The sequence below is a fragment of the Adiantum capillus-veneris genome, chromosome 7, assembly GCF_014529385.1.
Source record: "Adiantum capillus-veneris isolate H3 chromosome 7, ASM1452938v2, whole genome shotgun sequence".
In the NCBI taxonomy this organism is placed as follows: Eukaryota; Viridiplantae; Streptophyta; class Polypodiopsida; order Polypodiales; family Pteridaceae; genus Adiantum; species Adiantum capillus-veneris.
Window position 1 is genome coordinate 95,642,014 of NC_140937.1, and position 288,358 is coordinate 95,930,371.

A 288,358-nucleotide genomic window follows, 5' to 3' on the forward strand; every position below is an offset into this window, starting at 1 on the left:
AAACGAGGAGTTTGAGGCTGAAATCTAGGACACTTGTTGGAGCAACCTGTGCGTCAAATGTTGTATACCTGGGATGTCAACCATAGGCTAGCCACCTGGATGGGAGTACTAAAAGAGAGTAAGCTATGGTGTTAATGGTATTAATATGCAAGCATGTTTAGAAATGCCTTTCTTATGATGTTAGGTGTTGCGTATGAGAAAGATGCAGATCTGCACCCTCAAAATTGAGTGGAACTAATGAAAGAAGATTCGTCAAATGAGATTGACAAGTTGAACATAGTGATGCGTATAAACAAGTACTATCTCTCTTGTGTATTTGAGTGTGTAGTTGCCTAGAATTAGTGTAAGATTGACTTATGGGTTACATTGCTTCAATTTCTTGTAGATTAAACGAGACAAGATACGTGTCCACATCATATACAAACATGCTAGGGATGGTGTAGGCGATGGGTCTTACTTCAAAGGAACAAATCATGGAGAAAATGCCATGTGTGGTGTACAGTTGGATGCAGGCGCATCAGACATTGATAAAAGGGTGGGAAAGAAGTTGTGGTACAATGTGCTCATCGCACTAATGTCTTAGATTCTACATCTAGTACATGTTCTTAGATTGTTTGATTGTTGATTGTCAAAAAGTATTGGGATCATAAATTTGTTTGATCATTAGCGCCATGTCCGTAGGAAAAATATACACTTGCCTTGAAAAAAATTGTGGCCGCAAGAAATAGTATGCTTTCGATCGAGTTTTAAGCTTATACAAAAAAGCATTTTTTGAGGCAGACGCGCAGTCTAAAAAAATGACAAGATATGCATTGGTGATTGTTGACCTTGCATTGGGAGATGAATCGTGGAGTGGGTTGGTCTTGGATCTCTTTCAAAGGTAGAACAAATGTTCAGATTGCATGTTTCCATTGACCCCTTAGGACTTTTGTGTAGGGCATTGCACGCAATCGAGTGGACCAGTCAACCGAAGTGGATAACACAGGAAAGATTGTATGGGTTGGAATGTGCAACTCTTCCCTCAGAAAAAAAAAACATTCATCCTATGTGCAATGGCCTCTAGTGATCCGGGAGATGTTAAGAGTTTGGACATTCCTCAGACTGGTGGGTACATTTGATTGCCTTGTTGTTGGACTATCGATTCATGGAGATAGATTGTGTCAATTTGACATATTCATTGTTTTCGCTATCACAAAAGAGTCTACTATTTTTTGAGAATGGTTAAGGATAGAAGTTTTTTGGTCTTCCATTATTAGAGAGGCAGAGAATGTATACAACTATACCCATAGTATACATTTGCAATTGATGTCTGGGTTGGACCTAGAGTCGTTCATCAAAGACACTAAATTGATACATAAGGGCAAGACCTTTGCTTATGAGCTGGGTGTGATGAAAAAGGGAACACAGTGTGAGGTGAGCAAGGCATTTGCGGATGCATGAAAAAGGTGTCTTCGCAGGAATGCACATTAGACAATTGCTGTGCATTTGATAACTAACTATGATGCTAACAATACTCTTGTTTGCATTAGATGGTTGTGGGTTCACAAGTTTAACATAAAAGGGGTCATGAGCTTGCAAGGAATGCTCAAAATTGGAAAATCAGAGCATGTTTTTAACCCAATGCAGATAGCATGCAACTTTAGGAGCAGTGTCTACCAGGATTTTCCTTGGTTCTTGGAGTATGGTGAGGGATACTTCCCTTGCAACGAGGAGAAGACACATAACAATGATGTGAAGGATAGAGAGGAAAGAGCACATAGAGGCACACAAATATCTATAGTAGCAGAGTCTAGTGTCCAAAGGCCTCAATTGGAGGGGTTTGATACAACATCTCAAGTGTTAAAGTTGATGCCTTCATAATTACATAGTACCTATCCCCATCATTAGAGTTAGTTTTAAATAACCTATACGATACTGCTTTGTAGATGGACCAGTCCGAGGAAGCATCATGTTTGTAGGGGATAGCTCGTATAAAAGAGAAACACAAATATGTTTGACTAACATCCAAATGGTGAACATTTTTCATTCACTTAATTTTTTTTGCATTCTGGTGATCAGAAAAGGGAAGTGAAATGTTAGCAAAGGAGGTGATAGACTTTGCAACAAGTTTAGAAACATAAATATTGCATGCCTTATACCTACAAATGGTTACATACCCGTCAACTAGTACCTGGCAACATTGAATCGGAGTTGCGTTGCGTTTTGAGATCTAACTTGTTATGATTGCTCGCATTTGCAGAGAGCGATGGAGACCATATTGAGATTGTGCATTTTGGTTTGGATAAGACAGAGGATGACTTGAAGAAGGCCTTGCTGAGCTCTATGAGCCCACACATTGTGGAGAAATATCTTCGTTCGTTGCATGACGGATCAGCCGTGGATTTTGCAGTGAATGCTTCCATTGTTTTTTTGCCTAGCAGTGCATCTGTGTATGGGCCATCAACTTTTGAAGTGCTTGATTGGAACAAAATGGAGGTGTGCAAAGTTTGAACAGCTTGCCCATCTAGCACTAACAGAGGTATGTTCGTAGTCTTCTACCTATCAGATAATTATGGAATGGTGCATGATATCGTTGCTGCTGCTAGATGGTGTGAAGACCACGTAAACGTGGTTGTCTGCAAGACACCGATATGCAAGAAGGATAGTAAGACTATGCACACACTACTAATGTAAGTAATGAGAAAAGAGCACACCTGGACTTCAGAGGCAATTGACATATCATCGGATGATGCTTGGTTCAATTCACTAGAGGAGAGTGATTGGACAAAAGAGATTGATGGGACACCTATGCAAGGTACGCTTTGACGCCACTTTCTTTGGGTGAAGTTTTTATGCTGTCTTTGATTATCGTTTTCCACGCAAGAGGTATGGAACATGGGCATTGGTTTCTTTGGAAACTGCTTGCCTAGTATACAAATGAGAGCAAGGTTGTCGTACAATACGAAGGTGATTGTGGGGAAATGGCTTTGCTGGGGAGCTAGATGGGCCGAATGATGACAATATTTGAGAGCAACCAAAAATTCTTCAACAAATTGTGCTTTGTTCTTAAAATGCAAGCCCAGCCGCTGAGAGAGATTCAAGAGCAAGATAGAAAACTTGCTAAGGAGGTGGATCATGCACTACAAGAAGCATCATTGATTGAGACACATCCAAATATTGTGGAGTTAGATCCTCTCGCCATTGAAGTGGAGTAGATATTTCAAAGATCTACTCGCATAGTGTGTGGATTGATCATTTTTGTAAATCGTCGTGAATTATTGCTTTTAAGAGTCTTATGTAATTAAGTGGATTTTCCATACTCCTGTAACTCTTCTCAATAAACTCGCAATCACTGTGGTTCTCCTTTCTTGTTAGTTGAGCTTACAAATTGCAAGTTCCCAGCTCTCACATCGTGAATCATCCTCTCTCGTTTAGCCTCTCTCTCTCTCTCTCTCTCTCTCTCTCTCTCTCTCTCTCTCCCCACGCTGCTTGCATTGCATCCTTTGATTTTTGAAACATTTACGGCATGCATTGTCTTTGGCTAGCTTGTAAAATGGACCAACTGCTGCATCAAAGAAGTTCTATCTAGCATTATTTAGTTTGATGCTCATTTTTTATTTCAGTTGTATTCCAAGGTGATGAATCTATTGATTATTTTGTGGAATCAGGAGTCATATAATGCTCTTGTGTGTGAGACTTATACACTTGTATTTGCTTGTGTGCAAACACATTGTTGGAAGTGCACATAAGACCTCCAACCACCCAATCACCACTCCATAGCGACATCTTTAATGTGGCAGCAAGATTTTGGGTGACGGCCTGCAACATCATGGTTTTGAATTATTTGGCGGAGGAAGCTTTTTGCATAAGATTGGGGAATCTAGCACAAAGTTCATAGAGAGAGCTTTTTCAATAAATTTTCCAGCCAGACCATTTCCCATAAAAAGCTCCCTCAAAAAGCTCTCTCCATTCCCCTACTCACCTTTGTACTACCTAAGATGCCACCTCATTCACGGTGATCTTATGTTAAGGGTTGTTAGCAACAACTGCTATCACGGTAAATCATACATTCAATATTCTGAACTCTACAAGCTAGGATATATGCCTTTGTCAAAGCATGCACACTAGGTGTATGGGCACTAGTGTTTGGAAAAGACTTATTTGAGGTCACTTGGGAATTCATTAGGCATGTGTTGTCACTCACAATGTATACAACATGGTCTAAGAACTCAAGGACGTGGGTTTAACTAGTGTGGAACAAGGTTTATGAGGGAACCTCTCACTCTTGTCGCAAGGTGTTTTCATTTCCCTCCACATATAGGTACTTTTAGTACTTGATGGATGTCACCTTCATTAACATCACTCTATGAGGCATATTCCACATGTGGAGAATACGAGTCTCTAGGGTTGGCACTGGCACCTTTATCCTAATAATGTGTCGCAACAGAGTCCCTAAGTGCTAGTCAAGTTTCCTAAACCATTTCAAGCATGTGATATCAGGAACAATTAAAATGTCCGAATTTTTTTGGGAATCTAATATGACTTAAGAATGTAACAAGTATTGTAAAGAACACTAACAGATGGTTGTTTCAACTTTTGGGCTACAATTTTGCATATAGAAAGACTATGTCATGTCAAATGAAAATGTTTCATTATTTGCACATAGGTGTACTTTTTTTGCACATTCCATTATGATTCAAAGATTTTAGCGGGGCTATCTCATAATCATCCCATCTAGCATATTATGAATTGCTACAATTCATAGGGAGAAGTGCTTAGTTTCAAAAGTCTTATTCACACATCTATTCCCGCAAGTTTTCATGAAGCATAAACTATGCTATGAGCATATATTAGCAACTAGTACTAAAGGCTACAAGCCTAAGTTAGTAAGAAACAATTCGATTGAGAAGAATTATCTCCCCATTTTGGAGGATTTTTCTAATAGTGCAAAGCATGCTACAACTAGGTTTAGTCCTTTCATGCTTATGTATGGCTTTCAACCTAAATCACCAAGTTACGGTGGGATTGGCTGCTAAGAAAATTCAGCAAGTCAAGTACTCTATCCAAGATCACATGGATATGTTGCAAATTGCTCGTCAAAATGTTTGACAAGCCCAAGATAGATACAAGAAGTACGCTCATGAGAAACATCACCAAGTCACGTTCATGGAAAGAAAAGGGGTATTCTTACATGTTCCATAGCATTCTAACATTCTAAAAACTAGTCCTATACCTAAGTTATCACCTAGATATTGTGGTCCATTCAAAATACTCGAGCAAGTTGGCAATAAGGCTTATAAACTTTTTTACCTATGCACTCTCATATTCATCTAATTCTCATGTAATTTATTTATGTAAACAATTTTGTAGGGACAATAATGTAATTGATGATCAAGTTTTGGTCGATTTTTATTGAAGCTCCAACCCAACCGCATGAGCCCAAGTGCATTCTAGAATATCATGATTTACAAAATTGTCCTCATGTGCATCACCAAGCACTAATTAAGTGGAAAAATTGACCTGAAGAAGGTGCCACTTGGGAAAAAAAATTAAAGAAATACCCCACCTTTTGTTATTGGGGACAAAAACTCTTCCTTGAGAGGGGAGTAGCATCAAAAAATGAGTCCTACAAACTTCTCATACAAGGTTTGAGTCGGTGCCCACATAGGTACGAGGCCCTAGGGCATGGCCTTGCCACATGTTAGGCATACATGCATGGGGTGCTCTATAAGAGATCATGGTTGGAAGGTTAGTGACATGCCAAATCGTAATCTCTCACATTTCCTCAGCACAAACAACAAAACAAGCATGGCATAGACTAGCTTCTGTATGTACAGGTTCTAATCCCGACAAAAATTGCTTACCTACGTAAGGAGCTAGTGTCTAAGGTCGTACACAAGGAGGATTATATGGATTTTTTCATCATAGAGAGTGAAAGTATTTATGAGTAGTTAATTGCCATTGGAGAGTTATGACAACACAATTGTAAGATAGTTCTTGACGCTTTACCAAATTTTTATTGGTCTTTTCCCTCCACCTTTAGGCTTGTGATAGAGATAAACCAAATGATGTGAAGGTTGCTGGTTTTGTCTTTGTGTTGCTATAAGAGGCCTAGTCTATAAAAAATATGGCTAAGTAACATTGATTTATGGCTACACAACAATTCAATACCTATTGCTGCCTTCAATGCTTTCACAAGTAGTAGAGGCATGCCCCCACAATTGTTGCGCCTTCAAAGAGTAATCGGTTTGAGAAGTTTGGAAATAAAGGCAAGAAGAAGTTGAAATTCCATTAGTATAGGGCAAATGATAATCTCAACAAGAAATATCCTAAGCTTAAGGCTAAAGAAACTAATTAGAAAGAGGCAAATGCAACCATTGCAAAGGCTTCTTCAAATGTAGATTCAGTAAGTGTTGTCTAGAATGCAAAATGGGCTTTTACTACATAGTGTCATTACGACCAATGTGCTCATGATGCATGTATTGCTAAATATAAAGATTATGTGTGATACTTTGATATTGGTGCAACTAATTACATTATGTCTCATCGTGATTTGTCAATTTTTCTTTAGACTATCCCTAATGGGACTACCGTCACTTGTGCCAACAATGCTTCTTATCAAGTTAAGGAACCTGGAAAGATTGTGCTTAATAGTGTCGTAATTGATTCTTCCATACTTTTGGATGTTTTGTATGTACTTGGGATCATGAAGAACCTTTTGTGTACATCCGCAATTGCAAAACTCTGTCTTGTAATTAAGTTTGAGGATGACAAATGTACTATGCATAATCTCAGCGTTGGTGATACTATTGTGGCATCTAGCACTTTGTTTTATGGGCTATATAAGCTCAATGCTCATGAAATAGATGGAAGCTTTAGAGTGCATAGTTTTGTATTCTAAGGCAATTTTAGATGCAAAACTTTGCATGCACATTTTGGCCATCAACATTTTTCTAGTTTGCTGCATTTGTGGAAATCAAATACAATTGCTTTGTTGCTCCACAGTGAGGCACCATTGAAACATGTAACTGAAAGTTGTTTTTTGAGCAACATTCAACATTTCAAGTGTCCTAAGGATGGTTCTATGTGGGCTACTTGCAAATCACAGCTTATCCATAGTGACATTTGTGGTCCGATGCATACATCTTTTAGGAATCATATGTACTTTGTGAATTTTCTTAATGATTACTCGTGGCATGCATGAGTTTATTTGATTAAGGTTAAGTTAGAAGTGCTTTTGAGCTTCAATAATTTTTTGTTTATGGCTAAAAATGTATGTGGCTATAATGTGGGCACCCTCCATTCTAATAAAGAGGAGAAATATATGTCTTAGAAATTCAATGCATTTAGGGTGAGTTGCAAGAGTCGGAGTGGGAGACACCCCTTAAAAAAAGGTGTTTTTGCATGGAAAAACAAGTCATTTATGGAGATGGCACAATGTCACATACATTCTGGCTTGAGGTTGTCATGGGTTGTACATCTACTAAACAAGTGTCCCACCAAAACATTGTAGTCTATCACTCCAAATGAGGCTTGGCATGGCAAGAAGAAATCCATTGGTCACTTGCAAGTGTTTGGTTTGTTGGCTTATGCTTTGATGCATGAGCAACAATGGATAATGTATTTTTGCTGTATGGAGTCTAGAAAGCAAAGATTACAGGTTGTATCATCCACAAACAAAGAGTATCTTCATTAGTTGACTTGTTTTTGTGGAAAATACAACTCAACCCTTGTTAGCATGTACCAAAAAGACATATATGAGCTCAAAAAATGCATATGATGCATTGTTGGCTTTGTTTAATGGTGGTGGTACAAATCCAGGTCCTAGTCAAAGCACATGTGCAACCTATGAAGGTGACGCTACAAGTCAACCATTTTCTAATTTAGATTTACAAGATGTAATTGATGAGGATAGGATGAAAAATGAATAGGCTAGATGTATGCAAAGATGACTAGTGCAAACCTTGCATGACATTAAATTGGCTGCACCTTTCTCTAGTTGTACTTTTTTAGGTTCTTACCATGCATGCTATTCATCAGATTGTTATGTTTTGTCTATGTCTAGTACATATGAAGAACCTTTGCCATTGGATGAAGCAAAAAATTCCTTAAATTGGTGGGTTGTAATGAAATCTTATGATGCTTTTATAAAGAGTGGCATATGGTCTTTGTGTGGCTTGCCTCCTCCCAAAAGATCATTGGTACTAAGTGGGTTTTCAACTTAAAAGATAAGCCTGATGATAGTGTTGATCATTATAAGGTTAGACTTGTTGCAAAAGGGTATGCTTAAGACAAGGGCATTGGTTTTGATGAGACTTTTCTTCCCACTTGCCGTATGTCTACCACTCATAGCATTTATGCATTGGTATCTTACAATGGTTGGAATGTACATTAGATGGACATAAAAGTGGCATTTTTGAATGGCGATATATGTGATCAAATTTATGTAGCATAACCTCATACTTTGGTTAAAAAAGGGCATGAAAACAAGGTGTTTAGGCTCAAGTAGGATTTGTATGGATTTAAGCAAGCTCCACATGCTTGAGATGAAAAAAATCATGCTTACTTGGCTGCTTATGGTTTTTAAAATAGTCCAACTGAGATAATTTTGTATGTCAATTGTGCGAACGATATTTTTTTGATCATTGTACTCTATGTTGATGTCATGTTGTTTCTGGCCCAAATGAGGGACATATTGCTGATTTTAAAGCCAATCCTCATTGCATCATCAATAAAACCAATTCAAAATAAACAATGAACAATTATTCAAAGACTCATTTAATTACAGTTGCAGTCTTGTACTCAATCGCTCCAGATAGGAAAACTAATTACAAAGGGAAGCGGGCTGAGATTTACAATTGTAGTCTTGTACTCAATCGCTCCAGCTAATTAGAGAGGGAAGCGGGCTGAGATTTGCATTGATGAGATCTTTTAGACTAGGCTGCCTACTTATACTCTTTTTGTTGTTCTTTATCTCAAGGCTTAGGACACTGGGCTTAGAGGGTTATAGATGCCTCTATGTAAGGAGGAATTGTTGGATACAAAGTTTGCTAATGTGGATGGCCATAGGAGACCAATAGGCTTGATACTTTTTGGATACCATTGTGTGCATTCATCGATTGGTGCAAGACATTTGAATTTTGTAATGGCAAGACATCCACCAAGGCTGATCCCTTAGTAAGGCCTTTAGAAGATGTCTAGGAAATAGGTCATGCCATTTTTTTTTTGGGGGGGGGGGGGGGGGGGGGGGTTGGTCACAAAAAAAGGCTCCCTATAATTTCATGCATTGAAGTAATAAAATAGCCCCTTGCCCCTTTTCCTTATGAAACTTATGGTTTTTTTTCCTATTGCAATAAAAACCCCTTCTAAAAATGTAATTGTCTTAATTTTATTAAAAAAGTCATAATAAAAAACCCCTTATTTTGAGCTCACATGCTATATTTACATTTTTGGGGGTGGCCCCCCTCAAGTGCCATTAGCAGCATTGATCATGGATGAGTTCTTGACAGACTTTTGGACTTGACTTTAGGATGGCCACCAAGCTTGATGTATTATCATGTTTTAGTGGTTGGTCACACCCAAAGGTATTACACTAGGGGATTGGCTTGCACATGGTGGACACCCATGGTTTTTCGTGGGTATGGAAATCCTTTAGGGACTTAGATACAATGCATGTGGGATTGCTCAATGGTTTAATAGATTTGGCCCAAGATTCTCTGGGTGATGGCTTGTTAGAGATTAACTTCACTTGGGGGGTAGTAGCATGATCAACATGTGTAGGGATGACACTTGGATATGAGATAGAGCATGACAATTTTGGGTTTAGCCTTTAGGTGGGGCCATGAGTCTTAGCAATGGTTGATGCTTGATTTCTTGATAACAACTTGGACACACGAGAGAGACTCTTTTGTGCCATCACTTGGATATGAGATATGACATGAAAAATATGGGATTAGCATTTTGCTGTCATCCTTAGGATCCTTGATTTCTTTATATTAGCTTGGACATTGGAGAGAGACTACAGATGTGAGATGACCAATATCCTAGGCAAATGGTTTGTATGGTAGGACCACTACTCTTGATTTTCATACTTGAGCCATCATTAATGACAATACATGCCTTTTGGTTAAAGCTAATACACACACTCTGAGGCTAGATTGTGGTAGCCAAGGCCTTTCTTCATGATGGGCGAGGGTATCCAATGATACTTTCATTAACTTACCTAGGTTTTCTCCCCTCACATTTTGTGATTTAAATCATTCTATATTAAAGCACGAGAGAGTCTCTCCTCCCCTGATTTTCTCTTGTAATGTGTTCCTCTTATTAGGGAAGATGCAGCTTATTCAAAAAAATAATGGAAGGATCTTCTTCACACGAAAAAACAAGGTGTCACTGTGTACATTTAGTTCTCTAACCTCGACGAGGTGAATTAGGTTGTTAGAAAACCTTGGTTCTGATCATGATTTTAAGGTTCTAAGATAGTATTATAATTTTAGGAATAATTATACTAAGAGGAATATTGAGATCAAACGATGTTATGTTGAACACAAGTGAGTGAAAATTTAAGTATGCATACTAGACTCATGCAGAGTATTACCGCATTGGGCTACATAAGCTTTAGTCCATCTATGCTTTAAACAACCTACACTCTTGGTTGCTTTTAGGGAGGTTTCATTAGGCTGGTTCTTCTCTATGATAACAAGAGGTACTAGGGAATGAATCATTTGTGATTGTCTCTATAGCAGATGCTCTTAGTGAGGGGAAAAAATGCTCCAAGTGTCGGTCATAAGCTTTGTTCACACACATCACTACCATGTACATGGTTAAAAATACCCCTCAGAGTGATGCGATGAACGAGAGTTGGCACATAGAGTATAGGGGGGTGCCATGCCCTATGAACACGATCAGTTCACAAAGGGAAGCAAACGCAAAACTTTGCAAAAAGCTTCAAAATTTTCACGAAGCAATTCCTTTGAACGTCTTTGCAAGGTTGTCCTCTGCTGGAACATAAGCCAAGGAGAAACTCTCTCTAGTTGAGTCTCTCCTTGACATGGTGATAATGCAACTCAATGTGCTTTGTGCAAGCATGAAAGATTGGGTTTCTCACAACTACCAATGCATTTTGATTGTTAGTGTATATGAGAGTGCCAGACTCCTGTCCAACTTCCAAATCAGCCATAAGCTGTACACACTTCAATTGTAGATGTGAAAGCTGCTTTATACTCAACCTCACAACTAGAGGTCGTATAGTAGGTTGCTTCTTGCTCAACCATGATATGCATAAAATTGCAAAGCATGAAACAGAAACCACTAGTGGACACTCGTGTGTCATAACAACTCGCCCAATCCAAGTTAGAAAAAGCATGTAAGTTTGGCCGCAATGATCTCCCATTGGGTTAAAACTACCCACAAATAGTGCCATTCAAGTAGCGAAAGATCTTCTTAAGTACGTGCAAATGCTTGGACCATGGGCTATGCACAAACCTGCTCATTTGAGAGACTGCAAATTGAATATCTGGCCTTGTAATGCATACATAAATGAGGCAATCAATGGTAGAGGGTAGCATCTGCATGATCTCCAACATCATGTAAACTTAACTTCAAACCTATATCATAAGAGTGGTAATTGGTTTGCAATCCTCAAGTCCAAATCCACTTAGCAAAGTTTGACATACTTTATTTGATATAATGCAATACCCTCATCAAATTGCTCAAATTGAATGCCTAAATAATGATGCAAAAGCCTCAAATCTAATGTCTCAACTATGACATCCAAATTAGCTTCAACAATACGTGTCTCATTTGGACCATTTAGTGGTAAATTTTCCACATACACAACAACGATAAATTATACATCACCCACACATTTTACATACAAAGTGCTCTCAATTGGACTATTTTGAAAGCCACATGTAGTCAAATGATCATCCATTTTCTCATACCAAGATTTATTACATCTGTGCAATTTCTTTTCTTGTCCTTTCTTGACAAAACCATGAGGTTGTAGTACATATACTTCCGGATTCAATCACCATTCAAGATAGGGGTTTTAATGTCCAATTGATGTACATCTCATAAAAAATAAGCTACCAATGCAAAAATGAAACAAATGCTACAACAAGTGGGAGCAAATGATTCTTCATAATCACTGTCCTTTTGTTGAGCATAACCTTTGCAGCAAGTTTTGCCCTCATAGTGATCAATACTACCATCCGGTTCACATTTTAGCTCATAAGTCAGATTTGTACCAATGGCCTTCTTGCATTTTTCTTTACAAATGCATCATATTCATCTTGTATTACATCCATCCAATTCTGTGAATTTTGTGCTTCATCAAACATACGAGGTTCATCCTCATCACACATACTTGACATAGTTAAAGCATAACAATTTGATGCACAAGAAGCATGCTAAAAACCTAAACGAGTACAATTATACAAAGGTGCATCCAATTTACTATCATGTAAAGTATGCACCAACCATTTTGGCATACCTCTAGTTTTCTCATTTTTAGCCCTGTCCTCAACTACATCATTTACATCTACATCAAAAATATGATGACCGGTGACATCATTTGAAACATTTGTAGTATGAATATTTGCTTCATTTGGACTCACATTTGTATTCCCACCATTAAAAAGAGGAAATAGGTATCAAAAATGTCGTTTGAGCTTACACTTATCTCTTTAGTACATGACAACAAGAGCTAAATTGCATCTTCCACAAGTTTAACTTGGGAGTAGCCTGAACCATCTTTTGAAAACTTAGAATGCTATATTTTTTCCAAAATACATCCTTCACAAGCATGCTTAGATGGTTCCTCCAAAGAGGGCTATGAGGCAACCATATCAGATTTTTGCAAACGCATCAAACTAGCAAAATTCTCATGCCCAAAATGTGCATGCCACCACAGTTTAGCATCTGAAGTAGCTTTATAATCTAAAACTACATCCCACACTTGTCATGACAATTAAGCTTGTATATCCCATGAGACAAGGTACTTGATGCCATAGTAGTATCGCACGAAGCAAGATTGTGAACAACACATTTGTCATCCACAACCTTTATACAAGACCAATTTTTGCTAAAGCAAAAAAAACAAACAATGAATTCTTTTTGATCCTAGACACACAAAGCATATCAAAAAGTGTTAAGGAACTCCCATTAAATGCCGTGAGTACAATCTTTCCAACTTCTTGAATTGGATAAGAGACATTATTGGCACAAGTGACATTATTTCCATAGGGGACAACATTAAGAGAAGTGAACAAGACACGATGAGTTGTAATGTGCTTTGTAGCACTGCTATTGAGATACCACACATGTGGATCTGCAGCCTCAATCATGCATGCATCATGCACAAAAGGGTCATATTGAAACTATGCACAAAGAGCCCATTTGGCATCAACAACACAATTTGTAGATTCTACATCAGCAACAATTTTTTTTGATTTTGCAATGGCTGCATTTGAAGAAGGTTTAATTTCTTTCTTACGTACCTCTTTATCCTTTAGCTTAGGACATTGCTTTATCAGATGATCAATAACTATAGATAGTGGTAATTGTCTCTATATAGACACTTGTATAACGTTGGATTAGTAGTTATCAATAGTAATTACGGCAAGTAATTGCAATAGTACATAATCGATCATAACCCAATATGCGCACCTATAAATAGGAACAACTACTTTTATTTTGGAAACCTATCACTGTGTTGGGGCTTTTTTTAGTCCTTTTTAGTCGTCAAGATGATGTTCTTATTGTAATCAAGCTCTATTGTAATCTAGCATTAAATGCTAGTTGTACCTCTAATCAAGTATCGGAATACATCAGTTCTAGTATCTTGTGTCCAACATCTGACTTTGTACTTTTAGTTCATTTCAATATTTGATTTTCGTATGTTTATCCAAAGTCTCAATCTATTGTCCATTGCATTTGATCTGACATCCGACACTGAATCTCCAACCTCGAATAGCTGTCAGAGTGACCAACTCATTCCATTTTGGCAATCATGGTGGTCAGCTTAATCTCTTGACAAGAACCAATCTCCCAGTTGGAATTCAAAGGATTCGATTGAACATTCACAAAGGAACCAAGACGTTCAACAAGAGGAGTAGACCTACCACAGTCTTTGTTGAAGATTAAAACCATATCAGCACGGTGGCTAAAGAATCGGATCAAAGCTCTGATGATGGACCTCAATTCTAGAATGAGGAACTATGTCAACCTTGGAAGGAGAGGCATTGAAGGGCTTAGAAACTCTTAGCATTCACCTCAATCCAAGAGAAGGCATTTAGAGAGGGCTGAAAGATGCTCTCATTCGCATGAATCTTGAAAGTCAGACCTAAAGGGCAAAGCAAAGGTTTAGATCGATGCCAATGATGGTAGTAGTAGGCAAAGCAAAAAATCAACGTCACATAAAAAACTAGATCAGATGAATGAACCAGACAGAGTAACTAAAATGGATTATCAATATATTGACAAATGGGATGCTGATATGGACCATTACAACAAACACATGCATAGGAAGGTAAAGTTTGATCAAGGAAAAACCCATACATAGAGAACGAGAGTTGGCTAATAGGTCCAACTAGGGGGAAAGATCAAATGACTTGAATAGCAAGCTGAAGAAGGAACTTATTCTAGAATACAGTGAGAATCGTAGGAATGAAGACATACTCTATGAACTAGACAAGATTAAGCAAGGCAAGTTATATGTAAGAAGCTATGTGAAAAAGATCAAGGAGCTCACCAGACAATTGAATAAACCGCCTTCAAAGAAGAGAATGCATGCTTGGTTTCTAAGTGGATTCAAAATCAAGAATCTTAGAGAGAAAGAGGTACCAACACCGACCAAGAAGTTTAATGATCTAGTATAAAGGGATTTGAAACTGGAGCAGTAGGCTAAGAAGAAAAAGGGCCATAAGGGGAGAAGAAATTCAAGTGATAGTGAATCATCGACTGAGGAGTCAAGTTCCAATTCCAGCTCAAGTTTATCTAAAGGTGAGTTAGAGGATCACACAAAGACTAAGAAGAAAGGGGGAGGAAGAAGATCGAAGCAATGTCAAAGCAAATTTCGGAGACGTAGAAAACTAGACCAGCACTGGGGAAGTTTGAGACCTGATGTACGAAGTATAAGTCAAAAGAACACACGTTGCTAGTGTACTTATTGTAAGACATTCAAACATATATGGAATAATTGTAAAATTAGAATGCACCATTTCAAAGAAGGCAAGGATGTATCTATGATAGCACTGAAAAACCTAGAACCAACAAAGCAAGATCAGGGTATGTGAGTGGGTATGGAGAATGGGGCTAGTACCAACAATATACCAGGAAGCGGTAGATATCACAATTTTGGTGGTAGGGAGCGAGGGAGAGCTAACTATACAAGGCATAATTTCAAATGCTACACATGTGGCAAGTATGGACACTTTGCAGCTCAATGTGCAAAAGGATTTACAAGATCATTTGGTTGACCAAACAAAGCAAATTGAAGAGGCTTAAAGATGGGAGAAGCAAAGGGCCATCTAGAAGGCCAAGGAGGTAGATGAATGGCAAGAGTAGAGGGCTTTGGCAGTCCAAGATCACAGAGAATTTGGCTAAGAAGATGCAAGTGTGAGAAATGGGGACTAAAGCATGCCACTTCCCACCCAACTGTAACATAAAATTAACCCTGCCTTGCTAATAATAGGGACCCCCTATACCGCATGTTCGTCCTGGCCCTTGGCTTGCCTGGTCTTACCCTACGCCTTACCCTAGGCCTGACATTACTCCCCCCTTGGAGAATCATTTTTGTCCTCAAAAACAAAAGTGGTTGTATCTTCATAAGAACACTAATGCTTTCCACAGTGGCATCCTCTAGGGATCCAACTGTTCATTTGATCGAAGCACGGTTCAGTAGAAGGTTCAATGAAATAAAAAATAACATCTTGATTTTCCACATTTTTGTCTCTTTGAAACCAATTTGTGTAACCACTAACATAGCGTATAGACTCTATTTAGAACTCACATGAGTATACTAAATGAGTTATTGCAGTGGAAGGGTGTCGCAAAAAATATCTCTTCTCACTTTCCATGAAAGTAACATGCTGACGTAACTCATCACTAAAGTCCTTGACAACCCCACTATAACTAGTGTTTAAGGTTGAGAACCTGACTTAAACATGAAGAGACTAAACCTAGTCGTAAACATGCTTTACCTTATGGTAAGCAAACTCTAACTAGAATGATACATGCTTTCTAATTGGATTGCTTGGTGCTAACGTATGCGCTTCACGTATCCTTTAGCACAAGATTACACTTGTAATCTACCTATCCTCTTTGGATAAATGACAATACTTAGGTGTGTTTCCCCACTGTTTTGAGACAATCTTCCACATTGTAGAAAATCCTGCAAGATGAAATGATTTCAAGGTCAAAATTTAACTTTAAGGCACGTACCAATTTTTTGTAATTACCGTCCTTGACACTGAAAGTCGTAGCATCCTATTGCATGATCATGCTTTCAATGTACTTCATGTACTTATGTTACCTGCACTCTTGCAAGCTATAATTTCTTTAGAGTAACCATGTCCCCAATGTAGAAATATAGGTTGGGATCCGTGCTCCTAAAGCCTTTCTTTTTCCCCTCTACTTTGACAACACAAAGAGGATACATGAAAGAGATACTAGCCGACATAACGCACAAGCCACTTTCTTGAGTATCTTTATACAAAGCCTTGCTCCTGTAGTGCATCTTATGGAATTGTCATACTCGAGACAGGTTTTATAAAATTAACCCTGTCAAGTGTCAACCTTGTCGAGTAATATACTATATTAAAGTCTTAAAATCATGTACCGTAATTGCAAAAGCAAAGCATACTTGGTTTGCTTGATGCTCCTGGAATTTACCCTTGAAATCATATTAGATCTATCTTGCCAACAATGAGTTGAGCATGACCATTTTGGACCGCATTATATTTAGTAAACCAGTCTAGGAGCCATGCCCCAAAACTCGGAACTAGAAGAAAACGATGCCGCCTGCTTCTTAAAATTGGAGCAAAAGGTCGGCCATGCCGAGCACCTGCGCCTCCTTCATCAAGGCTAGCAATAGGCAGTGCCGATCTCTGTGATATTCTCAAGCACTACCGTGCGCTAGCCTTTGCGAGACATGGGAAATAGCCTTGCTTTTAATCGAGATTGTTTCTTGCTCAAGCCTTTCTTGATTTTTTGTTGTGAACAATGTTATCAAAAAACAAAAATATCATGCTTTTGGTAATGATCACAAGCTGTGATGGTTCCTTGAGTGCCCAAATTGCACGATTATGGAAAAATATCCATGACAATGCACATATCTGTTGCATGCCCTAGCCATGCCGCAACATGTTCAAGAAACATTTATCAATTAAAATTAACCACTATTGCATACCTCATTAAATAATCAAATCATCTTGCCACCTCGACCACATGGCCCGTGCTTTCGAACATCCTTGAACCTTGAACCACGGCCAATTTATCCTTGGTTTTTTTTGTCCTTCATTTCCCTGCTTACAATCGGACAATCTTCCAAGTGTCCGTCCATCGCTTTCCATAAGCTTCAGAAAGCTTGTTGCACTTGAGCTTGAATGGTTGCTCGAAACCATGGTAGAAATTGCAGACGTTTTGACCCAAAATGTTGATGTTGATTCATCTTTGCCCAAAATTATCTGCCCTTCCTACTACATCTGCTAGGAAAGGGGATGTGAAGGGGTGTGCTCTTGTGGGCATGTCCATTAGATAAGCTCAACATCAAATGCATCTCCCCATGGGAGGTCGGGTTTTAACAAGAGAAAAACCATGGCAAAAATGATGTAGGGTGCAGGTGAAGGGGGAAAGGGATGATGGCCTCCGCTAAAGGCGGCCTCTCCCCTTGTTGTAGTGATGAGTTACGCTCACCCTGCCCTCATAAGCTCAGCGAGCCCACCCACAAACTATTTCATGCAAGTTGCCTCTGCACCTTTTGGATGCAAGGGGGCTTTCCCCCGCAGCCTTGCTCCTATGGGATCCACCCTCTCACAAGCAAGAGACTGCTCCCACGTCTCGGTCCCTTTTCAGTCTCTCCATGGGACTCCTCCATACTCCATGAGAGAGAGAGAGAGAGAGAGAGAGAGAGAGAGAGAGAGAGAGAGAGAGAGAGAGAGAGAGAGAGAGAGAGAGAGAGAGAGAGAGAGAGAGAGAGAGAGAGAGAGAGAGAGAGAGAGAGAGAGAGAGAGAGTAGAGAACATGCATGCAAATCCATGCAAGGCAACGACTTTTCCCTTCCTCCATAGCTTCCCCTCCCCTGAGATCTATGAATTGGGGATTGCAATATGCCACTTTCCACCCAATTGTGCCCTATATAGGCCCTGTCTTGCTAATAATATGGACCCCATGTACCGCATGCCTAGCCCTTGGCCAACCAGGTCTTACCCTAGGTTTGATAGCAAGAGAAGCCTGAATGCTGGAGGATAGAACTATCCAAAGGCTTTTGCCAAAGGATCCAGAGGTTCTAGAAAGGGGACTCTCGAAGACTAAATCTGGTGAAATGGAAGTTGGAAAGGAATCCAAAGAACCAATGCAAGGGCAAGAAGAGTGCCTGGAAGAAAAATATCAAGGAGCAACAATCTGATTCCTCAGAAAGGATCCATGAGCTAGGACACGCAAGAGGTTAGCAGAGGCATGGCACTACAAGGACAACTATTTGGAGGGAAGATCCTCATGTGTGGATAACAACTATGAGAATGAACAAGATCAAATCTATGTAAAAGAATTGAAAAGCTTACTATTGAATTGGATGATATTAGAGAGACCTTACTAGAGGCTGCTATGGTTATAAAAAAAAAAAGGAAAAACAAATCACATGTGATGGTCCTGGATCTATCTAAAATTAAAGATGATGAAGTTCTAGTCATCCAGATTGAATACAAGCTTAGGAAACTTTTAGTACTAGATGTGCAAGGAGCCTACAATATGCTATTGGGACGCCCTTGGTTGAGAAGTGCAGGAGATATTCATGATTATGCAGGCCAAGTGTTAACAATTTAGGGATCCAATAGAAGAATACAAGTTAAAATGAATAATACCAAAAGCTAGAAGAGTTCTAGAAATGAGTGTGTGCTTTGCTGCATATGTCGAAGGCTAGGGACTTGCCAAAACATCATTTGCAAGCCATGAATGGCTGCAACCACACAACTAGAAGATCCTAGCAAGCTCAAAGGGGCAGGGGTATGTCACTCATCTCTTAATGCTTCTGTGCCGCGAAGAAGAAGGAGCAGCCTCCTGCGCCGCGCTCAACTGCCTTGCCACCGCTGATGTCGTCGCAATGCTCGATCACACACACACACACACACACACACACACACACACACACACACACACACACACACACACACACACACACACACACACACACACACACACACACACACACACACACACACACACTCACACACACATGACTTAAAATGGGGAAATGAAATTTCCCTAGGCTGGTAATATTTCCTGCTTCGTGTGTAACTAAGGTTAAAAAATACTTTTAAGGTATTTTTCACTTGATATGATTTACTATATTGAGGAAAACTGAGATCGAATAAATAAGGGGGTTTCGGTGGAGCTCTGCAGCGTGCCTACTCGATCGACGAATCTGAGAATCTGCGCATCTGTAGAAGAAGAAAGCTGGCAAGGAACATGGCCATTCACTGCAATCTACCTCCATCGAATGCAAGGATGTGGATGATCGACTGGATGCTATGTTTGGGATGTGCAAATTTGGACTGCTCTACAACAACATTATAAAGGTGAGGGTCTCCCTTACTTAGCTGGCTTGTATATACCTTTGTATTCTCTATGTGTAACGAGGGTTAGTGCCTAAGAGGGTGAGCTTGGAGTGTATTACATTATGGTGAAAGGAAAGCATGTCTTGGAAGTCCAACCGTTGGCTTTGACTGCTTCTTCCTTGGTCGAGTTCCTTATCTTGATTAATAATAAGTGGAAAATACTGTGAAACACATGTTCAAATTGCTATGTATGTAATAGGAAAAAGGATATGAGCTGCATGCGGTATCCCTATGAACTTGTATGGTAATGAGAAATACTACTTTAACTGCTAGTGAATATATCTGGTTGACAATTACCCTGGTCGATATGCATGCCTTACTAGTTAGTGTACTGTATTTGGAAAACATGAGAAAACTGGCTTGGTAATTGATGTCGGAGACTGGTTATTCATCATAAGCTGGTAGTGTTTAGCCCTCATTAAAGTGTAACCCCTGACCTTACTTTTTCATTGGCGTGAATTGAGGCTGTACCACGAATAGAGGCCCATCCTTGGGTAGATTTACTGAGGTATATCCGAAGGTATGCAATCTTGAGAGTGACAGTATATATGTTGATTAAAAGTCTAGGATGTTATGGTGTACTTGCTATGATGATCGGTTGCTTTGGTAGCTTTCATTTAATGGTTTACTTTAGAAGCTAGTCCAGTCCAACTGATGACATTGAATTACTCTATACTCATTTAGTACTAATGATGTGACATTATACTAACCTCTTGAAATTGTATAACCAGGTATGTGAGGGGTGAGAAATTGGGATAAGGAGAAATTTACTTACTAGTTATGTTTGTGCAGGCTCATTGCTGAATTTCAGAGTGTATATTAGCTCGAATTTGGATGGGATGTTCATTAAGCATGGATTATGGATATTTTCATGTTTACATCATACTAATGCAGGTTTCAGTAGACTCCATAGTCTAAACTTCTTACTAACCAGGCAACTTCATTTGGCTCATTGGACTAGGTCTGAAAGGGTACTATACGTGGCTTTTTGGACCATAGCTTGTTATGTTACTGAAATAAAGTTACAGATAAGGAGAGATGTACCTGATGGTATATGTATGTGTGTGCGGCTCATTGCTGAAGATTAGGATTTATATAAGCTAGACTTTGGATATCAAACTCAAGGGATGTTCATTGTATTTGAAAAACATGAGAAAACTGGCTTGATAGTTGGGGTCAGAGAATAGTTATTCAGCTTACACAGGCAGGGATAATTCCTCCTAATTGTGTAACCCCTAACCTTACTTTTTCATTGACATGAAGTGAGGCTGTAGAATGTCTCGACCATGGATAGAGGCCCATACTTGGGTAGATAAACTGAGTTATATATGAAGGTATGCAATCTAGAAAGTGGCAGTATATATGTTGATTAACAATCCAGGCTGTCATGGTATACTTGCTATGATGACCGGTTGCTTTGGTAGCTTTTATTTTCTCGTTTACTTTGGAAGTAAGTCCAATCCAACTGATGACATTTGTTTACTCCATACGCATTTGGTACTAATGTCGTGACATTATACTAGCCTTTGCCGACTTAAAACAACATAACCAGGTATGTGCTGATGAGGAATTGGGATAAAGAGAGATTTACTTACTGGTTATGTTTGTGCAGGCTCATTGCTGAATTTAGAGTGTATATTAGCTCGACTATGGATGGGATGTTTATTAAGCATGGATTATGGATATTTTCGTGTTTACTTCATACCAATGCAGGTTTCGATAGACTCCATAGTCTAAACTTCTTACTAACCAGGCAGGTTCATTTGGCGCATTGGACTAGGTTTGAAAGGTTATCATACCTGGCTTTCTGGACCATAGCTTGGAATGGCACTGAAATAGGGTTACGGATAAAGAGAGATGTACTTGATGATTATATGTGTGAGTGCGGGCTCATTGCTGAATTTTAGGGTTTATATTGGCTCGAATTTATATATCAAACTCATGGGAAGTTCATTTGGATTTATTCTTGTTTGCTTCATGCTAATGTAGATTTCAGTAGACTTCGTAGTCTAGACTTCTTACTAAACAGGCTGTTTCATTCTGATCATTGGACTAGGCCTGAAAGGATAACTATACCTAGCTTTCTGGACAATTGCTTGTTTTGTACAGAAATAGGGCTACAATATGAGGTGATTTAATCACCAGATCTAGCTCAAGATATTACATTCTTGCTGTTTTCATGCTGGATAGTTTTTGGTACAGGCCTTTTTGAGATTCGGTTAAGCTTTACATAAGCTCAACCTCAGGCCTTTATCAAGGATAAGAATCCTGGCCTTTCATATACAGACTCTGATAGGCTAGTTGTACTATACCCCTTATGATCGATTTAAAAGCTATAGTCCCTAGTTACTAGACCGAAACAGGTAATGTTGTGGATATGGGGCTACAGTTTGGTATTACTTGGAAATTAGCAGAAATATTATGGGTTTAGCAGTTATAGGTGAGCATCGGAGCATCTTGGTTGTTGATGGTTTCTTGCCACATGAATTGGAATGGTGTCTCGTTGCAAGATGGTGTTAGTCTCTTGACTGGACTTCTTCCCGTGTCCGATTACTAACACTCCAAGGCTTTCAGAGTTTTCTGGCTCCTATCTCTATAGAGACCTGAGTTTTTTTGGCAAACCTACCTACCTCCACAATGGAGGACTCTTAACTGAAGATACTCAAAGGAGTGCAATGTTTAGACAAAGGAGAGCTGATTAAAGCTCCATTCAACATGAATTTTTTGGACTCCAAGAAGTGTGGGTCTAATGCAGGGCTTTATGTGAGAACAAAAGGACTCATGGAATTTAGTAAAAACAACACGGATTATTATGCAGAATCAGTCTGGAATATTTATAGACCTTATCTCAAGTGTGCTTGCAGATTTCTGGACCCTAAAGCGTCATGTGAGTTGAGTATCATATGGTTCGGCCATGTAGTTTGGTTTGCCATCAACAATCTGAAATCTATATTCCCGGAAAAGCCTACATCATTTCATCTTACTCTCATCTGCTCATGGTTAGGTGGACAAACTAAGGAGTTAGTTCTGGCACAAATTGCCTTCATACAATTTCGTACTTTGATGGTTGAAATGCTCAAAGAGCTAGGGGCAAATGAACGAGGAATGCTCCTAACTACTTATGGTTCTTACAAAGGGATAAAAACTATTTAGGTTCTGCTGAAACCTACTTTTGAAGATGATGAATCCCCCTCTCAGAAAAGACCCAACACACTGTTAACTCCAAATTCTATGTTTACTTCCTTTCTTACCCCCTCTTCGTTTGCCGACTCCAGTTTTGGAAGAGGAAAATCTAGAAGCTTTACAAGAGGAAGGGGTCGAGGACTACCGGTTAAACATCTGTTGGAAATGTGACTGTGCAGGTAGCGATCAATGAGATTGGGAGGTGCTATCTACCAAGCAAAGATGAGGATTGTAGTACTTGTTTCATTCATTGTCATTTCACGAATATAATTTTTGAGTTCTTTTCACCTAAATCAATTTGTTTAGAATGTTTTGATTTGGTATATGGAGATCATTCTATAGTAGATAATATGGTGTTTTGGTGGAAATACTCTAAAACTATTAAGTACTTTGTATACTCAAATGAATTTTTGAGGTATGAACCTATTTTAAGATGTAACTGTAAAAATCTTACTACCTTCCGTAAGGATTTTGAATTACTGGGTTCACATGTCTGTACGACAAACCTAGCTATCATTAAAGCTTCTTCTCTTCGAAATCTACTTGGAATGGGTTTGAATCACATACCAGTGAAACCGCTTAACCCTAGAGTGGCATTTTTTGCACTACTAGAATGTCTGGCTAACATAGCCTTAAAGCTCCAACTGGAGCAACAGATCCAACAGGATCTTGCTGAGAAACTAGAAAAAATCTTTTATCACAAGATTAATCTTTTGCCAAAAAAATGGCTCAGTTTGAATACTACTTGGGTCATACCAAAAACTATGCAAGAATGTCACGAGCTGACTCCGGAATGGTTTATTGTCGGGGCTAGATAAAGCTGCGAACACTGTATCAGTTATCTATAAAAAGCTGGTATATGAAGCTGCCCTGGTAAGGTTGGGGGGAACTAAATTTGAAAAGACAAATGAAACACTAAGGGATGTAGCTCTAGCATTGTTGAGAGATTTGGACAGTATGGGTTACAATGAAACTTCTAGTAAGCTTCCTGTTTTGTTCCCAACTTTTAAAAAACAAACAAAAGTTCAGATGGATTTTTGATGCTTCAAACTGTATATTCTCCAATATTATGCAAGATGTTACCTCTTGTCTAGACCTTATCATGAATGAGATGTGCAATCTTTGTGCTAAAAGAAGAGCAGATCTTAAAAGATTCAGTGGTATAGAATGTTGTACCTTCTGGCTTGCTAAGAATTCATCGGAGGTGTTTATCAACTTACCTACGGATATCTATTGTATCTTCACAACTGATATTACACAATGTTATGAAAACATTCCTCTCTGAAAATATTATGGCCTTCTTGGAGTGCTCAAAGAAATTATTAACCTAGCTTTTTCCAACAAAAAGTCACAAGGGTTTGAAAAGATCTCGTTGGTAAGAACACCTTGTTGGGTTAAAAAATCAGGCCAAAAACCACCACTGTGCTTTGAAAAAAATTCTCTTATTATGGTAATCAAATGGATATTGCAAAATTGCTTTATCCAATTAGGGTTAAACTGTTATAGACAAAAAATGGGAATACCTATGGGGTTCTCCTGCTCACCGATAATGTGTAATCTGTACTTATTGTATTTTGAATACAAATGGTATGCTCTAAAATGAAAAATTATGAGGAGGCAAAACAACTGTTAGCCTTCAATAACACATTTAGATTCATGGATGATTTATTGAGTATAAACAATCAGACTTTCAAAAACCAACTAGCGGAAATTTACCCACCTTGCCTCATTATAGAGCCTACCTCGTTAGAAGAATGGGTGATAGATGGTAAGACTATAGTTAAGAGAACCTGTTTTTTAAATATGGAGATACTGCTTCACTCCCCTTACATTGGACAGTACACTACACGCTTCTTTGGAAGCGAGATAATCTGTCATTTAATCCTGCTGAATTCATTAAAAAGAAAAGTAACAGACCAAGTAAGAATGCGACTAACACCTACTTAGGTATTCTGTCACTTATAATATACTCTTCGTCAGATAAATTTTCTGCATTTGAAGAAATAAACAAGCTGATTGGTAAATTCTGTAATAATGGGTTTCTGCGGAAGGAATTAGTTACTACTATTACTAAAGCAATCTGCTTACATAGCTGGCCAGGTACCAGAATAAATACTGGGTTTCTGTGCAATCTACTAAGGAAGTAGGCCCATAGCTAATGGGTCTACGATCGTGTTAGGTATGTGCCTGGGTATGGGTGGGCATGCGCACGCACACACGCGCACACACACACACACACACACACACACACACACACACACACACACACACACACACACACACACACACACACACACACACACACACACACACACACACACACACACAAACGACTTAAAATGGGGAAATGAAATTTCCCTACGCCAGTAATATTTCCTACTTTGTGTGTAACTAAGCTTAAAAAATCCTTTTAAGGTATTTTTCACTTAGTATGCTTTACTAAATTGAGGAAAATTGAGATCGAATAAATAAGGGGGTTTTGGTGGAGCTCTTTAGCGACCCTACTCGGTCGACGAATCTGGGAATCGCGCATCTGTAGAAGAAGAAAGCTGGCAAGGAACATGTCCATTCATTGCAATCTACCTCCACTGAATGCAAGGATGTGGATGATCGGCTCGAGGCTATGTTTGGGCTGTGTAAATTTGGATTGCTCTACAACAACACTATAAAGGTGAGGGTCTTCCTCACTTAGTTGGCTCGTATATACCTTTGTATTCTCTGTGTGTAACGAGGGTTAGTGCCTGAGAGGGTGAGCTTGGACTGTATTACATTATGGTGAAAGGAAAGCATGTCTTGGAAGTCCACCCGTTGGCTTCGGCTGCTTCGTCTCAAGTCAAGTTCCTTATCTTGATTAATAATGAGTGGAAAATCTTGGTATTGTGAAACACATGTTCAAATTGCTATGTGTGTAATAGGAAAAAGGATATGAGCTGTAGGCGGTATCCATATGAACTTGTATGGTAATGAGAAATACTACTTTAACTGCTAGTAAATATATCTGGTTGACAGTTAACCTTGCCGATATGCAGGTCTTACTAGTTAGTGTCCTATATTTGGAAAACATGAGAAAACTCGCTTGGTAATTGATGTCGAAGACTTGTTTAGCCCTCATTAAAGTGTAACCCCTGAGCTTACTTTTTCATTGGCGTGAATTGAGGCTGTAGAATGTCTTGACCACGAATAGAGGCCCATCCTTGGGTAGATTTACTGAGGTATATATGAAGGTATGCAATCTTGAGAGTGACAATATATATGTTGATTAACAGTCTAGGATGTTATGGTGTACTTGCTATGCTGATCGGTTGCTTTGGTAGCTTTCATTTACTGGTTTAGTTTAGAAGCTAGTCCAGTCCAACTGATGACATTGAATTACTCTATACTCATTTAGTACTAATGATGTGACATTATACTAACCTCTTGAAACGGTATAACCAGGTATGTGAGGGGTGAGAAATTGGGATAAGGAGAGATTTACTTACTAGTTATGTTTGTGCAGGCTCATTGCTGAATTTCAGAGTGTATATTAGCTCGAATTTGGATGGGATGTTCATGAAGCATGGATTATGGATATTTTTATGTTTACATCATACTAATGCAGGTTTCAGTAGACTCCATAGTCTAAACTTCTTACTAACTAGGCAGCTTCATTTGGCTCATTGGACTAGGTCTGAAAGGGTACTATACCTGGCTTTCTGGACCATAGCTTGTTATGTTACTGAAATAGGGTTACAGATAAGGAGAGATGTACTTGATGGTATATGTATGTCTGTGGAAGCTCATTGGTGAAGGTTAGGATTTATATCATCTAGACTTTGGATATCAAACTCAAGGGATGTTCATTGTATTTGAAAAAATTGAGAAAACTGGCTTGATAGTCGGGGTCAGAGAATAGTTATTCATCTTAGGCGGGCAGGGATAATTCCTCCTAATTGTGTAACCCCTGACCTTACTTTTTCATTGACATGAAGTGAGGCTGTAGAATGTCTCGACCACGGATAGAGGCCCATACTTGGGTAGATTAACTGAGTTATATCCGAAGGTTACTTTATATATCAAACTCATGGGAAGTTCATTTGGATTTATTCTTGTTTGCTTCATGCTAATGCAGATTTCTAGTAGACTTCGTAGTCTAGACTTCTTACTAAACAGGCTGTTCCATTTTGATCATTAGACTAGGCCTGAAAGGATAACTATACCTGGCTTTCTGGATAGTTGCTTGTTTTGTACTGAAATAGGGCTACAATATGAGGTGATTTAATCACGAGATCTAGCTCAACATATTACATTCTTGCTGTTTTCATGTTGGACAGCTTTTGGTACAGGCCTTTTTGAGATTCGGTTAAGCTTTACATAAGCTCGACCTCAAGCCCTTCTCAAGGATAAAATTCCTAGCCTTGCATATATAGACTCTTATAGGCTATAGTGCCTAGTTACTAGACCGAAACTGGTAATGTTGTGGATATGGGGCTATAGTTTGGTATTACTTAGAAATTAGAAGAAATATTGTGGGTTTAGCAGTTATATCTGAGCATCGGAGCATCTTGGTGGTTGATGGTTTCTTGCCACATGAATTGGAATGGTGTCTCGTTGCAGGATGGTGTTAGTCTCTTGGCTGGACTTCTTCCTGTGTCCGATTACTAACACTCCAAGGCTTTCAGAGTTTTCGGTTTTTTTTCTACATAACATCATGTCTGGGACTTGGATAGGAGCTAGACCAGCTAGTGGCAAATAGAATCTCATTAAATAGATTTCCGATAAACTTTCTGACCCAACATGTTACTATAGCATGTGCAGATTACTTCAGGTTTAGTCATGGTAGCTGTACTCTGGTGTTTATAGAGTCTAGCCACTTGAGGGCGTAGGAGGTCGCTCAAAAGTTTTACCAAAATATAGGATGACTACTTAGATGAGTACTCTAGTTGATCCGATCAAGAGAGCACTAATCTCAAAAAAGCTTAATGCAGCTAGGGATGAATATATAGCATCATTTGCGGCAAAGAACAGGGCATGGTGAAGGCAGAGAGCATATCTTGATCGAACCTGCAAGAATAAGGAGATAAATTTTAAAGTTACATAAAAGAAAATCATTGGCAGTTTGTCAACTGATGAAGCTCGTTATGAAGTTGTAACTAACTACCAAAGTCTTGTTTAAATTCATTTTTAATGATAAAGTTTATTTGCAAAGAAAAGTTGAAACTTTGTGACATGGATAACAACTAGGATGCGCATACATCACCTGCATACAGAGCCAATGCTAACAGAATGTTATGTTGTTCTATGGGCGCAGGTGAGGGCTACTCCCTTTGGTTCAGCTTTTTGGTTGCTTTACGGTTTGGAGGAATGGCTGCTGGTCTGCAGTTTGTAAAAGAATGTCTACATTGGGATGGTGACTTGTACAAATCATGCTGGCTAAAGTTTGTTTTGTATAATAAACCTTGTATTTATCTGTGTACCTTGGTCTTTGAACATATGTATGTTCGTCTGCGGGTAATATATGTAGATAACTAAAACACACACACACACACACACACACACACACACACACACACACAAAAAGCTGTCACGGGACAAAAAATCTTAGCTGATGATTATTTCAGGAGCCCTTCATCTACATCTCTATTATGCCGCCCATTACATGATCACTCAAACTACTATCACAGTAGAAGCAAGTGTTTGGATGCTCAGCCAATGGTACGATACGAGTCGCCAAGGCTACCCCATACTCCCGAGTGTGTTGAGTACAATTAAAATATCCTCATAGTTGATGACCATAACTACGGTATAAGAAAATCTTATGAGGAGGTAGAAACTGGGCTAGCATATATAGCTGATCTGAAAAACCACGCTTTATTGAATGCTCGATGTAATAATACTTTGGCCCTAGGCCCACTACTTCAGTAACCATCGCCAATCGGATATTGTTCTTGAAATGTTCACGACCCCAAAGTGTCACTCGGTCCTGATATGTCCACCACTTTGTTTGGGAAACAGAGGTTCCTAACTGCGGGAATAGATGAAGTTCATAATGGAGTAATGTTGCTCGACGTATAGATTCATTTGACATAAAGAGATGTGCAGTTGCTAAGTAAAAAACCTGGTCATGACTGTAGGCCATAATACACTGAGGAAGCAAAATAGTAGAAGAATGCTAACTCTGGAAATGATACTCTGTACTCGGGTTTTATATTTGACCAACCATCTTTAATAAAACCATTTTTTGACTCCTAAACCAAATTGGAAATAGGAAAGTGTGCCTGAAATTGAGTTTACTCTCACATTATAGATGGGGGCTTTTTTTACACTATTGGGATTGCTGAAGCTTAATATAGTGCTGGGATAGCAGGTGTAAATACCTACTGTGTATGTATACCCGAGGCCTGATATAGCTTACTAGCTACGAGTCTATAGACCAGGCTGTGACTATGGGAATTGATGCTATCTAATTTTACCTTGTAGTGATGTAGACTGTCTGACCAGGCTTTACATTTAACTTAAACAAAATAGTTGAAGACACTAACTCTGGAAATGATACTCTGGACTTGGGTTTTATATATGACCAACCATTTAGAATAAACCCAGTTTTTTGACTCCTAAGCCAAATTGGGAATAGGAAAGTGTACCCAAAATTTATTATACTCTCACAGTGTAGAACGGGGTTTTTTACACTAGTGGATTGCTAATACTTAAAGTCGGGCTGGGATAGCAGATGTAAATACCTACTGGGTATGTATATCCGAGGCCTAATATAGTTTACTCGATTCTAGTCGAAAAAGCCGGGCTTTGACTATGGGAATTGATGCTATCCAAAGTTACCATGTGGTGAGGTGGACTGTCCGACTGGGCTTTGCATTTTCTGTTCATAGTACTAATCTTTACTCTGTAAGCGTGGTATGGAGTCCTTCTTGCCTCTACTGCACGCCACCGCTTAGGTTTTGGGGTGTGGGTCTGCTATTTTTGTCTTCCTTGCCCTTTTCCCATTAGTATATGATGCATATATGGCGGAATCTCGCCTGTAATCCTCCGGATCTTGGGCTGTGAGGGATCGCGTGGTATGTGCCTGTGCTGGCATCCTCGTTTGTGGGCTTAACCTGTCCAACTCAAGGTGTCGTGTCTTCTGCAGAGGAGCATCAATTGTATAAATAAGGCTCATAAGGTGAGTAATCATACTCACATAGCTGCGTGCTCTGTTATAACCTCTCTGCGTGTGTTAGTTCAAAACTGTGTGTATTTATCTACTGGTTGCTGTGGCTAAAGCCATTGTGGAGGCGTCGTCGTCTCCTAATCTACAGGTTAACAGAAATCTGTTTTTTTTAATTCTTGAATATATAAAAAAAGTAAATCTTTTCTTGCTCTCAAAGACTGATACTGTGAAAGGAAAAAAAACCAATTAATAAACTGTTTTCTTTATTAGTAACTTGTTCCGGAGACTGCTCTGAATGGTTTATAGGGAGAAATGTATGTGGTAGTGTATGATTACTTTGGGACAAATGTGAATTGGGGTTCGCTTGGACTAATGACGTATATTGCTATATAAAAGTATATGTAGCCATGCTCAGGAACCTGGCTCTTCCTGGTTATCTGAAAAGCTCATGAAAAACGAGGAACTACCAAGTATTTTTTGATGGAAGTAATAAATCAGATTTCCGTAAAGGGGGCTGTAAAACTGGTTGTTTTGAGTAAAATTTGTCCTCTATACTTTTTTGAAAAAAGGTAGATTGCCAGGTATGAATGATTTCTTATCTTATGGCTGCATGGAAAGAGGATGGTGTGGTATTTAAAGGAAATGGTGTGTATATACGGTTGACTCTGGTAAAATTGCTACTCAATTGGGTAATGTACTTATGAAAGGGGTACTGCAGATCAGAAAATAACCAGAAGTTCACAAAAAATGAGATGTCTATGATTTGTTGGATAGTTTGGTTACATTGCTGAGGTATTTTGGGTAAAAGGACTGACCCGGGACTGATTCGGTTACTAGTTCTGGGGCCTCTTTTATTAAATCTACTTAAGATTATTATGAGGTCATTGAATACAGGTTTCGAAAATGTTGGCCTGGCTTCTGATATTACAGTAGGTTGTGTGTGGCTTCACATACCCGATTGTGTTTTTGCAAATTGACTCGACCATTTTTACCATAATACATCACCTACAAGTAGGATTGATTTTTTTTACCGGTTGCCTATCATACTGAATTGGCTAAAAGTTATTTTGTATGTACTGAGTACTGGCTTCTGATATGTTGCCCTTTCTCGGATAGTCTATAGAAATAAAGTGGCATCACATTATGGACTGAGGTTGAAAAAAAGCAGGTTTCTAATTTACTGGTTTTTTTTTCATCATATGCTAGGAAGAGTAGTGGTAGTTTCCGGTAAACCTATCACTAATTCAATGTGTTGATAGATTTCTGATGGCCAAGGTTAGGTCGAACCTCGGCTACTCAATTTAATTTGCTTACCATCTTCTGCTGGCTTCTTATTCTCATTTAAGTATATAGGAACTGGTCCTTACCTACCATCTTGCAGTATATTTAAAAAAAAGCCTCTAGTGGGTTGGATTAAAAGGTTCTCGATACTATAGGGTAAGTCATATAGTGACCTTTAGCAGATCTTGGTTGGTTACTCTGAATTTTTTAGAACAGACGATTTAATTTATTGATTTAACTAAAAGGATACTCTGAATTTACTGAATACTTCGGGGGTATTGCCCTAGTTTCGGATATTTGATAGGGAATGAATGCATCATAATACTGGAATGTGGTAGATAGCTGGTTTCAAATATACCTTGACTTTTTTACCATATTACTTCATTAAAGGAGAATATTAATGAATGTTTCCTATGACTGCTCACCTAGTCAGCATACACATTGATTTTAACTAGCCTTAGTTTGTTGGCACCTTGAATAGTCAATAATATTTGCCAGTAGTCAATAATATTTGCTGGCAGTGACTGCTGGTTTTTTATTTTAGTTTTTTCTCTCAAAGTATATGGTAACGGTCTTTTTCTAAACATCTTACAGTATATAACTCAAAATACTTCTTGTATGTTAAAAAAAGGGGGTGGTGCTTGTTATGCAGAGTATGTCGTATAGTTCCCTTTATCTGAGCCTGGCTGGAGACTTTTTTATATTTCTCGAACTGAGTCTGAGTGGGCTCTCTATGACTGAGTCGTCCAATGTACTGTAGTATACATTTGTTAGCTGGCATGTGGCAGCAGTATGATTGACATAACATAATAGTAAGGATATTTGGGAATAATGGTTATGAATTTTTCTAAGAAAGGGGTATCTCAGGTAGGTAAAAGTGGTAAATACTGATTTTTTTTGGGGGATATCCAAGCTTGATTATAAAACTAGTTCCAAATAATAGGATCTATTCCAAATGTTCTTTATATACAAGGAAGTGGTAAGTTTAGGTCTTGCTTGAGACTGCTTATACATAAATCAATTGAATATAAGTTGCTCTTATCTAGTTAGGGATGAAGTTCTGGTAAAAATTTGATTTTCTCCTTAACTCCTTTAAATCTTAAGATTGGTAAAAAAAGTTTTTTATAAAAAACAATAAAATCAGATTTTATGGCTGCTCTATGGGGTTGAGTACCTTTGTATTAGATTGGCAAAAAAGCCAAGGATCTTCGTTTTAAAAAAAAACAACCTTTTTATCTAAAAGAACAAATTACAAGTTAAGAACTATGTTTTTTTTATGGTGACATGGATAACAACTGGGATGCCCAGCATCACCTGCGTACAGTCACGTGCTAACGAACTGTTTTCTTGTGGCTATGGGTGCAGGTGAGGGCTAACTTCCTTGATTAAAACGTCCTATTCTTAACAAATAATGGATCTATTATTGTGATGCAAAATTTCCCAAACTTTGGGTTTACGGATTCTTGAGCTATATTCTGTTATCTTCATTACCTTGTACAAAATTTATTTTTAACTGCAAATAGATTATTGTACAAATCCACTGTACTTTTCTAGAATTGTTGGTCTGTGAACAGTTAGTGTTCGTTTGCGTATATATATATATAGATTTAGAACTGCTACACACACACACACACACACACACACACACACACACACACACACACACACACACACACACACACACACACACATGTGAGCACACGAAGGAGGAGAAGACAGATGTAGAGCAAGAGCACTTCTTAGCTTGCACCTCAAAGAATCAGTATTTTAGGACAAAATAGACATTTTATAAGAGTTTGATCCATTCACACATGGACGCCCACAATGGCCGATTGTTGCAAAAATACTGTAAATAAGTGGTGCGCCTCTCATCGGCGATCACCTACACACCTATTGGATCAAGCCCGATCCATGACTCAATCAAATAAATGATAAGGAAGGTGATAGGGTGTTTGTGAGGATTAACATGCCCCCCTTCCTGATGTAGATTCCGTCCTCAAAAGATATTGAGATGAAGCTCGTTCGTCGAGGCAAAAGAGCATCTGAGGTTGAATGTCTTTAGCTTTTGTCAAATCCTGTTAAATCAACAAAAAATGGCACATTAATTGCATTCTTATATACAATTAAAAAGCATATGCAGTGAATAGGCACACGGATTGATTGGTAACAGAATATTAAACAATTTGTCAATGGTAAACATTAAACTGTAATATAATGTAATATAATCCAACACATAAGCAATTGTAAAGGTCAAAAAATAAATAAGTCTGGGGTCGCTAATTTAACAGTTGAGAGGCACTAAAGGTCAACTATTAATAGCAAGGGCAAGCTTCTCAATTCTCTCTAGTCAATTAAGCTGTTTAATTGTGAGAGCAAAGTATTTCATGTCAGATGGTTGACTAGAGGCTATACATAGAATACTTTCTAGTTAAGCTACGATAAAAGGAATTGCTTATGAAATCATCGCCTAAATTATTCCCTTCGTGTGACCTCCCAAAGTTTTTCACATTGATTCAATTTTTTATGTGTGTGCTTATTTTGTATACCTTGGGCTTTTTGCTTTTCAAGGAAAAGCGCCCACAACACTGGGAACCTTTAGGGCTCTAGTACCATAGGCAATACATGTAAGTGAAGTACCAAATCACGCTAGGATTTCTCTTCCGGCTTAAGATTTTACATTTGTGGAGCACTTTTATTTTTTTGTTTTTTATTGCATTTCAATTTTGAACTTTGGGGGGTCATATGACATTGTTACCCTCCCAGGCTCATCACACTAGTAAACTCCCTTTATAATACTTATGCTAAAGGTCAATAGGGACTAAGCCCACTAGAAAGCCCTAGTACATTGCACACAATGCTTCCCAAATCGGATTAAGAACCTAAAGTAACCATTGATTATTAAGAAGGCATTCCGCATGGTACTAAGAGAAGATCTCTAACACCTAACTTGGTCAAACTAGCTTAGTCAGACTGCTTGATTCTTAAACCTAGACAAAGGACTATGACAAAAAATTATATTGAATCTAATGTTTAATACTAAGAAAATGTGATGAATATTGGGCTACCAATCACAGTTAAAGAAGCATACAAACATTGATGCTAAAAAAACAAGTGGCAATGCTAATGGACAAGAAACACCTGTTCGTGTTGATGATCGCACTTGATTTGAAGAGCGAACGAGAGAAAGATACCATGAAGTTCAAAATCCTAACAATAGCAATGCGTTCCTGTACACACTAGAAAACACAAGGAATACCTCTAGGAGGCACATTAGTGGGAAGAGGCACCAACCTTTATTGAACACAATCAAACAACATAAGGAACCCTAACCTAATTATTTGCACCCCCCTAGAGAGTCAAGGGAACATGATATTGAATAGATGGGTAGGTAGCCCTAGGTCTAACCCCTATCCTCATCATTGTCAAGAAAAATAAAGTCATCATCCGTGATCCATGTAATCATGTAACTCTTGCTCATCATTCGAGGCACAAATGTTCACTAAGAATGTCACTAAACGTCTATAGTCATCTTGGTCAAGAGGGTAAGCGTGTGCAATCGAAGAGGCATCCTCTACTAAGTATGGATCAGTCATGGTCAAGAGACGTATCAGCCATTCTACTTTCTCAAAATTCTTCTCAGATGCTAGCGTATCTACCAAATCCCATCATAGGCAAGCACCGGGTAGACATGCGAAACAGTTGTGAAAAGTAAAGAGGGTATCTCTCACCGAAGGTAGGAGTGGATGACTCTAGCGTACTAGCCATATCTTTACACCAGAGAGATGATGGTTAGTGTGCAAATATTATAAGGGTCATGTCAAAAGGCTGTGTTCTTGTGCATAATGTGTTTTTATAATTTTGGGTCATGTACTAGAACTTGTAGGTTTCCAGCTTTTTGTTTGGTGGCTCTTGCTCTTTTACTTTTTTAATTTTTGTTTTCTTGAGTATAGGGCTATATATATACATTCCCTAAGATTGGAAGATTGAGAGGTCAGGAGGAAGGTTAAGGGGGAAGCAAGTGAATGATGGATGTCAGCAAACACTCCCCCCTTCCTTGGGTAGATCATACCTTTTGGAACGATGTCGTTACCTTTTGAAACCAATTGTTCCAAGTTGTTATGGGTGAAAACTTTGACCAATAGTTTTTGACCACCCTAGGCATTTTATCTAGTTGCAAGGGTGGTAAGGTACTCTGCGATGATTTTATTTGCAATGTTGTTGTAAGTGGTGAACTTACAATGGGAGGTGCAATTTCTCTTGTTTGTATGGATATTTACAATGGTAGGCGGAGGTTGTGTCCAAGCTTGTATTTCTGTTGAACAACTATATGAAGAGTAAGAAGCTTCATTTTTATTTTTTATAATTGAGCCGAGCAAAACATGTTGTTCTCGCTTGGATACCCAAACTAGCTCCGGATGTGTTCTGTGATCTTTCCCTCCCCACTAGCTTCAATCGGCTATATTGTTATAGGATTTGACTCACATGGGTCTATAGGTGATAGGTAAGAACACAATTTACGTTTTGGCACCTAGATTTGATCATTCCCTTCATAGTAGCTTTGGGCTTCCAATAGTTGTTTAGGAATCCAACGCAATGTTTTCTTACATTTCTTGGAGCGAGTGGTGCATCTCTTATGAGGCTCCAGTTCTTAGCATCCGAAACGGTCTCTAAAGAAGCTTTAGGTTCAGCAATAGAATTTGAAGCTCTAGTGGATTGGGCTATAGTTTCAGATGGTACCTCTTGGACATGCATTGTTTTCTTGAGAGGTGATATCTCAAGGACTACCGCTTGAGTGGCTAGGCTAAGAGTTGGTTTCTGTGTTGTGACAATCCCAGTCCCCCAATCAATAGTGCATTTGGTTGCTATCATCCACCTGCGTCCTAGGTTTATATTACCTTCTATAGTTCCAGCAGGCATGACCAAAAAGTTTTGAGCTACAACCCCATTGTCATAACTGACAGAAGTGTGCCAGATTCCAAAAATAGTAGGTTTTTTTTTACCGACACCCTTGACTTGGGAGTACTCTCAGATAGAGATGGCTTTTCTAATTGACACCACACCCCATATGATAGCAGATTATATTTAGCACCCGTGTCCAATAAGGCATTAAATAGCACTTTCCCATAAGTGCTATTTAGCTTAATAGGATATCATAGAGGTGCATTAGAGTCCAACCAATCATCCTCTGTTTCAATGTGAAATGCATGTGTAACTCCAAGGTTCGCCTTTCGTTGGCGTCTTATACATTATTGTCGCTCCTTAGTCTCAGCTTGAGCTTGTATCCTTTTCAATTTTGCTTGTGCCTTGGCTGCCTTTTTTTGATGGATGGCACATAGCTCCTCTTGGCTTTAAGGATCATAATATCTTTTAAATTTGCTCCCATTGAGGAATCCAATGGTTTCAACTCCATCAAGAGTTTCCACACAAATGGTACCTTGTGGGGTGATTTTGCATACTCTATATGGTTCTTTTTCCGTATATTTCAACTTTTTCTTCTCATTTTGCACTCCATACATAAGAACTTTATCCCCAACCTTGATTTTCTTGTTTTTTAAATGACGGTCAAACCATTTTTCTTTCTCCTATATTTGTCCACAAGTACATTTTGCACAGCCAATTTCCTTTCTTCATCTAACCTCTCAAGGATATATAAGCGCTCAATTAAAGGGTTACCATCGCAGCCTTCTTGTGAAGCTACCTGCTGTAGACTAGGAATTACAAACTCCCATGGCATAACTGCTTCTTGGCTATATACATTTGAATGGTGTACAATTAATAGCCACTTTGTAAGCGGTATGATAAGCCCATAGAGCTGATGTCAGCTTCAAATCCCAATCTGTGCAATGAGCTTCCACTGTTTTGGTCAAGATCAAAACTAAGGTCTTGTTAGTGCTCTTAGCTTGGCCATTTTCTTGTGGATAATAAGGCATGGACTTGTGGTGGGCTATCATGAAGTTTGTTGTGAGATTTTTTATCACCCCATTTATAAAATGCGTACCATTGTCACTCACAATCTCAAAGGGACAACCAAATCGCGTAATAATGTTCTCAGAGAGAAACTTGGCAGTTGACCTTGCATCACCCTTGCGTGTCGCCTTCGCTTCCGCCCCCTTTGTCACATAGTCAGTGGCAATGATAATATATAGAGATTGAGTGTTATGAGTTGTCAGACTAATTGGGCCTACAAAGTTTAAACCCCATTTTTCAAATGGTTGAGTCACTTTAATAGGATGTAAGGGCATCTTATCCTTTCATTGTGTGATGTTGTAACGTTGGCATTTATCACACCCTTTTGCAAAATGTGATGCATCTTTGAATAAGGGAGGCCACCAATAGCATGATTGCAACACCTTTGTAGCACTTCGTTTCCCTGAGAAATGTCCTCCAGCTATACCCATGTGGGCTTCTTGCAGTATGTATAAATACTCATTCTCACGAGCACAACGTTTAAGAATGTCATCCTTCCCTAGCTTGTAGAGAGTTCTTGCAATTAGAGAATAAGGTTCACATTCTTTTAATAGTTCTTGAGCTATATCCTTACAATGCTCCTTGGGTGGAAAACCGTTAACTAAAAAGTTCACAATCTTCTCACTCCATTCAGGCATGGTCTCTACTAGGAGCAGGGAAGTATCGGGCAATTCATCATCGACTCCTGGAGGGGCTTCACCATTGGGTATGTGAGACAAATGATCTATCATGACATGTCTTTTGCCGGGTCTCACCCCACAACAATAAAATCAAACTCAAGAAGAATTGACAACCATCGTGTAATTCTTCCCAGGGAACAAGGTTTATTTACTAGATACAACAATGCTTGATGATCCACATAGAAAACAAACTTATTGGGAAGAAGGTGGTAGCAAAATTTCTTCACTGTGTAAATCATAGCTAAACCTTATCGCTCTGTAGTAGTGTTATTTTTCTTAGCATCATTTAATTGATGACTTGCAAAACTAATGGGGTAGTCTAATTTACGTTCTCCTGGTTGAGCTAGCGCACACCCAATAGCAAAGTTCGATGCATCAATATGCACATGGAAAACTATATTCCAATTGGCACTCGTAGAATGGGAGCACTTGTTAAGGTCTTTTTTAATAACTCATAAGCATGGTCACACTCCGCGGTCCAATGGAACTCAATAAGAAGTTTGTAAAATGGACGAGCTATCTCGGCAAAAATTGAAAAAAACCATCGGTAATAACCAACATGGCCTATGAACCTTTGAACTCCTTTACAGTTTGTAGGTGGTGGCAAATTAAAAATGGATTTAATTTTGCTCTCATCTGTGGAAATCCCATTTTTAGACACTATATGCCCTAAAAGGAATCCATGTTTAACCCAAAATTGGTTTTTGAAGGGGTTTAAGGAGATGCGATACTACCTGCACTTTTCAAACACTTTTCATAAACATGATAGATGTTCTTTCCCAGAGGAATAAACACAAAGGTTATCTAAGAAAGCTTCCCAAAACTCCCTCAAATATTCTCTAAAGTAGTGTTTATTAATCTTTGGAAGGTAGTGATAGCCGTTTTTCGGCTTTCCATAATTGCCATAGTAAGCTATCTCACCCTATCAAATCACTCAAACATTTTGGTTATCCCTACCATTTCACTGTACATAGGCGTGTGTGAGTTAGGGGACTTTCTTCATATTTTCTTAAAAACCCTCAATTAGCTAGTCACTGGGCTAGTTGAGCCAAAAAACTAAATAAAATCAAAAAAATAAAATATATTATGGTCCATTTGTGTGTAAATATTTCATTGTATATAGGGCCTAAATAAAAGGATTTTTCATAATTATTTTGGTTTTTATTATAAATATTTCTACCTATGGTGTGTTATTTATGCTATGTACATTGACTCACCATTACCATATTTTTTCTTACCATTTTGCATACTCTTTATTCCATATAAAAATAATTTCATGCAAACTTCTCTTATTTTTGGTGTAACTCCATCCCAATAAAAATCCAAAAAAACTAGTTTTATTTATGTGTATATTTTTTCACTATTGTGATTTTTTCCTTCCTACATCTATTCTCTATTACTCTCATGAATTAGACCACCAAAAATATTCATCTTTTTATGGTAGACTTATAATGAAAGATATTTATTTTGACCCCTTTATATTTTTTCCACCTATATTATTTATATTTGACATGTACATATTTTTTTTAGACCCTTCAATATTTGATTTTCTTAGTTGTACTATTCACTTATATCATGATCTCAACAATATCTTCAATTATAGACCTACCAAATAAGGTCAAGGGTATGTGGAATGCATGCATGCACCATGGGGAGCTCACTCTTGGAGGTATTCAAAAGAATCATCCAAAGAAGGACCTCACAAGGACCTTGTGCAGTGGAAAAAACAGTCGGTTTTGCTGAATTTTTAAAGATCACATGCTCCCCGAATTTGGAAAGGTGATACAAACAAAAGTTGTAGCTCGTGAGCTGAACTTTCACCTCAAATTTTTTCATATTTTTTTGAGCTACGAGCTGTGAGCTATGATTTTATTGGTGGACCCCAGTTTGCCCATGCTATGCAGCCACACTCCCTCTTCCACTTTATCATTTTCCTCTTTCATACACACTCCTTCCTCTCCTTCCCACTCCCAAACCTGCAACTCCCATGTCCTAATTCACCCTCTTCACCATTTCCACATCTCTCACACCTCCATAGCCTTCATCCTCCATTTCTACACCCTATGTGTCCCCCTTTCTCTCTACATATATGTCCATATTACCATACTCTCTTCAACTTTGTAAAGAACTTCAAAAAATCAGCAAAAATCCAAAGATAACCTCTGCAAATGAAGGCTTTTATCATGAATTTTCCAAGGTTTGAAATAACATAGCTTCATCGACACGCGCTGCTTCGCCATGCTGACTGCTTCTTCTTCTGGTGCTGTAAAGAGATGAATGTCAACTTCTCCAAAGCTTCAACCTCTCTTTACAAGCTCATCCCTTCTCTAACTTTTCTCATCATATATCTCACCATTTGGTGAATGATTTTGTAAATATTTTGTAGTGATAATTACTAACTACTAACCACTAACCTTATTGTAAAATGCACCCTCTACTAGAGTAGGCACTCCCAAATTATTCACTCAATCCTCTCTCCTTTCATCCTCAATAATTCTCTTCCCTTGAGCCCACATCCATGTGACTCAAAAGATAAGAGAGACCCACCCTCATTCAAAAAATAAAATATGCATAATATTTGATTCCTTCAAATAAACTTGATTAGGCCCAATCCAAATCGGGGCTTCTAAACCTATAAATAGAGCCCTTCTCTCCCTTGAAAATCATCACATGATACTACACCACACCATTCTTAACACATAACACACCACTCTTCAAGCCTAGTTGTGTAGAGTGTGTGCATTGTGAGTGCTCTATTCCATCACTACATATAGGTGCATGGAGAAGCTTGAAGTTAGTTATGCCATCTAGAGGAGTGGAGTGATACTATACTCTGCAATCACACTTGTAGCCTACTCTTGTCCATAAATAAGATTCATAGTTTTGGGTGCAATTGTATGCTGCAACTATGACTCTTCTCTTCAAATTGACTTGATAAGTTGCCTCATCAGGTGGTTGAAGGTATATTGTCCTTGAAGTTTGTTGTGCCATTTCATGCTTGGTGGTTTGAGGGCTTGTTGAATTGTTTGCCAAAAATTTCAATTGTAAGAGGGTGCTCGGTGAGAGGGCTCCCGTGACCCTAAGACAATTTGTGTATTGGCAACAAGGTCAAGTTTTGTGTTGTCTCTCTATTTCTCATCAAGCTTTGTGTGCATCTAGTCTTTAAGGCTAAGACTGAGTTGCTCAAGTTGATTTGTGCGCTTTACCTCTCTCTGGCGTGGTGAATGTTTATGTTTGGTGTGTGTGGCTATCTTGCATTTCCCTCTCTTTGTGCGTTTGAGTACAAGGAGATATCACGTGCGTCCTAGTTCGCATCTACAACTAGGTGGTGCCCCTTTTCTTGTTTGGTTTCGGGCTGTGGGTTGTTGTTGTCTCTGATTGTGCTTGCCCCAACCCCAATTGAGCAGCACGGGAGCCTCGAAGGGTGTTTAGAGTCCACTCTTCTTGTTGCCCGCCCCGGACCGCCTCAGTAGCAGGGACATTGGTTAATCCAAGAACCATAACACAAAATGCGAACACTCCAAATTTGGTTATAAAAGCTGGTTTAGCTAGAGTACCCGTCTAAAACGCTATAAGCTTCCTTTCCTGCAACTCTTTCCAGCATGTTCTGAATGTGGCAAGGGGTAATGGTCCCTCCTAGTGGCGGCATTGACCTTCTTGAGATCCATGCACACTCTAAGTTTCCCATTCTTTTTTGGCACAATAACTATTGGAGACACCCATTTTGAGTGCTCAATAGGGTATATGAATCCGCCTTTGACAAGCTTTTCAATCTCTTCTTGAACAATCATTGCATACTTAGTATTCATTTGAGAAGTTCTTTAAGTACACACTCCTCAGTCTCTGTCAGATCTTGGGCAATGAAAACATGTTTGGACTCCTCATCTGGGTCTGCTAACTCTATTTCCTTAACTATCATTGGAACGTCATAGACTCCATTACTTTCATTGATAGGTTTTCTTTGGGCCTTTGTATACACAACCTTACGCTCCTATGTGGTGTAGTATTTGAAATGCTTAGGTGCAGGACGTAAGTCTGTGGAGTCTTGTTGTTCTGTGGAATGTGATTTCTCTTTCGCTTCCTTTTGTCTCCTTACGGTACGGCTCAACTTTGGCTTCTTTGTAGTTTCTAACTAGGCGATGTCAATGGGTTGTGGACTACACCAAATGACGTTTTGAAGGTATTCACCCCGATTATCTACCAACTTCCGATGAGCATCACATGCCCCTATATAATTAAGCCATTCTGCGGTAGATTTTTTTTCATATATTCTAGCACGTACATTTGCTTGATATCGTCGCCTCTTATATTTCTTACTCTTCTTGTATAATTTTAAATTATGGCCAATCTCCAGTGAAGAGTCACTAGATGAATCGCTACTCGTGTCTTCTCCTCTCCCGGATAGTTTGTCATCTCGGGTACCATGGGGTCTTGAATGGTTTGTCCCCGCATTTGCACCAAGATTTAACTCAGATTCTTCATCCTCAAAGTCAATTCAATTAATGATTTTGACTCCAAATCGTGTGGGCCATAGTCTTTTGAGATGCTACTGGTTCCAATGGCCGTCAAGCCTTCATCTTGTAGGTCATCAGAAGCTATATGCATTACTCCTATCATATTTAAAGGTACGAGTGGTGGCGTTTCATCCCCCTCAAGTGTTACTCAGGTCGTCCCCCTATTTCCCCAAGTGTCTATGGTTGCTGCTAGGTGGACCCAATCCACATTGTCAGACTTAGTCATCCTAGGTAGAACATCCATATAAGGAGAATCTTCCCCAACATGAGTGTCCATTTTACACGTGTAACAATACTGCAATGGGGTCGAGTGAATTGTGGTGTCAGATCTATGATCAATTATAAAAATCTATTTCCTAGAGGATGTGCCTAACTAGTTACAAGATCAACTTGAATGACAGAGTCTTGGAACTACAAGTAGACATGGTTTTTAGACCAGCATGCACTATTTTTGCTTCCCTCACAAAAGGACGTCCTAAGATTATCTCAGATGACATAGTCTGCTTGGAAAAACTCCATAACAATGAAGGTATGCCTTATTTTGTGTCCAAAGACCTTGATCTTGAGATCTTCTAGCATCCCAATAGGCTTAACAATAGTCCCATTGGCCATCTTTACCACTATGTTTGTAGTCCCAAGGTGAGGTCTTCCCATAGTTTCCCATCAATTTTTAGTCACAATGCTAACCCCAACGCCACCATCAAGGATTCCCTTCACATTTAATCCCTTGGTAGTGATTGGTATGGTCGAATTGGATTCATTGCCTTCAAAGTATTGTCCCAACTTGTTAGCAGGTATTTCAACAATAGAGTTCTCATCTAGGTTGGGTTGTGGATCTAAGTGTTCCTCCTCTATTGGCATCTCCCTAGCCCCATCCATCTGTGCAAATTGTGGTAGCCTGACTTTTAGTTCTCCATTGTGGAAAGCGCGAAGAGCTAAGAATAGCTCGGGGTCTCCATGTAGTTTGGACATGAGGGGGGTTCTAACTTCTGAAGCCATGAAATCCATCAATTTGGCAATATTTAACGGTACCTTTGGCCTTTAGTCCCTTGACATGGGGAAGATGGGATCTCCATTTCTTTGATAGGATTAGGTAGTGCCTCTGTAAACATTATGTCCAACAAGAAGGGAGTACGCCCACTTTCCCATGACTTAAAGTCACTTTCTTCTTGGATGACACTTGGTATGGCTAGTTGTTTATGGACTTTGTGAGATTGCTTTTGCGTAGGGAACCCTGTGTCTGTAATCTGGATCTGCCTAGGTGCTGGCTCTAGATCCCTTTGGGTCTCTTTTACCAAACCCATTAATTTCTTGACTCTCTCGATCTCCTTTGTAGGGTTTGGGTAAGTTCCTATCTTTTCCTTGGGTCTTGGTCATTGTGGCTCATGATGATCTTCTTGTTTTTTTCTTTTCTAGTGGTCGGTTTAGTCTCGGTGGTCTCACTTGAATCAGAATCCTCTTCAGCGTCGTTCATATATATGGGGTCATCACCAGTCCCTATGTTGGTCTTTGAACTAGAGTCTGACTTCGTTGCTTTTTGTGATCTCTTCCTTTGTATTTTCTTCTTCTTCTGAGATTGGGCAATTGATGCTATGTATCTTTCTTCAAGAATACAATTTTGATTTTGGAGCATCGATCGTGTGAGTACATTTACTGGTACCACATGTGTACTTTGTGCTAGCTCCTCAGTAACCTCAATTAAATGCAATGGCGTTATCTTTGGTGCATTTGGATTATTCGGACATTGGGCAATCAAATGATCTATGCCACATCAATTACACATGAGTATCGGCATTGTAGATGTGATTGCTTGATTGGTTTGCATTAGTGTGGCATTTTTTTGTAATCTAATAGGACATTCAGCTACACGATGTGGACCTCCACACTCATAACATTGAAGAGGTGGTCTCTTGGCAGTGAAATTGATATTTTGGACTCTTGTTGCAAGAGAAGCTACTTGATAGACATGTTTGACTTGTCCTCAATACTTCTCCATGTAGTATTGTGGACTTTCTTCACGTGCATCAATCCCATAGGCAATATTATGGTCTATATCTTCCTCACAGCCTTCCAAACCAACAATAGATGACTCACAACCCACTCGATTCACAGAAGTGATTCTTGGATGTGGGGGTTGCGATCCTAGCACTGGAGGTAGTAAGGGTGTTGTTTGAACAACATTTTGGGCCCTAGGGACCATGTATTGTGATGGTTGTTCAAGAGGTGGGTCCGGCATCAATGCAGGCACTCGAGATGTGTCCATCCATGCTAAGGTTGGTCGATTGGTCATTGCACATTTAAATACTATGCAATCCTTGGCTTGATGACCATATCTTCCATATGCATTGCAATTCCCATTAAATTTTACTCTAAACGTAGGGCATTCACTAGTACTATGTAGACCATAGCAAACTAAGCACCATTGTCTTCTTGGATACATATGATTGTTTTGTGGAGCATGATTTTCTCTAAGACTCTCTTGAATGGCCTTGGTGAGGTATGCTAAAGTCATCTCAGATATCTTTGTCTCTTTAGCAATAGGCTTTAGGGTCATTGGCTCATGCACCGATGCTTGCAAGCTAGTAGATTTAGGCTCAACAGACACTCTTTCTCCTTGAATCATTAAATTGTCCTATAATTTGATCGCATTTGTGGTGACTGCTTCCCAAGTGGTGATTCCTCTAATGATTAGGCCATTGTAGATATCCTCATGTCGTAGTCCCCTAATGAATCTATCGAGAAACTGGTTATTATTGAAGCACTCATTTGGATTACAACAAGAATTCAAATGCTTCAAGCGACTAATAAAGTCTCTCATTGACTCCCCTTCCTCTCGTTGGGCTTTCTAGAGCTGAGATGCTACACCCCAAAGTACTTTCTCTCATATGTACTCTTTCAAGGACAGTCTCCGAAGAGTAGGGTACATTGTTTTCTCCCTAAGGGTTCTATACCAATCCCCAGCCTTCCCACTCAAGGTTAGGCTTAAAGAATTACTCTTATGTAGGTCATTGTGTTCTCCTAGGGAATCACATATTTGTTCAAATAAGTTGATGTGCTTTCTCACATCCCCGTCTCCACTAAATTTTTGTGTGAGCTTGGCTATTTGTACTGCCTTACTTCTAGGCTCTCTATTAGGCGTGTTACACATATTTTCAGCAATAGATTGACCGATAGCTTGAGAAAATGGTGCCAAGTCATGTAAGTGAGCAGGTATAGTGGGGACAGGCGCTCTTGGGACTCCATGTGAAATGGGGGTTGGCGTATATGCAGCCCTTGGGTTCCAAATTGGGTATGAGGTTGTGCTATGTGGTGGCCCAAAGTTCATATGTGTGGCCCTAGGCATAGCAGATGTGGGATGTGACATGCTAATGCTAGCCGATATGGTCCCATTGAAATAAGAGCTTGGATATTGTGGTTGTGGAGCATAAGTTGTTGAAACAATGGGAGGGGTAGGAGCTACATGAGCACAACGGTCCATAGGTGCATATGACTGATACACACTTGTAGGTACTGTTGTAGGCATTGGGTTACCATGTAGCGGTCCTTTACTAACAAATGAGATCCATGGCATGTTTTTTGTCATGCCCATCACTGGGGTAGGCATGGTAGACGTGGTGTCATCAAGAGAAAGATGAGCTAAACTTGGAAAGGTAAAGCTATCACTTGTGGGCTCAGATTGTACTGAGACCCCTGACGAAACAACATATGGAGGATCCATCGGGCTTACTGAGGGAGTCTCCATTTGTGATAAAGTTGGTTGCTTAGCCTTCCTTCTATCCAAGAATCTCATGAGACCCGTTGAAGGCATGTGGATCCCTTTGTTCTGCCTCTCCAACTCAATAACCCTATGGATGACATCACAAAATCTTTGTTGTTGCTCCTCTACACAAGTAGCACCCAATGTGGATTGTAAGAGATCTAACCAACCCACGTGATAGATGTGACGTGTATAGGTTGGTTAAAGTCTTCGTTTGTAGTTCATACTCCCAGTGTTCATTTAGAAACGCTCCATCTAGGATTGAGGTGCTAGGGGTGTCCTTAGAACTAGATGCAATGTGGCTCTCTATGGATTGAACCTTAGTGGTTGCAAAATCAGGAGCACTCAATTGCTCGTCTTGTATGGATGTTGACATAGGGGCCTTCACTTTTAACTCTCTCCATTGATCTGCCTTGTGTAGGCTCTCAATTTTTGTTTTCCTAGATGCAATGATATATCACTCAATCTCTTGCACTTCGGCAAGGCTTCTACCATCAGGTAATATAACCTCGCAGGAGAATAGCTCTGCAGAGTTAGGGGGGTGTAGTGAATGGAGTATTCACATGTACACTCTCTAGGAGCATGGGGTCTACGTTGGTCATGAATGGTGAATTTTCTTCCCCACCCCCTTCATTCACATCGTTACTCCATGTTCGTAGCAAGTGGCTCTACTAAAAGTCTCCTTCAAGCGGCTAGGCATGCTCGGTCCGGACCGTGGGCCCATGGCATGCATGTCTTGGCTTGAACTATTAAGATTAGGCATTAGGTAACCTTTCATGATGTCGTAGTCAGAGGAAGAGTCACTAGACGCAATATGTGGGTCCTAAGTGGTACTACCTTGGGTTCCCGCTGGAGGGCCTAGAGCCTAAGGTGGAGGAATAATGAGTGCCCGCATAAATAGAGACACTCTCTCTATGTGATCATCCTCTAGCACACGACCTGGCATAGGTGTATGTGACCTCAACACTCTAGAAGCATTGATGAGTGCCTGTAAAGGTGGCTTACCTAGTTTTTTAGGTGTTTACAACCCAATTTTTTTGGTTATTTTTGGTCCTTTTTTCTAACCAAGCCATGAAATATGGCGTGTGATAGCTCAAAACAAGTATCTTGGCTGGAGGGACGTGCCGTGCTTTACAACCCCTGATTCGGTTACGTAAAGCCCTCGAAATCCTAAAAATAGTCTTTTCCTAGTCAGAGAGAAGGCTAGAATTAGTAAGTCCAAAGGGTCAGTGTGAAGGGAAAGGTGGAGGACTTGAGGAACTTTTCCCACATGCCCTCCCTTCACTTGAGGTCCTAGTCTTTATATATATAGTAGTGTCTATACTATATCATAAGACTGAGGACTGAGGCCTAGGCTTGGGCTTGGGGAAGATCCCGATTCCAATCCCTTCCTTTTAAAATAAGATTTCTTTTTTGTTTTTGAAATTTCTTTTTGGTCTCAAGCTTTTGAGGTTTTATATATATATTTTAATTTTTTAAGTTTTTTCTTTTAAAAAAAAACTTTTTTTGATGATCATGTTGCGCGTGGACGTCGAGCTCACGTGCTCACACAACTGTCCCTGGCAGCTATGTCTAACCTGCCTATAGATAACAGAGCTAATTAACACTAATTATCTTTGCTAACAAATTGACAGAACAGTCAACCTTCACACTGTCTACACTAACTACTGCACACTGTCTACACTTCCTAACACAGCAAACTTCACACTGCTTGTTGCACATTACAAATCTACACTAAGTAACAGATCTGCTAACACCTGCACATTACAGAACTTAGCAGATCTAACAAAACATGTACACTGTAGCACTTGACAGAGCTAACAAAAACCTGCTAAAACGTGCACATTGCAGCCACTTAACAGTTCTAAAAGAACTTAGCAAAAACCAGAAATGGCACAAGTGAATGACTTCCTGAGGTAGCACTGGGTGCTCCTCAAGCTTAGTGCAAGGTAGTCCCCGGCAACGGCGCCAAAAATGTGCACTTTCCTGCACGTGTCAAAGGCTGGGGACTTGCCAAAACACCGTGTGCGAGCCACGAATGGCTGCAAGCACACAACTAGAAGATCCTAGCAAGCTCAAAGGGGTAGGGGTCTGTCACTCACCACTCAATTCTTTCGTCGTGAAGGATCCTATGCCGCGAAGAAGGAGGAGCCGCCGCTGCCGTGGCGCTCAACCGCCTCCTGCCGTCGGTGCCGTCATGCTGTTGCAATGCTCGATCACACACACACACACACACTCTCTCTCTCTCTCTCTCTCTCTCTCTCTCTCTCTCTCTCTCTCAAGCGCACACACACACACACACACACACACACACACACACACACACACACACACACACACACACACAAGTGAGCACACAAAGGAGGAGAAGACAGAGGTAGAGCAAGAGCACTTCGTAACTTGCACCTCAAAGAATCAGGATATTAGGTCAAAATAGACCTTTTATAAGAGTTTGATCTATTCACACATGGACGCCCACAATGGTCGGTCATTGCAAAAATACTATAAAATAAGATAAGTGGTGTGTCTCTCATCGGTGATCACCTACACACCTATTGGAACGACAAGCCAGGTCCATGACTCAATCAAATAAATAATAAGGCGTCCGTCGAAGGTGATAGGGTGTCTGTGAGGGTTAATACTGAGGCTGTAGGAATTATGTAGGAAATATGACACGAACAAAATCGAATTAATTTTCGTCTATGAACATATTTCCTATAATAGAGATAGACTTGAATGAGATACTTATGGACCTAAAAAGTGCAGAGTGTCAGATAAATATCCAAAGAATTTTACTGAGTCCAATCCAAGCGAAAGATCGATGAATCTGGTTAGTAGGATTCTAGAAGGACAAGGTTAGACTGTAGAGGATTTTAGACCAAATGAGGAACACACACAACCAAGTGTAGACACACATGATTGGAATATTATACAAATAGATAGAGAGGCAGATTCATAAGGATTGGGAAATCGCTTCAATAGATATTTAGCAGGAATAAGAACTGATAAGGAAGTTGAATCTCTAGCAAAAGGAAAAGGTGGTGTCGCTAGATGATAAAAAAATTGAAGAATGGAATCTTGATCAAAAGGAAATCCAAAGATGGTCAAAATCAACAAACATTTAAAATTGCAAATAAAGGAGAAGCCAAGTAGTTGTCTAGAAATATAAGAATGTATTTGCTTGGGAGCATACAAACTTGAAAGGTGTAGATTCCGAGGTATGCCAACATAGAATACCATTGAAACCAAATGCATGACCAATATGGGTTGAAAGATACCATTGAATCCAAATTATTCCAAGAAGGTAAAGGAAGAAATCAATAACTTGTTACTGAAGATACAAGCTGTGACTCGTTGTTTCTGATAGTGATCACCCGAAGAAGAATGGAGAAGCAAGGGTCCGTGTTGATTATTGCAAGCTCAATGCTCAAACCATTAAGGATCCGTTTCCTGATGCTGGATGATATTGCATTCCATGAGATATACAATTTCATGGATAGATATAGTGGCTAAAATCAATTGAGAATAGCACTAGAGAACAAGAGACTGCACTAAAAAGTTTGTTGTAGTTGGTTTGTATATTGATAAAGATTATGCAACAAGAGAATCAAATTGTGCTTAACTATATTGAAGAAGTCCTTGACTCACATGTTCTCATGTATTCTTTACTAGTGAAGGATGATGAACTTTCACAATTCTATTTAGCTTTGTATCCTAAGTACAATGAACCACCTGATCAATACAGATACATCTTTGCACAAGTGAATGGTCGGGAATGACTTCACTTGCAGTAATAAGGTGCTCATTGATATCTTTGATTTCAACAAGAAAAATGTCCATTACATTTTCTTCATGCATGATCTTTGATTCTGGATGTTTGCACATATATGCTAAATTTTTTGCTTCATTGTGACGTGCAACCAATCTAGCTGAAAAGTCCCAAGTTTGTTTTGTTGTTTTGGCTGAACGAATGTGAGGAGTAATGGTGCACTTGAAAAACAACACAATCAATGCATGCATCTACATATCTCTACTATTCCAACGAGTTTGTTTAGCTATAGGTAAAACTCTGATAAAGATAATCTGCACACTTGAATGGTTAGTAATGACTCCATTTGGGGCAATAAGTTGCTCATTGTTACATTTAATTTCAGCAAGAAAAAGTCCATTTTATTTTCCTCATGCATGACATTTTATTCTAGGTGTTTGCATAGATATGCTAAATTTTTTGCTTCATTGTGATATGCATACAATCTATTAGAATTTTCCAAGCCATTTTGTTGTTTTGGATAACAAATGTGAGAAGTAATGGTGCGCTTGACAAACAACACAATTAATACATGCATCTGTACATCTCTACTATTCCAACGAGTTTTTTTGTTCGTTCGTAAAACTATAGTAGAAGTAGAAGGAGAATTGTTAGAACTTGGATCCACATTATCTGAGTGTACATCAAAACTTTTAACAACATTCCATACACCCCCTTCAAAACAAGTACATGTTGCATCATGTTAGGCCACAATGGATAGTTATCTCCGTCCTATTCGTCTCAGCATACAACATCTTGAAAACATCATTGCCCTAAACCATAGTGTAAGACTGAACTTGATGTAGAGAATGCCCATAGTGATTAGAAACTAAAGGGAAATTTTATGTGCTCTAAAGCATGAATAGTGTCGATTGTGATGTAAAAATTTGCTCGCAAGCCTTCCCATGGTACATGGCTATGGAAATCTTGCAATCTAAGCTAATTTGATTTCAACTAATGCTTTATATGGCCCCCACTTTGGGTATGTTATACCTTGGCCTAAATTTCTTCGCCTAATTTAAACAATAAAAGTGGTTTATGAGATTACAAATAGATTAAAGTACAAGGCTTTGAGGACTAGGTGTTATGTTTGCATACAACATTGCTACCATGTATATGGTAGTGATGTATATGAGCACACTTACAACTGCCGGGGCAATTTTTTCTCTTGCGAGGAGGTTTTTTTCCCGTGCTTTGTATATACGTCTATCACTTATATAGGGCTATCTTATTTTGTATTCACACGTCTTAGTAATACATTCTGTATTGTGTGCAATGAGCTTCTTCTCCATGTCCAAGCTATATGTGCATTCTTGCAACCCTAACTCCAATAGTTGTATCAAAACACGTTGCATTCTCCTTGTCATAGTTGCAAGCGTCTCCAACACTCCGTGCTCAATTTTTTTGATCTGGGTGGGCTTTTGCGATGTGCTCAAAATTTTGATTTGGGCTCATTTTGTTTTCACTACTACAAGTAATCTGCATGCAATTTTGCCTTTTGTGCAAAATTCTTCCACTACACATCAAAATAACATACTGAAACATCCTGCATGCCTTGCAATCCAATGCAAGACAAGGTCTATCAAGCCATATGAGAGGGAGGGATAGAGAGCCAAAGAGTGCGGGCATTCGAAACTCCTAGAATAGGTGCTGCATATGCACCCAAGAGAGGAAGTGAAAGGCAAAGTAGAGAAGGCCAAGCCAACATGCGTGCCTCGATGCATCCATTTCAACTCTATTTATTAGTTTCAAAGCAATAACAGAATAGAAAGAGCCTTATCAGTTGTGCTTCAAACATAAGCATTACATGTCCAATGATTCAACGTTAAGATTAATACGCAACCATACAAACAATCATGCTTAGTAAAACATATTCAATTTCTCTAGCACGTTCTTTGTGCCTTGTTATTTGAAATTGTGTTCCTCTATTTAGAAAGAAGGTGATCAACGATCTTATACCTCAAGCAATACCATTTAGAACTATGGCATATATAAATCCATAGCAATTGCATGAATTAATCACTATTATAATTTTCTTTTTTTATAATTATGATTCACTTTAATCATGTGAATTTGACAATGACAAAAACATGACAATGATCCCCGCAAGGAGAAAATTAGCTAATCTGATGCCAAACAACTCCTTCATAGACTGGCACATAAAGAGAAGGAGAGAGATGGCTATTTTTCTCGGCTATTTAGAGTCTAGCTCCTTAATTTATGAGGTTTTGTCACTTAATATGTTTAATACGACATTTGGGGGCGGTTCTCTTGGTGCTTCCCGACCTCCCCATATAGCTAAATTTATTGGTGTGCTTTTTATTTCTATTGTCTATACAGGTCAATGGCCTATTTAGCCATCCCATTTCACTAACACTCACATGAGTAACTTGATAATAGATACACAAGATTGGTTGATATCATACCAAGAAAAATACAAATCAGCCTCAAGCTCATGCCGAGCCTTTAGGGATAGAAGGTTACATCAAAGCTTAGTCAAAAGTGCATAGTAACAAATTGTTACAAAAAGCCCTATCCTTTACACGGTGCAACTCGATTGGATGGTGAAGATCGCCCTAAGCCAATCCTCCGAGTTATACTTTTTACCTACCACATATATTAACTTCTTACTTTCTTGCACAATCTGTGAGAAGCTAGCCACGGAGAGGTCGCTATCAAAGATACGGCAGTTCCTGGCCTTCCATATATTATTGAAGAAACAATATATAACAATTTGAGTACAGACTAGGAGTGTAGAGCTTCAAAATTGTTTCCCCCCAAGGTACAAGTTTTTCTTGGAAAAACCTATCTTCCACGTTCTTTGTATCCATTTGCACAATTTGCCTGCAAGGCCTCTAATAGCCGGGCATTCCATGAAAAGGTGGACGAGGTCTTCAGACGCCAATCTGCACCCTGAGCATCTATGTGATGTGATGCCACGTGCATGGATCATCGTGCACATGGATCATCGTTTCTTCTTAATTGCTTATTCTTGAGTATGAGAGAATCAAGACGGTTTGCACTCGTTTCTTGAGTGCACTCTCTCTCTCTCTCTCATAGACACACACACACACACACACTCACACACACAAACACACACACTCACACTCTCTCTCTCTCTCTCTCTCTCTCTCTCACACACACACACACACACACACACACACACACACACACACACACACACACACACACACACACACACACACACACACACACACACACACACACACACACACACACACTCACATACACATTTAGAGACATCTTATTCATTATTCATTGAACGTGACTTTTCTTACATCATGCCATCTTCATTCTTTAACATTTCTAAAGCTTCTTTGTTTCAGAATGCAAACACGAGCCTTTGCCTTGTTGAATATGTGTTCTTCAATGATGTTTTGGAATTGATCAGATGGAATAAACGACCATTTTTTTGTAAGCATACAATGCAACACAAAGATAATTAGATTGTTACCTAAAGTCTCCCCAAAATTTTAGCCCCGAATAGCGAATCTCTCCACTCTTTGTAATCATATGGTGAGACTATATAAAAAACTAGAATTGTATCTCTATATTGTCATAGCTACCAATGTCATAATAATCAATATCTAATTCTCCTAAATGATTTTCTCATATTAAACTGATCATTTAATGTGGGGAAGTGCCAGGGGAGAAAAAGCTAGAATATTGACTAAGCTAACAGACCGGCCACAGTAGGGATCCAAAGGAGGGAAAATAGGGATCCAAAGGGGAGGCCATCTGCAAAAGAGCCATGTGCAACAATGGGCTAAAAAGACCCTAAGGTTCAGCCCATTAAGACTTCCAAAATGTTAAGGTTCCAAAATTCAAAGGTTGTGTCCAAAGGTCAAACCTAGGGGAAATTGGATGCTTTGTGTGTGACTAAAAAGTCTTGGCATATCTCTACATGGGAGGGGGCGAGCCCTAAAGGTAGGGGATGAGAGAGAAAGCCACACACACACACACACACACAGGCTCCTTTTACACAAAGGGAATGAGGGACACATGTCAGCTCCCTAGGCCAGATGCCCACAAGGTGTGCTCAATTTCTATTGGATGACCCTTGAAGTGGACCAATGAGAATTAAGCTAGAGTAAATCTAGTTTAATTAATTTAAAAACATTTAATAAAAGAAACCAATGAGAATTAAGTCTCCTAGAAGATTATTGGGCAGTCTCCCAAGGGGTCCAATGAGCATTCAGGAGCCCAATGGCTTGCCTGATTCTTATTGGCCAGGAGGCAAAGGGGTCCAATGAGAGTTTAGTTTAATTATTTAATTACCTAAAGCTCTCACAAAAGGGGAAAGGGGGACACATGTCAGAAGGCTATCACTTATGCTGCTTAATTGTAATTGGCTTGACTTGGGGAGGGCCAATGAGGCTTCAGCAAGAGCAATTAGCAAGAGGGCTCACCCAAGAGAGAGAGGGGGCTGATTTTTGCAAGGCAGTATCACACACACAGTCTATGTGTGAAGAAAAGAAGACTATCTCTTCCCAAGCTTTAATGGAGAGCTCATCACCTACTCCAAGCTTGTGAGATAGAAGCCTACATCAACACACTCTTGGCATGTGGATGCAAATCCAACCAAGAGCCAAGCTTCAATGCATGCTCATCTCCTCTACCAATCTAATTACTAAGCTAAAGCTATGCTAATATGAGTGATTATGTGAGGAGATGTACATCTTTCTCGTAAGATACTCCTTCTTCCTCTCAATCTACTCTCATACCCTGCTAGCTCTCACCATCTTCGAAGATGTGTGAGGTCTTGGGTCTGAGAACGGGGATAATTAAAGTTGTGTTTGTTAAGTGTTTTGCTTAGTGCATGAAGCTTTCATCTTCATTGCACTAGCTAGTCTTGAAGGAACACAAAGAATTGTATTGTACAATGTCTCTCTTGATGGGAGAAACCATAATACAAAGCCTTTTGGAGGGGGGACCGGCTCCATGAAAATCCGGTCCTCAACTGTTGTCAATAGCTTAATTTCTCTCTCTTTTGAAAGTATTGTCGATGCTATCTAACTAGGTGTTATGCTTTTTGTTGCTCTCTCCACCCAAGCACTCTTGTAATTCTCATTAGGAATCTATTCTAATGAAATGCCCACTATGTTCATGCTCATTTCCGCTACACACAAGTTATTAGGCCATTAAATGTTACAGCTACCCTATATCTTATCACACTAGCCTCAGAGTGTGTATATTAGCTTCAACCAAAAGGCATGTATTGCTACTATTGGAGGCTTAGGTGTGAAAAACAACTGTAGCCTCAGAGTGTGTGTACTAGTGTCAACCAGAAGGCATGTATTGTCACTATTGGAGGCTTAGGTATGAAAATCAATAGTAGTGCGTTTGCCATACAAACCACTTGCCTAGGCTACTAATCATCTCCCATCTGTGGTCTCTCTCTAGCATCCAAGATACTATCAAGAAATCAAGGATCGACCATTGCTAAGGATGACCTGCCGAAACGCTAGTCCTAGAATTGTCATGCTCTATCTCATACCCAAGTGATGGCCATGAACAATCTCTCTCGTGTGTCCAAGTTGCTATTAAGAAATCAAGGATAGACTGCTAAGACATATGACCTGCCCAAAGGCTAACCCGAAAATTGTCATGCTCTATCTCATATCCAAGTATTAGCCCTAAACATGTTGACCATGCTACTATCCCTTAGTGAAGGTCATCTCTAACAAACCATCACCCAAAGAATTCGTTATGCATATAAATTAGCTTCATGCTCCATGCATAGAAGAGTTCTCGGGGGGTTCACCGTTCAGTACCCCCCTATATAACGTGCGTTCACAGGGTATTAAAAAACCCCCCCTTTTGACATGTCTCAATGAATAAAATTACCCCTTATTTTAGGATTTTTTTTCAAAATTGAATATAAAAACCTCTTATTTTAATTTATCTTTGCCTAAATTTTTTGTATTTTAAAACCCCTCCTTTGTATTTTGAACTCACGTTATACATTAACATGATTACATAGTGCACCCCCTAGAAAAAGCTCAACCTGTCTTACATAGAATAACTCTGAGAATAAATGGTGGTATCATTTGTACAGAGCTGATCATACAATTTCTCATATTCTTCAAAGATGTTGTATGCCATCATAATACTCAATCCTACAAAACCTTGTACTTTATTTTGTGTTTAATCTTATAGATCACTTTTCTTCTCCATGAATTGGGCAAAGATGTAACATACTCAAAGTGGGAGTTTTTTAAAGCATAAGTAGTTGAAATAAATTAGCTTAAGTTGTCGGATTTCCATAGCCATGTACTGATTCAAAAATTGAAAGTGTGAGCAACCTTGCAAACACATGAAAATAACATACAGGGTGAAAACATCATGCATACCATGAAAGCTAATGCACGGCAATGTCTAGAGAGAGAGAGAGAGAGAGAGAGAGAGAGAGAGAGAGAGAGAGAGAGAGAGAGAGAGAGAGAGAGAGAGAGAGAGAGAGAGAGAGAGAGAGAGAGGGAGACATGGATAGGCACCTAGCTCTCATGCGTTCACCTCTTCTCAATTGTGGAATTCATTGTCAATGGAGAAGCGATTGGTCAAGGAATTGTAATGAAAATTTCAAAATGGACAATATACATGGGTCGAGGATGCCAAAGGAATGTGTTTTGCAACATCAATGCTACGAGTTAACGAAGGAAAGAATGCTCCATTTCCACATCCTAATCCAATGGATGAAGACAGTAGGACTTTGCGGGCTTCTGAGAATATGGTGGATCTTTGCTAAAAAAGGACCTGGTAAGTTACCTTTTGTATTGCATTATATTGTAATGCTATCTTCCTTCATTAATAAATTTTTCAATATGTAATATTAGAAAATTTTCAAGTCCTTTGCACAAGAAAAAAGGTCGTCAAAGACTCCAATCAAAATGTAAACACAATCAAAATTGGGTAGAGATTGCAATTCCTGTAACATGTGCTGGTCCATCAAGTGTATAGAAGAGGAAGCAAAAGATGCTAATGAGCTCAACGGAATCACACACAATCAACAATAGAAATGGAAGATTTATAGGAAGAGCTTCACAAAGCAGAGTTGGAAGCATATATTGTAAAGGGGGCTAATGAAGGGTGTGAATTTTCCATTAAAAGACATATCTTTTTGATAAGATATGGTTTCAATGCATCTGGCAAAGTAAAGAAAAATCAAGTAATATTTAATAACTATAATCTATGTTTGTGTGAGGTTTTTCCTTCACGTTTATATATTTTTCCTCACCAAGAATGAACGTAAAATACCATTTCCAAGGGTGCCACTTTGCTAGATGCTTTCAAAGAATCTAACAAAGTTGAAAGGAAGTAATATTTATTAATTATGCTTTATGTTTCTCTCTGGTTTTTCCTTCAATTTATATATTTTTCCACCCAAGATGAACATAAAATACCATTGCCATGGGTGCCACTTTGCCGCCTTCAAAAATTGCATAAGGCAAGACAAGAAATTGGCATATCAAAACAATGCTTCTGTACACTTGACTAAGAGTATGACTTGTGAAGGTGGACGAGTCCAACGAGACTGACATGTTAAGCATTGTCATGTGTATAAATAAATAAATTATGTTTTTTACCATCCACTATTCTTCATTAGATGATAGTTGCAGAATTTTACATCTAGTTTGTTGATCTGTTGCACATGTTGAATGCGGCTATGTTACACTTATATGCGTTAGTTGATGACTTTGTGTAGAGTAGGTAAGGGTCTTGATAGTGGGACACACTGTAATAGAAGGAAATTCTTCAACTAGACAGCTTGTGCAAGCCTCAAGCAATAAGCACATAGAGATAATATAGATGCCCTTTTTCAAAGGAACAATGCTTGTATTTCTTTTTTTTGCATAAGTAGGTCAGGGCCCTGATAGTGGAATAAGTCTTAGTTGAAGGAGATTATTAAGTCGACATGCATGTAGGACTTCGTATGCAAGCCTCAAGTACATGTGTGTAAGGGCCCTAAGGGACCTCTGATATAGGGATGGGTCCAAGTATAAGAACATTCTTTAAGTGGACACAATTATAGGATTTCTTATGCAAGGCTTAGCAATTTGGGGGGGGGGGGGGGGGGGGGGGGGGGGGGGAAGATGCTTGTTACAAGAAGAAGTTTGTGTGTAAAACATGGCAAGGTTTGAGAAAATTGAAAAAGCTCACTTGGTAGTTCCCCCTAACAACTCACATGATACCCATCACCTCTTTCACACTTTTGAATGCGTTTTATGTACTTGGGATTGAGAAGAATCTTTTGTGTGGGGTCTGCACTTGCAAAATGTGGTCTTGTGGTCAAGTTTGTGGATAATAGATGTACTGTGCATGGTCTTAGTTTTAGTGATACTATTGTGGCATTTGGTACTTTGTTTTGTGGGATATACATGCTCATATAAACGTGCGGAAAGTTCAATACGCACAATTTTTTATTTGAAGGCTATTTTTTAGATGAAAAACTTTGGCATGCTTGTTTTGGGGTCATCTGAATTTTGACAATATGCTACATTTTCAAAAACCTGATATGGTTGCTTCATTGCCCCTTCTCGAGGCACCATTAAAACATGTATGTGAAGGTTTAAAATTTAGCACTATTTAAAAAAAAGGAAATTGTAGCTTGTACATGGCAATGTTTGTGGTCCATCGGACACTCCTTGTTTTGGGAATCATTCGTACTTGACCTTGATTAGGTTTTAATTTACATTACAAATTAGTCATTTTTGATGTGGATGTACATATGTAATTGATGAAAATAGGGCTAAAAATGTGCAAGCTAGAGGTAGCCTAAGATGGTTGCTGCAAACTTCGCATAACAGTAAATTGGGTGCACCTTTGTGCACTTGTACTCGTTCAGGTTCTCAGTATACCTCATGTGCATCATATTTTTAATTTTTATGGGTGTGTCTAATATGTATGATCATGGAGAACCTTTGTCATTTGACGACCAATAAAAGTTTGAAATTTGTTGGACAACAATGCAATCTAAGTATGATCCCATTGTGACAAACGACACATAGTCTTTATGTGATTTGTCTACATACAAAAAGGCAATTGGAAATAAATGGTTTTTAAAGTTGAAATGTTAGCATGATGGTAGTGCTTTTTGATGAGATTTTTTCAACTTGTCGTATGACTACCATTTATAGCATTTTTACATTGGAAGCTTATAATGGTTATAATGTACATCATTTAAACATAAAAACTGTGTTTTGGAATGGTGATTTACAACATGAGGAAGTTTATTTATCACAACCTTGCAATTTTGTTAAAAAAGGTTAGGAATACATGGTGTGCAGGCTTAACGCTAGATTGGTAACACGACACTTTTATGTCCTTGGACACTTTTGTGTCCTCTTAACTCAGCAACTTCCTAGAATTATTACTTGAGATGCCAAGCATGTTCTTTAGTGCTATATATCCACAAAGCTAGCTTATGACTTGAAAAAAATTGGAATTTTTTGTGTCTGTTGATTTTGACTTTAGAATTAGATTTGAATAACATCTTTAAACCTGACTCCAACAAAAAAAAGTGTGTTGTTTTGGCCAATTTTCATGAAATTGGCATTAGATCATCCTAAAATACAACTTAGTGACCTTTAAAGTGCTACATAGTAAGCATAGATAGTCCTAAAGGTGTTTTTACGCTTCTAAAAATGTAAAGCCTATGTACTGGAAGCAATGACCCATTTATGGAAAATTCTCTTTGCTGATTTGTTAGTAAAATTCACATTTTGGTGAATATTTTGAAAGCGTCTTTGTAATCAAAAGGCAATTTGAGTGTGTTTATGCAGCTCTCACTATGTAACTCTTCTTCCTTGAGTTTTGGATCACCTAATATGTTAAATAGCAAACAACACAAAGGCAGAAGTGATTTCCTATCTTCCCAGAATCGGTCTCATTGTGAATTAATACTATCTTATCTTGAAATTGCTAAATTTTACTCAACAAAGGTGGTACATTTCAAACTTAGGTCCAAATATAAGTGTAAAATTCCAATTTGGCATCAACTTGATAGGTTTATATGGCATAGGGAAGGCCACATTTTGAAAGCCAATTTTTTCATATGTATAGGTTTTATACTTCATAGGTGTGTTCCAAATTATCGTAGGAAGACACCTTTTGATTCTTTTGACGCTTTCTCTACTTGAACATGAAAGTAAAGAACATAAGCGTGTTAAGTGAAAGAATTTATAAAGATATTGAAAGGTATACACATAGAAACATTGATGATAGATCAACATAATGCAAAAAGTGCATCTTTTTTGCTTACTTCTCTGTTCAAAAGAAATCTTTGGGCCTACAATAACCATATACTTTGTTCAAGAGCTCATTGATGTTTACAAAAAAATAGGCTCGCTTTCTACAGATATATTAACCTTATGTAAAATGGGGTTCACCTAGCAAACATGTTGTTTTGGCCAAATTGAGTACTCTTTGGCTTTGGGAGCTCCTCTTGACCATACAGTCAAGAGTTGTTAGTGTTTCTTATTTTTTCCACATAAATGTGGTGTTAGCTTTGAGAAAAAGTAAGGACTTCTACAAATACATATATATAGTAGGAGTTTTTGATTTTTTCCAAAACCCTGAAAGGATAGTTCTATGTCATGTTAGGCTATCGAACTAGTGTTAAGAAGGCATTGAATGGTTTGAAGCAAGCTCTGTGTATGGATGCACATGGTTTTCAAGGTAGTCCAACTAAGAGCACATTGCATGCTAAGCATGCAAATAATGTACGTATGATCATTGTGTTCTATGAGTGGGACTCTCACCGCCTCTAGTGGTGATGTATGAAGCAACAACAACAAGAATAAAGAAGTTAAATAAAAATAAAAATCCATGAACATATATCTAGACCGATTTATAGTTAGGCTATTGTATTACTGATCGAGATAGCTTTCAGGTTGTTTGCCTTTAGTAGCCCTGTATGGTGTTATGTCAAATTTGCAAGCCAGGGTCCATCTGTTAATTCCTTTGCTTTTTGTTTGTTTTTGTCTTATTTGTCTTGGTTTTTGACATCTATATTCCTTTCTTTCGTGTGTGGGTGATTGAAGCTTGGTTTATGTGTGCTTTATTTTCTTTATATCTTCAAGGATTTCTTTTGAGTGTGTCACCCAGGGTGTGTGGTTATGCATGTGGGAATGTGAAGCTTGTCTCGTCAAATATGGTGTTTCCTTGTTTATATTCTACTTTTTTTTGTTTTGTTCTGAAATTGTTTCTTGTTTATTTGGTTTATTTATTTTGTTTCTTGACTCTCTCTCTCTCTCTCTCTCTCTCTCTCTCTCTCTCTCTCTCCTCTCCTGCCAGGCGACAGGATTCTCACTTGCCGTGCCTACTCTATTTGGCTTCGCACCTATCAAATACTCCATCTCAAGGCACATGTGCCGATCGGTATGTTCCACTCCACTGCCTTCAGTGATGGTTTGTAGTAGAGACTGATATGGATGAAAAAGATGCATGAGAACACACACACACACATACTTTCCACCTAATAAAAATAACCTAGAGATTCTTTGCACTCACCATGTTGGATATACCCTCTCATAAGTTCATTCCAAGAAATGACCAATGTGTTTTTCTATACACGTGTGCTTCTCAAATAGCCCACTACAATGCAAATATCAACATGTATTATCTTGCCTTGATTGCAGCAGTAGAGAAACCCACACTTGGCATTTGCTCAAAACAATGACTCAATGAATCTTAACCCCTTCACCATGCCTATGTTTACCCAATATACGTGCTTGCACAATAAATACTACATGCCTTCAAGAGGAAAGCATAATTGCTCACATTTGGAGAAATATCTCTTATTTTGTATCTAGTAAAAATAGCCAAGAGCATTGTTGCCCTGCCCACATGGGGCATACCCTACATTTATAGTGGCCCTAAAGACAACACCTTGGATGGTAGCTTGTAAATGACCTTTTGTGATCTAGGATATGCATCACACGTGGCATACATACTACACAAGGTGCTCTCTAAGCATTATTGCAAATATCAACATGTATCATACAACCTTGGTACAATGTCCTTCTCATTAACATAGGCCTTTGTAAGGTCCCAATAGGAAGACTCAATGCTCTCAAGTTATCTTCATCTATAATTTCTTCTTCTTCTCTCTTCCTAAAATATATTTTTGGCAATGCTATTTTACCACCACCACTTTCCTTCTTCTACTTTCTCTTTACCTCTCTCTTCAAATTAAGACGGTGCTTGTCACTTAGTTTATCAAATTTTAGAGGTAAATTGTCTATGGGTTATCACTCACTTTATTTACTTTTTTCAAGGTTCATCTATGTAGGGGGGTTAACACTTAACCTATATTTTTTGAGCACTAAATACAACTAAACAATGCTAATAAGCGTGCCTCTCTCTCTCTCTCTCTCTCTAAAAATCGCTTGTGTTCATTATAATCTTTCTTTGTGAGGCTTGAATGTATCGTGGAGATTGTTTTTGCTCAATACCCAAAGTAGAAACACTATCTTCCATAACATGCTAAAATCTCCTTTTGATGTCCTTGCATAAAGAGATTCAATCATTATGCTAACATTGTGCCACAAACCTTATCGGAAATTTTCACAAATTTTCTAATGGAAAAACTTTCCATTTTTATCTTAATGCAATTCTAGTGTTTATTAGGTATATCTCATGTGCAATGATGTACTTTACATTATGTATATCTCATGTGTAACCATGTACTTAACATCATGAAAGCCTCTATTCTCTTTCCACCCTAAGTTTAACATAACAAGAAGCAACCATCTCAACAATCATAGTAGGAAGAGTATGATTTAGGACCTTTTTAAAAGTAAGTTTTAAGGAGTCAAAACCTTTAATATTGAGAAAGTAATTAAAAGGTAACTTTTGAATTCAAACGAGTAAAAAACAGAACGTTAATTTGAATTTAAATTTCCCTTGAAAATGAAATTGGAAGTTTATCGAGGCAAACTTTACGTTTTGACACATTCATGAAAAGCACTCAACATGTAGATTCAGATATGCGATCTCCATTCAAATCGGAGGTCTCTTCAATAACCTGAAGGGATTACCAAATAAGCAACCTTTAAGGGATGTTGTTATTATCATGATCAAACATTGTATAAACTAAAATAGTTAACAATTATCTGAGACATGATTGCATAATTAACACAATGGAGAGAGAGAGAGAGAGAGAGAGAGAGAGAGAGAGAGAGAGAGAGAGAATCCATGTGTCAAAGGGATAACATGGACAAGCAAAAACACCAATTTGTGCACGTGAATGCTACATGCACACAAGAGAGGAGAGGAGAGGTGGAACACAAAAGAGATCACACAACAGTCGGGCAAATACTATTTAGTCATCCTCCACAGATTGCCTTGATGCACTTGTGATCGTTATTCATCTAGCTTGGAGAGGTTACCGAAGTAGGAGACACACTTAAAAAAGGGTCAAGACACGTGCTTAGAGATAGCTTACACTTTTAAAAATAGAGGTGCATTTGTATTAGCATCATAGCATTTTGCAATTAGGCATCAAATGTGAGGCAATTGATATATCCAATGACCCAATGATACCTACACCTATACAAGAATCATACAATAGCAAGATATACCAATTACTACAACAAACATAATGTTGGTGTGACCAGTGGACTAGGGAGGCAATAGCTACATGCTTATATGGAAAGTTGCATGTATTTTGGGTAAAGAGAGACTTACCAAAGTGGTTAAGGTGTGAGATATGCTAAGGCCATTCAGAAACAATTATAATAAAAAAAGAGAAAAAGCTACAATGTTATGACATTGGCTTTACAAACAAGAATTAGATATCAAAAATGATTTTTGAAGTCACTTATATGGCAAGAATGTACAACCTCTAATAGAATTACATTAACCATATGAGCTTGCACATAGAATATAAAGAAGGTGGCATTGACACACACATATCAAGGATAGTCTCCTATACATGTCAACAAATAAAAGTAGAGAAATGTTTCTCCAATATAATTGATTTGCATAAAGAGGGAATTAGGTTCTCTTAGGTTATTAAATATTGGGATCTATTAGGTCATTAATTACTAAGTTCAAATGTTTGATAATAAAATAACAGCCATCACTGGCTCCAAAGTAGATAATTGCATACATAAAGTCTTCATAGACAAAAACAATGCTCATTTTGCGTTGTGAATAGAAAGTCGAGGAAGCGGCAAGAAGGACAATGCAGCTTCATACCTAAAGATTAGTGTTCTCCATAGCAATCACTACTATTTTTGGCATGGATCTCACTTTAAGAATCTTGATTTAAGGCATGATTAGGCAGGCTTTCGGCAAATTATTACAAAATTAGACCTTTATTCTCAATTCAAGCTGGCTCATAGTTTATCATTGGGCTCCAACAACAAAGAGAGACATTAAATTACCCCGTTGTACCTCTCTTATTTATTGATGTAAATTAGCCTTTGTTAAAAATGGTAGAAAGTTGTCCCCAAAGAGTTGGTCCAACCGTAAGGTTTTGGCCTCTCAACCTATGGGTTGTGGATTCAACTCACCTACTGGGTCACCTCTGGAGGAACACCTTGTGCTCACCTAGTGTTCACATTGCTAGGGCTTTTGCCCTTGGACACTCGAGTGCATCCTCCTCTTGTGGTGGGTCACTCGAAGAGGAGGTTCCTAGCTAGTTGCTACAAGTTCTCTCCGTCTTTCCCAGCCATGTTTCATGGCAAAGGGATGAGCACCTACCCTTGTGGGCCCTTTGGTGCGTCGAAAAAAAAAGTAGAAAGCCATAACCCTAACTTTTACATTTGTAGCTCATGCATATATTAAATACCCTGAATAATTCTATATGGAGAATGACATTCCACCCATGTACATGTGTTTTCCCTTAAAACATGCACGGTGCTTAAGAGTTCTCTTGAGCAGCCTACATATAACACTTTCCAGAGAATTCTACCAGAGATCAAAGGAAACGAATGGCTTTGCAAAGTTGGCACTTTGATAACGTCTTGTTGTACCTAAATGATGACCTTACAAAAGGGCCTTTTTGGAAAATAATTCCAATAAAGTGTGGGTCAGTGCTCTATATCTAGAGAGATTTTGTAGATTGCTATTAGGATTGGGAGCTCTTATGTAACAAGAATGGTCTCAATGAAAACAATTATGACAAATATTTGCTTTGTTTCAAGCTATTTTTACTGAAGGAGGAGCACCATCATTCCCTCACTCACTGCTTTACATGGGGTATTTTGCAGTTCTTTTGAAATTTCCTGGCACAAGTGAGCTACCTGATTCCACAACACCACAATTCTCATTATAGGATTACTACTACTAGTAATCACGCTCCAAAAATTCAGTGAGTTCCTTGTCATCATCCGTCTTCACTTCTGTGACTTGCATCTTCTTCTTTTTGAACAATCGTGACCGAAACATAACAGGTTTTCCCGTCTTCCTTGGTATGGGTGCCTGCATTGCATTTTAGAAACCAACCCTGGTTGCTAACCATATTCAATTTTTTTACTCTTACCTATTATCAAAGGCACACAAAGAAAACACAGAATGGTAACGGTCTGTGATGAAAGGATGACATCCACAATGAAGTGGAGCATATCGTTTGCACCATGCTTCAAGAAGTCTGTTTCCTTTTGAATCTAAATGAGTGGCATTTTGTGTAGCCTCTTTGCATTTTCCTTCTTGCCATTCTTACCCCCACTTTGCATTTCCGACAGAATTCTCAAAACAAGTAGGTTCTACATCCTGCACAATCTTCGCCATCTACACAACAGCCCTTTCTTGCTGCCTCTTTGTGGAGCATGAGCAATTTAGCAACGTAGCATCTAAGACAAACTCACATTCCTACCAGATGGCAGCAGGTAGCCGACTAGTTCAACTAGACACACTCCTCTCAGCTGTGATATTAAGTGAGGGTACGTGCTCGGATAGCTTTATTGGCAACATAATGAATGCTTAACCAGCACATGGGAGAATGCCCCACCCCCTAGATAGCTCCCAGCTTCCATTTCCTCAGCAAAAGAAAACAATGTCTTTGTTACTCACATGTGCTCGTTCTAAGCTCCTCTCAGCCCTTTTCTCCTGTTCCATCCGTTGCTTCTCCATCTTTTCTTCTCGCAATGCCAGTCTCCTTTGTTTCTCCTGTGATTTTTCTGTCTGCTCAATAAATTCAGGAGGTACACCCGCTAATGCTGATATACTTTCTTCTAGTTTGGCCTGAAGATATACAAAAGTTTCTTCAATCAGGAACAACTTGATGATCTAATAAACAGAAAAAACTCTGTTGTTTCAATAATTATTCTAAGAGATCTAAATCTAATTATGGCAAGATAAAATACCCATTAAACAAGAAAACCATCTAAAGCTGATAGTTCACTTACAAATAGAAACATTCAACCATAATTGTGGTTGGGTCTACCATAATTTCTGTTGAAGGAAATGTTACAACTGAACGATGAAGAATCAATGTAATTTTACCTCAATACTTGTAAGCTTCTGGAGGGTTCCTAAAGAGGGATCATCCTCAAGTCCACACCTTACATAAACCTCAGAAACTTTTGCTGCTATTTCATAAAAAGGAACATCATACTTCTTGTCAATTGTGTTCACGTTTGTTTTTGTTTGTAGATTGCTTTGGCGTTCTTCTTCTGTTTTTATAGCAGCTTTGATTGCCTGTTTATGAGCACTAAAGCCAGGGGGTAAATGTTGTGCATGTCCACTAAAAAACATCCGCAAAAACTTTTCACAGACCTGCAATTGCAACTGGAGGCTTGATATTTTTGACTCATTGTTAACCTTCGTATCATTGAACTTTGCCTTCAAGTTCTCTAAGGAGGTCTCTATATCTTGAGATTCTTGCATTAACAGAAGGTTTTTCTCCTCAAGCTCTCTAAAGATCTCAAGTAACTGCTCAATGATTTAAAAAAAGAAGAGATGTCACATAATACTTACTAATAGGAAGTACTATTCTATAGATACTATAACCACGGCCAATACACAGCAGAGGGCGGTACTAATTCAATTACTTGTTAACTTTACATAGAGCACTGAGAAGAAAAGAGAACACAGATGCGTCCAGCGACTAGATTGTCATTGCGCACATGAAGACTGACACCCTGTAGGCCCCAAAGACTGGCACCCCTTTCGGTATTTCTTTATTTAATTGAAAATAGATGATCCGAACACTTAGATCAAAGTCTCACAAAGCTGTTCAAACCTGGCGAGGGCTGAAATTGCAGATTTTTGACCCAAGTTCGGCAAAACATAACGACGCCAAAACCCTCGTAGGTCAAAAGTCCATGCCTAGAACGGATTCCCTCACAATTTAGAAGCTTTCTGGTGAGTTGTAGGTCAATTTCAGCATGCTGTAATTCTCTGTTTTGCCACTGTCGGGTGCCCAAAACCCTATACACCCATCCCAAGGCTTTCCCGAGCCTCCCCCGGTGTTAAGTTGCAGTTTAGGTGCAAAACCCTAAACCTGCAGAAAAACACAGCAGGTTGTATTCTCTGTTTTGGATCGTTTTGAGCGGAGCGAACACGTCTATGCGTGTCCCATGATGTCCCGCACGCAATGGGACAGTCCCCTTGTGATTTGAACGAGTTTTCACGTGAGAAAACTCTCCAAATTCACAATCTTTCGCGATTGAACTGTGTGTACCTGTGAGAGATTAGCAATTAGCTAATCTGGTTCCTGTTTAGAAGGCTCTTGCCTTGGCAGACGTGCAATGCGCTATACCCCCACAACTGTACATGGTCAACTGACAAGCCCAACTAGTGGGGCATTGCCATATGTGCAAAGGGTCTTGAGAGAGAGAAGGCAAGCTTTCCATTAAAGCTGTGAACCTGCAACCACTACTCACACACATACACTGTAGTTCACTTATCATAAAAATTAGATCTCAGTTTTTGGGCGCCCCCCTCTTGAGTGAGACTTTTGGAACTGTGTGTTGACCTGCAGGTTGCTCTTCTACTGCCATGTGTCCAGTTTGCTCCTTTTGGTGTAATTCCTAGTACCCACCAACTTATAAAGTTGTGAGTGACTTGCCGAGTGGCCAAATTCTATTTTGGCGCACATAGGCTTCCATACTTATCAGAATTCAAAGCTAACTGGCCCAACCAGTTCCTGATTGATCGACCTAGATTCTTGATGTGAAAAACCCGTTCGGTTGCAACCGTTTCACAATCGCCACGCAATGTCCACTTGCACCTTTTCAAGGATTTTAGAGAAAACAAGTAAAAATAAAATATAAAAATATGTAGTACATATTTAGAGAAGGCGACAAGAAAAATACACCTCCTTGTGACATACCCCATCCTTGAAATACAGCAAGCGACCTCGCTTGTATGGCAAGAATACCTCCTGATATCACACTTATTCTATGATGGGAATCAAGGATATACATGCTTCCAAAAATGTAGCATTGGACGATTAAACAATCCCATCAACCTGGCTCCCACACATATATCAACCATAGAAGTTTCCTGGTGTACTCTCAAGTACAAACTTCTCTACCTAATTCTCTATGGAAAGAGTAGATATAATTACTTAATCACTCCTTTGAGCATCATTAACCATGCTCTCACCTTGCTCTATAGAGCTACATCAAGTCATTGTGGGTTCCATCTGAAAGCTTCAAGATACAGTTGTAGCAACTAAGGTGAATCAACCAACTCAAACTCTTCCATCCATTTGGCATCCAATGATGGATAGTTCTTGAACTTCACCAAGTAACGTCTTGCAACCTTTCCTCTAACCTTCCTTTCCTTATGTTGCGAATATCTGTTCAGGAATAAGACTCTCATCCAATTCTTCCACTTTCGGTTGTTCCTCATCAGCATATTCTCAGGCTCATCACCAAAAAAGGGCCTAGAAGGCTGACATGACAAGCATTATGTATTTAGCCTTCTGGTAGCTTCAACTTGTAAGCTACATCGCTGATCTTTTCCAAAATCTGAAAAGAACCATAATATCGTATACGGAGCTTTGGAAACAAACGTTCCTTGCCTTTCCTTTTCCTTAACCTTGCCTTTTCAAAGCGCAAAAGTATCCAATCACCAAGTGAAAATACAAGTTCACGACGGTGAAGATCAACAACAAAAGCCTCAAGATAAAGCTCTAAAATCCGAGGAGTATTTGTCGGGTCCTCCTCCATCCATTTCGCATCCAATGCCGGATAGTTCTTTAACTTGACTAAATACCAGCGTATCAGCTTACCTTTCACTTTTCTTTCCTTGTGGGCCAGGATCTGTTCTTGAATGACAATCTCCTTTGTCTCTTCCACCTCAAGTTGCTCCTCTAGCTCCCTATCCACTGACACCTCAATAGACTCACAAGATATGCATTGTGAATCTTCCAAATATCTGGTAACTTGAGTTTGAAGAATACCATTTATCTTCTCTTGAACCCGTAGTATCACATACTGACCGTTGAAAAAAGTCGCTCCTTACCCTTCTGTTTTCGTAGGCATGCCTTCTCAAACCGTAAAAGCACCCAATTATCTTCCTTCAACTGGAAGTCACGTCGATGCTTGTCCACTCCCTTCTTATACCGTGCTTGAGACTTCTCGAGAGCCTCACACCTTAGCAAAAGAACTCTCTAGATCTTGAACATACTGATCTGCTTCAAAAATCTTATCCTTGGTGCTTAGAATAGATGGAACCTTCTTAGCACCCTCGATAACCTCAAATGGTGCCCCTTCCCCATAGACGTATGTACTATGTTGTTGTAGGCAAACTCCACCAAAGGCAAATACTTCTTCCATTGAGCCTTCTGATAAGAGATGTATGAGTTTAAAGTCCAAAACCATTGAGTTCGCTATCTCTGATTGCCAATCTGTCTGAGGGTGAAAAGGGGATGAGAATTGTAACCGTGTACGAATATTCTCCCAGATTGCCTCCAAAACAGACTGGTAAAACAGGGATCTCTATCTAAAACTATAGACTCAAGCATACCATGTAGTCGAAATATCTGTGAGACAGATAACTTAGCCAAATGATCGGGCTTAATTGTCTTCTTGACAGGAACAAAATGAGCCTATTAGCTAAACCTGTCAATGACTGTCCAAAAGCCATCATGCTCACTCTAAGTCTTGGGAAGATAAAGAATGAAATCCATTGCCATACTTTTCCATGGTCGGCCAGGTATAGGAAAAGGTTGTAGAAGACCATGTGCCTTTTGCTTGTCAAACTTGACCTTCTCGCATACTAAACAATTGCGAACAAACTCGTCCACATCCTTTTTGCGCCTCGACCAATAGAAGAACCGTTCCACACCTTTCAAGGTGGTTTCTATGCCACGATGGCCTGAAAAAAGTGGACAGTGGCTCTCTGTTAAAATCTTATTCTGCAACGCTTGTGTCACACACAACAAATTTTTCCGCATCAAATAGCCTTCCTTGAGCGAATAGCTTCCCCACTTTGTAACCAGTCAAAGATGTCAGCAAAATCTGGATCTGTGGTGTACTGATCTACCATATCCTCGAAGCTATGGTAAAGAATTGCCAAAATAGCCAAAACCAGTGGCTTGCGAGACAATGCGTGTGCCATCACATTTTTTTGTCCCTGAATATGGACAATCTGAAAAATGAAATTGGGACAAAATGTTTGCCCACTCCATCTGCTTGTCCAAAAGCTGTTTCTCAGACAAGAAGTATCTCAAGCTTTGATGATCGGTGAACATTGTGAAATCGGCGCCGAGTAAAAAATATCGCCGCTAAGTAAGAGCATGGATGACTGCCAAAAGCTCTCTCATATAAATCTGTGCAACCCATTCTGGTCCAGAAAGCATTTTGCTATGATAAGCTATAACATGGCCCTCCTGCATTAAGATCGCTCCCACACTACGACCAAAGGCATCATAGAATACCTCAAATGGTTTTTGCAAGTCTGGCAAAACCAACATTGAACCAATTGTCAACTTTTCTTATAGAGTCTCAAAGGCTGCAATCTCATATAATCCCCATGTGGAAGGAACCTTCTGCGTCAAAACATGTGAAGGAGAAACAATCTCCGTAATTTTTTGAATGAACCGCCGATAGTAAGAACACAAACCCAAAAAGCTTCAAACCTTGTGAACACTCTTCAAATCTGGCCAATCTCGAATGGTCTTAACCTTGGCCGAGTCCATACTGACACCCTCCGCAGAGACGATCTGTCCCAAAAAGTGGATCGCTAGTAAGAAAAACTCGCTCTTCTTCCTATTAACGATCAACCAATGTTATCGTAGTGCCTGAAAAACCTGTAACAGATGGTGTCAATGCTCTGCGTCATTCTTAGAGAAGACGATGATGTCATCGAAAAAGGTACCCACAAATGACCTGTACTCTCGAAAAATCCTGTCCATCATCCTATTGTATGTTGCAAGGGCGTTTGTGAGACCAAAAGGCATCACCAAATACTCGGACAATCCAAAGGACGTCCTAAACGCGGTCTTGTATACATCTCCAAGAGCGATCCGGATCTAATGATAGCAACTTTTCAAATCGATTCTACTGAAACGTCTAGAACCTTGTAGCTTGCCCAATCAGTACTCAAAGTGCTCTACGGGCCTGTCTTTACAGCTCGTCAATTGGAGCTACGGTGAGAAAGTTATAGCAAGTTGAAGTTGAGTGGATTGCAGATCCGTATCGGATTGGACATTTGCTCGTGAAGGATCAGGGCTAAAGTGAATGCATGGGCTTGAAGTGCTCATCATATAGTGCACGTTGGTGTTTTCAGATCGGTAAGCGGAGTTTTGGTTGCCAAGATATTTTCCGTTAAAGTTTCTCCGGGGGCCAGTTTTGTGCCAGGTTGGTCGCCTCGATCAGTGTGCCATTTCGGAGTTTTTGGGCTTCGACCAAGTTTTGGAATACGGTGCACTTAATAAGGCAATAAGTGGTCAAGGAGCATCTTGTTCGGAATGTCATCTCCTGCAGTGCATTGATAACGGGGTAAGCTGCTAGAGTTGTGCTCAGCACTACGACAGTCGATATGAAAGCCGAATGTGATGATCGGCAATCCCTTGATTATTATGCATGTCAAACGTGGTTCACATAAGGAAGCACATAAATTTTTTGATGAGCTTTCAATTCAAAAGGGCGCCTCTTGGAGAGCATTGATTGCGGAAAGTGCCCCACATGGCTATGGCAAAGGAAGCTACGAGCAATTATAAGCGGATGCGATTTGAGGGCCTCTCTCCAAATGCTGTCATCGATGCTTGCACCTTCACATGGGTGACAATCTACGATAAGATTGCTAGTCGGGAGCTGTTGTAGAAAGCTAGCTATGTTGGTGATGCTTTAGTGACATGTAAACCAAATGTGCCGTGTGACCCTTCAATAACCATCAATTGGTTTTATAGAGAAAAAGAGAGAGGGCAACAACGGCGCCGTTGTTGCCCCTCTTGAAAAGCATTGAGAAAACTTTTTTCTATTTTAGGGGGAGCCTAAGTGGCATAGCATGCAAAGTTAGGAAAAAGTAAAAGAAAAGAGGTGTAGGAGAGGAGCGTCGTCGAGAGAGAAAGGAAAGAAGAAGAAGAGAAAGGAAAGAAAACAAAAAAGAAGAGAAAGGAAAGAAAAGAAAGAAGAAGAAGGAAAGGAAAGAAAAAGAAGAAGAACAGAAAGAAGAAGGAAAAGAAACAAGAAGAAGAGAAAGAAAAGAAAGAAGAAGGGAAAGAAAGGAGAAAAAAACAAGAAGAGAAACTTGAAAGGAGGAGGAGGAGGAGGAAGGGAGGGTTTTTCTCGCACTCTTGCTCTCTCTATCTCGAGCCTTCAAGACCGCTCTTTCTCGGAATCGAGATTAAGCAAGACAGGAAGCTCGCACTCTTGCTCTCTCGATTGAGTGAAGGGGAAGAAAAAGGGCAATTGAAGCAAGAAGAGCGGCAAGGAGAGGAGCTCCATCATTGTTACGGAAGTAAGTAAAGGAGAATTGAACGAGTGATCACGCTCGTTACGATCGTCGGCGTATGTTAAGTCACACTGCCGTTAACGGCCCTCTTAATCTTGTAAAAGGAGCTTGAACTTCTAGTTTTCAGTTATCTAAGTGATGGTGTCGTTAACAACTCACCTTGGTTATTGATGATTAGGCTGTACTCGAGGCTTTAATGAAGGTTTATTGATGATTACGGTGATTGCCGGAGCTATCAGTGTCTGCTGTTCTCTCTCTCTCTCTCTCTCTCTCTCACACACACACACACACACACACACACACACACACACACACACACACACACACACACACACACACACACACACACACACACACACACACAGAGGCCCCGCGCCTTCCTGGCTCACGTTTCGAACATATATCTCCTGACTGTCACAAGACGGGCACCACGTGCCAATAGAAAAGAACAGACTGAACAGACTTTTTGCACTTCAATAACAACTGAACTGAAAGAGAGAGACGACACACGACACAGAGTGGTGGAATTCCACCCCAAAGAGAGTATTGGCCCCAAACCTTGGCGTCCCTTTCGGTATTTCTTTATATTGCATCAACGCAGTACAAGCCGATACTCCAGACTCTGCATCTTCTCCAGGAAGCATGCCAGAGAATGAGCCCTAGCCTCTTATTTAAAGGCCCTAGGCCCCAAAAGCAGTTTTACATGAAAATTCGTCAAACTCAAAAGCTTCTGGTCCAAAAGCAATGCCCCAAAGCTGCCAGCATAAATCACAAAATTCCGTACAGCAGAAAGCGCAAAACGCGGAAATTCGTACAGCATGCCACGTCATCAGTTTGCGCAAGTCTTTTGTGTGTGTGTGAGAGTCTAGCTTTATTTGAATTCTTTATGTCACTTGGGGCCCCATCGGACGGGGTCCCCATAAGTTGGTAGGACTTCTTCTTCTGTTACTTGTTCTTCTAAGGGTTTAGGCCCCTCGGTCGGCATCTGTAAGTTGGCTCCCTTCTTCAGGGCTTTGACACATCAGCAGTTTGTGAAATCTCCCCTTCTTGAAAGAGAGTAATCGTTTACGATTACAGCATATCTGCAAAACAACTCAAGTTAGCTCAAAAATTTCCGAGGGTCATTCCGAGGGACAATCAGTTTGCTCTTTTTGTTAAGGAGTTAACTTCTTCTTTCGGCTCTTTTGATCAAGGAGTTAGCTTCTCCTTTCGTCCAGATCGGAACTCTTGATATTCCGGCGTAGTAAAATTAGCCATCACACCCAGACCGTACCGATCTTGCACGGGTGTCTTGATGCACTAAAATCACATACCTAGGCAATCTCATCCAATTAGGAATATTCAGTAGTTGGCACATCACAATGCAACACAAATGCTTACATATGCATGTTACAAGACACAACAAACAACGCCGCTGAGCACTCCTCGAGACAAACGGTCTGCGGTATGAAGCTACTCAATGACTGCCTCGTCACTCCCCCCGCAAATAACCTAAAAAGGTTCCAGCCATGAGCTCAGAGGACTGTACAACCAAACGCTCCCCAGAACGCAATCTGCGTCGCTTGAAGGTTCAAGCATAAAACCAGATGCTCCCCAGGCATCAACCTGCGTCGTTCAGAGGTTTTCTAGCATACAACGGAACGCTCCCCAGGCATCGGCCTGCGTCGTTCCGAGGTTCAAACAATACCAAAACAATATTTCTCACTTCTCCACCTGGGAGTAAAATGATCAATTATCGAAACCAGTATTAAAACCAGAGTCAAACAATCAAATCGGCACCAAGAAAGGTTCAAAACAGATACCATCCATTTCAAACAAATTTCAAACAAGATCACCAAACAAGTTCTCAAACAGAAGTCAAACTTAAAACGCAATCTCTACATCAGTCGAGCTCGAAAAGTTGACCGACTTTCCATCCTGGAACTTGCACCAAAAATTAGGGTTAGGTTCAATCCATAAGGTCATAGCCGAGCATAGCATGGTCCATGAGCTCTTGGACAGACAGTGTTTCTTTGGCGGCGATGGTAGTCCCAAGATAGCAATCGCACCGAACCTCCAAGGTTATCAACTCGAGAAGAGACATCTATTGAGAGATGTCGAGAAATTTCAAGATATAATCTGCTAGGGTTTCCATGGCAAGCATTTCAGGATACCCCACTCTGCAAGAAGTTGCACTCCGAAGGACGATGTCAAAAACCATATAACTTTGGGCAAAATTTTCCTTGAAAGCTTGCCAAGTACGTGAAGTATGCTGCTTGGTAGCTATTAACATCTGCATGGTGCGGTCTCTTAGAAAAACACCAGCTCGAAACAAATCTTGGATCCTTCTCTTGCAAGTGATCTTAATGGCTTATGCCCTGTAAGACATGAGCGGTGAAGACGGGAGCGGGAGCGCGCCCGATGCGCGATGAAGTAAGAGTGGGAGTGGCTAATAAGTCCGGGGTCGGAGCTCGAAGCTAAAATTTCCAATGAACTTTTGAAAGTGCAATCTTGCTCTGTCTGCTCCTTGGTAGGACCGGTATGCTTTTAGAAAAGCACATGACTGATGCTCTGATACCACTGTCACAAGACGGGCACCACGTGCCAATAGAAAAGAACAGACTGAACAGACTTTTAGCACTTCAATAACAACTGAACTGAAAGAGAGAGACGACACCCGAGAGTGGCGGAATTCCACCCCAAAGAGTATTGGCCCCAAACCTTGGTGCCCCTTTCGGTATTTCTTTATACTGCATCAACACAGTACAAGCCAATACTCCAGACTCTGCACCTTCTCCAAGAAGCATGCCAGAGAATGAGCCCTAACCTCATATTTAAAGGCCCTAGGCCCCAAAAGCAGTTTTATATAAAAAGCCTTCAAACTCAAAAGCTTCTGGTCCAAAAGCAATGCCAAAAAGCTGCCAACGTAAATTACGGAATTCTATACAGCAGTCAGCGCAAAACACGGAAATCCGTACAGCCTGCCACGTCATCATGTCAACGCAATTTTTGGAAATCTGCCACATCATCAGTTTGCGCAAGTCTTTTGTGTGTGTGTGAGAGTCCAGCTTTATTTGAATCCTTTATGGCACTTGGGGCCCATCGGACGGGGTCCCCATAAGTTGGTAGGACTTCTTCTTCTGTTCCTTGTTCTTCTTAGGGTTTAGGCCCATCGGCCAGCATTTGTAAGTTGGCTCCCTTCTTCAAGGTTTTGACACGTCAGCAGTTTGTGACACCGACAACGTCATCAACACCGCGCATTTTTTTTAATCCTTGTGTTCCTTAGGCCTCATCGGACAGGGTCCATAAGTTGGTAGGAACCGAACTTTTAAAAATAGGCCACTCGGCAAGGCTTGAAAGTTTGTAAAACTTCTTCCGCATCGTTCCCCTAGGGATTTGACTCCTCTCTATCCAGAGTCCATCCTTTAGGTCATGCCACATCATCACTTTGTGATAGCAGGCTTCTACATGTTTCAGTAGAATCGACCTAAAACGATACTTACCTCAGATGGGATCACTCCTGGAGAAGTATACAAGACCACGTTCAAGACGTCCTTTGAATTGTCTGAGTATTTGGTGATGCCTTTTGGTCTCACAAATGCTCCTACAACGTTCAACATGACAATGAACAAGACTTTTCGAGAGTATAGGCCATTTGTGGGCACCTTTTTCGATGACATCATCGTCTTCTCCAAGAATGACGAAGAGCATTGACACCATCTGTTACAGTTTTTTAGGCATTGCAATAACATTGGTTGGTGGCTAATAGGAAGAAGAGCGAGTTTTTCTTACCAGAGATCCACTTTTTCGGCCACATCGTCTCTGTGGAGGGTGTCAAAATGGACCCGACCAAAATTAAGACCATTCGAGATTGGCCAGATTTGAAGAATGTTCACGAGGTTCGAAGCTTTTTGGGTTTGTACTCTTACAATCGGCGGTTCATTCGAAAACTTGTGGAGATTGCTTCTCCTTTACATGTTTTGATGCAAAAAGGGGTTCCTTTCACATGGGGACCATCTGAGATTGCAGCCATCAGGACTCTAAAAGAAAAGTTGACAACTGGTCCAGTGTTGGTTTTGCCACACTTGCAAAAGCCATTTGAGGTATATTGTGATGCCTGTGGTCGTAGTCTCGAGGCGGTCTTTATGCAAAAGGGCCATGTTTTTTTTTTCCCCGAGATAAAGATCCTTCTATTGCTTAATGAAACTGCCCATAAGGCTACAACCACCTCTACTAGAGAGGGCTACAACAATCATAAGGGAAGACTCTCCCAATGAAAAAAACAGCATATATACAATGAGGCTAAATCAGGAGATGGGAGGAGGGAAAAGCCACATAGGTGAATGGTAGTGCCATCTGAGCACACCCTGGACCATGGTGAAGAAAGGTCCAGGGCGCCAGAGTCGAAGGAAAGTCTCTCTGCTAGTTACATACCTAGTATGCTCAATTGCATGATAAGTATGTTGTCTAATAGAAAGTGGGTCGGAGCTGCCATGGAGTCTCTCAAACTGCCCCCTGAGAGTATGGATCAGCTCTAGCCAAACATCTCAAACTGTCTCTGTTGGTGGTACAGGGAGAGCCTCAAAGATGCTGAAGCAGCGGGCCCGCCAGATGAACCACAGTGTCAGGCCGTAGACGAGCTCCCAACACTCCTCTCCACTCCTGTGGAGTAAGCTCTGTAGCAGGCTGGAGTGTAGGTCGACTCCCTGCATCACTATCATCCTGCAGGTGGAGGGTAGCTGAAACTGTAGTGCCGGGCCCGTGAGAGTGGACTAAGCAGCTGCCCCCCAAGTGTACCGCCATGCTGTGGAAAGAGCAGGCATCAGCCGAAGGACACGAAGCCAAACCTGTTGTGCCATGGGACAGTCCCATAGACAATGACGCTAACTCTCCACAGGATGGTCACAAGCTGCGCATGCTACCGAGAGACCACTATGTACAAGCCAACTCCCCAATGCTGTAGCTCTATGTGCAACCAGCCACTGAAACAAAGTGACTCGCCGCGGTTGTCTGGCGTCCCACAACCTCGCCCAAAAAGCTGACAAGAACTCAGCTGTGAGATCCTCCTCCTGCCAATGAGGTGTTGCAGCAGGACGAGCCTCTCTCTGTACTCCGAGTATGTGACGTCCCAATCAAATAGTGTACTGAAAGAAAGGGACACTTGGATGGTCGGCTGAGGCGAAAGGGTCCCTCCAAAACCACTCTCCAGGATCCCACTGCACTCGTGCCAATGGACAACTCTCCCACGTCCCCAGCCTCCAGTGGCTAGTCTCAAGAGCTGCTGGGTCAGGATCTATAACACAAGTCCTTGCAAAGATGCTCGCAACTCGAATCCTTTGAAAACAGCATTGTGCCACGTGCGGGGCCTCTACTGAAACTCGGTGTAAACGACCCTCACCTTGTAGCTCAAAAACACAGAGGGTACAGTCTTTGAGAAAGCCCGAACTGCGATGAGGACCTCCATTCTCGTGAAGGCCCCCATCCATCTGGGCGCTGCTGACTCAAGAGGTGTGAGCCACTCGGCTGGTACTACCTCTATGATGCCTGATACATGCTCTATACCCCTCTCATGCCCGGTAGTTGGATGCTCTGAAGCTCCTCTGACAAGCCTGAGAACTGTAGCCAGTCACCTAAAGTGCGTGCTCGACCCTCTGCCATGGGACCCCAAGAAACATGAGGCCTACTACCAACCAAGTGGCCTCTCTGAGTGCTAACCATGGGGTTCCAAACAAGGGGCTGTCTCAAGCGCTCCTCCGTGCAAGTAGGTTGGTGCTGCTCCAGGCCTCTCCATAGCTGCTCCCAGGAATGGAGCAGACTCACAACAAAACGGTCCTCGAGTCTCTTGCTCAGGCCAACTCTGCGCATCTTTGTGAAAATCCATCTGGTCGAAGGTCTCCAAGGGCCTCCAGCCTGAGGCACTCTAGCACTAAGCCGCTGAAGAAAAGAGTCCTTCCAGGGCTCCTCCCCTGGAAGCAATCCTCTAACAAACAAACTTCCTAAGAAGGGCTCTGCTTTGCTATGCTGGGTCTATGATCCCCAACCCCCCTGGGAACAAGGTAGAGTGATGACCTGCAAGGCCACTTTGGCCCGGGCATCTGAGTGTCGCGTCCTCACCAAAGGAAATTCCTGATCAGCCTCTCTACCTGGCTGATGCAAGAACTCAAAAAGATCCAACAAGATGTGATGTACCACATAGTAGCCAACAACACCAGGCTGGCCACTACAACTCTGCCTGCCAGAGAAAGTCGTGCGGAGCTCCAATGTAACAGCTTCCTCTTGATGGACAGGAGGAGGGGAGCAATCTGCTGCTCAGGAGACAAGTCCAAGCCAGCTTAACAGCCCAAGTATCGAACTGCAGTCCCTGGGGGAATCCATCTGAAACCCTCACCTGGCAGCCAATCAGGAGAAGGAGCACTTCCAACCGAGAAAGCCACTATCTTTCTCTAGTTGATCAATGTGCCTAATGCACAACAAAACGTCTCAAGAGCCTGCTCACACCTGTGCAGGTTGGCCTCCTGGCCCTCCAAGTACAAAGCTGAGTCGTCTGCAAACTCAGCATCCAGTAGCTCGTTGCCCCGAATAGGGGGAGCGGTAAGCCACGTAGACCAACCTACTGTGAAACCAAAAATCTGCTCATTGCCTCAGTATAGAACAGAAAGAGGAAGGGGGCAAGAGGACAGCCCTGTCTAACCGAACGTGTGAGCATGAAACGATCACCTCTACCACCTGCCAAAAGTACCTGATTGTGTGCCCGTCTGTAAAGAGCTGACACACCTCTGATCCAGGCATCTGTGAAGCCCATCCTACGTAGAGTGCCCTCCAAAAAGTCCCAGTCAACTCTATTCTAGGCCTTCTAAAAATCGAGAAGAAGTATCACCAAATCCTCACCACGGAGGCACGTAGGGCAGATGCCTCCCAAAAAGTAAAGATGTTGTTAGGATACTACGCTCCTTGACAAAACCTGTCTGAGTTCCATATATAATGCTCTCTAGAGGTGGCTGAATCCTCAAACTCAGAGCCTTGACAAGAATTTTGTAGACTGAGTTGAGGATGGTGATGGGCCGCGACTGTCGAATCTCATCCAAGGAGCCACCCTCCTTGGGAATGAGGTAAATCAGACCCTCACTCATGCTGTCAGTATCTCTCTTGTGTATAGGATGTACTGAAAAGCGATGCAGTGATCTGAGCCAAGCAAGTTCCAGTACTCTTAAGAAAAAGCTGGGAGTCAAACCATCCTCACCTGGACAGCTACCACGAGGAATTGCTCTGAGGGCCACGTGGAGCTCCTCTTGCTGAAGAGGCAGCTCAAGCCTCTGGCGCATCTCCTCAGTCGCAAGACAAGGCATCTGTGCCCAAACCTGCTCTCTGCATGCATCCTGACGCTTTGACTGCGGCTCTGCTAACAGCAGGTCACGATAAAAGTCAGTAGCAACTGCACGTATGTCCTCTGGCTCTGAAGCAACTGACTTGTCAGGCTTCCTCGACTGGCTGACCCTGGCATGCGCATGTCAGGATCCCACTGTCACAAAGAAAGCCCCTGTCACTTTGTCACCCACCTGGGTCCACTGAGATGCCTGTCGATGGAAAGCAAACTCATGGTGTCTCTCCTCTGTGCTGGCGAGCTCCTGGTGACCCTGCTGCAACTGCTCCTCCAACCAGGGACTCTCTGGATGCTGTTCCTGCATCCTCTGCAAGGAAGCAATGCCCCGTCAGAGACGCTGTAGCGAGGCGGGCCGTAGACTCTTGAAGAAATAGCCGACTAAGCTGAGCAAGTCTAGAGGCTACTCTAGTCAGCAGGAGAGTCCTAGTGATCCACTGAGCTCTGCCAGGCAAAATAATCCCTCTGTCCACAATGGCCTGTTGCCAAGAGTCCGCAATAGTCATACATACCCCTCCCTGGATGCCACTAGGTCCAAATGCAACTGACCAAAATGTCTTATACCGCCCACGCAAAAGCTGACCACAACGTCTAATGCGGCTCTCACACATATGATGCTCCTGTAGCATAAGAAGGTCAACTTCTCCTCCCACAAGGCATCGCTGAAGCTCCTGACGAAGTTGGCCCCTCTGGCACTGAAACTAGGGCCCACCTAGTCCCTGCACATTCCATTAGACGACCCTCATGGGGAGCGAGAGAGAACTAATGCTGCAGTAGCAGCTAACCATGATATCTTCGAGGCAAGCTTGGATGGGGAGTAGTCCGCATCCGAGCATCTCCGAGATAGACGTGACTGCAAAGAGTGTCTAGCCCAAGCCCAAGAAGAACGAGCCGTGCGCAAGGCAACCTCCTCAGTCCAGGTGTACATAGCATGGCGGGCTCTGCGTGTCAGTAAAGAAGTGAACCACAATGTGTCTACATCCTGCTGAGTCTGGAGGCGTCACTAAAAACTTGGGCAACGGCCACAGAGTCTGAACCAAGTCTGTAACCCCTAGGTCTCCCATGTGATGAGAGAACTCGAGGGCTTGTGCCTGCAACCACTCCAACACTAAGTCTAAAGTCCACTCAGGCTGGTCCCTGCCGCATAGGGAAGCCAACCGCTGAGTCTAGGGCCTCTACCCCTCTAGCTGCAAGGAACAGTTCATGTACTCTGAAGCAAGCTGCCTCAAAGTCTGGTGAGGGGTCGGCAAGAAACTGTGTAAAGAAATAGCAACGATGACGAATGTCGAAGCTCGTTAGTCCACGAGGAACAACTGCAAAGGGGGACGTCTACACCAGAAGGGGGGTTCGCAAGAAAGGCTGTCCCTCTCTCGCAAAGCGACTCGTGGCAAAAGCACTGCCAAGAGATCTCCTAGCAGCCGAGGATGATCCTGCCGCCTGGGACGGCTGCGGGGAAGGAGCGGGAGGAGATGTGGAAGCAGGGGGGCTCGTGGGAGAAAGAGGAGAGGGGAGGCGGGGAGCGGCAGAGGGAGGGGGGCAAGGTGGAGAGGCGGAGGGAGGAGGCGGGGGGGGGAGGGGGCGAAGGGGAACTCGAGGGGAGGAGGGTTGTCGGAGGTGAGGCTGAGGTGGAGGGTGGAGCAAGGACCTCGTCCTGCTGAAGAGAGTCGAATCGGTTCCCTGTGGGAACCCACTGCTGCTGGACCGGAGCCTAGGGACCACTCTGAGTGCCAGGCTCATGTGGTGGCCCTTGTCGACGTCGACCACGAACCTACTGCCAGCCCTCCTTTGCTTGAGCCCCACGCACGAATGGTGGCGCTGCCTGCGTACCCTCTAGCTCTGTCTGCTGCTTTTGGCCAGCCCTTGAAGGTTGGGGCTGAGCCTACGGTGACAGAGGCTACCGTGCGAGGTGTCTCCAAGACAGTCCAAATCGTTGAGCCTATCTTGGAAAGGAGCGGAAGGTACTCCCTCCGCAGGTTGGGGAAGCAGACTGAGATGAGCAGGTCTACCTCCTCGACAAGAACGTCGGTAGCTTGGTCGAAACCATGGCACCACTGTCCAAAGTGTGCTCGAACTGCTCGGATGGCCAGAGAGGCTCAACGCAATGACCTTGGACGCCATCTCGGGAGTCTCGAACTCTATTTGGTAGTAGCCATGTCCGAGAAGCTGAACATTGAGGATCTTGCTCACCTCTACGAGAAGGCGATCCTGGAGGAGATCACGCACCTCCCCCCTACTGGGTCTGGTGCCGAGAATCTTGCAGATAATAGAGATGGCCTGAAGACGTGCCACCTCTGCCTCTAAGCTCGCTTGCTTTGTCGGCGAAAGCGCAAGTCAGATGGAGAGTTCTGCGGGTTCGGGCAAGGGAGACTTCAATGCAGTCCTTTTGTGGCGCAGCAGAATCTTCCATCTATGTTTGTTGCTGCGAAGGCGAGCGAAAGGGAGTCGAGGGCGTTGATGAGGGCGAGGTGAAGCGATATGGCGAGCCGATGCCACTAGGAAGCAACACCGAAGAGCAAAGGGAGGGAGTTGAGGGGGGGGGGGGGGGGGCTGCGGACAGCGCAAGGAGGGAGTGTGTGTGGAACGGGTAGACGGGCAGCACACGGCAACGCGCAGCAGGCTCAGCGGGGAGTTCAGGGCAGCGTGCAGCAAGTTGGGCGGGCAACTCAGGGCAACGCGCGAGGGGGGGGGGGATGAGGCTGGCTAGCAAGGTCAAGGCGTGCGCGAGGGGGAGCAAAGGGGAGGCAGCAATGGCGTGCGCGAGGGGTAGCAGCAACATCGAGCTTGTCTATCCTACAACTAGTCGGGCTGCTTCTTACTTCGCAGGAGGGCCATGTTACAACTTATGAGAGCAGAATGTTTTCTCGACCAGAACGGATTGCATAGATTTATGAGAAAGAGCTTTTGGCAGTCATCCATGCTCTTACTCAGTGGCGACACTTTACTTGGAGCTGATTTTACAATGTTCACCGACCACCAAAGTTTGCGATACTTATTGTGTCAGAAACAGCTTCCGGACAAGCAGATGCGGTGGAAAACATTTTGTCGCAATTTCATTTTCAGATTGTCCACGTACAGGGACACAAAAACCTGGTGGCAGACGCATTGTCTCGCAAGCCATTCATTTTGGCTATTTCAGCGATTCATTATCACAGCTTCGAGGATATGGTAGATGAGTACGCCACACATCCGATTTTGCACACATCTTTGACTGATTACAGGGTGGGGAGGTAGTTGTAGGCTACGTCCTTAAGGAAGGCTATTGGATGCAAAAAATTACGTTGTGTTACACAAGCATTGCGGAATAAGGTTTTGACAGAGTGCCACTGTCCACCTTTTTAGGGTCATCGAGGCATACACACCACCTTAGCAGGTGTGGAGTGGTTTTCTGTCGGCCGAGGCTCAAAAAGGATGTGGAAGAGTTTATTTGCAATTGTTTAGCATGCCAAAAGGTCAAGTTTGACAGGCATAATACACCGGACCGGGACTTTTGCAACCTTTACATATACCTAGCCGACCGTCAGAAAGTATAGCAACGAACTACATTTTTGACCTTCCCAAGACTTGAAAGTGGGCATGGATGGCATTTGGACGGTCATCGATAGATTTAGCAAACAAGCTCAATTTATTTTGGTCAAGAAGATAGTTAAACCAGACCATTTGGCTAAATTCTTTTTCTCGTAGATTTTTCGACTACATGGTATGCCTGACTCTATAGTTTCAGATAGAGATCCCCGTTTTACCACCTTGTTTTGGAGGGAAATCTGGGGAATATTGGTTAACGGCTACAATTCTCGTCCTCTTTCCACCCACAGACAGACGGGCAATTAGAGATAGCGAATTCAGTCGTTTTGGACTTATTAAAATCATACATCTCCGACCAGAAGATGTATGATTTGTCTCGTAGATTTTCCGACTACATGGTATGCCTGAGTCTATAGTTTCAGATAGAGATCTCCGTTTTACCAGTTTGTTTTAGAGGGCAATGTGGGGAATATTGGTACATGGCTACAATTCTCGTCCTCCACCCACAGACATACGGGCAATCAAATCAGAGATAGCGACTTTGGACTTATTAAAATCATACATCTCCGACCAAAAGGCTCAATGGGATAAATATTTTCCCTTGGTGGAGTTTGCCTACGACAACACGATTCAGACATCTATGGGGAAGGGACGATTAGCTAAGCATCTGCGGCTTGGCTAGCCTTAACCCATCTGCACTGCAGCAGTTGAGGCTCGCGCATTGGACTGCTTGAGCGTACGGCAGAGGTTGGGGCTCACGAGCTGTACTGCACGGTCGTACGGCAGAGTTGGCAGCAGTGCGTGCGTGAGTAGGACGATACGGGCGCAATCGTGTGAGCAGGGATGTACGACAGGTGAAGCAGCAACGCCCGCGCTATGAGCTAAGCAGCGCGTGGGCAGGGCTGTACGACAGGTTAAGCAGGAACGCCTGCGCTATGAGCTAAGCAGCGCGTGGGCAGGGCAGAGCAGAGCAATCTTCTGTCTCGATAGGGTCTCTATCGCAAAGTCTTCCATCGCAATAAGGTCTTCTATCGTGAGCAAAGGTCTCTAAGTCTTCTTTTCCAATATTTTCTTCTATCGGGTTTCCTCTCTTGCTTGAGGGTAGTTCACGCGAGGCAAAGGTACCACTTATCAAGGCAACTGCAGTACGCACAGAGAAACTCCGCACACTAAGGGTGCTTGAGGATGGACCAACCGGTCGATATCGAGAATGATAGCATTTACGAAACCCCGCCTAAATCGAAAGCGACATTTAGGCGGAGGTTTCAAGAGAGCACACTATCGCCAGGAAAATCTACGAGAAAAAGAAACTTTCTAGAGTCAAAGATGATTTCATGTTTAAGAAGGTACAGGTGATGATTAAGGCGGAGTTGAGCCTCTTGAGGGGTGACACTGAAAAAGAGATGTATGCAAATGTGGAAAGTTACAAAAAGCTATGTATGCAGATATAAGGAAAGAAGTGGACAAAGAGATGCTTAAAAAGTGTGACGAGATGTGCATCATAGAAGGCCGAAATGCAGACGATTGTGAGGGCAAAAGTGAATGTAATGGAATGTAGGACGCAAAAAATATTAGAGGATGCACTTGCTATGTTTGAATCTTGGAAATAAAAAATGGAATAACGCATGAATGAAAAGGATGCATTGATTGAAGCACTTAAGGGAGACCCGCAAAGGAGGCAAAAAATCAACCCTCAATGATCAAGGAGCTTGAAACCATTAAGGAGTAGGTGAAAATTCTACGAGAAGAGGAAGAGCACAACCTCTTCGTGGACGGAGCACCTATTCAAAACACAAGAGAAAGTTGATAAAGTTGAAAAGTGGATCGAGGACGCAAAGAAAGGAAAAGATAAGATGCCTAAAGCCACACCGACATCGACTATCATCAACATGCCAATTGAGGAGGAGCAAACGAGAGAGACTAGAGCCCTTCATGTACGTGTTACAGGTCTCAAAGACACTAGAAAAGTAGAAGAAGAAGTGCAAGAGCTCTTGAAGCGCATGGGTATTCTGAGCCCACATGAATAGGTGCTTGGAGAGTTGGCAATAAGGGAAGTGATGAAAAAGGAAGGCCCAAGGAAAGAGCACTCATCATACATTTTCCTACACTGGAAGCTAGGAAGGAATTCCTGAAGAAGAGACCAACACTCGAGCAAGCTGGGATATTTTTGGGTGATGACCTCACTCTTAACACAGGTAGCACACATGCAAGAGCTGATGCCAGAGATCAAGGCGACGAGGGAGAAAGGGGAAAATTGCTTTCTACAGGGGAGGGAGAGTAGTGGTGTTGGAAAAACGCACCGCATGACGTTGCGAGACCTATGGGACCAACCTTAAAATGGCAGCATGCAATTGTAACGGATCAATGAAGCTAGATGTAGGCGCATTTGAGGATAGCTTGAAGGAAAGAGACGTTATTTTTTACTCGGAAACGCATCACTCATGGCGGCACATTACCTAGAGTGACGAGATACCATTGGGAGACTACTTGTAGGCAAGAAGTGAGATCAACGCATAGAGGACGGGGGTTAGGAGGTGTGGAAATCCTATTCAGGGAGGAGCTGAAACCCCTCAATCGTATTATTCGGAGGGATGAGCAGGCAAGATATATGTGGGTCAGAGTGAGAGCAGAGACAGGGAGACCACTCTACATTGCAATATGCTATTTTGCCCCCAGCACATCTCATTATGCATCGCCCAAGGGGGGGTCATCCTACAAGATATTGGATGAGGACATATGGGAGTTCTCTAGGGATGGAGATGTCATTCTTTTAGGAGACTTCAATGCTAGGACAGGCCAATCTCAGACAGCTTTCTACGATACCTCGGAGGAAATGTTGAGAGAATTGGATGTCAGTGGTATGGGATTGGCTAGGTGTTCGCAAAATGAAGAGCACACTGGATATGGGGGATATCTAACAGATTTGGGGACTGCACATGGACTGCCCATCTTGAATGGCCTCCACAGATTTCCAGCGTTGAGTGGGTTCACTTGCTTTCCTCATAGACATGGGGCCAACACAGTGGATTATGTTTTGGCTCAACCCAGTTTCATACCCTTTATTCAGGACTTTACAGTCGGGACCAAGCCTATTGGGGTAGCAGTAGATCATGCTCTCCTCACGTTTACCGTCTCATTCCGGTTCAGCTCGACTGGAACAAACACCTACGCATACCCGATACACTTTTACTTCAGAGACTGATTCTGTCTACATAGATGGTATCTACAGACGCTTATGGACACAGGATCCGGGGAGACCTTTAGGGGAGCTCACTTATATATTGACAGAGATACTACATGATGGAGCAGCAGAGGCATACCCCCATACCGAGCCTGGACATCGCCGATGTTCTAGGAGCACACCCCAAGATAGCTGGTATGATGAGGAGTGCACAGAGACGAGAGCCCGACTTCAGAGGGAGGTACTTCTAGGTGTCATTACTCATAGGCAGTCACGGATTGCTTCTCGGCATTTGGGACGACGAAAGAAGAGGGCGTTTCTAGCTCGATTAGAGCAAGATTTATATCAATTGTTTTTGAGCCAGAATTCAGGCGAGGCATGGCGACTCTTCCATGACCACTCTTCCCCCACCAGTCATCACTTCTACGGAGGTATGGGGTCAGTATGCATCATCTCTCTACACCGTGAGGGGCAACCACCTCTTCCAGATCCGCAAGAGCCATGCCCACACACACGTGCTTTCTTTACCGCCGAGATGGTAAAGAAAGCCATTGACAGGATGAAGACTAGGAGAGCATATTATCACGATGGCCTGGTAGCAGAGCATTTTATACATTCCAAAGATTTGCTTGCAGAGCTTCTAGCAGTGATGTTCAACCGTGCCATGTGCGATGGCCCACTTGATACTTGGAGTCTGCCCACGATTGTACATACCTTCAAGTTAGGGGACCCTATGGAGCCTGGGAACTACCGCACTATCATGATTGGACACACATTGCCACGGTTGTACGCATCTATCCTTGAGCAGCAGTTGAGTAGATGGGCAAAGAGAGAGGGTGTACGGGCAGCAGGACAGGCAAGTTTCACGAGAGGTTTCTCTACTCTGGATCATATTTTGACACTCAGAGCCATTATTGAGGAGGGGAGATCACGTGGGAGACGGCTCTATTGTTGCTTTGTGGACTTCCGCAAAGCCTTCGATACAATGCCCCAAAGCTAGATTGATGTGCAGACTACAAGAGATGGGGGTTCCAAAAGAGTTGATTTGGGGGACCATGGCTCTATACAAGTCAATACTGGGGCATGTACGCACTCTAGAGGGGATCTTTGATTTGGTTCACTCCACTATTGGGGTGAAACAGGGCTGCCCGCTATCTCCTACACTATTTGGCTTGTATGTAAATGGGGTTGCTGACTACATTGAGAGGCATGGTGATAGAGGAGCATAGTTGGTAGGGACATGAATCCCACTACTGTTATATGCTGATGATATTGTACTGATTTCCGACTCCCCAGAGGGGACGCAGCGTCACTTAGATGCTTTGTACACATTTTCCCACGATAGTGGATTGTCTGTTAACTTGGGAAAAACCAAGGTTATGGTGTTTAACACCACACAACAGTGGGTCAGGAGGTCAGCACCTAATTTTACATATGGCCGGGAGATGGTGGAGTATACGGATGCATACACCTATCTTGGGGTAGTCTTCAATGGATTGGCATTTTCATTGAGGAGAGTAGCAAAGACTAGATTGACGAGAGCTTATGCAGCCCTGGGAGGTTTGGAGAAGATGTGTTCGCAGGTTCAGTTTTAGGAACCTCAAACAAAGTTGTCGCTTTTTGACACCCTAGTGGCTTCAACTATGCTCTATAGGGTTCAGATTCGGGGGCCCTCAGTGGACCACCAGGGCAGATCCGGTAGCACTCATGGATGGAGATGTATGGAGAAGCCTCTAGTCTCTATGATCTCTAGGATCATTCGGGCTAAGGCCTCAGTGCCACATGAGATTATTCGGGCTGAGCTAGCTGCCCCTCCTCTCGTAGTTGAGGCCCTTACTAAATCAGCTTCCTTCATGCATAATTTATGGGACCTTCCCAAAGACAGATATGCTCGGCTAGCACTTGAGTCATCCCGACAGCTAGCGCTACAAGGAGACACAACATGTTGGTATGGGCAGATGACATCATGGTTTCAGTCACATGGCTTCAGCATGGATAGACTGCCTCCATTCCAGTACTCCTTGGATGCACCCTCCCTTTCTCTCACACGGATGGAGACCACTAGACTTAAACGTCAGAATTTGATTCAACTAGATACCAGAAGCACATGGATACAACCGGTACAAGTGTTGGGCACAAAGATGGCTTTCTATAGAGAGCATCTCCTCCAATTAACAGAGGATGGATATGTGATCAGAGCGGCCTATATGGACACTCATTTATCCTATGGGATATGATGTGCTATTGTTCAAATGCGCACATCATAGTATCAGCTAGAGATTGAGACTGGCAGATTTAGGAGAGTACCAGCAGAGGCCAGGATATGCCAGTTATGTCATATAGAGCCAGAGACAGAGTTACATCAAATTTGTCAATTGTCTGATATACTACGAGATACGAGGCCGCTTTCACTGTCTATTCAGAGAGGGCTTTGCACCGTTGGCTAGAGTTTTGAGATATCGGGACCAGAGATGCCTCGGGTTGTTTTTGCTAGAGCTGCGCAGACACAGGGAAAGTCTCTTGAGGAGACCAGGTAGTGGGAGACATTTACAGAGGGAGATCACTGACTTCTTTAGAGCAGGGACTCAGCAGCCGGATGAACGTGCTTCGCAGAAGACTTCAGTTCCCACTTCTACTAGAGATATATTAGTGGACAGAGGCACTGAGATCGGGAGAGCTAGACGCCCATGTCTACAGGGGCGACCACGACATCGACGGAGGCTCCACCAGAGAATCAAGACTATTCTAGCACGACATGGGAGATGCCCCGTACAATTATTTATAGACGCAGACATTGATGAAGCTCTTCAGCGACCGATGCAATACTTTCTCGGACAACGCTCGATGCCGGGCATCCTCGGGCATGGATCATGATGATGATGATGATTTTCAGGCTGACGATTTGAGTCTTTTAGTTTTAGTTTTTGACCACAAGGATTGTATCAGTTTGGTCTCATAGGTCATTTTGGCCTTTTGAAGACGTTTAATATAACATTTCATTTCATTTCATTCTCTCTCTCTCTCTCTCTCTCTCTCTCTCTCTCTATATATATATATATATATATATATTCCGGCTTCAATATTAAGTGATAAATTCTATTTATTCGAGTATATTTTAGATTGTTATGCGCTCCAGTTTGTGACACAGGGACTAGACAAGCTGAACCAAGCTGGACAAGGGCAAAGCTTGTCTAGACCAAGCTGGACCACATGAGCAGACTAGACTAGGCCAGAGGCTCTAGCTACTCAACCATATATGATTAGTGTAGTGGAGTGAGACTTCAGTGGAGGTCCCACAGGTCATCAAATACAAGATGGTTCTCACTCGAAATAAGGAACAACAGCTCCTATCTGAGATGAATCTCAGACTCTTCTTCTGGGGGGAGCAGTGAAAGCAAAGCCGACTACATGCCTAGTTCAGAGAAATTTTCCAATAACGAATACTGCGATGAGGATTTTCCTCAATCACCAATGGTCCCACCGGAAAACATGACTACTGTCTAGGTGCCTCGACCATCCTCTCCACCACGCCCGTTGCCACTACTAATGGTCAATCACCTACAACTATTAAACCCATTACTAAAAGATATTTTCTCCCAACAGCAAAACAGGTACACCTTGGTCTCCGCAATCTAGCACATGCTAATCTCGTTGGCAATATTTCAAATGCTAAACTGTGCGCTTAGCTCATCACTTTTCCGAAGCTCTATGGGGCGATTCTTATAGTAAAGGATGTCGGGCGACGAGCTATGGGGATAGCAAATGCGGCCGTACCTTCACCTACCACAAAAACGTTCTCCAATCTCTCCCTTGAGGAAACTGCTAGTGCCTACCAAGCATTGTTCATGCACTCACATGCGGAGTATGTCAGGAACCAACAACTCTACTCCATCTTACAGTATTACTTCTTACTGTGTGCACCCAACCAGGCAGTCGTCCCGTCGTCTACAGTTGTCTGCGATGCTTTTTTTTTCTTTGCCATTGTCTGCCCTACCCCTTTCACTAGCTACTCTTTAAGGTGCTGCAGGGTAGGGCGAAGCAATTTTGGACACAGAAAAAAGGGAAGGCAGAGAAGTTCAATTGCTATGCCGCTCCCATAATGTATTGGGTGGTTCAAAGTATGCAAAAGACAGCAAATGCTACCGCTTCTACTCAGAAGGATGACAATGCTAAGCCCAATACATCCAAAATGCCAAAAGGGAAAGGCCATCCACGCAAAAGGGCAAAAGCAAGTCTCGAAGTCTCAGGTTCAAGTTTCCAAGGTCCAAGTAACCTCCACTACTCCAAAAATTGTTACGGGGTCCACTTCGTGTGCCACCTCTACATTCACCACGCCCATTGTCAGTGTTGCAGTTGCCCACACACACATTCCAATTGCCCTAGCAATGCCTCCTACTACCAGCTTACCTCCTACTGCAGACGCAACTAATTCAGGGCAAGGTGACCCATATGGCAACTTTTTGACCAAGGCCAACAACCTTATGGATGTAGATGGAAAGCATTTCAGAGTATTGTAGATGCTGCGCTTACTTTGCACGTACTAGTGGCTTGCATTGTGTGTTGTATGACAGTATGCAAAGAAAAGTTCGCAGTCACATTCAGAGATCGATGGACAAGGATGTGTTGATTGCATAGACCCAAGGTCGCATGAGAATTCTCAATAGACAGGTGAAAGATCTTAAAAAAGTGGTCAAAACTTTACATATGCAACTTAAACAAGCAAATGATATTATAGCTGTTCAGGAGATTCCTTAATAGCGGCTCAAGTGTGTCCCTCCTGCGCTCACGCGCATTCCATGGCAGTCCAGTCAGTTACATCCCCGGCTATTGTCCCTCCAAGTACAATTAATGTTGCTGCAATGGCAATCCAAGAGCCGGCATTGATATAAAATTCAATGGGTTCACAGAGCACACAGAAGCCCATGACTACAGAGTCTCCACATCCAGTGGTAGATTCATCTCAGTTTGGGGGACCATTGGTAGCCTCGCTCTCCCAGCCACCCTTGTCACATATGCTTCGCTTTATGGTGGCTTTCCTGGCTATCTGCCATCCACTGCACCTACCTCTCACAGTACTCCACTTGCTGCTCATGGGGCCAGTGCGCCATATCTGGTGTACCCTCATCCAGGATATGGCCACTACCCTCCATCATACGCATGCCCTTCATCCCCGTACCTGCCATTCTATCCGCCCCCACCACCATGGTCAGAGCACCAATAGATAGCAACCTCTTAGCATCTTCACCCTCTCCAGTGTACATACCCACAATAGTGCTCTTGTAGATTCCTACAGTACCACCACTCTCCAAGATGGTGAGTGGTCTTGTGGCAGGCAGCCTATAGCTGGACTACAGTGTCGCTTGTACGGGAAAGATAGTCACAGTTGCTCGTGGGCTCACATAGGGTGAACTTTTGCCTAGACAATGACACGTGGCAAGAGTGGTGGCACTGTGGCCAATTCATCCCCGCCACAATTTGGAGATAGGTGCAGCCGGACTGTCAGGGATATTAGAGTTATCCATTGGCTGCCCTTTTTGGTTGTACATATGCTCATATTTGCTTTAGTGTTGGTACGTTGTTCTAGATGTTCTATGAGTCTTGAGTCCAATGTCATGGGTTCAGTCTAGCATCACACATCTGCACTCTCCTTGCACATTGGAGCCTCAACACTCCCATTGTAGATATGAGTCCTGGGCTTGGAGACGAGAGTGCTGCCAGCCAGAGTCTGTACTGGGTCTATGAGTTAGTTGAGTCCATTGAGTACTTAGTCTGTTGTTGTGTCTTTGAATTATTGTTCCATCGCTCTATCCTCTATCAGTGATATTGCACTGAGATACCCGCAGTAGAGAGCACAACACACTTTCCCTGCTACACATGCTATGGTCATTATGAGTTTTTGGTCTTACCTTTTGGTTTGACCAAAGCTCCTACTATGTTTCAGCAAATGATGAATGACATGTTGAGACCATTTCTTGAAAATTTCGTTGTTGTATTTCTTGATGGTATCTTGATTTACAATCAAAGTCTATCTGAACATCTTGCACATATACGCGCTGTTCTCAAAGAACTCCGCACTGAGATGCTAAGGCCTCTTGGTGTGAGTTTTTCAAGAAAGAGCTTCTTTATCTGTGTCATTACCCACGATGGAATTCACGTTGATCCTCATAAGCTTGACGAAGTGTGAAACTGGCTCATTTTGATAAATGTATGCCAAGTAAAATCCTTCCTAGGCTTTATTGGATTTTTTTGCAAATTTATCAAGGATTACTCTAAAGTTGCTGCTCTGTTTATGCAACTTTTGAAAGGAGCGATAAAAGCACCGACGGCTTCGGGACCTCACCGTAAAGGTAACCCTCCTATTGTCTGGAATGAGCGTCTCAAAAAGAGATTTGAGACACCGAAGCACTTGGTAACTACTGCACCAATGCTACATATTGTGGATCCTAGCAAACCATTCGTTGTTAAAACGGATGCTAGTGATCATGAGCTTGGTGCAACGCTCTATATAAATGAATGTCTTGTTGCGTTTGAAAGCAAGAAGCCTTTTGACACTAAAATACGTTATCCAACGTGTAAGAAAGATCTCTATGCCGTAGTTCATGCATTGAGGAAGTGGCGGCATTATTTGTTTGGCTCTACCTTCGTTGCATGGACAGATCATCGCTCTTTGCACCATGTCTGTGATCAGGGTGATCTCAGAGGTCAGAAGGCTAAATAGGTTGAACTTATGCAAGAGTTTGATTTTGAGATTCGCTACTCTTGGGTCTTTTTGCATTTTACACGTGGTTTCATCATTCCCTCACTAGGACGGTGAGTGGTCTTGTGGCAGGCAAACTATAGCCCAGCTCAATGCTAGCAGTTTCTACAATTACACTTAAGTGTCATGGGTTTATTGCAGGGCCTAGATCGTTGGACTAGGTGGACCATTGGACGACGTGGACTTACCCATGATGCTGATGTAGCTACTTTTGGATTAGCACTTTGGCACAAGGCAGACGAGTGATAGTAGGATCGTCAACGTGGCTAGGCGAGTGATAGCAGCCACAAACCTGCAAAGTCCACCTCATCCACTCATCAGAGGTGGGAGAGATTTTATCATTGTATGTATATAATTCTGGACATCAGTATCATCATCATCATCATTTTCTTCATTATAGTGTCTATCAGTATCAATGCCTGCCATAGTTTGAATTTAGAGTCACACAGCACTTGGCCCTAAACTATCCAGCCTCGACACCTCCTTTGTATCCAAGTAGCACTGTCCCAGTATCGATGTATGGCTCTGGAGTTAAGAGTGTGCTTCCAGCTAGGGTCTTGTACTTGATTTTTGCAGTATAAAGAGAAGCTTGATCAAGCAGTTTCAGAGTCTCTTGTGTATCTTTATCTCTAGTGTATGTGTTGTTCTATTGTTTCAATTTTGTTCTTTTATACAGTTTGAGCTATCACACAGCACTATACACTAGCGACCACTTGAGTGAGACTCTGAGAATACTTACCAAGAAGTTTACAGGCTCTCCAGCAATGTTAGCTTGAGAAGCTCGCTTAAATTTCTTTATTGAGGTATGGGTGGCACAGAGCAAGAATATTGATTTAGTTCAAGAACATTTTATACAAAAGTTATACTGTTGAGAGTTTATGTACATGGAAGGCATTTCCTTCAATACTCATCACTGAAATCCCTATGCAGAGAATTTCATTCTTTTGGGAAAAGAACGGTGAGTAGTTGCACCTGATTGGGAGACTGGAAATACATTTTTTCCAGTGTGTTGGAATCCACTTCTTCTCCACTCCCGTCATTCACAGCAATTTCACCTGCATCAAAGATTTCAGTAAAATAAATCAAAATAGATAAACTTGGCAAAGAGTCTCATACAGACACTCTAGTAGACTTGATGCATATGCATGAAGCAACATGCGCCTTTGTATGAGCTAAAAGGCAGGAAGGGTCTTTGACCATTAAGCATGTACATGTGCCATCTGGAGATAACCAAAGCCAAAAGCGGCTTTACTGTTAGGTGTCTCACTATTGTAGAAGGTAATCAATAGCTCTTTACAAATATAAGCATCAAATTTATTAATGTCAACAAGACAATCTCTCTAAGGCAGAGTTCTGTAAACACAATGGAAGACCTAATCTGTAAAAGATGTAATCGCCAACTTTGTCAAGAAAAAAAAGGGGGAAAAAACCGATAATATGTAAGAAGTCTGCATAGATTGGTTGCCACACATGGCCAATTGAAAACTAGCCGCCACGAGAAGCTGAGATACTAAAGCTAACAAATTCACTTCAGGAGTTACACCAAAAATTAAAAGACCACATACTTGTTCCAGATATAATTTGTCAAACAACTGTAGCAAGAAATCTATGTCCTGCTCTCTATTGTGGTGCTCCTCAGTGAAATATGCAAGAAATCTCACTCCAAACAAAGAATAAACACTATAGAGCAATGAGGGTATGCAGCTAACTAAAGTACTTGGACATGCCCATCCTGTGACAGGCTCACAAAGGTGCCAGAACACTTCCTAGGCTGCTGGAAATAAGCAAGACTGTGCTCAAAATGACACAACAGTAGACTCCACACCCAATGGAGGCTCGACTATACTCAGAAAACCAATACAAACCCTGGCTGTCAGTACACTCGGCTCAAGGCCGAGGACTCACGGGTACAATGGGGGTGTCGAGGCTCCAACTGTGTAGGGAGAGTACAAGTGTGCAAGTGCTAGACTGAAACAGAAGACTCAAGACTCAATGACTCATACAATGCATACATCTCCCAAAACCAACTAAGCATATATACAAAACATCAAGGGCAGCCAACGGCTAGCAAAAATATCTCTGACAACACACTTACGCCTGTCTCCAAACTGTAACCGCTATCCAAAGCTAACTATACTTGTTGTCCATGTCTTGTGACACTGTAGCCTGCTACAGGTTACCCGCTACAAGACCATTCACCGTCTTGGAGAGTGGTGACATAGCTAACTGCTAACTCTACAAGAGAAAGTGGTGATATCTACACTGGAAAATAATGAAAATACCGTCGAACTATTGATGCTCTGATGATGGTGAGAGCGGATAGAAAGGTGGGTAAGGGGATCAAGGCCACGAACATGGAGCAAGATATGGTACATCTGATCAGGCACTCCGGCCTCGTGAGCGGCACGTGGAGGGAAGGTAATGTGAGCGGCACTAGGGGAGGGTAGCTGATAACTGGAAAAACCAACAAAAGGAGAAGCATAATGTAACGAGGGTGGCTGTGTGAAAGACGAAAGATGAGCCGCCAAATGAGAAGATGCTGAAGCCGGATGTGGAGACACTGTTGTCACAAGTCTCTTTGCACCATGGGAAACAATGGGAGCATCCATCACCGTCTGTGCTGGTACTGTCACTTCAACATCACTAGTAATGATGGTAGTAGGCAGTGCATTGAAATGTAATAGTGAGGACTGTGAAACCCCAACTGATTGTGCATTAGCGTGCGGTATGCCTAAAGGGTGCCGAGGATTGCTTGAGTCCATGAAGCTAGGTGCAGATGACACGCTTTCCTGAAGAGGGCAATGAGAACTTTGTTAGTGCTTTTGGCTTGCCTGTTTACTCTTGGGTAGTACGAGCAAGACTTGCGATGAAAAACCTTGTAGGTCGAGAGTGCAGCCAAATCTGCAAAACATATCCTCATGCAGGAACTTTGCCACTCTTTTAGTTGTGCAGTCAGTCGTGGCCAGTACCTCAACCCACTTTGTGGCATAATCTGTAGCAACTATAAGATACTTTTTCTTGACAGGTGTGCTAGTGGAGAAATGGGACCAACAAAGGCCAATCCCCACCATGTGATTGATATCTGCAAAGGACGGTTGGCTTGCCTGTGGGGTTTAGGCGCATACCACTGACAAACATCACATACTTTCACATGAGCAATTGCATCCCTCAATACATAAGGCCACCCCAATGCTGGGTTTAGGCGCACAACGCTAACAAACATCACACACTTTCACATGAGCAATTGCATCCCTGAATACATAAGGCCACCATATGCCACTCTGAAAAAAATTCTGCATTGTAATGTGACCGGGGTAATGGCCACAGTGGGACCACTGTGGGCATCTTCTAAAATATGTTATACCTAATGAGGGGGGGCACATCGGTACAACACACCATCTGGTCCAAACCAGTAGAGCCGGCCACCAATCAAAGTCAATGGCCTGGACTTTTGCAGTAGTCTCCTCTTCCGTAGAGAGACATTCTCTAGGTATAGAGTAGTGGACAACAGATGTAAGACATCGCCATACCATTTTGGGTTGTGTATACCTTGAATAGACTACTATCTGGGAAGTCATCTTCAACTCCTCTAGCTTCTTCACCTGTGTGCATTTGACAAAGGTGGTCAGCCATGACATGATGCTTGTCGGGGTGAAGAACCACCACAAAATCGAACTCCTGGAAAAGAAGTAGCGACCTCCAGACTTGGCATGCAACTTGGGGTTTATTTAGTAGATAACGTAGAGTGTGATGGTCAGTACTAATTGTGAAGTGCACACCCAATAAATAATGGCGAAATTTTTGCAGTGCATAAACAATAACTAACCTTTCCCTCTCTATTGTGCTGTAGTTGCGCTCAACCTTGGTGAGCAGGTGACTCGCGGAGTGGATCAGGCGATCTAGATTGAATTCTTTGCTAGGCTGAGTCAAGACAACACCTATAGCTAATTCAGAACACAGAGGGTAGCATGATGTAGGAAGACTGATCGATGTTGCTGCCCCATTGCACAGCTTCCCTGCCCCGCTGCCCAGCAGAAGCGAGGTGCGCGACCTCCTTCAGGTGTACAAATCATTGGGTACGGCTAATATCCGAGCGAGTTTGAAACTCGTGAGATGGTGACCAAGGTCATTTCGATGGCCAACGGTCCCATTTTTGGTAGTGGCGCCATGGCTTCGTACCTGCCTTTGATGTTCTTGTCAAGGAAGCATATCTACCCATCTCTGTCTGCTTCCCCAGCCCGAGGAGAGAGTACATCCTACTACTATCCAGAATCGGCTCTGAGATTTGGACCGTCTTGGAGACACTGCGCACGACAGCTTCAGCCGCTACCAAGGCAACACGTATACCTACAATCCGCGTACTCGTCTGTGACACCCTCTCCCCCCCGAAGGTAGTCCTGCTGCCTAGAGTGAGTGGTAGATGGATCTGCTATAGCATGGAGTACTTGAGACTCCTGAACCAACGCTTCATATGTAGACACATGAGCCATCTTGCTAAGGCCTATCCTCGCAAGAGGACCCGACCCGTGACACGGACTCAACCTACCAAGGCTAGCCAAGCACAACAGACAGAGACCCAAGAGGCTCTAGTTGGCACCGCCACATAGACGGGTGCACAGGTAGCTGATGGGTGGCAGCAGGTACATGGCCATCACCGCCAGGGCCAGTAACGCCATACAACCCCTCGTGGTGGCAGACCTACGACAGCAGGCCGACAACATTGGGTTCCTACAAGGAACCGTTTTGATCCTCTACAGCAAGATGCCCTTGAGGAGACTCCTTCCAACCCAGCCTCGCCACCACCAGCTCACCCTCCTCCACCTGTTGTCTCTGCCATTCCGCCTCACCCCTCCCTTCCCCCTCCTCCTCCTGCTCCTCCCATCTCTCCCACTAGACCCGCAGCCTCCCAATTCTCGCACTAGACCCGCAACCTCATCTCCTGGCCCCTCTCATACCCCGCCACTGCCTAAGAGGACAAGACGTTCCTCTGCAGTTAGGAGATCTTATGGAAGTGCCTTTTCTACAAGCTGACTGGCTCGAGGGATACCCCTACTTGAGGATGCCACTTTTGGTGCAGGCTTCCCCTTTTGCACCGATGGAATTTTTTTGACTACGGCTTTGCACGCTTTTTTGGCGACCCATATTCTGACCTTGATGCAACTTGCTTTAAAGTTTGTGTTCTTTTCCTGGCAACCAGAGATGCAAGTGCCTTGTACACAATGGTTGGTTTTTCTTTTCCGTTGTGTAGCAAGGATCGCACAGAGAGGACTATGCATACAATACTAAATTGGCTCCATGCCCAGGCCCTTGAGTTCTCTCACCACAGAGGGGACTTGGGAGTGACTAATTTGATACACACCCTTTCGCAGCCGGCCAAGTTTTCTATGACGCCTCCTAATGCAGCATGTTGTAGACACATTGTAATATACTTCTTTGTAGACACCTAGAGTGCACCTTGCTACGTATATACATATGAGGATTCAAGGACAGAGGATGGAGCTATACGGACTGCGCACTCACCTTGGGCGGTTGGACGGGCTCTTCACACATGCCTTTCTCGGGGTCGATAGGATGCAAAATACTCTCCATCCAAGCCGGCCTCGAAGATTGCCAAGTTGGCTGTTGCGGTAGCATCAGTTTTCTTTTTTTTTTTTCCAAGAAAAAGATGCTTCCAGTAGTTAAGAATACCGCCCAAAGGGCTACAACCAGCCCCTGCTATAGAGGACTACATCAAAACGTGAGGAGACTCTCTCAATGAAAAGACAAGATGTGTACAATGAGGGCTAAATCATGAGATGGGAGGAGGAAACAACCACACTAGTGGCCGCTAGTGCCATCTAGGCATGCCATGGACCATGGCGAAGGAGGGCCCAGGGCGCCAGAGTCGTAGGAAGGCCTCCTGCATGCGGTTGGAGCTGCTCTGAAATCTCTCAAACTGACCTTGAAGTGTATGGATCAATTCACCAGCATCAGTTTCCTCTCATTCACCCTATCAGGATTGTCGCATGGAATGTGCAGGGGCTTGGTAGACCCGAGTTTATACACCAGAGGGGTAGACTGAGACATGAGCTACAGAGATGCCTGGTGCGCGGCACAATAGATATTCTTATGCTTCAGAAGCATCACCTTTGTGAGAGCCGTATTCTATGTTGTGGACATATCTTGCTTGCTTGTTATGAGACATTTTGGTCAGTTGCTTTTGGGCTGAGAGGCATTCAAGGAGGTGTATGTAATGGGACGGCACTACGTGCCGATTGAAAACAACAGATTGGAATTTTGGCACTTCAAAACAACTAAACTGAAAGAGAGAGAATCCACGTAGGAGACACGGATTGGCGGAGTTCCACTCCCAGACTGCAATGTCCCCAAACAATGGTGCCCCTTTCGGTATTTTTTTCATACTCCTTCATCAGGGCACAACTCTATGGTTCTCTGCTTCTCCACGTGGTAGAATGCCAGAGAGAGAGAGAGCCTTAGTTACATATTTGAAGGCCCTTGGCCATCCAAAAGCAGTTTACATGAAAAGCATCAAGTCTAAAAGCGCTAGGTCCAAAAGCATGTGCCCTTTCGGGTTGTCCGCACAACATGCCACGTTACTATGTGTTAGTGCAATTTGAAAAAATTTTGTACAGCAGCCACGTCAGCATCCTTTTTTCCGCATCTGAGCGCGCGCGTGTGTGTGCTTTTTAATAATTTAGGCCCCTGGTTCCTGTAAGTTGTTGGGGATTACGACTTTCAATCCTAACCCAATTTATTATTTGGGCCATTTGACGATGATATGTTGCAAGTTGCTAAATCCTTCTTCTTCTTCTTCTACTAGGGTTTAGGTCCCTCGGCTGGGATCTGCATGTCACAAATTGCTAACGTGTCAAGCCATTGAAGAATGGAGCCAACTTGCAGATCCCGACTGAGAAGCCTAAACCCTAGAAGAAGTTTCACCAACTTGCAAAGTTTGGCTATTTTTAAAGAAGAGTTCCCACCAACATATGGGACCCTGTCCGATGGGACCGAAGGGACCTAAAGCCCTTAAAATAAAAGGGGACCACACACACACTCAATCTCTTGCAAAAAAGGTGATGATGTGGAAGTTGTACGGACGCCCGTGATTTTCACTGATGATGTGGCAGGCTGTATGGACTTCTGCGAATTGCGCTGGCAGGTGCTGACGTGGCAGTTGTACGAAATTTCCTATTTTGTGTTGGTAGCTTTTGGGGAAGATGTTTCTGGGACCAAATGCTTTTGAGTTTGAAAGCTTTTCATGTAACTGCTCATTCTCTGACATGCTCCCATGTGGAGGTGCAAAGTCTGGAGTATCGACGTTGTACTGAGTTCAAACAATATAAAGAAATACCAAAAGCGGCGCCAAGGTTTTGGGCCAGTGCTCTCTTGGGGTGGAATTCCGCCACTCCATGTCTCGTGTGTCATGCATCTCTTTTAGTTCGGTTGATATTGAAGTGCAAAAAGTTTGTTCAGTCTGTACTTTTCCATTGGCATGTGGTGCCCGTCCCGTGACACTGTAGGTTGGTTAGGGTTAGGCTCAAGGAGTCCTAACCCTTTACGTCTTCAGTGGCTTGACACGTCAGCAATTTGTGACATTCCCCCTTCTTGAAAGAAGAGTATTCGTCGGCGATTATATTTGCAAAACAACTCAAGTTAGATCAACAATATCCAAGGGTCATTCCGAGGGTCATTCAGTTTTCTCATTCCATATCCGAGCTCTCGATATTCTAGCCAAGTAAATTAGCCATCACACCCAGACCACATTGATCTTTCGAGGGGTGTCTTGATGCACCTAGGTACATAGCCAAGAAATCTCACCCAATTAGGAATATTCATGGCTTTTTTTAACAGTAATAGGAGAGTTTTTTGAGATGGTGGATCCTCACCATGCACCATACCAACGTTCGCCAGTTACAGCGAGTAGCTCTCAATCGAGCCACAAACAGAGCACAGGGCTGCATCCTGAGAGCAAGTACAAGCACAGATGCCTTGCTTGGTCACTGAGGAGATGTCCAGAGGCTTAAGAGCCCACTCCAGCTAGGGGAGCTTCAAGAGGCCCTCAAGGCACTCCCCCGTGGTAGCTGCCAAGGGGAGGATGGTTTGACTTTCACCTTCTTGGAGTACTGGGAGGTTCTTGGCCAAGATTTATGTATTGCATACCAGCATATTCTGCACACTGGGGAGATGCTCGATAGCATGAGTGAGGGTTTGATTTATCTTATCCCCAAGGAGGGGGCAGTCAAAGTCCATCTGCTTGAGGAAATTAGGATGGATGAAATTCTCGGTAGCTCTCGGGTCAAAGAACATAAGGGCTTTCAGGCCATTGATTTTTCCATAAGCTCTGCACAAATTCATTACTTCGAGATTAATGCCATAAATATCAAGTACAAGTCCAATTGCAGGTTTAGCTCGCTCAGCCAGAGGAGTGATGCAGTTCTATTTGCTCTCGGAGCAGGCGGTTGCTCTGAGAATGTATCTATTCTTTGAGGACAGGAGATGAATTTATGTCCTGTCTGAAAACATTCGACGCATCAGTCTTCTTGTAATAGGGTTTCTAGTTGACGCTATGTCAAACAAGGCCTTTGAAGTCAACTTCGTGAGATTCTCGGGGGTTTGTTTGTTGTGGCCGAGAATTCTGAGTGTTTGCCGGAGTTTCTTCTATAGTAAACTCTAGCTTTCCCTTTAGAAGCTTGTAGACGACGGCACCATGGTCCATAAGTTCTTGCATTGTAAATACTTGTTTGAAAAGACAATTCTCCTATAATAATGATGGTAGTCCAATTGTATATCGCTCACATTGGTCCTCCAAGGGAATCAACTTGAAGAAAGACACCGAGGTAGAAATTGAGAAACCTTTGGTTGTACTCTTCCATGGTCTCCATGGCAAGCATTTTCAAATTTCCTCATTCTGATGAAATTTGGACTTCAAACAAGGAGGTCATGTAACTGCATGCAAAAATAGTCTTGAAAGCCTGTTAAGTCCTTGGAGCATGCGGTTGGGTAGCGATTGAAATCCACTACTCCATAGCATTAATGATCTTTGAGAAATCCCGCAGCTCGAGAAATCTTTGATTCTTCTGTGTAGTTCCCCTAAAGAATAGATGTTGTCGAATTGTTGTAGGAACTGCAAGGCTTTCTTTCTATCTTTCACTTCAAAAAAAATGAAAAATTTTACTGTCGTCCCGCCATCCTTAAAATCCTTTGGTTAGTTCGGAGCAAACCCAAGATGTAAAGAATAGGGATATCCATAAGGGCTCCAACCTTTATACCCAGGAGGTGGTGGTGGTGGTGGGGGAGGCGGTGGAAGAGGCGGTTGCACTGGATCTAGATCAGACGGCTGTACCATGTTCCTAAAGACTCCCCCAATTGGAAGAGAAGGGTAAGTAGGTTGTCATTTGAAAGCTCTTGTATTTTTTGGTGTCGGAGGCGGTGGTACTACTTGGGCATCAGAGGGGGCAACATGTAACTCAGGAACTGTAACATCAAGAGATTTTGCTAGAAACTTTGCAACATCAAGAGATTTTGTTCAGGATGCCGCGAAAGTATGTTGCCAAGCTCGTCAAGAAGAAATAGTGCGTACTCTGTAGAATCCGGATCGCAAGTGTGCTCTGTCTGTTCTTGGTAGGACCGGTATACTTTCAGCAAAGCACACGACTGGAGCTAGATACCCCTATAACGGAAAGGCACCGCGTGCCTACGGAAAAGAACAGACTGAACAGACTTTAGACGCTTCAAAACAATTGTATGGAAAGAGATGCACAACACACGAGACACAGAGTGGCAGAGTTCCACCCCAAGAGAGTACTGGCCCCAAACAATGACGTCCCTTTCGGTATTTCTTTATATAGCTTCAACACGGTTTCAACTCCTGTGGCTCTACTCTGCATCTGCACGCAGTAGACTGCTAGAGAGAGAGCCCACAATTCATATTAAGAGGCCCTTGGCCTAGCAAAAGTAGTTTACAAAAAGCATCTTGTCCCAAAAGCTGTCCAGTTCGCGGAAGTCCGTATAGACGCCACGTCAACAGTTAGCGCAAAATGCGGGCATCCGTATAGTTGCCACGTCATCAGCATGTCAGTGCCATTTTCGTTCTTTCCACGTTAGCATCATCTTTGCAAGTTATTTGTGTGTTAGTCTACTTTATTTTAGGCCCCATCAGACGGGGTCCATAAGTTGTTGGGGTTTAGGTTTTTTAATCCTGACCCTATTTAATAATTGGGCCAGTAAGGCGTGAATGAGAGCACTTCATAGATTTATAGGAAAGTGTAGTAAGAAATTTCTCACCAATGCAATGGGCAAAGCATTGCCAAATGCTTTCTTAAAATATATGGGGAACTAAGTCATGACTAATTTGAAGCAACTCTCGAAAGCAATATCACTATCAAAGACAATGCCTATCCATACATATAGATATGTGGAAATTTAAGATTGTCGTATCGCAGGGGACTTGATGTACGCTATGAGTGAGCCACTAAGGCTGCAAACACACAACCTGTGTGCGAGGAAGCTCACGAACGCAAACGGTGTGTCACTAACAATGTTTCATGTGTATCTTTCATATTGAAATAAGTTTATCAAATAAGTAATGTTTTGGTGAGCAGTATCTGTTTTATCAAGATCACTATTCTATTCATGATTTTTTGAATCTAACACTAATCTTCTAGCAACACCATATTTGACCAAAAAAAAAACCCATTAAAGCACTCCCCACCAAAGAAGATGGAAGCTCTAGAAAGAGGTGTTAAAAAACAATCATACAGAAGGAGATCACAAGTCAAAAAAAGGTGGCACTAAAAGCAAAGAAGGACACAACTTAGTCTTTAAAGTTCAAAATGTGGTCCATAAGTTTGGATGCAATATTTTCTTTTATTATGCCCAATTAGCCTTAGATTTATTATTAAGTATGTGATCACATAAATTTCCCACAAACATGTCTTGTTCAAAATGCCTTGAGTGATAGGCTCACGTGTTGGCCCATTTTTGCAAAGCACAGTATGAAATATCTTTGACAACATAGCACGCCTATCTCCACCTTGTGGAGGCGGTGAACTGACCACAATGTCCTCTCGACCACCACTCCCTCTGTCTCGCACATGTCAGTGCCAAGGTGAGAGTCTAACTGTAACCGCTATCCAAAGCCAACTGTAGTTGTTGTCCATGTCCTATGACACTAAAGCCTACTACAACAACCAGCTCCGGATTAGTTGAGTTGGTTTTTCTGACACACCATAAAAGCAATCGACTCATCACAGTCATTGTTCTTCAAGGATAGCACACATGAGCAAACGTGGATGGGCAGACAACATGTTAAAGGCTCCAGTTTCAAATAATGACTAGCTACTTGAAAGTACAAGCAAAAAAGAAACAAAAAGCTCTTGATATCATAATATTTCTAGGACATTGCTGCATGTTTTACATGAATTAGGAGTGTTTACAACTTTCACATCACCTCCAAAGCCAACATCACCACTTTTTTTCCTTGTAGATTCTAATGCTGTGTTTGAATTTGCATCCAGCCAGTCCTTTGGAGTGAGACTCAATATGAAATCCTTGTACTTTTTGCATTCATCAAGTTGCTCTTGGAACTGTGAACAGCTTGAAATTTAGCAAACGTAACATTTGTGCTGACAACTTTTTTCATCCTTTTCCCAAATGTGGTTCCTCCTATGACTGTATATTAAACACAAATTGCTTACAAATGAAATCACTACCAAATTTTGGAGAAGTACATAGGCATGAGTTTGGGGGACTCATGGAGAACCAATGGTACCGTTGAGATCATTGAAATATCAATGTAAGTAACTCTCAATTAAGATAAGAAAATTCATTATAATTTCAGATGATACAACCTTATTCAAGTCCTTTTTTATTGTTGCCATACTTGCATTCAGCCTCTTGATATCAGCAAGCTGTATGTACATAATCCTTTATAAGATTCAGAACAAGTAGAATCCCATCTTGATTTCCTTGTTTACATTTCATGATAGGCGACAGCTTCTTGCCTTGTCCTGCTTCATTTTCGTTTGCTGCTCTGCTTTCTTAAGGGCTTCTTGGACCTGTGCGGGGATAACAGTTTATATCTTTAAAGTTTTTTTTAAGGAAGTAGGCATGATGTGATTCTTTCCACCTTTAATAATATGTAGCTTCAGCAGAAAATTATCCCCTAATAGAAGACTTCCTGCAACAGGAAGCTCAAACATGACCTTTTGTAAAATTATACCAAAAGAGAACATTGTGTCCAATCCATCAGCAGATGGAATTTCAGAAATGAACTCAAGGCTTGTCGACAGGAAGTGGATTCCCAACACTGAGTGCAACCCAATGGGTGAAGAGAAACGAGCTGATCAAGAAAGAAACTCTAACCTGCTGTAAAATGGGCAGCTCTGCTTCACCCCAAGCGTACCATGTATCAAAGAGAAAAAAAACAGCATCCACATGAAGAAAAAGCCCTTAACAGGCTCGTGAAAAGCACCAATAGGAGACAGCATGCCAAGCTGTAGCAAGCAAGACCTAATTATTCACCTGTGCTCTACCAGTAAAAGATGATCGTGTACAGCTTTAAAACGGAAGTTTCTTCATGATGAAAGCACTAGCTGTAGTATCACATAGCTCAATGAAACATGTCTCTTGTAGATACACGGACAGATGACAGCGTGATGACTAACAAAAAACAGATAGCTTAAACACATGCATCGAAACCGCACACAAATCAGTAATGTTTGCATCTAGATTGCAGCTAAAGAAGAGTTGGTAACGGGGCCAAGCGCAAGCAGCAAGCAAGCAAAAAACTGCAAGCTTTATAGTAATCCTTGGTACAGATGATAAATACTGATGCAAGACATCCAATTCCGACCCGGTCCTATATGCAGACAATTGAATACTCGCATTATGGCAGTAGCAAAGATTTTGTCAGCCCCAGGGAAGAAAAGAGTTGGTTGGAGTGGGTTTGTGCTTACAAGTGCACTCCTAAATATGATACACCTAAAGACAAGAAGCAACCTTAGGAACCCACTACATCTTTACTATATATTCCTTGTGTCGGCCTCTTTGAACAGTTTGAAAAAACAACTGTACCTTTTCATCATTTTGTTTCAGGAATGCTTCAAATTGAGCTGTATCCTCCACAAGCATCTCTTCGCTCTTTCGTAAAGCCTATCAAGAACATCCAATTTTCACGGTGAATGTTATTAGCAAGCAATCATTCATGTATATAACTAGAAAAGACACAGGAAAAATCTGGATAAAACTACAGTGATCAAACCCTACCTCCTCTCGCTGAAAAGACCTTTCTTCAAGTTTACGAATCTCTGCTCTCTTGTTGTCCAAGCTCATTTGAACCAAAAAGATTTCCCTCTTCTTGGCAATAAACTCAGCCATGTTCTCCTGCAGTGCACCATCTATACATGTCAGTACGTTGGGACCAACTTCAGAATTTTGGACCAGGAATAAAAGTCTCTTTCTAATCTATAAAGTTTATCACAAACATACTTTTTCTTTGTGATAATGCTCGGTTGGGAGGACTGTAGCAGCTTTTATCGACTCCATTTCTTTTGCAATATGTTCGTTGATAGCCAACAGCTCCTACAAAGTAGTTTTTTCAAACATCTTTAGTGCACGCTTTTGATGGCTGGAAAAAGTTTTTTTTTCTGCTGTTTCAAAGTGACATCAGTCAAATGGGAGATACTGTTAAGCTTCACCTGGAAGCAAAAAATGCAACATTTTAGCAGGGGGGTGGGGGAGGACTCAAATTAGGAGCGATTACAAGAAACATAACTGATCAAGTTAGGCAACAGAAAATAAAAACAATGCAACTGAAGTGAAAGTGAACACAAGTATAAAGAAGGAATGAAAATGGGGGTATGAGAAGCTCTTAATCCTCAGCGAGCTCTAACCGCCTTTGCTCTACTAACTTCTGTGCTGTCCCACCCTGGTGAGATGTCATTTGTGCAAGTTAGAAGAATTCCATGAGCCTTGCCTCTCTGGTATGGTCTCCCTCAGTTTGGTGCTCTCAATGCTGGTACAGCTCAAGCTTGGATATCACCATAACAAGCACAGCGGAATACAAAATGTGCCTCGATCTCCACCTCCTCTTTGTATAGTCTGCATAGCCCGGCCTCTCTTGGGATGTTGGCTGCTCTACCTGCCTTGATCTGTAGGAATTAACTGGAGACCCTGAGCTTTCTAATTACTACCTTCAAGCTATGTGGTAGGAACAGATTCATGTATGATGGGCATTGAATCAAGCTGTAATGTGTTAGTAGAAAAACCGATCTGTATAATAGCCATTCCCGTTCTACATAATACCGAAACGTATAGGCGGGGACTGGAACAGGAACGCCGGAACGGTCCACCAAAAAACACTGAAATTAGCCTCAAAACAGCCTATAAGTTAGGAAACAACTATAAGCCAAGCTTCTAACACCTAGTTGGACAATTAGAATCATGTTCAAGCATGTTTCAAGTTTCAACATGTCGCTTGTGCGCGTTAGTGGTTGCGGACGTAAATTCAATTTACCGGGGTTGTAGACACCTCACAACATACTAAGCGCATCACAAATAACATTATCTAGGAAGTGCAAAGATTGAAGAGCTCAATAGACAGAAAAGACGGAGTAAAAAGGCCATGACTATAAGTTCAAGTGTGGCTTATAAGGCCAACCAAGGCGCTACAAAAAGGTAAGCACTGAGAACTCAAAGAAAAGATAAGAGTCGAGGCTCAAGAGTCAAGACTAGCCACTAGGGACTCAAGAGCTCAATACATAGATGCCAAAATGGAAACATGTCAAGGGCCAAGGCTCAAGGACCACTGGCAGAAGAGCCACCTTGCCAATCTGTAGTGGTGTCGTGGAAATCATGGATGTCATCCCAATCCTCATCCCCAACAGGCTCGTCCACATCATCCACTTTATGTAAAACTTCTGTAGATCCACCCTCCCCAAGTATACCTTCATAAGTTCAGAATAGTCTGAACTCACAAATTATAAGAGGGAATAAAGCACTCATAAAACTGTAAAAGCAAGGGACACACGAAAAGAAAAGAAAAACAAAAACAAACAAACAAACAAACTAAATCACTTTGTTTGCTACGAAACAAAACTAGATAAAACAAAACATTATTAACCCTCCCCAAGTATCTCAGCCTCTGCCTCCATCTCCCACTGTACAAAGGGATCTGATACTTTGGATGCCGACTTGCAAAGCATACACAAGTTTTCACTCACAAATACAAGATCATTTGCTTTCTCCACGACAAGTCGGTTTCTCTTCCTGGATGCAACGTGGCTGTAAACACTCCACAATTGCTCCAAGCAAGAGGAGCTAACTGCTTGCTGAGGATGCGGATAGCGAGTCGCTGAAGCTCTGGCCCATTTAAGCCATAGTCCTGCTACCACAAAACTAAGGTGCGATCAACTTGGGCATTGGCAAGCCCAAATGATCCTCGCATATCCCTGTACATAGCAAGCTGATCCTTGATTTTGCGGCGTTCTTCTCGATCAGGGTGAAACATGGTCAAGATCTCGTTCCATTGCTTGGTCACGTCCCCATCATGCTCCTGTGCTGCACCTTGAAACTTTGGATCCAGCACAAAAGCCGCACCATGGAAAGGGGAAGCATGGGAGTCCCATCTGCTCTGACAAAGTAGGCTAATCTCCTCAAACTTGTCTGCATCTGGCTCAAGTGTTTGGACGGCCTCCACCATGAGATCCATGGCCTCATAAACCTTGCCAATGCAAGGTTGCGTGCCACCAACTACTCGAAGCAAGTGTAGTACTGGCTGCACCATTTGGTCTATAGTCTTCAGTGACTCCCAAAACTGGGGATCTTCTGACTTACCTGCACATAAGATCCCTGCGACTGAACCTGTGTAGGATGAAGAAGTGTACTCCGTATTGATGAGGGTCTGCCGCAATGCACTCTGACATTCGCATAGGCGATGAACCATTAGGTAGTTGTAGACAAAGCGGGTCTCACAGTACTTCAAGAGAACCTTGCTCCCTGACCGCTTCAATAATGCAACACGGAGATTGTGATTGCTGATGAAGGACACTAGCTTGGACGTACTTGTAATGTAGCTCAATCCAAGGTAGGCACCCTATATCCTTTTAAAGGTTGTTAAGGAAATGTGCCATACAAAATGACACTTTGATGCAGGGATACATGCCCTCCAAAATGGCGCCGGCTGCCTTGTTTGATGCCTCCCCATCCGTGACAAGCTACAACATCACCTCTGGGCCAATCAATGATCTCTATGGCAGACGCCCGCTCTCCTGCAACACATCGGCGGATTTCTCTGTTTCTGTGGCATCATGTGAGTGGGCAAAGTACATCTCTCCCTTGCAATAAGCCACAAGCCCATGAATGGATCTCCTCCTCGTGTCTCTCCATCCATCTGCAATCAGTGTCACTCCATACTTGGCCCATGGTCGCTTCATGTTTACGGCTGCCATCTCCATAACGGCCTTCTCTCTATCAAGAAGAGTAGTACGGAGGGCCTCTAAAGTGGGTGGTACGTAGCGTGGCCCATAATCCCCAATCCTTGTGCACATTGCCTTAAAGTAGTCTATACAATGTACATGTCACAAAGGTCAAAAGTGAAGACAATGTTAAATGGAAAACGAACATACTAGTTATGGTCATAATATGAAAGAGCATTGAGAACTTGGAACTTCTGAGCCTTTATGAAAGGGATATGGTCGTGATAAAAAAAGCGGGCAATAGCGGCATCCACATCCTCCTTTTTTGGATCCCATGACGCATCTATGGGTGGGAAAAGAGGGAGTCATCGTTTGAAATGATGTTTGAGCCGCCGCACTACTACCTCCAACAGAAGCTTGCGAATGAGTGGTAGAAGTAGGAAAAACCAAGTGATTGGGGTCAATGGCTTGCCGCTTGGGTCGATCATTTGCTTTGGCTCTCATGATGGCATCCTTGATCTCAAGCTCCTTCTTCTTCTCGACCGTCACATTCTTGCAATGCTTCACTTGCTCCCCCACTACGTGAAGGAGGTGTGCTCGAACCTTGCTGGTCCCGGATTTGCGTTGGAAGCCACATAGTTTGCACGTCCATGATCTTGCACCGCCTTCTTTGCCCAAGACTTCGGAGTGCACCTCATCCCACCATGAAGGCTCATCCTTCTTTCCTCTCTTACCAACCGAGGGACCTTCATGTGATGCGGAAGCTTGTGCCAGATTGATGGCGCTTGAGACTTGAGGCTTGAGGCTTGAAACTCGAGAGAGGGATGGAGGCATGGAGCTTGAAAGTTGAGAGAGGGATGGAGCTTGAGAGAGGGATGTGATGAAGGAATGGAGCTTGCGAGAAGGATGAAGCTTCAAGCTTGAGAGCTTGTGGCTTCAAGCTTGGGAGAGAGGGTGAGAGTGGCTTGAAGCTTCAAGCTTGAGAGAGGGTGTCAGAGTGAGCCTCGAGAGAGGCTTCAAGCTTCAAGCTTGAGAGGGAGGGTGAGACTCGAGAGAGTGGCTTCAAGCTTAATGCGGGAGAGTGAGGGCTATGAAAGTTTAAGGGGTGAGGGTTAGCTTTTATAGGAGAAAAGAGTCAAGAACCCTGTTGTTGTGGCCTGGTGTCCAAACTAGGTCGCAATAATCAATGTTGGCATTGACAGTGTCAAAGAGCCAACAGACCTGGAAATGTGCTAAAGAAACTACCTCTCAAGCATTAGAGAACCTCCCTGATCACCTGGTAAAATTGAACCCCCGCTGCACATATGACTCGAAGACAACCACATCTCTGCCCTTCAAGGCGAATACTGATCATCATTGTACCCGGGCTTAAGTGTGGAATATTGCAACCGCTATTTTACCAAGGTGAGGCCCTGTCTTGTAGAGAGGGGCTCTAAAACACGTAAATGTTGCTGTATCTCAGAGATCAAAACAATATTACAATATGAACCGAAAAGAGGCTTGATTTTTGGCTTGAAAAACAAGGTACATCTCGCACACCAAACAATCACCTAATAAATTCTGGCCAAGATATTAAATACCTCTGTATAGGTCCCCATCCTGGTCTTCATCTGTCTATGTGACTGTTTGATTTAGGATTCTTGCTTTGTGAGAGGAGATTGGTAAGGAGAGTGCTGCTTGAACTTCTTTACTGTGGGTCTTGGGAGTAATTTTTATTATCCTGGAGGTCACCAGGGGGAGGGGAGATTTGATTGCCAAATCCTTCTCTAGGTTCCTATAATGGCTATCAGTATATTTTCATAGAAATTGAGAGACACTGTGCCTTATCGTATGTTCTAAATGTCATCAATGTACTTTAATATACCTCACTATATTTTATGAGATTATGTAGCATACCAGTTATTCTATAGAGGGCAGCAATATAGATGTCTTCTTCTTCATCCTCATCGTTTTGGATGGAAAATGGACAAAAGATTCCTTTCTCCATGTGGAGGAAAGCACATTATGCCTTAAGATTTTTGGCTGCAATCAACTCAAATGAGGATGCAAGGAGGCTGCAATAAATGCAATAGTTTTGTGACTGCACATTGGAGAGGAGTGTGAAGGACACCAGAGCTTGGATATATCACATGTGGAGCTTTCTATTTGCTAATATTGGGACTGAAGCATCCGTGAGTTTTATGCACTAGACACTGCTTTTAACATAACAAGGTGGCTTCTCTGTTAGGCAATGTTGACCTCTTTGTGCTGAATCCACAAATGTATCAAACATCTCATGGAACGTGAACACAGGACCGTTGAGTTTAGCCTACGTACTGCCAATATCAGCCTACTCAGAAAAGCTCTACTCTTGGATGCAAAATCCAGAGACATCCTATTGTCTCAAATCAAGCCAAAATGCTATGGCCAGGTATCTCTTGCGCCATCAGATTTGACCCATAGGTAATAGCAGAAAAATGTGTATGTGCATTGCGCTCTCAATGTAATGAGTGCCACTCAGTCTCACTCAAGACCAAGAGCAACACAGCAGCAGTAAATCAATGAACTGTAGGAAAACCACAAACCAACAACCATAGACCACAGTGTGACTCAATAGACCGCAACAGCGACCCTAGCGATTAAAAACCTGTGGATAATGAGAAGAGAACTGATAATAGGAAGTTGCAGGTGATATGTTTGAGAGAGTGAGAGTGAGCAAGTATCTGTATGACCTTAGCATCAACATATTCTTGGGGTCTCCATTTACATGGTGGCAGACTTTTCGAGAAGCTTGTACATCCTATGCCGATCATTGGGGGATTGATAGACGTGGCCAGACACTATGCAATCTTATGTCACTTTGACAGCATCATTTTCCGGTGCATCTAACTGTAGAGAACCCCCTTATCTTCACAAAGATTGCAAAACTCCAGGCAAGATGTGCTAGCGAAAATTGCAGACGCTATTGAGTCCTTGCGGCAGAGGCCTGGATTCTGCCAATGTGGAAGACGAGGTCAATGATGCTTGCTTGTTGACTTTAGTCAAATTTTAGCCGTGCAGTGCAAAAGAACTCCTTTGGAGGAGAGGCCATTTAGAAGGAGCCTAACCTCAACACGACAGATTCAAGTGAGAACTACTGTGAATCTTACAGTTAGAGAAGGACAATATTAGCCCTAGATCTTGCTTAGCAGCATCTTGGAGGCACTATGGACTGCACAGTAACAGTACAGCCAAAGATTTTCTTCAACTTCATTGGTAGTGAGGTTTTAATGATCCAAGTAGATTCTTGAGAGATCATCATGAGGACACTCTTGACACTAACTTAAATTTCTATGCTGCTCTATCTACAAGAGAGATTATTGCTAATAACACAGTGTATGCTAGATAGCTTGTATGGTCTCATGTTTTGTCCATGGTTGGATTTGCTTTTGATGGTACTCCTGCCAAAGACAAAGACAAAAAATGCATTTGATGCTTTGATGGAAACCTTTATTTCTCTCCAGTAAATTTGTTGGCTGGGAGGTAAACAGAGTACTCATCTGTCGCATGTCACATCCCGTAGATTGCAGGAACTTTTACCTCTACAGAGGTGCATAGAGCAGTTACTAATTGTTGGTAGGATTGGGAACACCACTTGTTTAAAGGTTTCAGTGAGACAGGGTTCCCGCCTTTTTCGTTATGATATTTATGCCAAGATCCTTTCTTAATTCATTTGTGGGATCAAGTGAGACACATTATAGCGTTTACATTGCCTCTCAAAGCCAGAGGAGAAATCTTGTTGATCAATTTTGCAGGACGATGAGGAGAGTTTTGAGGCAGTCGAAATTTCCTTAAACACCACCTTTTGCTTACCAGCAGATGCCAAGATCAACTAGAAAGCTCTGTTTGTTTTGAAAGATCAAGATTCTACGTCCACTTCGGACCAATATTCAGGCTTTAAGTGGATAGAGAGGGGCGGCCAGACCATAATTTCAGGCTCGCTTTGATATCACTATAGAGCCACAGTCCATGCCTATGAAACTTAAAATGAGCCTTTAGGTCTTGATGATAATGTATTAAGGTCATGAGAAGAATAATATTGAGATATTTACTCTTTGTCACTATAAATGCTATATTAAGAGACTCAAAAAAAGTTATGATTTGAAAATATCACCAGAGCTTAAAGCAGTTTTTCAACTGAATATTGGAGTGTTGCTTGTCTGGTGCTGGTGATGTGGGAGGGACTGCAATAGAAAGTTCTAAAGAGTAAATTACAACTTTCTGTGAGAGTACCATGGGATATGGTCGTTAGGTAGGCCAAGAAGTGCAGATACTTTAGGGATTCCCTTTGGATACTCCAGGTACATGTACGTGGAATCTTTTGGGGTATTTTGCAGAACTTGTGGCGATTAAAGCTTAGCTCCTCAACCAAACCTCCATATTCTCAATCTCCTCTAGAATATCTCTCCTTACTTCCCCCGTCCTCCATTCCTGGTCCCCACTTCCGTCACCTTTGGCCATTCTCATTACCAGTCCCATTCCCATTTCATGTTTCTATGACTCCAAGGCTATGGCCCGTGTTTGTGTAGGCAGACAGAGAGGGAATAAGTCAGACAACCTCTGCCCGTGCTCCTACCAAGTGGCATCTACTATTAATTGCCGCAATTTTTATGACAGAAATTGCTTGCATAAAGCAACTTCATCAATACTGTCAATGGAGACTGGGGATCTAAATATCAGAAGACACCTAGGCTGCTTAGTGACTACCAAGTCTGATCAGGCCCCTGCTATGTCATATTTGGGTGGGACCCTAGTGCAATGCCTTGCAGGATCAACCAAAGCTTAAGATCTCATTTGTCAGATTGCTTTGCAAAAATTTCCTAATTGTAATATGTTCTCGAAGGACATATTCAACAATACTTACTTCTTTTAGTGAATCTGATGCAACTGTGGCAGCCATTCTTGATGCAAAAGTTGTTTTTTCAGCCACCGGAAGCATATTATCCAATTTCTTTTGTTCCTTCCGTCTTTTCTCAAGACCTCTAATTCTAAAAAGTTCCTCATCATCTGGCATAACAAATGGCATCTTGGCCCATTCCCTGCCACAACAGGAAAGCACAAAATTTTTCAGCCAGACATTTAGACCAATAGCACTGTTTTCATACACAATAATAATGCCAGAATAAGACAGTAAAATTTGTTCATGTTATTTTGTAACACTCACTCATCAATTGTCTCTGCTGGCTTATGGACATGAGGAGGAATAATGGAGTCTGAAGTATGGGGTCCGGTGGCACCGCATTCAGCTCCATGACCACTTGTCTATTAATACAACTTGCAATCAATAGTCAACTACTTGAATAGAATTCTCATAATTAGCAAAGTTATAACTAAAGAAAATCAACACCTAGACTTTCTAAACGAAAGGCACAAAAACATTTTCTCATGACATGCATATTATCAAAAGCACAGTTTTCAGGTAATCGCCAAAAGCAACCATCACCAATTGGTGATATGACACAATTATATGGCAGGGTGCTGACACATAGAAGCACATGTGGCATTGAAGTGATATCAACAGGAATTCGTTTGCGACAATGGCAAAATGAGTGAAGCATGATGTGTTGGGCTGGATGAAAAGCAGTAGCAGATGATCAAGTGGCACAGCAGAAGGTGGCCTGACCGTTCTGATAATGTGGCATATGGATGGTGGCATGGCCATGCTGATGATGCAGCACTAGGGATGGCAAGGAAGAATTGCTGATGTGGCAGACGGTGCATGACAGCAAGATGATGGCATGGAAGCTTTTCATGCGCCTGCGCCTGCACCCACAGATTCATACACCTCATACACATGCTTTGTCTATAGAGCTGTTGTAAGAAGTAATTTTTTTTAAAGCCACGGACATTTAATTGCTTTTAAGCAACATAGAAACTATAAAGGAGAAATCCATATGCTCAGTTTGTAACAAACACGGTTTGAAGTAGATCTTCTCGACTCAAAGAGACTGTTGTCACTTACTTCAGATAAAAAATGCCGCCAGGGGCCTACCTTAAGGGCCAATAGTCTCTGAAAGGGAAAATCTGCTCTCTGTGCTGGTGATTGCGTCTTTCTCTGAGTGATCCATGTCCCTGCCAACTGAGCACCTTTATCCCCATCGCTGTCAATGTAATCAGAAACCTCATCCACATACATACCGAAAAGAGTAGGAGGGAGCGGGCAGCCCTGCTTCACTCCAATAGTGGAGTGAACCGGTGTAGAAAGTCCCTCCGAGGTGCGCACATGCCCTACTACTGATCTGTACAATGCCATGATCCCCCGGAATGAGTTCAGTGGGTACTCCCATTTCCTGTAATCTGCGCATCAGTCTAGCTCTGGGTACCGTGTCAAAAGCTTTGCGGAAGTCCACGAAGCTACAATAGATCCGTTTCCCATGAGATCTGCCTTCCTCGATGATGGCCCTGAGTGTTAGGATATGGTCAAGAGTAGAGAAGCCTCTCCTGAATCCTGCCTGCCCAGTTGCACGTATTCCTTCCCTCTCTGCCCATCTACTCAGCTGTTGCTCAAGAATGGATGCACATTGCATACAACCGTGCCAGTGTGTGGCCAATCATAATAGTTCGATAGTTCCCAAGCTCCATGGGGTCTCCTGATTTGAAGATAGGTACTATCGTAGATAGACTCCAAGTGTCCGGTAGGCCCTCACACATGGCACGGTTAAACATAACTGCTAGAAGCTCAGCTAGTAGGTCTTTGGCATGCATGAAATGCTCAGCCACTAGTCCCTCATGATTATATGCTCTCCCAGTCTTCATCCTGTCAATAGCTTTCTTCACCATTTCAGCGGTGAAAAAGACACATGCGTGTGGGCATGGATCGGGGGGGTTGGGGAGGGGCGGCTGTCCAGGTACTGTGTACAAAGATGATGCGTACTGACCCCCCCCCCCCCCCCCCCCCCCCCCCCCCCCCCCCAGGTCTCTGTGGAGGAAATAGCAGGGGGGGGGGACTGCTCATGAAAGAGCCGCCACACCTCACGCGAGTCCTGGCTCAAGAATAGCTGATACAGATCCTCCTCGAGTCGAGCCAGAAAAGCCCTCTTCTTCTGCCGCACCAGGTGTCGGAAGTCAATCTGTGATTGTCTGTGAGTGATGTCCCCCAACAGCACCTTCCTCTAAAGTTTGGTTCTAGTCTGGCGGCACTCCTCATCGTACTAGCTGTTCTGAGGCATGCTCCATGATCGGCGGTTCTGCTCAGGTTGGGTGTGTGGGTATGCCTCTGCTGCTGCCTCATGTAATGTATGTGTCAGTATAGTAGTTAGCTCCTCCAGAGGTCGCCCCGGGTTCTCAGTGCATAGGCGTGTGTAGATTCCGTCCATGTATACAGAATCCGTCTCCCGTGTGAATGTGTAGCGAGTAGGGGCTGCTACTCGTGGCCTGTGTGCTACACTGAACTGGAAGGAGATGGTCATTGACACCAGAGCATGATCCACTGCCACCCCGACCGGTCTGGGCCCAACTGTGAGATCCTGGATACTGGAGATGAGATTCGGTTGTGCCATGACATAGTCCACCGTGCTGGCTCCATGTCAGTGTGGGAAGCATGTAAAACCTCCCGTAGCAAGAAATCTCTGTAGGCCGTTCAAGATGGCCAATCCATGTGCAGTGCCCATGTCTATCAGGTGTTGCCGATACTCAGTATATTCCATATCGTGTGATAGTCTGGAAAGGCCCGTCTCTACCACATCTAGCTCTCTTAACATCTCCTCTGAAGTATCATAAAACACTGCCTGGTGATGGGCAGTCCTAGCATTGAAGTCCCCGAGGATGATAATGTCACCGTCCCTAGAGAACTCCCATATGTCATCATCCAAAATAGAGAAAGGGGACTGTCCTCTGGGTGGTGCATAAACTGATGTACTCGAGGGAAAGTAACAAATAGCTAGATAGAGGTCTCTGCTTTCAGTCTCACCCACATGTACCTAGCCTGCTCGCCCTTGCGGGCTATATGTATTAGTGGTTGCAGATCCTCTCTAAATAACACTGCCACTCCTCCCGAGCCCCGTCCTCTGTGTTCTGAGCGTGTCTCCTGTCTGTAGGTTGTCTCCCACCTGTATCCACTGAAGTGAGGCATGGATTGCCCAGGGGCCTGGTGTGTCTCAGAGTAAAAGATGATGTCTCTTCCAGTAAAGCTATCCTCAAAAGCACCCACATCAAGACAATAGATCCATTGCAGTTCCAGGCAGCTACTTTGAGTGTGGTCCCATAAGTCTCGCACCGTCATGTGGAGCATCACTCAAGTATTACCACTTTTCCGTCTCGGTAAAAAGCGATCTTGCCTTTTCCCCTTGCCGCTCTAATCTCCAGCATTACTTCCTGCATATGAGCGATCTGCGAGAGGGTGAGATCATCCCCGAGAAAGATGCCAGTCTCTTTAAGAGTTGGTCTTTTCTTCAAGAATGACTTCTTTGCTTCCATGGAGGGAAAACGGAGGATGAGTGCTCTTTCTTTTGAGGTTTCTCCACTGCCTCCATTTTTCTTTATGTTGCCCACTCTCCATGCCCTTGTGTGTGTCGGCTCATGGATCCCCATCAAGGCTATGAGTTCTTTTATTTCTTCGTTCACCCTTCTCCTCTGCTCCTCCTCTAGTGTCTGGTTAATGATGTTGTTGGGTGTGGACGTGTGCGTTATCTCCTTGTCTTTTCCTTTCTTGGCCACCTTAATCCATTTCTCGGCTTCGTCCGCCTTCTGTTGGGTTTTGGTAAGAACATCCACCCAAGAAGTCGTCATTTCTTTGTGTTGTTCTTCTCCCTCTTTGATGGCCCGTACTTGTTCTTTGATCGTGTTGATTTCTTCGATTACTGAGGGTTGCAGTTTGCCCTCTTCCAGTGTGTTTCTTGATCGGGCTTCGGCGAGTTCTTTCTTGAGTGACGCGATCTCTTCCTCTTGGGTCGTCACCCGGTCTTCCAGCGTGCTTATCTTGCTCTCTTGGATCAGCACACGTCCTTCGAGCATGTTTATTGTGCCCCAGAGATTGCGGTTCATCTTGGTAATGGTCTCCGTCATTTCCTCTTTGCATTTTTTAATGGCATCCTCTAGGGGGTCTGCTTTAGCGTTCCTCTTCCTCATGCTTGATCGCTGTCCGCAAGGGGGTTAGATGTACGTGTGCACCCACCCTAGCAACGGGCGCGGCAGTTGGGCGTGTGGGGGAGTCGTCCGCAAGGGAGTCGCTAGATGCACGTGTGCACCCACACTAGTGGCGGTCTCGGCGAGTGGTGGAGCGCGAGGCGGTACGGCCCGAGGGAGATAGCGATAGTTACAGATTGGAGAGAGAGAGAGAGGGGGGGGGGGGGGGGGGAAGTATGGAAGATAGAGTGGGGGGGAGGGGGACGGGCCAAAAAAATAAATAAAAATAAATTTTAAAAAAAATTACTCCCTACGTGTAGAGGATGGACATCCTATGCGTGAAAGAAAAAACAGGGAGGGGTAGGGGGGGGGGAGTATGGAAGATAGAGTGGGGGGAAGGGGGACGGGCCAAAAAAATAATAAAATAAATAAAAATAAATAAATAAAAAATTTACTACCTACGCGTAGAGGATGGACATCCTACACGTGAAAGAAAAAAAAGGGGGGGTAGGGGGGGGGGAGAGAAAATCTACGCGTAGGAGAGGGTGGGGAGACATATTACGCGTAGAAGTTGGGGGGCTAGGGCAACGGGCGCGCGGGGGTGGGGTGGGGGGGGGGGAGAGAGAGCCATGAGCGGGTGCACAGCAGGGCGCCACGGGGGTGCAGCGCGCAGGGGAGGCAGGGCAGCGGGCGCAGGGCAGGGCGGACGAGAGGGTGCAGCGCAGGCAACGGGGGCACGAGGGGCAGCGGGGGCACGGGCAGGGCAGCGAAGGCAGCGGCGGCGCGAGCAGGGCAGAGAGAGACGCAATCCCCGCTGCCTTGCCCTGCTCGCGCCCCCACTGCCCCTCGCGCCCCTGCTGCCTGCGCTACACCCTCGCCCCGCCCTGACCTGCCCTGCACCCGCGCGCCCGCTGCCCTGCCCCCCTGCTGCCCTGCCCTGCTCGCGCGCTGCACCCCCGTGGCGCCCTGCTGTGCACCCGCTCATGCGCTCTCTCTCTCTCCCCCCCCCCCCCCCCCCCCCCACGCCCGCTGCACACTGCCCTAGGCCCCCAACTTCTACGCGTAATATGTCTCCCCCCTCTCCTACGCGTAGATTCTCTCTCTCCCCCCCACCCCCCTTTTCTCTTTCACGCGTAGGATGTCCATCCTCTACGGGTAGGGAGTTTTTTCTTCTTTTTTTTTTTCGCCCGCTCTCCTTCCCCCCACTCTATCTACCATACTCCCCCCCCTCTCTATCTCCAACCTGTAACTACCGCTATCTCCCCCGGGCCGTAGCGCCTCGCGCTCCACCACTCGCCAAGACCGCCGCTAGTGTGCATGCACACGAGCATCTAGCGACTCCCTTGCGGACGACTCCCCCACACGCCCAACTGGCGTGCCCGCTGCTAGGTTGGGTGCACACGTACATCTAACCCCGTTGCGGACGGCGATCAAGCATGAGGAAGACGAACGATAAAGCCGACCCCCTAGAGGATGCCATTCAAAAATGCAAAGAGGAAATGACGGAGACCATTACCAAGATGAACCGCAATCTCTCGGGCACAATAAACATGCTTGAAGGACGTGTGCATCAATCCAAGAGAGCAAGATAAGCACGCTGGAAGACCGAGTGACGACCCAAGAGGAAGAGATCGCGTCACTCAAGAAAGAACTCGCCGAAGCCCGATCAAGAAACACACTAGAAGAGGGCAAACTGCAACCCTCAGTAATCGAAGAAATCAACACGATCAAGGAACAAGTACGGGCCATCAAAGAGGGAGAACGGCACAAAGAAATCACGACTTCTTGGGTGGATGTTCTTACCAAAACCCAACAGAAGGCGGACGAAGCCGAGAAATGGATCAAGGTGGCCAAGAAAGGAAAAGACAAGGAGATAACGCCCACGTCCACACCCAACAACATCATTAACCAGACACTAGAGGAGGAGCAGAGGAGAAGGGTGCGCGCTTTACATGTGAGAATTTGCGGTCTTAAAGACAAAGGCAATGTGGACGAAGAAGTAAAAGAACTCACAGCCTTGATGGAGATCCATGAGCCGACACACACAAGGGCATGGAGAGTGGGCAACATAAAGAAAAATGGAGGTAGTGGAGAAACCTCAAAAGAAAGAGCACTCATCCTCCGTTTTCCCTCCATGGAAGCAAAGAAGTCATTCTTGAAGAAAAGACCAACTCTTAAAAACCGCGAGAATGTAGGGGTTTGAGCAAAAACGCCAAGTGATGAACACCGGATGCGGAGAAGGTAAGGTGAGGGCTGTAAATGCACCAAAACAGGTTGAAAATCTGCAGGTAAGTGATCGGGAAATCGTTGGTAATAGTCACAAATGTTCAGATCCCAAGTAGGAAGACCAAGGGGCAAGGAGCAGGGCTCCGGCTGTCCAAGATCTGCAAGAAGAAAACGCTGAAGTGAAGGTTAAAAAACGCTGGTCAAATGGTGTCCTGACTGCCACGAAAAAAACGCTAGGAATGCTGGCTGCTGTCCTGCCCAAAAACGCTAGGGTATAGGGCTGAAAAACGCAGATCAGTGGGCTGCCGTCTTGCAAAAACGCTAGATCCACAGGCTGGCTGAAAAATGCTGATGCAAGGGAGTCCCTCCTGCAAAAAACGCTAGGGCAAGGATGGGGAAAAACGCTGGCGCAAGGAGAGCGCAGGTAGTCGCGATGAGGCAGAGGAAGGGAGGGCGAGAGCAGAGGTTGCAGACGATGATACAGATCCACAAAACGCTAGGGCTGAAGCACAAAACGCTGATCCCAAAAAAAAACTCTAGTGGATCTGAGCAGGTCTTCGCGATGGAAATCTCCGCAGTGTCCTCCCAGGTGTAGGCGATGGCAGATCCAAGCCTGGAGCTCTGATACCATGTCAGAGTGAGCAGCGGAAGGTGGAGAGAGAGAGAGAGAGAGAGAGAGAGAGAGAGAGAGAGAGAAATGAAATGAAATAAAATGTTATATTAACGTCTTCAAAAGGCCATAGTGACCTATGAGACCAGAAACTTACAAGGTGGTGGATCTGATACAAAGTCAGAGTAACAAAATAACAACAGTACAAAACAAAGATATATACTATGGGATCCTAGATTGATCGATGTGAACTGAGCAAAAATGGGGGGCCGGCTTGCTGGGATAGCTGAATCACAAGAGATCTAGCATCGGTCGTTGGCGGATCTCATTAATCTCCTCCATGGTTAGTAGTCTGACCGGGCGTCGTGCATGCCTAGGCAGCGTGCTCCGAATCTTCTGACGTAGCCTCCGTCGATGTTGTGTAGACCTCCACAGTCGTGGGCACCTGGATTTCCCCAGTTCAATCGCTCGGTCGATCAGTGTGCCTCTGGTGTGAGACGAGGGGGAGCTCTGCTGTGGGAGTGGCTCTTGCGGCTGTCCCGTGTCTGCTCTGAAGAAGTCTGTGATCTGTCTTTGAGACTGGCTAGCCTCGCCATTCATCAGGCTATCTTTGTGTCTGCGCAGCTCGAGCAAGAACAGACCCAGGCATCTCTGATCTTCGTATCCCATGACTCTTGAGAGTGGTCCAAAACCCTCTCTGAACAAGCAATGGAAGCGGCCTTGTATCTCGTAGTAGACAGGGCAGCGGCATGTATAATGCAGCTCTGTCTCAGGCTCCATGTCACACAAGGGGCATGTCCTGGCCTCTGTTGGTACTCCGCTGTATCTCCCAGTCTCAATCCGCAACTGGTGAGAAGATGTGCGTAACTGGCCAATAGCACACCGTATCCCGTGAGACAAGTGGGTATCCATGTATCCGGGTCTTCTCACAAAACCATCTTCCGTAAGTTGGAGAAGGTGGTCTCTGTAGAAAGCCATCTTCGTGCCCAATTCCTGTGCTGGTTGTATCCATGTCCTCCTGGTGTCTAGCTGGGTCAGGTATTGGCGGATGAGCTTGGTGATCTCTGACTGTGTAAGAGTGAGAGATGGTACTTCAAAGGATAGCTCGCTACTGCTGCACGCTCCCCCCCCCATCGCTGCGCCATCGCTGCCCCTCCTCCCCCCCCCCCTCGCCCTCGCGCTTCCTCCAGCCCCCGCACTGCCCCCCCTCCCCTTCGCGCTGCCTCATGCCACCCCCCGCTGCCCCCCCCTCGCCCTCACGCTGCCTCCCTCACCCTCGCGCTGCCTAGCCCCCCCCCCCCCCCCTTGTGCGTTGCTGCCAGCCACCCTCGCCCCGTGCCGCCCCTTCCCTCCAGCCCGTCCGCTACCTTCCCCCCTTCCCTCCTGCCCGTCCGTTGCCCTCCCCCCCTTCTTGGCCGCTTCTCCCCCACCCCGCCTGCAGCCTCTTGTCTCTCGCTCGCCGCTCTCTCCGTCCCCCCCCCCCCCCGGGTCGTCCTCACTGTTCCCGAAGGTCTTCTACACCTGGCTCTGCAGCATTTCTTCTTCGGACGAGTGCTCGGCGTATTCGGTTGCAGACTTCCTTCACCGTCCGCTTCTTCGACTCAGCAGTAGACACAGATGGAGGCTCCAGCTCCGCCACAGAGAGACTCACCTGAAGCCCCCTCGCCCGACCCCGCTAAGCCCACCATTCGACTTGCTCTTTCGCAGACAGAGCAAGCGAGCCTTGCCGCAGAGGTAGAGCGCTTGCACGCGACTTCTGTCATCTGCAAGGTTCTCAGCACCCGTCCTAGCAGAGGAGAGCTGCGAGACCTTCTCCAGGCCCGCCTTCTCGCAGAGGTGGGCAAGATCTTGGATGTCCAGATTCTCGGACGGGGGTACTACCGGATCGAGTTTGAGACTTCTGAGATGGCCTCCAAGGTCATAGCTATGAGTCCACTAGCCATCCGAGCATCACACGCCCACTTTCGACAGTGGCGACATGGTTTTGACCCGACTTCGGATGTGCTCGTGGAGGAGGCAGACATCCCCATCTCAGTTTGCTTTCCGGGTTTACGGAGGGAGTCCTTCCACTTCTCTCCAGGATTGGCTCCGCCATCGGGACTGTCCTGGAGACACCTCGTACGGCAGCATCAGTAGCTGCCAAGGCGGCTGGCATCACTTCAGTTCGAGTTTTGGTGAGAGATACCCACACGCTCCCGAAGGTCATCCTTCTGCCTCGAGTGAGTGGGGGTTGGTTTAGACAGAGTGTGGAGTACTCGGGTCTCCCGAACCAGTGCTTCATTTGCAGACAAATGGGCCACCTAGCGAAGGCCTATCCACGGAGGAGGCCACGACCTGCACCTCAGCCTCACCCTCAGCCCCAGCCTGCCAAGGCTGGGCCGCAGCCACAGCCAGCGGCACAGCGCACAGATTCAGAGCCATCCTCCGAGCCTTGGGCTCAAGCGGAGGAGGGGTGGCAGCAGGCCCGTGGTTGTCGACACAAGGGGCCACAGCGACAGCCTGGCACTCAGAGTGGCCCTCAGGTGCCTTCTCAGCAGCAGTGGGTTCCCACGGGGAACCGCTTTGGTCCTCTTGAGCAGGAGGAGCCCCCTACGCCAGCCTCCACCTCAGCTTCACCCTCGCCAACCGCCCCACCTTCAGATTTCCCCTCCTCCACATCCCCTCCCCCGCCCTCTGCTCCTACTCCCCTTCTCGCCCTCCTGTCTCTGTCGCCCCACCCCGCTTCTCTTCTCCTCCGCCCCCCCCAGCTCCTTCTCCCCCTCCTCCTGCTCCAGTACCACAGTCGACTCAGGAGACTGGTCCCTCGCCGGCGGCTAGGAGATCTCTTGGCAGCGCCTTTGCCACGAGTCGCCTAGCGAGTGAGGGTCAGCCCTTCTTGCGGCCCCCTCTGCAGATTCAGACATCTTCCCTTGCAGCTATCCCTCGTGGTCTGACGAGCATTGACCTCCAACGCCGCTGGGATTTCTTCGACTACGGGTTCACTCGCTTCCTCAGCGATTCCGCAGCAGACCACGAGGCAGCCTGCTTCAGGGTCCACGCTTTGTTCCTCGCCGCTAGGGGAACAGAGGCCTTGGACTCGGCAGTTGGTTTCTCCTTCCCCCTCTGTGGGAGGACCAAGACAGAGTGGTCCCTAGACTCAGTGGTGGGATGGTTGCATACATAGGTTCTCGAGTTCTCTCACCACATGGGAGAACTTGGAGTTACAGATTTGCTGCAGACTTTGTGGCCTCTGGCCAAGTTTGCGGTGACACCTCCAGACTCAGCAAGATGTAGGCACATTGTGGTGTACTTTTTTGCCGATACGCAGTGTTTGCCTTGCTATGTATACATTCATGAGGACTCCTAGACAGAGGGGGTTGCTTTACGCACGGCTCGATCTGCTTGGGCTTGGGCCAGGCACTCACTGCAGTCTCGCCTATCTAGGGGACGCTCGGATGCGGATTACTCCCCATCCAAGCCAGCCTCGAAGATAGCCAGTCTTGCTGCTGCGGCAGCATCTATTCTCTATCGCTCCCCATGAGGATCGTCTCGTGGAACGTGCAGGGACTAGGTGGGCCCCAGTTTCAACGACAGCGGGGCCGATTGCGTCAGGAGCTTCAGCGTTGCCTTGTGGGAGGAGAGATTGATCTCCTTATGCTTCAGGAGCACCATTTGTCTGAGAGCCGCATTCGGCGATGTGGTCGGATTTTGCGTGGACGGTATGATACCTTTTGGTCAGCTGCTTTTGGACCTGGAGGCATCCAGGGTGGGGTATGTATGACTATTGCGGACTCACTGCAGCAGGCCATTGTGGGCAGAGGGATTATTGTGCCAGGCAGGGCTCAGTGGATTACTATGCAGCTTCAAGGTGGCCTTGTGGGCTTCCTGAACATCTATGCGCCCAATGTGGCGAGTGCTCGTGCAGAGTTTTGGTCACAGATTGTCGAGTCTTTGCCACAGGTTGACCATTGGTGTGTAGGAGGGGACTTCAACATGTTGGAGAACCCTTCTGACAGGATCGGAGGCAGCCATGCTACTGTGCATGGAGTCGAGTTAGCAGCTTGGGAGAGGTTGTGTATGACTTTGAGGGTCTCGGATACATGGCAGCATTCTGGCTTTGTGAGGCCTCCAGAGAGTCTTGCCTTCTCTAGATCGGACCGCAGAGTGGGAGGAGTGAATCTATCGCGGATAGATCGCTTCTACACTAGTGACCACTTCAGTGACTTGGGGGGCTCAATGGGCATCCTGGCAGGGACATCCTTCTCGGACCATGCACCAGTGATCCTCACAGTGGCAGACAGGCAGAGGAGTGGGAGCACTATGCTTCGCATCCCAGAGCGGGTCTTGTTGGACTCAGCACTTAGAGAGAGGGTAGAGGCTCTCTGGACAGAGGGCATGGACAGCCAGGCTCTACCTGCAGACAGAGTGGCCTTAGGCCTAGCTCAGCTTAGCCACTTTTTTCTACAGGAGTCTCTGGCTCGACGGGCTGCAGCGAGAGAGGAGGAGCAGCGTCTCAGACGAGGCATTGCTTCACTACAGAGGATGCAGGAGCAGCATCCAGACAGTCCATGGTTGGAGGAGCAGTTACAGCAGGCTCGACAGGAGCTTGCTTGCACAGAGGAGAGGCGCCTTGAGTTTGCCTTTCACCGACAGGCATCTCAGTGGACTCAGGTGGGTGACAGAGTGACAGGTGCTTTTTTTGAGACAGTGGGACCTCGGCACTCGCATGCCAAGGTCAATCAGTTGAGGAGACCAGATGGGTCAGTTGTTTGTGAGCCCGAGGATATGCGTGCAGTTGCTACTGACTTTTACCGTGAATTACTATCGGCCGAGCCCCAGTCAGAGAGACAGGATGCATGCAGGGAGCAGGTTTGGGCACAGATGCCTTGTCTTGTGACTGAGGAGATGCACCAGAGGCTAGAGATACCTCTTCAGCTTGAGGAGCTGCACACGGCTCTTAGGGCCCTCCCTCGTGGTAGCTGTCCAAGTGAGGATGGGCTGACTCCCAGTTTCTTCTTGGAGTACTGGGACCTGCTTGGCCCAGATCTATGTAGTGCCTTCCAGTACATTCTGCTCACAGGAGTGATGCCGGATAGCATGAGTGAGGGCCTGATTGACCTCATTCCAAAGGAGGGTGGCTCCTTGGATGAGATTGGACAGTGGCGCCCCATCACCATCCTAAACTCAGCCTACAAAATTCTTGCCAAGGCTCTGAGTTTGAGGATTCAGCCACTTTTGGAGAGCCTTATACATGGGACTCAGACAGGTTTTGTCAAGGAACGCAGTATCCTTGACAACATCTTCACCTTCTGGGAGGCTTCTTCCCTGGCACGACTCCGTGGGGAGGACCTTGTGATTCTTCTTCTCGATTTTGAGAAGGCATACGACAGAGTTGACTGGGACTTTCTAGAGGGCACGCTTTGCAGGATGGGCTTCTCAGATGCTTGGATCATAGGGGTGTCAGCTTTGTACAGACAGGCTCACAGTCAGGTGCTTTTGGCAGGCGGTAGAGGTGAGCGCTTCATGCTCACACGATCGGTCAGACAGCGTTGTCCTCTTGCCCCCTTTCTCTTTCTGTTTTATGCGGAGGCGATGAGCAGATTTTTGGTGTCACAGCAGGTTGGTCTGAGGGGCTTAGCACTCCCTATACGGGGAGATGAGCTTCTGGACGCTGAGTTTGCCGACGACTCGGCCTTGTACTTAGAGGGCCAGCATGCCAATTTACACAGATGTGAGCAGGCTTTGGAGACCTTCTGCTGTGCATCGGGCGCACTGATCAACTGGAGAAAGACAGTGGCTTTCTCGGTTGGCAGTGCTCTTGTGCCAGATTGGATGCCAGGAGAGGGTTTCAGGTGGATTCCTCCAGGGACTGCAGTTCGGTACTTGGGTTGTCAGGTTGGTTTGGACTTGTCCCCCGAGCAGCAGATTGCTCCTCTTCTCCTGTCCATCAGGAGAAAGCTGTTACATTGGAGCTCACCATGACTTTCGCTGGCTGGTAGAGTAGTAGTTGCCAACCAGGTGTTGTTGGCGACTATGTGGTACATCACTTCTTGCTGGATCTTCTCGAGTTCTTGTATTAGCCAGGTAGAGAGGCTGATCAGGAACTTCCTTTGGTCAGGTCGTGACACTCAGATTGCCCGAGCCAAGGTGGCTTGGTCGGTCATCACACTTCCTTGTTCTCAGGGAGGGCTTGGGATCATTGATCCAGCACAGCACAGCAGAGCCCTTCTTGGGAAGTTCGTCGTCAGAGGACTTCTTCCAGGCGAGGAGCCCTGGAAGGAGTTCTTGCTACAGAGGCTTCGTGCCAGGGTGCCTCAGTCAGGAGGCCCTTGGCAACCTTCAACTAGATGGATCTTTACAGAGCTTCGCCGAGTTGGTTTGAGCAGGAGACTGGAGGACCGATTTGCTATGAGTTTGCTTCGATCTTGGGAGCTCTTACGGCGTGGCCTAGAGCAGAGACCGCCGACGTGCACGGAGGAGCGCCTACGACAGTCCCTCGTCTGGAACCCCATGGTTAGCACTCAGAGAGGCCACTTGGTTGGGAGTCGGCCTCATGTTTCTTGGGGTCCCATGGCAGCTGGTCCAGCGCTCTCTCTAGGTGACTGGCTAGAGTTCACAGGTTTGTCGGAGGAGGTGCAGGCTGTCCAGCTACAAGGCATGAGAGGGGTGCAGAGCATGTGTCAGGACATCTCAGAGTCAGTTCCAGTTGAGTGGCTCACGCCTCTCGAGCCAGTAGCACCCCGGTGGATGGGAGCCTTCACACGACTGGAGGTTCTCATTCCAGTCAGGGCTTGCTCAGAGACTGTCCCAGCCCTGTTCTTCGAGCTTCAGGGTGGGGGACGCTTACAGCGAGTTGCAGTAGAGGCCCCGCAGGTAGCAGAGTCCTGTTTCCAGAGGATCCGAGTTGTGGGCATCTGTGGGAGGACTGGCGTCTTAGACCCTGACCCAGCAGCTCTTGAGACAGGACACTGGAGGCTACGGGCTTGGGAGTGTTGTCCACTGGCACGAGTACAGTGGGATCCTGGTGAGTGGCTGTGGAGGGACCCCTTCTCTTCTGCAGACCGCCCAGGAGTCCCCTTCTTTCAGTACACTGTTCGGCTTGGACGTCATATACTTGCAGCACAGAGAGAGGCCCGCCCCGTTGCAGCACGTCATTGGCAGGAGGAGGGCCTCACAGTCGAGTTCTTGGCAGCTTTTTGGAAGAGGCTGTGGGACTCAGACAGCCGAGGCGAGTCACCTTGTTTCAGTGGCTGGTCGCACATAGAGCCACAGCAGTAGGGAGCTGGCTTGTGCATAGTGGTCTCTCGGCCACATGTGCAGCTTGTGACCATTTGGTGGAGAGTCAGCGTCACTGTCTTTGGGACTGTCCCTCGGCCCAGCAGGTGTGGCTACGAGTTCTTCGGCTGATGCCTGCTCTCTCCACGGCTCGACAGTACACTTGGGGGGCAGCGGCTTGGTCCACCCTCACGGGCCTGGCACTTCAGTTTGAGCTATCTTCCACCAGCAGGATGATAGTGATACAGGGGGGGCGACCTACACTTCAGCCTGCTACAGAGCTTACTCCACTGGAGTGGTGCAGTGAGAGAGAGGAGTGTTGGGAGCTCATCAGTGGCCTGACACTTTGGTTCATTTGGCGGGCCCGTTGTTTCCGCATCTTTGAGGCTCGCCCTGTGCCACCAGCAGACACTGTTCGTGACTTTTGGCTAGAGCCGATCCATACTCTCAGAGGACAGCTTGAGGGACTACACGGCAACTCCAACCGCATGCGGGAGCGCCGCGAGGCTTTCCTTCGACTCTGGCGCCCTGGGCCTTTCTACACCATAGTCCAGGGGGTGCTCAGATGGCACTACTGTCCACCTGTGTGGCTTTTCCCTCCTCCCATCTCTTGATTTAGCCCCATTGTATATATGCTGTTTTTTCATTGGGAGAGTCTCCCCATCATGCTTGTTGTAGCCCTCTCTTGCAGAGGTGGTTGTAGCCCTATGGGCAGTTTTCATTAACTAATAGAAGGATCTTTTTCTCGGAAAAAAAAAAGAGTGAGAGATGGTGCATCCAATGAGTACTGGAATGGTGACAGCCTGTCTATGCTGAACCCATGCGCCTGAAACCATGATGCCATCTCCCATTACCAGCATGTTGTATCTCCTTGTATAGCTAACTGTCGAGAGGACTCAAGTGCTATGCGAGCATATCTGTCTCTAGGAAGTTCCCTTGTGCGGTTTATGAAGGAGACTGATCTGGTGAGCGCCTCCACCACTAGTGGGGGGGGCGCTAGCTCTGCTCGGATAATGGTCCGTGGTACTGATGCCTTGGCTCTAATGAGCCGGGAGATCATAGAGACAGAGGTTTCTCCATGTTCCCCCATCCGTCTGTGCGACCCGGCCTCCCGCGGTGATCCAATGAAGGTCCCCATATCTCAGCCCTATAGAGCAATGCTGAAGCCACCAAAGTGTCAAAGAGCCAGAGCTTCGTCCAGAGCTCCTGAAACTGAACCTACGAACACATCTTCTCTAATCTACCCACTGCTGCGTGAGCACTAGTTAGTCTAGTCTCTCCTGCTCTTCTGAGTGAGAATGCAGGTCCGCTAAAAACCACTCCAAGGTAAGTGTAAGCATCTGTGTATTCCACAGTCTCCTGGTCGTATGTGAATGTAGGTGCTGACCTCCTGATCCACTGTGGGGTGGTATTAAACACCATAACCTAGGTTTTACCAAGGTTGATAGACAGACCACTTTCGTGGGCAAACGTATGCAAAGCATTCAGTTGACGTTGCATTCCCTCTGGAGATTCGAAGATCAACACTATATCATCAGCATATAACAAAAGTGGAATCCATGTCCCTGCCAATTGTGGAGCTCTATCCCCATCGCTCTCAATGTAGTCAGAAACCTCATCCACATACATACCGAAAAGAGTAGGAGAGAGCGGGCAACCCTGCTTCACCCCAATAGTGGAGTGAACCGGTGTAGAAAGTCCCTCCGGGGTGCGTACATGCCCCACTACTGATCTGTACAATGCCATGATCCCCCAAATGAGCTCTGTGGGTACTCCCATTTCCTGTAATCTGCGCATCAATCTAGCTCTGGGTACTGTGTCAAAAGCTTTGCGGAAGTCCACAAGGCTACAATAGATCCGTCTCCCATGAGATCTGCCTTCCTCAATGATGGCCCTGAGTGTCAAGATATGGTCAAGAGTAGAGAAGCCTCTCCTTAACCCTGCCTGCCCAGCTGCACGTATTCCTTCCCTCTCAGCCCATCTACTCAGCTGTTGCTCAAGAATGGATGCATACAACCGTGCCAGTGTGTGTCCAATCATGATAGTGCGATAATTCCCAGGCTCCATGGGGTCTCCTGACTTGAAGATAGGTACGATCGTAGATAGGCTCCAAGTGTCCGGTAGGCCCTCACACATGGCAGGGAAAAACTCTGCTAGTAGGTCTTTGGCATGCATGAAATGCTCAGCGATAAAGCCATCATGATCATATGCTCTCCCAGTCCTCATCCTGTCAATAGCTTTCTTCACCATCTCAGCGGTAAAAAAAGCACACATGTGTGGGCATGGATCGGGGGGGGGGGGGTTGGGGAGGGGCGGCTGTCCAGGTATTGTGTACAAAGATGATGCATACTGACCCAAAGTCTTTGTGGAGGAAATAGCGGGGGGGAGACTGTTCATGAAAGAGCCGCCATGCCTCACGCGAGTCCTGACTCAAGAATAGCCAGTATAGATCCTGCTCGAGTCGAGCCAAAAAAACCCTCTTCTTCCGCCCCACCAGGCGTCGGAAGTCAATCTGTGACTGTCTGTGAGTGACGTCCCCCAAAAGCACCTCCCTCTGAAGTCTGGCTCTAGTCTGGCGGCACTCCTCATCGCCAGTTGTACTGAGGCATGCTCCCTAATCGGCAGCTCTGCTCAGGCTGGGTGTGTGGGTATGCCTCTGCTGCTGCATCATGTAATGTCTGTGTCAGTATAGTAGTTAGCTCCTCCAGAGGTCGCCCCAGTACCTAAGTGCATAGGCGTCTGTAGATCCCGTCCATGTATACAGAATCCATCTCCCGTGTGAAGATGTAGCGAGTAGGGGCTGCTACCCGTGATCTGTGTGCTACACTGAACTGGAAGGAGATGGTCATCGACACCAGAGCATGATCCACTGCCACCCCAACCGATCTGGGCCCAACAGTGAGATCCTGGATACTAGCGATGAGATTAGGCTGTGCCATGACATAGTCCACTGTGTTGGCTCCATGTCTGTGTGGGAAGCATGTAAAACCTCCCGCAGCAGGAAATCTCTGTAGGCCGTTCAAGATGGCCAATCCAGGTGCAGTGCCCATGTCTATCAGGTGTCGCCCATACTCTGTATACTCCACATCGTGTGATAGTCTGGACAGGCCCATCTCTACAACATCTAGCTCTCTAAGCATCTTCTCTGAAGTATCATAAAACACTGCCTTGTCATGGGTAGTCCTAGCATTGAGGTCCCCTAGGATGATAATGTCACCATCCCTAGAGAACTCCCATATGTCATCATCCAAAATAGAGAAAGAGGACTGTCCTCTGGGTGATGCATAAACTGATGTACTCGGGGAAAGTAGCAAATAGCAAGTAGAGATATCTGTATGTCTCTGCTTTCAGTCTCACCCACATGTACCTAGCTTGCTCATCCCTCCGGGCTATATGTATCAATGGCTCCAGATCCTCTCTAAATAACACTGCCACTCCCCCCGAGCCCCGTCCTCTGTGCTCTGAGCGTGTCTCCTGTCTGTAAGCTGTCTCCCACCTGTATCCACTGATGTGAGGCATGGATTGCCCAGGGGCCTGGTGTGTCTCAGAGTAAAAGATGATGTCTCTTCCAGTAAAGCTATCCTCAAAAGCACCCACGTCAAGACGCATAGATCCATTACAGTTCCAGGCAGCCACTTTGAGTGTAGTCCCATATGTCTCACACCGTCATGTGGAGCGCCGCTCTAGTATTCCCACTTTTCCATCTCAATAAAAGGCAATCTTGCCTTTTCCCCTTGCCGCTCTAATCTCCGGCATTACTTCCTGCATATGAGCGATCTGCGAGAGGGTGAGATCATCCCCGAGAAAGATGCCAGTCTCTCTAAGAGTTGGTCTTTTCTTCAAGAAGGACTTCTTTGCTTCCATGGAGGGAAAACGGAGGATGAGTGCTCTTTCATTGGAGGTTCTCCACTGCCTCCATTTTTCTTTATGTTGCCCACTCTCCATGCCCTTGTGTGCGTCGGCTCATGAACCCCCATCAAGGCTGTGAGTTCTTTTACTTCTTCGTCCACATTGCCTTTGTCTTTAACACCGGAAATTCTCACATGTAAAGCGCGCACCGGTCTTCTTTGCTCCTCCTCTAGTGTCTGATTAATGCTAGTGGGTGTGGACGTGGACGTTATCTCCTTGCCTTTTCCTTTCTTGGCCACCTTGATCCATTTCTCGGCTTCATCCGCCTTCTGTTGAGTTTTGGTAAGAACATCCACCCAAGAAGTCGTCATTTCTTTGTGTTGCTCTTCTCCCTCTTTGATGGCCCGTACTTGCTCCTTGATCGTGTTGATTTCTTCGATTACTGAGGATTGCAGTTCGCCCTCTTCCAGTGTGTTTCTTGATTGTGCTTCGGCGAGATCTTTCTTGAGTGACACAATCTCTTCATCTTGAGTCGTCACTCGGTCTTCCAGCGTATTTATCTTGCTCTCTTGGATCAGCATGCGTCCTTCGAGCATGTTTATTGTGCCCAAGAGATTGCGGTTCATCTTGGTAATGCTCTCCGTCATTTCCTCTTTGCACTTTTGAATGGCATCCTCTAGGGGGTCGGCTTTATTGTTCAGCTTCCTCATTCTTTGATAGAGAGAGAGAGAGAGAGAGAGAGAGAGAGAGAGAGAGAGAGAGAGAGAGAGAGAGAGAGAGAGAGAGAGAGAGAGAGGGGCGGTTGGGGTGGGGGGGGTGGGGGAGACAGCGCGTGGGGGGGGGGGGGGGGAGAGAGCGAGTGAGAAAATGAAATGAAATGTTATATTAACGTCTTCAAAAGGCCAAAATGACCTATGAGACCAATCAGTTACAAAATAGTGAATCTAATACCATGTCTGGGTACAAAAGAACTAGAAAAGAACTAGAAGTGGAACAAAATACTACTACTACTACTACAATCTAAAACTACGTGGGTGTAGCAGCTGATACAATAGGTACCCGGTAAACTGGATGTAACAGTGTGTGAAACAAAGATGGAAGAAATGGTGAGGATCCATCCTCATCTGCACTCTGGATGTCGAGAGAGTATGGCTCGAATCTTCTGTTGTAGTCTCCGTCGATGCTGTGTAGCTCCTCTCCTCAGTCGCGGTCGTCTGTATCTCTGTAGCTCCAATGCTCGGTCGATGAGAGTGCCAGTAGTGGTCGAATGAGTGTGGGACGAGCTCTGCAGTGGTGGCTGCTCCTCTGGCTGTCCCATATCTAGTGAAAAGAAATCTGTAATGTGTCTCTGGGACTGCCTCTCTCTAGCTCTCCCCAGTAAAGTGTCTCTATACCTGTGTAACTCAAGTAGATATAGTCCAAGACATCTCTGATCCTCATAACTCATGACCCTAGATAGAGGACCAAAACCCTCTCTGAATAAGCAGTGGAAACGCCCCCGTAGAAGCAGCACTAAAAAAAAAAGGGGGGGGGGGGGGGGGGGGGGATAGGCGATAGAGTTACAATGCAGAAAACGTAAAAGTAGAGAGCTCAAGCGATAGGCGATAGATTTAAAAAAGGGGGCGATAGAGTTATAATGTATGTAAAAATGTAAAAAGTGTAAAAGGTTAGGCGAGTGGGGCAGCACGACCTATCGTGATAGAGAGGGGGCGATAGAGAGGGGGTAGCGCAGGGGGGGGGGGGCGCAGGGGGTGCGAGGCGGGAGAGCGGCGCTGGGGGGCTGCGTGTAACATCGCGCAGGCAGCAGCAGAGCGCGCGAGGCAGCAGCAGCAGTGCGCGTGAGGGCAGCACACACACACACACACACACACACACACACACAGAGAGAGAGAGAGAGAGAGAGAGAGAGAGAGAGAGAGAGAGAGAATGGCGATGGACACGCAAGAGACGGACGGAAAAGACTGGCAAGCCCCAATAACTCCAGATGGCATGTCACGTGACACATCCAACCCTATGTGTCCGTGGACAAGCTACAACATGACAAGGGTTCAGTCAGTCCAGTCAGTCTAGATTAGAAGTGATCTGGCACTTTTGTGAGTCCATTCATAGACCGTGCATGCCCAGTCACTTAGTGTAGATGCATATCCTCTGGTTGCACACAGCATGATCATCAGTATTCCCTTCAAAATCCATCAGATTCAATCAGGGGAATTTTCCAATGCATTTAGCCTATTTTTGGTATTTTTCACTTATTATTTTTAAGTGACTTTCCAACAAAAGTAGGTAGGGCAATTTTGCTAAGTTAATATATAAGCAAACCCAAGTCTGCACCTTCTCAGCAGAACCCCAGCAGTACCCCTAGCGTTTTTGGTTCCACCATCCTTGCCATAGAAGAACAGCCAACGTTTTTGGATTCCACTCAGCATCAGAACAGCAGCGTTTTCAGCATTAGACACAGTAGCAGATTTAGCCCTTGAAGCCTTGCAGAAGACCCCCATTTTCAGCCCTCGAAAACGCAGCCAAAACAGTCATTTTCAGCCACCCAAAACAGCCCAAAGATTTGCAGATTTTCAGCAGTTAGAAGACTACAGATTTCAGCCCTAAAGTCATCGTCGTCATCACCGTCGTCGTCATCGGCATAGTCGCAGATTGCATCAGTCCATTGCATCGTCATTGTACCACTTTGTGCAATCATAAGTAGACCACTCTCGCCGACGAGACTGGGGCCTTCGGAGGAGGGTTTTACAACGTCTCTGGTGTCGTATCTCTCTTCTCTCTCTATCTCTCAGTCTCATACACTTGCACGCACAGTGTCCATTCACTTTGTTTGTGATCATAGCATTCTCTCATTAAGAACGGAAGGCTCTACCTTCCATAAGAACAAAAGGAACCTTGAGCATAGTTCGGAGCACTCATCTTGAGCAAAGCCCAAACAATCATTCCGTTGTACCTAACATGGCAAAAGTAATTGTGTACAAGAGAAGATATGAATGGGAGAGTGCATCCCCCCCTCCTATATATAGGAGAATAGGGAGTAGGTAGGGCAGACCAGAAGCCCCAACGATCGTGCACAAGAAACCCATAAATGAGGAAAAAATAGAAAAGGACCAGAATAGGTCCGGCCGGGCAAAGTGGTGAGCAAAACCCTAAATGTGTCTGAAGATCCCTGTCCAGCAGGTGTACAGGTGGCCAACCCACAACCAAGGGCCAGTGCACGTGATGTCTGTGAAGCTTGTAGGCAAGGTGCGAAGCATCTAGAGATGAAGAATCTAATAGGTGAGTGGTCTTGTGCCGGGCAACCTGTAGCAGGGCCACAGTGTCACGGGCACTGGATAGACAGTTAGTTACAGTTGGACTTGAGTCCACACTGGGCGGACTCTCGCCTGGGTAGTGACACATGGCAAGTGTTACGAATGGTGGTCCAATGGACACCGTGGCCAGATCACCACCACCTCAGTTAGGAGATAAGCTTAGCACGATTGGGATATTTGCCAGTTGTTGGTGGCTCTTAGGAGATACATATGAGTGGTTGGTTCTAGTGGTGGGTACGCATCATTATCAACTTCTGTATGGTTTAGCGTCCAGTATGAGGTCCTCAGTCGAGGGTTTTGCACGTCCCGAGTCTAGGGTTTTGCACGCCACTAGCACTCTCCCTGCACATTGGAGCCTCGACACCCCCATTGTACCCGGAGTCCTAAGCTTGGAGTTGTGTGTCCTGCCAACCAGAGTTGTATGGTTCTTTGAGCTTGTCGAGTTCCATTGAGTTGAGTTTGCAGTTGTGTTTTGAGTCGTATCGTGTCTTGGGTCATATTTCTCTTATGTGTTCGAGTCACGTTCCTGCATGATGTTTCTTCTGTTGGAATGAGGTTTCATGCATACTGCACTGAGGAGTGCCCACTCTAGAGAGCACAACACCTTTTCCTCGCTACATAAGGTTTTATTAAGTTTTTGGGCAGGTTCATACCATTTTTTTAAACAAAGGCCGGCCGCCCACTTAATAAGTGGGCAGGCCCTCAATTAAAATAAGGCAAAAAAAAACCAGCACTGCATATACGAAGCAGAATGTACGATCCTCTTCTCTCTCTTTCTGGCTGAACATGAGCGATCTCTCTCCCCCTCTCTCTAGCGCCCCTTTCCCTCCCCTATTCCTGCTAACAAGGTGGCCCCTATTCCTGTCGATGGCCGGGAGCAATAAAAGGCGAATCCTCCCTCTCTTAGGAAGAAAGAAAACAGCCAGCGCTGGAAGAAAGAGGATTTTGCTGCAGAAGTTCAGCGGTGAAGACGACGCCGCCGGCGAGTCCCATGGCTGCCCCGAATGTACCAGATGTCGCCAAGAGCATGTACTCGGGTACTATCGTAAAGAAAGGCCTACAAAGATCGAATCCATCGCGACAAGTTGCTGTTTTTAGCCCATGAACGACGAGGACAGGGCTGATTTATGAGAAGAAACCCAAGAACACACCTCTTTTGTGTGTAGGATTGGAAGAGAGGATTTTCTATGTAGAGATCTCTTCCAGGAAATTGCTTTTTGAGAACCGAGTTTCCTTCGAGCATCAGGACTTTGAAGGTAACGATTTCCATGTTATGATCTATGAGTGTTTGTTTGCTGGTGAGCTTCCTGCAGAGGAAGGCATGAGCCTCTACAGGAGAAAACCGCTCTGAGGAATTAGAGCCAGGTCAGCCGAAGGGTTTCGTACCCGAGTTTGGGAAGTAGATCCACGGATCGGAGAGAGATAGTCTCTCAAGTCGTGATCCGGAAGTTGAGATTCCCAAGTAAGGACTTCGTGTCCGGGAAAGCAGAGTTGTTCTGCAGGAAGAGAGCTCTGGAAACAGAGTCGGAAAAGAGTTGCAGGGATGCCATGCCCCGAGTCTGGAAGGTGAGATCCAGAGGCGAGAACCTTGGTTCTCAAGGATTTGGAATAAGAAACAGGAGTTCCTAGGAATAGGGTTATGCCCTAGGAAACGGAAGCTGAGGCTTCCAGGGACCATCAAGTATTATTCTAGAACGAATGTGGTAATATGTTCAGTTCAAGTGCTTGTATAGACTTCTCCTCAATAATAAAGATACTATTACGAGGGGGACGAACCCATTTTCTGGTCCCTAATATTGTGTCGATCTCCTCTCTCTCTCTCTCTGATTGGTAACTGATTCACTATTTTGTAACTGATTGGTCTCATAGGTCATTTTGGCCTTTTGAAGACGTTAATATAACATTTCATTTCATTTCATTTCTCTCTCTCTCTCTCTCTCTCTCTCTCTCTCTCTCTCTCTCTCTCTCTCTCTCACACACACACACACACACACTCACACACACACATTGGCGCGGTTGTATGCATCCATCCTGGAGCAACACTTGAGTAATTGGCCAGAGGGCGAGGGGGTACGAGCAAGGGGTCAAGCCGGCTTCAGGAGGGGTTTCTCCACTCTTGATCATATTCTGACACTCAGGGCCATCATTTTGAGGAGGGCAGAGCACATGGGAGACAAATATATTGTATCTTTGTGGACTTTCGTACAGCATTTGACATGGTACCAAGAGCTCGATTGATGCGCAGACTACAGGAGATGGGGGTGCCCATAGAGGTGATTTGGGGGATTATGGCTTTGTACAGATCAGTGATGGGGCGGGTACGCACTCCGGAAGGGGTATCTGATTTAGTTCACTCTAACATTGGAGTGAAACAGGGTTGCCCATCGTCTCCTACTCTATTTGGTATGTATGCTGATGAGGTGTCTGATTACATCGATAGAGAGGGTGACAGAGGTGCACAGCTGGCAGGGACGTGGATCCCATTGTTGCTATATGCTGATGATATTGTGCTGATATCTGACTCACCAGAAGGTATGCAACGACATTTGGATGCAATACGCAATTTTGCAGAGGATAGTGGATTGTGTGTTAACCTAGGTAAAACCAAGGTTATGGTGTTTAACACCACACCGCAATGGGTCAGGAGATCAATACCCACTTTCAAGTATGGTCAAGAGATTGTGGAGTATACAGATGCATACACTTACCTGGGGGTAGTCTTTACTGGGCCGAGATTTTCCTTGAGAAGAGCAGCAGAGACTAGACTAACTAGAGCTAGTGCGGCTCTAGGAGGAATGGAGAGGATGTGTTCACAAGTTCAGTTCCAGGAACCTAGGACAAAGTTATGGCTCTTTGATACTTTGGTTGCCTCTACTATGTTATATGGGGTGCAGGTTTGGGGACCTTCTATAGGCCAGGATGGGTGGAGGCGTATGGAGAAGCCCCTAGTATCTATGATCTCTCGGCTGATTAGAGCCAAGGTTTCTGTACCGCATGATATCATTCGAGCGGAATTAGCTGCCCCCCCTATGGAGATTGAGGCGCTCACAAGATCAGTCTCCTTTGTACACAGTCTGTGGGATACTACCAGAGACAGATATGCCAGGGTGGCTCTAGAGTCCTCCAGACAATTAGCTCTTAACGGGGATACATCATGTTGGTATGCTCAAATGACATCATGGTTTCAGACACATGGTTTCACCATGGACAAGTTGCCTCCTTTTCAATACTCTCTTCAGGCACCCTTGAGGTCTCTGACACCGGTAGAGATTAATAGACTCATCCGTCAGGATTTGATCCAGTTGGACACGAGGAGGACATGGATAGAGCCGTTACAAGATTTGGGCACAAAGATGGCTTTCTATAGAGAGCATCTTCTCCACCTCACGGGGGATGGGTTTGTAATTCGACCTAGCTATATGGACACCCATCTTTCGCATGGTTTGCGTTGTGCCATTGGCCAAATACGCACGTCCTCACATCAGCTCGAGATTGAGACTGGCAGATTCAGAGGGACACCAGCAAATAACAGAATATGCCGCTTATGCCATCTAGAGCCAGAGACAGAAGTACATTACATATGTCATTGCACAGTGTACTATGAGATACGAGGCCGTTTTCATTGTCTATTCAGAGAAGGTTTTGGGCCTCTATCTAGGGTCATGAGTTATGAGGATCAAAGATGTCTTGGGCTTCATCTACTTGAGTTACACAAGCATAGAGAAACCTTACTGAGGAGAGGAGAAGAGAGACATCCCCAGAGACAGATCACAGATTTCTTTACACTAGATACTGTACACCCAGAAGAACAGACAGAGGAGCAACCAGCGACGGTGGAGAGGTCTACCCGCACTACTGGCATTCTCATAGACCGAGCATTGGAGCTAGGGAGATCTAGACGACCCCGAGGGAGGAGAGGAGCTACACAATTTCGGAGGCTATGGCAAAAGATTCAAGCCATACTCTTTCGTCATCCAGAGTGCAGATGAAGATGGATCTCTACTCCCCTCCCATATTGTCTTCACATTGTACTGCTTAGTTTAGGATCCCGCAGTATTTATATTTTGTTATCCTAGTTTAATTTATTTTGTTAATCTGACTTTGTATCAGATACACCGCATTGTAACTTTCTGGTCTCATAGGTCACTTTGGCCTTTTGAAGACGTTAATATAACATTTCATTTCTCTCTCTCTCTCTCTCTCTCTCTCTCTCTCTCTCTCTCTCTCTCTCTCTCTCTCTCTCTCTCTCTGGCAAGAAAGAGAACATGGCGGGCTGCTGAGCGTGACTGTCTCTCTCTCTCTCTCTATGGCGGGCAAGAGCACATGGCGGGCTGCTGAGCACGATTGTGAAGCGACCTCTCTCTTCTGAGCACATGGCAGGCTGCTGAGCGCGAGGGTGAAGCGACATCTCTCTCCTGCAGCAGCGCGAGGTCTCTCTCTGGCGGGCTGCTGAGCGCGAGGGTCAGGTAGGGTCTCTCTCTCTCTCTCTCTCTCTCTCTCTCTCTCTCTCTCTCTCTCTCTCTCTCTCTCTCTCTCTCTCTCTCTCTCTCTCTCAGGAGCAGGTCGCGGGGTAGCAGGTTGCGCCCCTACATCTCAGGTTTCGGGTGAATACAGCAGGCCTCCCATCCAACGGGGGCTGCTTTCAGTACCACAGGTCCTGGAAGGGCTGTTTTCATCACAATATTGCAGGTCGGAGCAGCCACAGTAGGGCTGTGCTCGGGATATCACAGAGGGCTCTATCTCGAGCTCTTGCAGTGGGGCAGTACCTCAGAAGGGGGCTGCGAGCAGGTACATTCGGCGCCCTGAGCGGGCTTGTTGACTGCGCGGGTTATCTCCAACAGGGGGTTGCGTAGACGCTCTTTTCCTACAGGGGTTGAAGCTAGGGCAGACCCGCTAGGGACTGCATCACCTACATTCAGCAGGGTACATGCTTTGCGCCCTTCGGGGTAGCCTTCACTTGCAGGCATTCTCAAGCTGCCAGGGGCTGCGTGATATGAGCAGGACACCTTTGGACAGTGTTGGGAGTTAAGGCATCTGGCGCAAGGCCCTCTTATCATCTGAGGTTTTACTGCATAAAAGCTGGACAGCAGCAATTGGTGGTCAGTTACGCAGGAGGGTCATCACACACGTAGGTCAACAAACACCATACGTGTAGGTCGTCATTCTACGCGTAGGTCAGGCATCCTACATGTAGCTGGGAAGACATCATACGCGTAGCTCAGCTAGATATCATATGTGACATCATACGCGTAGGTTTCAGTGGAAAATTCTGTGTGCGAAATGGTAAGTGAACCCGATACATCTCTTGAACGACAAAGCATGGAAGACATCTCTTCTGCACAAGACCCTGCACAGGACACAGATGCCGTCATTGTCTCACCTGTTTGCAAGTCGCGAGCAAAGGCAACCTTCATGCTCACAAACAAGCGGATGGCGCAGATGGAGAGGGAAATGAAGGAGTGGAAAACAGAGATGGAAGGATGGTGGAAGGAGAAGGCCAACCTCCTTTAGATGGTCTTCAATGAAGGCGCACAATGGAAGAAGGAGAAAGAGAGCCTTAACGAAGAAATACAGACACTCAAAGAAGAAGTCTCAGCCCTCAAACAGGAGAACCCAAACGCCGAGATACGGACACTCAAAAAAGAAGTCTCAGCCCTTAAATAGGAGCTTGCTAATAGAGTAAGATGTGGACTAGAGGAAGGCGAATTTCAGCCCTCGGTAATAGATGAAATCAACGAAATCAAGGAACAGGTAAGGATGATCACAGAGGAAGAAAAACTGAGTGTGGCAAAGACATCTTCATGGGCGGAGATGATAACAAGGACACAGAAAAAGGCGGACGAGGCCGAAAAATGGATTGAGGTCGCCAAGAAAGGGAAAGGCCAAGAAACTCTGTGTACACCGACGCTTATCAACATGACCCTCGAAGAGGAACAAAGAAGGCGGATGCGAGCACTGCATGTGAGAGTGACTGGTCTGTGGAGAAAGAGGTCACAAGCCTTACATCCATGATGGGGATGGAGAAGCCTCTGCACACAAAGGCATGGAGGGTAGGTAAGAAAAGTGATGGCACGGGAGAGTCTTCAAAAGGGAGAGCTCTCATACTACGCGCTCCCTAGTTGGAAGAGAAGAAGGAATTCTTGAGGAAGAGGCCTACTCTCAAAAAGACAGGTATTTTCCTTGGTGATGACCTGACTCTCACAGCTCGCACATATGAGAGAGGTAATGCCAGAGATTACAGCGGCAAGGGAGAAGGGAAAGATGGCCTTCTATAGAGATGGACGGGTGGTGATTTTAGAGCGGCGCATTGCATGACGGTGCGAGACATATGGGACCACGCTGAAGATGGCTACGTGGAATTGTAATGGGTCTATGAGGTTGGACGTGGGTGCAATTATGGACAGTTTCAAAGACAAGGATATTGTATTCTTCTCAAAGACTCATCAGGCCCTTGGATAGGTGATGCCACATGTGGTGGGATACAGATGGGAGATAGCTCACAGGACAAATGCGAGATCCGAGCATGGGAGTAGAGGTTCAGGAGGAGTAACAGTGCTATTCAGAGAGGAACTACAACCATTACTGCATATTGTACGAAGAGATGATCATGCTAGATATATGTGGGTAAGACTGAGAGCTGACACAGGTCGATTCCTATATATTTCCATATGTTACTTTCCTCCCAGTACATCAGTGTATGCTGCATCCGGAGGGCAGTCGCCTTTCTCTATACTAGATGATGACATATGGGAGTTTTCTAGGGATGGTGATATCATTCTCCTAGGGGACTTCAATGCCCGAACGGGCAACTCGCAGACAATCTTCTACGACACTTCAAATGAGATGCTTAGAGAGCTCGATGTGGGTGAGTTGGGACTTGATTGATGCTCAGATGATAGAGAGCAGACGGGAATATGGGAGATACCTCATGGAAATGACGACTACACATGGATTAGCTATACTTAATGGCATACAATGATTTCCTGGGGCAGCCGGTCTCACATGCTTTCCACACAGACATGGGGCCAGCACAGTGGATTATGTTATGACACAACCGAGCCTTATCCCCTACATTCAGGATTTCACTGTGGGAGCCACGCCAGTGGGCATAGCAGCAGATCATGCTCTCTTGACGCTATCCGTCAAATTTCAATATAGTACAACCCAGACATCAGGAGGCAAGTCACACACCTGCTATACATCTACTCCAGAGATTGATTTCATTTATACAGAGGAGATCTGGGACCTCTATTGGAAGGCACAGCTGGTACAAATGATACAGGCCTCTCAGTGGAGGAGTGCACCACTCTACTGACTGAGACACTACATGGGGCTGCATCAGTGGCATACCCACACACTCAGCCGGGCAAGAGACGACATTCTGGGAGCATGCCCCAGAATAGTTGGTATGATGAGGAATGCAGAGAGATGGGAGCCCGGCTTCAGAGGGATCTTCTTTTAGGAGTCATCAATTACAGACAGTCTTGGATTGCTTTCCAACGCCTTGTGCGACGGAAGAAGCGAGCTTACCTAGCTCAGATAGAACGAGACTTATATCAGATGTTCTTGAGTAGGGATTCAGGAGAAGCGTGGCGACTCTTCCATGAGCACTCCCCTCTCCCAGTGATTACTTCACCTGATGTGTGGGGCCAATATGCGACATCATTATATACGGTTCCTGGACAGGAACCCTTCCAGACCCTACCAAGCCTTGCCCAGCTACGAGCACTTTCTTTACACCTGAGATGGTACAAAGCGCCATCAACAGGATGAGGACCGGGAAGGCGTATGATCATGACGGTCTAGTAGCGGAGCACTTTATACATATCAGGGATATGCTGATGCAGGTTCTCGCAGTGTTGTTCAATCGTGCCATGTGTGAAAGATTACCTGAGACTTGGAGGTTGTCTAATATTGTGCCCATCTTCAAGGCTGGGGACCCTACAGAGCCTGGGAACTACTGCACTATTATGGTTGGACACACATTGGCACGGTTGTAGGTATCTATTCTGGAGCAACACTTAAGTAATTGGGCAGAGGGCGAGGGTGTACGAGCAAAGGTCAGGCCGACTTCAGGAGGGGTTTCTCCACTCTTGATCGTATTCTGACACTCAGGGCCATCATTGAGGAGGGCAGATCACATGGGAGACGGATCTATTGTAGCTTTGTGGATTTTAGCAAAGCATTTCACATGGTACCAAGAGCTCGATTGATGCGCAGACTGCAGGAAATGGGAGTGCCCATAGAGGTGATTTGGGGGATCATGGCTTTGTACAGATCACTGGTAGGACATGTACGCACTCCGGAAGGGGTATCTGATTTAGTTCACTCTACTATTGGAGTGAAACAGGGCTGCCCATTGTCTCCTACTCTATTTGGTATGTATGTTGATGAGGTGTCTGAGTACATGGACAGAGAGGGTGACAGGGGTGCCCAGCTGGCAGGGACGTGGATCCCATTGTTGCTATATGCTGATGATATTGTGCTAATATCTGACTCACCAGAAGGTATGCAACGACATTTGGATGCAATACGCAATTTTGCAGAGGATAGTGGATTGTGTGTTAACCTAGGTAAAACCAAGGTTATGGTGTTTAACACCACACCGCAATGGGTCAGGAGATCAGTACCCACTTTCAAGTATGGTCAGGAGATTGTGGAGTATACAGATGCATACACTTACCTGGGGGTAGTCTTTACTGGGCCGAGATTTTCTTTGAAAAGAGCAGCAGAGACTAGACTAACTAGAGCTGGTGCGGCTCTGGGAGGAATGGAGAGGATGTGCTCGCAGGTTCAGTTCCAAGAACCTAGGACAAAGTTATGGCTCTTTGATACATTGGTTGCTTCTACTATGTTATATGGGGTGCAGGTTTGGGGACCTTCTATAGGCCAGGATGGCTGGAGGCGTATGGAGAATCCCCTGGTATCTATGATCTCTCGGCTGATTAGAGCCATGGCTTCCGTATCGCATGATATCATTCGAGCGGAATTAGCTGCCCGCCCTATGGAGATTGAGGCGCTTACCAAATCAGTCTACTTTGTACACAGTCTATGGGATACTACCAGAGACAGATATGCCAGGGTGGCTCTAGAGTCCTCCAGACAATTAGCTCTTAATGGGGATACATCATGTTGGTTTGCACAGATGGCATCATGGTTTCAGACACATGGTTTCACCATGGACAGGTTGCCTCCTTTTCAATACTCTCTGCAACACCCTTGAGGTCTCTGACACGGGTAGAGATTAATAGACTTATTCGTCAGGATCTGATCCAGCTGGACACGAGGAGGACATGGATAGAGCCATTACAGGAGTTGGGCACAAAGATGGCTTTCTATAGAGAGCATCTTCTCCACCTCACGGGGGATGGGTTTGTGATTCGACCTAGCTATATAGACATGCATCTTTCTCATGGTTTGCGTTGTGCCATTGGCCAGATACACATGTCCTCACATCAGCTCGAGATTGAAACTGGCAGATTCAGAGGGACACCAGCAGATAGCAGGATATGCCGCTTATGCCATCTAGAGCCAGAGACAGAAGTACATTACATATGTCATTGCACAGTGTACTATGAGATACGAGGCCGTTTTCATTGTCTATTCAGAGAAGGTTTTGGGCCTCTATCTAGGGTCATGAGTTATGAGGATCAGAGATGTCTTGGGCTATATCTACTTGAGTCACACAGGCATAGAGAAACTTTACTGAGGAGAGCTGAAGAGAGACAACCCCAGAGACAGATCACAGATTTCTTCACACTAGATATTGTACACCCAGAAGAACAGACAGAGGAGCAGCCAACAATGGAGAGGTCTACCCGCACTACTGGCATTCTCATAGACCGAGCATTGGAGCTAGGGAGATCTAGACAACCCCGATGGAGAAGAGGAGCTACATAGTTTCAAAGGAGGCTATAGCAAAGGATTCGAGCCATACTCGAGAGAGAGAGCAGTGTGTAGTGTGCAGGTCATCACTCCTAGCACCACACTGTACATAGAGTGGAAAGGAAGCACTCCATAGCTCTTAACCTGTGACAAGAAACTCCAAAATGAGCCTCCCAGCTATAAATTCAGCGCTACCTCTTCATGCATGAGGAAAGTGCATTAAAATGCGCCACTTGGCACGATCACAAGCATTTTCCCGTTTCAGGGTTGCCGCCTAAAAATCTCCCGATCGGTTGCCCAGTTGACTTCACGGCAGAGTTGTAAAATGTTCCCCTTGTCATTCCGAAGGTAATGACGCGAACACATTTAACGGCCCAAAATAGCAGTTCCCTAATTTTTAGAAGATGCTTCCGTTGGGCTCCCACTCTTCTTTTGACCATCTATTCCCATTGGGAGCGCATCCAAAAATGCAATGTGGCCCAATTGTCGGGTATTTTCTCTTGGTGATCCCACCTTGACTTTATGCCTTTATTGAGTTCACTTCCTAGTATCCACCAACTTGCTAAGTGCGATGGGGGGACCTACATGACCTTGGACTGAGACTAGACATCCTTTTACTATACGAATTCCAGTGCCGACCAACTTCCCGTCTGCGCGTGAAACTACCGTTCACATTGGCCATACAATGTCCGACCGTTTGCAACTTCAAAAAGAGGGTTTCAAAAATAAAACAAAAATCATTAGAAAGAAACCAACAACTAAGGTTAGCAGTTGCCACATCCTCGTGACATAGTTAACAGTTGCCACCTCCTCGTGACAACACCACAATGGATCAGGAGGTCAGCACCCACATTTACGTATGGCCAGGAGATTGTGGAGTACACAGATGCATATACTTATCTTGGGGTAGTCTTCGGTGGACTGGTGTTTCACTAAGGAGAGCATCAGAGACTAGACTAACGAGAGCATATGCAGCTTTGGGAGGGCTGGAGAGGATGTGTTCGCAGGTTCAGTTTCAGGAACCGCGAACAAAGCTCTAGCTTTTTGACACTCTACTGACTCAAGCTATGCTCTATGGAGTTCAGGTATGGGGACCCTCAGTAGACCACCATGGGAGATATGGCAACACAGACGGATGGAGATGTATGGAGAGGCCTCTGGTCTCTATGATCGCTCGGATGATTCAAGCTAAGGCCTTAGTGCCGCATGAGATTATTTGAGCCGAGTTAGCCGCGCCCCCCCCCCCTCCCCCCCTCATGGTGGAGGCATTGACCAGATCAGTATCCTTTATGCACGGGCTATGGGATCTCCCCAAGGACAGATACACTCGGCTTGCCCTGGAGTCATCTCGACAACTAGCTCTACAAGGCGATACAGCATGTTGGTATGGATAGATGACAGCATGGTTTCAGTCGCATGGTTTCAACATGGATAGATTACTCCCTGGATGCACCCTTGCTGTCTCTCACACGGACAGAGATCACCAGACTCATACGCCAGGACCTGATCCAACTAGATAACAGGAGCACATGGATACAGCCGACACAGGAGTTGGGCACGAAGATGGCCTTCTACAAAGAGCATCTTCTCCTGTCACAAACTGATGACGTGTCAAAGCCCTGAAGAAGGGAGCCAACTTGCAGATGTGGACCGAGGGGCCTAAACCCTAAGAGAACAAGTAACAAAAGAAGAAGTCCTACCAACTTATGGGGACCCCGTCCGATGGGGCCTTGAGTGACATAAAGGATTTAAATAAAGCAGGAATCTCAAGACTTGCGCAAACTGATGACGTGGCAGATTTTCGAAAATCACACTGACATGATGACGTGGCAGGCTATACGGAATTCCGCGTTTTGTGTTGGCTGATGACGTGGCAAGCTATACGGATTTCCGTAAATTGCGTTGGCAGCTTTTTGCCTTTGCTTTTGGAACAAATGCTTTTGAGTTTGAAGGCTTATTACTTTAAACTGCTTTTGGGGCCTAGGGCCTTTAAATATAAGGTTAGGGCTCATTCTCTAGCATGCTTCCAAGAGAAGGTGCAGAGTCTTGAGTACCGGCTTGTATTGTGTTGATGCAATATAAAGAAATACAGAAAGGGGCGCCAGGTTTGGGGCCAATACTCTCTGGGGTGGAATTCCGCCACTCAGTGTCGCGTGTCGTCTCTCTCTCTCTCTCTCTCTCTCTCTCTCTCTCTCTCTCTCTCTCTCTCTCTCTCTCTCTCTCAGTTCAATTGTTATTGAAGTGCTAAAAGTCTGTTCAGTCTGTTCTTTTCTATTGGCACGTGGTGCCTGTCTTCTGACATCTCCAGCTCACGGAGGACGGCTTTGTGACTAGGCCTGCATACATGGATACGCACTTATCTCATGCGATAAGATGCGCTATTGGGCAGATACAAACATCCTCACATCAGCTCCAAATCGAGACTGGCCGATTTCGAGGGGTGCCAGTGTAAGGTGCAGCGGAATGAATGTTGTATTTTCTCAAGATTAGTGATCTTTATTTGCTCAAGGTTCCTTTTAGTTCTTAGGGAAGGAGAGAGCCTTCCGTCTTTATGGAGAGTGCTATGATCACGAACAAAGTGAGTAGATATTGTGCGTGCAAGTGTACGAGACTGAGAGAAGGAGAGAAAAGAGATACGACACCCGAGAGGTTGTAAAACCCTCCTCCGAAGGCCCCACTCTCGTCGGCGAGAGTGGTCTAACTTTGATTGCACAGGTGTACAATGATGATGCATGGACTGATGCAAATGGGGACTATGTCGGTGACGACGATGATGACTTTAGGGCTGAATTTGGTTCTCTTCTATCTGTTGTCCACAAAGGGGGAAAATGCGGAGGATCTGGAAGATCTTGGGCTGTTTTCGTATGGCTGAAAATCCCTATTTTACTGTTGTTTCGATGGCTGAAATTCTCTGATTTGTAGAGGCTCCTACTGATGACAAAACATTGAGGTTCTTGCAATGATCATGCTAGTGTTAGTAAAACGCTGAGGCTGCTGCCGGTAGGGGATAAAAACTCCAAGCAAGATGAACTTTGATGGCGATGGGCTGAAGCTTGAAAAGCGCCAAGGAAGGGAGAGAGGCTAGCGATGAGAAAACGCTCGGCTTAATGGTGGAGTGGCCTCACCAAGGTGGCTTGGGGAGGGTCTTGCTGACAGAGGGAGGGAACACCTGTTGCTTGGGAAGCCTACTGTGCTCCTTGCTCATCTGCCCTATTGTGCTAACTTGGGTTTGCTTATATATTAACTTACCCAATTCGCCCTACTGAGTTCCCAACAGAAGTCAATAAATAAGTGAAAAATGTTAAAAATAGGGGAAAATAGGATAAAGTCACTTGAAAAATCCCCAAACTGACTCTGATGGAATCTGATGGAAATGCTTATGCTTATGCAGTGTGCAACCAGAGGATATGCATCTACATTGAGTAACTGCGCATGCACGGTCTACGAATAAACTCACAAAAGTGCCAGATCACTTCTAATCTAAACCGACTGGACTTGACGGAAACCCTGTTATGATGTAGCTTGTCCACGGACACATAGGGTTGGATGTGTCACGTAACATCCCCTCCTTTTTAAAGTGAGGTACTGGTACCGAGCTGCATGGCTTCCTTGTAGTCCGCCAACAACTCTGGATAATCCTTGAAGAACTCTTCGTCTACCCACACCGCTTCATGGGTTCCTCGATCTTTGAACTTCAAAAAATATTGTCGTACTTGTTTCTTTGAACCATGGCAAAACCGATGCAACAAGACTTGCTCCGGCTCCATGCGATGATCTCCGGTTCGTCTTCTTTCGAAACGTCCTTTGGAGGTGTTCCCTGAAACACTTTCAACCAAGAAACATGGAAAACGTTGTGCATAGACCATGAGTTAGGCAATTGCAAGTTCATTGAAACCTCATTAATCTTTTTGATGACTAGAAATGGACCATACATACGAAAAGACAACTTAGGACATTTCTTTCCAACTTGCTTAAAACGCTGTTTCATGATTCGTAGATACACCCAATCTCCTTTGTTCATCGAGACCTCCTGACGATGCTTGTTAGCCTGTCGAGAATAAGATTCCTGAGCCTTGCTTAGCCGAAGCTTCACACTCTCAGAAATCTCATCCAATGACTGACTCTCAGCATTGGCATCAGGCATTTGATTGACCAATCTAGTCAAAAGTGACTGGAATCGACGGCCAAAAGCTGCCTCATACGGAGTTCGACCAATAGCAGAAGAAAAGGAATCATTTAGAATAGCCTGGACCAATGGGAGATAGAGCTTCCATTGAGACTGCTGATCATGAACATAAGATTTCAACACATCAAAAGCTAACTGATTATAAATTTCCTTGACCATCTTACTGTGGATGAAAAGCGGATGAAAAATTCAACTTTGTGCCAAAATTTTCAAAGAGAGCACGCCAAAAGTTGGACGTGAACTTAACATCCCTATCTGAAACAATGGACTTTGGCAAACCACAAAGGGGATACCAATGCTTAATGAACAATCGTGCAACATCCTGTGCAGTAACTGTGGCTTTACAAGGAATCAACATGCAAAATTTGCTGAAACGATCAACAATCGTTAAACATTGAGTGTTCCTTGAATGCAGACTTGGTGGTAATTTAGTCACAAAATCCATAGAGATATCCTGAAAAGGTCCCTCGAGAATACGCAGCGGAAGCAAGAGGCCTTGCTGCTTACCCCGAGGAGCTTTTACTTTTTGACATATAGTGCATTGTGTGACATAACAAAACACATCTTTCCGCATTTTAGACAATAAACAAAACGTTCAATCTTTTCCAATGTGGTGTTCATTCCCTGTGCCCACCCGTGAGAGAATCATGTGCATCATGCAATATGGTTGGCCTGAGAGAGAGCAACACACATAAACGCTGACGAAAAAATAACAATCCATCACAAATGAGATAGTTGCTGGGCCCTTGGGAAGCAAGAGCCTGCAACCAATACTTACCAAACTCCGAATCTGCATACTGATTCTTCATGCTGTCAAAAGACTCACCCTGTATAGAAAATGTGGTTCTTGACTCAAGAGCCAAAACCTGTCCTTCGCGACTCAACGCATCTACAACAGGGTTAGCTTTTCCAGGCACATACTCAATCAAACCGCCAAATTGCTCAAAAAATTATGACCACCGCGCTTGGTGATCACTCCAATGTGCACTAGGCATAGACTGGAGCCACTTGAGGGCTTGATGATCTGTGCGCACTGTAAACTCTCTACCATACAAAAAATGCTTCCAATGCTTAAGAGAGTGAATGACAGACAAAAGTTCTTTATCATAAATTGAATAATTCTTTTCCGCACTATTGAGCTTCCAGCTAAGGAAAGTACAGGACGACCATGCTGCTGGAGCACAGCGCCTATGGCGACATTGCTCGCATCCGTCCATACCTCAAAGGGATCATCCCAAGAAGCAAGGATAAGACACGGAGCTTCTGTCACCGCAACCTTGAGAGCTGCGAAAGCCTCAATGGCTGCCTGACAGAAGCTCCGTTCATAATGGGAAGTGCTATGATCACGAACAAAGCGAGTGGACACTGTGCGTGCAAGTTTATGAGACTGAGAGATAGAGAGAGAAGAGAGATACAACACCAGAGACGTTGTAAAACCCTCCTCCGAAGGCCCCACTCTCGTCGGCGAGAGTGGTCTACTATTGATTGCACAATCTGGTACAAATGGTTTGCATGAGACTGATGCAAGTCTAGGCTATGTCGGCAATGACGACGGTGATGACGAAGTTGACCTAAGGGCTGAAATTTGCAATCTTTCTACTGCTGTCCAAAAACGCTATGGGCTGAAATTTGCTAATTTTCTATCTGCTGAATTCTGACTCTATGTCGATGACAATGTCGATGGCGATGATGCGACGACAACGCGCTGAAAACGCAGATGCTGAAATCTGCGTTTTCCGGGCTGAAACTGTAAACCTTGCGGAAACTGACCGTGCGGCGAGGAACTACTGCGGGAAGGTGAGATCTGCGTGGTTTGGGACTTGATCTGCGATGTCTAACTGCTGAAAACTGAAAACGCTGGTCCTAGGGCTGATTCTGTCGCGATAGATCTGCAAAACGCTGAGGTTGCTGGCAGATGCAAAAACGCTAGGGCTGAAATGGAGTTTCTATCGCCGGGATTCTACAAATGCAAAAACGCTAGGCTGATCTGCTGTGGTCTTCTCGCCGTGGCTCTGCAAATGCAAAACGCTGGCTGATCTGCGGTGTCTTGTCCAAAAACGCTAGCCAAGATTATGTGGAGCAAAAACGCTAGCAGCCTTTGGGGTCCTGCTGAGAAGGTGCCTGTTGAGCGGTGCTCCTGCCGCCACTTCTGCCATTGAGTGCTAACTTGGGTTTGCTTATATATTAACTTAGCAAAATTGCCCTACCTACTTTTGTTGGAAAGTCACTTAAAAATAATAAGTGAAAAATACCAAAAATAGGGAAAATAGGCTAAATGCACTGGAAAATTCCCCTGACTGAATCTGATGGATTCTGAAGGGAATACTGATGATCATGCTGTGTGCAACCAGAGGATATGCATCTACTCTAAGTGACTGGGCATGCACGGTCTACGAATAGACTCACAAAAGTGTCAGATCACTTCTAATCTAGACTGGCTAGACTGACTGAACTCTGATCATGCTGTAGCTTGTCCGTAGACACATAGGGTTGGATGTGTCACGTGACATCCCCTCCTTTTCAAAGTGAGGTATTGGTACCGAACTGTATGGCGTCGAGGGAGATCGCCAATAGCATCTGGAATCCTGGAAGGGACTCTTCGCCGGCCCACTCTGATGTGTGGGTCGTGCGGTACTTGAACTTCATAAGGTCTGCAACGCTTGCTTCTCTGGGCCGCACCGAAAGCGACACAAAGTCTTCTGTGGCTCCTTCGATGCTTCAACTTCATCTATAGTCGTGCTTCGTTCTTCTTCAAGAATCTCCATGGCAGAAAATTCCTGAAACCATTTCCAACACAAAAACATGAACATACCCATTCCATGTAAAGTGAGTGGAAAAAATCTTGTGTTCGCTAAAGACTGTGTATGCAATGTAGATGAACATAGAGACGGAGTAACAACCCGTTCATCAAACACATGCAAACAATGAGATTGAATCTTTCTCTTATGATCTAGAGCAATAAACTGTGGCAAAACACAATGGAAATGCCCACTCTTGGTGCTCATACTTTCATGTGCTCATTCGGAAACTGTGTCATGCCAAGGGAGAAACATAGAGTGTGACTTCCTTGTATGCATACTTTTCAGCTTTTCATGAAAAATCCGCATACATTCGTGCTCATCCATGAGAGAAACGTGTTCAACATACAATATGTCATGCCTAGGAAAAGGGATCACATAACGATGCTGACTAAAATACAAGAAACCATCACGAATGAAACATTCGAACAATGCGTGCGTATCAATCATGCGAACACATAATACTTCCTGTGAGGGTTCTTGAGACCTAGGCTCGAAAGCCAAGATCGCTTCTTCCTGAATGATCGAATCGTCTTGTGGGGGTTCTTTGGACCTCGACTCGAAAGCCAAGATCGGTTCTTCGTGATTGATCGAATCTGCAACGAGGTTAGCTTCGCTAGAAAAAGCATCAACTAACACATCATCCTTATGAACAGTCATATCTTCTTCATGCAAATCATCATGCTTGTGAGAAATCACATCTTGATCATGCAAATCATCATGCTTGTGAGAAATCACATCTTGATCATGCAAATCATCATGCTCATCATTATCAAGCAAATCAATGTCATTCAAATCATCATGCTTGTGCTTATCATTGTCGTCAAAAAAAAATCATGCAAGTCATTGTCGATCAAATCATCATCATGCTTCACACAATAATGCAAATCCTGTGTATCATGCTTTGGAGAAGAAGAGATTGAGAGTCTCCTTTCCCCAAATCTCTTGCATCTGTGCTTGAACTTGAGAATAGAGTCGCCAGAACTCTTTGTTTTGTCGATCGCTCTGTTCTTGTATTGCTTTGGCTTTCAAGGCGTACTTACGCTCTATGGCGGCCATTCCTTCTTTGTATTCACGATCTATGGCTGCCCTTTCTTCTTCGTAGGCCTTTCTTTCTGCTTCTCTTTCTTCGCGTTCTAGCTTTCTTTCCATAGACAACTGCTTCAACTCCTCCATAGGAGTTAGTGCAAGCTTTGTCGTAGATGGGGAAGGGTGAGGATCGGAAAAACCTCCTGGTGGGGAAAATTCTTCTTCGCCTCTCTCATGCTCATCACCTCCAAGCGAAGTATCCACTCCGCTTCGAGTGATGACCATTCTAAAGTCGTGGGTTCTTGTGGGTTCATGTGGGTCTTGGGTTCTTAAGTTCACGAGGAACTTGGGTTCTTGAGGGTCTTGAGGTTCTTGAGGTTCTTGGGGTTTTTTTTCGCTTACAAATCGTGCTTGAGAAGGATCTTCTCTTCACCCGAGTTCTACTCCTTTCTGTGGGCGCACCCCTTGGCGGCCTTGCGCTCACACCAAGGTTGCTTTTTCCCACCTCACATCGATTGGCCAGCCGCTAAGTGCACGGTCCGCTCTCAATGAGGGAAAAGAGACACAAGGGGAGGCTAGACAAGCCCTTCTTTCTTGGAATTCCTGTCACTCTTCAACAAAACACGATTAGGAATCGACACGCCCAAGCGAACTTCGGTTCGTGCGACCTCAACAAGCAAAAAAAATTCTTGTGGTTCTTGTGGTTCTTTCCTTGAGTGATACAAAACACTGCCAAAACTCAGATACCAATGTTAGATGCAGCGGAATGATTGTTTGCGCTTTGCTCAAGATGAGTGCTCCGAACTGTGCTCAAGGTTCCTTTTAGTTCTTATGGAAGGGAGAGCCTTCCGTTCTTAATGGAAAGTGCTATGATCACGAACAAAGTGAATGGACAATGTGCGTGCAAGTGTATGAGACTGAGAGATAGAGAGAGAAGAGAGATACGACACCAGAGACGTTGTAAAACCCTCCCCCGAAGGCCCCACTCTCGTCGGCGAGAGTGGTCTACTTTTGATTGCACAAAGTGGTACAATGCGTATGCAATGGACTGATGCAACTTGGACTATGCCGATGACGACGGAGGTGATGACGACGACTACTGTAGCGCTTAAATCTGTGATCTTCTAACTGCTGAAAATCTGCAAACCTTTGGGCTGTTTTGGGTGGCTGAAAATGACTGTTTTGGCTGCGTTTTTATGGCTGAAAATGGGGGATCGTCTGCAACCGACTGGGGCTGAATCTGATGCTCTGCTATAGGCTGAAAACGCTGCTGTCCTGATGTTGCTGAGGCTGAAAATCAAAAACGCTGGCTGACTTGTGTCCTTAGCAAAAACGCTAGGCTTGATGGCATCCAAAACGCTGATGGGCTGAACTGGAAACGCTAGCAAAACTGATGCTTCTGCTGGCGATTGGGTGGATCTGCAACCGTTAGGGGACTGGGAGATGAAGGCGATCATGCAAGGGATGAAAACGCCAAGGCTGAAGTGCGGCGAGGATGGGGATCCAAAAACGCTAGGGGTGCTAAGAGGTTTCTGCTGAGAAGGTGCCTGTTGAGCGGGAAGCTCCTGCTGCCTCTTCTGCCATTTAGTGCTAACTTGGGTTTGCTTATATATTAACTTAGCAAAATTGCCCTACCTACTAAGTCACTTAAAAATAATAAGTGAAAATACCCAAAAATAGGAAAAATAGGCTAAATACAATGGAAAATTCCCTTGATGGAATCTAATGGAATCTGATGGATTCTGAAGGGAATACTGATGATCATGCTGTGTGCAACCGGAGGATATACATCTATGCTAAGTGACTGGGCATGCACGGTCTACGAATAGACTCACAAAAGTGCCAGATCCTTGCTAATCTAAACTAACTGAACTGACGGGAACCCTGCTATGGTGTAGCTTGTCCACGAACACATAGGGTTGGGATGTGTCACGTGACATCCCCTCCTTTTCAAAGTGAGGTACTAGTACCGAACTGTATGGCGTCGAAGGAGATCGCCAACAGCATCCAGAATCCTGGAAGGGACTCTTCGCCGGCCCACTTTGATGTGTGGGTCGTGCGGTACTTGAACTTCATAAAGGTCTACAACGCTTGCTTCTTTGGGCCGCGCCGAAAGCGACACAAAGTCTTCTGTGGCTCCTTCGATGCTTCAACTTCGTCTAGAGTCTTGCTTCTTCCGTCTTCAAGAATCTCCATGGCTGAAAATTCCTGAAACCATTTCCAGCACAAAACCATGAACATACCTATTCCATGTAAAGTGAAGGGAAAAAATATTGTCTTCTCTAAAGACTGTGTATGCAATGTAGATGAACATAAAGCTAGAATGACAACCCGTTCATCAAACACATGCAAACAATGAGATCGAATATTGTCTGTTTGATCGAAATCAATCAACTGTGGCAAATCACAATGGAAATGCCCATGCTTGGTGCTCATACTGTAATGTGCTCGTTCGGAAACTGTGTCATGCCAAGGAAGAGACATGGAATGTGACTTCCTTGCATACATACTTTTCAGCTTTTCACGAAAAATCCGCATACATTCGTGCTCATCCATGAGAGAAACGTGCTCAACATACAACCCTATGTGTCAGAGTGTGAAGCTTCGGCTAAGCAAGGCTCAGGAATCTTATTCTAGACAGGCTAACAAGCATCGTCAGGAGGTCTCGATCAAGGAAGGAGATTGGGTGTACCTACAAATCATGAAACAGCGTCTTAAGCAAGTTGGAAAGAAATGTCCTAAGTTATCTTTTCGTATGTATGGTCCATTTATAGTCATCAAAAAGATTAATGAGGTTTCAATGAAATTAAAGTTACCTAACTCATGGTCAATGCACAACGTTTTCCATGTTTCTTGGTTGAAAGTGTTTCAGGGAACACCTCCAAAGGACGCTTCGGAACCGGAGATCATCGATGAAGCTGAAGTCATGGAGCCGGAGCAAGTCTTGTTGCATCGGTTTCGCCATGGTTCGAAGAAACAAGTACGACAATATTTTTTGAAGTTCAAAGATCGAGGAACCCACGAAGTGGTGTGGGTAGACAAAGGATTATCCAGAGTTGTTGGCAGACTACAAGGAAGCCATGCAGCTCAGTATCAGTACCTCACTTTAAAAAGGAGGGGATGTCACGTGACACATCCAACCCTATGTGTCCGTGGACAAGCTACACCATAGCAGGGTTCCCGTCAGTCTAGTCAGTTTAGATTAGAAGTGATCTGGCACTTTTGTGAGTCTATTCGTAGACCGTGCATACCCAGTCACTCAGTGTAGATACATATCCTCTGGTTGCACACCGCATAAGCATAAGCATTTCCATCAAATTCCATCAGAGTCAGTTTGGAGATTTTTCAAGTGATTTTATCCTATTTTTCCCTATATTTAACATTTTTCACTTATTTATTAAGTGACTTTTGTTGGGTACTCAGTAGGGCAAATTGGGTAAGTTAATATATAAGCAAACTCAAGTTAGCACAAATTGGCAGATGAGCAAGGAGCACAGCAGACTACCAAGCAACAGGTGTTTCCTCCCTCTCTCAGCAAGACCCTCTCCGAGCCAACTTGTTGAGGCCCCTTCACCCGCAGTCATCAGCGTTTTGGAATCGCCCAGCTTCTTGCAGATCCTGGCGTTTCCATCTCCAATAGCCATCGCCAGCATACTCCTGCTCCTGGCGTTTTTCCCTTACCACCAAGGGCAGCCATTCAGCCAATTCACTAACGCCAGCCAACCAGCCTTTCTAGCGTTTTTGTTCAGCATCGGAGAACCTCTCATTCCAGCGTTTTTCAACCTGGGATATGCCTGCAAGACCAGCGTTTTCAGCCTACGACAGTGACAGAAAAATGCAGCCAGATCAGGGAAGAAATTCAGCGTTTTTCATCTTCTCCTAAGCCCCGACAAGAGCAGTCATTTTCAGCCATAAATCAGCAGTAAAAACCAGTCATTTTCAGCCCCCAAAGTGGTATAGATTCTCAGCCTTTGCCCCTTTGTGGACAGCAGTCAGAAGAGCATCGAATTCAGCCCTAAAGCCTTCATCGTCGGCATCGACATAGTCCCCATTTGCATCAGTCCATTGCATACGCATTGTACACCTTTGTGCAATCAAAGTAGACCACTCTCGCCGACGAGAGTGGGGCCTTCGGAGGAGGGTTTTACAACCTCTCGGGTTCGAAAAAGTCTCCTGGTGGGGAAAAGTCTTCGCCGCCTCTCTCATGTTCATCACCTGTATGCGAAGTATCCATTCCGCTTAGGGTGACGACCATGCACTATGATCTTTGGTTCTGAAGTTCACGAGGAACTTGGGTTCTTGAGGGTCTTGGTTCTTGGGTTCTTGAGGTTTTCTTTCGCTTGCAAATCGCGTTGAGAAGGATCTTCTCTTCACCCGAGTTCTACCCTTTTTTGCGGGCGCACCCCTTGGCGGCCTTGCGCTCACACCAAGGTTGCTTTTTCCCACCTCACGTCGATTGGCCGGCCGCTAAGTGCACGGTCCGCTCTCAATGAATGAAAAGAGACACAAGGGAAGGTTGGACAAGCCCTTCTTTCTTGGGATTCCTGTCACTCTTCAACAAAACACGATTAGAAATCGACACGCCCAAGCGAACTTGGATTCGTGCGACCTCAACAAGCAAAAAAAATCTTGTGGTTCTTGTGGTTCTTTCCTTAAGTAATGCAGAACACTTCCAAAGCTCCGATACCAATGTAAGGTGCAGCGGAATGAATGTTGTATTTTCTCAAGATTAGTGATCTACATGTGCTCAAGGTTCCTTTTAGTTCTTAGGGAAGGAGAGAGCCTTCCGTCTTCATGGAGAGTGCTATGATCACGAACAAAGTGAGTTGAATGAGACTGAGAGAAGGAGAGAAAAGAGGTACGACACCCGAGAGATTGTAAAACCCTCCTCCGAAGGCCCCACTCTCGTCGGCGAGAGTGGTCTACTTTGATTGCACAAAGGTGTACAATGCGTATGCAATGGACTGATGCAAACGGGGACTATGTCGATGCCGATGATGAAGGCTTTAGGGCTGAATTCGATGCTCTTCTGATTGCTATCCACAAAGGGGCAAAGGCTGAGAATCTGTACCACTTTGAGGGCTGAAAATGACTGGTTTTTACTGCTGATTTATGGCTGAAAATGACTGCACTTGTCGGGGCTTAGGAGAAGATGAAAAACGCTGAATTTCTTCCCTGATCTGGCTGCGTTTTTCTGTTACTGTCGTAGGCTGAAAACGCTGGTCTTGCAGGCATCCCAGGCTGAAAAACGCTGGAATGAGAGGTTCTCCAATGCTGAACAAAAACGCTAGAAAGGCTGGTTGGCTGGCGTTACTGAATTGGCTGAATGGCTACCCTTGGTGGTAAGGGAAAAACGCCAGGAACAGGAGTATGCTGGTGATGGCTATTGGAGATGGAAACGCCAGGATCTGCAAGAAGCTGGGCGATTCCAAAACGCTGATGACTGCGGATGAAGGAGCCTCACCAAGTTGGCTCGAAGAGGGTCTTGCTAAGAGAGGGAGGAAACACCTGTTGCTTGGTAGCCTGTTGTGCTCCTTGCTCATCTGCCAATTTGTGCTAACTTGGGTTTGCTTATATATTAACTTACCCAATTTGCCCTACTGAGTACCCAACAAAAGTCACTTAATAAATAAGTGAAAAATGTTAAATAAAGGAAAAAATAGGATAAAATCACTTGAAAAATCCCCAAACTGACTCTGATGGAATTTGATGGAAATGCTTATGCTTATGCGGTGTGCAACCAGAGGATATGTATCTACACTGAGTGACTGGGCATGCACGGTCTACGAATAGACTCACAAAAGTGCCAGATCACTTCTAATCTAAACTGACTAGACTGACGGGAACCCTGCTATGGTGTAGCTTGTCCACGGACACATAGGGTTGGATGTGTCACGTGACATCCCCTCCTTTTTAAAGTGAGGTACTGATACCGAGCTGCATGGCTTCCTTGTAGTCTGCCAACAACTCTGGATAATCCTTCGTCTACCCACACCACTTCGTGGGTTCCTCAATCTTTGAACTTCAAAAAATATTGTCGTACTTGTTTCTTCGAACCATGGCGAAACCGATGCAACAAGACTTGCTCCAGCTCCATGACTTCAACTTCATCGATGATCTCCGGTTCTTCTTCTTCCGAAGCGTCCTTTGGAGGTGTTTCCTGAAACACTTTCAACCAAGAAACATGGAAAACGTTGTGCATTGACCATGAGTTAGGCAACTTTAATTTCATTGAAACCTCATTAATCTTTTTGATGACTATAAATGGACCATACATACGAAAAGATAACTTAGGACATTTCTTTCCAAATTGCTTAAGACGCTGTTTCATGATTCGTAGGTACACCCAATCTCCTTCCTTGATCGAGACCTCCTGACGATGCTTGTTAGCCTGTCTAGAATAAGATTCCTGAGCCTTGCTTAGCCGAAGCTTCACACTCTCAGAAATCTCATCCAATGATTGACTCTCAACATTGGCATCAGGCATTTGACTGACCGATCTAGTCAAAAGTGACTGGAACGGACGGCCAAAAGCTACCTCATACAGAGTTCGACCAATAGCAAAAGAGAAGGAATCATTTAGGATAGCCTGAACCAATGGGAGATAGAGCTCCCATTAAGACTATTGATCATGAACATAAGATTTTAACACATCAAAAGCCAATTGATTATAAATTTCGGTTTGACCATTTGACTGTGGATGAAAAGCGGATGAAAAATTCAACTTTGTGCCAAAATTTTCAAAGAGAACACGCCAAAAGTTGGACGTAAACTTAACATCCCTATCTAAAACAATGGACTTTGGCAAACCACAGAGGGGGTACAAATGCTTTCCTTGCTCTGATACCAATGTAAGGTGCAACGGAATGAATGTTGTATTTTCTCAAGATTAGTGATCTTTATTTGCTCAAGGTTCCTTATAGTTCTTAGGGAAGGAGAGAGCCTTCCGTCTTTATGGAGAGTGCTATGATCACGAACAAAGTGAGTGGATATTGTGCGTGCAAGTGTATGAGACTAAGAGAAGGAGAGAAAAGAGATACGACACCCGAGAGGTTGTAAACCCTCCTCCTAAGGCCCCACTCTCGTCGGCGAGAGTGGTCTAACTTTGATTGCACAAAGGTGTACAATGATGATGTATGGACTGATGCAAATGGGGACTATGTCGGTGACGACCATGATGGCTTTAGGGCTGAATTTGGTTCTCTTCTATCTGTTGTCCACAAAGAGGGAAAATGCTGAGGATCTGGAAGATCTTGGGCTGTTTTCGTATGGCTGAAAATCCCTGTTTTACTGTTGTTTCGATGGCTGAAATTCTCTGATTGATTTGTAGAGGCTCCTACTAATGACAAAACGCTGAGGTTCTTGCAATGATCATGCTACGTTTTGGGCTGATGTCGAGGTCTGAAAACGTTGCCTTGCTGCAGGGCTGAAGTGGCGTTTTTGTGGCTGAAATCGCTGAGAGTCTGCAAGTATTGCTAGCGTTAGTAAAACGCTAAGGCTGCTGCCGGTAGGGGATAAAAACGCCAGGCAAGATGAACTTTGATGGCGATGGGCTGAAGCTTGAAAAGCGCCAAGGGAGGGAGAGAGGCTAGCGATGAGAAAATGTTGGGCTTAATGGTGGAGTGGCCTCACCAAGGTGGCTTGGGGAGGGTCTTGCTGAGAGAGGGAGGGAACACCTGTTGCTTGGGAAGCCTGCTGTGCTCCTTGCTCATCTGTCCTATTGTGCTAACTTGGGTTTGCTTATATATTAACTTACCCAATTTGCCCTACTGAGTTCCCAACAAAAGTCACTTAATAAATAAGTGAAAAAATGTTAAAAATAGGGAAAAATAGGATAAAGTCACTTGAAAAATCCCCAAACTGACTCTGATGGAATCTGATGGAAATGTTTATGCTTATGCAGTGTGCAACCAGAGGATATGCATCTACACTGAGTGACTGGGCATGCACGGTCTACGAATAGACTCAGAAAAGTGCCAGATCACTTCTAATCAAAACCGACTGGACTTGACGGAAACCCTGTTATGGTGTAGCTTGTCCACTGACACATAGGGTTTGATGTGTCACGTGACAGCCAGCAGGGGCCAAGATATGTCACCTATGTAACTTAGAGCCACAGACAGAGCTGCACTACACATGTCACTGCCCGACGTACTATGAGATACGTGGCCCCTTCCACTGCCTGTTCAGAGAACGTTTCGGACCTTTTTCTAGAGTCATGAGATACAAGGATCAGAGATGGCTCGGATGGTTCCTGCTAGAGCTGCGTAGACTTAGGGGGAGCTTGCTAGACATCATGGGAAAGACAGTCTTAGAGAAGAATCACAGATCGCTTTACACTAGCAAGGGGAGAGCCAGAGGAGCAGTCATTACAACAGATCTCGGAACCCACCCATACTAGAGGTACGCTGCTTGACCGAGCCATTGAGCTAGGCAGATCGAGACACCCATGACCTTGAGGGGTCTCCCACCACCAACGAAGGCTGCGACAGAAGATACACATAACTCTAGCTCGACATGCAAGCCGCCCAACCAGAGTACTGACCATGAAGGAGGTTGATGAGATCCGACAACGACCGATGGGAGATCTCATTTGAACCCATCAAAACCCCCCCCCCCCCCCCCCCCCCCCCCCCCCCCTTATCTCGTCTCAATCCCGAATCAACTTCAGATTTATTTCCTTTCTCCTTAGTGTTTTAGTGTTAGTTCTTTGTAACTTTGTACTTGTAATTTCTGTACTCAAACATGATATCAGATTCACCAATTGTAACTTTTTTTTGGTCTCATAGGTCATTTTGGCCTTTCGAAGAGTTAATATAACATTTCATCTCTCTCTCTCTCTCTCTCTCTCTCTCTCTCTCTCTCTCTGGGGAGAGAGAGAGAGAGACACTCTCATCGATCGAGCATTGGAGCTATGGAGATCCAAACGGCCACAATTGAGGAGAGGGGCTACACAGCATTGACGGAGACTACAGCAGAGGATTCGAGCCATACTCTCTCGATATCCAGAGTGCAGATGAGGATGGAATCTAGTAGTAGTATCTAGTTCTTTTGTACCCAGACATGGTATTAGATTCACCACTTTGTAACAGATTGGTCTCATAGGTCATTTTGGCCTTTTGAAGACGTTAATATAACATTTCATTTCATTTCATTTCTCTCTCTCTCTCTCTCTCTCTCTCTCTCTCTCTCTCTCTCTCTCTCTCTCTCTCTCTCTCTCTCTCTCTCTCTCTCTCTCTCTCTCTCTCTCTCTCTACAGGGACATGGATTCCACTTTTGTTATATGCTGATGATATTGTGTTGATCTCCGAATCTCCAGAGGGAATGCAATGTCAATTGGATGCTTTGCATAGGTTTGCCCACGAAAGTGGTTTGTCTGTCAACCTTGGTAAAACCAAGGTTATCGTGTTTAATACCACCCCACACTGGATCAGGAGGTCAGCACGTACATTCACATACGGCCAGGAGACTGTGGAGTACACAGATGCTTACACTTACCTTGAAGTGGTTTTTAGCGGACCTGCATTCTCACTCAGAAGAGCGGCAGAGACCAGACTGACTAGAGCCCACGCAGCATTGGGTAGACTGGAGAGGATGTGTTCGCAGGTTCAGTTTCAGGAGCCCCGGACGAAGCTCTGGCTCTTTGACACTCTGGTGGCTTCTGCATTGCTCTATGGAGCTGAGATATGGGGACCTTCATTGGATCACCACGGGAGGCCGGGTCGCACTGATGGATGGGGGAACATGGAGAAACCTCTCGTCTCTATGATCTCGCGCCTCATTAGAGCCAAGGCATCAGTACCACGGGCCATTATCCGAGCAGAGCTAGCGGCCCCCCCACTAGTGGTTGAGGCACTCAGCAGATCAGTCTGCTTCATAAACCGCACATGGGAACTTCCTAGAGACATATATGCTCGCATTGCACTTAAGTCCTCTCGACAGTTAGCCATGCAAGGAGATATAGCATGCTGGTATGGGGAGATGGCATCATGGTTTCAGGCGCATGGGTTCAGCATAGACAGGCTACCACCATTCCAGTACTCATTGGATGCACCATCTCTCACTCTTACACAGTCGGAGATCACCAAGCTCATCCGCCAAGACCTCACCCAACTAGACACCAGGAGGACATGGATACAGCCAGCACAGGAATTGGGCACGAAGATGGCTTTCTACAGAGACCATCTTCTCCAGCTTACGGAGGATGGTTTTGACGAGACCCAGATACATGGACACCCACTTGTCTCATCGGATACGATGTGCTATTGGCCAGTTACGCACATCTTCTCACCAGCTGCGGATTGAGACTGGGAGATACAGCCGAGTACCAGAAGAGGCCAGGACATGCCCCTTGTGTGACATGGAGCCTAAGACAAAGTTGCACTACACATGCCGCTGCCCCGTCTACTACGAGATACGAGACCGCTTCCATTGCTTGTTCAGAGAGGGTTTTGGACCACTCTCAAGAGTCATGGGATATGAGGACCAGAGATGCCTGGGTTTGTTCTTGCTCGAGTTGCGCAGACACAGAGATAGCCTAATGAGTGGCGAGGCTAGCCAATCTCAAAGACGGATCACAGACTTCTTCAGAGCAGACACGCGACAGCCGCAGGAGCCACTCCCACAGCAGAGCTCGCTCTCATCTCACACCAAAGGCACACTGATCGACGGAGCGACTAAACTGGGAAAATCCAGGCGCCCGCGACTGCGGAGGACTACACAGCATCGACGGAGGCTACGTCAGAAGATTCGGAGCACTCTGGCCAGGCATGCACGACGCTCGGTCAGACTACTAACCATGGAGGAGATTGATGAGATCCGCCAACAACCGATGCTAGATCTCCTGTGATTCAGCTATCCCAGCAAGCCGCCCTTTTTTGCTTAGTTCACATCGACCAGTCTAGGATCCCATAGTATATATCTTTGTTTTGTATTGTTGTTATTTTGTTACTCTGACTTTATATCAAATCCACCACCTTGTAACTTTCTGGTCTCATAGGTCACTTTGGCCTTTTGAAGACGTTAATATAACATTTCATTTCATTTCTCTCTCTCTCTCTCTCTCTCTCTCTCTCTCTCTCTCTCTCTCTCTCTCTCTCTCTCTCTCTCTCTCTCTCTGGCTTACAACGATTTCCCCGCTCTCTCTCTCTCTCTCTGGCTTACAACGATTTCCCCGAAGCAGCCGGTTTCACATGCTTTCCACACAGACGTGGGGCCAGTACAGTGGATTATGTTATGACACAACCGAGCTTTGTCCCCTGCATTCCGGATTTCACAGTGGGAGCAAGGTCAGTTGGGCATAGCAGTAGATCATGCTCTCTTGACACTGTCCCTTAAATTTCACTATAGTACAACCCAGACATCAAAAGGCAGGTCACACACCCGCTATACATTTACTCCAGAGACTTATTTCGTTTATACAGAGGAGATCTGGGACCGTCTATTGGAAGGCACAGCTGGCACAAATGGGACACGCCTCTCAGTGGAGGAGTGCACCACTCTACTGACTGAGACACTGCATGGGGCTACATCAGTGGCATACCCACACACTCAGCCGGGCAAGAGACGACATTCTAGGAGCATGCCCCAGAATAGTTGGTATGATGAGGAGTGCAGAGAGATGAGAGCCCAGCTTCAGAGGGATCTTCTTTTAGGAGTCATCACTTACAGACAGTCGCACCTTGTGCGACGGAAGAAGCGAGTTTACCTAGCTCAGATGGAGCGAGACTTATATCAGATGTTCTTGAGAAGGGACTCAGGAGAGGCATGGCGATTCTTCCATGAGCACTCCCCTCCCCCAGTGATTACTTCACCTGATGTGTGGGGCCAATATGCGACATCATTATATACAGTTCCTGGACATGAACCCCTTCTAGACCCTACTCAGCCTTGCCCATCTACGAGCACTTTTGTTACACCTGAGATGGTACAAAGGGCCATCGACAGGATGAGGACCGGCAAGGCATATGATCATGACGGTCTAGTAGAGGAGCACTTTATACATGCCAGGGATTTGCTGATGGAGGTTCTCGCAGTGTTGTTCAATCGTGCCATGTGTGAGGGATTACCTGAGACTTGGAGGCTGTCTAATATTATGCCCATCTTCAAGGCTGGTGACCTTACAAAGCCTGGGAATTACCGCACTATTATGGTTGGACACACATTGGCACGGTTGTATGCATCTATTCTGGAGCAACACTTGAGTAATTGGGCAGAGGGCGAGGGTGTACGAGCAAAGGGTCAAGCCGGCTTCAGGAGGGGTTTCTCCACTCTTGATCATATTCTGACACTCAGGGCCATCATTGAGGAGGGCAGACCACATGGGAGACGGATCTATTGTAGCTTTGTGGATTTTCGCAAAGCATTTGACATGGTACCAAGAGCTCGATTGATGCGCAGACTGCAGGAGATGGGGGTGCCCATAGAGGTGATTTGGGGGATTATGGCTTTGTACAAATCAGTGGTGGGACATGTACGCACTCCGGAAGGGGTATCTGATCTAGTTCACTCTACTATTGGAGTGAAACAGGGCTGCCCATTGTCTCCTACTCTATTTGGTATGTATGTTGATGAGGTGTCTGATTACATTGACAGAAAGGGTGACACGGGTGCCCAGCTGGCAGGGACGTGGATCCCATTGTTGCTATATGCTGATGATATTGTGCTGATATCTGACTCACCAGCAGGTATGCAACGACATTTGGATGCACTACGCAGTTTTGCAGAGGATAGTGGACTGTGTGTAAACCTAGGCAAAACCAAGGTTATGGTGTTTAACACCACACCGCAATGGGTCAGGAGATCAATACCTACTTTCAAATACGGTCAGGAGATTGTGGAGTATACAGATGCATACACTTACCTGGGGGTAGTCTTTACTGGGCCGAGATTTTCTTTGAGAAGAGCAGCAGAGACTAGACTAACTAGAGCTGGTGCGGCTCTGGGAGGAATGGAGAGGATGTGTTCGCAAGTTCAGTTCCAGGAACCTAGGACAAAGTTATGGCTCTTTGATACTTTGGTTGCCTCTACTATGTTATATGGGGTGCAGGTTTGGGGACCTTCTATAGGCCAGGATGGTTGGAGGCGTATGGAGAAGCCCCTAGTATCTATGATCTCTCAGCTGATTAGAGCCAAGGTTTCCGTACCGCATGATATCATTCGAGCGGAATTAGCTGCCCCCCCTATGGAGATTGAGGCGCTTACCAGATCAGTCTCCTTTGTACACAGTCTGTGGGATACTACCAGAGACAGATATGCCAGGGTGGCTCTAGAGTCCTCCAGACAATTAGCTCTTAATGGGGATACATCATGCTGGTATGCACAGATGGCATCATGGTTTCAGACACATGGTTTCACCATGGACAGGTTGCCTCCTTTTCAATACTCTCTACAGGCACCCTTGAGGTCTCTGACACGGGTGGAGATTAATAGACTCATCCGTCAGGATCTCCAGCTGGACACGAGGAGGACATGGATAGAGCCGTTATAGGAGTTGGGCACAAAGAAGGCTTTCTATAGAGAGCATCTTCTCCACCTCACGGGGGATGGGTTTGTGATTCGACCTAGCTATATGGACACGCATCTTTCGCATGGTTTGCGTTGTGCCATTGGCCAGATACGCACGTCCTCACATCAGCTCGAGATTGAGACTGGCACATTCAGAGGGACACCAGCAAATAGCAGGATATGCCGCTTATGCCATCTAGAGCCACAGACAGAAGTACATTACATAAGTCATTGCACAATGTACTATGAGACACGAGGACGTTTTCACTCTCTATTCAGAGAAGGTTTTGGGCCTCTATCTAGGGTCATGAGTTATGAGGATCAAAGATGTCTTGGGCTATATCTACTTGAGTTACACACGCATAGAGAAACTTTACTGAGGAGAGCTGAAGAGAGACATCCCCAGAGACAGATCACAGATTTCTTTACACTAGATATTGTACACCCAAAAGAACAGACAGAGGACTAGCCAACGGTGGAGAGGTCTACCCGCACTACTGGCATTCTCATAGACCGAGCATTGGAGCTAGGGAGATCTAGACGACCCCGATGGAGAAGAGGAGCTACACAGTTTCGAAGGAGGCTACGGCAAAGGATTCCAGCCATACTCTTTCGTCGTCCACAGTGCATATGAAGATGGATCTCTACTCCCCTCCCATATTGTCTCCACATTGTACTGCTTAGTTTAGGATCCCGCAGTATTTATATTTTGTTATCCTAGTTTAAATTATTTTGTTAATCTGACTTTGTATCAGATACACCGCATTGTAACTTTTGGGTCTCATAGGTCACTTTGGCCTTTTGAAGACGTTAATATAACATTTCATTTCTCTCTCTCTCTCTCTCTCTCTCTCTCTCTCTCTCTCTCTCTCTCTCTCTCTCTCTCTCTCTCTCTCTCTCTCTCTCTCTCTCTCTCTACTATCATTAATTAGACACTAGAGGAGGAGCAAAGAAGACGGGTGTGCGCTTTACATGTGAGAATTTGCGGTCTTAAAGACAAAGGCAATGTGGACGAAGAAGTAAAAGAACTCACAGCCTTGATGGGGGTTCATGAGCTGACGCACACAAGGGCATGGAGAGTGGGCAACATAAAGAAAAATGGAAGCAGTGGAGAAACCTCAAAAGAAAGAGCACTCATCCTCCGTTTTCCCTCCATGGAAGCGAAGAAGTCCTTCTTGAAGAAAAGACCAACTCTTAAAGAGACTGGCATCTTTCTCGGGGATGATCTCACCCTCTCGCAGATCGCTCATATGCAGGAAGTAATGCCGGAGATTAGAGCGGCAAGGGGAAAAGGCAAGATTGCCTTTTAGCGAGATGGAAAAGTGGTAATACTAGAGCGACCACATAACGGTGCGAAACTTATGGGACCACACTCAAAGTGGCTGCCTGGAACTGTAATGGATCTATGCGTCTTGATGTGGGTGCTTTTGAGGATAGCTTTAATGGAAGAGACATCATCTTTTACTCTGAGACACACCACGCCCCTGGGCAATCCATGCCTCACATCAGTGGATACAAGTGGGAGACAGCTTACAGACAGGAGACGCTCAGAGCACAGAGGGCGGGGCTCGGGGGGAGTGGCAGTGTTATTTAGAGAGGATCTGCAACCACTGATACATATAGCCTGCAGGGATGAGCAGGCTAGGTACATGTGGGTGAGATTGAAAGCAGAGACAGGCAGATATCTCTACCTAGCTATTTGCTACTTTCCCCCAAGTACATCAGTTTATGCATCACCTAGAGGACAGTCCCCTTTCTCTATTTTGGATGATGACATATGGCAGTTCTCTAGGGATGGTGACATTATCATCCTAGGGGACTTCAATGCTAGGACTGCCCATCACCAGGCAGTGTTTTATGATACTTCAGAGGAGATGCTAAGAGAGCTAGATGTTGTAGAGAGGGGCCTGTCCAGACTATCACACGATGTGGAATATACTGAGTATGGGCGACACCTGATAGACATGGGCACCGCACATGGATTAGCCATCTTGAACGGCCTACAGATATTTCTTGTTGCGGGAGGTTTTACATGCTTCCCACACAGACATGGAGCAGCACAGTGGACTATGTCATGGCACATCCGAATCTCATCTCTAGTATCCAGGATCTCACAGTTGGGACCAGACCGGTCCGGGTGGCAGTGGATCATGCTCTGGTGTCGATGACTATCTCCTTCCAATTCAGTGTAGCACAAAGGCCATGGGTAGCAGCCCCTACTCGCTACACATTCACACGGGAGACGGATTCTGTTTACATGGACGGGATCTACAAACGCCTATGCACTGAGGACCCCGGGCGACCTCCGGAGGAGCTAACTACTATACTAACACAGACATTACATGATGCAACAGCAGAAGCATACCCACACACCCAGCCTGAGCAGAGCCGCCGATCAGGGAGCATGCCTCAGAACAGCTGGTACGATGAGGAGTGCTGCCAAACTAGAGCCAGACTTCAAAGGGAGGTGCTTTTTGGGGACGTCACTCACAAACAGTCACAGATTGACTTCCAATGCCTGCTGCAGCGGAAGAAGAGGGCTTTTTTGGCTCAACTCGAGCAAGATCTATATCAGCTATTCTTGAGTCAGGACTAGCGTGAGGCGTGAGGCGGCTCTTACAAGCAGTCCCCCCCCCTCTGCTATTTCCTCCACAGAGACCTGGGGTCAGTACGCATCATCTTTGTACACAGTACCTGGACAGCCGCCCCTCCCCAACCCCCCCGATCCATACCCACACACATGTGTTTTTTTCACCGTTGAGATGGTGAAGAAAGCTATTGACAAGATGAGGACTGGGAGAGCATATGATCATGATGTCTTAGTCGCTGAGCATTTCATGCATGCCAAAGACATACTAGCAGTTATGTTTAACCGTGCCATGTGTGAGGGCCTACTGGACACTTAGAGCCTATCTACGATCGTACCACGAGACTGTGGAGTACACAGATGCTTACACTTACCTTGGAGTGGTTTTTAGCGGACCTGCATTCTCACTCAGAAGAGCAGCAGAGACCAGACTGACTAGAGCCCACGCAGCATTGGGTAGATTGGAGAAGATGTGTTCGCAGGTTCAGTTTCAGAAGCCCCGGATGAAGCTCTGGCTCTTTGACACTTTGGTGGCTTCAGCATTGCTCTATGAAGCTGAGATATGGGGACCTTCACTAGATCACCGCGGGAGGCCGGGTCGTACAGACGGATGGGGGAACATGGAGAAACCTCTCGTCTCTATGATCTCGCGGCTCATTAGAGCCAAGGCATCAGTACCACGGGCCATTATCCGAGCAGAGCTAGCGGCCCCCCCACTAGTGGTGGAGGCGCTCACAAGATCAGTCTCCTTCATAAACCGCACATGGGAACTTCCTAGAGACAGATATGCTCGCATAGCACTTGAGTCCTCTCGACAGTTAGCCATACAAGGAGATACAACATGCTGGTATGGGGAGATGACATCATGGTTTCAAGCGCATGGGTTCAGCATAGACAGGCTGCCACCATTCCAGTACTCATTGGATGCACCATCTCTCACTCTCACACAGTCAGAGATCACCAAGCTCATCTGCCAAGACCTGACCCAGCTAGACACCAGGAGGACATGGATACAACCAACACAGGAATTGGGTACGAAGATGGTGTTGGGGTATAAAGCCCAATGTGGTCGCCCAGGTAAGTGGGCGGGCCGCCAGGTATGTACACATATTCTTTTGTAAAAACCTAATAAGAACTCACTATGCTCTACACATTACAGTAGAGCGAGTTCACCATATCGTCGTGCTCTTCTTCTCGCACTCTCTCTCGCGTCACACTTCCGCTCGTACTCCTTCAACTGGTATCAGAGCTCAGATTGAGGCTCGGGGCAGCACTGCAGGAGGCTAGAGTCACCAGCTCAGATTGGAGTGAAATTCGATAGGCGAAGACACGGCCCCAAATCCTGTGGGCGAGCCCGAAGGGCTCGGTGTTCTATGAATTTCATTCTGAGGTCATCTCGGCCACCGTTCGGCTTCGACAAAGGTCTGCGCAGGCCATTCTCGACTATGTGGCTCGGCGGGTGCAAATCCGACTCTGCAAATTTGGGGTTTTCAGCCTACGACTGCAGGTGCTGAGGATATCGACACTCCCAGAGTGTTGATTTGTGGCTGTCAACACATCGAAGGACGGCTCACAGTTCTTGGAGGCGTGTCACATACGAAACGGACGCATCTATACACAGACTGTAGGCGACATCCACTAGTTCATCAGGTAGCTTGTGTTTGCTGCTTGATATTCCAGATTTCATCCTGACATTGCAGGTACTTCCACATGGGATGTATTGTCAGAGATGATGTATGTCTGTTGAGGGTTTGCTGGCTGTGAGTCACGCAGCAAACAACCGCCGCAGTGGTTACAACATACAGTGGGAAATTTGTGGATGTATGACTTTGTGGGAAGTCTATGTACTGTCAGATTTACTGCAGCCTTTGTTGAGGGTCGAGTGAGGTTTTATTGAGCTGGGGGATTCTCGAATGTTGAGATCCTTTCGGTGATACAGGTCTTGGAGCGATCCCTCGAGCACCCTTAGATAGGCAGCTAGGATGTATTGACTGTGAGTTAGACAGTTGGGATTGCATCTTTGCTTTACTGCCGTTGAGGCATTGTCGCAGTCTATGCTTACAGGACAGTGACAGGACAGTCAGAGACAGTACAGGTGCAAGACAGGTTTACCCACAGCTTACAGTGTCAGAGAGACAATGTTTTTTGAGCTGTTTTTGGTCTGTTTTTTGAGTACACCAGAGCCATTTTACAAAGGAGACTGCCGAAATTTATGCAGAATCTGAAGCTTTCTTGGTTCATTTGACAGGTTGATATTGGTTCAAAGGTCAGTTTACAGGGGAAACTCTGCCGAATTTTTCCCAGGAAAGTAAACCACTGTGAAGCGCGTAGCTATGGCTGGATCACAGGACACTGCTCTTTACAATATCAAGAAGCTGGATGGAACCAATTTCCCATTGTGGAAGAAGCAGATTTGGCACGTGTTGGTACAAAAGAAGCAGATAAAACCTATAAAGCTCAAGGGGATAAAACCAGAAGATATGGACGAAGATGAATGGAGCGAAATGGATGAATTGGCACTTTCTACCATTATGCTGACCTTGGCAGAAAGCGTTTACTTCAATGTAGCAGACGAGGTGTCGGCTTATCAAGCATGGTTAAAGCTGAGTGATCTTTATGAGAAGCAAAGTGCAGCTTCACAGGTATACTGGCTTAAGAAGCTTGTTGACTTGAAGATGAAAGAAGGGACACCTATGTCCAATCATCTGAATGAATTCAACACAATCTACAGTCAGTTGTCAGCTCAAGGTGTCAAGTTTGATGAACCTGTTAGAGCTATGTTCCTGTTGATCACATTGCCGGAAAGTTGGGACACTTTTCGCACAGCTTTGAGTAATTCTGCACCTCCAGATGGTTTGAACATAGCAGGTGTAGAAGGAAGTCTGCTTACTGAAGAAACCAATAGAAAGACAATGGACAAAGGCAAAGGAACAGCCTTAGTTGTCAGGGGAAGGACCAAAGAAAAGTACAAAGGTGGAAAGAGGAATCAATCTCGTAGCAAGTCCTGCAGTGCTAAAGGCAAGAGTGACATAGAATGCTACCATTGTGGCAAGAAGGGTCACATGAAAAGAGACTGCAGAGAATGGAAAGCAGAAAAAGGCAAAGAGAAAGCTGAAGACCATGGTGAGAAGAACAAGTCCTCAGTGAAGATTCAAGAAATAAATGTGACAAACACTGTTGCAGAGGATGACAGTCTAGTGTTAGGAGACATCTACTTCTTGAAGAATACAATGGACTCAGCTCTTCTTACAGCATCTGATGGAAATGCACTGAGTGACTGGATTATAGACTCAGGGGCATCACTTCATGTGTCTCCAAACAAGGAGTGGTTTACCTCTTATGTGACCACTAAAGATCATGTTCAGCTAAGCAATGGGCAGACATGTGAGATCTTAGGTGTTGGAGATGTTCAATTGAAGTTTCAGAATGGCTCTTCTTTCACGCTGAAGAATGTGAGACATGTTCCCGCAATTACAAAGAGCTTGATCAGCACAGGTTTACTTGATGATGCTGGCTACGTCACCACTTTTGGACAGAACATGTGGAAGATATCCAAGGGTTATATGACAGTAGCACATGGAGTAAAGTCTGGAGGACTTTACATGATTTATGTATCAAATGTCTCTAAAAATGTAATCAATGTAACCGAGCAACCGAACGTTTCTTTGTGGCATAGCCGGTTAGGACATATGTCCAAGAAGGGAATGGAAATCTTGTCTCGTTCTGGTTATTTGCCTGGCTTTTCATTTAATGATTTTGAATTCTGTGAACATTGTCTGTATGGTAAGCAAACACAGCAACCACATAAGCATAGAAGCAGTAGAAGAGATACACAGTTGGCACTTGTTCATAGTGATTTGTGTGGACCTATGCCTAACCTATCTCTAGGGGGAGCTTCTTACTTTATGACATTTATAGATGATTACTCGAGGAAAGTATGGGTTTACTTTCTCAAGCACAAGGATGAAGCGTTTAGTGTTTTCAAAACGTTTGTGACACTTGTGGAGAATCAGAGTGGCAAGAAGCTTAAATGCTTACGCACTGACAATGGTGGAGAGTATGTTTCAAAGGCCTTTCAGGACTTTTGTGAGTCAAAAGGTATAAAACGTGAACTTACTGCTCCTTACAATCCTCCTCAAAATGGTGTTGCTGAGAGGATGAATAGGACCATACAAGAGAAGGTCAGAAGTATGTTGTCTAATGCACAGCTGCCAAATGGGTTTTGGGCTGAAGCTATATCAACAGCTGTTCATCTTGTAAATAGATCTCCTAGCAAGGTTTTGCAGAAGGATTCAGTGCCAAAGATGGTATGGTCAGGCAAAATGCCCTCATACAAGCATCTCAGAGTCTTTGGCTGTGAGGCATATACTCACGTTCCAAAGGAATTTAGGAACAAACTTGAGCCAAAGAGTAGAAAGTGCATCTTTCTAGGCTATGGTAATTCTGGTGAGATGGGGTACAGACTTTGGGATCCCGAATCCAGAAAGGTTGTCCGCAGCAATGATATTCACTTTAATGAATCCAAATATCATTCTAAACCAGAGAGGGTTGAGGAGATTAGAAGAGTTGTCTTCCAAGAAGATGGACCTGCACGTGCAAGACAAAATGTCAGGACTCAACAGGAGCAAGGACAGGATAGATTGGAACCACAGGTTGTGGCTGAGCCTGAGCCACCTATTGTGCGTAGATCTGGACGTGTCACGCGACCTCCTGATAGGTTTGTTCCATCTATGAACTATGTCATGTTGACTGATTGCAATGAGCCTTCATGTTACAAGGAAGCAGTGCAAATGAAGGACTCCGGGAATTGGCAATTGGCCATGCAGTCAGAGATGACAGCTCTGCATAAAAACCAGACATGGAAGCTAGTTAAATTACCACGGGGCAAAAAGGCTCTACCCTGTAAATGGGTTTACAGGTATAAGATCACCGCTCATGATAGTCAGCCAAAGTACAAAGCAAAGCTTGTTGCCAAGGGCTTTAAGCAAGAACAAGGCATTGACTTTGATGAAGTCTTCTCTCCGGTGGTCAAGATGACTACATTGAGATGCTCTCTTGCATTGGTTGCCATATTAGATTTGGTGTTGCACCAAATGGATGTCAAGACAGCATTCTTGCATGGTGATTTAGATGTGGAAATTTACATGCAGCAGCCAGAAGGGTTTGTTGAGAAAGGCAAGGAAGATTGGGTATGCCAGTTGTTAAAGAATCTTTATGGCTTAAAACAATCACCGAGGGCATGGTACCATAAATTCCACAAGTTTATGCTTTCTCAAGGCTACAAACGTAGTGAGTTCGATCACTGTCTATATACAAAGAAGGCTAAGGATGGCAGTTGGCTGATCCTTATTTTGTATGTGGATGACATGTTGATTGCTGGCAAGCACTTGGAAGAAATTTCAGCTTTGAAGTCAAAGATGGCAAAATCGTTTGACATGAAAGACATGGGTGAGGCAAGTCATATACTTGGTATGCGCATTGAGAGAGACAGATCAAAGAAGTTGATTTGGTTATCTCAAACAGAGTATATTGACAAAGTTTTGCAACGTTTCAATATGGAGAAGGGAAAGGCATTGAGTGTTCCATTGCCACCATATGTGAAACTTAGCAAACAAGATTGTCCTGTGTCTGAGGAAGAACAGGCTGAAATGGATAAGATTCCATATGCGTCTGCAATGGGTAGTTTGATGTATGCAATGATTGCTACTCGCCCAGACATTGCATTTGCAGTGGGAGTAGTAAGTCGATACATGTCAAACCCAGGCAAGAAACATTGGGAGGCAGTGAAAGGAATATTGAGATACCTGAAAGCTACAAAGAGTATGCGTATATGCTATGGGAGTCAGGAGCTAAGTGTAAAGGGTTTTACAGACTCAGATTATGCAAGTGACTTAGACAACCGAAGGTCTACGTCAGGGTATGTCTTTACATTGGCTGGTGGAGCAGTATCATGGCGTTCTAGATTACAAGATTGTGTTACTCAGTCTACTACAAAGGCTGAATATGTTGCAGCATCAGAGGCATGCAAAGAATCAATTTGGCTTAATCGACTAGTAACAGATTTGGGAATCAAAGAAGAGATGCCTGTGTTATATTGTGATAGTCAAAGTGCTATACAATTGGCTCGCAATCCAGTTTATCACTCAAAGACAAAGCATGTGGATGTGAAGTATCATTTCATCAGGGAAATGCTCGAGGATAAGCAACTTCAGCTTGTCAAAGTTCACACCACAGAAAATCCTGCTGATCTACTTACAAAAGGACTTCCCTCAGAGAGCTTTGCGCATTTTCGCAAGCAGTTAGGTGTAGGGTAGTACATCACTTCTCTACATCTCTTGTATATTAGCTTGTATAGTAGCTTCTCTCACACTTAAAGTACCACATTGGACTTTAAGTGGGAGGTTGTTGGGGTATAAAGCCCAATGTGGTCGCCCAGGTAAGTGGGCGGGCCGCCAGGTATGTACACATATTCTTTTGTAAAAACCTAATAAGAACTCACTATGCTCTACACATTACAGTAGAGCAAGTTCACCATATCGTCGTGCTCTTCTTCTCGCACTCTCTCTCGCGTCGCACTTCCGCTCGTACTCCTTCAGATGGCTTTCTACAGAGACCACCTTCTCCAGCTTACGGAAGATGGTTTTGTGACGAGACCCAGATACATGGATACCCACTTGTCTCATGGGATATGATGTGCTATTGGCCAATTACGCACATCTTCTCACCAGCTGTGGATTGAGACTGGGAGATACAGCGGAGTACCAGCAGAGGCCAAGACATGCCCCTTGTGTGACATGGTACCTGAGACAGAGCTGCATTATACATGCCGCTGCCCCGTCTACTACGAGATACGAGGCCGCTTCCATTGCTTGTTCAGAGAGGGTTTTGGACCACTCTCAAGAATCATGGGATACGAAGATTAGAGATGCCTGGGTTTGTTCTTGCTCGAGCTGCGCAAACATAGAGATAGCCTGATGAATGGCGAGGCTAGCCAGTCTCAAAGACGGATCACAGACTTCTTCAGAGCAGACACGGGACAGCCGCAAGAGCCACTCCCACAGCACAGCTCCCCCTCGTCTCACACCAGAGGCACACTGATTGACCGAGCGATTGAACTGGGGAAATCCAAGCGCCCACGACTGCGGAGGACTACACAGCATCGACGGGGGCTACGTCAGGAGATTCGGAGCACGCTGGCCAGGCATGCACGACGCCCGGTAAGACTACTAACCATGGAGGAAATTGATGAGATTCGCCAACGACCGATGCTAGATCTCTTGTGATTCAGCTATCCCAACAAGCCGCCCATTTTTGCTTAGTTTTTGCTTAGTTTTTGCTTAGTTCACATCAACCAATCTAGGATCTCATAGTATATATCTTTGTTTTGTAGTGTTGTTATGTTATTTTGTTACTCTGACTTTGAATCAAATCCACCACCTTGTAACTTTCTGGTCTCATAGGTCACTATGGCCTTTTGAAGACGTTAATATAACATCTCTCTCTCTCTCTCTCTCTCTCTCTCTCTCTCTCTCTCTCTCTCTCTTGCTCTCTTGCTTCAGTATTAAGTGATAAATTCTATCTATCCGAGTATATTTTACATTGACAGGCTCCCGTTTGTAACAGTGTCCCAGTGGTTATAAGGGCTTAATCCACGTCTGCTCTGTATTAAATTCCACAATAACCACCCAAATAACCTGATTCAGGTCTCTGACACTGAGATCAAGCAAAGGGCAGCCATGGCTCTTTTCCATAGGGCAAGTACATCAAGATTCAAGCGGTATAAAGCAAGTCACGTGCGTAGCATCTTAGCATACTAGCACTGAGTGTCCCCGTCAACAGCAAGCCCCATGGACTATAGAGGAAGTAAGCACTAGGCAAGGTAGCCTCCCATATCTCGCCAACAAAAGTCCCTGCTTGAAACCATGCGGCAGTGACAAACTATCTCTGCCCAACAATCTTATGTGATAGTGCTAACTTACATCAAATTATACGTGCACTCATCAATACAAGCAGACTCTCCATATGCTGCCGTCCATAATAATCGTATCTCTGTGGTCCATTGCATCCCACCAATGGCATCCCTCTTACATAGAGACCAGTCCCCCTAATCTCCACAACAATGAGAAGAGTTTGTGTTAGTCTATCAGGCAGCCATAATTGTCCATGGCGCTCCTAAACTCATGTCCGCACAGTCTCTAAAGTGCTCCAAAGCTGCGAAACCACGTGGAAGTCTAGCCTTTACCACCTCCATAGAAAATTGCAGCGCGTTGAAAGTCTCTCCCAAGTACTCAACCAGCTCTGCTCTAATGTTGAATGCCATTGCAATCAAGCCGGATCTCTAGACCAAATTAATGATCGATTCATGCTCTTGCTTGAACTCTCCCCAGGAGAGCAAAAATTGTCTCCACAAGCATGGATGGAGCATAAAGTTATGCAATCACCTAAATTGTCAGATTCACTGCCGCGTATGCATTTCTAGAGTTCTGTTCTTTGAAAAGAAACAATTAGGCCCTTTTCAGATAGAAAAAGGAAGCTGTGCATGGTAAACCTACAATGTGAAAACCTGCTGAGTAGAGGAGGATGATAGCAAGGGAAGCTAGCAGGACAACCGGAAGGAGGAAGAGGAAGAGTAGAAACATACGGCAAAACAATTAGGGAAGGGGCATGAGGCATAGCGCAGAGTAGTAGAGATGGCAGGCAGAGGAAGAGCATTGAACTACATGCTTCTTCATTGATTAGAAACTGCGCAATAGAAAGACCGCCTCCAATAAGAGACTGTATATCAGACCCTTCTGCTTGACAACCTTGTTAAAGGTTTCCCAGTCACAATATTTTAATTATAAAGACAACTCAATCTTCCGAAGTGAAGACCTTGAAATCATAATGAAATTTTCTTATTCTATTTCAATCAAGTATATCTTTTTTCTAGGCGCATGCTTCGTACTGATGTTTTCATTTGAGATGACCCGATTCCCACATAGCAGTACAAGCAAGTCATCTTTTAGAAGTACAGAAAATTTACGATATGTAGTACCCTGGCTGATGAGGGAACTTGTGAGGCAAAGCTTCTATGCGATGCAACTGTTGATGAGACCTGCACACATAATAAGAGTAAGCAAACATCTGTTCTCTCCAAAAACTTTATGAAGTACAATAAACTAACTCAAGGTTTTGTAATGTTTTTGCTAGACCAGTCTAACAAAGAATAATCAGAATGATTTTCACACAAATACTACACATTTCTCTGTAACTTGGCTTTCCACACACCCATAACTGGACAGAAAAACCAGCACTGGTTATGCACCAGCATGGTTGTGGGACTCTAATAAATGCCCTATCTCATATGGCAGGTAGAACTGTCTATGTAGCGTTACGGCTCAACTACTGTCTGAAAACAATTTTTGTCACTTGAAACACAGAGCTTGAAGGAAGGTAACCTTGAATGGCACTGATTGGCAGCAACGTGTAGAGAGAGCTAACGAGACAGATAAACAGCCAGGAGCTTATGTGGCAGCATACGAACAGGTGATGTGGCGAATGAAAGCAATTGGTACTTCCAACAGAAGTGGTGAACAACAACAGAAATACAACTGAAACTGAAAACACTGCACACAAAAACTTCTGGAAGAGAGAGAAAAGGAGCGGAGTTCCCTTCTGAGACCCTTTGGCCCTAAGGTAGGCACCCTTGGCAGTATTTTTTGTTGTATCGACGTCAAGCAATCACGATACAACTGCTCTCTGCCGTTGAGAAACCACTCCAAGGTTCTAAATACAACTGGCACGCTCTCCCCACTTGCCTAGAACCTGGTTGCTAAAAGCAATCAACAAAGCAGCTGCTAGAAACAACTTATCCAATAAAAGCAACTAATTGCTCAGCAACTCAAGTAAAAGTTCCAGAAAAGCATCTGCGTTGGGCTGCCACATCACCATTGTGTCCACATAGCCCACTACGTCACAAAAGTCAGCCATGTGTATAGTCCAGCCATCTGTAGAGATTTGCAAAGGCACTTGTGCAGCTGTCTTCCACCCCCCCCCCCCCCCCAACCCCAACCCCAAAAAAAAAAAAAAAGAGGAGAGTAATTGCCCTTGATTACACCTTCCAAAAGAGGCATAACATAGAGGATCAATGAACAATGACACAATGCCAACATGCTCACCAGCATCCAGACTGAACCGTACATTCACGAATGGCATGTTCACCATAGAGCATGCACAAATTGACGTTCAACATTTTCCATTAAACCATTTATCCTGGTAAAAAATTTCACATTAGACTCATCCAAATGAATGTGATACAATAGTGCAGTAAGAGATGCAATGTTACAACATTCATGTCACAAACTCAACCCCAATCACGTGACCACTAAAACTGTGCCCTTAAAATGGTAGGCTCCAAACTAAGAGCTTCAAGGTAAAGATTCAACAATGGAGGGTAATCTGCCAAGTCTTCTATCTTCAATTGTTGAAAATACAGCTATAGGAATGCATGCCAAGATGCAGAAAATAAAGGAGAAGCTCAAGAGCACACAACATAGAAAGTAGTATTATTGAGTGTGCCAATAAGATAAGACTTGCCTTACAGTGATAGGCATATATACAAACCAGGGAAAAAAACCTTCTAAAGAGGAAGAAAAGTGCCCCGATGGTCCTAAGTGTGTTCACACACATCACCACCATAATATGGTAACAAATCTCCCCCAGAGAGTGATGCAATGAGCATGAGCTAGCACTCAAAGCATCAGACCCTATGTGATCAGTCCATAAAGGAGACTAAGCCCAAAGCTTGGCTCAGTTTTCCCTAAATTGCCTAGCTAATCTTGATATACTTTCCACTTTTGCTCATGTACAACCTTCAACATAATGTCCTTTTTTGGCTTCTTCCCTCATAGTTTCATAAAAGCACAAACATAAGCATCTCAAAACGTGCACACACAAAGAAGAGCATTGTTTTAAGTTCAAAGTATATATACCTTCATAAGTTCAGAAAAGTCTGAACTCACGAATTATAAGAGGGAATAAAGCACTCAAGTCCAAAGTATCAAACACACAGAGTTCAGACTGAAAAACGCCTTTGCCAATTTCATGACATGCATGATATGCCTAGCAAAACATAATATCAAACCCATGACATAAAAATTTATTATCTGCAAACATAAATAATAAGGGCGACAACTGATTTGCAAAGGATTTTTACGCAAAAGGAATGAAAGCATACAAAGGAATGTAGGATATAAAACGAATGCATAGGTCCAAGTGAGAGCATACATGGCTGGAAAAAGCATCGAAAATTTCTCGACGAGATGTCATTGGTGAGCTAATCATCTTTTCCTGGAAAAAAAACATACATGATTAATGATTTTCAAAGGCAAAAGGACATAACAGCTGCTTCAGACATGCATCACGATCCTCCTGATGTCTTGACATATTTTATGTATCACGACCCCATCGCATAAGAAAGATGCTTAGTGTTGTGTAACACTCATAGCCACAAAAGTTTTGTGTGTTTGTCCATTTTCAATGTGTTTTGTTTCATTTCAAACATGTGAAAAAAAAACAAATAGGACATTATGCACATGAGATTCCAAGAGAACTCTATCGAAGAAAGTAATAACATTGAATCATATCACCAAAAACGGTATTAAGATAGCCTAGTCTCAACCTAACACTGAATTTTGTGTGAGCGCGCAGATTTGGAGAGACTAAGGTAAGAGTGAGACAAGTCCTAAGCATGGGCACTACGGCTTTTATATGTGTATAGAGAACAAAACATAAAGCAATTTGCTTTCTACGAATCATGTCAAGAGTTTTGATATCTAGCACTTAGTTTAAAGACAAAGGTGGTGGTTTCATTACCTTGTTTTTTCTTTGTTTAAAAACATTTTAAGCGTTTCAGGTTTTCATTTGGAGAGAAAAAAAACACTATCATGTGTTTCATTTGGAGAAGAAAAAACACTATCATGTAACTATGGTTATAGATTCCACACAAATCGGAAGCCGCTATTCTCAAGCTCTACGTAATTTCTTGTCGAATAAGTAAAATAAATACCAAAAAGACAGATAATTAACTAGGATCACATTGGACATTCACTTGAGATACATAAACTTTAACACCCTCTCTGCAGCTCACAGTGGACATATGTAGGAAGACCAAGTTGATGAAGAAGCTATAGTAGAGATGCCTTCCATTGGATACACCTCGACGGATTTGCAACCACCAACCTGTCCCCAAATAGAATGCCATCTCGAGCACCAATTGCCTCATAGAAAGTTGAATTGTAGACCACACTACATCCAAAAATCCTCATTCATGAATTATGAAACATCATGTCCAATTTTAGCAAGACAATTAACTTTGGAACACATCCTGTTCATAATCCTGCCAACAACAATGGATTGTGCTCACATCCATAGCATTTTGAAACAAAGGCAAGCAGGCAGGCTTGTAACGGGACGGGCACCACGTGCCAACGGAAAAGAACAGATTGAACAACTTTAAGCACTTCAAATAACACTGAATTGAAAGAGATGCATGACACACGAAACGGGGAGTTGCGGGGTTCCACCCCAAGAGAGCACCGGCCCAAAAGCTGGCGTTGAAATCAGAACGAGAAATTTATGGGAATCCGTACAGGTGCCACATCAGTAGTAAGCGCAGAATGCGGCGTCCGTACATTCTGTCAACGCAATTTACAGGCAGTCTGTACAAGTGCCACGTCAGCAAGTCTTTACGCAAAATACTGTGTGTGTGTGTGTGTGTGTGTGTGTGTGTCTTTGCTTTAATTTGGGTACTTGGGCCCCATCGGACACGGTCCCATAAGTTGGTGGAAACTTCTTTTAAAAAATACCCCACTCGGCGAGGATCTGTAAGTTGGTAACTTTCTTCTGTTGCTGCTGCTTCTACTACTTGTAGGGTTTAGGCCCCTCGGCCGGGATCTACAAGTTGGCTCTGTTCTTCAGTGGCTAGACACGCTAATAGTTTGTGACAGGGCGGCTTTGGTCTCTCAACCTACATCTTGTGGGTTCAAATCCCCTGTTGGGTCAACACTCTAGAGGGACACCTTGTGCTCACCTGGTGTTCACGTTGCTAGGGCTCTTGCCCTTGGACACTCAAGTGCGTCCTCCTCCCAAGGTGGGTCACCCGAGGAGGTTCCTAGCTGGTAGCTATGAGTTCTCTCTGTCATTCCCAGCACGTGGTGCATCAATTAGGTGGCCATGGTGATGCCTACGCGTGGCTCTTGCCCGATGGTGCGCGGCCCTTGCCCGACCATGTAACATGGCTAATATTTGGAAGGGATAAGAACCTCCCCCTGTGGGCCCTCTGGTGTGTTGAAAAAAAAATTCCCACCCAATATGGGAAAATTTATGGTTGACACATCACAATGCAACACAGATGATTACAGATGCAAGTACATAGCATAGAGACATAAACTCGCCGATGAACACTTCCCCTAAGAACTGAGGTCCAAACCATGAGAAATTCAACAACTCCCTCATGAATGCTCCCCCCATAACTGAAGTCCGGGCCGTGAGATTCGGAGGCCTGATACTACCAAACATTCCCCAGACCACAACCCGCGTCGCTTGAAGGTTCCAAGTACAATTAAACGCTCCCAAATTGCAGCATGCATCGTTAAGAGGCTTTACAACACTAACATGAATACTCCTCCTAGGAAAAGCCCGAGCCATGAGATATTCAGACAATTCTTTCCAAAACATGGTTGAAACCAATGTCAAAGCCAAAATTAAGCAATCTCAAATCGGCACCAAGACGAGTTCAAAACTAATAAATTCCATTTCAAACAAATTCTAAACAGCATTGTCAAACAAAGTTAAAAAATATCTAATTACAAAGTTATTAAAATCATTTGGGTTTGTCTCCGTCATTCAAGCTTTAAGGACGACTAGTCTGTCTCTGCACCAAAGTGATGGTACGGTTTCAGATCTGGATGGTAGCATCGTTCTTGTCGTTCCAAGGCATGCCCAAAAGAATATTGTAGTGCTTTAACTTCATGATGTGAAAGTCTTCCTTGCATGGTACCCTTGGATGGTGACCGGAAGAGCACCAATGAGTAGTGCAACTTTCTGAGTTTGCCGTGTGGCTAGCTCACCTTTGTAGCGCGGAGTGTGTCGTGCTCTCTACAGTGGGTGATCCTCGGTGCAATGTGCGTGACATCTCACTCAAAACAGAATGAAAACAAAGGAAACAATAGATAACAATTGATCAACACAAAGAGACAGCAGTAGACCAGAACATATGGACTCGACTATCTCAAAGAACCGATACAAACTCTGGCATGGCAGCACACTCAGCTCCAGCCCAGGACTCACGGGTACAATGGGGGTGTCGAGGCTCAGATGTGTAGGGATGGTGCAGACGTGCTGTGTGTATAGACTCACTACTCTAGACGACGACGTGAAAAAGATAAGTGATGACCCAACCGCTACTACTCATATGTACCACCATAAAGAACCACCAACGGCTCATAAATGTCAGCCATCTAAGTCTATCTCCAAACTGAGTGGTGGTGGTAACCTGGCCACGATGTCCACTAGACCACCGTCCGTATCCCTGCCACGTGTCATTGTCCAGCCCAAAGAGTCCGTCCAGTGTGAACCAAACCAACTGTACTACTATGTCCTGTGAAAGTGACAATGTAGCCTTGCTACAGGTTGCCCGCCACAAACCCACTCATCATCTCGGTGAGAGAACCACTGAAACTACTAAAAGACTGAACTGCAATAATAAATGACTATTGTACTGCCATGGTGAAAAGACTGTCAATCATCATCCCACAGAAAGAGTAGTCGCTACAACTGCACCCGAAGGATCAGTCTCCGGAGGTGGAGCCATCAAATCAATGGTGGAACTTCGCTGCTGGACTAGAGGCTGTTGGGCTCTGTTGTCCATAACCTGGCCGCCTGTGAAAGGAGCCGCCAGCTACTGCAGGGCAGAGGGTAACACCTGTCCGGTAGTGTATTGAGGACGGCGAGTGACACAGCCATGGCTGTGTGCACCAGCAACACCGTCGCAACAAGGAACGCTATGCATGCATGCTCTCCAGTTAAATGATGTTTTGGAACTGAAAGATGAAATGCAGAGGATCAAGCTTTGTATGGGGCAATGGAAAATCCAGCTCAAAGGGCTCACCAAGATCACAAGTCAGCTGTTGCAACTTAATGTGGAGTCCTCTAAGATTCCTGAAAAGGATATTACGGCTAAACCAGGTCTGGGACCACAGTATAAAGAAATGGTCGAGATACTCTTTGAAGCTAGGATTAAAACAAATCAGCCTCTCTCGGAAGGATGGATCCACACAGCTTCGCATTGTCATAAATTGGCCAGAGCCCGTCTGACAAAGGGTAAACGCACGCTCTATGATCTCGATACCAAAACCTATCATCCTCTCACGCCTTATGAAATTGAGAGGTGACCACAGAAAGGCGGGATCAGCTTGAGCAGGAGGCCATTTAGAGACTTATCCAGAAGGACAATGCTGGCACTGGGACTTATGAGACACCAACACGGACAAAGGGCAAGAGGAAGCGGGTTCAGTGGAAGGATACTGGGTAGTTCCATCTCAGAATCAAACGGTGGATTTTTCTAGCCAATCTCAGAATCAAACGATGGATTTTCCCAGTAAGGCGATGGAATTTCTTTGGCTAGGCACCCTTGGAATTACAATTATAGGGGTGTCAAGCACTCAACAAGCATGAAATATGATATAAAGCTAGCAATACCAAAAGAGCTAGCAACTCCAGAGGAGTACTATCATGAGAAACATCGGCCAACTCATGAGGAACATCAGTTGACTCAGTAAACGGGCAAAGGGGTTCCTCAACACCACATAAGAATCAGACGGTAAAATTTTTTCAAAAATTTTGGAGTTATACCAAAATTCAAGAAAGGAGGGAAGGATGTAGAAGGCGAAGACGGCTCCTGCAGGCGGAAACTATCTCCTCGAATCCGGACAGTGGATTGGTCACACAGCAGTAATTACCACGGCAGCTACTACAATAACTTCTAGAGGCTATAAATAAAACCCATTACATTGTCATCGGGCTGCTTGTCTTTTGACTTCTTACTTCTTAGGTCTCTTGGTTTTAGCCTCCTAAGCAGTTCATGAGCTACAATCACTTCACCTGTAACTCCACTTTGTAATCATTACTACTACTGTAGCCAATTGAGCTTCAGTCTATTATACCTTGTACTGTTTATTCATAAACTATGAATCTGAATCTGAAACTGTAAATGTCACAAAGTGATACGTGGCTACCGACAACAGAAACCCTAATTTCTGCCAGAAACCCTAAAAATCCTGCAAACCCTAATTTCTGCCAGAAACCCTAGTTTTGCAAAAACCCTAATTTTTGGAAAACCTAACCCTAACTGCTGGCTGAAACCCTAAGTGGCTGGAAACCCTAAAAGCAAGCGCTACTGCCACGTGGCAGCAGTGTACGGATTTCCAGAAATCACGGAGGTGGAAAAAAAGCCTAGCGACACAATTTTTGGCATGCTTTTGGCTACGCAAGGGAAATTGAGAGAGAGAGAGAGAGAGAGAGAGAGAGAGAGAATATGCTTTATTTTGCTCTCTTGAGAGAGAGAGAGAGAGAGAGAGAGAGAAACTGCTTTTGAAACTAAAAGCTTTTTTGGGGCTCTGCTTTTGGGCATCCCTTGTAATCTTTATATATGCGGTGAGGGCCTCACTTCTCAGAACATCTGGACGCAGAGTCTAAGAGTGAAACCCTAACCGCTCTTTGTACTTTGACATTGATTTAATATAAAAAGAAATACCGAAAGGGATGCCAATCTTTGGGGCCAATATCTCTAAGCACGGAACTCCGGCGGGCCAGTGCAAATCTATTGTGATCTGTGAATTGTTTTGAAGTGGTTATTTGGTGCTGTCGCGATTGATTCTTGACTTGGAGTATCCAAGTCAGTTACAGTGGTATCAAAGCACCGCCGATTTCTCTTCTACGGGATATCCGATCCCCAATTTTTTTTCCGCGGCACCTATGGCTTCACGCAAGGATCAGTCGACTCCCTCTGCATCTGGAGATGCGGCAAGGGATCACAACGAAGATTCCGATAAAGAGTATGGCCTGCCTCGGCCTACTCAGGCGGAGCAAAGAGAGATGAAGCGTCGTCAATCGATCCGCGATGCAACAAAGATGATACTCAGTTTTGCGAAGGATCCGAAATTGGTAAAATATATGAGCGAGACTTCTTTTCAGGAAGTGCATGCGGAGTGGTAGAAAACCACTACACCCCTGAAACCCGCTCTCAAGAAACCTTCTAATCACAAACAGTATACAAAGAAGGAACTAGAAGAGGTGGTTGATGCACAGATTGCTCAGCTTTTTGACGCGCAAAAGAAAGCCAAAAAGCACGGCAAAAAGCAGAAGAAAGGCACTGACTTCCCGGGTTATTTGGGTCGTCAGTCGACATTTGACAAAGCAAAGAAACAGAAGAAGCATATTCGATTTGAAGGAGTACCCAGTTCTTCTTCTTCTTCTTCTTTTGACAGTTCTTCTAGCTCTTCAGATTCGAGCGAAGAAGACAGAAAAGGTAAAAAGCGAAGCAAGAAACAAAGCTTCGAAAAGGGCAAAAAAAAGGCAAAGAAGGCTAAATCTCGCCCAGAGAATGACAGTTCTACTGAGGACTCGTCTACAGACAGCTCAGATACCGATGACGGAAACTTTTATGCGAACAAGAAGAATTTTTACAAAGCCAACCAATATGACTTTCTCGAAGATAAAAGCAAGAAAGTCCGAGAGTTTAAGGAAGGTGGCCACTCGATCAAGTTTGACATCGCTTTCGCGGGAGGACACTACTCAGAGCACTCCAAGATTCGGAGAGCTGCCTCTTACTTTAAGGGGAATGCTCGTACTTGGTGGTCCATGCTTCTTTTAAACAAGACTGCGCCAGTTAAATGGCTGAAATTTAAGAAGCTTTTTATTTCTTCTTCGTTGACGCAAGATATGAACGAGATATACGAGCTGCTTGGAACCATCTTCGGATGACCAAGAAAGATACAATCAATGCTTACTGTGAAAGATTCTAGAGCTCTTTTCTACCCGCCTCTTCATTCAAGAAGATCTCGTTCAAAGAACAGATTGAGCGGTTCACCTTGGGTCTACCTACAGAGATCCGAGATCACTGCTTGGAGCAGAAGTCAGCTTCTATTCAGGAGTTGATGAGTCATGCGAAGCGGGGCTATGCCATTCACTCTGGCAGTCTGACCTACCCCACAGATGAGGCCATGACACAACGAGCCGAACAGACTTCTGGGAATGAAAGTAGAAAGAAAAAGAGCAACCCAGAGAAAAAGGATGCACGACCCAAGCTTACTCCTGAGGAGAGAGCTCGCTTCATCAAAGAGGGGAAGTGCTTTGGATGCGGGGAACATGGACATATCTCCGCGAAGTGCCCTAAACAGGCACCGAAAGAACAGAATGATAAGGACGACGACAGGCCTGAGAGTTTGAGAGCAGCTGAGGAACGTGGCAGAAAAGGCAGATAGAAAAGCAGAACTAGTACCACATGGCGTGGAAACTGCATCGAATCAAATGAATGAAAGTACAAACTTTGCCGCTTTTTGGGGCAAAGTGAAGGATCAGGAATCTCTTTTTAAGGAGCCAAGGCCAACTTCTTTTCACTTAGAATTGGCGGCTCGATTTGGAATTACGCCCGACGGACTGACGCCACAGGCGGAGGTAGTTCAACTGGCACCCGGACGGGATGTTGTCATTACACCGAGCATTGGCAAACTTCGTTTGCAATGACAGGGGTGTTCAGGGCACACGAGTGACGTTCTACTCGGAATCCCTTGGTACCACCAGAACTACGCCGTGGTTGACTACCGGGCCGAGAAAGCGACTTTGACAAATGAAGGGCTCAGAGATTCTACTTCATGTTTACTCATTCTTTTGGGAGAGAACTGAACGATGGATAAAGGTTGAATATGTTTTGACCGGAACAAAAGAACGCCAAGATTTTTCTCCACACTCATGCCGATTGCTCTTTAGAGGGCCTGAAGATCAGACCATTGACCTGATACCTGGAAGCACGCCACCGAACCGGCCACCTTACCGTGTGAGCCGAGTACAGAATGAAAAGATTATGAACCCAGTGAAAGACCTCTTGGAAAAGGGTCTTGTCCAGTATAGTACTTCACCGTATTGCTCTCCACTGTTGTTCGTTTTGAAGAAAGACGGATCTTGGAGAATGTGCATCGATTATAGAGCTCTCAACAAAATCACCATCAAGAACAGATTTCCGATTTCCTAGGATCGATGATATACTCAACAGGTTATAGGGATCCTCGTGCTTTAGCAGGATTGACCTAAAGAGTGGATATCATCAAATCCGATCGCGCCGGAAGACGTCTACAAGACAGTCTTTCGGACTACTTTTGGGTTATTTGAGTTTTTGGTGATGCCTTTTGGCTTAACCAATGCTCCTGCGACATTTAACCGGATGATGGACATGATTTTTCGAGAGTACAGGTTATTTGTTGGCACCTTCTTTGATGATATCAATGTTATCTCCAAGAACGAGGCAGAACACAGAGATCATCTACTTCAGAGATACACTTTTTGGGACACTTTGTCTCAGCAGCAGGAGTGCAAATGGATCCAACCAAGATAGACGCTATCCGTGATTGGCCTGATTTGAAGAATGTCCATGAAGTAGAAAGCTTCTTGGAACTGTGTTCGTACTACAGACGGTTCATTCGAAAGTTTGCAAAGGTTGCTTCCCCTTTGCATATCTTGATACAGAAAGGAGTCCCTTTTCTCGTGGGGATCCAGGGGGCGGTTTTAATGCAAGAAGGCCATGTCATTGCTTACGAGAGCCGATTGTTCTCTAAGCCGGAGATAACAGCACAGATTTATGAGAAAGAGCTTTTGGCGGTTATCCATGCTCTTACTCAATGGCGGCACTACCTACTCGGAGCAGACCATCAGAGTTTGCGCTACTTCTTGTCATAGAAGCAGCTTTCGGAAAAGCAGATGCGGTGAGCGAACATCTTGTCACAGTCTCACTTCCAGATTGTCCACGTGCAGGGACAGAAAAATGTGGTGGGAGATGCTTTCTCCCGGAAGCCGTTGGTTCTTGCTATTTCCGCGATACATCATAGGAGCTTCGAGGATATGGTCGACCAGTATGCCACAGAAACAGATTTTGCAGATATTTTCACACGGATACGCGATGGGGAGACAGTAGCAAGATACTCCATTCGGGAAGGCTACTTGATGAGAAAGACTATGTTGTGCGTTACACAGCCGTTGAGGGAAAAGGTTATGACTGAATGTCACTGTCCACCTTTTATGGGTCACCGCGGCGTTGCTACCACCATGAAGAGGGAAGAGAGATACTTCTTTTGGTCGAGACACAAAAAGGATGTGAAAGAGTTTGTGCGCAGTTGCTTAGTATGCCAAAAGGTCAAGTTTGACAGGCATAAGACACAGGGATTGTTACAGCCTTTACCCATACCCACCGCCCTTGGAAAAGTATTGCAATGGATTTCATTTTTGATCTCCCGAGAACACAGAGTGGTCACGATGGTATCTAGACTGTTATTGACAGACTCGGCAAACAGGCTCATTTCATTCCAATGAAGAAAACAGTCAAGCCGGATCACTTAGCAAGACTGTTTGTGGCCCAAATCTTCAAATTACATGGCATGCCTGAGACGATTGTCTCCGACAGAGACCCCAGATTCACGAGTTTGTTTTGGAAGGCAATTTGGGAGAACATTGGCACGCGGTTACAGTTCTCGTCATCGTTCCACCCGCAGACTGATGAGCAATCTGAGATTGCAAATTCAGTGGTTCTAGATTTATTGAAGTCTTATATCTCTGATCAGAAGACTCAATGGGAAAAGTACTTACCTTTGGTGGAATTTGCCTACAATAACACGATACACTCTTCGACGGGGAAGGCGCCATTTGAGATTGTTGAAGGTGCTGCGAGATTCTACCCTTCCTGAGCACGAAAGATAAGATCTTTGAAGCGGATGAATATACGCGAGATTTGGATACGGCTTTTGCCAAGGTTCGCGAGACTTTGCAGAAGTCTCAAGAACGACAAAAAAAGGCAGCGGATCGCCATCGTCGTGATTTGAAATTGAAGGAGGATGATTGGGTGCTCTTACGTTTTGAGAAGGCACGCCTAAGAAAGAAAAAAGGAAAGGAGAGGCTTTTTCCAAAGCTTAGTATGCAATACTACGGACCTCTCCAGATCACTGGAAAGATAAATGATGTCTCCTTCCGATTGAAACTGCCAGATACTTGGAGGATTCACAATGCATTCCATGTGAGTCTCTTGAAACCTTTTAAGGGTGATGTGTCCGATGATGGGGAGCCTGATGAGCAACCCGAGGTGGAAGAAAACGAGGAGATCCTTGTTCCTGAACAGATTTTGGCACATAAGGATACGAAGACTAAAGGTAAAGTCCGAAGGCGGTTCTTGGTTAAGTTCAAGAACTATCCTGCATTGAATGCGAAGTGGATGGAGGAGGACCTAGCAGATACTCCTCAGATTGTGAAACTTTACCTCGATGCTTTTGGTTTAGCATAGTCTACTCCAAACGGAACCCAAAATTCAGCTTGGCCGGAGATCTGGTGCAGTAGGATGCACAAGAGGGGAGTCACTCCGCTCCTTTGTCAACAGATGCCTTGATTTTGATACTAAAGTCACTGATGTCTCTTTGAGCTTCAGGGATACTGAGAGCTGACAGTATTCTGCTTGATGAGCACTTTGGTCTGATTGATCTCGAATAGACATGATTGCAATAGGGGTTAGTCAATCGGACATCGATAAGGTCCCGATTGGACCTAAATGCGATTGCTAGCTACATTGCCGATAATCATGGTCTAAGATCCGAATGAATGTTGAATGTCATGTGATGTCCTATGATGTCTAGTGATGTCGTGTGATGTGACTGTCGATTTGGTACATGTACTAGATGTGTGTTCCTAGTACGTAGGTACTAGCAGTCAGTGTCTGCTAAGACGGTTTATGGCTTCGATCGATTTTGCAGGCGTAAACGCGATCGATTACAATGCTTTCAAGAGGGGGGTATGTCACAAAGTGATGACGTAGCTACCGACAACAGAAACCCTAATTTCTAACAGAAACCCTAAAAATCCTGCAAATCCTAATTTCTGCCAAAACCCTAATTTTACAAAAACCCTAATTTCTAGAAACCCTAACCCTAACTGCTGGCTGAAACCCTAAGTGAGTGGAAACCCTAAAAGCATGCGCTAATGCCATGTGGCAGCAGTGTACGGATTTTTGGAAATCACGGAGGTGGAAAAAAAGCCTAGCGAGGCAATTTTTGTCATGCTTTTGGCTACGCAAGGGAAATTGAGAGAGAGAGAGAGAGAGAGAGAGAGAGAGAGAGATGCTTTATTTTGCTCTCTTGAGAGAGAGAGAGAGAGAGAGAGAGAGAGAGAGAAAGTGCTTTTGAAACTGAAAGCTTTTTGGGGCTCTGCTTTTGGGCATCTCTTGTAATCTTTATATACACGGTGAGGGCCTCACTTCTCAAAGCATCTGGACGCAGAGTCTGAGAGTGAAACCCTAACCGCTCTTTGTACTTTGACATTGATTTAATATAAAGAGAAATACCAAAAGGGATGCAAGTCTTTGGGGCCAATATCTCTAGGCACGGAACTCCGCCGGGCCAGTGCAAATCTATTGTGATTTGTGAATTGTTTTGAAGTGGTTATTTGGTGCTGTCGTGATTGATTCTTAACTTGGAGTGTCCAAGTCTGTTACAGTAAACGGTTTTCCAGTCATCGAGCCTGTTTCTCATTCGAGTATATTGTTTCAGTTCGGTTAACTATTTCAGTCCCGTTTCCACCTTCTATTCCAGTTTCACTGACTGAACTGACGACTTACTAGTAGCTGTAAATTCTAACTCTGGAATCAGCTAGTTCAGCTCCAATTCCATATATCTCTAAAAACAAGTCTTAATGGGAGATACCAATGACCATTCATAGAGTTTGATTACAACAACATTGTTCACACTTTGAACATGAAGGCATCATTTGAGATTGTTGAGGGTGACAAAAAGGTTCCTACTATTTTGTGCACCAAGCACAAGATATTTCAAGAAAATCACTTTGTACAAAAACTAGATACTACTTGTGCTAAGGTTAAGGAGGCTTCGCAGAAATCTCAAGAATGGCATAAGAAAGCAACAAACAAGCATTGACACAACTTGAGGTAAAGGTGATTGGGTGCTTCTTACATTTAAGAAGGAACCTTTAGAAAGAAGAAGGGTAAGGAGAGACTTTTTCCAAATCTAAGTATACGATACTATTGACCCTTCCACATTTCAAAAAAGATAAACATACTTGGAAGATTCACAATGCTTTGCATGTGACTATTGAGACCTTTCAAGGGTGAAGTGCTAGAGAACAGAGTTGGAGGAGCATCCAAAGGTAGAAGAAATCGAGGGAATTCTTGTACCTGAACGAATCCTAGCACACAAGGAAAGAAAAGTGAAGGGTACGCCAGTCTTTATGCTTGGTCGGTGACTTATATCTTTGTGCTAGATACATGGGTTGAGTCATCACTTGAAAACTTTTGATGCACCCCAAAACATTCCGCAAAAACACTCCAAGGTCTTGGAGCTCTAATACTAAGTTGGGAGTAGCAGAGAAACATGGACGGATATGACTGAAAACAACAGCAGCAAATGTATCTGATGGCGGACAGCAACAACCTCTATATACGAAACCTCCGAAAATAAGGCCATGGCACTATCTCCTAGATTTGCAAGGCATGTGCAATTGCCTAGGGCATGAGAAGGCACACGAGGAGAGCAATCTGCAATAAGGTAAAGGCAGAGAGAGAGGAAGATCAGGCAAAAACACTAGAGAGAGAAAAAACGCGAGACAAAAACTACTAGAGAGAGAGATCCAAAACGCTGACAAACTATGTAATGCACAAAATGATACATGGGATAGACACCCCCTCCGTATATAAAGAAATAGCCAAATTACCCAACCTACACCAAAAAACCCCATGACCCAAAAAAACAAATCAAAACTCTAAAAAAGAAAAAAAAAACTTGCATGTAGGTGAGAACAGGTGGCACTTGACTCTAGGATAAAATGCGCGAGACCTGGGGCCATCAAGAGGCAAACTATATGACGTCCCCAACAATTCATGGTGGACAAAACAATGGCAGAAACAGGCTAAAAATGAAAAAACTACCTCACATAGGGTGAGCACAACCCTTGGGAGATATTGGGCCACTAGCAACTCCACAAGGATCAATCGGAGAGGTGACAAACTCTTAACAAAAATTGCGAGCACGTCAAAAACGTGTGCTTTTCAAAAGTGTTGACGATTAATACGCTCATATATTTGTTTGTCCACATCAACTTCTTACGGTGTGCCACATAACTTTAAAACAAAACCATAGAAGATCACATTTGGAGAGGAGCTCGCTCTAGACTCCCTAAAAACATTCTCGAGCATGACCTTACCCATGTTGGATATACTTAGTAATAAGTATAATCCACGAGGCAACACCCCCAACAGAAAGCTTGTCACCAACTTGTTGTGTTTTCAAAAGTAGGCCACTTGACAAACATTCAATCAAAACATTGCAATCTCATCACGAGCTTGTTTACCCATATTAACACCTTGCATAATGTCATGTACCTAGCAGTGATATGACCAACACACCCTAGAGCTTCTTTGCCCTACCCATGTTGAACGTAGTCACAAAACTACACCTTGAACCAAAAGCTTGTCTACGACTTGTCATGCATAGGTGATCATATATGGAGAGAAGCCCTAATGTTGCATTAGCTGAAAGCCACCTAGAGCTTCCTAACCTTCGCCAACCACTACGTTGTTTACCAATAGCTCATGTCAACTTCTCGCAATATGTCACAGACATGTTGAACATACTTGGCTATAAATGCAATTCGTGAGATGACATCGTCGATAGGATGCTTGTCAAGACCTATGCTATTGAAAGTACACCACACTTGGCATACATATGCGTCAAAGCACTGCCAATCGCAGCGTTACAACCCCTGACTAGCACAAAGTTTTTACCCATCTTAACCTCTTGCATGTTCCACATAGCTTAAAGATGCAAGCACAAGCGATCACATTTGGAGAGAATCCCTCAGTGCTTATTTGCTATGTCCATGTTGAGCATACCCCAATTAGCATACATATCGACCAAAGCATTGCCAAGTATGATGACCCTTTCCAATCGCACAATCTCAGCACAATTTGTTTGCCCGCATAACTTCAAACTGCAAGCATAAGTCATAGAGAAATTCTAGTTTTGCATTCGTTGTAATCAACATGGTAGGTGAAGGTACTCTTTGCCAAAACATGTGGTGAAGAATGGTTGCTGGCAGTTCTTTGGTTTTCTCTCTCTCTCTCTCTCTCTCTCTCTCTCTCTCTCTCTCTCTCTCTCTCTCTCTCTCTGCGCAGTCATTATCTGTACAGTTTTAGGGTTCGCCTGCCTACCAAACTGCCTCACAGGGTTCCTCCCTTTGGTTAATGATCTTCCTTCGTATTGCTTACTGTCCTGGCCTTCTTCTTGCTCGCTGGCTGCTCGCGTTTGTCTTAAGCTTCATCTTCCTCTCTCGTTCGTCTTGCATCAACCAATAAAATCTTGGGAAATGATTGAAATACCCCTCAAATTCCAAACATTCCCTTAAAGTTTTCCAACGGCCCCAAAATACCCCTTGTTATTCTCTCAAACATCTCCAAAGACTTTCCTTTTTGCAACTCTTTATAGGAAGATTAGTTCTCCCTCAACCTCAAATGATAGAAATAGATTTTGGATGGCATTGTGAGCTCTCAAGCTGAAATGGCTTATTGTTTGTGGACACAAATGCCTCTATTTGTGAGCTCAATGGTGGAAATTTTTGTTTATAAGACACTTAAAGATAGATCTCAATTGTCAAAAATTTGAAGCAATCGATCCAAAATTAATATGAGGGTATTTAGGGAATTTTTGAAAATTGAAGGGTATTTTGGGAATTTGCCCAATTTTCAAGGGTATTTTGGTAATTTTTCCTAAATGTTTACATGGTAAAAAGCTTCTAAAATTAATGTGTGAGATCAAAAGAATACAAAGCTCAAAGAAGGAAATCCCAAAAGAGATCCCATCACTTTTTTTTTTCTTTCCACAAAAGACGATAGGAGGTTTGTATTAGAAAAGAAACAACATTACATGTATATGGGGAGATGGGGACAGGCTAAACCTGTTTTTCCATGGGAGATTACAACAGCCATTAAATACAAAAAATTACAGCAGTCTTCCATTATCCCTTTACAATCACACTCGGCTACTTCTCGGCGGAGAACTCACGACATCCTGGAGGTGCGCAATTAGACAAAGGCCGATGATGTGCTACCTTCTAAGTTTTTCCTCTTCAGGCCTGCAGTCGTCAATCATGCGCTAGAGGTGAGTGTAGGAGCCATCTAGCGGAACTTCTTGTTGTTTGTTGATGTTTGAGCTATTATAGAAACCCATGCAGTCGGTAAGGACTTTACGGTTGGCCTCGTAGATCCTGCATTGATCAAGCTTGAGCTAGTTCACCTGCAAGGAAAATTGGGAAACTGATATTCTCAGACTTTTAGTCCGGTAAGCATTGTTGAAGATACTTTCATCCTTTCTCGTCAAATGATCCAGAAGAATTCTCCTCGGATCCTATTCTAAACAACTGAGAAAATTGAAATTGAATCACCAAGTAGAAATTGCTTCCAATTGGGGGTGAAGCCCAGGGCACTAATTAAAGGGGAGAGTATAGCAGAATTAGAGGGGCAGCTCATGAACAGATGCGGGATGTCCTCTTCTGTTTGGTGGCACCTGCTACAAGCTCATGTACCCAGTCCAGCAAACCTCATTTTGTACCCAGTCCAGACAACCTTGTGTAGGATTAGCCAGAGAAGAACCGAGTGTTTAGCAAGAGTTACCTTATTCCAAATGGATTGGAACTTGAAGAGCCACTATTTCTTTGACAGACTAACTTTCCATTTTTGGTTGAGAGTGGCATGCATGGGTACCTAGAGCTTAGGTGGCAGGTTGGGGGGATTATGCAATGCGCTGCCATTTGCCCAGTAGGTAGCCTTGAGGGAGGGGTCTTGAAAGGTTGACAGGGACCATTCCACTTCTTTCGAGAAGAGAGACTTCCTTGACTCTATAAGGGTTAGTTCCCACGGTTGCATTTGGTATCTTCTGAGGAGTTCAGAGTGAGTGAGCGATCTGGACTCAGCTGAGTGCCACAAGTCCCTCCATCCCGTGATTTCTTTGTTGTGAATACGGCTAGCTGTTCGAGTCTAGTACTGGGAAGGTGGGGGAATGGGGGGGAAATTCAACCATAGCGATTCTTGGGCTCTAAGGTGGAGACTATACTTTGAATCCCAGGTAATCCGCAATAGAGCTCTATATCTGTTCCAGGCATTCCAAAGTGACTTAAAGAGATCATACCCACTTGCTGTTGTCTCAAGTGGTCCGAAGAAAATGGTGGTCCATGGGAGATTGGATACCCCTTGAACTCCTTTTATTTGGAATTTACCAAGGTTACGAAAAAGAAGGGAGGCCCATTCTTCCTCTGGTTGGTCTAGGGCTCTGAGGATGAGCTTAACATCCAGCTTGTCAGCCCAATCGTTGATGTTTGTGAGCCCAGCCCTAATCCACCTTGTTCCTTGGGGAGACAATAGAATTCCCACTTGACTTTTGCTATCCCTTTTTTAAGAGGGTCACTAATCCATAGAAAATTCATGCAGACCCTATTGATATCCTTTAGGTGGGCATCAAGAGGTCTCCAGCATGAGAGGAAGTATAGTAATAACAGGAGATGGAGTGTTTTATGACTAGAGCCCTATCTGCTAGGTTGGCTTGGAAGCCAAGCCATCGGTTAAGTTTGGATGAGAACTTTTCCAGGACCCATTTCCATCTCTGAGTCATAGTGACTTTGAAGCCAAATGGTATGCCTAGAAGCCTGAAGATGACTCCATCTTGAAGAATAGCGCATCCCAGGTCTAAGATCCAGCTAGGGAGGGGGGAACATGAAGCTCTGATACCTGTTTTAGTGTGGTAGATCCTAGATCTTGACCTTGTCCAGAAATTTTTTTAGACATTCCCAAAATTGTCCAAGGGATTGGCAGTTGTTATGAAGCAGACCATTGGTGTCGTCTGCATATTGAGAGAGACATTGTTGCCTACTATTTGGCAAAGCGACACCTTTTATAACTCCTTCGGCAATCTTTGATTTGACCAGCCAGTTAAGAGAGTTAACAGATGAGGCGAAAAGTAGGGGGGCCAAAGGGCAGCCTTGCCTGACGGACTGATTAAGGGGGAAGGGGTCAGAAAGGGAGTTGTTGAGAGCAACTCTTGCTTGAGCATTCCCCAGCAGGGTTTGAACAAATTCTACCACCTTGGGGCCAAAACCAATCATTGCTAGACAGTCAAGTAGAAAGGACCATTCCAGTTTGTCATAAGCCTTATCGAAATCCACCTTGACAAACATAAAATCCTGCCCAGACTCCTCTGCATATTCAATCCCTTCCCACATTGCAATGATTGCTTCCATTATTCTTATGCCTTTGATGAAACCCTTTCATTCTGAGGACAGCCATTCTGCAAGTGCTCGCAAGATCCTTAGTGCAATTGCTTTGGCATAGATTTTGTAGGCCGAGTTAAGCATTGTTAGGGGTCTCCAGTTGGATAACTCTTCCTTGGGACCTTTTTTATGAAGGAGTTTGATGACCCCATTGTTCATCTGGATGGGGAGAGCGTCGTACTTGACTAATCCCTCCCAGACTATGACAAGAATGGGGGCAATCACGTCCTTGAAGGTTTGATAGAATTCTGCGGGAAGCCCATCCAACCACTTCTCTGACTTGTTCAATCCCCCCAAAAAGCTGAGGTGGTTGTCTCCTCTGCTAGGGAGATCATCAGGAACTACAGGAACAAGATTATCCCACCCCAACTGGCCTCCCAGCTTGACGTTGACCTCTCTATATAGAAATTAAATGGGCCATTGGCAAATCCCATCACTTTCTTTCAGAGAAAATAGACAGAGCATTTAACTCATATAAAACAAGTTAAATTAAAATTTCAAGTGGTCTACTTTTTTGTTAAGAGAGAATGAGAAGATAAAAATATAATCATAATTTACACTAAAATAAATTTTCTCTCTCTCTCTCTCTCTCTCTCTCCCCCCCCCCCCCCCCCCCCCCCTCTCTCCAAAAGAACATAGAACATAAAATTTGTTGAAAGTTTTTCTTCAAATGAAACTAAAATGTAAAATCCTAATGTCTTGTGTTTTGAAGACGTGATTTGTTCATGTAACAAACTTATTCCATTCATTGTTTGGGGATAAGCATCAAATCTAAGAGAAATCTCATCATGCTTCTTTTGAAAGAAATAAGACAGTGCACTTCCCTCATTCAATAAAGTGATTATTGAGTTGAAAAAATAGTTCACATCATGTCATAATAACTAATATCTAATTCTCCTAAATGATCTTCTCATGTTAAATAGATCATTTAATATGCGGAAAAAGCTAGAATATTGGTTAAGCTGGCAGACTTGCCACAGTAGGGATCCAAAGTGGGGGCCATCTGCAAAAGAGCAATGTGCAAAAATGGGCTCCAAAGACTTTAGCGTTCAGACCATTAAGACATTCAAAATGCTAAGGTTCCAAAATTCAAAGGTAAGTCCAAATGGTCAAGCTTAGTGAAATTGGATGCTTTGTAAGTGTACAAAAAAGTCTTCCTAGATCCCTACATAGGAGGGGGCGAGCCCTTTTAGTAGGGGGATGAGAGAGAAACACACACACACACACACACACACACACACACACACACACACTCATGAAAGCCCCTTTTACACAAAGGACATAGTGGACACATGTCAGCTCCCTAGCCTAGTTGCCCCCAAGGTGTACTCAAATCCTATTGGATGGCCATAGAGGTGGACCAATGAGAATTAGGCTAGAGTAAATCTAGTTTAATTCATTTAAAAACACTTGATAAAAGAACCAATAAGAATTAAGCTCTCTAGAAGACTATTAGACAGTCTCCCAAGGGGTCCAATGAGCATTCAGCAGCCCAATGGCTTGCTTGCATCCTATTGGCCAGAAGACAAAGGGGTCCAATGAGAGTTTAGTTGCATTATTTAATTACCTAAAGCTCTCACAAAAGGGGAAAGGGGGACTCATGTCACAAGGCTATCACTTATGCTTCTTATGATTGGCTAAGCTTTGCAAGTCCAATGGGAAGCCAGTAAGAGGATTTAGCAAGAGGGGTCGACCAAGATGAGAGGGGGGGCTGATTTGTGAAGGCATTATCACACACACACACACACACACACACACACACACACACACAATACCATATGTGAAGCAAGAAGACTCTCTCTCTCCTTCTCAAGCTTTAATGGAAAGCTCATCATCTACTCCAAGCTTGTGAGAAGGGAGGCCTACACCAACCACTCTTGGCTTTTTGATGCAAATCCAACCAAGAGCCAAGCTTCAATGCATGCTCATCTCCTCTACCATGCTAATTACTAAGCTATGCTAAGCTTTTATGAGTGATTATGTGACGAGATATATTTCTTTCTTGTAAGACTACTCGTTCTCCCTCTTAATCTACTCTCATACCCCGCTAGCTCTCACCATCTTCGAAGGTGTGTGAGGTCTTGGGTATGAGACCATGAGGGAATTGATGTTGTGTTTTATAAGTGTTTGCTTAGTTCTTGAAGCTTCCATCTTCATTGCACTAGCTAGTGATTGAAGGAACACAAAGAATTGTATTGTAAAATGTCTCCCTTGATGGGGGAAACCTATAATACAAAGCCTTTTGGAGGGGGGACCGGCTCCATGTAAATCCGGTCCTCAACTGTTGTCAATAGCTTAATTTCTCTCTCTTTTGAAGTATTGTTCATGCCTATCTAACTAGGTGTTATGCTTTTTGTTGCTCTCTCCATCCAAGCACTCTTGCTATGCTCATTAGGAATCTATTCTAATGAAATGCTCACTATGTTCATGTTATTTTCAGCTATACACAAGTTACTAGGCCATTAAATGTTACACATGAAAACCTCATCATCATTTTGGACTCAAGGAGAAATTTCATCCCCTCCACATATTCATTTCTTTAGCCTGTTAATCATTAATCATCATTGTAAACTTCATCATGGTTTTCAGTTAAGAGACAGCTCGTATAAAAAACTCATCATCATTATGGACTTGGGTTAAAAAATTCACCCAAACCACATACTCCTTCCTTTGACAAACCAAAAAATCAAAATGCATCTCTTATTGAAGTCTTCTAATCCCCCAAAAATCATAATAATCAAAACAAATCACCAATCATCAATCTACCTCCATATAAATATTGATGAAGTGTCATATAAAAATTTCTATTCATACTACAACATTAATCTTAAAATTATATAATCATATCGTGTGAAAGAGATATACGTAGAGACAATTTAACAATAGAGAGCTAGTTATAATAGAGAAGGAGAGATACGTGGGACAAGTAGCCAATTTGGGTTTGGGAAGTAACCCTAGCCATGGGTACTTACCCTAACTCCCAACACATGATATGTGTGCCATACATTTATGAAGGACACCATGACCCACGTGAGTCTAGGAGCATGAGAACATGCATGTGAAATTAATACATCAATGATGATATCACTATACCTTGTCCACTCAAGCTATATAAAACCCTTGATCCATTTCTGTGAGTTGAATCAATATAGTACTTTGTGCCTATATTGCGTTTAGCCTCTCATAACTTAACCTTAACCTAATCCTAATGAAACCACCATGAATGGGAGCTTGCCTAAGCCACATGAGGGGTCTTAACCCCAATGGCTGGTATCAAAGCTCCATTAGGGATGTTTCCTCTTCATAGCTCAACTCATTGATCCTAGGCATCAGCTCCCCTTGCATGAGCATTTCATTATTCCATCAATAATCCCTTGCATATTTACTTAGGTTGCAATATCCTTTTAGGAGTCTTTAGTTGTTTTTTCTTTTTAGCTGGCACAAATTAGACAAGGCTTTTGGAATTATTAGGTCGTTCTGAGGGAAGAGATAACCAAGCTCCATTTCTTGGGTCTTGACTCCTTTATTGAAGCAACACATTTTTAGGGTCAACATAAGCTAAAGGTATCAAGCATCCAATAGCCACCAACGTGGCTACCCATGGGTCCCATGCACAGTTGCCCACGCTCAAGCTGAGGAAGGGGGGGGAGAGAGAGAGAGAGAGAGAGAGAGAGAGAGAGAGAGAGAGAGAGAGAGAGAGAGAGAGAGAGAGAGAGAGAGAGAGAGAGAGAGAGAGAGAGAGAGAGAGAGAGCGCACCATATCCCGCGAAGCCAAGGACTAAGGAAGCCATAGCCCTTGCTCCAAAGCTCCCAAACCTTGCACATCGTCACCAATCACACGCCATCATCATCTCCCCAAGGCCCTCTTTCAGCTTGTTGCAAAAAAAAATCACATTCGTCACTTGATCGAACTGCTTTCGACTACCATAGAGAGTCAACTTGTGTTGCCTGCTTGGTGTTCCCCTCTTGCACCACAATTGTGAGTTCATTTCGACCTAGTATCAGCCACTTTCAACCCTCAATAGCTAGCTCGCGTTACCTTCTCAGGCTGCTCCTAATTATTGTAGCAACCAAGCCAAACCAAATTTCAAGGCTACCTCGCCAATTACTACCAAAGCCTCAAACTCTTGGAGCTGCTCCACAATGCGTCAAAAGCTGAATTTGCACCTCCAAATGGAATCGGCCTCAACAGTCCAAACTAGTGCAAGAATTTTTGGTATACAAGGTTGCAGAGGTGCTGCTCCATCAACGCAACCTTCTCATCGAACAAGGTTGCTCGCTTGTAGAGGAGAAAGGTCATTTACTTCCCTACAAAGCTTGAATCTTCTTCTATTGCAGAAATTGATTCTCTGCAAGATCCATACGAGTTTGAATTATTGCCAAAGCAACTGGCAAAGGCTCTTTTGCTTAGACGCTAGTCACTCAAGTCAATGTCTTAAGAAGAAAAATTTCTTTAAACAAGATAAAATAAGTTGCCTTCAAAAAATTTAATTGTTTAAATTTTAAAAATTTTACGTAAAAATTTTGTGTTTAAGATACCATACTTTTTCTTTAAACAAGATTATTGTTGTTTTTTTAAAGGGGGCTTCTGAGCTTCAAAATTTGCAAGGGCACTTTCATACGTTGAGTTTTTTGGCAAAAGCTTCAATGTTGTGCACACTTAATTTTTGGCTCTAATTTCGAGCACTATCTCATTACTAAGCAAGATTAGCCTTCCAAGCCTTGTAACAAAATTCCATGTTATGTATGCTCTCCTATTTGGAGATGATGTTGTAATTGTTTACCTTGGAGATTTAAACACTCTAGGGTTCAAAATTTACAAGGGCTCTTTCATACGTTCAGTTTTTTCACAAAAGCCTGAATCTTGTGCACATTTAATTTTTTACTCTAATTTCGAGCATATATCATCACTAAGCAAGAATAGCCTTCCAAGCCTTGTAACAAAATTCCATGTTATGTATGCTCTCCTATTTGTAGATAATGTTGTAATTGTATGCCTGGGACATTTAGACATTGCCTTGCAAGATCAAGGTCGGACCATTCTCGAGGATACTTAAACACATGAAGAGCACCAAATCCCATTCCGCTATGTATGATATGTCTATTTAGGCACTAGCATTCACAAGAAGGTGCTTCCTCATGAGCTATCATGATCTATGTCATGAAAATTAATTTCTAGCCTACAAGTAATTTCCATTTTAATTTGGTTGATTAAGTCTGGGAAAAGTAAAAGAGAACAATTGAAGTTGATTAAGTGCTTATGGACCAATCAAGACAAAGGCTTGGGACCAAAAGGATAGAAGTCCATAAAAAAGCAAGGGTAGTTGCTATTTAGTTATCTTAGTCATAGGTACAGGTCAAGGAAGGATAAAAATAATATGAGAAGCCTTTATCAAAGGTACAAGACAAAGGAGATCATCGAGAGCAATTATAAGAGTCTAAAACAAAAAGTAGCTATGCTAAGTTTAAGTCATTAGAATAACTCTTTAGAGTCCAAGTATGAAGTTTGAAAAGCCTTAGGGTAAATTTCTAACTTGCCACAAGTTGTCTAAATTTAGCAAGTTTTGAAAATAGCTTGGTGGCACCTTCAAAGCATCGTACAAAGGTTTCACAAAGGAGGTGAAGTTTTAAAGCACAAAGTGAGTTTTATTTTTACCAAAGTTCATCCTAATTTCACAGGTCCTAAAGTAGCAAGTAGGCTATAGTCTGGGTTAGCTTCATAGAGCCTCCAAGGTTTGTGCAATGGTCTTGCACTCGAGACAATTAATTAAAGGGTAAGTTTATGGTTTTTAATAGATGAAAGAAAAAAGATCAATTCTAAGGCTAGATCAACTCTACCTCATTTAGAAAGTTGACTCTAGTCCTTCTTTACTAAGCTTGCCTAGACCACATGTTCAAAGTAGCACCAACTTGTTTTATGTGAAGTTAGCAAGTGTATATGTGTGTGGTGTGTACACTTGCCAAGACAAGTCCTAGAGAAGGGGAGGCCAACTTTTTCATGCATAGAAAGTTTGGACAAGTGTGTGACAATGCATGAGTTGCATTATGAAGTGTTTATTTCTCATTGGCCAAGTGGTATGCATTCCAATTGAAGACTAGTTGCAAATTTTGCATGAGATAAAAGAAAATTGGGATCCTCCTCATACACACACTCTTAAGTGCCCAAGTTGGCAAAGCAAGCTCTCTCTCTCTCTCTCTCCCTCTCTCATGGGAGCTGAAGAGGAGACTATCATGCTCAAGTACTTGGTTGTGGATGCAAATCCAAGCAAGTGAAAGCTTCTTCTTCATCATCTCTACTATTCTATTATGTTAAGCTATGCTAAGAGCTTGACCATGAGTAAGTGTTTACGGAATACACATTCTCTTACTTGAAAAATACTTCTTTCACCGCCATCTACCTCTTACCCGGTAGTTCTTTCTCCCAGCTGGGGTGTTTAGGGCTTGGGAAGGAGGGTTATACCATGGAATTTTGAAGAACACCATCTTCTTGGTTCAAGGAAAGCTCCACAAGAGCACAATTTGTGTTGTAAACAAAGCTCTCTGTGAGAGAGAGTTATAATACAAGACCTTTTGGAGGGGGGAGCGGCTCCAAGAAAATTCAATCCTTATCAAGTTGTCGATCTTAATTGTGGTACTCTCTTTCGATTATAAGCACGATTCTAATGTTTTGATGTGTAATTGCGTAAAAAAATTAGACCGGAACAACCTCTAGTCTCCTCTTGTTGAATTCTCTTAAGGAAACTCTCTCCTTCCATAAGTTAAGATTCTGTTGAATCTAAAGTAAGTATTAGATTCTATGACATTGGTATCAAAGCTGAGGTTTCTCTTTTCTTGCCTAAGAAGAGAGGTCCTTGAGTAATCTATGAAAGGCTGGAGTTATTCATTGTTGCAATATGGTAAGTGGGACTGGGATTTATTATTTCAGTTAGCATGTGTGTTTACAAGGTATGGGAGACACCATTGGGAACTATGGTCTTAATAATGGAGTCTTTTGAGACTCGTCTATGGCTTAACCATTATTGAGCTATTAGCTGCTCGATAGGAACGGGTGCCAACTTAACACTGTTAAAACCACTCCACTACTCTTTGCAATTAAAATCGTTCTAAATCACAAGTTTAATTACACAAATGCTAATTTTTGAGAGATAAGAGGAGTACTAGACAAAGTTTTGGAAGTTCCAAGGAAAGAGATAGCATACACATACAAGAAAGTTTAATCACGAAATCCAAAGAAGGGAGAAAAAAATCCAAGCAAGGGGAAGGAAAAAAAGCGGTCATTCCTCACCTTCTTCTTCTTTCTCGTCTTCATCATCACCATGTTCTGACACGGAGGACAACTGCTTGCCACACAAGAGATAGAAGAGAAGGGGTAAACAGAGGAGTCATGCGGCATGGAGGAGGTCACAAAAGCTAAAAATTTCTAAAGAGGAAGAATAACATCACTTTCCTTACCTATGATGGAACTTTTGGAGCAATTGATAAAGTTTTGGCTTTTATTTAACAATTTGATGCAGCTTTTGGAGACGAAGATTTCTCGGAATCTTCAAAGCACCAAAATGTTTCTATACATTTCCAAAAGCCAGTCCGTCAATAGTGGGCAAGCCTACATGCTTAAGATGAATCTCCAAAAACATGGAAAGCTTTGAGGATTTCTATTATGAAGCAATTTCTTGCAAATGATGCCAAAGAGAAAGTCTTCACAAAATGGCGAGAAGATTGAAGATGGTCCCATATGAGTCTATTCAAAAGTATGTGGATAAGTTTTGGGAGTTACATCTCAAAGCCACTGTCTACAAGAAGATAAGACTTTGCAAAACGAAAGCAAAAATTTTGTGATGGCCTATTTGAGGAGATGAGTATGCCAACTCACAAAGACCTAAAGTTATCTCGACGGTCATACATCACACTATGGTTGCCTTGACAATTCATTTCCAACAACAAGGGAGTAAGAAGGGCTCAACAACAGAAGCTAAGGAACCAGCTGAGCCAAGTGGGAAGAAAAATACGATGTAAAATTCTCTCAAGGCTAACAACAACAAAAACAACAACAACAGAAGCTAAGAAATTAGGAAAACAATGTGACACATAATTCTCCCAAGGCTACAAAAACAATAACAACAACAACAATGAAGAAAAGACAAAGCAAAAAGGCTACAACAATAACAACAACAACAATAAAGGAAAGGGCAAAGGACAAAGTCTACAAAGGTAAAAACAAACTTTCACCTGAAGAGGTTGAGCGTTATCGTCGTAAAGATAACAAGTGTTTCAAGTGTGGGGAGCAAGGTCATGTTCCTCGAGCATTTCTGAAGAGAACATAATGGCCCTTCTAGAGCCAACATGGTGAAAGCTCTAAAAGAGGAAGGCCATTGGCACCACTCTCTTATGCTTGGGGAAAAGTAAGAGAGCATAATTCTTTCATACTGTTTGACCCTGGTTCTAACCACAACTTCATTTCTATTGAGCTAGCTCTACCAAGATAGGAATTCATGACTTTGAGATGGGAGATGCGGTACCAGTAGATGGAACTTTCAAAGGGCAAGAGGCCTCATTCACTCTGTTGATTGGGAATCTAAGGCTCCATGTGTAAATCTATTTTGACAAAGAATATTTATTCATCTCTCCACTCAAGCATGAAGACCTTATCCTGGGGGCACCATGGGTTGATGAGATGGCTGCCACTATGAAGTTTTTTGAGAGAAAAGTCCTCTTTTCCTATAGAAGCAAGGATGTTGCACTTTTGTCAATAGTGGAAGCAACACTATACCACTTATACAGACTCAAACTTTAGACAAAGTAATGGAAATCTCTCTTTCTTGTTACATGGTTTTTGTCAAGGAGTCTAAGAAAGATGCATGTGTTTCAAATGAAGTTAAAAATGAAATTAAAGTGGAGTTATAATTATCTTGTTTCCTAAATGAGTTTCAAGATGTGTTTACGGATGTCATTCACGGAGAGCTACCTCCCAAAAGGAGACGACAAGATCATTTCATAGAACTTCTACCTGGTAGTTCACCTCCTAAAAAGCCTCCCTATTGAGTCTCACCGGCTCAACAAGAGGAGATTATGAGGCAAGTGAATGAACTTGTGGAAAAAGGGATGGTAGGCCTAGTTCATCTCCATTATGTTCACCAGTTCTACCAGTACAAAAGAAAGATGGTACTTATAGAATGTGTGTGGACTATCGGGAGCTTAATCGGATAACCATAAAGAATAGATTTCATGTTCCTAGGATAGAAGCTCTATTTGATAAGCTACAAGGATCTACCTATTTTTGTCATAAAATCTAATATCTAACCAACCCAAATGATTTTCTCATATTAAATTGATCTCTTAATGTGGGAGAATAAACGGGAACAAGTGTTAAGATATAGATATGTGCTTATAGATCTATCTCAACACGGGGCCAATAGTAAAGGGGCCCAAATGGGAGATGGTCTATCAAGAGCAAGGCTAACCAATGGAGCATAAGACCTTAGGGTTAGCTTCATTGAAGACCTCCAATAATGTGTGTAAAAGTCCTTTGACCTTAGGTAAGCTAGGGCTGAGCTTGAGGTGGGAACCCGGCCCAAGCTCGAGGTGTTTGTCCTGCTTGAGGTGCTTGTCGTGCTTGAGGTGTTTGTCCTGCTTGAGGTGCTTAATTAAGGTGCTTGAGGTGCTTGACTTACTCCATGCTTGAGGTTCTTGACTTGCCGCTTGATTAAGGTGCTTGAGGTGCCTTGACATGCTTGCCTGAGATGCTTGTGAGAATACCCCCTAGTCCAAGTGCTTTGTCATGCTTGATGACTAAGGTGCTTGAGCTCCTAAAGTCAAAAGCATCCCTACAAGAGTGGGGGAGAGCCCTTTTCCTAGGGATTAGAGAGAGAACACACACTCACACTCACAAGGGAAGCCCCAGCTTGAAGAGGCAGCAAGGACACATGTCAGGTCCCTACCCATGTTACCTTCATGTGTTGCTTGAAGCCTATTGGCTAGGCTTCAAAGGGGTCCAATGATAAATTACTTGAATTATCTAATTGTTTTTGCATTTATCAAGTCCTCTCTCTCAAAGGGGAAAGGGGGACACTTGTCCCAAGGCTATCCCTGTTGCTTGTAATAGGCTCTGCTTGTGATTGGCTAGGCCTGGAGGGGTCCAATGAGCTTCAAGCATGAGCTACAAGGGGGGGTCGACCCAAGCAAGCTAGGGGGGTGCTTAGGGGGTATACTCACCCACACACACACTCACAAGCACTCTCATTGTGTACTATGCAAAGTGCAAGAGCTCCCTCTCCTTCTCCAAGCAAGTAGAGGTTGAGAGCCTACACCAACACTCATGCTTCAATGCTTAAGCTTGCCATCTTCTTCTTCTTCATTACTATGCCAAGTTAACTAACTGCTATGATTATGTTGCTATCTTCAATTATGTCTACCCGCTATGCTCACAAAATCATTTCTTGAAAGTACTCTCATTAAATTCCGCTATTCTCAAATTGAATAGAAAAATTCCATTACAATTTTAGTAGATAGATCTCAAAAGTGGCTATCGTCAGATAAGGATAGTACCTAAAGGAATTCATAAGATGGCCTTTTGAACAACCTTTGGCCTATATAAATTCTTGGTACTTCCTTTTGGAATTACCAATGCGCCAGCTACCTTTAATTGACTGATGGAAAGGATCTTGAGACCTCATCAAAGCTTCATGGGAGTGTTCTTTGACGACATTATCATCTACTCAAAATCTATTGAGGAACATAAGCAACATCTTCAGGTAATATTTCAAGTTTTGAGAGAATAAGCTTTATATTAATCAAAAGAAAAGTGAGTTTTTCTTGAAGGAGATTCAATATCTAGGTCATATTATTTCCCAACAAGGAGGATACGAATCGACCATGAAATGCTGGAGGTAATAAAAGGATGGCTTGCATGAATTGATAAGCTTTATAGGTATGTAATTAATTAAAGGGTAAGTTTATGGTTTTTAATAAATAAAAGGGAAAAGCTAAAGTCCATGTTACAAGACTGGGCACCCTCTTGTTGCATGTGGTTAACTGCAATTGGGATAGCTGGCTTAATGGTTAATTATGTGTTGTCTATTTGATTTTACTAATAGTGAGTGCATGATGATATTGTTAGGTTTTTGCAATCCCGTGGAAACACTATTTATAGCATGCAAGGGAAAGTTCAGTTAGAAGTTGAGTATTTTGTTTTGCATGGCTACCTCAAGCCTCCTATATATGCAAGGCTTCACAAAAGTAATCTATATCATAGCGTATTTTTTTCTTCTTGCTGTGTCGACTTGCTCTCTCTTTCTCTCTTGCTTCCTCTCTCGTTCTGCTGCACCACCTTTCTCGCCATGGCACCTCACCGGGGGCTTCCCCCATAGTTGCAACCTATCATCTAGTATTAGAGTCTCTGGCTCTCAGGCGGGCAGGAAGACAATCATATCAGCACGCTACTGTTTTTATAGGCGGCGACTGCGGTCGTTATAGCAGGCAAGAGCGTGGATGTCATAGTAGGCACTGCATAATGCAGGAAAAATCATAGGCATTTCAACACAAAGTCGGTGATTACAAGAGTGATTTCAGTAAGCCTAGGAGGGCGTGACGCTGCCAGAGCCCAGGCACAATGGCCCTATGGAGAGAAATCTTACAGAAAATACCAATAGATTCATTGGCTCGTGCTTCATGTGGCTGTCGCCTTTGGCACTGCATAGCTGGAGATCCTTTAGTTCTTTCAAACACGCTTAAAGAAGCCTGGAAACTTGCAGAAGTTGTTGGAAGCCCCTTATCTACAAGCTTCTGGCATGAACAAAGACTGCAATGTCCCATGTGGTTCAGCGCTGGGACACAGTGGCGAGCTTCGCAGTACAATATGAAGTCCATGTAATCGATATCATGCGGCTCAATAACATGATGAGTGATCATGGCATTTATAGTCGAAAAAGGCTCTTAATTCCAATCTTGCATGTAAAGATGGTAGCAGGAAGGACTGGCTTGTAAGGACATGGGTCCTATGGGCAAGGCTACCGGCATGTCCGGATAGTGTGTAGGCTAGGGGGAGGCTATAAGATAGCACGGTTGGGTGGAGACTAGCAGGAAGGACTGGCTTGTAAGGACATGGGTCCTATGCCGCAAGGCCACCGACACGTCCGAACAGTGTGTACGCTAGGGGGAGGCTATAAGATAACACGGTTGGGTGGAGACTAGCACACGCTTTACCACCACCCTTTCACTGGTATCCAAGCTATTTTTGGGAGGAGACTAAAAGCGGCTTGCATGTGCGTGCGACGCCCTGTTTCTCCCCCACGTTCCGCAGACAGCAACGTCTCCGTTGTGCAGCAAAAAGAAGACAAGTGCAGTTTTCTGTGCGAGCAGCGCGCACGTCTAGACAGTGTGTACGCTAGGGGGAGGCTATAAGATAGCACGGTTGGATGGAGACTAGCACACGCATTACCACCGCCCTTTCACTGGTATCCGAGCTATTTTTGGGAGGAGGCTAAAAGCGGCTTGCATGTGCGTCCGATGCTCTGTTTCTCCCCCACGTTCTACAGACAGCGACGCCCTGTTTCTCCCCCATGTCTCCGCTGTGCAGCAAAAAGAAGACAAGTGCATGGATGGAGACTAGCACACGCATTACCACCGCCCTTTCACTGGTATCCGAGCTATTTTTGGGAGGAGGCTAAAAGCGGCTTGCATGTGCGTGCGACGCCATGTTTCTCCCCCACGTTCTACAGACAGCGACGCCCTATTTCTCCCCCATGTCTCCGTTGTGCAGCAAAAAGAAGACAAGTGCATTTTTATGTGCGAGCAGCACGTGGACAAACATCGAGAGCCGACCGCAGCTGCCCCATCTATGCCCTCCACAGCAGACGACCAAGGCAAACTCGACCGAAAACTCGATGGCACCGAGGCTCCGAAGGCTTCCGTTGGCTGTGTGCGTAGAAAGGCCTGCTTAACCCTTGCATGAAGGAGGGTTGAACCCACCCCATGAGGGTAAGAGGCCAACACTTTACCATCAAGCTATTGGCCCTTGTTGTTTATAACAAGGAAAGATAGTCTACTTGTGTTGAAAAGAAAACTAGAAGGAAAGGGAAAGCTTTAAACTTCAAGGAAGTAGCTTTACCCTTCCTTTTAACTTCTTAGAGCAAGGCAAGTTTTTCTCCAAAAATTCTTTTTTCCTCAAGGAGGTAGCTTCAAAGTGAAGAAAAGCCTTCACAAAAACGACGAGTTTTTGTGAAGAATCATCAAAGGTGTTCTTACAAGGAACGACAAGTGAAGCGCTCAACTTCTCGCAAGGCGAGGTTCGCCTGCAACGCAAATCGCAGAGCATACAAAACACAAAGACTTCAATTTCTCAAGGTACAAGTTGTCGTTTCTTTTTCTCTCTTTGCAATAGTGTGTGTTTACCATGGCCAGTGAGGATATCCCACCTACACACACGTTTGATTTTGAGCACGTAGATCAAAATCAGGGCACCACGGGTGCTGCTGACACTAATATGCATGATGATGATGATCTAGGAGATCATGGGCTTGTAGACATGGCTTCTTTCAAGACTTTGGAACATCGCCAAAGCGTACTTGAAAGAAACCTCTCTGCACTCAATGCAAATGTTACCAATCTTACAGAGTTACTTGTGAAATTTATGAATTCACAGACAACTCAAGGAGCCACAAGTGGCACGGTTCAAGGGAACCAAGCTTGCACGACTCAAGGAGTCCAAGAGACAAGTGCTGCAAAATATGCAGAAGGTAGCAATGCATTACTTAAGAATATCACCATTCTTGAGTTTCACGGGGAAGAGCGTGATCGCAACAAGGATGCGGTCAATACGTTTTTACACAAATGGAGTGATATTCATAGATTGAGACACACCTCGGATATAAACACGGCTGTGGAAACAAGTTTATCTCTTAAAGGAAAGCTTGGCCTATAAGTGGTGGATGACATTTCCAATAGATGCTTGTCCTCCGTCTTGGGCTGCGTTTCAAGCTTCCTCCTCCAAAGAGTTTTTGGACTCCAATGAAGAAGATAAGAATTAGTTAGCATGGGATGCATGCTGCATGTCTGGCGTCTCTCGCACACAGTACCTTTCAAAGTATTGAGAAATCATATTAAACTAGAAGATCTAGATTAATTCCAAAAGATATGGGGTTTTAATAGGGGTCTTGACAAAGACTATCGTCTTCATGTTAAGACCCAACATCCAAAAACTTTGGAAGAAGCCATTAGTCATGCACAAAGATATGATGAGGACCAAGAGAGGAAAGGAAATGTTCCCTACTCTAAGAATACTTTTGCTAAGAATGTGGCTAAGAGCCAATGGCGAGGTAGATCTCCCACACGTTCCAAGAGGAATAAGAGACAATCTACCTCTCCACGCCCACAAGAGGCTAAGAAGCCTAAGCAATCACGAGATACTCTGCGTGGGTCTCTCAGCACTGCTGATTTTGAGCGTGCAAAGAAACACAATTTGTGTTTTAGATGTCTTTCGGACCAACATAACAAGAAATATTTTCCTCTTTTGCAAGGCAAAGAAAAGGCCATGCACATGGTGCAACGCCTCACATTAGATTCATCTCCTAAATATTGTGTTGTAGAGGTTCTTCATATGGAAGAAAAGCACAAGTGTTGTGTGCCTGCTTCAATGTGGCAGCCCACCTTCGGCCCCCATGATTTCATTTGCATGCATGGCACTATTAACGGACAACGTGTTCGTATTTTAGTGGATGATGGTGCAACTCATAACTTCTTGAACTATAATCTAGTCAAGAAATTGAAGCTTACATAGACTACCTGCTCTCACAAGTATGTGGTGGAGCAGATGTCTGGGAATGATAAAGAAGTATGGGACACGGTAGTTCAAGGGGTTGAGCTTATTGTTCAAGATCATATGATGACCCTTGAATTCCAAGTTATGAACATGGACCGTGCTGATGTAGTTTTAGAACGGGAGTGGCTGCATGGTTTAGGAAACACATTGCACACTAGTTATGAACACAACTCCTTATCCTTTATGGCCAATGGTAAAAATGTGCTTTTGCTTGGTGAGAAAAATATACCATCTACACCTCTTATATGTACAGCCGAGCTTTCTATTTTGCAGAAAGCAGATTTAAAAGATGAAGTCTTTTTGTGTTACTGCTTGTCTCCAAGTCTTGTGAATTCTCAAGAGGAAAGTGCGGTGAATTCTAGTAATGGTATGCAAAGTGCATGAATTCTAGTAATGGTATGCAAAGTGATCAACTCCACGGGGCAAAATACTATAAAAAGATAGATCTTCGTTCAGGATACCACCAGGTACGTATCCTACTGCAAGCTTTCTCCAAAACTTCCTTTAGAATACGGTTCATGCATTTTGAATTTTTGGTTATGCCTTTTGGTCTAACCAATGCTCCAGCTATATTTATGACACTCATGGATAGTGTCTTACGTCCCTATCTTGGAAAATTTGTTGTGGTTTTGCTTGATGATATTCTCCTTTATAGCAAGACTGAAGTTGAACACATAGAACACTTACGATTAGTGTTTGAACAGCTAAGAGCTCATGCGCTGTATGCTAAGCAAAGCAAGTGCGATTTCTTTAAAACAGAGATACATTACCTCGGTCATGTGATCTCTTATTTTGGCATCAAGATGGACACTGACAAGGTCGCTGCCATTTTTCGATGGCCACATCCCAACACGGTTGACGAGCTTTAAATATTTTTAGGCATGGCTGGATTTTATCGACAATATATCCGTGACTTTGCCAAAATCACTGTTCCTATGACGGATCAACTTAAAGCAAAAGGTAAGACTTTCTTGGGAAGAAGCCCAAGAACGCAGTTTTGAACAGCTCAAGGTAGCTACAGTCACTGCTCCCATCCTAGCAATCGTCGATCCACTTAATCCGTTTGTGGTAGAGACTGATGCTAGTGATAAAGCCATTGGTGTGGTACTTCTCCAGGAGGGAAGACCTATAGCCTTTGAAAGTAAAAAGTTCGATAGAGCTCAACAGAATTATTCTGTCTATGAGAGAGAGCTCTATGCCATAATTCACGCTTTACGAAAGTGGCGACACTATTTATATGGTGCCAAGTTTGAAGTATTTTTTGACCATGAGAGTATCAAATGGTTTACTACTCAAACAAACTTTAAGGGCCATAAAGCTAGATGAGCAGAAATCCTTCAAGATTATGATTGTAAGCTACGATATCGCAAGGGGTGATATAATGTAGTAGCGGATGCACTAAGTCGGATGCCTCATATTAATTCACTTGCTTTCACGGAACTAAAGAGTGGATTTTTGGAGTCATTACGTGGCAAGTGTGCACAAGATCACTCATATGCTAAAGTGTGGAGTGCATTTTTAAAAAGGGATCCCTCACGCTCACATGTCTTTGAACAGCCAGATCAACATGTCTCTGCACGCGTAGATAGAAACTCCAACACACAGAGCTCCACCCCTACTCAGGAAGAGCTTAAGCGATGGAAGAATTTTTCCATTGATGATGGCTACTTACTCCATAAAGGTAGATTATGTGTGCCAAAGGACTCAAACACTAGGCGCCAAATCTTATTTGAGTGTCACGATAGTCCAAGTGCTGGTCATCCAGGTATCTGTAAGACGTATGCCTTAGTTCGATGGCAATTTTATTGGTCGGGCTTACATCATGATGTTCAAGAGTACGTACTAAACTGCCAACGGTGCCAAGTTAATAAGGCAGAGCGCCTCAAGGTAGGTGGCCTTTTACATCCTTTAGAGATTCGACAAGGTAAGTGGGAGAGTATCTCTATGGATTTTGTAGTAAGACTACCTAGTACAAACCGTGGCCATGATGCCATTTGGGTAATTGTAGACTACGGTTAAGACACCAGAATTAGCACGGCTATTTGTAGAGCATATATATAGGCTCTATGGTCTTCCAGCTAGTATCATTAGTGACAGAGATCGAAAGTTCGATAATCACTTATGGAGAGCTGTGTTCCAAAAGGTGGAAACTAAACTTAATCTAAGTACGACTGATCATCCAGAAACGGATGGTCAAACAGAAAGAGTTAATCAAGTGCTAGAGGATATGCTACGAGCATACGTTAGCAAGAAGCAAACCAATTGGGAAGACTACTTACCTATACTAGAATTTTCTTATAATAGTTCAAAGCATGTGACTACAGGGTTCAGTCCATTTATGCTTTTGTATGGATTTCAACCTAGATCACCCGTTAGTGTGGGGTTGGCTAAGGAGAAGATACAACAAGCGAAGGATTTTCTCCAAGACCATTTTGACATGCTTCAAGTTGCTCGACAGAATGTTAAGCAAGCTCAAGATCGATATAAGAAGTACGCAGATGAGCATCGACGTCTGCTACTTTCGAAGAAGGAGACAAGGTTTTCCTCAAAGTTTCAGAGCATTCAGAAAGTCTGAAGATGGGAAAAGTTGCTAAACTTTCACCACGCTATTGTGGACCGTTTACCATACTCAAACGTATAGGTTAAGTGGCCTATAAGTTAGCTCTTCCAGTGTCATTGACACAGGTGTGCTGGTTGACCTTATCAAACTGCCAAGCATTCCTCATGAGCCCGAAAAGATTTTGGATTCTCATGAGCTTCGCACCAGACATCATGTCAGACGACAGGTGTTGGTAAAATGGCTAGATAGACTTGAAGAAGGTTCTACATGGGAGAATGTCTCCACACTTAAGAAACGTTTTCCTACGTTCGTTTTCGAGGACGAAAACGATTCTCCAGGGGGGGGGGGGGGGGGGGGGAATGTAAGGACATGGGTCCTATGGGCAAGGCCATCGGCACGTCCGGACAGTGTGTACGCTAGGGGGAGGCTATAAGATAACACGGTTGGGTGGAGACTAGCACATGCATTACCACCACCCTTTCATGGCTATGTTGAGTTGGATCCTTATGTGAAGCGCTAGATGGTTATATTGTATTTGGGGAATGACAAACCGCATAAGCCTGCAAGGACTGAGGCAATCATTGCAGAAAGGTTTAGAAAAGGAGTCATTGACTCTTTGAAGAGGAGTTTGGAGTTGGATGATGCAACAATATATTACTACTTGGCAATGGCAGGTGGTGATATCAAAAAAGCGTTTTCCCAATACAATGAGGATTTAAAGTGTGAAAGCGTGAGAGGCTCCTCCCTCACCTGGTTGAGCGTAGCATGACTTCAACATTGGTATGAGTCTTTTTTGATCGATCATAAAACATTAAAATTTTCTTCAAGCACTCGGTATGTTGTCAATATCAATGTCAAAAGATTTATTTTAGCCTATCATCTAGTATCAATTACTGCCATGACACATTTGTACGGCTTATAGACACAGCCACATAGATAAGTGGTAAGACCTTCCAATTTTTGTCAGTTCTCAGCGTGTTTTTATCGCTTCTCATGAGGTTACTGGGTACACCTTAAACCCAAGGTTTGGAAGTCAACCAAAAATCCCATTTTTGGTAGCTAAATGTTTGGCCTACACCCTAACTGTTCAAGGGGGGTCATTGACCTAGCACCAGGTTATGGATACACCATAAATCCTTGGTTGTGAGAGAACCTTAAATTCACGGTTGATGAGTACACCAAAAAATCGAGGTATCATGGGTTGCTTGTCTAGTTTGGGCTTGAGGGGGGGATTGTTAGGTTTTTGCAAGCCCGTGGAAACACTATTTATAACATGCAAGGGAAAGTTTAGTTAGAAGTCGAGTGTTTTGTTTTGCATGGCTACCTCAAGCCTCCTATATCTGTAAGGCTTCACAAAAGTAATCCATATCATAACGTATTTTTTTCTTCTTGTTGTATCGACCTGCTCTCTCTTTCTCTCTCGCTTCCTCTCTCGTTCTGCTGCACCACCTTTCTCGCCATGGCACCTCACCGGCGGCGTCCCCCATAGCTGCAGCCTATTAGATTTGTAGATTGAAATTTTGGAAGTTGAGAAGGAGACGCCGGCAAATAATTATCATCTTGATCATTTTATTCTTGCACAATGTTTTAGATCTTTTATCAATGAGCCACTATGGCTGCTTTGTAAATAGGATAGTGAGAACTCACACTAAGAGGGTCATGCAATAAGTAATGTGTTCCACTATAACAAAAGTGGGACCAGTGTAAAAGAGAGGCCTCCAATTTTTGGCACTAACAATAATATCAAATATCAAATACCAAACTCCACAAGAGGTGCCATGAAGTTTGGGGTTGCAATCTTTAGGCCTTTCTTGTGTAGATGCCCTAAATTTTCCCTTCCCTCTCTCTTATGCTATGCTGTGTTACTCTGAGTACTCCATGATGTCTACATCAATTACACTCTCTTACACTCTTTCCTTGTCAATCTATTCTTGTGTGTGTGTGTTGTCATAGTCTAGGTGTGTGTGTACTTGAATTTGGAAGAGAAGGTGACATGTTGATGGTGAAGTCTATGAAGAATTATTGAATTGTCCAAGCAACCGGTCTCCCAGGCTTCCCAAGAGTGGTATCAGAGCTTTTGGTTCGAGAATAATTGACAATTGATTTTCAAAAATTTATGAAGGATGTTCTAAATAGGCAATATCGGACTTGAAAATTAAAGCTTAATCAACAATAGTTTTCAAAAATTTCGTCGATTGACAGTCGCAATTGTGGATATGTGCACCATTAAATTCAAGATAATTTCTAAATTTGATAGATCTGTGGGAATACGTTGAGGAAGTGAGAAAAGAAGCAAATTTTGATGGAGCTCGAGAAGGTGGATTATGGCTTGCTAAAGGAAAAGGAGTAGGGGTTGAAGAGACCAAGAAGACCTCGGGATTTAATCTCTTGTACTCGAAACAAGAGCCAACACACCCTCATATGAGAACTCAAGTCACTTCAACTCAAAGGGGATTTTAGTGAAGAAGAGCATGTTAGGAATTCCCGTGGGAAAGACCCCCTTTGCAGAGGAAAGAAAGAACCGAACTTCATTAAAATTGTCACGGATGCCTCGGGATGAGGTCGCTCTGGACTACTAAGCACAAAAGCCTACTACAATAGTGGCCAAAATGGACCATATAGGGCGCTGCAAGTACTTTTATCCCTCTCTCACGTCGCCTTCCACTTCTGCTCGCTGGTCGGCTCCTAATCTCATGCAGTTTCACACTTTTTAACTCTTACTTTATTGGCCATTTCCCCAAAGTCCTTGGCCACCCATTGAACCATTAAAGCCCACCCATGTAAGGGGTTATTCATACCGCCTCTCAACTCCTTACTCGGCAGATAAAAAAAGAAAATAAATAAATAAATATATATAGCCACCAATAGAATTGTCTTCAATTCAGTGGGCTGCTCAACTAATTGTTCACTTTCATTAACTTTGAATTCTTTGAGTTCCCCACTTACATTTAAAAAAACCTCTTTTCGATCGTCCATTAAGATTTTTGAAGCAAGCTTCCAAAATACAAGTGTTTTGATGATCGTGTTCGACGTGGATGCCAAAAACCCCAAAGACACAAGCGTGGAGCAAGCCATAACTGGGTTATCATATCTGAAGGCCAACCATACTTTTAAAATATTATTGCCATCCAAGACAAGGGAGATTGGACTTCGGTGAAAATTCAATTGATCTGTAGACCAACCATTCAACTGTTCATCGCTCTCAACCGAACCTAGTGCACCATATTTTTGGACTGGATTCCACCACCGATCGTCAAGCTAAGTACTCATTTATTTTTTTCTTATCCCTTTATTTTCATTTCTTAGCAATATTTTGCATATCATCATATACATATAGACTCACAACCCTTTATTATTAAAAAAAAACCAAAAGAAAGATAAAGAAAGAAAAAGCATGCAATCATGGCACATCTTCCACAGCCGCCCACGATTACTGAGCAGCTCGCTAATCTACAACAATACCTCACTTATGAATGAGTGGGAAGGCAAGAGCTTGAAGATAAATTATTGCATTCTGCACGCATAGAATCTACACCGGCACCCAAGTAAAACAAAATTAGCAAAAAAGCCTTCACTTTCAAGGATTTTGATGACACTAAAGATGCTAGCACGGTTCTAGCATGGGTTAGTGTTGGAATTAGGGTTGCAGAGAAATGCACACAACTTGGAGAAGACGAAGGAAGCTAAAGGCACACAATAGAGAGTGTGTTACTTAGTGTGCAATAGAAAGATAGATAGCCTATATACAGTGCACGGGGGAAAAAACCTCCTAAAGAGGGAAAAAATGCCCCAACGGTCCTAGTGTGTTCCGCACACAGCTTGGAGAAGACGAAGGAAGTGTAAGACACACAATAGAGAGTGTGTTACTTAGTGTGCATTGGAAAGATATATAGCCCTAGAGTAATGGGAGTATATACAATGCACGGGGGAAAAAACCTCCTAAAGAGGGAAAAAATGCCCCTATGGTCCTAGTGTGTTCACACACATCACTACCACATGTATATGGAAAAAAAAATCCCCCCTGGAGTGATGGGGTGAACGAAAGCTGGCACATGAGTAAAGGGAAGTGCCATGCCCTGAGGACATGATCAGTCCACAAAGCTTTGCGGAAAGCTTCGAGATTCTCACGAGACAATTCCTTTGTGAAAAGATCTGCAAGGTTGTCCTGTGTTGGCACATAAGCCAAGCTGATCTCTCCTCCTGAGAGCCTCTCCCTGACATAGTGGTAATGCACCTCAATGTGCTTTGTGCGAGCATGAAAAACTGGGTTCCTCGCAACTGCCAATGCGCTCTGACTGTCAATGTAGATAGTGTTGGAAGTGTCTTGTCCAACACCCAAATCAGCCATAAGGCGTCTGAGCCATACACACTCAACCGTAGCTATGAAGACTGCCCTGTACTCAGCCTCACAACTCGAAGTGGCCACAGTAGGTTCCTTCTTGCTCAACCATGATATACATGAACTGCCAATCATGAAACAAAAACCACTTGTGGACACTCGCATGTCAAAACAACGAGCCCAATCTGAGCCTGAAAAAGCATGTAAGTCTGGCGGCAATGATCCCCCCTTGGGATAAAACAAGCCAAGATGTAAAGTGCCACTAAGGTAGCAAAAAATCCTCTTGACATCCTGCCATTGCTTAGACCCTGGGCTATGCATAAATCTGCTGACCCGTGAGATTGCAAACTGAATATCCAGCCTCGTGTTGCATACATAAATGAGGCAACCAATAGCAATTTTGTAAAGAGTGACATCAGCAGGATCACCAGCATCATGTAGACTTAAATTCAAACTTGTTCCATGGGAGTGGCAATAGGTTTGTAATCCTCAAGTCCAAACTTACATAGCAATGTCTCTATGTAGCTTTTCTGACACAAGGCAATACCACCATCACACTGCTTAAACTGTATACCCAAGTAATGATGCAACAGCCCCAAATCTTTCATCTTGAAAGTAGCATTCAAATCAGCCTTATATTCAGCAGTATGTCTCTCATTTGGTCCTGTGATCAGCAAATCATCGACATAAAGAACCACAATGAGAAGTATATCACCCTCATGCTTTACATACAATGTGCTTTCTGTTGGACTGTTACGAATGCCTCATTTAACCAAATGAGTGTCAGCTTTCTCATACCAAGCATGAGGAGATTGCTTCAACCCATACAAAGTCTTCTTACATCTGTACACTTTGTCCTCTTGTCCTTTCTTGACAAAACCGTGAGGCTGCATTTCATAAACTTCCTCAAATATGTCACCATTCAAGAAAGCAGTAACAATGTCTGATGGATGTACATCTCAACCAAAATGAGCTGCCAATGCACATAGAAAACACACAGTAGTCATACGACAAGTGGGAGAAAAAGTCTCTTCATAATCTTTGCCTTTTTGCTGTGCATAACCCTTTGCAACAAGTCGAGCCTTATGGCGATCGATCTTACCATCCAGCTTGCATTTCAACTTGTAAACCCACTTCGTACCAATGGCCTGTTTGCCAGGAGGCAAATCACATAAATTCCATGTGTCATTTTCTATAAGTGTATCATATTCTGATTGCATGGCAGCCATCCAATTATCTGAATTCTATGCTTCATCAAAAGACAGAGGTTTCTCAACATCATGTAAGCTAGACACAGCCAAAGCATAACAATCTGATGCATAAGATGCATGGCGAGAGCCTGAACGAGTACGACTAGACAAAGGTGCATCCAATTTACTGTCATGCAATGTATGCACCAGCCATTTTTGCATACCTCTAGCGTGATACCTCTAGCCTGCTCATTTTCAGCCCTTTCCTCATCAAGTACATCATGTACATCTGCTTCAGTAATAGGATGATCTGTAACATTTTCAAAAACCCCCATAGGATGTACATTTGCCTCATTGGAATTTACATTTGTATTTCCACCATCGAAAAGAGGCAACAAAGTGTCATAAATGTCCTGTGAGCTTACATTATTGTCTCTAGTACATGACATCAAGGTTGAACAGAATCTTCCACAAACACTACATCCTGTGAAACCAAAATATGCTTTGTTTGTGGATGATACAACCTGTAACCATTGGTTTCAGCACTATAACCAACAAAAATACATTTGACAGCCTTATCATCCAATTTTTTGCGTTGTGTTTGTGGCACCAAAGCATATGCCAAACAACCAAAAACACGCATGTGCTCAATAGAAGGCTTTTTATAATGCCATGCTTCATATGGAGTAATAGACTGCAAAGCTTTCATAGGAAACATGTTTAGTACATAAGTGGCACACATGATGGCCTCAAGCCAAAAAGAATGCGGCAAAGCTTGATTTTTGACCATACATCGTGCCATTTTCGTAAGTGACCTATTTTTCCTCTCAGCAACACCATTTTGTTGAGGTGTATAAGGCACTGTACATTGGTGTTTTATCCCATGACTAGCCAGAAATGCATTAAATTCATGAGACATATACTCCCCCCCTCAATCGGAACGGAGGGTGCCCATAGTACATTTCGAGACATTTTCAACCATAGCGAGAAATGAAGCACTGAAAAACTTCAAACTTCTCTTTAAGCGGAAATACCCATCCATGCCTAGAGTAATCATCAATGAAATTCACGAAGTAAAGGTAATTGCCCAAGGACGGAGTTTGCATGGGCCCACAAACATCACTATGCACAAGCTGCAACCTGCATGTGGCCCTAATTGAACCATCCTTCAAAACTTCGAACGCTGCATCTTACCCAAAATACAGCCTTCACAAACATGTTTGACAAGTGCTTCAAGAGGCGGCAAAGAAGCAACCATATCAGATTTCTGCAAACGCAACAAACTCGCAAAATTCATATGACCAAAACGTGCATGCCAAAGTTTTGCATCTGAAATAGCCCTTGAATCAGCAACTCCATTTGAAAATTTTTATCCATACTTGTCATACAAAGTGAGATTATACAGCCCACAACACAAAATCCTAGATGCAACAATTTCATCACCAAAACTGAGATAATGAACTGTACATCTGTCATCCACAAATTTGACTACAAGTGCAAGTCTAGCAAGTGCAGATAGAGACAAAAGATTCTTCTTGATCCGAGGTACATAAAGTGCATCAACAAGTGTGAAAGAACTGCCATTTGCAGCAGTAAGCACAATCTTTCCAACTCCCTGAACTAGATAAGAGGCATTGTTGGCACAAGTGACTGAATTCCCATGAGGGACAGACTCGAGAGAGGTGAACAATTCATGATGTGAGGTAATGTGCTTTGTAGCACCACTGTTAAAACACCACACATGTGAATCTGTAGCAACAACTGATATGCATGTTTCATGGACAACAGGATTTTAAGTGCACTCTGCACTAAAAGCCCATTCTGCATCAACATTAGCATCACAGTCTCCTTTCACAGAAGACTGAACAATGGCTACATTTGTAGTGGAACCAGCATTTGCAGTGGAACCACCCTCTTTCTTCTTAGCCTCTTTGGCCTTCAACTTAGGACACTGCTTGATCAAGTGATCATTAGCTTTACAATAATGGCAACGCATCTTCTTTTTGCCTGTATCACCAAAATTTCCAGACAAATTGCTGCCAGCAAAAGCATTAGAAACAGAATTTTTGCCACTCGCAACAAAACCATAAGAAGTGGATGCATTGTTGTTACCACCCTTTCTTTCAGAAGCAATAAAAGCCTGCTCAACTGCACGCTGCCTAGTCCTATTTTTTTTGGAAAGTGACTCTTGCAATAGCAATGTGCATAATGCATCAAACTTGACAACTTTAAGATTTCTTTGGGTCGTAAGTCTCCAAGTACTAGCAAAATTCTGGTAAGAATCTGGTAAGGCATCAAGAACAGTCTGCACAAGGGAACTGTATGAAATGACTTCACCTGCAGAAATAAGTTTCTGTCATAATAATCAATATCTAATTCTCCTAAATGATTTTCTCATATTAAACTGATCATTTAATGTGGGGAAGTGCCAAGGGAGAAAAAGCTAGAATATTGGTTAAGTTAGCAGACCGGCCACAGTAGGGATCCAAAGGAGGGAAAATAGGGATCCAAAGGGGGGGCCATCTGCAAAAGAGCCATGTGAAACAACGGGCTAAAAAGACCCTAAGGTTCAGCCCATTAAGACTTCCAAAATGCTAAGGTTCCAAAATTCAAAGGTTGTGTCCAAAGGTCAACCTTAGGGAAAATTGGATGCTTAGTGTGTGCCCAAAAAGTCTTTCTACATCCCTACATGGGAGGGGGCGAGCCCCAAAGCTAGGGGATGAGAGAGAAAGCCACACACACACACACAGGCTCCCTTTACACAAAGGGAATGAGGGACGCATGTCAGCTCCCTAGGCCAGATGCCCACAAGGTATGCCCAATTCCTATTGGAAGACCCTTGAAGTGGACCAATGAGAATTAGGCTAGAGTAAATCTAGTTTAATTAATTTAAAAACATTTAATAAAAGAAACCAATAAGAATTAAGTGTCATAGAAGACTATTGGGCAGTCTCCCAAGGGGTCCAATGAGCATTCAGGAGCCCCATGGCTTGCCTGATTCCTATTGGCCAGGAGGCAAAGGGGTCCAATGAGAGTTTAGTTTAATTATTTAATTATCTAAAGCTCTCACAAAAGGGGAAAGGGGGACACATGTCAGAAGGCTATCACTTATGCTGCTTAATCCCTATTGGCTTGACCTGGGGAGGTCCAATGAGGCAAAAGCCAGACTAACTTAGCAGCTAGGGCTCGCCCAAGAGAGAGAGGGGGCTGATTTTTGCTTGGCATTGACACACACACTCTCACACTTGACGATGTGTGAAGGGAAAATACTCTATCTCCTCCCAAGCTTTAATGGAGAGCTCATCACCTACTCCAAGCTTGTGAGATAGAAGCCTACATCAACACTCTCTTGGCATGTGGATGCAAATCCAACCAAGAGCCAAGCTTCAATGCATGCTCATCTTCTCTACCAAGCTAATTACTAAGCTAAGCTATGCTAATATGAGTGATTATGTGAGGAGATGTACTTCTTTCTCGTAAGATACTTCTTTTTCCTCTCAATCTACTCTCATACCCTGCTAGCTCTCACCATCTTCGAAGGTGTGTGAGGTCTTGGGTCTGAGAACGGGGATAATTCAAGTTGTGTTTGATTAAGTGTTTTGCTTGGTGTATGAAGCTTCCATCTTCATTGCACTAGCTCGTCTTGAAGGAACACAAAGAATTGTATTGTACAATGTCTCTCTTGATGGGAGAAACCATAATACAAAGCCTTTTGGAGGGGGGACCGGCTCCATGCAAATCCGGTCCTCAACTGTTGTCAATAGCTTAATTGCTCTCTCTTTTGAAAGTATTGTCGATGCTATCTAACTAGGTGTTATGCTTTTTGTTGCTCTCTCCACCCAAGCACTCTTGTAATTCTCATTAGGAATCAACTCTAATGAAATGCTCACTATGTTCATGCTAATTTCCGCTACACATAAGATTTTAGGCCATTAAATGTTACATTGGTATCAGAGCTCAAGGTTTCTCTTTTCTTGCTCAAGAAGGGAGGTCCTCAAGCTAGCTACAAATGGTTGGTATTATTAATTGCCTGTGAGTAAGTAGAATAGGGATTTTTCAGCCTTGCAGTGCGCCTGCCTTTGTGCAGTTAACGGGGCATCACCGTCGAGAGCTATGGTCTTAATAGTGGAGTCCTAGGGGGCTTGCCTACGGCTTAACCACTATTGAGCTATTAGAAGCTTGATAGGAGCCGGTGCTGTTTTGGTGTCGAAAGACCCTCTCTTCTATTCCTTGCAATTAATGGTATTCGAGCCGCGGGTACAGTAGCTTGAGTGCTTTTTCTAAAGGGGTAAAGAGGAGTAGCAACTAGGGCTTGAAGTGCCAAAGTACACCTAAAAAGTTTACACCTAAAAGTTGTTAGAATGGCTGACAATATTAAAGAGAGTGAAATTAATGTTGATAACTTTGATTTTGCTCATGAGCAAGCTACTAATGATGCTTCAATGCTTGTTAATTATCTTGTTTCTAGGCTTCAACAAGCCATGGGCAATCCATCTCTCCAAAGTGAAGTGCAACGGCAGCTCCGTGCTCACGGGATTCTCCAAGCTAATCACCATGACGAGAGAACACCTAGGAAGCCTCCTTGTGAGACTACCAAAAGAGGTCTCTCTCCGATTCGGGAAGAAGAAGAGAATCCATATGAAGGGCTCAAGAACTTACTTCTTGATGATGCATCTCCTTCCCAAAGGAGAACTCAAGAGCCTCCACCGAAGGAACGAGAAAGAAGCGAGTCTCCCGCCACCTCGGCGGAGATGGCTCCACGAAGACGGCGGGCTAAACGCTCTCCATCACCACCAAAGCGGAGAAGACCATCACACTCTTCTCCACGCCATAATTCAAAGAGGGATGATAAAAAGCAAGAGAAGAAAAAGGCGAGAAAGAGGACACCCTCTTCTCCATCTTCTTTATCCTCTTCCTCTTATGAAAGCTATGGTGAAGACGACAAAGATCAAGACAAGAAAAAGGCGAGAAAGAGGTCACCCTCTTCTCCACCTTCTTCAAATTCTTCATCTTCTGAAGAAAGTGATGGTGCAACTTTTGAACCATCAAAAAGAAGAGGCCATAGGAAATCCTATGCCGCATGGAAGAGGTCGTCCAAGCTGAAGAAATTCAAAGAGGGAGGGAAGAGCATCTCTTTCCTTACCTATGATGGCACCTTCGGTGCTACAGACAAAGTTTTGGCCTTTATCCAGCAATTCGATGCGGCGTTTGGAGATGAGGGCTTCACGGAGTCCTCTAAGCTACGCCATGTAGCTATGCACTTTCAAAAGTCCGCCAGACAATGGTGGTCTAGCCTACGAGCCAACGGTGAAGCTCCACGAACATGGAAGGCTTTAAGAGCTTCCATTATGAAGCAGTTTTTGGCCACCGATGCCAAAGACAAAGTACTCACCGAATGGCGAAGCTTAAAGCTCTCTCCCAATGAATCCATCCACAAATATGTAGACAAGTTTTGGGACCTACAACTCAAAGCCACTGTCTTCAAAAAGTTGGATTTTGGAGAGGAAAAGCAACAATTTTGTGCGGGCTTAACCGAAGAAATGGCGGAGTATGTCAACTCCCAAAGGCCACGTACCATATCGGCGGTAATACACCATACTATGGTGGCCTCGCGAATCAATTTCCAAACGGGGGGTAAAAGAAATAATAAGCCCCCGGAAAACAAAGGTTCCAATGAGCCTAAGGGGAAGGACAATGTCCAAAAGTCTCCTAAGGGCAATTCCAACAAAGCTAAAGAGAAGGGAGTTTACAAAGGAAAGAATAAACTCTCTCCTGAAGAGCTTGAGCGTTATCGTAAAGATAACCGGTGTTTCAAGTGCGGCGAACAAGGGCATGCGTACCGCGCTTGTCCCCAAAAGAACAACCGCCAAGATCCTCCTAGAGCTTCTTTGGTTGAAATCCAAGAGGAGGAGATTCACCAAACTCACCACAAAGGATCTCCTCTATGCCATGCTTGGGGAAAGGTAAGAGAACATGATGCTTTTATTCTCTTTGACCCTGGTTCTACTCACAATTTCATATCTATGGAGTTAGCCACCAAGCTAAGCATACAATCCTACGAGATGGGAGATATCCTACCCGCAGACAGTGCCTTCAAGGGGCAAGAAGCTTCAGTCACTCCCTTAATCGGGAAATTGAGGCTTCATGTCCAAGGCTATGTGGACAAAGAGGATTTCTTTATCTCTCCTCTCAAGCATGAGGATGTAATCCTAGGGGCACCATGGTTTGACCGTCTGGCTGCCCATGTTAAATTTCCTGAAAGGAGAATCTCCTTTAAGTTCAGGGAAAAGGACATGTATATAGATGCTAGGGAGATGGGTAACACCATCCCCATTGTACATACACCAGCTTTCAACAAGTCAATAAAGAGCTCTATTTCCGTGTACATGATTTTTGTTAAAGATTCTCAAAATGAACCTAATGCTTTAGCAAAAGAAAATAAAAGCAACCAAAAGGAATTAGAGTTATCCAATTTTCTCAAGGGGTTTCAAGATGTCTTTATTGACGACATCCCTTCTGAGCTACCTCCTAAACGAGGTAATGACGACCATGCAATTGAACTTCTTCCAGGAAGTTCACCGCCTAACAAACCTCCTTATAGAGTTTCTCAAGCTCAACAAGAGGAGATTATGCGGCAAGTGCATGAGTTAATTGAGAAGGGCATGGTTAGGCCTAGCTCATCTCCATTTTGCTCACCTGTGCTATTAGTGCAAAAGAAAGACGGCACATATTGTATGTGTGTCGACTATAGAGCACTAAATAGGATCACTATCAAGAATAGGTTTCCCGTTCCACGGGTAGAAGACCTATTTGATAAGCTACAAGGATCGACCTACTTCAGTAGGATTGACCTAAAAAGTGGCTATCATCAAATAAGGATAGTTGATCAAGACATTGTAAAGACCGCATTTCGTACTACATTTGGTCTTTACGAATACATTGTCATGCCTTTTGGCTTGACTAATGCACCAGCCACATTTAACCGCTTGATGGAGAAGCTGTTCAGACCTCATCGAACCTTCACTGGAGTGTTCTTTGATGATATTATCATCTACTCTAATTCATTAGAGGAACATAAGCAACACCTCCAGGTAATATTTCAAGTTTTAAGAGAGAATAAACTTTATGTTAATCGAAAGAAAAGTGAATTTTTCTTGCAAGAGATTCAATATTTAGGTCACATTATCTCTCAAGATGGAATCCAAATGGATCCATCCAAGTTAGAGGTAATAAAAGGATGGCCTAAACCCAGGAATCTTCATGAACTAAGAAGCTTTATAGGTATGTGTGCATACTATAGACGCTTCATAGAAAAGTTCTCACAAATTGCGGGACCATTACATGACCTAACAAAGAAAAATGTTAGGTATACGTGGTCTGCTAAGGAGAACAATGCTTTCGAAAAGCTTATCTCTCAACCTGTGCTTACACTACCGGATCTCTCAAAACCATTTGAGGTCCAATGTGATGCTTGTGGTGATTGCCTTGGGGCTGTTTTGCTCCAAGAAGGGCACGCCATAGGCTATGAGAGTCGAAGGCTCGACCCTGTTGAGCAAGCTCTAGGCATATACGAAAAAGAACTCCTTGCAGTTCTACATGCCTTAGACTCATGGAAGCACTATTTATTGGGGACTCCTTTCATTCTGCGAACGGATCACCAAAGTCTTAAGTACTTCATGACGCAGACCAAGCTCTCCGACAAACAAATGAGGTGGGCAAATTTCCTTTCGCAATTTCATTTTCATATTGCTCACATTGCTGGCAAGCATAATCAAGTAGCCGATGCACTCTCAAGACGACCGAGAGTGAATGCGGTTTCCATAGCAACTCACAATGATCTATCTTTAATGATAGATGAGTATGCTATTGATCCCGATTTTAGAGATGTGATTTCAGCCCTTGCCTTAGGGAAGAAAGAAGAACCATTTACTTTACAAGATGGTTATCTTCTCTATGGCAATAGACTATGCGTTACTAACTCACTACGTGAGAAAGTAATGTATGAATCTCATGCTCCCCCATATGCGGGGCATAGAGGGATTCAGTCTACCCTAAAGGGAATTGAAACATATTTCTATTGGCCTACCATGAAAGTGAACATACATGAGTATGTTTCCAAATGTGTGGTATGTCAAAAGACAAAATTTGATAGAGGGAAGCAACTTGGATTGCTTCAACCCTTGCCAATCCCTAATTCACCATGGGAGAGCATATCCATGGATTTTATCTTTGGATTGCCTAAGTCTATCCATGGGAATACGGGAATATGGACGATAGTAGACAGGTTCAGTAAACAAGCTCATTTTATACCTGTCAAAAAGACTATCAAAGCCCATCAAATGGCAACCCTCTTCATTTCACAAATTTTCAAGTACCATGGCTTGCCAATGTCCATAGTGTCGGATAGAGATCCTAGAATGACCAGTAATTTCTGGAAGGGTCTCTTTGAGAATTTAGGAACAAGGCTAAACTTCTCTTCGGCCTATCATCCACAAACTGATGGCCAAAGTGAAATAGCTAACCTAACTATTCTCGATCTACTAAAAGCCTATGTAACGGAAGTAGATCAAAGATCCCAATGGGAGAAGTACTTACCCTTAGTAGAGTATGCTTACAATAACACTGTACATACTTCTACAGGAAAAGCACCTTTCGAGGTAATTGAGGGAAGATCAAAAAGTCCCTTGCTACTTAAGGTACATGGGAAGATCTTCGCTGCAGATGAGTATAGCCGAGACCTACAAGAATCTTTCCAAAAGATTAAGGATGCTATCTCTATCTCACAGCAAAGGCAAAAGGCTGCTGCTGACAAGCACAGAAGAGCCCAAGCCTTTAAAGAAAACGATTGGGTCTTGTTAAAGTTTCCCAAGGCTCGATTAAGGCACACGACGGGCAAGAATCCTACGGGCCACCAAAAGTACTATGCTAAACTAGCAAAAAGGTACTATGGTCCCTTCCAGATTCTTAAGCCAATCAATGAGATGGCCTATCAACTTAAGTTGCCCAATCATTGGCTCATACACAATGCTTTTCATGTGAGCCTCTTAAAGCCTTACAAAGGAGAGCCACCTCAAGAACCAACTATTGAAGATCCACCGGAGATCGAGGACCACAAGGAGGTGCTGCAGCCCGAGTCCATTCTCCGACATGAAGACAAGGTATTAAGAGGCGGTAAGACTATCCGACGATATCTTATTAAGTTTAAGAATTATCCTTTTGAAGATGCTAGATGGATGCAAGGCATACAATTAAAGGATAACCTAAACCTTGTCAATGCTTACAATGCTTCCCAAGAGTAAGCAAATGTACAAAATGTTAAAAATGAACAAAAATTTTTGTCTTATAAGACTCTCTTTTTCTTTATTTGTGCACAAAAATGAGGTAGTATGCATGCTTAGATCAAGTTTGCGGAGACGACGTCTCCCGAACACCAAGTAGAGCTTGTCACTCTACTATGGAAGACTGATAGGACTAATGTGCAGACATGCTTGCGGCAGCCTCAGGCTCTCAAGCGCCAAATGGACTAGTCATCCATTATGGAATGATGTCGTAGGGTAACATAGGGATCCTCTACCCGCTAAGAAAAGGACTCATGCATATGCTTTATCTTCTCTACACCATAGTCGAGGACGACTATGATTTCAAGAGAGAGGTAATGTCATAATAATCAATATCTAATTCTCCTAAATGATTTTCTCATATTAAACTGATCATTTAATGTGGGGAAGTGCCAAGGGAGAAAAAGCTAGAATATTGGTTAAGTTAGCAGACCGGCCACAGTAGGGATCCAAAGGAGGGAAAATAGGGATCCAAAGGGGGGGCCATTTGCAAAAGAGCCATGTGAAACAACGGGCTAAAAAGACCCTAAGGTTCAGCCCATTAAGACTTCCAAAATGCTAAGGTTCCAAAATTCAAAGGTTGTGTCCAAAGGTCAACCTTAGGGAAAATTGGATGCTTAGTGTGTGCCCAAAAAGTCTTTCTACATCCCTACATGGGAGGGGGCGAGCCCCAAAGCTAGGGGATGAGAGAGAAAGCCACACACACACACACAGGCTCCCTTTACACAAAGGGAATGAGGGACGCATGTCAGCTCCCTAGGCCAGATGCCCACAAGGTATGCCCAATTCCTATTGGAAGACCCTTGAAGTGGACCAATGAGAATTAGGCTAGAGTAAATCTAGTTTAATTAATTTAAAAACATTTAATAAAAGAAACCAATAAGAATTAAGTGTCATAGAAGACTATTGGGCAGTCTCCCAAGGGGTCCAATGAGCATTCAGGAGCCCCATGGCTTGCCTGATTCCTATTGGCCAGGAGGCAAAGGGGTCCAATGAGAGTTTAGTTTAATTATTTAATTATCTAAAGCTCTCACAAAAGGGGAAAGGGGGACACATGTCAGAAGGCTATCACTTATGCTGCTTAATCCCTATTGGCTTGACCTGGGGAGGTCCAATGAGGCAAAAGCCAGACTAACTTAGCAGCTAGGGCTCGCCCAAGAGAGAGAGGGGGCTGATTTTTGCTTGGCATTGACACACACACTCTCACACTTGACGATGTGTGAAGGGAAAATACTCTATCTCCTCCCAAGCTTTAATGGAGAGCTCATCACCTACTCCAAGCTTGTGAGATAGAAGCCTACATCAACACTCTCTTGGCATGTGGATGCAAATCCAACCAAGAGCCAAGCTTCAATGCATGCTCATCTTCTCTACCAAGCTAATTACTAAGCTAAGCTATGCTAATATGAGTGATTATGTGAGGAGATGTACTTCTTTCTCGTAAGATACTTCTTTTTCCTCTCAATCTACTCTCATACCCTGCTAGCTCTCACCATCTTCGAAGGTGTGTGAGGTCTTGGGTCTGAGAACGGGGATAATTCAAGTTGTGTTTGATTAAGTGTTTTGCTTGGTGTATGAAGCTTCCATCTTCATTGCACTAGCTCGTCTTGAAGGAACACAAAGAATTGTATTGTACAATGTCTCTCTTGATGGGAGAAACCATAATACAAAGCCTTTTGGAGGGGGGACCGGCTCCATGCAAATCCGGTCCTCAACTGTTGTCAATAGCTTAATTGCTCTCTCTTTTGAAAGTATTGTCGATGCTATCTAACTAGGTGTTATGCTTTTTGTTGCTCTCTCCACCCAAGCACTCTTGTAATTCTCATTAGGAATCAGCTCTAATGAAATGCTCACTATGTTCATGCTAATTTCCGCTACACATAAGATTTTAGGCCATTAAATGTTACAGTTTCTCATTGATATCCTTGAAACCAGCAAGGGAAGTGTCCATATCATCTTCCTCATGCATAATCTTTGACTCCAGCTCTTTACGCAGCAAAGCAATTTTAGCCTCATTGCGACTTGCATAAAGACCATCCAAAATATCCCAAGCCTGTTTTGCAGATTTTGCTGAACGAATGTGAGGAACAATGGTGCGCTTCACAGACAACGCAATCAATGCATGAGCCTATGCATCTTTTACATCCCAATGAGATTTTTCTACCGTAGGGAAAACAACTTTAATAGCAGCAATCCTTATAGCAAGACCTGCAACATCCTCAACATCGCCTGCATCCTCAGAACCAGGACGTACATCAATGCCTAGCACAATATACCAAACGCCCTTTGACATAAGAACATGTTGCATCATATAAGCCCACATAGGGTAATTTTTACCATCCAACCTGTCCTCAACAACAAACATCTTGAACACATATGTGTTGTTGTCAACCATGGTAAATGCTGCACCTGATGTGAAAACTGCCCGAAAAGAGGAGAAATGAAGCAAAAACAACACGTGCTATATAGCACAAACCGTAGAAGACTGTAAGGCACCTGTTATGAAGATAACGGCATTGACAAAAATTCTGCACAAAATGGCGAAGTTGCCTGCGCAAACCTGCCTGTAGTTGAAACATAGGCCGAAATGATCCTGAATCAGAAATCTGAGCAGACTACGCTCTACGAGCGTTCCCGAAATATTTGTCGACCTGTGGAAGCTCGCCAAACCTCACTGAAATCGGAGAAAGTGAGCAGGCATGTGATACAGCAGCTGGCAACTAAGCCCGAGAGGATGAAACCTGCTCTGATACCAATTGTTGGAATTAGGGTTGCAGAGAAACGCACACAGCTTGGAGAAGACGAAGGAAGCTCAAGGTACACAATAGAGAGTGTGTTACTTAGTGTGCAATGGAAAGATAGATAGCCCTAGAGTGATAGGCGTATATACATTGCACGGGGGGAAAAACGTCCTAAAGAGGGAAAAAATGCCCTGGCGGTCCTAGTGTGTTCACACATCACTACCACATGTATATGGTAACAATTAGTCAATTAGATGACTATTTTTTTGATGAAGAGTTTCCCAAACGTGAAATGGTAATAAAGTGTGCATCAAATCATTTCACCAGTAGCGCTGCATTTATGTGGAACGCCACCAAACAACACGGTAAAAGACCACATACCTGGCATGCATTGAAAAAGTTTTTTTTACCTCAATTTTTGTCCACATAGTATAAAGCTAAAGCACGATGCCAGTGGGATTTATTTCGACAGGGTAGAAATGAAGATGTACAGGGCTACACTGATCGTTTTTGGAACTGTTTAGATTCAATTGCAAGCTATTGAACATGTTAGTTGCAAGAATTTAAAGCGTAAGTATATCTGTGGCTTAACACTACAAATTGGTATTGAGGTAGATATGTTTGAACCGGATTCACTGTCAAAGGCTATTAATTTGGCCCTTAATGCGGAGAAGAAGAAAGGTGGACGACCCTCTCACACGGAAAAAATTGCTGACACTAACCATAACAGAGAGCTTCTTTCTCTCTTAACTTTGACATGAACAAACATCAAAGCCGTACCTTTTTCAAGAGATGCAAATTTGAGAACTCTGTTGCAACTTCTCAACCTTATGGAAAAAACAACAGCAACACAAGTAGCAAGGCAACCAAAATTCTTCCAACCAAAGTCCTGCTTAAAACTATAATGGTAATAAAAAGGTGAAGTGTTTCAAATGTTTCCAGTATGGTCACTATGCAGATAAGTTCCCAAAAGGTCCTACTAAGAGCAATGGTCAACCCAATGGCCAATCTAATGGAGTCACCCAAAATCCAAACCAAAGACCCTTCAACAACAATGGCCCCAACGATGCTATTGTTTAGCTCATTGAAGATGCTAATCCCAATGACAATAAGTCGAAGCTAATTACGATGAGGAATATGATCCTGAGTATGATCACCATGACAATCCATCTTCAGATACTCCTATATCTCCTCACACTTTTTTTTAAAGTGCAAGGCACATTCAAGGGTGAAAGTGTCACCGTTCTTTTAGATGATGGTAGTAGCCATGATTTTATTTTTGCATGGTCGACACAACAACTCTCTCTCTTTGAAAATTCTTCACCTCACAAAGTTAAAACTGTTTTTAATAATCAACATTTTAATTGCAAAACCCAAGTCATTGTTGAAGTTTGCATTGGTGAATTTACACAACCACGTACATTTTTGGTAGCACCATTATATGGTCTTGATATGATTTTGGGAATGCCATTCCATCATGAATTTGATCCATTAATTATTTATAAAACACGTACCATGTCTCTCACTCATAGTAATCAAAATTTCTCCATCCAAGCAACACTAGAACATCAAAAATTTCCACTCCTTTCACACACTCAAGCCAAAAGAGCAATTCGAAAACAAGGAAAAACATAGCTGCTGCTAATAAATAAAATCTTAGCTGAAACTAAAGCTTCACATAAGTCCTCACATGATGATTTCCTTTCACAATTTAAGAATTGTTTCATGCATGATCTACCACCTGGAATTCCACCTTCACGTCCAGAAGACCACAAAATAGATATTATACCGTGTAGTGAACCTCCTTGTAAAGCACCTTACCGTGTAAATCCGATTGCACATAGGGAGATACAAACTCAAATCACTGACTTGCTTGATCGAGGACTTATAAGACCTAGTAGTTCAACATATGGAGGTCCAATACTTCTTGTTAAGAAGAAAAATGGAAATTTTTGTATGTGTATTGACTATAGGGCTTTAAACAAGATCACCATCAAGAATAGGTTCCTATTCCTAGAGTGGATAATCTGTTACACAAACTTAAAGGGGCAAACATCTTTAGTAAAATTGACCTCAAATCAGGGTATCACCAAGTCAAAATGGTTGATTAAGATGTCTACAAAACTGATTTCAGAACATAAACTGGACATTATGAATTTCTTGTCATGCCATTTTGTCTAACAAACGCACTAGCCACATTCACACGCATAATGAACATAATTTTCCTTGACCATCAAGATTTTGTGATTATATTCTTTGACAACATTCCTATATTCAGTAAATCGGAACAAGAACATAAAGAGCACTTAACACGTGTATTTGAACTGCTTGCACACAACCACTTGTATCTGAATCCTGCAAAGAGTTCAAGAAAATTGAAGCCAATCAGTCATGGCCTAGACCCAAAAATTTGCATGAACTTTGTTCTTTTATTGGCCTATGCAGTTATTACAGAAAGTTTGTACGTAACTTTGCTATCAAGACTGTTCCACAATTTTCAAAATTGTTCAACAAAGTATCAAGTATTTACTATCAACCCTTAATTGATAATAGACATATTAAGTGGGTTGCCTTCATTCAAAGATTTCAACCCAACATTCAATACCAACCTGGTAAGGAAAACATTGTAGCCGATACTTTGAGTCGAAGACCCTCTCTTAATAATCTATCAACCATTACGGTACTTCATTTGATTCAATTCCCGACACTTATGCACAAGATGATGATTTCAAAACCACATAGTTGTATATGATTGAGAATTCTGTGCACACATTTTTGGAATACACTATTCAAGAAAAATTTCTTTATTTCAAACAGAAATTGTGTGTAACTAAACCTTTTTGTACATTAATCATTAAAGAGTTGCACAAACCACCCTATGTTGGATATAGAGGATTTGCTGCTACTTTTCAAAACTTATGTCGTGATTTCTATGGGCTTACTATGAAAATTGATGTTGAACAGTATGCTTCAACTGATGTTAAATAGTATGCTTCAACTTATTTGATTTGTCAACAGATCAAAGCAGCAATATGTAAAAAATTGGGACTTTTACACTCTCTCCCTATTTCCACTAACTGTTCACAAGCATGATATGATTTGGACTATAATTGACCGTTTTTCTAAACAAGCATACTTCATTCCTTGTAAGAAAACACTTAGAGCACATCAAGCTGCATTTCTATTTCTTAAAGTTGTCTTTCCACACCATGGTTTGCCTACAGTCATAATCTCTCTGATCGAGATTCAAAATTTTGTAGTGCTTTTTGGACTATTATTTTTGAAAATCTTGGAACAACACTTAATTTTACTTTTGCATTCCATCCTGAGTCTAATGGTCAAATCGAAGTCACTAATCGCACTATCATTGACTTGTTAAAAGCTTATGTTTCTTCTCAACCCAAGAAATGGGATGATTACCTGCATATTTTTCAATTTGCATATAACAACACCACTCACACTGCCACAGGTAAATATCCATTTGAAATTGTGTATGGTCATTCTCTACCTACTCTTGCTTCACGTCTTTCTAATGTTGTGCTTGTTACTGATGATTTTAGTACTAATTTTCATGATATTTATGCAAGCGTGCATTCTATCATTAAACACTCACAGGAACTTTACACTAAGCATGCTAACAAACACCACAAGGCACACCAATTTAAGGAGGTGATTATGTTATGCTTCGCATTGAAAAAAGAAGGATCAAAAGTGTTGATTCCAATGTTTTTATTAAACTTGCTCCTTGTTTTTACAACCCATTCAAAATTTCTGCTGTAATCAACGATGTTTCATTTTGTTTAGACTTACCTTCACATTGGCACATTCACAATGCATTCCATATTAGTCTTTTAAGACCTTTCAGTGGACCCCTACCTACAAATTACATTTATGAGGATCCACCTTCACTTGTGGACCAGGAAGAACAACTCATCCTTACACAAATAGTTGACCACGAGACCACCACTACACGCACTGGCATGGTTTATAGTTGCTATCTTTTGACCTTTAAAGGACACCCTAGAGAGGATGCCAAATGGATGCCTAAAAAATATTTCTAAACCTTCCCAGACCTTCTCCACACTTTCCATCACTCACGATCCAGTTGATTCTTTAGTGAGAAACCGAGGACAGTTGCTATCCTTGGTGGGAGGGATATTAGGAGACTTTGCACCCTCCTGTTGCATGTGGTTAACTACAATTGGGATAGCTGGCTTAATGGATAATTATGCACTGTCTATTTGGTTTTACTAACAGTGAGTGCATGATGATTTGTAGATTGGAATTCTAGGAGTTGAGAAGGAGGTGCCAACAAATAATAATCCTCTCGATCATTTTATTCTTGCACAGTGTTTTAGATCTTTTATCAATAAGCCACTATGGACGCTTTGTAAATAGGATAGTGAGAACTCACCCTAAGAGGGCCATGCAATAAGTAATGTGTTCCACTCATAACTAAAGTGTAAAAGAGGGGCCTCCAATATTTGGCACCTCAATAATATCAAATATCAAATACCAAACTCCACAAGAGGTGCCGTGGAGTTTGGGGCTACAATCTTTAGGCATTTCTTTTGTAGATGCCCTAAATTTTCCTTTCCCTCTCTCTTATGCTATGCTGTGTTACTCTGTGTACTCCATGATTAAGTCTACATTTCTTACAATCCCTCTTACCCTCTCTTGCACTCCTTCCTTGTCAATCTATCCTTCTGTGTGTGTGTGTGTGTGTGTGTGTGTGTGTGTGTGTGTGTGTGTGTTGTCATAGTTTAGGTGTGTGAGTACTTGAATTTGGAAGAGAAGGTGACATGTTGATGGTGAAGTTTGTGAAGAATTGTTGAATTGTCCAAGCAACCAGTCTCCCAGGATTCCCAACAGTCCAAGGTTAGATTGGCCCTATCTCATTTAGAAAGTTAACTCTAGTCCTTCTTTACTAAGCTTGGCTAGACCACTTGTTTAAAGTAGCACCAACTTGCTTTATGTGAAGTTAGCAAGAGTGTGTGTGTGTGTGTGTGTGTGTGTGCACATGCCAAGACAAGTACTAGAGAAGGGGAGGTAATTTTTTTTCATGCACATCAAGTTTGGTGGACAAGTGCGTGATCATGCATAAATTGCATTGTGGAGTGTTTACTTCTCAAGTGGTATGCATTCCAATTGAAGATTAGTTGCAAATTTTGCATGAGATAAAAGCAAGAACTCATTGGGATTTAATCCCTCTTCCTCCTCATACACACACTCTCAAGTGCCCAAGTTGGCAAAGCAAGATCTCTCCTCTCTCTCTCTCTCTCTCTCTCTCTCTTTTGTAAACCCCCTACTAGATTTACCTAATTGGAAATGTTTTTTCAGCTTCTTCTTCTTTGGTCTAAGTGTGATCACTACTCCCCTTTGGGGAGAATGCATGCTTAGTTGGTCATTTGACCCACCCCTAAAACTTACGATTTGTAATGCCAGAGAAGTATTCACTTTGCAAGATAAACATGGATGCCAATGCTTGAGATATCCTAACGAAGTAGATGACATTTGGGGACACATCCTCTCTACCAACTTAGAAACATTCACAAGTAACCCTCTCTCTACCTTATGCAAACAGGGTTTAGGACATATACCTTCAAAGTCTCCTAATCTTGAACAAGCCATGAATGAACTTCACCAAGTGTTAGATCACCTAATTAATAATCAGTGTATATGCTTACCCTTACATATTACAAACAATCAAGCTTATACACTATTCTCCCAATATTGCCATAGATTTCTGCCCATCAAAAGACAACACCAAACCTACCCTAATCACAATGCAGAAATAGAGGATGTCAAGCAAAAGTTTTTTATCACATGCTTAGATAAAGCAGCAAACCACCCTGTAATAATCTGCAAACACTTCATCACCTCAGAAGCAAGGAAGAGACTAAATGGAAAAGATTTCCAAACATACAGATGAGTGTGGAGCAAACCATCTCCTCCATCTTGACACACCTCAACCCAATAACACAACCTTCACATTGCTTACTCCCTTACATCACCACAATATACAAAAGCCACAAAAATGCCTTTAGGTGGATAACTTGTGGGGCATCTTGTTGCTACTCTGAAATCTCATTACTCATGGCATGTATCCTTAAGACATGCATTCCGATCCTCAAAACGAGAGCATGGAAACTCAACCAAAAGGCACTATTATGCCATAACATCCACATCCAATCTTGGTGGATTGTTGATTCGGTATACAAATGCATTTTGAATCTCCCAGCAAACGCCAAGTCTCTCTTCTCGGGGGATATTAAGAAATGTTATGAAAACATCCCTCATCAAGGGAAAAATGGGCTAATTGCACACCTCTCACGACTAATCAAACATGCCTTCACATCGATCCCTAAAAATTTCATCTCATTTAGAATTTTTCCCACCTGATGCATCCAAGGTACATGGTCTCGTCATGCATACAAATCCGGGATCTCCTTCACTATGGATGAGGTCATAGCCCTAAACACATGGCTAATCTCAAACATGTTCATTCAATGACAGGGAATGGTGTACAAGCAAATAAATGGTATCCCGATGGGACTCGCATGCTCCCCACTTTGGTGTAACTTATATCTCCACTCCTTTGAATATGATTTCATAGAACAACACTAAGAGACTCCGATGCCCCATCAATCCTCAACAAGTTGGGTACTCCTTTCAGATACTTCGATGACATCCTCTTGATAAACTCCTCAGATCCAACTCTATTTATGGATCGCCATCAAATCTATCCTGATTGTCTAGAAATAGAGCATGAGAAAAAAGACTCAACCAAATTTATCAATCTCAATCTTTCCATAGACAATGGTCTACTCATCAAAAGATTGACAAAAAAAGATGACATACCCTATCCACCTATCAAATTCATAAAATGGTCTAGCAATCGACCTTCAGACTGGGCACATAAAGTAATCATTTCTCAACTAAAACCCATCTTGTTTTGCAATACTCATCCAAAGGATGCCTCTATTGATATCAAGCAATTATTTCAAGCCTTCTGCCTTAATGGATTTGAATGTGCCAAACTATGGAGACTAGTGAGAGGATACCTTCAAAACTGTATAGCCTCCCCACATACTTGTGATCCAAACAAAATACTGCAAACTTTGGAAATTGGAGGGCACTAGTACCCCTATGGGGGGCCTAGTGCCCCCCTTATTTCGGGGATAATCTTACACAATACCTAGTGTGGGTGGTGGAGGGCCTCTCTCTCTCTCTCTCTCTCTCTCTCTCTCTCTCTCTCTCTGACCCAAACACTTTAGCCTTAGACCTCTAAGGATAAAGGACACCCATAGAACCTATTTTTTGAAAAATGAAAAGGGTTACATAAGGGAGGTTGTGAGTATGCTTGGGGCCAGGGATTATTATTATTTCTTGGAACCAAAAGACCCCACTCTCTAACCAACTCAAGCCGTTGGACTCCAAGAATACCTCCCACTCCCAACTATACCTCTTCTTGGAAAAGCAAGGCATGAGAGGACTCCTCTCTATAAAGGACAAGAGAGAAAGGACAGAGAAGAAGAAGGGACAGGCAAGGCTTTTTTTGAGGGTACTACTACCACAACACTTTCACCTCATGGATTCCTCCTCTCAGGTCATTTATCACTTAGAGTTCTTTTTGCATTAGGGTGACATCAATAACAAGTGTGGATTTCTTAAGACACCTGTCTTCCACCAACATGTACTAACATTCTCATGTTTTTATTTGTGGTGATGGTGATAGGTAACATGGACAACCACTTCTCTAATTCAACCTCTGGTGATATTTTTCCATTGTTTGAGGCATTATTCTCCCTATCTGAATAAATCACATGTAAAATATTAAGGCATGAATGGAACAAGAGGCTTGGTTTGAGTAAATCGTGAGTAGTTATCGACTATGTTTATAGTGAATTGATGATATTTTCCAATTTCTTGGCAAAGTTAGTAATTGAATAATTATGTCACCTACTCTCTCTCTCTCTCTCTCTCTCTCTCTCATGGGAGCTGAAGAGGAGACCATCATGCTCAAGCACTTGGATATGGATGCAAATCCAAGCAAGTGAAAGCTTCTTCTTCTTCATCTCTACTATTCTATTATGCTAAGTTATGCTAAGAGCTTTGCCATGAGTAATCATATATGGAATACAAATTTCCTTGCTTGAAAAATACTTCTTCACCTCCATCTACCTCTTACCCCATAGTTCTTTCTCTCTGCTAGGGCGTTTAGGGTTTAGGAACGAGGGTTATACCATGGAATCTTGAAGAATACCAACTTCTTGGTTCAAAGAAAGCTCCACAAGTGTACAAGTTGGGTTGTAAACAAAGCTCTCGAGAGTATTATAATACAAAGACTTTTTGGAGGGGGGACCGGCTCCAAGCAACAAATCCGGTCCTCATCAAGTTTCCAATCTTAATTGTGGTATTCTCTTTGAGTTATGTGCATGATTTTAATATTTTAATGTGTAACTGTGTAAAGACATTAGCCCAGCCCAATGTCTAGTCTCCTCTTGTTGAATTCTCTTAATGAAAACTCTCTCCTTTCATAAGTTAAAATTCTACTCAATCTAAAGTAGCTATTAGATTCTTTGATAGTCCAAGCTCAAGGGGAGGACATTTGGTATCTCAAGCTATGACCATAAACGAGAAGGTCAAACTACCAAGACAACCATGAAGATGCTACATCAACATAAAGAGAACCACAAAGATCAAGATCAAGATGACAACAACCAAGACTCCATGGCAATGACATGAATAGAACTAATCAATCATGAAGACTTAGGCACAATAAAATGAATGATCAAGTGTAGAATTAGGCATTAGTTGGACGTAGGCACTAAGTGATCACCTTGTGAATTTAGAGGGATGAGCAAATTGAACCTCCAAGATGTATCAATGAATCACACCTTGGATGAATCATAATCCTATGTACACCATGGCTAGGTTTAGGGTATGATTGTTGAGAAGTAACCCTAGCCATGGCTATTGACCCTAACTCCCAACTTATGATTTGTGTGCCATACATTTATGAAGGACATCATGACCCATGTGAGTTTAGGAGAATGAGAACATGAATGTGCAATTAATGCACACATGCCATAACTAATGATATCACTATAGCCTCTCCACTCAAGCTATATAAAACCCCTTGTGTGATCAATTTCTATGAGTTGAATCCTTCTTCTACTTTTTGCCTATATTGCGTCTAGTCTCTCATAACTTAATCCTAACCTAACCCTAATGCAACCACCATGAATGGTAACTTACCTAAGCCACCATCAGGGGTCTTAACCCCAACATTTTGACCTTGATCTCATTTTAAATTTCAAAACCAATTTTCTTTTTATTTGTAATGAGTGCGATGTATTTGCAATTTGTATTTTAATCCAATATGCAAATGTGTTTGTATGTTTTTGAAATATCAATACCTTTGATGTTTTGGGAAAAAAGTGTCTCTACGTGTGTGTTTCATTGTTTTCTTTTGTGTGTGTGTGTGTGTGTGTGTGTGTGTGTGTGAGAGAGAGAGAGAGAGAGAGAGAGAGAGAGAGAGAGAGAGAGAGAGAGAGAGAGAGTTCTACCTTACAAGTTATTTTATAAGGATACTTCTTTTTTAAAACAATTGGTGCATCAAACCAATCTGTCATTGCAAATTGTTGTGTGTGTGTGTGTGTGTGTGTAGGTAAAATTCAATGAAATTAAGAAGGAAAACAATAGCAAATAGCTCACCATAGGTGCTACTTAACCGTACTTCCAAGGGATTACAATCACATGAGGTTCTAACCACAATGAATATAATATGTAATTCAAAGTGATACGACATTCAACATAGAGCAAGGAATGCCTCTCCCACCTGCCACCATCATACAACAACCATAAAAAGTTATATTCTTAACGTGGAATATACGTGCTGACAAAACATTCCACTTGTTATTAAGGTTCATCCTATGTGGAAGGGAAAGAAAAACCTTGCTCTGTCTCTAGCCTTGAAGATGCAATGTAGGGCCCAAGTAGCCCATCATGAGCTCGTAAGCCTTCACATCCTTTTCCACCACCTTTAAATAGTGATGCTCCACTTTTTCTAGTTCTTGGAATACTAATTAATTAGACACCATGTTCACCTTCTTGCAATAGTAAGGTGGGTTTCAAGACAAGGATTTCTTTTAAATTGTGTGGGAAGCCCACAATCCTCGCCTTGAGTTACTGGAAGGCTACTGCCTCATAGGACTCACAAGATATCCCCACCTATTCTTTCTGATAGCTAATAGGAAGGGGTTATATTGGCCTAATATTAAGTGGGTTTTAATTTAAGTGGTGTATGTCTATTCTATCCTAGTGTCTATTTTAAAATATCAAGTGAGTGTCGAGAGAGTTTTTAAAGGATCTTCTCCCATGTGTATATGGCCCACCAACCTTCCCACAGTGGGATTTCCCAACTATTGGGGGTATTAAGCCCCTCAATAAGGGTCCTAATGCTCACCAATGTTCTCGTGCATTAGTATGTCTTGGGGATTTCATGTATACCTACACTCATTGCAATTTCTTAGGTGTCTTTTGATGACCCTCCCATACACAACACATTCAAATCCTTTTTGGTTCAAAGCATTCACTAATACTTGAATGTCCCTTTTTTGAAAGGTTTTCCTTGAGTTCATTACAAAGGTGAACTCTAAAACCCAAAAAACTTTTTTTTTTTTTTTTTGGTATCCATCGAGCTTTAAATTAGAAATAAAGTTTCCATTTTAGTAAAACATAAATAGTTTAAAATTTAGTTTAAAGTGTGCTATTTAGAAATAGTGTAGCAAATAGGAAATATGGTTAATAATCTCATGTAGAGTTTTACTCACACTTGGAAGTATTTAGTGATCGCTTATCATGTTTAGAAAAAAATTGCACTTGGAAGTGATTTGAATTAACTTAAATTAGTAGCTACTTCTTTTTATAGAGCCATGCCCAGGTAGATTTAATTTATGGTTGCCTGCCACGGGTAGAGCAGTGCTCACACTAGAGGTGATTTAGGTTGGTACAATAGTAATCTCTTACCTTGTGTAGAGTTTGACTCCCATTTGGAAGTGATTTAGTTTGACTCACACTTGGAGGTCATTTAAGTAGGTTTAGGAGATTGAAAATTGCTTGTCATATGTAGAGTTTACTCACACTTGAAGGCTATATAGATAAAAATTAGGTGGTTCTTCATCATGTGTAGAGTGAAGGCTCACATTGGAAATGAAGTTTTAAAATTTAAAGAACAATATATTATGAAACAAAACTCAAGAACAAATATTTAAAGCTAGAAAATGATAGAATTGTTAATGATCATGTTTGTGAACATTGTAAATGGTTGTTGACGTTTAAATAAGATAGCGATGGTAATGATTTGTTTTTAGAATAGGATAGCAATGATTGTATAGATTGAAACTAATTTGAGCCATACTGTTGATAGATAGTTTTGTTGATGTTCATAGATCCCTTTACAATATGGTGAAAGGATATGAGTGGAGCTACATAGATGAATTGATAATAGGAAATACGTCATAGAGGTTGAAGTGAAAATTATATGGCCATAAATTTAGTGGGAATGCACACATGATAAAAGAACACGTGTTCAAAATTCCTAAAAAATGTGCTAGCTTGCAAATACCCAAAGGTATTCACGAAAATTTTTCCGAATGGGTGCTCAAGGGAAAGAGAATACTTGCTGAAGGACAAAAAAAGGCGGATACAAAAGGGATTAATTCTCCAAATGAAAGGGATGTGGAGATGACTTTTGAAGATAAAATAAGTCAGCTTGCATGTGCACAAGGGGGTGAACAATTCTCCCCCGCTACTATTGCATACAATCAAGGGTGTGGTGGCTCCCACACTTTCCACTTCTCATTTAAAAGGATGTGGTGTAGCATCAATTGGTGGTCAGAAAATGCAGTACATAGTGATTTTGCTTTGCATCAACAATTTGACAAGTAATGGTTGCCTGAGCTACATCTCAAGTGGATCGAAACTTTTTTCACGTGTGTAACATCCTTTAATGTAATCGGTAATCTTATCTTCAAGGATGCTTTGATGAGTACAAAGAAGAAAGGATTTTGGCATTTGATTACAACAAGATGCATACAAAATATCTAGATAAAGTGAAATCTTCATCAAAGAGTATTTTGAAGCATATACTTCTTGAGTACATGCCAGAATATGGATGTATACTTACTCTTAATGGATGGAAAAATTGTCAAAAAAAACCTTGATAAATGTGATGTTGATCTGTCCAAGGGGACCCATTATTATTGAAGCAATTGATACATCCTTCAAAGAAAAAAAAAGCAATTTTCTAGCAAGCATATATGAGCGTGCAATTTAAAAAGCTAGGGGGCCCAAAAATCTTACTGCTTTTGTTGCAGACAATACATCTAACTAAAAAGGTGCAGGACATGCAATTGAAATCAAGCATCCTGAGCTTACCTGGGTTCCATGCACTACCCATGTTTTGAAATTGATTCTTAAAGACTTTGGAAAAGTGTCTACAGTGAGATAGATTCTAATAGGCACTAATCATGCTATCAAGTTCATTAAAGAACATGCTTCTACTTACAATCTGTTTCAAGCTAAATCACTCGGAAAGAATATTTTGTGAAATGTGATTTGCAAATGCGTACTACGTTCTTGAAAGATTGCAACAGGTTAATCCAGCCCTTTGTAAAATATTCATAGACAGACGATGGGATATTTGGATTGATGAGTATCCCCGCTATGACACTGCAAAGCCACCAAGTGCTATTAGCTTGTGAACTCTCTAGCGTTTCGGAGTAATGTGGAAAAAATTATCATTGTTACAGATCCTTTTGTGCATCTAGTGTTTTGATTGATATATATGAATTCATATTTGGGTGAGCCTATCGGTACATGCATGAGGCTATTTGCAAGCTAAAGGAGAGTATGTCCTTTACAGCATGAGAAAAAACATGATGGTGTCATTTGATGAGAAATGTTGGGATCAATTACACACCCCTTTACACGGGGTAGGCTTTGTGCTGGATCCAAAACTTCAAATGCACAATCAATCTGCTGATAGTGAGGTCGTCAATAATTTTAAGAAAGTGTGTGCATATTAATTAGGTGATGTAGATAGCAAGGCAACTTACATGTAGAAGACAACCTACACCAAATGAGAAGGAATGTTTGGGGATTCATGGCAAATAGATGCAATTAAGACATCAAATGCACCTATTTGGTGGAAGGAATATGGAGGGAAGAAAGTGGAGTTATAATAATTGGCCATCAAGGTCTTGTCAGTGGCGGCTTGTCGTGAAAGCTATGAGTGAAACTGGTTGTCTTTTGCTTTTGTGAAAAGAAATTAATTGACTCCTAAACGAGTTGCAAACTTAGTGTACATCTTTTGCAATATGCGACTAATGCACAAGTCGACAAGGATAACTACACGAGCTATATAACAAAGATTCAAATATTTTTAGACCCACGAAACAATTGCAGGTGAAGCCCACTCTGCTGATGAAACCTCGGAGATGAAACTAAGTGGGATTTGGAAGATATGTATCCAAACTATTAAGGAGTGGAGGAAGTGGATATGGTGCTTGTGATTGATGCTCCTGATGATGTATAAGCACACCATTTTTTTGTAATGACTAACACTTTTGTATATGATGGTTCAAAGATGCACACGATTTTTTTTATTGACTAACACTTTTGTATATGATGGTTCAGAGACGCACACGATTTTTGTGTTGTTTGCAAAGCTATATGTGGGTGAGAAATACAACATACCTTTAATCAAGTAAAGCCCTTGGGTGTCAGACATCTCTCTCTCTCTCTCTCTCTCTCTCTCTCTCTCTCTCTCTCTGACATCAAGTAATTTCATTGATTTGGTTAGTACAAAGAACGGGCTTTTACAAAAAAGAACAATTACAAAAAGAGGCCTGTACAACAAAAAGATCAAGCTTAGGTCTTGGGTGTAATTGATAGGAAAAAATCATATATTCCCATGGACCCGTTTGTCCGTGCTTCCTATATATCCTCTTCTAAGGGACCAAACTTTGCATTGTATCTTGCTAGTTTTTGCTTTAATACAACATTCTCAGCTTTCAATGCCTTACAACGAGCTTGTAATGATTGTGCAGTCTCTCCTTGTTGGCTGTCAGTTCTATGCCTTGAGTAGCCAATCTCTCAAGAATTTCTATCTCCTTGGGAAGACATGTGAAACCCTTTTTGTGCGGAGTCTCTCCTCGATTTGCCTCATGAGCATGAACTTGTTTTGCTAGGTGCCCCTTGCCAACCCCTCCTATGCTAGGAGAATCATTGCAATCTACATTGCACCCCAAAACGTAATAACAATAACATTACTACACAAAGTAAATGGCTATCTGGTTGTGCTGTTTGGGTTTTTCTTGTACATTTGTAAGAATCTAGTGTGCATATGATGTGACAATATCTTGTGTTGTAGGTCAAATATCTTTAAAGGAGGGGATCCCTTTGCACTATCAATGGCCCTAAAAAGTGTGTGTCACACAAAATGGTTTGGACACATCTTTTTGCATTTCTTGTATCTCAATGGCTCTCCATCTTGGTCTGACTCATCTTCTTGGAATCTTGCCAAACCTCTTGAATTGCCTTTAGCAACACAAATCTCCTCCTTTTTGTAGATTTGTTATGCTAGTTTATGGTTGAGATAGGGATCTTGATTTGCATTTTGATTGTGTTGATGTGGTATGTCATTGTGTTGAGGTACATTTTCCATTTGTACATAGCAAGAAGCACATGTTGGAGACATAAAATGTGCAAGCTTTTTAAACCTTCAATGTTTTCAAAAATTGCTCCAGGAATGTTTTTAAAACCAAACTTGAAATTATTTAAAGCTTGTGTTTGAATTTTTTTAAAGACCCAACTTGAAAAACATTACACAATTAAAACAATGGCACAAAACTTATAATTCATTTATCATTCAATCATTGATTTGTTGTAGGCCAAAGTAAGTTTCAATATTGTAGCTCGCATAATGGGCGCCATACATACAAAGAGATAAATCCCATGACTTAGGCCTATTCAAGGGATTCTGTTCTTTTCCTTGGGCAATATGTTCCGGCACATTGTGCAAAAAAACTTGTTCCTCACATTCAGAAGGCTCTACGATACACAAACTCAAGCGTTTAAGAATCCAATACAGGTTTTATACATCAAAGGATTTAGTGAATGGAGGGAGGCTTGTACTTATGTTTTTAGGATCTATCCATGGATAATCTCTCTCTTGTTGTGTTCTTACTTGTGGGGATAGCTGTAAAAAGTGACGAAATGTCTCCTTGGTGTTTGTGATAGTGCTTCATCTCCAATCAATGATGTTGGCATAAACACCTTTTGTGCCAAAATGTATCAATATGTTGCGAGCATGCAGATCATTGCATAGGAAGTTGTGGATGTGCAAAAACTTTAGTGTCTGTAAGAGGGCATTCGTGATTAGCAAATGTTCTCAATAAACTACTCCAAAGTTCCAAAGGTGTATTGATTAATACTCTCTTATAGCTGGTTTGCTCCCATCATGGTGGCAGGATTGTATCCACTACTCCAGGTGGCCACTGCTCCACATTCTAAAGATAAGCATTGGATTAACGCTATGGCATACAAGTCCTTTGGCAAGGATCATGCCATGGTGTTGAATAGTCATGGTAGTACCCTCTTCTAGTGCCATATGTATGGGGAGTTGTCATGAGGCATGAGCTTGTAGATCTTGGCCGCCTACACTACATCCCTAAATTCTAGATGCATCACTCTCAGATTCGAACATAGATTTTGAACAACGATGCCAGAGCATATATTAGAGAGAATTGCACCAAAATTTTCTCCGAGAAGAGAAGAGAGAGAGAGAGGCGTCTTTGCAAGAGACCTCAAATTGGTTAGATTGGTGATTAAACCACCACAAATGAGACCATCTCAAGTGGCCAAATGTGTCAAGACAAAGTACAATGGGGCAAAGGATCCACATGCTCATATCTCACTCTTCATACAAGTTTTGAGAGCTAAACATATTGCAGATTTACACACTCAATATGAAGGATTTGGATTGACAAGGAAGTAACAGTCTTGATGTGGTTTCAACCATCAAATAGAGATGATTTTCCAAACATAAAAAAAATCTTGCGTGAATTTGCAGAGTAGTTCTCTAAAAGGGGGATCAAGCACTACATGATGTCACAAATCTACACTTTCAAGCAAAGAGAGAACGAGAAAGTGAAAGAAGCTTTGCTTTGCTTCAAGCAATACCTTGAGAGATGTCTAGCACGAGAGTTACCACAAGATGAGAGGCTATGAGTTCTCTTTATAGAGGCCTTGAGGAATGAGACTCTCTAAAAGAACCTACATTTGAAATCATGCATGACGTTTGAGAAAGTCACTAGAGAAGATCTATATCTAGTTGACAATTGTAAGGCCTACGAAGAGGTGCTTGAAGATGTAGAAAATTGGACGAGTAGCACCTCTTCTACAACGAGCGAATCCACAACAAAGCAGGATGTTCAAACTTCTACGATACCGAGCACTGATCCCGTGGTCAAAGAAGTGGAGAGAAGAATGAACCAAGTCTATAGATAGAACCCGAATGTACGATAGCCTCAACTGAGGAGATGTGACACTTGTGGAGGGGATCATCCCACCCTATGGTGTATACTCAACCAAAACTGCAATGTATACTGGGGGAAAAACCACCTCTTTTGAACGATGGTAGAGTAGTAGTCAACTTCACTCAACCAATTGAGTATGTGCCACAACCCAAGAGAAATCATTATTCCATGGACAAAAACACGCTAATGTTCATAGCCAATCAAGAGCATGGATCAAAGGCCATTCTTACCAGGCAAGAACATCCATTGGCTGCACCACTAGCTATGCAAAAAATAGGATCATTCCTTGAGTGTGGAGGCAACCATTTGCCAAGAAATTGTTCTTTATCATGAAAAGAACATAAAGTTTGGATATTGTCTTGAATGTGGTGATACACTAATTGTCCCAAACACCCAAACAAAAAGGGGAAACCAACAATGAATGTTGTGGGAATGATGCCTTCTTCAAGTGGATTTGAGGTAGAATCCACCGTCCCTATAAATGTGGTGACTAGAGCTCAAGCCTAACAGGCTTCCAGAAACTCACCTGTCGAGCAAGAAAGCAAACTACTTGTTCAAACAAAAATTGAGAGCATCTTAGTGAGGACTCAATGAAAGTCATGGAAAGCTAAACGAGACAAAATGAAAGCAAAAATTCTCAGAGAAAATTAAACTAGAAATCAAGCTACAACAAGCTAAACAACAACTAAAACAAGAAAAGAAAAACAGGGAATAAACAGAGAAAGAAAAATAATCTAAAATATTATGAGGTGGTTGAGTCATAGTGGACAAGGTGCTAGAACCCTTATAGGCTCTATTGTAGGTGTACGTGGTGAGATTGAAGACCAACCAAACTCTAGAGCAACGATGGATGACTTACCCTCCTCTTGAGGTAGAGAAGTAGAGGCTAGAAATGTGCAAACAATTGATAGAGACTGCACGAGCATTCATGGAACCTACACTACCTAGCCCACCTCTCAAAACAAAACAATAAAGAGTTGAATTTGAATCTCCGAAGAAAATCATTACTGAAATATCTCCTCAAACAAATGTAAAACCAAAACAAGAATGGCATCCACATAAGGATATGGATGCAAAAACTACACCACAAACAATCGATAACTTGGAGGTCCAATTAGAAGAACGAGTAGCGACGACCAACACCACTGATGATGCAAGATCACAATTTATGGCACATATTCCAGAGATAGAGGAGCCATGGATAAGTGAGTTATGGAAAGTAATTAGGAGTGCAAAGGATGGTAGTGCAACTTTTAAGTCTGCACCTATCACTAAGCTCAACATGAATCATGAATTCTACCCTAGAGAAATACAATCTATATACGGAGATACTGGGTCTATAGCATCTGAAAAGAGCAAACCACACTCTCTATGGACTTTGCCATCTTTCATTGGAGAACACAAAACAAAATGTGAGGTTAGAGTGGTACAATGGAAAGCCACACCAAAAATGATGGGACACTAAGAGCCAATGTAAATTGCTCCTATACAATGCAAGATAAATCTCTCAGAGTTGCTAAAAATCAAACCACATGTATGGGGAGAAGTGGGCAAAATCTAGAGAATATGGGATTAAAAATTCCTCTTCAAGATATTCCCTTAGATGATCAAATGGCTAAACCGACGCAAGATAATCCAAAGGCAAAACCAATACCTATAAACAAGGTGGGAGATTATTATGAAGGAGAAAAAGGGAACACCACCTCACCACTAGAGCACCAAGAGTGAGAACCATTGCTATTCATGATAGTGGGGATGGAGTGGCCGTTGTCACGCAAGAAATTTGGGAAAAATGGAAGAGACCAGCTCTTAGAAAAACACGAATGAAATTGCAACTTGCAGATGGATTTGTAGAGAAATCTATAGGTATGCTAGAACAAAAATAAGTGTCCTCATGCAGAATTGAGTGGTGCAAGCATACCTTTGCAGTAGTGGATTTTGGAAAGAGAAACAACTTTGATGTCATTTTGGGACGTCCATTTATGAGAACTTAAAATGACAACTAGTTTACCAGCTTTCATGTCAAAATGAGGTCAAACATAGATCACAATTCATGTATTTTATCATGATTTTTGGCTGAAATTTGAGCAATAGGTAGCTGAGACCTAGACAAATAGTTTTCCCAAAAGACTCATTGGCAAAACAGTAAAAAAAAGTGGTCAAAAGAGCCAAAAACAAAAGATTGTCAAAATCGGATCGCGAATTTCAAATGCCCAACCCTAGGTATGTTTTGCGGTTTTCAGTCTGTCTTCTGTTTTGATGCCTTTTTATCCAAATTCGCTCAATTTTTTCCAGAACTGGACTTGGGGATATGTTTTCTTGTGTATGCACTACAATATGGAAAAGCTTCAAGTCAAGCTGTCACCATAGGTACATGGATCGCGATCCATGTTTGGAGGCCAAACTCAGTTTTCTTGGTACCATTAGGATCAACATGATTACTAGATACTATGGTATCAAACAACATTTTAACAACATGCATGGTCCTCTATCTTTCTTATTGCCTCTCTCTCTCTCTCTCTCTCTCTCTCCCCCTGATAGCAACCTACACTTTTATAAATGTGAGGGCCAACATGTAAAATTGACCTGTTTAAACAACAATCTCTATACTATGAACATAATATTTTGAATCCCATGAACTCAAGTCACAAGAAAAAGATCTTATTCCATAGACTTATAAAAAAAATAAAAATCAAGACATTTAAAAATGCAGCAAAAATTTTAAAGAACATGTCCTGAAATAGATCATGAATATGGTAGAGTGGTTGATATAGTTGTCATACAAACTCAATCAGGGACACTATTGTGCCGCAAATGATCTAAGAGGCAAATTTAGTGTAGCTTGATTTGTCATGTATTTCACAATTGGCTTATTTCTCCATCTCTAAATTGAGGATCCCAAGGTTCATCATTTCATGGATCAACAACAAACGGAAGTAGTGAAAAAGGAGTCTTAAAAAAAAATAAAAAATCCATTGAAGCACCAAACCTAACACTTTACATGTACCAATTATTGCAGCCACATATGGCAATGCCAAATATGCAAGTTCTTTGGGGAAGTAAATTTGGTAGAATAGCGGCAAGCATTTAAGCTTCTTGCCACTCTGATTCTCCACAAGTGTCATAAACGTTTTGAAAACACTAAACGCTTCATCCTTGTGCTTGAGAAAGTAAACCCATACTTTCCTCGAGTAATCATCTATAAATGTCATAAAGTAAGAAGCTCCCCCTAGAGATAGGTTAGGCATAGGTCCACACAAATCACTATGAGCAAGTGCCAACTGTGTATCTCTTCTACTACTACTATGCTTATGTGGCTGCTGTGTTTGCTTACCATACAGACAATGTTCAAAGAATCATTAAATGAAAAGCCAGGCAAATAACCAGAACGAGACAAGATTTCCATTCCCTTCTTGGACATATGTCCTAACCGGCTATGCCACAAAGAAACGTTCGGCTGGTCGATTACATTGATTACATTTTTAGAGACATTTGATACATAAATCATGTAAAGTCCTCCAGACTTTACTCCATGTGCTACTGTCATAGAAACCTTGGATATCTTCCACATGTTGTGTCCAAAAGTGGTGACGTAGCCAGCATCATCAAGTAAACATGTGCTGATCAAGCTCTTTGTAATTGCGGGAACATGTCTCACATTATTCAGCGTGAAAGAAGAGCCATTCTGAAACTTCAATTGAATATCTCCAACACCTAAAATATCACATGTCTGCCCATTGCCTAGCCGAACATGATCTTTAGTGGTCACATAAGAGGTAAACCACTCCTTGTTTGGAGACACATGAAGTGATGCCCCTGAGTCTATAATCCAGTCACTCAGTGCATTTCCATCAGATGCTGTAAGAAGAGCTGAGTCCATTGTATTCTTCAAGAAGTAGATGTCTCCTGACACTAGACTGTCATCCTCTGCAACAATGTTTGTCACATTTATTTCTTGAATCTTCACTGAGGACTTGTTCTTCTCACCATGGTCTTCAGCTTTCTCTTTGCCTTTTTCTGATTTCCATTCTCTGCAATCTCTTTTCATGTGACCCTTTTTGCCACAATGGTAGCATTCTATGTCACTCTTGCCTTTAGCACTGCGGGACTTGCTACAAGACTGATTCCTCTTTCCACCTTTGTACTTTTCTTTGGTCCTTCCCCTGACAACTAAGGCTGTTCCTTTGCCTTTGTCCATTGTCTTTCTATTGGTTTCTTCAGTAAGCAGACTTCCTTCTACACCTGCTATGTTCAAACCATCTGGAGGTGCAGAATTACTCAAAGCTGTGCGAAAAGTGTCCCAACTTTTCGGCAATGTGATCAACAGGAACATAGCTCTAACAGGTTCATCAAACTTGACACCTTGAGCTGACAATTGACTGTAGATTGTGTTGAATTCATTCAGATGATTGGACATAGGTGTCCCTTCTTTCATCTTCAAGTCAACAAGCTTCTTAAGCCAGTATACCTGTGAAGATGCACTCTGCTTCTCATAAAGATCACTCAGCTTTAACCATGCTTGATAAGCCGACATCTCGTCTGCTACATTGAAGTAAACGCTTTCTGCCAAAGTCAGCATAATGGTAGAAAGTGCCAATTCATCCATTTCGCTCCATTCATCTTCGTCCATATCTTCTGGTTTTATCCCCTTGAGCTTTATAGGTTTTATCTGCTTCTTTTGTACCAACACGTGCCAAATCTGCTGCTTCCACAATGGGAAATTGGTTCCATCCAGCTTCTTGATATTGTAAAGAGCAGTGTCCTGTGATCCAGCCATAGCTACGCTTCACAGTAGTTTACTTTCCTGGGAAAAGTTTGGCAGAGTTTCCCCTGTAAACTGACCTCTGAACCAATATCAACTTGTCAAATGAACCAAGAAAGCTTCAGATTCTGCATAAATTTTGGCAGAGTCTCCTTTGTAAAATGGCTCTGGTGTACTCAAAAACAGACCAAAAAACAGCTCAAAAACACTGTCTCTCTGACACTGTAAGCTGTGGGTAAACCTGTCCTGCACCTGTACTGTCTCTGACTGTTCTGTCACTGTCCTGTAAGCATAGACTGCGACAATGCCTCAACGGCAGCAAAGCAAAGATGCAATCCCAACTGTCTAACTCACAGTCAATACATCCTAGCTGCCTATCTAAGGGTGCTCGAGGGATCGCTCCAAGACCTGTATCACCGAAAGGATCTTAACATTCGAGAATCCCCCAGCTCAATAAAACCTCACTCGACCCTCAACAAAGGCTGCAGTAAATCTGACAGTACATAGACTTCCCACAAAGTCATACATCCACAAATTTCCCACTATATGCTGTAACCGCTGCGGCAGTTGTTTGCTGCGTGACTCACAGCCAGCAAACCCTCAACAAACATACATCATCTTTGACAATACATCCCATGTGGAAGTACCTGCAATGTCAGGATGAAATCTGGAATATCAAGCAGCAAACACAAGCTACTTGATGAACTAGTGGATGTCGCCTACAGTCTGTGTGTAGATGCGCCCGTGTCATATGTGACACGCCTCCAAGAACTGTGAGCCGTCCTTCGATGTGTAGACAGCCACAAATCAACACTCTGGGAGTGTCGATATCCTTAGCACCTGCAGTCGTAGGCCGAAAACCCCAAATTTGCAGAGTCGGATCTGCACCCGCTGAGACCACGTAATCGAAAATGGCCTGCGCAGACCTTTGTCGAAGCCGAACGGTGGCCGAGATGACCTCAAAATGAAATTCTGACAACACCAAACCCTTTGGGCTTTCCCACGAGATTTGGGGCCGTGTCTTCGCCTGTCGAATTTCACTCCAATCTGAGTTGGTGACTCTAGCCTCCTGCAGTGCTGCCCCGAGCCTCGATCTGAGCTCTGATACCAGTTGAAGGAGTACGAGCGGAAGTGCAACACGAGAGAGAGTGCGAGAAGAAGAGCACGATGATATGGTGAACTCGCTCTACTGTAATGTGTAGAGCATAGTGAGTTCTTATTAGGTTTTTACAAAAGAATATGTGTACATACCTGGCGGCCCGCCCACTTACCTGGGCGACCACATTGGGCTTTATACCCCAACATTCCTTTTGCCCTTCCTCTTTTCTCGTTCCTTGTTGACTTCAATTTTTTGTATTGTAGTAGGTGATGCTTGAGTGAATAAAGCTGGTGGCCCACAAGTTTGATGATTAGTTCTAGATTTTTTGGCCACTATCTAGTTTTGAGGAGTCTTAGTAGCTGCATTATCCTTCATGATCATTCTATAAATGGCCCCTCTCTCAAGTTGCTCCTTTTTGAAAACTAGGATCTCTTCTTCATAGGGGGTAAGCTAATGGTACTTCTTTGTGTCAAGGTCAACTATGGTCTTCTTATCTCTTTGATAATCTAGCTCTTGGCATTTTGTGGTAGATGGAGATAGTTGTCATATCCAACTATCTAGATCTAGCTGGTTCACCTTGATTTTGGTTTTGAACAGGATCTCAACCATCTCTCAAAACTTTGCTCATGACTTGCCCTATTGGGTAGATCCTTCTTTGAGATCTTTGACGCTTGGATGGACAACTGGAGTAGATTATTTGTATGCTTTACTAGCTGACCTAACTGCTCTTTCCACTAGCTCATCATTTCTTTGAAGCTAACTAGATCTTCTCTCACCTCAGAGACTGTATCCTTCTTTTTAGTAGTGTTGAGCACATTGGTGTGTGCATGCCAATCTTAATGCCGGTTAGAAATCTTGACATAAGCTATATATTGATCATTAGGTTCATTGTAGATAGGGTAGATAATTGGATAGAATCTTGGTAATTCATCTTCTTTCATAGGCAATGCATACACAAGAACTAGTGAATGTGTTATAGTTTCAATATAATGCATCACAATCTCATTTTTAGCATGCATCATTTTTCCTCTGACCAGATGGAACAGTTGTTTGAGAGACTGTTCTTGCTCCCTTATTGTCGTCCTTGTGATTCTACCTTTGCTGCTTGATGCATTATTCTCTAGTAAGATATGCACTCGACGATCAAGTATTTTCCTAGCAATCTATAGTGTTTGCAATGTTTTACCTTCATGCATCTGTAAGCAAGTCGATTTCCCAATAACATGTCTAACCAGATTCCCAGACTTTGTGTGTCAAGTGTGGTCATTTTCCTTATCTCAATACTCGCATTGATATTTGATTTTGGGATCATGTACTCAAGGATCCTCTTTAGAACTCGAATTGTATTGAGATGTTCTGGCAGCTGATATTCTACTTCATCATGGAATGTCTAAATTTACCACTTAGCGATCATTTGTCTAGCTCCCACATAGAATATCTCAAATCTTTCTAGACCTTAATAAGCATCATCATCATTTAAGTAAACCTAGATTGTAACTTCTTTGCTAAATTTAGCACTTAGCAATAATTTGTCTAGCTCCCACATAGAGCATCTCAAATCTTTCGAGACCCAAATAAGCATCATCATCATTTAAGTAAACCTAGATTTGTAACTTGTTTTCTCTCGTCAAATCCTTGTTCAGATTGAGATAATGATTAAAAAATAAAGAGCTAGATTGAGTATTTGAACCCTTTTCCATCTCGACAACCTTTCCTCTATATTTACATACTAACACAGACTGGTTTTATGTTTGAGTGTCCGACTTGTCCTAATTCTGATCAGGTGGGTTGTCTAGATTTGGTTATGATTGATCCCTAATTGGACTTGGGAAAGGAGCTTGGGTTTGGCCTCCGTAGTATCATCCTGTTAGCATCTAGGCTAATAGCTCTACTAGTTCTTATGATCTGAGCCCAAAAACTGTGATTCTATCTTCATTTATGAATGCAAATCCTGTCAAGTCCAAACATTGTACTTTCTTTTATTCATTTGGAAATTCTAAAACTCCCTATTTGTGAATTTTTGACAGATGAAGTACACCCTTTTCCTATTCATTCTATAATTTTTTTCCTCAAGTCTATTTTACAATACCCTTATGTATGTGAAAATGTGAGATTTTTTTTTTGAAAATGGGTGTACTCACGTGATAGTCACATAATTATTAATTGACCCCCCCCCCCCGAGGAGCAAAACAGGTTGATTTTGAGAATTCTTGTATGTAGCAAAGAAGTGGACCTATTTTGAAGTGAAAAGTGAGTAGGAACCTTTGTGGAATAGCATACTGCTTGAGTGCCTAATTGCAGAAGTTGGAGCAATATGAAAGCAACTAGTTAGTGATTACTATCTAGGAAGATTCATCAACCAAAAGGGAGTCAATTACAAGTTTGTTGTTAACCAAGAAGTCATTGTGAACTTGAAATCTGGCAGAGTGTTTGGATATCTTGGCAAGGTTGATGAAAACTCTAGTAGAGCATGAACCAAGGAGATAGAATACTTAATATCCTCAAAGAGGTGTAAGATACCTACTTGGATACTAGCTCAAAAATGTCTTCAATGTCTTTGGGAAGCTTTGATGATACCAGCTCTCTTCCATGGAAGAGAGCGTGAAAGTGTACCTACTATCCTCAAAAACGACATCCCGCACATGAGCACCACATCTGACATAGATATCGACCAAGGCATTGCCAAGCATGGAAATTTTTTTCAATAGCCCCTTACTAGCAATATCGAAGTGAATTTTGAATCCCACAACAACGTCTTGTGTGACTTCAAGATTCACGCTTATGTGGTTGTATCTAGAGAGAGGTCCTCGCTCTGCATCTGCTGAAAATAGCTGAGGGCTTTTCGGCCCTGCTCCTGTTGCACGTATCTAGCAATCAATGCACTCCAAGAGATTGCATTTGGGATAGGAAGATCCATAGCCACGTTTTGTGCTTTTTGAAGTGCATCACATTAAGCATATGTCTTGACCAAGGCATTGCCAAGCATGGAAATTTTTTGCAATAGCCCGTGACTAACAATATTATAGTGAATTTATAAGCGCATGTCGGATCTTGCGTACAACAACATGCCTACAAGATGCACGCTTATGTGATTGCATCTAGAGAGAGGCCCTCCCTTTGCATCCATTGAAAATAGCCAAGAGCTTTCTAGCCTTGCTCCTGTTGTGCGTATCCCGCAATCAATACAGTCCAAGAGACGACACTTGGGGCAAGAATCTCCTCAAGCGCATTTTGGGCGTATTCTGCAGACAACGCATTCCAAGTGAAGAGCATGCCCATAAAGACATTTAATGTTTCCATGATGGCACCACATTTGACATACATATGGACCAATGGGTTTCCAAGTAGTGCCAGTTGATTGTGAATTCTCTTACCCATATGACAGTCTTGCGTAAGAACACAAGCCAAGCACGTCAATTTTTTGAAACAACCATATTTGAAGTGCCCCACAGTTGGCATACATTCTCGCAATCAATGCATTGTAGGAGATGACATTCAGGAGTAGAAGCTCCACAAGCATGTTTTGTGCTTTCTAAAGTGCACTACATTCAGCATACGTATCAACCAAGGCATTGCCAAGCTCAACAACTTTTTGAAAAAGCCCTAGCTGAAGTGTCCCACATTTGGCATATCCAACAGGTATCTGCCCCAACCCTTGACTAACAATATCAGAGTAAAATTTTAAGCCCATATCGGCATCTTGCATACACACACATGGCTTCAAGATGCACGCATATGTGATTACTTCTGGAGAGAGGCCCTCGCTTCGGATCCTTTGAAAACGGTCGAGAGATTTTTGGCCCTCGGCTCTTGATGCGCTTATCCCACAATCAATGCACTGGGGCAAGAAGCTCCTCAAGATATTTCTGTGCTTTTTGAAGTCCACCACATTCAACATATGTATCGACCAAGGCATTCCCAAGCACGACAAGTTTTATAAACAACCCTAGTTGAAGTGTTCCACATTTGTCCAACGGAGATGAACATTTCCCTGTTTTCTTATCAAGAGGTCTTTTTCAAAGATGCGATAGTTCCTGCCCTTAAAAACTTATCTGAAGCAGCATAAAAAAATAGTTTGGGTGGAGATCAAGATGGTTTGAACACCTATTTTCAACAGCCTTGAGAGGGACCTGAATGCAGTAGTCTCTGAGTAACAATGTAATAATAGTAAATGTTTTTGCCCATATCAGTGTCTTGCGTAGAGCCAGATGACTTCAAGATGCTCGCATAGGTGATTCCCTTGGGAGAGAGGCCCTTGCTTTGCATGTACTGAAAAGATATGACATTCCAAAACAGAACATCGAGAGGGAGCTGAATGCAACACCCTATGAGTAAAAACGTAATAATAGGCCTCTGATTGCATTTGGAGAGAGGCCCTCGCTTTGCATCGGCTATCGAGAGGGAGATGTTCATGAGTGCTACCTGTAATAAAGCGTGCACGACCTGTTAAAAATAAGTACGTAGTATTGAAGCCGTTTGAAAAGTGATGTCATGTGGACGAAGGAGCAGCAAGATTTTTGAATCTACGTGTATGCTAACGAAGTAAAGAGGTGCATGATACCTACTTGGATACCAACTTGGAAATGTCTTCAATGTCTTTGAGAACAACTTTGGGGATTGGGGGCTTGCTAAACGATCATGGGGCTTGTATCTACTCAAATGCAGAAGATCGGCCATGTGTAATTTGAGCAAGAAATTTGTACAAATAATTAGGGATAATCCTACATGGACTCCAAAGGAATCATGTACGTAGTGGTAGAAAACCTAGACAATATGGAGAAATGGGAAACTAAGGCTGAAACTTAGGCCCCTAGTGAGTATCTCATGGAAGCACCACCTTCCATTGGATACTAGACTATAAGTTAATCAACTCAGGGATTTTGAGACGATAGAAAATTAATAATGTCAGATTGGGAGCTTACTATTGAGAGAACGTGGACTCCAATGAAATGCTGTGGGTGAAAAATGCAAGGCCATCAACCCTCATAGAGAGCAAGATTATATATATCTTTGGGAAGGATGGTCTGTCTTTAGGTTTAGAGATAAATACAACAAGGGATTCACATCCATGACACAAGAGGATATTAATACCACTTTGTATCAGGGATATTTTGAGAAGCATTATAAGCCTAGGAAAGGAAGAATGGAGGTTCCACAACCTTCCATTGATAGTATGCACAATGAGAGGGGTTTAGGGAGTTGGATGACCTTATACCATGAGATTGGGTTAATGGCTCAAGAAACACGTGACATGAAAGTGAATGGTGATCAAAACTAGGCAAGGGTTCAATGAGTCACACTAACCTGAGAAAGTTTATGACTTCCACACTCAGTATGAGGGGGTTTGGATTAACGCTCAAAGAAACATCCTTAACCTCATTCCACAACATAGAGAATGGAAACATAACCAATCTACCTAGTGGATTTGTGTCAATGTTTTAAAAAATAGGATTTAAAACATAACATTGTTGCCCAAATTTATATAGCTTCAAGCAAAAAACAAGTGAAATTGTACAAGATTTCATGAGCAGATTTGAACAATATGTTGCATACTGTCCAAGAGAAGAATTATGTGGGACCACGAGAGATCTGAATTCCAACTCTCCATCCAGTTGTAGCCTCTTATAGGCACCCTCAAACTGTGTTTAGATTGGCATGTGGCCTCTGGCCCTTGGCCTGACATTACTCCCCCCTTGGAGAAGTGTTTTTGTCCTCAAAAACAAAAGTGGGGAATCAGAACACTAATGTTTTCCCAAGTGGCACCTTCCTTAGTTCTGTCTTTCCACTTGATTAATGCTTGTTGATGTACATGATGATGCATACATAGATCATGGTAATTGAGAATACGCTTAGGCTCATGCAGCTTAGTGTGTCGTATGCAAGTATCAAGTGATGGTAGTGCGGACATAGTGATGCTTCAAAATCCAGTGACACTCTTCCAAGGCCCATGATTTTTATATTTTACCAAATGTCTTTTGCACTATTTTTGTGTGCGGGTAGTGGTGAGGTCATGGTCTAAAATTATTTGAGGAGTCACAATTTCTTTGTCATCCTCGATTAAGGGGGGGTACCTATGGAAGGGGTACGGGAATAGGTCCCTTATGTGGTCTCAATAAATTGACATGAAAGGAGTTGTGTATTTTCTAGTGTGAGGGAATGCCCAACGGAATGCATTGTCATTGATCTTTTCAAGGGTTTTGAATGGGCCATAGAATCTAGGGGATAATTTTACTTTGGGATGTTTTTTTACACTTTTCAACCGTTGTTTTTCTTTCTTAAGCCAGATGAGGTCATTTTCTTTAAAAGGTGTGGGTCTTCTTTTCTTGTTAGCTTGTGTGGTGTATCTTTGTTGTGCTCTTTTAATGTAGTCAGTGGATGCTTGTAGAATATTCATGTGGTCTCTTGCTAAAGTGTCCATTGCTGGGACGTCAATGCTAATACTAGATATAGGGACAAGGATTTTCTTACCATAGACAAATTCAAAGGGTGCTTGGTTTATGGCCAAGTGGGGTGTATTGTTGTATGCTAACTACTCATAAAGCTAAACCCTGAATATTGTGCTAACCAACATACTCTGTAAGATCCCTAGGCATGCTAACTAGCATACCATTAATGCTAAACCCTGAATATTGTGCTAACTAGCATACTCTATAAGATCACTAGGTATGGTAACTAGAATACTTATAAAGCTACCCTAAACATTGTGCTAACCAGCAAGATCACCAGGTACGCTAACTAGCATATTCATAAATCTAAACCCTGAATATATTGCTAACCAGTAGATTCTGTAAGATCACTAGTCATGCTAACTAGCATACCATAAAGCTAAACAACATACCCAACATAGTGATAATGCTAACTGGCATAAACCTTGTATCAAACAACATACTCAAAATACTGTTGAGCATATCGGGCATGATAACAATTATTCTACATGCAATGCATGTGGCACAAGTATTTGATTGATCATCTGACGCTCGTCTAGGAGGTGCACAAAGTTTTTTATGTAGATTTTCCTCCCCACTCGCTTTCAACAAACATCCTTCTTGTAGGATGAAACACGAGTCTCCTCTCTCCAAAAGGTGTAGACCTAATTCTTTAATTTCATCTGTGATAGGGCTATGACGGTGTTGCTTGTGACATGCAACCAAATAATATAATCGAGCAACGACACCAGGCTTCCCCCACCGTGATATCTCATTGAACAAGGTGCAACGACTGACTTTTAGGACCCTGGAGACTTTTGCAATAGGCATGTCTTCCTTTGAATTCAACAGCATCTGCAATGCTACATTCTTCAAAAAAAAATCCTCATTAGAGCTTGGCTGCTTGACAGTAGCAAGTGTGTTGCGGACATCTAAGGTATGTGCCTGAGAGAGAGAGAGAGAGAGAGAGAGAGAGAGAGAGAGAGAGAGAGAGAAATGAAATGTTATATTAATGTCTTTAGAGAGAGAGAGAGAGATGGAGATCGCGTGCACACACACACACACACACACACACACACACACACACACACACACACACACATATATATATATATATATATATATAGAGAGAGAGAGAGAGAGAGAGAGAGAGAGAGAGAGAGAGAGAGAGAGAGAGAGAGAGAAATAAAATATTACGTCTCCAAAAGGCCAAAATGATCTATGAGACCAAAAAGTTACAATGGTGAATTTGATACCATATCTGAGTACAAAAACTACACAGAACTAACACTAAAACACTAAGGGAATGACTCTTAAGCTAATTCTGAATTGAAACAAGATAGAGGGGAGGGGGATGGGTGGCTTGGTGGGTTCAAATGAAATCTCTCATTGGTCGCTATCGAATCTCATCAACATCCTCCATGGTCAGAAAAAGAGACAAACATCCTTCTTGTTGGATGAAACACGAGTCTCCTCTCTCCAAAAGGTGAAGACCCAATTCTTTAATTTCATCTGTGATAGGGCTATGATAGTGTTGCTTGTGACATGCAGCCAAGTAAAATAATCGAGCAATGACACCAGGCATCCCCCACCGTGATATCGCATTGAACAAGGTGCAACGGCTGAATTTTAGGACCCTGGAGACTTTTGCAATAGGCATGTCTTCCTTTCAATTCAACAGCATCTGCAATGCTGCATTCTTCAAAAAAAAATCCTCATTAGAGCTTGGCTGCTTGACGGTAGCAAGTGTGTTGCGGACATTGGAGACAATTGCCATCTACACAACAACATCCTCTGAAGATTTCCTGAATATGTGGATTGTTAGCAACAAGACTCTAGATTTCTAACTTTGTTTCTGTACTGAAACCTTGTGTCTTGCTCTTGAAAGCACTCGCAATCTGGAAAGTGATTTTGTTTTTATTCTCATCGTTGACGGCATGATCTCCTCGCTCAACTTTCATCCATTGGTTTTTTTGCTGTTTTCTCTTTCTTTCTCTCTCGTATTTCTTGATAACCAAAGTAGCTGGATCTTGTAAGTTGCAATTCGTTGGCTGTAATCGTGCCCTTCTACATTCTCTTGAGGTCTGTAAACGAGCATGTATTATTAAATAGTTGAAATCAATGAAATGAGTAGCTGTGAGCACATGACGTAGTAATTGAAACATGCTAACATTTGATTAACTACACCAATGAATTCATTTGGAGATATAATAATCTAAACATGTTAATGGCAAAGTCCAAAGTTTGAAATCCGAACAGACACAAAACCGGCAAAACTAGGAACACCCGTTCACATCTAGAGTGATGTGAGTTTGGTACGCGGATGAAGCGAGTTCTGTTGTGCGTCTAACACCGTTTTATCTTCTATTTTGTTCAACAACATGTTGTTCTTTTACCTTCAGCGTCATGCCATTTCCGTATGATGTCTGTATCACTCACACTCCGAAACACCACACATCACCGTGTGTGTCGGCAACGGCACAACACTTTTGGCGACCACGATGGTGCCTCAGGGCCGAATCCGTAATGGGCCAGGAAGCAGATGAGCATGCATGAGTGAGCAGTCCGATCGTGCACAGCGCCAAGCCAGAAGATGGGCAGTACAGAGCAGAGAACCTTCACCAGACACCGAGAGCCCACGGAGCGCAGGCTCTGAGCTTCCAGACTTGGAGGAAGCAGAGGAACTGCAGTCACTTGTACCGCGTGTGGACCGCAACACCAACACCTCACCCGAGCCACCCGACTCAGTGCTGCGCACAGTAGTTAATGCATTTCGTGAGCGCATACCCTTCCTCGGTGCCACCCGAACACCTTCACCCATTTCACCGCCCGCTTCACCCACCACCAAGCTTGTTTTCCCCGAGGTTGACGTCGGTATAGCAATTCCCTTCACACCTTGACTTGGCGTTCCAGTCGTTCCCAATCCGCCCGCCCCGACCACCTTCGTGCCAAGAGCAATGGCTGCATAACCAAGGCAGATGAATTTGAAGTACCCAAAATATTCGGCAGCCATACACCAGGATCCCGACGATCACTGTATCATGTTTGAGGAAATTTTCTTCCTGAACAACCCACCAGTCGACCCGAACAACCTCACCGCTGGAGAGGAGCTGCAAATGAAGAGGACATTTGCTACCACCATGGTTGGTTCGGCACAATCATGGGTCACGCAATACATGGCGCTGATCACGTACACGCAGTTGAAGGCCAAATTTTTGAGCACGTTCCGAAGTAGCCTACAGCCGCCCACATTTTGCAGCAGATGAACACTGTGAAGCAGAATTTTTGGTCAGTATACGCATATGCTGCAGAGATTCGAAAATTGGTCAACAGACTGGATGCAAGCAATAAGCCGAGCGACTTAGTGCAATGCGAGACATTTTTGAGGGGTCTGGACAACAATGACCCGCACATTGGTATGGACTTGACAGGGCAGACATTGACAGAGTAGTGAAAGCAGAAAGATTGAAAGCTCCAATTACTCAAATTTACGGACCGACAGCAATTACTAGTGGAGTGACACCGACACCAGTTGGATACGGGCAAGCTTTCCAACTCTCGGCGTGGCAATATCCCGGTGCAGGAGGCTCAGAGGCTCAGAGGCTCAGAGAGGAGCGAGCAGTGCGGCCGTGGCAGGACCAACAGGAGGTGTGATGAGCTTGGCGTTTCAACATGGGGTGTGGTGCACCACTTGTGGCCGAGAGGGTCATGTAGATATTGAGTGCCTAAACAGAACATACTGGTGTGACATCTGTCAGACCAACACACACCCAACCACTCGATGTGTGTACAATGGACGAGTTCGGCAGCCAGTTCAAACAGTAGCTAGCATGCAGCCGATGCATTTCGGCACCGATTTCCAAAATATGGAAGCAGTGAGTTTCCAGCAGCCAGCAACAGTGTTCAGTCCATGTTTTCAACAGCCAGCACCTGTGTTCAGTCCAAGCCCCCCAGCCATGCACTTCATGCCGAACCAGATGCAAAGAGTGCCGACCGTGATGACACCACAAGTTACTGGTCAGTATGTGCCGACGGTAGCAACTGCGGAAGCATCCACTTCTAATGTTGCAGGTGGACAACAAAATAATTTTGTGCCAGCAGAAAGCCAAGGTGGCTATGGCAGAGGCCGAGGAAGCAATTATAGACAGTACGGCAGAGGCAGAGGTCAGAATGGGTATCGGCGGAATCAACAGAACTATCAGCAAACACAGGGCTGTTTCTATTGTGGGGATTGAATCACTACATTGGGGAATGCTCGATGAGAATTGAACACGAGACGTAGAGGGATGCCGCGGTAGCTAGACAGAACAACCCACAGCAAAACCGACTGCCTACCAATAACCCGACAACAGGAGTAAACGCCGTTACCATAGTAGATTTGACAGAAGAAATGGTCACACCGAACCAATAGGTGTGTACAGTAACCCGAAGTCAAGTTGCAGTCGGACAGGCGGTCCTGGTACAGCCGAAGCCAGTACCAGTGAAAGAATCGGTCATAAGTTGGCCTGAGCAGAGGGCAGTTAGGGAAGCAGTAGCCGAGATGGTGAAGCACGCACAAGATGTGCCGAGCAGCGTAGAAGCGATAGACAAGAGGATTGTTGGGAATGAGAGCAGTAGCAGTGCCGAAGTGCAGACAGAGGCATCGTGTGTAGAGGATAGGAGTAGTGCAGAGTAAGGACCAAGAGGGTCAGTAGAAGCCGAGGCTGCAGATCAGCCGGCTAAGGACGAGGGCAGAGAACCCGTCAACAAGAGTAAGGCAGAGAAGAAAGTACAGTTTGCAGAGAGAGTGACACTTCAAGAGGTGTTAGCCGAAGTTCAGCAAGAGACCAAGGGGCACAAGAAGGCTAGGAAGAAGCCAGTGCATGGAGGAACATAATTTTTGAATAAAGTGATGAGAGAATTGGTGCAGATACACATGATCGTGCACAAGAAGTCAACAGTGTATTACCCTCAAGCCAACGGTCAGGCTGAATCTACAAATAAAGTATTGCAGAATATCTTAAGAAAGATCGTGGAAGAGCATCGGCATGATTGGGAGCAGAAGTTATATTCAGCTTTGTGGGCGTTCCGGACAAGTTATAAGCTTGCTACAGGATTCAGTCCTTTTAGAATGGTATATGGCACAGAAGCGGTAATGCCGATGGAGTTCGTTGTGCCGAGTCTCAGAGTAGCAGTTGTGGAAAGGTTAGCGGAATCAGCTTCAGAGAGAGAGAGAATTCAGAATTTTCTGAAAATGGAGTCGGAACGGCTTCAAGCCGATGTAGTCAGCGAAATAGTACAAGCCCGCCGAAAGAAGTTCGTAGATCGGCACTCCAAAATCAAGGATTTGCAGAAGAATATGCTGGTGCTATTGTTCAATACATGATATGGAAAGATGCCCGAAAAGCTTGTATTCAGATGGATTGGTCCTTACTGGATTGTGGATGTCATCGGAGACGGAACATTCAAACTCAGGCAATTGGATGGGAAGATGTTACCGAAACCAGTGAATGGCTATCGGCTTTGACCTTACCTGACCACTTTGAAGCCGCCGGAGCCGACAAAGGAAGCAGCAACAGGTATGCCGAAAGAAATAAATCTTCTGCAGGTTCATTTCGGTATCGGAGTAAGCCCGAGCATGAAGCCGGTCACATCAAATCATGAAGAAAGCCACCGAATTTTTGTCGCATTTAATGCGTGCAAAGGTGGGCGGGATTTTTCAAATGATGTCGAATCTTGGAGATACGAAATTTCCCCAGCTCGAGGAAAGAATACATGGCAAGCAGCGATTGATGGACGCGAAAATTTTCTGAAGAATGTTCTAATGATCATGCCGTTCTATTTAAAGACATGTTTTGACTTCGCGCTGGTTACTTCGGCAATTTCTTTTCGAGAAGTAAGCACTTTCAAGAGATCTTGCCTTCGCGCGTTCAGCAATCTTCACTATGCAGCCATGGTGGCCATCCACTTCCTCAACCTCAGCGCGTTCGACCTCACAGATAAGGAGGATACACAGTGGCTACAGAGAATCATGCTACTCAACTTCTCAAAGCTCGCCATCCATGCATAGCAGGTCAGGGCAGATTTGACGCGAATCATTGTCAATGCAGATGTCGAGCGCAAAGTGTTGTATGCAGACGAAAAGGAGCACCCAATAACAGTCGAGCTTATCGCTAGTAGGCTCGAGCTGCCTTCTGATGGGATATCTGCGTCCAAGGATATGAAGAAGATATCAGAAAACTTCATGCTCAACCGCTTCACACATAAAAGCTCTAACAAATACTACACCAGGCATGCAAAGACAGAGTATCTACGACGCAGATACGAATGGCTCATGCAGTATTTCTTTATACACCCGAAGGCCGACAGAGTTTCGAAGGCCTACATGCGTTTTTTGGCAACAACAGAGGAAGGCAAAAAAGTGGCATGGGCAGAGGTTTTGCATGAGAAAATGTGGGAATTTATAGCCAAGATGCACAGTCATGAGAGGGATTGCGATTCCCGGGAGGTCAAATTTTAACAGTACTGTTGTTGCAAGATTCACCCGCTGCGGACAAGGGAAAGTCGGCTGCCACAGGAGGTTCGGTGCAGAGAGGCAAGGAGGTAGTCCTTGCTTCCAAACTACCATCTCCCGGATCCAGCAAAGGCAAGGGCAAGGTTGCCGAATCTAGTGCAGAACCGATGATTGAAGAGGCCACCGGAGGAGTAGGCCAACTGGTGCTTCGGCAGGCGAGCCCGGAAGCCAGTGTTCGCTCTCAGAAGAGGCAGAAGACAGGCCCTTCGGCGACCTCCAGTCTCTTCAAGAGCATTTTGACAACCGCGAAACCAGCTTCAAGATCAGCACAAATTACCAAGGAGCCAGAGCAGCCGCAAGCTACCACAAAAGCTTTGCCAGAAATTCAATCGACCATGCTAGCCGGATGATGGAGATGTCGAAGACTGAAGAAAATTCGAACGCTGAATGAAGAGAAGTGCAGAATGCAGACGCAGAAAAGCGAGGAGCAAATTTTTTTTTGATGCAGATTATTTTGTAATTGATTTTTGTAATTTGCGCCCGTAGCCTAATTTTGGGTTCGGGTTAGTCCAAAAAAAGGTTTTTTGGAACCACCGGGTGTGCCAAGTGTTAATGGCAAAGTCCAAAGTCCGAAATCCGAACAAGCATAAAACCGGCTAAACTAGTAACACCCGTTCACATCTGGAGTGATGTGAGTTCAGTACGCGGATGAAGCGAGTTCTGTTCTGCGTCTAACACTGTTTTATCTTCTATTTTGTTCAACAACATGTTGTTCTTTTACCTTCAGCGTCAAGCCATTTCCGTATGATGTCTGTATCACTCACACACCGAAACACCACACATCACTGTGTGTGTCAGCAACGGCACAACAAAACATGCTAATATTTGATTAACTACACCAATGAATTCATTTGGCGTTTGCTTTTTACCACCATTATAGAGCGGGCCTCCATTTCCAGCATTAAAGGCTGTAATACTGTTGGAAGTTCCAGCATTGGGTTGTAATACTGTAGGTCCATTTCCAACATTGAAAGTTGCTGGCTCTCCAATATATATATAGATCTGTGCCAGAGCGAGGATAACAACTCAGCTTCCACAAATGAACTTTGAGGCTAGGTGCCAACGGAACAGACCAAGAGGGAGTAGGAACAATGTTGACTAGCACGCGAGTCTCAAAGAGAGAGAGAGAGAGAGAGAGAGAGAGAGAGAGAGAGAGAGAGAGAGAGAGAGTTCTATTATTGTTCTTGGAGGTCAAATATGACCTATGGGACTAAATGAACATGTCACGTGGTGTGAGTGGAGGTCATAAGTGACTCTTGATGCTCAAAAATGGCTAAGATAAGGTCGCAATAGAGAGTCCACATCGTGGTTGGGAGAGGAAGGTATGAGGGAGAGCTCATGACTGAATATATGGGGAAAAGAGGACCTAATGTGGTCAAAAGCTGAGCACTCAAGTAGTGTGTGGTACTCACTCTCTTGCACTTGACGAGGGCATAAGGTGCAAAGTTGATGAGACTCCTCGCCAGTGGCCCAATGTCCTGTCTTGCAGCGTAGAGAATGGGAGCTAAGATGAATGGAGGCAATGGTGCAGACCGCACTCAACGGAATGGGATCAAGGATGTAGGGATGGGTTCGGTTACCTTGTTCAAAGAAGAAGAGAGATTTGTAGTTTGGGGCAATGTGTGTGGTGTAATGGCTGAGGCGAGAACCTCCAGATTTCTCCCAAGCCGTGATACATTGGCATTGTGAGAAGGCCTCATTAACTTGAGAGTCGATCGACCCATCCTTGACCAAATGACATGCATCCCATCTTCCAAACCATTTCTTGATGTCAAGCATCCACCCCGAACTTAGTATTTTGCTCTTGCATGTCTTTTGGACCTTTTGACTTGCTTCATATGCAATTCTAGGAAGTCGATACAAAGGGCTTCATTGTGTCTTAAGCATTTACTCTACAACCCTTTGCATGCCCAAAACCTCAATGGGAAGAGATCCGGTCTCAAGAAGTAAGAGCATGTAGGGTGTTTGTGTCTTGACTTGGAGAAAGTTGGTGAGAAAACGCTTTTGGACATTCTCAAACTCTTTCCAAGTAGACTTCCAAATGCTACCACCTCACACCTCCAATCCATAAAGAAGCACCGGTGTCACCAATGTGTCAAAGAGGTACTTTTTGAGATCCCAACACTTGATCTCTTCAGCATTGCACATGTTCTCAAATGCATAATAAGCCCTCTTTCCGGCTTCCAAGCGACACATTGCTCAATCCTTCCATTTATGATTGGATGGAACCCCAAGGCCAAGGTACTTGAAGCTATCTATCACTTCAAGTTGCTCATTGTTGTATACAATGCATGGAAATTCGTCATTGAGGGTATTTACAAGCATAACCTTGGTTTTGGATCCATTCACAATCAACCCACTATGTAGGCAAAACCGTTCCAAGACACTCATAAGCTTTTGTGCATCTTCTAAGGTATGTGCCTGAGAGAGAGAGAGAGAGAGAGAGAGAGAGAGAGAGAGAGAGAGAGAGAGAGAGAGAGAGAGAGAGAGAGAAATGAAATGTTATATTATTGTCTTCAGAGAGAGAGAGAGATGGAGCTCGCGTGCACACACACACACACACACACACACACACACATAGAGAGAGAGAGAGAGAGAGAGAGAGAGAGAGAGAGAGAAATAAAATATTACGTCTCCAAAAGGCCAAAATGATCTATGAGACCAAAAAGTTACAATGGTGAATTTGATACCATATCTGAGTACAAAAACTACACAGAACTAACACTAAAACACTAAGGGAATGACTCTTAAGCTAATTCTGAATTGAAACAAGATAGAGGGGAGGGGGATGGGTGGCTTGGTGGGTTCAAATGAAATCTCTCATTGGTCGCTATCGAATCTCATCAACATCCTCCATGGTCAGAAAAAGAGACAAACATCCTTCTTGTTGGATGAAACACGAGTCTCCTCTCTCCAAAAGGTGAAGACCCAATTCTTTAATTTCATCTGTGATAGGGCTATGATAGTGTTGCTTGTGACATGCAGCCAAGTAAAATAATCGAGCAATGACACCAGGCATCCCCCACCGTGATATCGCATTGAACAAGGTGCAACGGCTGAATTTTAGGACCCTGGAGACTTTTGCAATAGGCATGTCTTCCTTTCAATTCAACAGCATCTGCAATGCTGCATTCTTCAAAAAAAAATCCTCATTAGAGCTTGGCTGCTTGACGGTAGCAAGTGTGTTGCGGACATTGGAGACAATTGCCATCTACACAACAACATCCTCTGAAGATTTCCTGAATATGTGGATTGTTAGCAACAAGACTCTAGATTTCTAACTTTGTTTCTGTACTGAAATCTTGTCTCTTGCTCTTGAAAGCACTCGCAATCTGGAAAGTGATTTTGTTTTTCTCCTCATCGTTGACGGCATGATCTCCTAGCTCAACTTTCATCCATTGGTTTTGAAGCTGTTTTCTCTTTCTTTCTCTCTCGTATCTCTTGATAACCAAAGTAGCTGGATCTTGTAAGTTGCAATTCGTTGGCTGTAATCGTGCCCTTCTACATTCTCTTGAGGTCTGTAAACGAGCATGTATTATTGAATAGTTGAAATCAATGAAATGAGTAGCTGTGAGCACATGACGTAGTAATTGAAACATGCTAACATTTGATTAACTACACCAATGAATTCATTTGGACATATAATAATCTAAACATGCTAAAATTTGATTAACTACACCAATGAATTCATTTGGAGTTTGCTTTTTACCACCATTATAGAGCGGGCTTCTGTTGCGGGAGCGACTCACACACCCACGAAGTGCATGCAAACACTACCTAGATCAACATAATGTCAATCGAGGACACAGATGACACGATAGGCAGGCTGAGACCATCCTACACATACAACACTCTGGAAGGCCAACTAAACCACAATCAAGAACCTCACTGCTCTCAACTACACCACTTAGCCACATACACACATACGGAAGGTAACTCACCTAATCATTCCAGATTCGTACGAAACTTAAGGAACACCATCCCCTCACTAGGATACACCTGTCCCTACGCTTCTAGACTCAAAACCCTCACTCTAAACCCGTCTGCGGAAAACGCGTAGGATGACAGAGCAGAATTTTGAAAGTTCCCGAAACCAAAATTTATGAGTACCTATGCGTAGCTTATGTCGCCACGATTCTATAGACTACTAGCACGCAGAAAACAGACATCGTTTGATACACTTACGGCCACAAATAGCTCGTAGATGCGTCGGCGTGTGCGCTTCGTCTCGCGTGGAATGCTTGGCGTTTTCACGTAGCTCTCCTCGAGCCTACAACAATGGTGCAGTCGGATCTCCAATGTGTTGAGCGAGCCGGATGTAGCAAGAGGATAAAGCTCACGCTCACTCTCTTTCTCTCTCACACAGCAGACGGCAGCGCTAAAGTTTTGATTATGATTAAAGTCTCCTTTTACAAAATTGTTGTGTTGTTGACCCAACGGTCAACACTCCCCCCTTCCGTGTTCATGTCGTCCCCGACATGACCTGATTGTGGATGGCAATGTGGTCTTTGCTGTCATTTTGGCTTCATCTGTTGCACTACTTGTAACTTTGTCGAACGACAACAAGAACTATGATCCATTAGAGCGGACATCTATCATCATAACCATTCATCTTTTGAGATCTTTTGATGACTTTTATGTCTTCTCTTCTTCATTGGGGACTTCTTTGTTCCTGTGTAATCATGTTGTTAGTGTTGTCTGCAGCTTTGTGATTGTAGGCCATTCTTCGACTCGCCATTGAGGAGAAGTATGCTATGATTTGAAATTGGTGCTCCAATTCATTTGTCAATTGATTTGAGTAGCCTTTCCTTATTGTTGATGTAGAAGGAATATGTACAAGTGGATGGTGATAGGTGTCTTTAGATTAGGGTCTAAAACCTGGATGACCAAAGGGAAAAAACCCGGTGGGAAAAAAAATGCCTTTGGTATACGCTCTTATTGAAGTTGAGCAGTTGAACGTGAAGTACATGTTCATGAAAAGTGAGTGCTTGGGTGAAACACGGAAAGAGTGCCTGATGCAAGTGCCAATTATGGGACACTCTATATGCATAGAAGAAATTTGTCACCAAAAGCATGCAATGTGAAAGAAGGAGATGATGGGTGTTTTGAGGAATAAATGTAGCACATGTGACATCAAAAGATGTCTCAATAGCTTCCACCTTTCCAAGAAGGGTTGTCGATGTAGAAGTTTCTCCACTCATATCTCACTGTGCTCAGTACGTGAGTGTCTTTTGGACCTTCTACTTCACTTCACCAGACTTAAGTACTTAGACTTCGACTCTTTTGCTCACCTATACGAGCATGAGCGACACAACGTAAATATGCTCAACTCTTCCAGCTTGAGTAGTACCTAGAATAGCTAAGACGCTTAGACCACAAAGAATATTACTTGAAGCTTTGGGACTAACACCTCACTCATTTTGTGGCTTAGCTACTCGACTTTGACTTGTATGACTTGTCGGTTGCATGTTGACACTGCTTTGTGACAAGTTCTTCGGCTGTTGTAGTGGCTGCTGAGACATACTTCATGAAGTTTCATCGTTTTCCTGTACCTTCTTCTCTTTGTAGTGCTCGGGCCTCTCGTCAATCTTTTCTTCATGTGGATTATGGATTTTTTTTTCTTAATAATAAACAAAGAAAATCTTAAAACAACTCAACAAAAGAAAAATAATTCAAATAGAAATCTAAATGCTATGTACACTATACACATGTCCCTAGGGGCTCATATATGGATTTTGTCCCCATACACTACTATGAGAGCATATACTCTAAATTTCGTCAAAAAATTGTCACAATAAAACGCAAAAATTCAATGCATCTCACAAAACATTGCCCTCTAATAGTCATAATGTTAGGTCCGCATTCAGAATGCCTCCCCCCTTCCTATTTGGAGTCATCCTTTACGACAGGGTATCGCAAAGGGTATGTGTTGTACTTGGGCAATTAAAAGTTGTGCCTATGCAGGCCTTGTAATGTAGCCCTATTATGCATATACAATCAATGCATGGAAAAGATTTATGTTGTGCAAGATGTGGGTATAAACAATTTGCTTATTGGAATTTGTTGGCGAGGCTTCCTATTCTAAGCAATGTAATGGTCTTTGAAGCTCCTGTATCATTGCTTGATTGAAGCGACTTGATCTCTTCTAACTGTACTGTAATCGTAGGAAGAATTGTAAGAATTCAAGCGGCGATGCACTGACAACAGTTTTGTTGTTCTTCTTTGGGACCCATTTCTTTGCGATTATTGGTTGTTTTGTTGCTGGCTCTCGTTTGGGAACCCATACTTGCCCGTGCTTCGTTTGTGTTTGAAGAGACTTCTTTGGGATCCACCTTTTTGTTGTGTGAGTCAACAGTGGTCTTTGCTTCAGCCCTTGTACGCTTGGTTAGGGACGGGATTCAGGCTTTGAAAGTTGATACTTTGGTTGTTTTGGAATCCAAATTAATTCTTGACTTTTTTGTGCTTGAATCAACTTCGTTGGAGCCCAAACCCGAGTTGTGAAAGCTTGCGACTTTGTGATATTCTTACACGTTCGTGCATGCTTTCCTTGTTTTTGTTTTGGTGTTGGATCTTGTGATTTGTCATTAGAGATCTTTGTCTTCTCGATCCATATCTGTTTTTGGCTGATCTGGCTTTTTGGTATCCAGAGTTGTCGAGCTTTTTGGCTTTGACTTGTTGTCCTGTTCTTTTGACCTGTAATGGTTGTTGCTGAAGGGGTTGGTGATAGTGATGGCCTGAGTTGATGATAGGGGATGTCGTAAGATTCATCACTATCGCTACTATCCTCAGCAAGGTTGACTTCTTGTACTTTCCCTTGATTTTTTGGCTGGTAGTGGAAAGTTATTGTCTGTTTGCTCGTGGGTGGTAGTTTCTTTGAGGACTTTTCTAGCCCATTGATTAGAGCATTGTTAGCTCGTTGCTCTGGTCGTATTCCTCCTAGCTGAGTCTTTGCATCCTTAATAGGATCCATGTATGAGGATGCTTGTGGTGGCTGTGTCTTCACCGAGGACTTTGGAATCCACTTTTGATGCACTTTATTCATGTAGCGATGACATTGATTCCCGGGTCGTTGATCTTCTGGAAGCTCGAAGTGTTCTACAGAGTCATAGAACTCGTCGTCTTCTTCATCTTTTGATTCTCCACATTTCTTTGTTTGCTCCTTATTTTGAGAGCTTGTTGATGTCTGGTTCTCTTCGTTTTCCTGGATTACACTCACTGCAAAATAAGGAACGACATCATAGCCATTTTCATCACAAAACTTTGTTGTGGGAGCATCCTCCACGGCGCACACGTCCAGAGTAGCCAAGATGTGTTCCCATCCAAAAGGCTCTAACTCTTCTTCAGGAAATGGTTCTGGGATATAGTCCCTATCCTCTATAACCCGCTCTAGGATACATTCCTCACATTTCAAGCTACCACATTGTGAAGCTCCACACAGCCACAGTTCTTTAGGCTTACCTAACCAAGCTGGAAGTTCTGATCCTGCTACTGTGGCGGAATCAAACTCCTCAACCGGTGTTCTCGTCACATCCCTATAGCTATGGTCCCTCAAGTTTATCTTTGTTATGGTTTCCATATGTCTCAGCTATATATGGTCATAACCCCAATCTTGGACCATTTTCAATTGTCGCATGAATGGTCTTCCCAGAATGATGTCATAGTTGTTCTTCTTGCCAAAGTCAACAACAGCAAAAGTGTGTTCACATTCAATGCCACAAGAAGTAACAAGTACTTTTTCTACCAGTCCTAGGGGCTTTTCCTTGTGTCCGTCTGCAAGCTTCAGGGTCATTCGTGTGGATATCAAGGCAGGTTTCCCCCCATTTTTTCCAAACCTCTTTGGTTGCAATGGCCACACCAGCTCCACTGTCAAGGATTGCCATGGTTTTTACATTATTGAATTCCATAGGAAGGGTGGTGTTTCCATCTTCTCCCTTGTTATACTCGCCTTCCTTGTTTAATGGCACTGGCCTAGTATTTAGTTGAGGCATTTCAAGCTCTTTGATGCCTTCCTCGATTTGAGTCATTGGGGTTTTTGCACCAAATTTCTCTAGAAATTTACCCACATTAGCCCACATGTTTGGTCTTATTCTGAGCAACTCAGCTAACATTATTGTACAGGTGACTGGGGTAGATAGAATATCTACTAGCCCCTTTGAATCGATGGCCTTGTTGGGAGACAGTCTCTATGATGGGACTGCAACCACATTTGACTTGGTCTCGTACTCTCCCATGTAGGATGGTAGTGTTCTTAGCGAATGGGGTTGACTATCCATAGATTGTACAGATCCTTTGTCACCCCAATACGATTGCACGTCTAGATTCATTTGAGATCCAGTCTCAAATTCCTCTATTGGTGGTAGAAACACTCCTCGTTCATCACCAGTCTTGTCTACTTGTCTTCTTAGGTCATTGGCTTCATTGGCCTCTCTGACTTGTTTCCACAATTCGTCAAGACCATCTATCTCTTTACAATCCTCAGGTTTAGCTTGGTGAAATCCCTCAGAAGAGTTATCCGTGGTATTCAGTACTATCCTTGGTTCTAATGCTGGGTCTTTGAGGTTTGGTCTGTGCTCATGACTAGAATCTGGCTCTTTTAGTTCATGGTTTGGTGGGATTACTTGTGTAGGCATGACACGGATCACATCCTCAGGTTTTGCAACTGGTGGTTCTAGTAAAGCTTGGGCTGTTTGAATCATTTTCTGGCACATTTCAAAACTTTGCTTTTCTAGTTCCGCATAGGGATATGTCATCCACCTGTGTTCTTGGGTTTGGTTGTTTTTGAGCCTCACATCATAGGCTTTCAAGAGGGCATCTAATGTCTCATTAACCTTCTCTGCCAACACAGATCCTCCTGAACTAGCACTTCTCGGTTTCTCATCCGTGGATGGTTCTTCTAGAGGTTTAACCATCTGTGTAAGAGAAGGTGCCTCCTTTTCCTCATGTTGTTTTATCTTCTCCTCAGCTTCGGTAAGCTTCTCAACTAGGGATTTTTGCTCTCATTCCCTGCGTGCTTTAATCCTAGTCTTTCTAGCTTTCCAACTATTTTGTTTGCTCTTGGTTTTCTAACTAGGTGCGTCTGTCTTTGGTCCATCATCTGTCTTTTGACTCGTGTCACTTTCCGTGTTCTTTGTCTCTGGATTTTCATCAGCTTTCTTTTGAGCTTGTGCTCTCGTAACTACTTGAATTGGTACAAAATTTTCATTTTCTAAGGTACTAGGGAGCTGAACAATCCCTAATACATTTTTCGTGATTTTCCTAATTTGGTTTGGGTTTTTCGGGCAATCGGGGATCAAGTGAGTGATGCCACACTCAAGACAATAGGCATTTACTTCAGTGATCTCCGTATGAGGACATTGTTTGACCAAGTCGTTGTCACAACTTTTGTGACAATCTGTCTCTGGTTGAGGAGATTCTTTTAGCATTTCCTCTTGGCTATAAGCAAGCTTTGACCTAGATAAGCCGTTGTTTGCAATGAATTGCAATTTCCTTTTCGTCCATTTCATACCTTCTTTCTTTCGACTGAAACTCAGGAAGTGGAGGTTGTACCGGCCTCACCACTCCATGTGTTTCTCTCACATTTTGTTGCTCTGAAGGGTAGTACTCACTTTGGTTGCTATACCACATTGTAGCTGGTACTGGAGTTGGTTTATTTGATGCTTCCATCATTGGCATGTATCTCATGTCTACCGGCATTCTAGCACCTGGCAGCGGAGGTTGTTGTCCTAAGACAAGCTGTGGCCTTAAAACTCCTACTGGTCCTGGCGCATTCCCCGTAATGTATCTAGGTGGAGTAGGTGCTTTTGGAACAGGTTGTACATATCTCTCCCTAGCATTTTCCATGCTATAATGGCTTGACTAAGTCGTCGATAAGCTTTTCTTGATCAATAGGTGCCGTTGGCTTGGCAATGGACTCACTTATCTGTGAAACACTGTGCTGAAAGGATGTGTCCTTTTCTTTGTATGCCTCACAGTTATCCACTAGATAAAGAGCTTCTTTGATCAACTCGTTTAGCGTCATCCTCCTTATCATATGCAGGTCCTTTTGAAGGCCCGCATGTCTCATTCCCTGGATAAAGATCAGCATCGATCGTTCTTGCGTAGGTAATTCCGCTCTCGGACAGAGCGTAACATATCTCTTGAGCCGTAATGATGCTTTGCGTACCGATTCATCCTCTTTCTGTTTGACTCTATGGATTTGCGAGACCGTGTTGTGAGCAATGCCTTTTGGCGAGAATTCTTCAATAAAATCCTCAAACAACTCATCTAGGGTCTCAAAATCCCATTTTTCCACCGAGTCGAACCATGTAGCTGCATCATCTTCTAGAGTCAATCCAAATCTCGTAAACTGTGTCGCAAAATCTGAAACTTTCTCTGCTCTAATCACTCTTCTAAAAGCCGTTACGTGATCTCTCGGATCTTTATCTCCGGATTATTTTCTATTCACCCATTTCTGGACTTGGGATGGTCTAACTTGTCAATTGTCTACAAGTCTAACCAGAGACTCTCCCAATTCTTCTTTCGTTATCGCTCTTGAAGGGAATCCTGGTGGCTATCTTCTTGGAATTCCTATAGGAATTCTCGTGTTTGGTGGAGGCATTTGTGATCCTTCATTGACCAAATATCCACCTCTTTCTAGTACAGTCTGTGGATTTGTGCTTTCTACAACTCTGTATTCTCGTCCATACTTGTCGACAACTATAGATCTCCATTGACAGTCGACTGCGTATGTGTACACATATAAGAGCTTGTAATCCGTTATCTCTTCTAGATATGGATCTGAGCACCTATAAAGATTGACCTCATTGTTGTAAATGCATCTATATAGTCCTTCACTCTCATGACCAATCATCCAAACTCTCTCAACAAGGTGGATCTGTATCAATTGCATAAATGGAAGATCCATTGTGGGAGGATATTCCTCTATCGTCGGGATCTCCAAGCTAGTGTAAGCTGCGTTTGAATCTAGGGTAGACATGATTTCTCGGCTTAAGAGCTTTTGCTTGGTTCAAGTAGACTTAGTCCACTGTGTTCAAGTTCTTTGGTTAGGGAAAAGTCGAAACTATGTCCAAATCCGCAACCGTTTCGTCACAATTCTCGCAAATTGTCGCTTTCAGACACCCCTAACTTGTGGATGAATTTTGAGGCCTCAAACGACGTTTTTTTTTCAAAGTTGACCTAAATGGTTGCCGTGGGTATACATTTAGTTCAAGTTTTGCTCTAAGATCTGTAGAGTCACTCTCAGGCTATGTTTTGATATAAAAACTTTTTCGATCCGATACCGTTTGTGAAAGTTATGGCCAAAACAATGAAATGCAGTTTAGACTGGTCAAAATGAGTCCAAATTCAATTTTAAAAGAAGATGTGGGATCTCTGTGACACTGTGAACACTCCTGTATGGTCAAAAGTACAGTTGGACCCTAAAACTGGCCTAGAGACATCCTACGCGTAGGATGTCTATATGCTCAGAATTTAACAAAATTTGGTCCAGAGACTCCCCTTCAGTCCAACAACACAATGGTATGCTCATAATTTCATTTGGACCTAAAAATGGCCTTGAGACATCCTATGCGTAGGATGTCTTTTTGCTCAGAATGACTTGAAATTTTCACCCCAGCTTCTCCTTGATGTGCTGATCACAGTGGTGTGCTCATAGGTTGGTTTGGAGTCCTAAATCAAGTTGGAGACATCCTACGCGTAGGATGTCTAATTGCTCAGATTTTGTCCAAACTTGATCCCAAGATTCTCCTAGTGCTCAACAACCCAATGGTATACTCAAAATTGAATTTGGATGCCAATAGGTCAAGATTTAGGCTACAAGAGCTTCTAGTGCACTCCAAGAGTAGGATGTCTGACAATTCTTGTCTTTGCTTGGTAAATAGGCCAAACAAGGTCCAAATTCACTTTTGAAAAAAGTTCTGGAATCCTTGAGACACTTAGAACCTCCCTATATGGCCAAAGTAGAATATTGACCACTTTATGACCTTGGAGACATCCTACGCGTAGGATGTCTTTTTGCTCCGTTTCAGCTCAAACTTGCACTGTAGCTTCCCCTTGATGTGCTAAGCTCACAGCTATTTTTACTTTTTGATTCTGACACCTATAGGTTGGTCAAATGATCAAGAATCTGTTCCAAAAGCCTGGTGTCTGTTCTGATGAATTCCCAAGTCAAATCAACTCCAAATTGGACCAAATTTGCCTAGGAGGCTTATCTAAGGCTATATGACAGCATGGTATGGTCATAGGAGAATTTTGGTCTCAGAATCATGCAGTAGACATCCTACGTGGAGGATGTCTTTTTGCTAAGAAGGAAGCCAAACTTGGACCAAAGATCCCCCTAGTCTTCAGCAACCCACTGGTATGCTTAGATTTGAGTTTGTATCTCAAAAGACCCCAAAACTAGCTATTCTTTCCTTTTGTCTGTCCAAAAACGCTAAAGTCTGTTCAATCTTCACTTTCACTGACCCAAATGAGATGAAATTTATCACATGCACTCAATACAACATTTAGAACATGCCTATGGAGTAATCCTATGGTTTGGTCTCAAAATTAGGCTTTGGACACAATTTGGGTAGGATGTCTGGCAATTCTCGTCTTTTGGCTTTGATCTATCAAAATTTGGTCAAATTTCAACTTTCCAAGTGAAAATAGGGTAAAACCTACCTTCTAAACACACTGGTAACCTCAGATTAAAAAAAAAAAGCCCAGATCACCCTGTAGACATCCTACGCGTAGGATGTCTACTGCTTATTTTTTCAGACTGAAGTGTCCCTGATGCTTCCTTATGCTCTCAGCAAGTGCAAGTATGCTTCACAATTGCAAAAACATGCAAAAATCACTCAATTTAAGCCTTTTCTGAAATTTACGTTTTCTGACTCCGCCTTTTGGCTTTTGGTCAACAAAAATAGGGAAAAACACCCAAGTCAATATGTTACTAGGGTAAAACCTACCCTCTGAACCCACTGGTAACCTCAGTTTCCCCAAATTCCCTGCCAAAAGTCCTGGAGACATCCTACGCGTAGGATGTCTACTGTCTTAAAATGCAAATTTTTTTGTGGCAGTAGTATTCCCTATGCTCTGTAGAGCTCTCAGCAATAATCACAGAAACTTTTGGACTTCAAATCAGCTTCCAAACACAAATTACCGTCTTTCCTACTTAGCGTTTTCCACTTCTCTGATGAGCCTAACATCAAATAAGACATGCATAAAGTACTCTAGATCAGTAATCAAGATATCCTACTTACCCTACTCCTACTTATCAATGTGAGATGGTGATTTTGATGTCTTGGTTGCTTCCTATCCTCACACGGACTCTCAAGTCAACCTACCACCACATCTACCACTCCAACTCCTACTCTCTACACCACAACCTACTCTAATCCACAGATCCTAACTAAACCTATCTAGTCGCAGACCCTCGGCAAGACACACGCTTCCTGGCTATCCACTTGATCGTGGAATATCCTCTTCCGGATCCACTTAAGAAAAACGTTTTCTTTAGCCGAAACTAAATCAAGCAACCATCACACGAGTGTTAGTAGGAAACCTACTTAGGTCCTTGTGTTCCCGGCAACGGCGCCAATGTTGCGGGAGCGACTCACACACCCATGAAGTGCATGCAAACACTACCTAGATCAACATAATGTCAATCGAGGACACAGATGACACGATAGGCACATGGAGGAAATCTCTTTAGCTTGTCAGGCTGAGACCATCCTACACATACAACACTCTGGAAGGCCAACTAAACCACAATCAAGAACCTCACTGCTCTCAACTACACCACCTAGCCACATACACACATACGGAAGGTAACTCACCTAATCATGCTAGATTCGTACGAAACTTAAGGAACACCATCCCCTCACTAGGATACACCTGTCCCAACACTTCTACACTCAAAACCCTCACTCTAAACCCGTCTGCAAAAAACACGTAGGATGACAGAGCAGAATTTTGAAAGTGCCCGAAACCAAAATTTATGAGTACCTATACGTAGCTTATGTTGCCACGATTCTATAGACTACTAGCACGCAGAAAATAGACATCGTTTGATACACTTACGGTCGAAAATAGCTCGTAGATGTGTCGGCGTGTGCGCTTCGTCTCGCGTGGAATGCTTGGCATTGTCACGTAGCTCTCCTTGAGCCTACAACAATGGTGCAGTCGGATCTCCAATGTGTTGAGCGAGCCGGGCGTAGCAAGAGGATAAAGCTCACGCTCACTCTCTTTCTCTCTCACACACAGTAGACAGCAGCACTAAAGTTTTGATTATGATTAAAGTCTCCTTTTACAAAATGACCTAGGTACCTTATATACTAAGGCTACCTTAGGTTTAACCAAAAATGGGGGTTGAAAGGGTCAAATGGCTTTGTATTTACAATCTCGAAGTGCCATTGCACCCCGGCTTCTGAAACTAGAATAACTACTGATTACAAATGACGTTTATAGCCATAATCCGCAGCATTTCATAACTCGCAAAAGATAAGACTTTGGTACGAAACTTGAGTTATGTTGCGTTGTTGACCCAGCGGTCAACAGCCTCCATTTCCAGCATTAACGCTGTAATACTGTTGGAAGTTCCCGCATTGGGTTGTAATATTGTAGGTCCATTTCCAACATTGAAAGTTGTTGGCTCTCCATATATATAGGTTTGTGCCAAAGCGAGGATACCAACTCAGCTTCCACGAATGAACTTTGAGGCTAGGTGCCAACGGAACAGACCAACAGGGAGTAGGAACAATGTTGACTAGCACGCGAGTCTCAGAGTGAGAGAGAGATGGAGCTCGTGTGCAGAGAGAGAGAGAGAGAGAGAGAGAGAGAGAGAGAGAGAGAGAGAGAGAGAGAGAGAGAGAGAGAGAGAGAGAGAGAGTTCTATTATTGTTCTTGGCGGTCAAATATGACCTATGGGACCAAATGAACATGTCACGTGGTGTGAGTGGAGGTCATAAGTGACTCTTGATGCTCAAAAATGGCTGAAATAAGGTTGCAATAGAGAGTCCACATCGTGGTTGGGAGAGGAAGGTATGTAGGGAGAGCTCATGACTGAATATATGGGGAAAAGAGGACCTAATGTGGTCAAAAGCTGAGCACTCAAGTAGTGTGTGGTACTCACTCTCTTGCACTTTACGAGGGCATAAGGTGCAAAGTTGATGAGACTCCTCGCCAGTGCCCCAACGTCCTGTCTTGCAGTGTAGAGAATGGGAGCTAAGATGAATGGAGGCAATGGTGCAGATCGCACTGAACGGAATGGGCTCAAGGATGTAGGGATGGGTTCGGTTACCTCGTTCGAAGAAGAAGAGAGAATTGTAGTTTGGGGCAATGTGTGTGGTGTAATGGCTGAGGCGAGAACCTCCAGATTTCTCCCAAGCCGTGATATATTGGCATTGTGAGAAGGCCTCATTAACTTGAGAGTCGATCGACGCATCCTTGACCAAGTGACATGCATCCCATCTTCCAAAGTATTTCTTGATGTCAAGCATCCACCCCGAACTTAGTATTTTGCTCTTGCATGTCTTTTGGACGTTTTGGCTTGCTTCATATGCGATTCTAGGAAGTCGATATAAAGGGCTACATTGTGTCTGAAGCATGTACTCTACAACCCTTTGCATGCCCAAAACCTCAATGGGAAGCGATCCGGGCTCAAGAAGTAAGAGCATGTAGGGTGTTTGTGTCTTGACTTGGAGAAAGTTGGTGAGAAAATGCTTTTGGACATTCTCAAACTCTTTCCAAGTACACTTCCCAATGCTACCACCCCACACCTCCACTCCATAAAGAAGCACCGGTGTCACCAATGTCTCAAAGAGGTACTTTTTGAGAGCCCAACACTTGATCTCTCCGACATTGCACATGTTCTCAAATGCATAATAAGCCCTCTTTCCGGCTTCCAAGCGACGCATTGCTCAATCCTTCCATTTATGATTGGATGGAACCCCAAGGCCAAGGTACTTGAAGCTATCTATCACTTCAAGTTGCTCATTGTTGTATACAATGCATGGACGTTCGTCATTGAGGGTATTTACAAGCATAACCTTGGTTTTAGATCCATTCACAATCAACCCACTATGTAGGCAAAACCGTTCCAAGACACTCATAAGCTTTTGTGTATCTTCTAAGGTATGTGCTTGAGAGAGAGAGAGAGAGAGAGAGAGAGAAATGAAATGTTATATTACTGTCTTCAGAGAGAGAGAGAGAGATGGAGCTCACGTGCACACACACACACACATACCTACACACACACACACACACACACACACACACACAGCGAGAGAGAGAGAGAGAGAGAGAGAGAGAGAGAGAGAGAGAGAGAGAGAGAGAGAGAGAGAGAGAGAGAGAGAGAGAGAAATAAAATATTATATTAATGGCTCCAAAAGGCCAAAATGACCTATGAGACCAAAAAGTTACAATGGTGAATTTGATACCATGTCTGAGTACAAAAAGTACACATAACTAACACTAAAACACTAAGGGAATGACTCTAAAGCTAATTCGGAATTGAAACAAGATAGAGGGGAGGGGGATGGGTGGCTTGGTGGGTTCAAATGAAATCTCTCATCGGTCGCTATCGAATCTCATCAACATCCTCCATGGTCAGAAAAAGAGACAAACATCCTTCTTGTTGGATGAAACACAAGTCTCCTCTCTCCAAAAGGTGTAGAACCAATTCTTTAATTTCATCTGTGATAGGGCTATGATAGTGTTGCTCGTGACATGCAGCCAAGTAAAATAATCGAGCAACGACACCAGGCGTCCCCTACCGTGATATCACATTGAACAAGGTGCAACGGCTGTTTTTTAGGACCTTGGAGACTTTTGCAATAGGCATGTCTTCCTTTGAATTCAACAACATCTGCAATGCTGCATTCTTCAAAAAGAAATCCTCATTAGAGCTTGGCTGCTTGACGGTAGCAAGTGTGTTGCACACATTGGAGACAATTGCCATCTACACAACAACATCTTGTGAAGATTTCCTGAATATGTGGATTGTTAGCAACAAGACTCTAGATTTCTAACTTTGTTTTTGTACTGGAACCTTGTGTCGTGCTCTTGAAAGCACTCGCAATCTGGAAAGTGATTTTGTTTTTCTCCTCATCGTTGACGGCATGATCTCCTCGCTCAACTTTTATCCATTGGTTTTCTTGTTGTTTTCTCTTTCTTTCTCTCTCGTATTTCTTGATAACCAAAGTAGCTGGATCTTGTAAGTGGAAATTCATTGGTTGTAATGGTGCCCTTCTACATTCTCCTGAGGTCTGTAAACGAGCATGTATTATTAAATAGTTGAAATCAATGAAATGAGTAGCTGTGAGCACATGATGTAGTAATTGAAACATGCTAACATTTGATTAACTACACCAATGAATTCATTTGGAGATATAATAATCTAAACATGCTAAAATTTGATTAACTACACCAATGAATTCATTTGGAGTTTTCTTTTTACCACCATTATAGAGTGGGCCTCCATTTCCAACATTAAAGGTTGTAATACTGTTGGAAGTTCCAGCATTGGATTGGAATACTGTAGGTCCATTTCCAACCATGAAAGTTGCTTGCTCTCCATATATATAGATCTGTGCCAAAGCGAGGATAACAACTCAGCTTCCACGAATGAACTTTGAGGCTAGGTGCCAACGGAACATACCAACAGGGAGTAGGAACAATGTTGACTAGCACGCGAGTCTCAAAGTGAGAGAGAGATGGAGCTCGCGTGCGCAGAAAGAGAGAGAGAGAGAGAGAGAGAGAGAGAGAGAGAGAGAGAGAGAGAGAGAGAGAGAGAGAGAGAGAGAGAGAGAGAGAGAGAGAGAGAGAGAGAGAGAGAGAGAGAGAGAGAGAGAGTTCTATTATTGTTCTTGGAGGTCAAATATGACCTATGGGACCAAATGAACATGTCACGTGGTGTGAGTGGAGGTCATAAGTGACTCTTGATGCTCAGAAATGGCTGAAATAAGGTTGCAATAGAGAGTCCACATCGTGGTTGGGAGAGGAAGGTATGTAGGGAGAGCTCATGACTGAATATATGGGGAAAAGAGGACCTAATGTGGTCAAAAGCTGAGCACTCAAGTAGTGTGTGGTACTCACTCTCTTGCACTTGACGAGGGAATAAGGTGCAAAGTTGATGAGACTCCTTGCCAGTGCCCCAACTTCCTGTCTTGCAGCATAGAGAATGGGAGCTAAGATGAATGGAGGCAATGGTGCGGATCGCACTCAACGGTATGGGCTCAAGGATGTAGGGATGGGTTCGGTTACCTCGTTCGAAGAAGAAGAGAGATTTGTAGTTTGGGGCATTGTGTGTGGTGTAATGGCTGAGGCGAGAACCTCCAGATTTCTCCCAAGCCGTAATACATTGGCATTGTGAGAAGGCCTCATTAACTTGAGAGTCGATCGACGCATCCTTGACCAAGTGACATGCATCCCATCTTCCAAAGTATTTCTTGATGTCAAGCATCCACCCCGAACTGAGTATTTTGCTCTTGCATGTCTTTTGGACCTTTTGACTTGCCTCATATGCGATTCTAGGAAGTCGATATAAAGGGCTACATTGTGTCTTAAGCATGTACTTGACAACCCTTTGCATGCCCAAAACCTCAATGGGAAGCGATCCGGGCTCAAGAAGTAAGAGCATGTAGGGTGTTTGTGTCTTGACTTGGAGAAAGTTGGTGAGAAAATGCTTTTGGACATTCTCAAACTCTTTCCAGGTAGACTTCCCAATGCTACCACCCCACACCTCCACTCCATAAAGAAGCACCG

The 288,358-nt window shown here is 43.2% G+C and overlaps 1 protein-coding gene and 1 pseudogene across 24 annotated transcripts; one reads left to right on the top strand and one right to left on the bottom strand.

The window, feature by feature from the left end:
• Nucleotides 1-65,066: 65,066 nt before the first annotated feature.
• Nucleotides 65,067-196,270, bottom strand: LOC147454260 (cilia- and flagella-associated protein 100-like). Of its 24 annotated transcripts, none has more exons than XM_086516279.1 (19): nt 196,082-196,265; nt 181,840-181,902; nt 180,732-180,825; nt 180,502-180,590; nt 179,609-179,668; nt 153,200-154,048; nt 115,435-115,532; nt 115,135-115,309; nt 107,326-107,418; nt 107,104-107,220; nt 106,912-106,989; nt 105,840-105,893; nt 105,687-105,746; nt 105,287-105,422; nt 94,810-94,892; nt 66,889-67,044; nt 66,616-66,810; nt 66,184-66,354; nt 65,067-65,592 (listed from the first exon to the last, which is right to left on the bottom strand). In XM_086516279.1, exons 6-19 carry the CDS (start codon nt 153,380-153,382, stop codon nt 65,458-65,460), a joined length of 1,734 nt encoding a protein of 577 aa, XP_086372405.1. In that variant the 5' UTR covers nt 153,383-154,048; nt 179,609-179,668; nt 180,502-180,590; nt 180,732-180,825; nt 181,840-181,902; nt 196,082-196,265; the 3' UTR covers nt 65,067-65,457. The 24 variants fall into 24 exon arrangements, with proteins under 24 accessions (XP_086372405.1, XP_086372398.1, XP_086372413.1 ...); XM_086516272.1 differs by lacking the exon at nt 153,200-154,048 and adding an exon at nt 182,702-182,859 and having other exon boundaries at nt 179,597-179,668; nt 196,082-196,264; XM_086516287.1 differs by lacking the exon at nt 153,200-154,048 and adding an exon at nt 115,894-116,033 and having other exon boundaries at nt 196,082-196,262.
• A 14,523-nt stretch (nt 196,271-210,793) lies between these two features.
• Nucleotides 210,794-217,329, top strand: LOC147454261 (F-box protein At1g55000 pseudogene; annotated as a pseudogene).
• The last annotated feature ends 71,029 nt before the right edge of the window (nt 217,330-288,358 follow it).

Coding starts and splice junctions, on each gene's coding strand:
- LOC147454260 (XM_086516268.1), bottom strand. CDS start 182,836: ATGAGGCAATTGGTGCTCGAGATGGCATTCTATTTGGGGACAGGTTGG. Junction 115,533..179,596: donor CAGCCAGGGTACTACATATC/GTAAATTTTCTG, acceptor TTGTATTAATAG/ACAAGTGGTCATGGAGCTGA. Junction 107,419..115,134: donor CATCAGATTCACTAAAAGAA/GTAAGTATTGTT, acceptor ACTACTTTGTAG/GAGCTGTTGGCTATCAACGA.